Source organism: Zootoca vivipara, chromosome 5 (genome assembly GCF_965207765.1).
Source record: "Zootoca vivipara chromosome 5, rZooViv2.hap1.1, whole genome shotgun sequence".
Taxonomy (NCBI): Eukaryota; Metazoa; Chordata; class Lepidosauria; order Squamata; family Lacertidae; genus Zootoca; species Zootoca vivipara.
In genome coordinates, this window is record NC_142588.1 from 6,277,092 (window position 1) to 6,565,449 (window position 288,358).

General features: G+C 44.2%; 1 protein-coding gene across 2 annotated transcripts; it reads right to left on the reverse strand.

Annotated features, from left to right (window-relative positions):
- Window positions 1-60,902: 60,902 nt before the first annotated feature.
- SEMA3D (semaphorin 3D) lies at window positions 60,903-226,536 on the reverse strand. Of its 2 annotated transcripts, XM_088669983.1 has the most exons (19): window positions 226,149-226,388; window positions 206,933-207,101; window positions 173,253-173,431; window positions 159,509-159,669; window positions 150,235-150,297; window positions 145,095-145,214; window positions 141,007-141,100; window positions 132,290-132,418; window positions 125,862-126,004; window positions 109,615-109,729; window positions 107,286-107,355; window positions 105,846-105,990; window positions 92,748-92,970; window positions 88,502-88,590; window positions 85,741-85,782; window positions 83,818-83,975; window positions 83,011-83,075; window positions 79,780-79,919; window positions 60,903-63,236 (listed from the first exon to the last, which is right to left on the reverse strand). In XM_088669983.1, the coding sequence occupies exons 3-19, from the start codon at window positions 173,374-173,376 to the stop codon at window positions 62,811-62,813; spliced, it is 2,307 nt and encodes a 768-aa protein (XP_088526109.1). In that variant the 5' UTR covers window positions 173,377-173,431; window positions 206,933-207,101; window positions 226,149-226,388; the 3' UTR covers window positions 60,903-62,810. The 2 variants fall into 2 exon arrangements, with proteins under 2 accessions (XP_088526109.1, XP_034993418.2); XM_035137527.3 differs by lacking the exon at window positions 206,933-207,101 and having other exon boundaries at window positions 226,149-226,536.
- Window positions 226,537-288,358: the final 61,822 nt, after the last annotated feature.

Consider the following 288,358-nt stretch of genomic DNA (forward strand, 5'->3'; position numbering starts at 1 on the left):
AGACAAACTATCCCACAAGCCATTGTAATCTACCAGACAGTTATTTGCTCCTGGAAATATAACTATTATCCGAGATACCCTAGATTAATTCTGCCCACATTCTTGTAGCATTTGTTAAGTATTCTTAATATCTAGGATCATTTGGCTAAAACAAGGTGTGTGTGTGTGTGTGTGTGTGTGTGTGTGTGTGTGTGTGTGTGTATGTGTATGTGTGTGTGTAAAATATGTCAATGGATGTTTGAAATTCAAGAAAGCAGTTTAAGACTTGATTCAAAGCTGGCAAGAAGGGCAAAATGCAAGAATGGTGGTGGCTAGGAATGCATCCTGAAGCCCCTGGCAGATGGAAGGAAAAGTGGGCACACACCTGTTTCCTTTGGCCTCCTCATTCACTTCTGTTCAAACCTCAAAACTGCCACTCTTCCTCTACTCCAGCCTTTCCCAGTTGCCAGCTGTTTTGGACTATAACACCCACCATCCCTGACCAGCCCAGTGGTGGGCTCTCCTTCCTTGGAGGTCACGCTGGCTTGAGCTGATGGAAGTTGTTGTGCAAATGGTCTGCCGGGAGCCAGGTTGGTATGGGTGTTTTACTTACTTTCCAAGAAATATATCATCACTTTCCAGGCCATGCCCATTTCCTGTTCTCTTTACTCATGAGTAGCCTCCTTGGTCAACTATTTGCATACCTCCATATGAAGGTTTTCTCCAACCAACTCCTTCTGTTTGGTGCTGTTTGGTGACACAGACAAGTAAGGGTGAGGTTGGACTGGAGGAAGATTATAGCTGATCTCTAATTATAATAATAATCGAAGAACCTCTTTTGGACTTCCTGATTGGAAACCAAAAGGAATGAACCTGAGATGCCTGGATTGAACAGTGAGAACGCATCAACACACGGAGAAATCACTGGATACGACTCTGGATTGAGCATTGGACTATTATGAGGAATTATTGCAGACACAAACTGGCAGGTGGATCATTGGAAGTCACTTTTACTTATCTTTCTCTCTCTCTTTACTCGGTTATTACTCTTATCCCCTTGCTTATTTGCTTTTTTTCTTAATTTTCTTCCTTTCTTATTTCTTGTTGAAAACAAGGGTTTGGAAACTAAGCCTTAGAGAAGGAGTGCTTGAAGGAGCTGGGTATGTCTAGCCTGGAAAAGAGGAGACTGAGAGGAGATACGATATCCATCAGATATCAGAAATGCTGTCACAGCTTGTTTTCTCCTGCAATGGAGGCTTCTAGTTACAAGAAAGGAGACTCTGACTAAACATACGGAATAGCTTTCTGACAGTAAGAGCTGTGGAACAGACTCACATGAGAGGTGGTGGGCTCTCCTTCCTTGGAGGATTTTAAGCAGAGGTTGGATGGCCAACTGTGATGGATGCTTAAGTTGAGATTCCTGCATTGCAGGGATTGGAATAAATGACACTCAGGGTCACTGCCGACTCTATGATTCTATGATTTTATGATTCTATGTTTTGTTTCTGTTTTTTATTGTATTTTGAAAAGGTTTAATAAAACATTTTTTTGAAATAAAAAAGATATTACAGTATCGATGACAATTTTTGACAGATGGTATATAACAGTATGTTGTATTTGATCTTATTCAGTTGTGGGCATGCAGTATCACTGAGTATTTGAAAGCTGACAGCATATGAGGTTTACTCTATAGTGCTGGGCTGGATTCAACTAACTGGTCCCATTTGTGGAAGTCTGTGCCAGGACTTCTGTTAGCAAAATTGGGCTTTCCCCTCCTCCTCTCCTCCTGTCCCCACCCCACCCCCAATTTGGTACCAGTGAAGTCAAGAATCACATAATTGTAGATTTGGAAGGGACCCTGAGGGTCATCTAGTCCAATCCCTTGCAATGCAGGAACAATAATATTATTATTATAATTTATTATTATTATTTATAGCCCACCCATCTGGCTGGGTTTCCCCAGCCACTCCCCAGCCAGCCCTTTTCGTGTGAGACAAGGTCTAAGAGCTACCTTTGAGAGAGGATGCTGAGAGAGGACGCTGCCTTTTCTTTTCTCTTTCTTTTTCAGTTTCTGTTTTTATTTAGTTTCTTTTGTCTTAGGCATACACAGACCCTAAATTCACAACATATTCTCACTCTACCTGAACCCTCTCTTTTGTCAGATTCCTTGCCCCCAGCCAACGCACAGAGTATCTGTTTCCCATTTCTTGACACCAGAGTCCTTCTCACCATCTGACACACATCATAAGGTTTATGCATGCGCATTAGACGGAGTCACACTTCTCACATCACAGGTTTGATGATCACACTGTGTGGCATGTCATCCCTAACATGCAGCTGAATCAGCAACACTTCCGCTAAAGGAAGCTTATCAAAGGATTTCATTCTTCAAACACAGGGTGCTGATGCTGTGCATCTTGAAAACTAATCTTTACAATGTTACGAGGAGTAATTTTCCTTATAATCCTTGTCAAGACAGAAGAATACAGTGAGGTGTTAGGGGCAATAAACAGAGCAATCTAGAGCATTTAGAGCAATACACAATATGATTCTGTCTTGTTATAGAGGTGAAAAACATTGGAGTCAATTCTTTGGGAAGGTTTTGAGCCGGCACCCCCAAACTTCGGCCCTCCAGATGTTTTGGACTACATTTCCCATCTTCCCCAACCACTGGTCCTGTTAGCTAGAGATCATGGGAGTTGTAGGCCAAAACATCTGGAGGGCCGCAGTTTGGGGATGCCTGGTTTTGAGCATACAGCAAATCAACACCAAACTGTATCTTCTCTAACTTTGAGTTTCTGATCAACCCTATTGAGCCTTTTCTTTACTTGACTAGAGAGTGGTCGAAGGGAGGAATATGTTTGGCAGTGTTCTGTGCCGTGAAATAAAGCAATGTAATATAATGTGAAAATAACATTGGGGAAAAGTTTCATACACCATAAAAACTGCTCACAAAGACCCAATTCAAATGCTGACAAAATAAGGAGTTTATTTGTAAGAAGCAACCCAGTGTGTTTGGGCCTGCTATTATTAAAGACCTCCTTCAAGGGTAAAAATGAAAGAAAGAAAGAAAAAAGCAGCCTACAAAGACGCCTGTTAACTGCATCTCACATTAACGGCAAATGATCTGCTTCATCCAGGCTAACGGGTATAGCAGAGCATATTTATCCTTTGGGCTCTTTGCTGCTCCAAATTTTGTGATATAGTTTCTTGGCACAGAAAAAAATGTAACATTATAAAATATGGTGGTTCTTTACTGAGGAACAACAGCTTCTTCTTAAGCTGGCGAGATGGTGTGTTAAAGGAATCTGAACATACATGAAGCTACTAACAGCTACAGTTCCGAGCAGTAAGTTGTTGCAATACTTATTTCTTAGCACATCAGGAAAGCAGTAGCCCAAAGGCTGGTCTGAGATGTGATACTGGGTGGAATTGTATTGCTTGGTGTTACCTAGGCCATTCGAATTGGGCTCTCAAGCACATTTGCAGCAGCAACACAGAACCAATCACAACCACAACACAGCAAAGCTCTATGCCTGGCAGAGGGATGGCCACTGTGGTACCCACAGATGTTGCTGAATGGCAATTGCCACAATCCTCCTGACCATTAGCCAGGCTGGCAGACACTGATGGGAGCTGGACTCAAACAACCATTTAAGCACCCCACATTGGCCACCCCTGGTTTAGCAGATGAAAACACCATCAGTGAGAACATGAAGGTGTGATGATGCACAGGTCAAGAATTGCAAACCCGCTCGGCAACATGCTCAAATGGGGCCCATGGCAGGAACCAAACTGGAAAATGAATAGCTCGGTAAGTTGCCACTTTGGACCCACCCTTGCTTGCAATATTCTCATGTGTTGCAAAGAGGTTTCTGTTTTGAAAAATCGAACACAAGGAATGTTACATAATTTATGGGCAGTCGCCACAATGAAGCAGATTGAGTGAAAAAGAATCGAAAACCCCATCTATATCTAACTGTGCTCTTAAGCCTCACTTTTTTTCCAACATGAGTGCAACACAATGAAGCATGACCAATTCATGCGGTTTACAAAAAGAGAGAGAGAGAGAGTACAGTATTAGGAACATAGGAAAGAAAGAAATATTCCCAAAGGGAGGCTTTGTAATCCCCAGTCATAGCCCAGCGCATCCCATTTATTCAATTCAGAAGCCAAAATAAATAAATCAAGAGTCAGATTGTCAATTGTTATAAATCTGTAACAGCTTTATCCCAAGTTGTGTCACTGTTTTTAAAGATATGCTTTATATTTAATGTTGTTCTAGTTATTCATGGTTCTACTATAATTGCGGCAAAACATTTTATGCTTTTCTGTTGCTGGCATATGTTTCAGTTTTCAGTAAAAGTCCCCCATTGAAAATATCAAGTTCTGGCTTAAATGAGAATAGTTTCTTTTATGCACTGGAAGCAGCAGGTAACCCTTGTGCTCTCTGTTAAACCAAACAAGCTATTTCTTATCCAAGTCTCCATGCAAATTGCTGACCAGCTTGCTCCGTCTTGTCTTCTCAGACTAGGCTATTGCAAAAGGCTGTCAAGGGACATGGAACTGTTGGGATTCTTGCTCCGTGTCTGCAGTCATGGGATTGTTGCCTATCACATGATGGTGTATGTTTTCATTCCACAGTGTGGGAAGTGACAGAGACAGGATGTTTTGTGTTACTGTGTTCCATAAAGTGGGACTATTGTCCTTTGTTCTTTCTCTTTGCTGTCTGATGAGAAAGAGGTTGGAGGTAAGTCAGAATGCTCCGAGTGTATTATATGTAAATAAAGTAGATTAGCCATAATGCTGAGCTACTGAGTTCTGTTACACGAACTGCTAATACTCTGCAGGATGGAGAAGTGTGCTAATGCTTTTTAGCATTAGTCGCTGAAATGTTCGGGCTGAAGAAAGCTTTTGAAACTCCCGAACGATCAACCAGGAGGGAGAGAACATGCCAGTCAGGCATATGTCTTTGCCAAGGTCCTACACACGAGTAGGACGCTCCTAACAGGAACTGGATAGACCCTGGTGCTTAACACTGAAATGCTGCTTCATTGCTGGCAGAATGCATGGGAAATACAGCTCAATTCCATTTCCCAGTGGCAGTGAGAGAACTTCTCATTTTTCCAGTTTAGGAAAGTGGTGGCTGGTGGCACGGCTAACTGGCTAGAGCAGGGGTGTCAAACTCAAATTCATCGGGGGCCGCATCAGCAGTTTGGTCACCCTCAAAGGGCCGGTTGTATCTGTAGGACTATGTGTCCACTCTTTATTATCATAAATTATTGTCACTGCATTCAATTATTACTGTTTTTTGTAATAATGTAAATAATAACTAGCTCTGAAAGCAGAAACATAGTCAGAATAATGGCAAGTAGATATTCAAATGTACAATTATTGTACAATTTATTGAAAAATGATTTTTGGTAACTGCACTGGGTGGTGGAGGCTCGCTAGGGTTTCATGCAGGACCTTTGCAGAGCTACTAGTACCTGGAGATGCTGGGGTCCTTCTGCATGCAGGACAGGTGTTCTGCCAGTGAGCCACCACCCTTCACCAAAGGGACTGGCTGAGGTTGACTCACTGGAGCTGCTCTCCTGGTTCCAGGGTTTAAGGGCCAGAAGTATAAAGCAGCATCCTATGTTTCTGAGGAAAGGGAGAGGGAGGGGAGGGGAGGGAGGGAGGGAGGGAGGGAGGAAGAAAAGAGGGAGTGGGAGGGAGAGAGGAAAGAAGGAAAGAGGGGAGAGAAAGAAGAGTAGGAAATAAGGAAGGGAATAAAGAAGGAAAGAAAAAGAAAGAGGGAGAGAAGACGGAAAGGGAGAAATAAGGAAGGAAGTAGAGGGAAAGAAAGAATAAGAATGAGGGAGAGGAAGAAAGATGGGAAGGACAGAAGGAAGGAAGGAAGGAAGGAAGGAAGAAAGAAAGAAAGAAAAGAGGGAGCAGGAGGGAGAGAGGAAAGAAAGAGGTGAGAGAAAGAAGAGTAGGAAAGAAGGAATAAAGAAGGAAAGAAAAAGAAAGAGGGAGAGAAGACAGAGATAAAGAAGGAAGGAAGGAGAGGGAAAGAAAGAATAAGAACGAGAGAGAGGAAGAAAGAAAGGGAAGGGGGGGGTCGCCACCTTGATTGGGTGCCAGAAAAGAGCGCGAAGGGACCCAGGGGCAAAAAGCATTTCCCGTGCAGCGTGAGGCAGCGGGTGTCCATTTTAGGAGAAGTGCGTAAAACCTCAGAGTTGCACGTTCGTGAGGCTGAGCCGCGGCAGGAGGAGGAGGAGGTGAGGCAAGAGGAGGAGGAGGAGGCGGCTTGCCGGGTCGGTGCCCGGCAGCGCCGTGCGGAGAGTCCCGAGCCTCTGGGACGCAGCAGTGCTCTGTAGCACTTTGAATCCTCCTCCTCCTCCACGCGGCGCTGCTGGGTGCTTTGTCTGTGCTTCAGCTTCAGCAGCAGCAGCAGCAGCAACCGCCATTTCCAGGCGTCGAGCCGTGGCAGGAGGAGGATTCAAAGTGCTACAGAGCACTGCTGCGTCCCAGAGGCTCGGGACTCTCCGTGCGGCGCTGCTCCGGCCGCCTTTCTACCCCCCCGGCCCCAGCTGCTTGTCGGCGCTTTGTCGGCGCGGCGCTTCAGCAGCAAGGTCCCGCTGCTGGGTCCCGCTGGCTGGGGCGCTCGGCGGGCCACATGACGAGGTCTGGTGGGCCGGATTTGGCCCCCGGGCCTTGTGTTTGACACCCGTGGGCTAGAGAGTGACTGCTGTCAGGTATAGGGCTAATGCAGCAATTAGCCATTCTAAACCGGGCACAAACTTGGTTGCATGTGTTTCTGGGCCCAGTCTGGAGTGGTGAGGACAGGGGAGGGGGCCTGGATGGGAACAACCACCAAGAACAAGACAAAAAAATCTAGAGGTGTGTGACACTATTCCAGAGGATACCCTGAAGGCACAGGCTGTAGCAATCCTAGCTATATTCGATTCCTTCCTGTTAGTAAACTCTAAATATTTTTTCACCTTTTTTCAAATTTTACAATTCCGAAAATATTGAGGGTTCCCCCCCTGACCTTGTATCTGATCTCAGTCTGCTCTGTTGCATATTAGTGAGTAGATTTTTGCAGCTACAAATGTCTTTTACTGAAGACATAGCTTTGATATTTTAAAAGGGTTATAACCATGAGTAACTCATTCTACCGTAACAATCAATGGCTGAATCATAGGTTCGACTAAGTAAAACGTCAAGTTCAAAAGAGGTTGGGTGGACAATTGTTTTGTGATGGTTGGTTCTTGCCATCTTAAAATGCTAAAGAAAAATTGCTAACAGCTTTGAAACACATTGAATTGTCTTTTTCAATGATAAGCCTACCATCAACACATAAACAGAAGTTGCTGTTCTGCTATTCATAAGCTACATGTGTGGCTCTTAATGTTATGAAGAATGTAGGAGACAACATTCTACTACTCTGTCTACTAACATATTTTACATCACAACATATTTTATGTTACAACAGTAGTAGACCTTTGTCTACTACTTTGGTTTTATAGGTTGGGAGGACCTCTAAACTCTAGAAATTAATAAATGGCAGGGTTTTGATTATTTAGGATATGAAGGGAATATACAAGCTGCAGAAGGGCCCCATTAACTACAAACCCCAAAAGTTGGCATTCCCTACACACCCATGCCAAAGTTTTGCAATTGTTTTGCAGCATTTTGCAGTGAAAACACCACACATTGCAGTCCCCCTCAAACCAAGGAATTGCTCAGTAATTGCAGGAGCATAGTGTGTGATGTGTGAATGTTTTCAACAATCTGGGGAACATAAAAGCTTTAAGATTAAAACATCATTTATAAATTGTAATATGTGGTAAAATAGAATCTTTGGGAAGAGAGCAATTCAGTAGGCCTGTGGTTTCCTTACCAGAGTTGCTTCCTCAATTCTTTCTCCCGTCCCATATTGCAAAATTGGGCTCCTAAGAATATGGTCCTATTGAACGATGGCTAAAGCTGGCCATCCTTTGTCAGGTGCCTCAAATAAATCATTTGATGACAGCCATTAAGGGGTGGTTTAAATTTTAAAGGCAGCAAGATTTAAATATTGTCATCTATACAGAGGTAAGAGGAACTCAGACTATGTTTTTCCTGAATGCCTTCAGGACATGTTTTAGTGACAGTGTAGAAACTGGGATCAAGAAAGTTCTTCATAGAAGGTCACCTACCTTGAATTATTTCAAAAAATGGAGAAGGGGATACTACCAAGAATGTGAATTTTGTGTCTTGTTTAGTGGTTATGCAACGTGTGATATATGCATTGAAAAACAAAGTCTTGTATGGCCTCACCCCATGTTAAATAAGGCATTTGCCCACTTTGGAGTACGTGACGAAATGTGGGGGTTTCGCTACAAAAACGTTGCACAGCAATAGCAAAACTCTGGCATTAACTTGGAACCACAGCTTTAAGTATTCCTTGATGTGCTTCCTACAAAACGATTGCCAGACTTTGAGTTGCAATTACTCAGTTTGTGGGGCACTGCAAAACAAGAGCTTTCACTGCAAAACACTGCAAAACTGTTGCCAGACTTTGGCACTGGCTTGGAGGAGATTCCAAATTTTGGGATCCAAAGTTAATGTTAAGTACGGACCCCGTGCTTGATGTCCACACCTCTCCTTCTGCCTCCAACTGACCACAGAGGGGCTTCTGAAGAATCATCTTGCCCTGAGGGGAGGGCAACCCTTCCAGAAAAAGGATTTCCACCCCAGGTGGCTTTTTGTTTTTGTTTTATTGTTATTGATGTGCATTGCTACAAAAAATTGCTTTGTGAGGTTTACCTGAAAAGCAGCACACCTTTGATGGCATAGGAAGGGGAGGTGCTATGGATGCGGCCTATCCTGGGTCTCATCACTGAGAGGGGTGGTCGCAGGGCCTGGCCAGCAGCGTGCCCAAGCCACATGTCGCTCCTGGGGAGTGACGCGGTGGCTCGGTCACCTGCAGGCTCCACGCTGCCCGAAACAGCAACGTGGGGCTTGCGGACTCCATGGAGGTTCCGCGCAGCATGCTCTGCCCTGGCTTGCCCCGCCCTGTGGGCAGCTTGCTCCACCCCCAGGTGCAGGGCATATGCGCCACCCTGGGCGCCTGAGCAGGTAGCTACACCACTGCACACCTTTACATGAATATAGAATTCAGGGGGCCAGTCCACTGTCCCTCAGATCATGTGGGGGGCCGGACTATATTTTGAAGGGGGAAAATGAACAAATTTCAATGCCCCACAAATAACCCAGAGATGCATTTTAAATAAAAGGCAGCATATTTGCTAAACAAGCCCACTGGGAAAATAACCTTCTCGGTGGCTAAATTCCTCTTCCTGGCGCTCAAGTGTCGGAAACGTATAATCGAATGCCTTGATGTGGGTTACCTGTAGGAGGTTCAGTAGCGCGGTCATACCCCATTTATGTATCCTTCTGATGCCTTCAGTTTTACATTTTTATATTTTATATTTGTATTGAGAAATGTTTTTTTCTTTCTGACTATCGGTCGAATAAAGTATATTATGTTATGTTAAATAAAAGGACACATTCTACTCATGTAAAAACACGCTGATTCCTGGACCATCCGCAGGCTGGGTTTAGAAGGTGATTGGGCCAGATCCAGCCCCTGGGACTTAGTTTGCCTACCCACGATTTTACCCATGTATTTTAATCTTTGTTGGAAGCCGCCCAGAGTGGCTAGGGAAACCCAGTCAGATGGGTGGGGTACAAATAATAAATTATTATTATAAATTATTATTACTATGATATAGATAGAAATACATATATCTGGAGCAGCCAAAACGGTGGAATAAATGCATGAGTCATTCTATCCAATCACTGATTTGGTGGAACAAATTGGCTCCACGCAGCTGTTCGCTCATCCATACACCTCTAGAGTGGCATCCAAATGCATCGTCAGCCATTTTCAAGAGAGCTTACGAAATTCAAACTATATATTGGAGGCACTTTGTTCAATTCTGTAAATATCTCCTGCCAGAGGTGCCAAGATTCCTTTCTCCAATCCGAGTATCCCCAAAATGAAACCCCATTTGCCCAGCCTTCAGACTTCAAGACTAAGCAGCTGACCTTCATACAAACGGATATTTCATGTCCGGTTAGTTACAGACCTTATTGCCTTATTGCAATACGAAGACAACCCTATGATTCTTTTGGCTTATATTGGGTTTATCCACCCTTGAGACTCGGCATGCTGTTCCTCCCCCCGCCCTGTTCATGGACACTTGGTTGCCAGGAATGATGTCATGCTGTTCATCTCATATCTCACAATAACACCTTCCTAGAGTAAACCATAATCTCTTAAATCCAGCATACAGTGGCTGTCCAAACATAATAGGTCTCTCTCTCCTTCTCTCTTCTTAATAAAAACCAGGTGATAAATTAAGTGTTTCTGATAAATGAGGGCCCCTGTAGTTCTGAAGACCTAAGCCAACGAGGGAGAAAGAAATATTCAAACCAGACATAATCGGTTTCGAATGAAATAAACTCTCTGTCAGAAGGACACCCCTAACTCTGACTGTGCACTGCCAATATTTTATCTATAGAGCAGGCATAGGCAAACTCGGCCCGCCAGATGTTTTGGGACTACAACTCCCATAATCCCTAGCTAACAGGGCGAGTGGTCAGGGATGATGGGAATTGTAGTCTCAAAACATCTGTAGGGCTGAGTTTGCCTATGCCTGCTATAGAGCATAGGAGGTGGGGGGGATTAATAACTTTACTGCCATATGCAAAGGAATCATAGAGTCATAGAATCATAGAGTTGGTAGAGACCACAAGGGCCATCCAGTCCAACCCCCTGCCAAGCAGGAAACACCACCAAAGCATTCTTGACATATGGCTGTCAAGCCTCTGCTTAAAGACTTCCAAAGAAGGAGACTCCACCACACTTCTTGGCAGCAAATTCCACTGTCGAACAGCTCCTGGATAACATTTTTTCCCCTTCTCTATCTTGACAGCTGGGGCATTTTTGCCACCATTGGAAGTAGCTGTATATTGTAGCAAAGGAAAGTCATTGCCCCTGCTTAGCCTCTGCTCCTTGCTGGAGCCTGTCCCTTCTCTCTCAAGAAGCCAGGAAGCACATGCCAACAAAGGGTGACAGAAATAAGCAGTACAGATCCAGGACTGCAAGAAGACATTCACATAAGAGTGTGGGAAGGGCCATAGGTGACTGATGCCTAGAAGAAAGCAGGTCATTGGGGTGACCTTGGTCCAGGCACTGCCTCTCAGCCTAACCTACCCCACAAGATAAAAAAATTCATTCCAGTAGCACCTTAGAGACCAACTAGGTTTCTCAATGGTACGAGCTTTCGTGTGCATGCACACTTCTTCAGATACCATGCACACGAAAGCTCATAGCAATGACAAACTTAGTTGGTCTCTAAGGTGCTACTGGAAGGAATTTTTTTTTATTTTGTTTCGACTACGCCAGACCAACATGGCTACCTACCTGTAACTACCTCACAAGGTTACTGTTGTGACGTTCAAATGAGGAGGAGAACCGTATAGGCCACCTTGAGCTCCTTGGGGGGAAAGGTGGGATGTGAAATAAATAAATAAATACCCCCCCCCCCAAGCATCTCCAAAAACTAAAATAAGAACTGCCTCACAATAGGAACTGTCACTGCTAAACAGAGACAGTTTCGAGATATTTGTTTCTAAGATTATCTGGTTTTAAATAGCTTAGCATTATGGACGTTTTCTTCCAGCATCAGCAGTGGAGCTGGGAATTTTGTTGTTGTTGTTGTTGTCAGGATTAGAGTTAGGGGCAAATAATTAAACTATTCCCTGCCTGCTGCAATCCCCACCCCCACCTCCTCGGGACTCACGCTGCTTCTATTGACATAAAAAAGAAGCACATTAAATGCAAAAACACATGTACTGCTATGTTAAATCTGGCCCATAGGAAGCTATATCATACCTATTTGTGCCACTGGGCTATTTAGTTCAATGTACTTTACATCATAGGCTCTCCCCTCTCTGTCTAGCACTCACTGGATCTGCTCTGGGCTCTGGTCAAAGTGTTTTTGCCTGGCTACAGGTTAGGCTGAGAGGCAGTGACTGGACCAAGGACTGGACCACAATCTTGGTCCACTATTGAAAGTTCCAGCAGCAAGATGAGAAGAGCAAAAAACACAAGAAATCAATATTCACACATGTAACATTGATAGCATTGCATTCTATGACTTTGAATTTAAATAATGTTTGCTATTATAACCCAAGCTGCCAATATCCAGAAACAGGAAAAGGAAATAAAAACTTGATATGTGGAATATACCGTATTTTCTGGCGTATAAGACAACTGGGCATATAAGACGACCCCCAACTTTTCCAGTTAAAATATAGAGTTTGGGATATACCGGTACTCGTCATGTAAGAAATACGACCCGGCGTCATAGCTGCCAAGTTTTCCATTTTCTCGCGAGGAAGCCTATTCAGCATAAGGGAAAATCCCTTAAAAAAAGGGATAACTTGGCAGCTATGCCCGGCGTAAAAGATGACCCCCAACTTTTGATAAGATTTTCCTGGGTTAAAAAGTAGTCTTATACTCAGGAAAATACAGTAGTTAATAGGAGGAAGGTGTTTAATGAACTGCTTTGTTAATTTATATGTTTATAATCTGTGGTCTAAGAAGATCGTGTCGTGTTCATTTGTTCTCTTAAAAGTGCAAAAGGATTATAACTAACCCTCTTCTGTCTGTTGTTCCAAAGTTCTTTAAACATTGCCCAATGTTTGGAAGTGCCTTTTAAAACCTCATGCATCTGCATGGGCGCTCCGTCTGACATTCGTCCTACAGCTCTCTATCCAGACGGTGTCTGCTGCCAAATCAGTTTGAGCTGAAACTATCATGTCATATTGCTTTCTCCTTATTCATCTTTCCCTCATCAATCCAACTGGTTTCCCAAGGAAGGTTACAAAAGTAACGGAAAGCCAAGTACCATTTAAAAACCAGTACTTACGAATTTAATGTGTTCCGAACGCGCATTCGTAAGTCAAAAAAACTTGTAAGTCGAATCCCATAGGAATGCATTGGGAGAAAAAATTCATAAGTCAAAGCAACCCTATCTAAAAATTCGTAAGTAGAAAAACTCCTATCTAAACCGCATCCAAGATGGCGGACGGAGCTCCGTTCGTAAGTAGAAACATTCGTAAGTAGAGTTATTCGTAAGTAGAGGTACCACTGTAATCTCACATTTCCATCACCTGGAAACCCCACTCAAAAACCTCCCAGCGAGACAGAAACAACACATGTCAGATCTATGGCCAAATCGAACCTTCCAGTCAACTTCTGAAAATCCTCCTGGAAAAGAAGCGTTCTGGCGCACAACTCAATCTCAGCAAGCAATTGCAGAGTAAATGGATTCAGCAGGCAGCAGGTGGAGAAGAGCCATTGGCAATGTGCACAAGCTGAAGAGAAAGCAAATTTATGGGAGAGATTCTTGGTGGACGGGTTAGTACAAAGTGCATCTGGGTGTTCCTGTTGTCATCTAGGAGATGTTGGACAATATGTATTCCTTTTGAGATCTGAAAGAACCGAAGGATGATGAGGGAAAGGCAGATTTGTCAGTTTCAGATTCTCCTTGTCTCCCATTTTTCCAGTTTCCAGTTCTCCACATTTCCACAACAGTGTTTTGGTTTGTTTCCAAAGTCCTCATGAAAATTTATCATTATATCAGTACGTTTAGCTCACACATTTTGCCTAATATACTCAATTCCCTTAAGGAAAAAAATGAGAACATTGCTAGGATCTAGCTAATGTGCAAAATATCTGTGCAGATAAACCCATCTTCACAAAAGAAATCTGTTCTTGTGGGTAATGGTCCCAAATATGTGATGTCACTTTTACTAAGATGGAAATATCTGCAGAATAGGAATGTCTGGAACGTTCCCTATTAATCAAAGCTATTATCATTTTGGAATTTAGCATAAGATGTGCTCTTGTATCTTTACTAGAGCCAGGAAGAACTGTACAGGCTGATCTTCCCAAGAACGGGAAAATAGCTCTGGGGCTTTTATTTCTATCAAATTAAGTTTTCCATACTTTAATGTTCCTTTCTTCACAAATGTGAAAGAGATTGAAAAGTGTTTTCTTACTCATGGGGCCCAAGTTAGGGTTGGAATTGGAAAGGGTTCCATTACAATCAGGTACGAGATCATGAAAACAGCACCATAGGCCAGCATTTGGAAAGAAGCATATTTGAAGATGATGTAATCAAGTTCAGGGTGATGTCTATATAAAGTGATCTTAGGCGATTTATGTTAGGAATCCAGGAGCACGATAGACTGATTATATTCAGATGGTTTGCTTTAAATTCTGTAAAAACTGTTCCAAAATTAAGTATCCCAAGTCAAGATTGGTTTATGATGAGCGTAGGCTCTCACATATTTCAAAATCTATGATTTTCTCACTTTTTTTACTTTATGATATTTTTGCAGTCCTGTTTGTAGAAGACTCCATGGATAATATATCTGGTTGGTGGAACTCTAACCCCACATCATGACTACAATATCCAGCAATGGCTCATGTGGTAACAGGCTATCACAGATTTTAACACAACCTCAAAATGCAAAGCTTTTTACTGAATTCAGTTCATACATTCAGCTGCTTATAATCAAGTGTACAATGATGAAGCAATGAAAAATCAGGTAATGTGTATGCATTTGTGAATGAATGTGCATCTTGCCAGAAGATGAATAGTATTGCAAATGCTAACTAAAAAATTGTTGCCCCAAACAGTCTCTTATGAACTTCCTAGTAAAAAAAAATCAAATTAATATAAAAGACAATATAGTGTTGCAAATGCTAACTAAAAAAATGTTGCCCCACACAGTCCCTTATGAACTTCCTAGTCAAAAATAAAAAAATATTAAATTAATATAAAAGACAGCCTCAAAATATCAATAGGCAATAGAAAATGCTAAATTATACAATTCAAGACAATGTGTGGTGTGTGTTTTTCTCATTGGGAGATGTGAGAGAAATTTGTTTTGCTTTGAGTTTTAATGCAGCCCTATCTATTTGCAATTCCCAAAACAATATGCAGGACAAATGAAGGACAAAATGCAGCTGTCCTTCAAATCTTGCCGCTCGCTGACTCTTGTGGTGCAACTCTCCAACCAAAATAAGTATACAAAGATGCATCTATTGGGGGAGTGTCTGCAAAATGTGCACATAATAGTGAAGAAAACATACGGAAAGGCTTATCAGGGAAAACTGCTTACCAAAATGTGTATATTAGGAGATGTGTGCACTAAAATGCTGGGACATTTTCATTTGTCCTATTTTTAAGTGCAAACTGATACGGAAATGTGGTACACTAAATGCAAGCTTAGAAAAATGAGAACTGAGGGAAACCAGAATTGATAACTTTATCTACCCCTAGTTTCACATATTCATCCCTGTTTTGGTTCCTGGAGAATAAGTCAATCCATTGTTGTTGTTTAGTCATTTAGTTGTGTGCTACTCTTCATGACCCCATGGACCATAGCACGCCAGGCACTCCTGTCTTCCACTGCCTCCCGCAGTTTGGTCAGACTCATGTTGGTGGCTCCAAGAACACTGTCCAACCATCTCCTCCTCTGTCATCCCCTTCTCCTTGTGCTCTCAATCTTTCCCAACATCAGAGTCTTTTCCAGGGCGTCTTCTCTTCTCAAGAGGTGGCCAAAGTATTGGAGCCTCAGCTTCAGGATCTGTCCTCCCAGTGAGCAAATCAATCTATAGGCGGTAGCTATATGGTGCTTTGATGGGTCTAAATAATTGCGTGTGGAGGTCTCCAAAACCACCCCTCAAATAACTCACACCATAGACAGAATTTTTGTTTAATGGTTTTTGGCATGAATTTGGCCACAACTTTTATTGAAATACAAATATAAAATAAGTAAGTGGTTGTGTGGGCATTGGTTCTCCAACTGTCACCTAAGGACAGAAATAAACTCGCCTTGTCAACAAGGGGAAACCCTACAGGAAGAGACAGGGAGTCTGGTGCAATAGGCTCTCCCCTCTCCCCTCAGGCTCCAAGGGGCTCATGCGTGTTGCTGGCCCCCGACTGGGGTTATGGACACTGCATAGAGCCCCTGTATTCCTGACCGGAATTTCCCCTAACTCAGGCATTAACTCAAGGGGCCAACACAGTCAACAGACCCCATATACAACAATAACCAATACCTAACCGCCAACCTTACAAGTTATGACTTATTTGCTATGTAGTAGGCAAAAACCAGATGGCACCAGCCAACAGCCAAATGGAAAAATTCCTACCAGGCCCCTGAATACAGGCGACCCCATGAGAGGCACAGCAAGGTCGAGGACTTCCGGTCGGGGCGCGCTAGAGGAGAGCTGCCGAAAAGCGGAGCTCCGTGAGGTCTCCGACTTTTTAAAGTCAGTGACGGTCGAAAAGGGGGGGTATAGCGCCAAAAACCCACCCCAGAGAAGGCGAGAGTACGGGTCTCTCACCGAGTGGAGAGAAAGGGGGGGGGAAACGGCGTAAAAAGGCGGAACTTCGTCCCGGCACCAAGGGTGGAGGAGACGGAGAGGAGCCAGACACCATCGACTCAAGACGCACTGACGAGGCGCCTCAAAAGCTCGAAATAGCCAGCGCCCAGGACATCCCGACCAAAGGTAATTTAAAAGATACCGACCTGTGAAATTGAAACAGCTTTCGAATTTGCATGCCGCAAGCTTCCCAGGCAGAAAGAAGGGTCGGGGAACTATTTTACTACCGCGGAGGGATACTGCTTACTAGCGGAACTCCTTTTAAATATATTTAACACAGAAAGAAAGAGCATACGTTACAACAAAAGGGCCGAAAGAGAAAGGGGAGGAGAAAAGAAGTTACGTGGCCGATTTCCAGAAGGGGGGAAAGAGTCAATCATCGCCAAAGAGACAGAGAGATAAAAACAAGTTTTCAGGAAAGAAAAGTTAAAGGAAGAAAAGAGACAGAGGGAGGAGAGAGGGGGCGAAGAACACCGGCAATTGGGAATAGGCGTCCGGGAAGCGCAAACTTAGAAAAACTAGGTAAAAGAAAATGGCGGTGGAGAACTGATTAATGAAAAACCATCTGCTCAGCCATAACTTCCGCCTTCTTCACGGAAGATAGTAAAAGGTGGGGAAAGAGGCAATAAGTACAAAGAGCTCAGAACAACGACGCCTGCTGGCGAGTCAAAGAAGGTGGAAAACCAGGAATAAAATGCTCTTTTAAAAGATCCGACCCCCCCCTCCCCAGCGTAGAGACTCTCTGTATATAACACCTACGCCCCTTTGAATTGCAGGAGGGGAATTCCCAATACCTTGAATAGAAGAGATAAAAAGAAGAACAAATTATAAACAAAGGAGTGGCATATTAAAGATATAATAGAGACATTAAGACAAAAACTGGAAAAAGATGGGAAGTAAGAGGACCCAGCCCTCAACGGACAGAAGACACTCTGCCCAATATGACAATAATGCTTTGATGGACATAAAAGAACTCATCACTGAGATGAACAAATCGCTAGGGGAAAAATTAGACGCTGTAGAAACAAGGATGGAGGCAGTAGAAACAAAGATTGAAGACAACTCAAAGGTGATACAGGAAATGTCAGGCCAAATTAAAGAACTATATGGAAAAAACAAAGAGCTAGACAAAGCAGTAAAAGATCTGAACACCAAGATACACAAGCAAGAAGATTCCATTAAAAAAATCATAACAGCAAACAAGGAACTGAAAGAAACGCAAGAGGATGAAGAAGTGGAGCATCAGAACATAAAGAAAATGCAGGAAGATCTTGCAGATCAAATTGCTCTGCTAGAAATGAAACAGAAATCACTATGGCTGAGGATGAGAGGAATAAAGGAATCTCCAAACGAACAAATCGACGAGAAAATTATAAGAGAGTTGGCTGCCTGGCTCAAAGTGAAAGAGGAAGACCTAGCCTTTGATGTGGACAAAATTTATAGGATACGAACTGACAAGTCAAAAAATAAGAGAGGACCGGGGGATTGCATGGTGATCCTGAACTCTAGACTTTTAAAGGACAAAATCCTCCAGAAAAAGAAACAAGAGGAATTGATAATTGAGGGCAGGACAGTGGCCATCTTTAAAGAAATGCCCAAAAGATTTGTTCTTAAGAGGGAAAAATATAAAAATTTAACAGAGGTCTTAATTAAGAAAGGCATATGGTTCTTCTGGGAATACCCCGAGGGTCTGACCTTCTTCTACAAAGAGAGGAGAAAAACGATTAAGACGAAAGACGACGCTGAGAAATTTTTGAGAAGATTGAAAAATGAACTAGGAGAAGAAGAAGAGGGGGAAGGAAGCACTGAGAGCTGAAGGGGGGCGGGTGGAGAGGAAATGAAAATCTGAGTTAAATTAAAAATGTTCTTTTATGTATTATAAGGAGGGGGGGGGAATAAAAGGGGTTATAGGCCTGAATCTAATTGTGCTAGATAGGGGACCCGGGTTTTTTGCTTCTATTCTCACTTTCTGTTTCCTTGGGGGAAAACCTGCATAAACATTTGTCTAGGAACGGCTCTTGATTTAAGAAAAATCTTCTGCTTTTAGAAGTAGCCATTAGAAAGCCAATCTTAAAATTGAAGTGTATTGAATAAAGAATAAAGAATGAGATTCAACTTGATTTCGTGGAACGTAAATGGTTTAAACAAGAAATGCAAAAGAAATAAAGTAGAATATCTATTGAAAAAGGGGGCCTGGGATATAATCTGCATACAAGAAACCCATATTTCAAAAAAACACGAAAGAATTTTAAATAATGGAAGATTAGGAAATGAATTTATTTCAGCTGATAAAAAGAAAAAAAGAGGGGTAGTGACATATGTGAATCCAAAATTTAAAGCAGAAAAAATATTTCAAGACAATGAAGGAAGAATAGTAGGAGTAAGAATCAGATTAACTATTGGAGAAATTATAATAGTAAATATCTACGCCCCAAATGGTTGTAAGGTGGATTTTTTTAAACAAGTAGAGAAATTGATAGGAGAAAATGTGAGAGAGGAGGAGATTATATTGGCAGGCGACCTGAATGGTATCATAAAACCAGATTTGGACAGAACAAATGTGAGTAGAAAAAAAGGTGGAAAGCTGCCGGCTAGCTTCCAACAATTGACCACAAATTATGATATGAAAGACATCTGGAGGGAATGGAACCCAACTGGGAGGAAGTTTACACATTATTCGGAGTCAAAAAAATCAGCAGCTAGAATAGATGCAATTTGGTCAACTAAAAATCTAATAAGAGGAATAATTGATTGTGATATATTACCAAAATCAATCTCCGACCATAACCCAGTTATGATTAAATTAGAGGATCAAAGAGAGAAAACAAAAAGATGGAGACTAGATGAAAACATTTTAAGAGATGAGGCCTTTGTTGGAAAAATGAAAAGCGCATTGAAAGAATTTTTTGAAATAAATGTTAGAGAAGAGACAAAATTAACATCAATTTGGGATGCCAGTAAAGCATTCCTAAGAGGCATTTATATACAACAAAAAGGTAAGAAACAAAAAGAAAGGAGAGAAAGAATAGAGGAGATCAAAAAGAAAATTGAAGAAAAAGAAAAAGAGCTTGGGAGAAACCCGAAAGATGGGAAATTGGTAAGTCAGATAAAGATACTTCAAAAAGAATTAGAAAATGTGGTAGATCAAGAATTGGAGAAAAAAATTAGTTGGTATAGACAAAAACAATTTGAACAGGGAAATAAAATGGGGAAATTCTTATCATGGCAATTAAGGAAAAAACAAAATGAGAAAATCATAACAAAAGTAAGAGAAGAAGGAAAATGTTGGACAAAGATTGATGAGATACAAAGATGTTTAATTGGGTATTATAAAAAATTATACAAAGGGGAAGCCGGAAAGGAGATGGAAATTAAAAATTATTTGGGGAAGTACAGGGGAGAAGTATTAAAAGAGGAGGAAATAAAATTGTTAAATGACCCGATTTCGAAACAAGAAATTACCTGGGCGATAAAAAAATTAAAATTAGGGAAATCGCCGGGAACAGACGGCCTGGGGAGTCAACACTATAAAATTCTAAAAGAAGAGTTAATGGATATTTATCATAAATTAGTGAATGAGGCACTAGAGAAGGGAAATATACCTCAGTCATGGCAAGAGGCCTATATAATCCTACTGCCAAAAGAAAAAAGGGGAGGAGATATTGGTCTCGAATTTTAGACCAATATCACTCCTAAATGTGGACTATAAAATATATGCGAATATACTGGCAGAGAGATTAAAAAGAGTATTAAACAGAATAATTAATCAAAATCAACAAGGTTTCTTACCAAAAAGGAAAATTGCAAATAACATCAGAATGCTTTTAAATATATTTGAATTCCTAGATTGGAACCCAGGAAAAAAAGCTGCCTTTGTATTTTTAGATGCTGAGAAGGCTTTTGATAGCCTCTCATGGGATTTTATGAAAAACATAATGACCAAAATTGGAATCAAGGGGAATTTTGCGAAAGGCATCAATGCTATATATAAAAATCAAACGGCCAAATTAATTGTAAATGGAAGAATTTCGGAGGAGTTTGGAATCGGAAAAGGAACGAGGCAGGGCTGTCCGCTTTCGCCCTTACTGTTCATAATGTCTATTGATTGTTTATTAAATGAAATCAAAGATGAGGAAGAAATTAAAGGGATAAAGGTGAGAAAACACATAGTTAAAGTGAGGGCGTTCGCGGACGACATTATAGTAATGTTAGAAAATCCAGAAGAAACAATATTGAAATTAAAGAAAAAATTAGAAGATTTTGGGATTGTTTCAGGTTTTAAAGTAAATGTGAAAAAAACAAAAATTATGACAAAAAATATAAGAAAAGAAGAGATAGGAAATTTGGAAAAACTGACAGGCTGGCAAGTAGTTAAAAAAGTGAAATATTTAGGCATAGAAATGACCACGAATAATATAAACCTATTTGAGAATAATTATTCAAAATTGTGGAAAGAGATAAAATTGGATTTGGAAAGGTGGAAAAATTTATTTCTAACAATCTCAGGCAGAATAGCAGCTATAAAAATGGTGGTGTTACCTAAGATCATGTTTCTCTTCCAAACTCTTCCGATAGTGGGGAAAAAGTCGATATTCGAAGAATGGCGAAAAATTTTAAGCAAATTTATCTGGGCAGGGGGGAAACCCAGGATTCAGTACAAATTATTAACAGAAACAAAAGAAAGAGGTGGCTGGGGAGTTCCAGATTTAAGGTTGTACTATGTGGCAGCGGGTTTCTGCTGGATCAAAGAATGGCTAACCTTAGAGAATAAAGAATTGTTGGAGGTGGAAGGTTTTCGTAATATCAAAGGTTGGCATAATTACTTATTAATGGAACAAAAAGGAAACAATAGGGAATTCACAGACCACATAGTTAAAAAATCATTATTTCAGATTTGGCAAGAGTTAAAAAATTTAGTGGAGCCACAGAGTCCCTGGTGGCCATCCCCCGTGGAAATGTCAGCGATGAGACCTAGTTGGGGAGATGGGAAATGGCCAACATACAAGGACCTGGTAGTGATGGAGGGAAATAACCTAAATTTAAAACCTTATGAAGAAATAAAGAAGTATTGTTCAAGCTGGTTACAATATAACCAAATACAAAGTATATTTAATTTACATAAAGCAATCGGCTTCTCAGGTAAGGAGTCAAAATTACAAGAAATAATAATAAATAATGATAAAAAACCATTAGGCAAAATGTATAAATTTTTATTAGACTGGGAATTAAAAGATGAATTGACTAAAAAAGTAATGATAACCTGGGCAATTGATATTGGAAGACCAATCCAAATTAGTCAGTGGGAAAAATTATGGAGAACAGATGTTAAATTTACTGCATGTATAACAATTAGAGAAAACATCCTAAAGATGTTTTATAGATGGTATATAACCCCGGAAAAGATTGGGAAATTTTATAAATCGGGAGATGGCAAATGTTGGAAATGCCAGGAAAAGACAGGTTCCTTCTATCACTGCTGGTGGACATGCCCAAAGGTGGCAAAATTTTGGAATGAGGTTTATGAAAAATTAAAAAAGATGATGAAATTTACTTTTGAAAAGAAGCCCGAGCTATTCCTCTTAAGTATGGTCCCATTGGATTTCCCAAAGGATAGAATAAACATCTTATTATATGCTTGCACGGCTGCAAGAATTTTAATAGCAGCAAAGTGGAAAGAAGAAAAGATCCCGACAATTCAAGATTGGCAAGAGAAATTAGTAGAGTATCTAAAATTGGCAAAACTAACGGCGATAATAAGAGAGATTCCTAGATGTAAAATAGTAGAAGAATGGAAATATGTGCAAGAGTTTCTGGAACAAGAGAATTTAGAAAATAGATTAGTAACGTGCATAAATTGAAGCTATAAAAGGTGAGAAAGAATATTTAGATAAATAGAATATTATAAAAAAACAGGGGAAATGAGAAACGGCAGTTAATAGGTTCAGAAGAAGGAAAGCGGGTAGTAATTAGTAGGAAGGTTAGCCATTACTATTATGTTCTTTTCTTTGTATTGTTTTTTCTTTTCTTTTCTTTTTCTCTTTTTTCATTCTCTTTTCTCTTTTTCTTTCTCTGTTTAACCCTCAATTTACCAGATCTTCTTATTTTTCCCTTTATCTCCGGTCTTTTCTCTTTTTAATTTTTTTGTTGTTGTCATTTTTTGTGAAGCGTTATATTAAGTTGCATGAATGGATTGGATTATATATGATTTATGATTTATATGATTTACAAGAGTTATATGATTTATATGTATATAATTTTTTCTTTTTTTCTCTTTTTCTTTTTCCTTTTTTTGAGGAGTGAGTGGATTTAAGAATTATGATTTATCTGTCTTTTAATGATATATGTTCATTTAAAAGTTTCAATAAAGTATTTTTAAACTTAAAAAAAAAGAGAGAGAGAGAGGCACAGCAAGGTCAACACAGAGGCCTAGAAACAGTGGAGGGAGGGTGGGGATCCGAAAACGCAGCAAAAGAGAAAGAGAAACCTTTCTCTTTGGCTTTTATACCCAAGGGGCTGACCCATCAACTTGCAACATACAAATTTGCTGTCAGGAGTATGGGCAGGAGTCAGGCTCTGGGGCCTGTAGTGCTTTGCAGGACTGGGGCCTGCCTCAGCTTGTGCTGGAGAGGCAAGGAGTGGTCACTCAGGTGAGGCCACTTGATACCTCACTGCACCTGGTGGCAGGAGCTGGGAAGGCTAAAAGCCCAGCATTTCCCTTCAGCTTTTTGCCACAGCAACGCTATCCCTGCCTGGTTGCATCTGGCCTCTTGATCCTTGCTCCTTGGACCCTTGCCTTGCCGACGCCTTGATCCTCGACCCTTGGACCTTTGCCTTGCCGGCGCCTTGCTCCTTGACTCCCAGACCTTCGCCTCTGCCTTGCTCCTTGACCCTGCGACTGCCTGCCCTGCACCTGCTCCTGCTTCTACACCACCATCTTGCCTCTGGTCCTGATGTCCTCAGCCAGGGCTTCAACCGCCCGCCGACCGGACCGTGACGTTTGCCCAACAACAGCCAGGGACCTCTTCCTCAGTGACCACTCATGCCCCCACCTTTGGAACTCAGGAGTGTTTTGTTAAGCCCCCCCTGCAAATCATGCTCACCATGATGGTGAACCCGCAATGCATAAAGATCCCCCAGGCCAGATGCCTGCTGGAATAGCTTGCCATTCCCTCTTCAAAGCAGTGGCATCAGAGATCTGGCGAACAGGTAAATGGGGCCTGAACTACCAGAGTCTCAGCTTGAGCTGCAGTACCAGGCGTCGGAGTGACTCTCTGTCCAGAATTGGCTGTTGAAGTGAAATAATTGAGAAGCGTACTTATGACCTCTATTTCACAGTGTAAATCTGTTGTTCATTTGTACTAAGTAAGTACTCTTTTTATCATCATAAATTTCTCTTTGCATTAAGCATCCTTCTTTTCACGTCTTTTGGAGAGGAGCCCAGAAGGTATGTGTTATAAGAATTTTAAGGTCATATATATATATAATAATTGTTCATAAAACATGTACATGAATGTACAGAAACATGTCTGAAGCAGCACAGGAAGATAGGCCCGACTGACACCATTTTGACTCTCTCAGACCTGGCATTCCTCTGCAAGGAAGAAGGGGGGGGAACCTTCTCATTGTCTCAGGAATTAAAATGATAGCCCTGGCATCCTGATACCTGAGTGCCAGACAAAAGGGTGTGATTAACTTGGCTGGGAAACAGGGAAATGTAAATATCTCTCAATTTTGTTGATTAGGTTTTGGGGGCAGGGGGCAGGGTCCAGACTGCTCAGATTACTGCCACCAGACCTCCCCGTTCATGATGTGCCTATGATGAATCTAGGGAGGGGGGGTCTTGGGCTACACCCCTTCTGTGACATATGGATGATGCTTCTGGGGGGTGGGCTGAAACCAATTTCAAATCTCTTTTAAGGGCAAGACATCTTTGTTTGGGGTTCCTTCCTTGTTCTCCTGAGTGAGAGGAAGGACCCTGTTGCAACAGCGAAAATAAAAGTGCCTTGCTTCGTATGTCCTGGTTTGGTCTTTGTTATTTGGTAGGCAGGAGACGCTTAAATTCGTCTGTTTGCCTGGATCCTTGGGCTCTCCCTGGGCAGGATCCATTTCTCTGGGTTCATAGGAACCAGCTTAAATTTTACTACAATTTGGCGACCACTTCGGGGACCCAGTTTTGCCTTGAGCTCCGGGTTCACTGAGGAAGGGGAGCCCAGCGCGCCCTTGCCTCTTTTGCAGGGGGGTAAACCAACCTCAGGACCCGAGGCGCTTGGTAGTAATTGAGAGTCCAAGCGGGACCCCCAGGACGAAGCAACGTTTAAAGGGACAAGGCTGTTTTTTTTCAGGAACCAGTTGGAAGCTGGAGACAATGGGATTCGACTGAAAGGATCAGTCGTGAGTATTAAAAGGGGACACCTTGGGTGAGCTAAGAACCACAGCAACTAAAAATCTATTTCTCCACTTGGACTATCCTTTTCTACTCTCCTCTTTGGACCTTAGTTGCAGCAAGGCTGCCAGGCACAGTTACAGAGTAGAACTGAGGTCCCGGGCAACAGTCTTTACGTTAAACGCAGAGCTTAGAAAGACTGTCCCAGCTCCCTTCTGCCAAACTGAGCAGAAGTCTGAGCAAACTGTCGCTTTTCTACCAATCTGGGAATCTGGCTATCCCAGCTCTGTTTCCTATTCCTCTGCTCTTAATCTTCGGGTGAAGACGCCCCCCTGCCATGGCGACCCGTGTCGGGAATGACCCATGACCAGAGATTGCAAGTGCGCCCGTTCCTCTCCTACTACTCTGTATTCCTCAGTTCCGACCTGACATTGCGTAGGCAAGCGTTCAGTAGGATCTGAGTCTAGTGTGTAAGAGGCAGGGAAGTTGCTGTGGAACCCTCAGGCAATTGATGACCAGTGGGAGGGTTCCAATAGGGTTTTAGCTGCACCAGGCCGCCTAGTAGTTAGTGCACGCGAACGGCAGGCAGGAACACCACTAGGACGTGGGGGTGAGTCATAGACTCGGGAAGTTAAGAGTGTCCAGGAACAGGGTCGGGGACCCAGAACTGCAGTATAAAAAGACAGAAGTAAAATGGGTGCAACCCACTCTAAGGAATTCCTTTCCCAGACTCCCAACCGAGGCAAAGCACAACTGAGGCTTGGCTCCGGTAAGGACTTTGAGGATGAAAGTCCACTCCAATTCGTTCTCTTAAATTGGCACAAAATCCCCGGGGCGGACAAGCTTGAAGGGAACCAATTGCAAAAACTTTGTAAGAAAAAAAACATTGGGTCCGATTTACTATGGACCACCCAGATGAGGGGAAATGGCTACCAGGAGGTTCCTTTAACATACAGAGAATCTCCACTTTAAAATTGACCCTGGAAGACCAGTACCCCCTTCAGAATGTTTACACGTTACATGTTGTCTGTTACTGGGTATGTGTGATGTCTGTTAAGTGTATGTGCGTCTGATCCTTGTGTCTGCTATAGTTCATTGTTCCCCTTAAAGTAAATGAGAGATGTAATCCAGGTTTAGGAAATTAGGGGTTTGTGTTTAAAATTTGGCCATGACAACCACAGACTGCCTTTTTTAAGCACGAATAGTTTAAATAATAATAAGGCAAGCTTGCTTAAATAATCTTATGTAAGGGCTTGATCAACCCAAAAACATGGCAAATATTTAAAAGAGTGGAGGTAGTGTGTAAAGGTTTGTTTTAAAGAGGCTGTAGAAGGCCATTGTTTCCTTTCCAAAAGTAAAAAGAGGGGGCAGGATGAAGGAAAATAAATGCTTGCTCAATGCCTTGAAAATATTTTAAACTTGAAAATGTTCACTTCATAAACTCCAGCTATAAGTGGATAAGAGATGTGCTCAAGGTTTAGAATGTTATGGGGTGTGTTTAAATTGGCTACAACATCCATAGACTGCCTTCTTAAGTGTGCATAGTTAAAACTGCCAACTTGTTTAAATTTCTAGTATAGAAACAATGTTGAACCGATCAATCTTAAACATTATAAATATGAGAATGAGGTGTGCAAATGTTTGTTATTGAGAGAGGCTCCAAAGGGGAGTCTTTCTCCAAGTGACTAGATGAATATTGACTAAAGGAAAATTGAACAGCTATTCCAATAAAGGTGATTTGTTTGTCAAAAGTAGAGCTTCCATAGCCAGGAATTGTCTATCTGAGTCTAGTTTTAACTTCAATTGTGTTGGACAGAAGGGTTATTGTTGGGCTCCCCATATCAGTCTCTTAAGAAAAAAACAACTCATCTGCTCAAGGGTTCTGTATAAAGTTGGTATTTTCATTCAAATCTTGTGAATCCTGTATCTTAGAGGGTTAGACTAAATGACCTCAGGGTCCCTTCTAACTCCCATTTTAGAGCTATGTGAAAGGCAATGTGTCTGATGTGGTGATGGGTTGAAATTCAGCCCAGCTCTGCTTTCTGGCAAGGAAAGATTATTGGTTTTCAGAGTTGGAACAAGAGTGTCATTGTTGTTTTTATATGGAGTGATTATATAAGTTTTTATCACTTTGTCTATTAAGGTTTAAAGTCTAAGCACATATGAAAGTCTTCAACATTTCCCAATCTGTTTGTGAACTCACAATATTTAAGGTCTGTGTCACAAGGGAGCCATGTGCTCTGTATGTAATATTTCACCATGTGACTATGAAATATGGTGTTCCTTCTAGGGAAATGCTCCATAGCCAGCAAATGTCTATCTGAGTCACTTTAACCTTGATTCAAATGGACAGAATGGTTTTAGTAAGGAAGTAAATTCCCTCTTAAACTGTTTATCCAATCTTAAGGTTTGCTAAAGACTTCTATATAACGTTGGTACTCTTAATCTTCCCCTTCCTTATTTTTCCCTTAGTACACACGTGTGCTTCCGTGATAGGGCATAGCCCGTGTTTCCTTCCCAGTCAGGCATCTACTCAAATGTATGTGTATCCTAAGGGCGGTGATAGTGTTGAGATCCCCATATTTCAGAAGGGGTGGACTAGATTACTCAAGATCCCTTCCAACCCTTTCCAAACTTGCAAAAAGGAGGGAGAGAAAATGTGTTTGTAAGCACTGAAAAGTGAGTTTAAACCCTGGTGGTATAGTGAAATGGCCTGAATTCAGTCAAGCATTACTCTTTGGTGGAGAAGGATGGAAAGATAGATTTTTAAAGTTTGGCATGAAGAGTTTGAGGTGCCATTCAGAAAGAGGTAGAGATGGTATATCATGCATTGAAAATGAATGTCTGGTGTTATTTTTACCACCATATTGTCAGCTATTTTTTTTAACTGCAAAACTCCAGCCAACAGTTCAAGCACATACAAATTCATAATCAAGCAGAATGAGCCTTGACCATCCCTGTAAATAAAGGGCCAGAAAATTTTGTCTGGAATTGGTAAGGCTGAAAATCAATGAGAATGCAAAGGATTTTATGAATTCTGGCTCTATGGCCATATTACCTATAGATAAGGGGGCAGAGAATTTAGTCTGCCATGGCTGTAATAAATTAATTAAAAACAAACAAACGAAAACATTTGCAATTACGAATTCACCCCGAACCCTGTAGATAAAGGGGGCAAATCAAGATTTATTTTGCCTGGGGTATGAGGTGTTTATTTGGTGACTTCATTAGGACTTTAATCTGACCCAACTTTTATTGCAGCTTCCAAGTTAGTTTAATATTTTTAAGCCTGCTTCTTAAGCAGCAAGAAACAAGAAACAATGTATCAAATTGTATTAAGACTCCAAACTAGGAAAACGAATTTAAACTGGCTCTGGAAAAAAAACAAAAACAAAAAACACTGCTATGTTTCTATCTTTTGTTTGAAACCTAACCCTACTTTAAAATCTACTCTTTCCCCTTCCCTTCCTTTAATCAGATGGTAATTTGGTCAAGAGGTGCAGCACTTTAAAAAATGGTATAATAGACTGCCGAATCATGAACTCTGTACATGCACAGAGGCTATGTCAGCTTGAAGAGGAAAATAGAGGAGAAAAAGGAGGTTTTAACTAAGGGGCGAAAAAGTTATAATCTGCTCATGAAATATTCTAATTTCTTAATGTAAAGCTCTGAACCACTGAGGGAAAACAACCTCATGTGTGTTACTGGTCCATCAAGGTTAAGTGGTTGCCAAGTTCCAAAAATCTAACATGCTAGATTCTTTCCACAGGTATAAATAACAGAGTACTCCTACTATATGTCTGTCTCTTGAGTACTTTATAAATTAATTAAGAGGTTCAAGGTTATGCTTTGCACATGAAACTTAAATTTTAATTTCCTTATGTAAAAATAAATAAATAGATAAAGAACCATTGAGAACCATCAACTGTTTAGAAGCTGCCAATTCCAGTTCAACATGCAAAACTCTGTACATTTTAGGAACATTTCCTGACTGATTTTCACATGAAATAATTTTCCCTTTCCAGCAGGATACTGAGATTCAGGGTGCGGATAAATTCTTTCAGAACCTTAATGCAAAATTATCTCGGGGGGGGGGGGGAGACGCCACCTAAACAAGCCCCCCCACACTTGGAAATTCATAGGAAATTGCGGTCTTCTCTTCATACTGCCCTGATGTGTACCTTTGGTCTGATCCACCCAGTTGACAGACTATGTAAACTAAGGCTCCATTGTTCTATTGTTCTTTCCTGGCAGATGTACTTACTCTCACATTTGCATTTCAGCCCCAAGCATTGTTGTTGTTGTTTAGTCGTTTAGTCGTGTCCGACTCTTCGTGACCCCATGGACCATAGCACGCCAGGCACTCCTGTCTTGCACTGCCTCCCGCAGTTTGGTCAAACTCATGTTCGTAGCTTCGAGAACACTGTCCAACCATCTTGTCCTCTGTCGTCCCCTTCTCCTAGTGCCCTCAATCTTTCCCAACATCAGGGTCTTTTCCAAGGATTCTTCTCTTCTCATGAGGTGGCCAAAGTATTGGAGCCTCAGCTTCACGATCCGTCCTTCCAGGGAGCACTCAGGGCTGATTTCCTTAAGAATGGATAGGTTTGATCTTCTTGCAGTCCATGGGACTCTCAAGAGTCTCCTCCAGCACCATAATTCAAAAGCATCAATTCTTCGGCGATCAGCCTTCTTTATGGTCCAACTCTCACTTCCATACATCACTACTGGGAAAACCATAGCTTTAACTATACGGACCTTTGTCGGCAAGGTGATGTCTCTGCTTTTTAAGATGCTGTCTAGGTTTGTCATTGCTTTTCTCCCAAGAAGCAGGCGTCTTTTAATTTCGTGACTGCTGTCACCATCTGCAGTGATCAAGGAGCCCAAGAAAGTAAAATCTCTCACTGCCTCCATTTCTTCCCCTTCTATTTGCCAGGAGGTGATGGGACCAGTGGCCATGATCTTGGTTTTTTTGATGTTGAGCTTCAGACCATATTTTGCGCTCTCCTCTTTCACCCTCATTAAAAGGTTCTTTAATTCCTCCTCGCTTTCTGCCATCAAGGTTGTGTCATCTGCATATCTGAGGTTGTTGATATTTCTTCCAGCAATCTTAATTCCGGCTTGGGATTCATCTAGTCCAGCCTTTCGCATGATGAATTCTGCATATAAGTTAAATAAGCAGGGAGACAATATACAACCTTGTCGTACTCCTTTCCCAATTTTGAACCAATCAGTTGTTCCATATCCAGTTCTAACTGTAGCTTCTTGTCCCACATAGAGATTTCTCAGGAGACAGATTAGGTGATCAGGCACTCCCATTTCTTTAAGAACTTGCCATAGTTTGCTGTGGTCGACACAGTCAAAGGCTTTTGCATAGTCAATGAAGCAGAAGTAGACGTTTTTCTGGAACTCTCTAGCTTTCTCCATAATCCAGCGCATGTTTGCTATTTGGTCTCTGGTTCCTCTGCCCTTTCGAAATCCAGCTTGCACTTCTGGGAGTTCTCGGTCCACATACTGCCTAAGCCTGCCTTGTAGAATTTTAAGCATAACCTTGCTAGCGTGTGAAATGAGCGCAATTGTGCGGTAGTTGCAGCATTCTTTGGCACTGCCCTTCTTTGGAATTGGGATGTAGACTGATCTTCTCCAATCCTCTGGCCATTGCTGAGTTTTCCAAACTTGCTGGCATATTGGGTGTAGCACCTTAACAGCATCATCTTTTAAAATTTTAAACAGTTCAGCTGGAATATCATCACTTCCACTGGCCTTGTTATTAGCAATGCTTTCTAAGGCCCATTTGACTTCACTCTCCAAGATGTCTGGCTCAAGGTCAGCAACCACACTACCTGAGGTGTACGAGACCTCCATATCTTTCTGGTATAATTCCTCTGTGTATTCTTGCCACCTCTTCTTGATGTCTTCTGCTTCTGTTAGGTCCTTACCACTTTTGTCCTTGATTATGGTAATCTTTGTACGAAATGTTCCTTTCATATCTCCAATTTTCTTGAACAGATCTCTGGTTTTCCCCATTCTATTGTTTTCCTCTATTTCTTTGCATTGCTCATTTAAGAAGACCCTCTTGTCTCTCCTTGCTGTTTTTTGGAAATCTGCATTCAGTTTCCTGTATCTTTCCCTATCTCCCTTGCATTTTGCTTGCCTCCTCTCCTCCGCTATTTGTAAGGCCTCGTTGGACAGCCATTTTGCTTTCTTGCATTTCCTTTTCCTTGGGATGGTTTTCGTTGCTGCCTCCTGTATAATGTTACGAGCCTCCATCCATAGTTCTTCAGGCACTCTGTCCACCAAATCTAAATCCTTAAACCTGTTCCTCACTTCCACTGTGTATTCATAAGGGATTTGATTCAGATTGTATCTTACTGGCCCAGTGGTTTTTCCTACTTTCTTCAGTTTAAGCTGGAATTTTGCTATAAGAAGCTGATGATCTGAGTTACAGTCAGCTCCAGGTCTTGTTTTTGCTGACTGTATGGAGCTTCTCCATCTTTGGCTGCAGAGAATATAATCAATCTGATTTCGATGCTGTCCATTTGGTGATATCCATGTGTAGAGTCGTCTCTTGTGTTGTTGGAATAGAGTGTTTGTGATGACCAGCTTGTTCTCTTGACAGAACTCTATTAGCCTTTGCCCTGCTTCATTTTGAACTCCAAGGCCAAACTTGCCAGTTGTTCCTTTTATCTCTTGATTCCCTACTTTAGCATTCCAGTCCCCTGTAATGAGAAGAACATCCTTCTTTGGTGTCATTTCTAGAAGGTGTTGTAGGTCTTCATAGAATTGGTCAATTTCACTTTCTTCAGCACCGGTAGTTGGTGCATAAACTTGGATTACTGTGATGTTAAAAGGTCTGCCTTGGATTCGTATCGAGATCATTCTGTCATTTTTGAGATTGCATCCCATTACAGTTATGTTAATTCCACATAACCAGTGTTTTGCCCCTTTTTCTTCCACAGCAAAAAAAAAAAAAAAAGTGAGGAGTGAGGAGATACAAACAGTAATTTCATTTCTCTTTGGCTTTGCCTCTTCTCTTTAGCTTATAAATAATCTGCTTCCATTTATTAAATCAGTTTTTCCATTATGTCTATGAAATTATTCTAACAATAACCAGGTATTGTTTTGTGATGCTCATTATTAGAAATTGTGTGTTTTAGCAGTTATTTATTTATTTATTGGTAAGTGTTTTGTTTTGTTATATCTTGGGGCATGTCCACCAGTCCATCACGTGGAATGAGGTCTTTCACTTATTGCATATCCAAAAACTTATTACTGATGTTTGTTCAGGTACCATCTGTGTTTTTCCCCAAAGAGTTCTCTTTTATCAGATAGCACATGATGAATTTCAAAGCTTTTTCCGTTATTTTACCATTTTTCCATCTTAATTGGATATTTCACCTTCAGATCTTTAAGGTTCCTCTCCAATTTATAATGTCTTTGTATTATTTAATGATAATCCTTTTTAAAAAAATCTGATATCTTTGTGTCAAGTCCAATTTCATTTGAAAAATTGTTGTGTGAGTGGTAATCTAAATTTTATTGTTTTATTTTTGTATCTTTTTTTGGTATTTCTACTTTTTCTTTCTGTACATACAAATGTAGCATCTAACTCATTCTTTCCTGTAAATAATAATAATAATAATATTAATCCCTTTCAAACAAGATACGTGAACCTCAAAGAGAATTCAGAACCACATAAGGAAAATGTTAATAACTTATCGATTGTGTCCTAATTAACAAAATTTTTGTCCTTTGTTTCCTCCACAGCCAAACTAGGTGAAGTAAATTAAACTGACTGAGTGGACAATAACAGCAGTAATTAAATATGAATGATAATAGTAATATTTAAAATGAATAAAATGCTTAACTATGATCTTATATTCTTTGCAGCTTCCCAAGAAGAAATTTCTAGAATATTCTCCCCTTTCTTGACTTTATCATTATTATACTATTTATCATTATTATTTTTTAACTAATTATATCTTCAGACCCCAACCCCCTGCAGGCCTATTTTCAAAAGGATGTTTTACAGGAAAACAAATTGACATTTTATCTCTTTGATCACAACCTAAGAAGGAGGACCTAGAAAGCTATAACGTTTCAGCAAGGTTTAGAAGTGCTGTTATAGAAGTACTGTTAACTTCCTCCCAGTGACTCGAAGGCAGACAAGAAAACCCCCTTGTTGGAGATACATGCAAAAGCAGCCAGAATTATCTCAAGTTCACCTGATTGCCTCAAGATATACAACTGGCGTATAATTAATAAATTGAAGGTTTTGTGCATTATGTGTTATATAGGAATACTGAAATGTGTCAAATGACTTTGGGACAAAGGGGGAAAGTGAATTGCAAGGACATTCTCTCTCCTTGACCTCAAGACTCTGTGCCCTAGGATTTAAAAGCAGCCGGAATTGTCTCAAGATCATGATGGCCTCAAGACATACAACTGATATATAATTATTAGGTTTTATGTTGCGTGATATTCGACAGAAACATTGAACTATGTCTGACAGTATGTTATTTCCACAAGGAGGGGGAGGTGAACCAATTTTGTGTTTAATTGTTTTTTATGTTTAATGTATAGTGTCCCAATGATTTTTTTTTGTATTATTGCCATGCATTGTATGCCTTTTAAAGGATCAGGATATTGCATAGTCCAGTATTTAGATTAGATCAACTTATGACCATGTTTTCTTGTCCCACCTGGCACTCTGCAGTGTGCCAACCTTCTCTACACATTTTTTAAAATTGTTTTTACTCATTTTACCAAGAATAAGCCCCAAGATCCATGAAACACCAGATAAATGAAGGTATTTATGTCTTGATTTAACAGGAATGATCCCTTTTAGAGTTAAATTTGACTAATTTGGACATGTTTTATGGGGCTGTATAAATTTTAATTTGGCTTCAGTTCTAATTGGGCAAGTGTATCCAAGGTGCAAGTAGCTTTCTTCCTTTAAGAGCAACTGGGCAACTCCCTACAGTGCAAGGCCAGAGCCTATAATAATAAAGGCCCATAGGAAGCCCAAGGCAAAGGCATCTCTCTCATGACATGTCCAAACCTGTGGCAGCTATGGGGGGTGCCAGGCGACATGGTCAATATGAAAGCCCTAAGGGGATTCACCAGGGATTGTTGCTGTTGTGCCACGATGGAGGTGTGCAACCAGAGGAGAGCTAGCTTTTGACACCTGAGACACACACAAAAAAGACAGAAACAAAGCAGAATGTATTTTTCAGTCTTTGCTGAACCTTCCTCATAACTCTAAAGCATAAACCACTACCGAGAAAATGCTTATCACAAAGTGCTAGAATGTCACAAGTAATTTTAGTAACAAACTGCACTTTCCAGTCAATATTGGTGGACCATCCTGTTAAGTGTAATACATAGACCATTTTTGAGAAATGCTTCTCCCAAAGTACTAAAACAACACATCTGGTTATTCTTTTGTGGGGCAACAATTTTTAAGAAAAATTATAGCCCCAAATGGGGGATATTGTTATAAGAATTTTAAGGTCATATATATATATAATAATTGTTCATAAAACATGTACATGAATGTACAGAAACATGTCTGAAGCAGCACAGGAAGATAGGCCCGACTGACACCATTTTGACTCTCTCAGACCTGGCATTCCTCTGCAAGGAAGAAGGGGGGGAACCTTCTCATTGTCTCAGGAATTAAAATGATAGCCCTGGCATCCTGATACCTGAGTGCCAGACAAAAGGGTGTGATTAACTTGGCTGGGAAACAGGGAAATGTAAATATCTCTCAATTTTGTTGATTAGGTTTTGGGGGCAGGGGGCAGGGTCCAGACTGCTCAGATTACTGCCACCAGACCTCCCCGTTCATGATGTGCCTATGATGAATCTAGGGAGGGGGGGTCTTGGGCTACACCCCTTCTGTGACATATGGATGATGCTTCTGGGGGGTGGGCTGAAACCAATTTCAAATCTCTTTTAAGGGCAAGACATCTTTGTTTGGGGTTCCTTCCTTGTTCTCCTGAGTGAGAGGAAGGACCCTGTTGCAACAGCGAAAATAAAAGTGCCTTGCTTCGTATGTCCTGGTTTGGTCTTTGTTATTTGGTAGGCAGGAGACGCTTAAATTCGTCTGTTTGCCTGGATCCTTGGGCTCTCCCTGGGCAGGATCCATTTCTCTGGGTTCATAGGAACCAGCTTAAATTTTACTACAGTATGTTCCATATTTGCTTTTGGCACTTTGGTCATCTTCCCCAGGGACTCGAAAAGAATAACACTAACAGACCAAGGGTCTGGCAGATGGTTATACTTTCTGGACCAATGATTTATTTGAACTTTAAAACGTTCAGTTCTTATTGCTTAAAAATAAATAAAATTCTACCCAACCCTATATTTTAAGACTTCATTAATCAAGAAGCAACCAGTCTGCAACTAGAATAATGTACTAATATGCTCATTTCAAGCAAGACCGTGAACAATCAATATGTCCATGGTGGGAATGGCAAGAAGATGCAACTTTAGCCAAATGTCTGCCATATATATGAGGCTTCATATGCATTCCCTGAAAGTAGGACTGGCCATTGGAGATGGGGGAGAAAGCTCTCAAAGCAAAATGGGCGTGAGCTCCTTATGGAGGTTTTCACTTCCCCTTTGCAAAGGCTCATGGGACAGCTTTTTCCCATCAGCCTATCACACAGAAGAAGAAGAAGAAGAAGAAGAAGAAGAAGAAGAAGAAGAAGAAGAAGAAGATTTGATATCCCGCTTTATCACTACCCGAAGGAGTCTCAAAGCGGCTAACAATCTCCTTTCCCTTCCTCTCCCACAACAAACACTCTGTGAGGTGAGTGGGGCTGAGAGACTTCAGAGAAGTGTGACTAGCCCAAGGTCACCCAGCAGCTGCATGTGGAGGAGCAGAGATGCGAACCCATTTCCCCAGATTACGAGTCTACCGCTCTTAACCACTACACCACACTGGCAGACAGACAAGATACTGGGCAAAAACCTGCCCAGTATTTTGCCATGGGCCCCAGCACCGCTGTGTAAAGGCCTCCCATGCTTATTGGGCACAGAATGAGGCTTATGAGGGCAAATTCCACTAATTTCTGGATGGATTGAAACAGTCATTATGAGATCACCTGCTGCAATTTAAATGATGAAAGTTTATCAGATTTACCAGTTTTAGAAATAAAAAGCAATTAAGTGTCTTTATGCAAAGAGGTATGTTGGATGAAACTTCAAGTCACAGTCTAAACAAGCTTGAACTGGGCACCTCAGATATGGCCAACATTTCCTTTATGCCTTAGAGAGTCTGAACAAGTTGAAGGAAGGCCTTGAATGGCCAGAGTGTCAAAAGTTCAAATCCTGATAGCCTTAGTTACACAAATGGACCTCAGCTACTCTAGATTACGGATGCAAAATATTTTAAACAAGATGAATGATTGCAAAGCACATAAGGTGGTCTTCATTGGAAGGCATTTAGTGGAAGTCTTGAAGAATTGGTGAAAACAATGGAACAAACTGATGAATATCATCAAAAAGACCATCTGGCTAGGTCTTGCACTCTGGTAACATATTTACTTGTCCTTTATCTCAATGAGCCACAGAGGGCAAAGTGGGTTGTTAGAGGTACGGTAAGTTTGACAGAAACATACTGCATCTAGTTATTGTCTTGCAATGTTCCAGCTTATAAACACGTTCCTGTTTTTAAAGACAATTACTGTTTAAAGTTCTTATCTCTTAGTATCTGCTGAGATACAATTCCACATTTCCTAAGCGCCGCTCCCACTTCTAAGGCTTCAATATTTTAATGTGACTTTATTATTTTCGTAAGCATGAGCCTCGCTGTGTGTCTGGCTGTATTTTATAAGCCATTAGCATGCCAGTTGGCTGAGGGAACCAGATAAACGATACTCTCCTTAAACCGCAAAAATGTATGTCTTCCATCTTTCTGCCCCGTTCCTTCTCCTTTCCCATTTAGTGTGGGGTGAAGTTTCAAAAGGGTTAAACAGAGCTTTCAGTCCAGCAATTTCCAGCTAGGCTTCTTGCCTCTTCTTTGGAAGAATTACAACCCTTTTGCCACATCTAATGGACATTCTATGGGAAAGTCATGAAAACCTCATTGTAAATAAATAAAATGGCTTAAGTATGCTAGAGAGAGGTTCCTTATAAGCAAACAGTTCCAGTCTTCTGGTTCTCTCTAAGAAACCTCTTCCTGCCCTTTTTAGCTGCCAGCATGCGGCGTTCCTAAAGAGAAAATGATGACCAATAAACACTTTCTTGCCAGGAATCACTGGAGGGCACAATTGTCTTCCCTTGTTCCAAGGAAAGCTCACAAAGCGAGGGATCTACCACACACACTGTGCCAAAGTAACGCCCTTCGTCGTTTGGGAAGGATATCCCTCAGACAGAAAATATAAAAGCAGTTGAAATGAGATTTCATGGACCTCAATTCCCACAGCCTATTCTGGGCAACAAGCTCGATTACCCTTATAAAACATTATGCACTAAATAGCTAAGACACTTTTTGTTTTGTTTTGTTTTAAAACTCAACACTTTTTATTTAGAAAGAAGAAGAAATAAGTTTTTTCAAGAGATGTTTGGATGAAGCCGGACAGCTTTTCAATCAATTTTCCACCCTAGTAAGGAAGGCCATTGTTGCCTTCTCTTTTGTTGCTGTCCATAGTTCTCTCTCTCTGATGCACTTACTGTGTCAATTTTTTGAGATGAAAAGAAAGAGAAACGTTTGAATTGAAACAGATGTAGCAGAACAAGGCGCATGATAAAAATTACAAATTAATTTATGAGAGAGAGCTACATAAATACCATTAAAGTCGCTTTAGATTGTATTCTTAACTCAAATACAGATATTCCTTTCCTGATCAAAAATGGCACCATCTGAAAGCAACATTGATTGATGGGGAAGCGAATGCTTTAAAAGATCTTTCATCTTCTTCCCTCACCCCCAACCTTTTTGGGGGAAACTCGCTTTTCCTGCTAGTGTGCAAGTAGTCGTAGGGATTGCAAAGCTGGTGCAAAGTCACCAGGGTGGCATTCATCTTGTATGGCAAAGCGCTTTATATCATCCAATATAAAGCGGGTTGTGGTAGGGCTGCTAAGAAATTTAATATAGAGTTTGGGGCTGGGGCCTAGGCCACAGGTCATGCTGAGTAACGGGGGTGTGGTTATTTAAATCCATGTATTGGGATTGGTGGAGGGGGCCCCCATTTAAGCTTGTGTCCTCCATTTTATGCTCACTTTTGCCTTGGCGTTTAATCTCCCTCCCACCCACCGCTTTCTTTGACAGGTTTTAGCCTGACATTGCTTTGCCTCTCTAGGGGTCACCTGTATTCAGGGGCCCAGTAGGAATTTTTCCAATGGGCTGATTGGCTTTGCCTCTTGGTTTTCGCCTACTGCTTAGCAAATTGTCACAACTTGTTAGGTTGGCGGTTAGGCTTTTGGTTGTTGAATCGGTTGGTAGAGGGGTGTGGCATCCAGATGCCTACCCCCCCCCACCTTTGTTGCTCCACATAGAGGTATTCTGTTAAAGGAATCCCGGGGCTTACGCTCTTGTCCTTACAACCCCATTGGCGGGGATGGAGGGGCCAATTATAAGAGTACGAGCCTTGGGGAACATTCTTGGAAAAAGAGAGGAGTGAATGCCTGGCCTCAGCTACCTCCTCTCCCAGGGGTGTTCACTTGACTTCCCTTTAGGAAGTCGGAGCTGGTACTGTCCAAGCGGACAGTGGTGAGTCCTGTCCCAAGTGGACAGATGAAGTGAGTCCTGCCCCAAGGGGGCAGATGATGTGAGTCCTGTCCTAAGGTGACAGATGATTGAGTCCTGTCCCAAGTGGACAGATGGAGATAGTCCTTCTTAGGGAAGGACGAATGGTTAACCAAAAGCCTAAGCCAACACTCGGATTAAAATTTGTATTTAAATAAAGTTGTGGCCTAAATTAAAAAAACCCCAAACCTAAATTTTCGTGTCTGTTGTGAGTTATTTTAAGGGAATTTCTGGTAAGCCTCGACACACAAGTATCACAGGCCACTAAGAACACAGCACAAGAACCTGAGCAGAGAACCCTCCTGGGTCAGGCCAATGGCCCATTTTAGGCCAGCATCCTGCTTTCACAGTGGCCAAGCAGATGCCGGAGAGAAGCTTCCGAGCAGGAACCTGGCACAAGAGCCCTTTGCCCACGTGTGATTCTTAACAACCAACCGTGGAGGGAGAACATGCCAGGCAGTCAGGGGCAGACTTATCCCCCATGAACTCATCAAATCCTCTTTTCTTCCACAAGGCTGGTGGTCCGCAATACGTGTTAGGTTTGCTCACCTCCCAGGGGGGGGGGGCACAAGGGACCTGCAATTGTAGTGGCTTTGCTAAAAAGATACTTGGTTTATTGAAAGAATAACATTTGCAAGGGATTTGCAAGACTTGCAGAACTCCAGAACTATGAAACTTACAGCAGGCAATGAGGAATTAGCTGACTAGAATTCTACACGCAGGGAAGCAAGCTACTTCACCAGCAACTACTTCACATGGTTATTAGTAGGGTTGCCCTATTTCAAATAGTGAAAATCTGGACAGAAATGGGGCAAATTTGCCAGGTTTTTTGAGCTATTTTTATGGACATATGGGCTGCCATACTTCTGGATTTTCCCAGACATTTAATATTTATTTTCCGCCCAGATACTGCTGCTAAATGAAGTTTTCCAGATATGTCCGGGAAATTCCAGGCGTATGGCAAGCCTATTACATGACAGTTCCCAGTTATTGACCCTCAGTTGGCAACAGAATTAAAATCCCATTGCTTCTCACTTGGCAACCATTTCCTGACTACATGGAAACAAAAGTCAGTGAAAAATCACCACCATACTCTCATTTAAGCTTATGGGATGATCTATTCAACTGAGCCAAGAGAGACATTTGGGACACTCATAACTTTTATTCTCATAGGCAGTTGCGACGACCAAAGTGTTGTGATATTCTTTGCTGCTTGTATAGTATAGTGAGCACCACATGAAAACACACTGGAAAAAAGCAAAGAAGAAGCTATTATACTTTCATCACAATACTCATAATTGCAGCATAAACCCTCTTCCAATAAATCTGCTCCACTGAGCAACAGGCTATAATTGTAATAGTTTAACAAAGACACTATCAGGTGTTGCTTCCTGAACTCTATTTGCTTTGAACCAATGTCTCCAGGCAGAAGTGAGCCACCCACCTTCCACCCAGCGAAAGTTTACTAGGATGAAAGAGAGAGAGAGAGGAACAGAAGGATATTTCCAAGGCTATTTATCTGAGCAGGCATCTATATTTATCAGACACCTATACTTAAGGCAAACAGAGAGGTCTTCAAAATCACACGGAGTAATCAGATAGTGACAGATCTTATTTGCACTGCTGAACTCGCTGACAACTTAATTGTTCTTCTCCCTATGATATTTCAGTCACAGGTCTCAAGAAAACCCTGTAAAAGCAAGCAACTCAGACAGGTGCATGTCTGTTCAAATGCATGTTCTCCTGATTTAGAAAGCATTGTGTGCTTGTTTGACGATTTCTCTGGTTTGGATCTAGACAAATCCTCAATATATCTCTGGTGTGGAATATAAGGTTGTTGTGGTTCAGTTGTTTAGTCATGTCCAACTCTTCGTGACCCCATGGACCAGAGTACGCCAGGCACTCCTGTCTTCCACTGCCTCCCGCAGTTTGGTCAGACTCATGTTGGTAGCTTCGAGAACACTGTCCAACCATCTTGTCCTCTGTCGTCCCCTTCTCCTTGTGCCCTCCATCTTTCCCAACATCAGGGTCTTTTCCAGGGAGTCTTCTCTTCTCATGAGGTGGCCAAAGTATTGGAGCCTCAGCTTCAGGATCTGTCCTTCCAGTGAGCAAATCAATGGTCTAAGCTTGGAGCATCCAGTTTAGGTTCCCTTATTAGTAGGTGCTAATGCTGTCAACCCCTCTATCAGACCCAGGTGGCGCTGTGGGCTAAACCACTGAGCCTAGGGCTTGCTGATCAGAAGGTTGGTGGTTCGAATCCCTGTGAGCTCCCGTTGCTTGGTCCCAGCTCCTGCCAACCTAGCAGTTCAAAAGCACATCAAAATGCAAGTAGATAAATAGGAACCCCTATAGCGGGAAGGTAAACGGCGTTTCCATGTGCTGCTCTGGTTTGCCAGAAGCGGCTTTGTCATGCTGGCCACATGACCTGGAAGCTATATGCCGGCTCCCTCGGCCATTAATGCGAGATGAGCGCGCAACCCCAGAGTCGGTCACGACTGGACCTAATGGTCAGGGGTCCCTTTACCTTTAATGCTGTCAACCCCTCTATCAGAAATTCAGGTTGTATAAATAAACCATATATCATAAAGATACCACAGTCTCTGCTGAACCTCATCCCAAAGGAAACTCGAACAGCGGTGTATTGTTGCATACCACCCCAATCTCTGAGCGAAGCCGCACAGGCAGGGCTGCCTTTACTGATCGGGATTGTCAGTGGAGCTGTCAGGTACCAGCTGGAGGAGAGGCGAGGGAGCAGGGAACGCAGCGTGGAGCAAACGGTGGCAGCAGCAGTGGGTTGGCTTTGCCGCTGTGCCAGCACTGCGCTGCTTGCACCTCTCCCTCTCAATAACCAGCAGTAACAGGCAGGCTCAAGAAGCCAGCTCAGCAACACAGCTGGACTGGAACCTCTGCTGGCTGCATCTCTCTCTCTCTCTCTCTCTCTCTCTCTCTCTCTCTCTCTCTCTCTCTCTCTCTCTCTCTCAGCATGTGTGTGTTTCTACATTTGTTTTCCTAGTGAAAGGGAGCCAATTCCGCTTCACAGCATAGCTCTGACTCTCCCACCCCCTTCCCACTTGCTTGTCAGTTTGTGAATTCAATCTTCAGTAAATCCGAGGAGCACAGAAGGTGACAGGCACAGAGGCCAGGACAGATAACAAGTCGGGAGGATCTGAGGATTAACCAATTGCTCCCTAATGTCAGGATGGGAATCCGTGGAAATAATCATTTTGGCATCCGCCGGGAAAGGCCAAAGGGCAGAGTTTAGTGCCGTCACAGTGAGTTTCTTGACATCATCTAAACAGGTGCCTAATGAGGCGTGGTAGTTTTTTTGTTTTTAAAAAACTGCATTTAGGGGTTTGGAAGAAACTGTGCCCTGAAGATGCTATGGGAGACTGTAAGGCTGTTTGGGAAGTAATGATATATTAGAAATGGAAGGTCTGCCTAAAGGCACCAGGATTTGCTCTGTTGTTGCTGCTTTATGGGAAATCTACCTGCAGGTTATTCATGGGAAGTGGGGGGGGCACCTTGAAATCATGCACCGTGGTATCTTTGGGCAATGGACATATCCTGTGCTTTAATGTGATCCTTCTGACTGCAGCCAGAATACAGAAGCTCAATCCAGATAAGACAGAGGCACTTTTAATTGATAGTTCCCAGGACTAGAGAGGTTGCCTGCCCTTGAGGGGATTACACTGCCTCTTAAGGAGCAGGTACAGACCTTACGTAGACCAGTACGGGAGAGACATCTTTTATTGCAGCTGGGGCAGATGAAGGCATCAGGTTGTGCTGCTGCAGATGCACCATGGCAGGGGTTGGCAAAGCTTACCTTGCCTGGGCCGGTTCACTGCCGTGGAGCCCCCTATGTGGGCAGGATCGCGGATGTGCGATTTCTGGCTTCTGCGTCTGCGCAGATGCAATTTCCGGTGCTGTGAAAGTGAGTCCCCAGGCTGCACTGCGGTGGTTTAGCGCAGCATGTGGGGACTCGCCAAGCGGGCAGCTCGGTTCACAGGCGGCTCGTGGGCCGGTAGAACGACCCCCATGGGCCACTTGTGGCCCATGGGACTTAGGTTGCCAACGCCTGCACCATGGTGTTTCTTCTCTCTGTGTTCCTCCCAGTGGTCATTCCTCCTCTGGTCACTGCTGTGGATGCACAAACTGCATGTCTCCAGGCACTGTGGCCACCCACAAGGGATTCCCACATAGCACGCTTGTTGTTGCCAGCCTGCATGTCATGTTTGCAGACATCTTTACAATGCAGAGTTGGCCTCCCCGTAGAGCATGTCCTTGGGGACCCTGCCATCTTTCATTTTGTGGGCAGGACCAAGCCAGTGTAGATGTCATTGAGACAGGGGTGCACACTCAATCATAGCTGCCAAGTACCCCGTTTTCCCCGGGAAACCCCCGTTTTTACTTACCTTTTCCCGGTGGTCCCCCGTATCACTTCGTCTCCCGTTTGTCTCCGTTATTTTCTCCTGCCGGCAGCCATTTTTTTCCTTTCTGATTTGCCCTTCTATAGGCACAAAAAATGGCCGCCGGCGGCTTCAAAAGTCGCATCTACGCATGTCCGGAAGTGCATAGACGCGACTTTCGGTGTCGGTGACGGCCATTTTTGGTGCCCATTGATGGGCAGAGCGACACCGGAAGTTGCGTCGATGCAGTTCCTGACATGCGTAGAAGCGACTTCTGGAGCCGCCGGCGGCCATTTTTGGTGCCCATAGAAGGGCAAAGCAACACCAGAAGTTATGTTGACACAACTTCCGGTGTCACACGGCTGCCGGTCCCGGATTCTGCAGTCCGGGACTTGGAAGGTAAGCACTCAATAATGCTGTAGTCCTACACAATTTGGAGAAAATTGCAGCTCTGTGGTATTTTGCAAGGCCACATGTTTCACTAGAGGGACAGAGCTGTGTCAGTCCATGATAAACTAAAGGTGGGAGAGACAGAGAGGAGCAGAATCACCCACTTGCTTGGAAGTAACTAACACAGAAATCAACATGCCTTGCTGCTGATAAATAGGCTTTGTCTATTGTCCTATTCCATGTGCAGAGAAGAAAAGCAGGTTTTGCGGTTTCCAGTGGATATTTGGTGAATTCAGGGTTGGTATTTTCTGATGTCTAATATTTTCTGATACTTCCAACAACCCCTGACCTTTGGCTATATAATCACCTTGGTGACAGGAGCCCCCGTCCTGCCAATTTCAAGCAGAAACCCCGAGCTACAGATCTATGCGTCGAAGAACATAATTCATGCCCAGACACACCATATGCTCAGTTGGAGGCTGTGATCTAACACAGTGACAGTTGGATCTAATCTTTATTAGTTTTACCTTTGCAAAGGTTAAATGCATGAATGAAACCCGCATGAACAGACTTAACTCTGATGCTACAGGATGATCGGAACAGGGTGGCAAGGGGAATTTTAAAGCAGCGCAGAGAGGTGCCTCCCGTGACCTGGGTTTTGATGTGATTCAACACAGAAGCACATGTGGCCTTTCAAGGTCTACGTGGTGTTTTCATAAGGGGCTCCTGTTGAAGATACTCACAAATTACTGTAATACAGAGCAGTTGGCAAAAGGGCCCAGCAATGATATCTAATAAAGAGGGAATGTAATGTAGGCCAGGATGCGCCTCTGTTACTACAAACCATCTGTTTCTACAAGATATCTGCATTTCAGAGTTGGAAAACTGTGTGTTTGGGGGGGGGAAGGAGTTTGATGAGAGAAATATCTTCAGATCAAATAAATCTTCAATCATTAACAAATCTGTTAATACTGACACCTTGGAAAGTCACAGAAAGTTTATGGCATGGGTTTGGACCACTTTTTTTTAAAAAAATACAGCTTCCATCAGTTTCTAATTGTCTTATTCTGATGTTCAAACCAGATGAAAGTCAGAATGAGTTTGTCTAAAGTGGGGCTACCAAAGAGAAACACATGGGGAAAATATTTCAGCCTAAGTTTCCCTTTGATTGGCAGAGTTAAGTGTTTGGCCATTCCATTCCACAAAGTAAAAAAAAAAGGCACCAGTCGGGATTGGTTGACGTGGCTGAATCTGGAAAAGCAGCAAGATATTTGCTTCCTGAAGAACAAAACATCCCAAACCAGGGTGCCTGACCCCCGAAGGGAGCGTGGGAAACCCAGAGAAGAAATCCAAGATATGGGGACCAGGGGGAGAAAAACTACAGCTGTAGGGTGCCTATGCAATTCTGCACGCTTTGCTAGAGGGACATGGATGTAACAGCCAGTGGAGACCTAAATATGGAAGACAGGGAGATGAGTAGATGCTGGTTGAGCGTGCAGGAGGACGTGGTGTTGAGCAGTGGCAGATTTATGGGCTGCAGAGCCTTTCCTGCACCACTCAGGCCCGGCTCGCCCATTGGCTCTAGTGGCGCAATGCACCATGGCGCCTGGGCGATCAGGGGGCTCTGAGAGGCACCCCAGCAAGTGGGGGAGCTTCGCAGCGGCCTCCCTTTTCCCTCCACCAGCCGCACCGTGAGAGCAGGGAGGGAAGTGAGCGGAACAGGGGCACTAGGACCCTGTTCTGCTCTGCAGTGCCAGGGTCATCCCTCACCCCGGCGCTGCGTTTCATTGGTAGAGGTGACGCCACATGGCAGCACCTCTACCAATGAAACGCAGCGCCCTGTTGGTGGGAAGGAACCCGCCGTGGCCCGGCCTGCCCAGGCATCCCACGGAGCAGCGGCGCCCCCTCCCCCACTCAATCCAGCAGCATCAGACAGGCAGGCGGCCTCCGGCACAGCACGGCCCTGCTGTGAGGTGCGGGGGCCACCGTGAGGCTCCCACCGCCCGGCACTCCAGGTAAGAGTTTTCCTCTTTTTTAAAAAAAGAGGGGGGGGGCGCCCAAGGGATCCTTGCACCAGGGCGCCCGATGACCTCAAGACGGCCCGGGCACCACTTTTGACCTAAATAAATGTGATTATGTCTGAAAACGGAGGAAACAGCACAGTGAGCTAAAATACTAGAATTCCTCAATGGAAGTCCATTGTTCGTAATCATGTTTAAAAGGTTGTTGTTGTTGTTTAGTCGTTTAGTCGTGTCCGACTCTTCGTGACCCCATGGACCAGAGCACGCCAGGCACTCCTGTCTTGCACTGCCTCCCGCAGTTTGGTCAAACTCATGTTCGTAGCTTCGAGAACACTGTCCAACCATCTTGTCCTCTGTCGTCCCCTTCTCCTAGTGCCCTCAATCTTTCCCAACATCAGGGTCTTTTCCAAGGATTCTTCTCTTCTCATGAGGTGGCCAAAGTATTGGAGCCTCAGCTTCACGATCTGTCCTTCCAGGGAGCACTCGGGGCTGATTTCCTTAAGAATGGATAGGTTTGATCTTCTTGCAGTCCATGGGACTCTCAAGAGTCTCCTCCAGCACCATAATTCAAAAGCATCAATTTAAAAGGTAGCTTCTCAGTTAATGGTACAAACTAATAACTCAGGAGGCCTGGGCTCTACTTGTGGGCTCTACTTGTGCCCCTGGGCCACATCCGTACATATCAAACATATCAAACCCCAAAGATGACGAGGGGGTTCAAAGTGAAGAGGCTGAGCATGTGGCCTCTTCTCAAACTTTGCTGCATGACTTTAAGGAGCACTTTGTAGTTGAATGAGTGGGAAATGTTACAAAGAAGAGTAAGTGTCATGCACTCGTGACATCGACCAGTCAGATTTTTATTGTTTGTAGCCAATGGCATTGGGACGTGGGTGGCACTGTGGTCTAAACCACTGAGCCGCTTGGGCTTGCCGATCGGAAGGTTGGCGGTTCGAGTCCCCGTGACGGGGTGAGCTCCCATTGTTTGGTCCCAGCTCCTGCCCACCTAGCAGTTCGAAAACACATCAAAGTGCAAGTAGATAAATAGGGACCGCTCCGGCGGGAAGGTAAGTGGCATTTCCGTGCACTGTTATGGTTTCGCCAGAAGTGGCTTAGTCATGCTGGCCACATGACCCGGAAAAAATGTCTGTGGAAGTGGACAAAAGCCGGCTCCCTCGGCCTGTAAAGCGAGATGAGTGCCACAACCCCAGAGTCATTCGCGACAGGACTTAACTGTCAGGGGTCCCTTTACCTTTTAGCCAGGGCATTAGGATACGAAACACCAACTTGGTTGGATGGAGGGGAGGTTGTAGTCTCTGCCTGCCCCTCCAAAATACTAGGGTATCCCGTCAAAGGGATCCAGGGGGAGTGGTCATGTCTGAGTGCCCAGGCAGGGCTAGGTTCGAAGTCACTCCCCCAGATGGCGTTCCCTGTGGGGGGGTCACCCTATTGGATGGAAGTCTTAGAAACCTCCAGCTGGATTAACCTATGTGTCACTTCCGGCGGGCGGGCTGGAAGCATTTTGATTGCCCCATGCCCAAGCCAAACCTCTTTCATCTGTATTCAATAAAGTTGTGGCCTGTTTTGATCTAAACCAGTCTTAGTGGTCTTTTATTTATCTGTGTTGGGGACTGGGGAGCACGGCACCTGGACCTGCAAGTGAGTTAAGGCATATCAATCGTATCTATTTTCACCCCTGTGAATTATCAAAACTTCCTCAAATCACGTAAATAAACAAATCCCCTTGGCCGTTGACACTGGGGTGGAAAATGTAGCCTGTGAGGTTTTCACTGTGGGCAGGTGAGAGGGAGAGAGGGAGAGAGGGAGGGAGGGAGAGAGGGAGAGAGAGAGAGGCTGCTACAACAACAACAACAACAACAACAACAACAACAAACAACAACAACAACAACAACAACAACAACAACAACAACAACAACAACAAAGTCCTGTGTATAAGCCATGACAGGTCGCAGGAGGATGGCTTAGTGAAGTGGCAACTACTTCTCATTTTCAGGGCTATAGAAAGTATTAACACAATCTAGTGGTGGGGAAGGTGTTGATCCTTTCTATAAGCAGGTCGAGGTCCGGTTTCCCCTCTTTCCTGTGAACCTTGGAGATACCGCTATATCACTCCCACAAACGAAAAGTTATTGTTACTGAAGCCCGTGTGGAATGTTAACTCTAATCTTGCTGCTAAACCTGAGCAAAACTGGTTTGGAGCTTGACTCTTTCACAGTCAGGCTCGCAAGAGCAGCCAAAATAGTTTCAACAAGGTTACTTACGTAGTGGAATAGTGCTCCTCCTTTTGTACCCTGTAGTGTTATAATACCAATTTTTACTTCATGTGCTTGACACCACATATTTTAGCTGGGTCCAGGCAATTCTAACTCCAGCTGACATGCTTTCAGAACACACCATCAACCTTTTGCTTGCTTTAAAGGTGCTGGGAGCTTGCGCAATCCCAGGAGCTCGAGAGGCAATATATCGCTTCCCTGAAACTGCAGGAAAACTCCAGTTTGAAATGTGACAATTGTTAGACCTAAGTTCTTTGGGAATCACTGTGAGCTTAGCCCTAATGTGAAATAGGGTGAAAGGCCAATCCTAAAAGTATGCCACAAAATGGTAAAATCAATTGAGACTTAATTTTATTTATTTATTTTAAAAAGAGTGTGTGTCAGCCCTGCAGGGACAGGGTGAAATTCAGTTCAGTTGGCTTAATTCCTACTTACCCAAACCATGTGCAAACCATGAGATTCACACTGATTTTTTTGATGCAGTTGTCTGCCCCACCCGAAATGTGTACAACATTGCATATTTTAAGGGAACGTATGCATAAAGAGAAATATATTGGTGAAAACAACCTGAAAAATGCATTGTGTTTTGGAAGATCGCTTGCAAAAATGTGTCTGCCAGTAGAAAAATGCCGATGGCTTTGTGTGAAAACTTCAAAATATTTTTTGACTGAGGTAACCAGGTCATACAATCATAGAATTGTAGAGCTGGAAGGGACCCAAACAATGCAGGCATCTCAACTAAAGCATCCATGACAGATGGCCATCCAATGTCACCACCTCTCATGGGAGTCCGCTCTGCTGTCAAACAGCTCTTACTGTCAGAAGGTTCTTCCTGATCTTTAGTTGGAATCTCCTTTCTTGTAACTTGAAGCCATTGGTTCGAGTCCTACCCTCCGGAGCAGGAGAAAACATGCTTGTTCCCTCTTCCATGTGACAGCTCTTGAGATATTTGAAGATGGCTATCCTATCTCCTCTCAGTCTCCTCTTTTCTCAGCTAAACAGATCCAGCTCCCTCAACCATTCCTCATAAGGCTTGGTTTCCAGACCCTTTATAATCTGGGTCGCCTTCCTCTAGGCACGTTTCAGCTTTATGACCTTGGACGTGATTTGTTCAGCTGCGTGAAATTAATAATGCCAGCTGAACCCCGAAAGTGAAAGATCTAAGCATGCCTAATAACCAGATAAGCTTTAGGAGGCAAAGCAGGCTTCTGTAGGCAAGACAGCTTTTGTTGGCAGGATACATTCACTAATTGTGCGTGCATGAAATCTGAAAACTGGCGTGTAATTCTGATGATCTTGAGCTTCATTTGAAAGACACTCCACTAGTTCTCATGGAGGCCCTCTTAAAAACGGGTCAGTAGAATCTGAGGAAATCCCGGAAGCCATAGGAAACATTCAGGAATAACGGGTGTGGGACAGCTCTCTTTTCTCAGTCAACACCCTGCATATGCTTCTGTGGTTAGTGGTTATTGCTTATATAGCACCATCTGCTTTAGAGCATGCAATGCACAAAATCGACCATTCTTTGCCACATTGAGCTTCCAGTCTCAACAACTGCTCACATACACCCACTACAAATGCCTCCCTCTCCTTTCTTGCATTCTGGCACCTCCATTCTCCATTTTGGGGTGGGTGGGTGTTTTTTTTAATTACTTGAAATTTGAACCCCCCAAAAGTACACAAAATATTTTCGGTTTGCAGAGTTTATTCTCAACTCGGAATCTGGGTTTCCTTGGCAAATAACTGAATTTTCCTTGGTGGTATCTTCCTTCTGAAGTGAATGTTTTGTTCAAGTACTTGGCTGCAGGCACACACCTCTATGACGGCAAATCCAAAGGAAAATTTCTTCCCATTTGTAGGCAGCTGGTTACCAAATTCCAGCTGAAAATAATCCTGCAAGCAACATGAATGGTGTAGTTTGCCTGAAAACCTTATATGCCTTTCCTTCCTTCCTTCCTTCCTTCCTTCCTTCCTTCCTTCTTTCTTTTTTTCTTTCTTTCTTTTCTTCTTTCTTTCTTTCTTTCTTTCTTTCTTTCTTTCTTTCTTTCTTTTTGCAATAAAAATACTCTCTATGTACTTTAATGCCTGTGGCCTGTAAAATAATCTTTCCAAAACTTCTTTGAAAGCAGAACCTGGTGATCCAAAACATGCTTTTTATTGAGAGGATGGAATTCCTTCAACAATCCACAGAATGCTCAGCCTTCAGGCAAATATGCTGTGGGCGAGTGTTTCGTTTCACATTTCTGACAAAAAGAGACAGCGCTTTCTACCAATAATCGGAACCAGAGTGGCGGGAGAGACGCTTGTGTTTCCAAAGGGCTCCTGATTTGGGGATGGGGTGGAGGGTTGATTTTCCTTTCCCCTGCATCGTAGGATTATTCTCACTTCATGGTCTTACTAAGATTGAAACTGGCTTGGGGACTCTAGTATTGGCTATGGCTGCTCCAGGGTGTGAGGTGCAGGTGGAAGGGTGGGGGGGACGGAGAGAAGAGTTGGCAAAAGAGTTGCCTTCCCAATGGACTTCCGTGTGGGATTTGAGGCAGGTTGGCATTGAATGCTGTTGACCTTCTGCCTTTTGCTGTTCTCCGGATGAAATTAGCTGCGAAGACTGCACTAGGCATTTGGGTTGATGTACTTTGCATGTAGGGACCCAGGTGGCGCTGTGGGTGGCGCTGATCAGAAGGTCGGCGGTTCGAATCCCTGTGATGGGGTGAGCTCCCGTTGCTCGGTCCCAGCTCCTGCCAACCTAGCAGTTCGAAAGCACGTCAAAGTGCAAGCAGATAAATAGGAACCGCTACAGCGTGAATGTAAACGGTGTTTCCATGCACTGCTCTGGTTCGCCAGAAGTGGCTTTGTCATGCTGGCCACATGACCCGGAAGCTATACGCCGGCTTCCTCGGCCAATAATGCAAGATGAGCGCGCAACCCCAGAGTCGGTCACAACTGGACCTAATGGTCAGGGGTCCCTTTACCTTTACTTTGCATGTGTAGACCTTTTAACCACCCCTAAATAAATTCAGACAAGACTCAATTTTTTGGTTTGTTTTTTGGCGGAATTTAGGCCACAACGTTATTGCTTACAATCAAGTGAGTGGTTGCATAGGCTCTGGTTCGACTAGCTCCCTGCACCGTTGCAGGTAGCGCTGACCCAGGGCACACCATAGGTCAGTCTTGGGTGGACTCCGGCTCAGGGCACAACCCCTCTCAGAGTTGACCAAACAAAGAGTCCCAGGATTCCTTTAACGGAGTACCCATCACATAGTGATGGCCAGACTGCTCTGCCACCCCATCACCTGAACCAGAGCCTATCCGCAACCTTATAAGTTGTGACAGTTTGCTACGCAGCAGGTGAAACCCAAATGGCACCAGCCAATCAGCCAAGAAGGGGGAAATTCCTGCCGTGCCCCTGTCCCAACAACAGGCGACACACGATGGCATGGCAAGGTCATACATGCAAGCCCTAAATATAGGGAGAGGTGGGCGGGTGTTCCGATGCACTGGCCCAAAAGAGGAAGCTCAGGGACACGTGCATGGGCTTAAATAGAGGTCCCTCGATAGAATTTAGCTGGCATCCCATTGGTCTAATTGCACCAAGCATCGAGGGACCTCCAATAGGGTGTTGTGGCCATCCAAACATTCCCACCCACAACACAGGGTTTGGTTGTTAGGGGGAGGGCAAATATTTGTGTTGCTAATGGTCATGATGCAGGGTGTTGAGAGATATCGGGAGGGGAGACTGGGACATTTCTTTTTTTATAGAAATGCAACAACAGCAACTACAGTAATGTGAGTAATGTATTCTCATAGATCCCAGAAGCAATGGATGGATTGGAGCCTAAAGGACAAAACCTTCCGAGCCTGGCAAGAGGGAAGGAGCCAGTTGGGGATGACGTCCAGAGCCGTCTTTCCCATGGGTGTTAGTGGTTTGTGGGGTGCCCTAGCGAGTAGGGGAGCTGCTCCCCTTTCCTTGCACGCCCACCAGCTGTGCCCCACCAACTATATGGCTGGCGAGCATGCAGCTTCCTTCCCAAGCCTCCGCAGGAGGAGAGCAATCCCTGCAGAGGCTTGCTCTTCATCTGCTAAATACGTCCCTGCTCCTGGTCATGTCCTCCTCTCGCTTCCTGGCGAAAGAAGGTGTGAAGCCTTCCCGGGCTGCCTTCTCAGGTGCCCTGACGCCAGAGAGCATGTCCACCAGCACATTTTCCTGTGGTTGCCGCTGCCACCACATTTCCCTTGGTTGCCGCTGCCACGCCGGGGGTCAGGGCGGTGGGGGAGGCAGAGGACATTTTCCACCACCCCCTCCCTTGTTTTGGAGTTGCCAGGGTTAGATCTTTGCACCACAGCACCGGATATGCTTAAGACGGCCCTGATGAAGTCTTTAGGATCTGGATGCAAATGTTAATGGAATTGCTGGCCCAGTAATCATGGACCCTGTGAAAGGATCCTTGCATTCCCATTCAGAACTGCATGACACCGAGTGCATCGTCCAGTTGCATTCGAGTAACAATGAATGGCAAGGTGCAATGTTGAAACATCCTTCCCCCATCTCATGCCTGCCTTCCTTCCGTTCCTGCTTGCTTGGGGAAGGGCTGCTTTCCCCCGTTAGGTCAAGAACTCATCTTTTCCATGTAACTTATCACAGTGTTTCTCAACCAGTGTGCCTCCAGATGTTTTTGGACTACAACTCCCATCATTCCTGACCACTGGTCTTGCTAGCTAGGGATGATGGGAGTTGTAGTCCCAAAACATCTGGAGGCACACTGGTTGAGAAACACTGACTTATCATAAGAAGTTTCTCCAGTTCCAGAATCAAGTCCAAAACACACCAGTTTTACAGGATTTTCTCCATTTGTATGAGTTCATTTAGTTCTGCAAAACGGCTCATCATTAAAGAAGACCCGCAACAACAGATATTTCACTAATTGTCTTTAATGCTTGACCCCTTTAAACCTTTTCTGACAGAATGAAATATTTCAGCTTAATTGGCTTCCCTTTCTGTGTGTGTTTGTGAAACATGATGCAAAATTGGTGCCAGATCGCAATTTGAGAACTGCCCCCGCCATATTTATTAGATGCATTCCCCACCCCCCCACCCCCGCTTCTCTGTTTGCCACACTTTGTAGTACTCTGCATTTATTAGCAGCCTGGCATTCATCTGTCAATAGAAAGGGGGAAGCTTCACCAGTTGGATTTCTGCCTGTCAAGGCACAAGAGCAGAGCTGGTTAAAAAAAAAGCAGTTCTCTCCCCAGTGTTTGATTTCATTCATCTGGAGCAGGGGTAGGCAACCTAAGGCCCGTGGGCCGGATGCGACCCAATCGCCTTCTCAATCTGTTCCACAGATGGTCCGGGAATCAGCTGAGTTGTACTGATTATATTGGTCAGGTCTATGCTTTGTAGCTACCAGTTTCCTGACAGAAGAAAGACACACACAAACACGCTCACAATTGGAATTTACATGATGCCCATGAACATCCGATGCCATATCCATTTGTACACATGGTTCCAAACCCAGTAAGAGATGTATACTATTGAAGCCTCCCGTGTACACATCATTCTACATGGGTCAGGGTTTTATAAGACCCCAAGCAACTTGAAAACCCAGTAGGTGACCTTGGGCAAGTTTCTCCATCTCCTAATCTCACCTAGCCAGCCTTTTAGGAGCATGAACTGAAAATGAATTGAAAAGCGCCACAGTCACAAAATATGGATTTAGAAATATGTGGGGCTAAATGGATCACCATAATGATCGCATGGAAATGGATGACAAATGTCCAATAAACAAGATTTGGTACCGCACAAATCCTGTCGTGGATGTTAAATATGCATCAGGATTTAAGCAGAAGCTTGTTATAAAGGTGAACAATTTCTGTCTCTGTGGGCAAAATTGCAGCTGACAGTGGAGCGGGCGAGAGGAGACTGAAATTAAACTTCGACCTATTGACAGAGCCACGTCCCTTAGTTTTGCTACTGTAGGAATAATTTGCATTTTGAACACCTCTATGTAGCTGTCTGTTCTGATGGCAAAATATTTACACACAGAGTGAAGAGTCCTTCAGAATTTACTGCTTGCTAGAGTACAATCAATATGTACATTTAAGAGCTCACTGCCATCTTGGATGCAAGACTAGAATCCATATTGACGGTAAAGTAAACAAACAATCAAACACACCACTCATTCACCACTTAGCAGTGTGCTAATTATTACTTTTCATAGGTAGCTATTTGTTTGTTTGTTTGTTTGTTTGTTTATCTATCTATCTATCTATCTATTTATTTATTTATTTATTGCAAGCAGATCTTTTGGTGCTATCTTAAAGGGGGAGGTGATTATGAGGTTGAAAAATACTGCAACAAAATAAAATCGTATGGGCCCGTTTTTAAAACATCTAACTGTACCCTCTAATCTGAATGTCCTTTACTAATCCTCTCAATTCTACACTGAATTGGTTCTGTGGTATTGAACTGCTTGCAGCAACCTGATCATTGCTGCACAAGATTTTATATATATATATATATATATATATATATATATATATATATATATATATATAACTTTCTGTTACAAAATTATACATACATAAATCAAAACATGACACAGCCGACAGAAATAGGTCCCTAGGGGCTAAAATTATTCCTTTTTAAATTATTTTAAATTATTTCATTTTAAATCCATAATGACATTATTTTTATAGATCCAGACGTTGAGGGAAAAATTTCCAAATGCCTTTTAAAACTGACCTTGAAATGCCAATTACTTTAACAGTTTCTAAAATAACCATACAAAGTAGCCAAAAAAAGAGAGAGGTCTGTCTTAGGGGTGGGGTGGGGGTGTAACTGGCCAAATTTATACATTTTATTTCTAAGTGGGTTTAAAATAAAAGTACTAACTTCTCTATGAAGGATTGAGGAGCCTCTTCCAACTGCGTGGGTCAGATTCATAGGAATATAGCCGCGGACCATTTTATGATACATAAAACTGGGACTTAAATTCAGAATAAAGTTGGGAGGTGACTGGAGAGGGAATCAGTGCTGCTCACCCGTCACCATCAATCCTGTTTCAACATTCTGATTCATTTTAAGATACCATAAAAACTGAGGTGAGTCCATTTGAGTCCAACTTAAAAATCATTTCATGGTGTGTGAAAGTAAAGTTATAGGTCATAATCTTAAGGGTTACGAACTCCATGTGTGTGGAATAGGGATTTGGGGAGAAATTTAATTCATTTTTTCATATAAAGGCAAACCTACCTAAGTATTACTTTCTGAAATGATACACTAATCAAAACACAGTCGTCCCTTGAAGCCTACGCTTCCCTGAATTATGCAATGCAGTTTACCAGGCAAATAATGTATACCCAAATGTACTTATTACTGAAAACAGCATTAAAGAAGCTTTATAGTAAGGAAAATTACTCTGCAAAATGTGTATAGTAGAAAAATTTGCACACAAACATGTACATATGAGGGGAAATCTGCACTAAAATGCTGGTGAATTTTCGTAAAGAATTTTTTATAATTACAAACTGATGTGGAAATGTGAAGAATTGAGGACTGGAAAACTGAGAAACTGGGACAAACCAAAATTAACCAAGTTGCCCATCCCTGGTATGAAGTTCAGCTTCTGAGGCCTCCCTCTCTCAAATGCATCACCTAACATTGCCTGAAAAACAGTTCCTAAAACAAGGGAGAAACTTCAGAAGCTGGTAACTATATAGTGTAAAGAGTTACAAGAAGGAGGAACATCCTTGTTTGTTTCTGAGGAACTCCCAGGCTTACAACTCTGGTAACGGATATTTGTAGCATCCAGTTCCCTGTGTTTGCTGAGTGTTCACAAGTCCCATTAGGGATCCAAACCCCGTTAAGGTTTGTGCACTGCAGACATGATGCTATCAATATCAAAATATAGTATGGGGGACACCTGGCTTACTAGCAGGACATGTGAAACGGATCTAGGGGTCTTGGGGGACCACAAGCTTAAGATGAGTCAACAAGGTGTGATGCAGCAGCAAAAAAGTCTAATGCTAGTCTAGGCTGCACCAACAGAAGTCTAGTGTCCATATCAAGGGAAGTAATAGCACAGCTCTCTTCTGCCTTGGTCAGACCACTCCTGGAATACTGCGTCCAATTCTGGGCACCACAATTTAAGAAGGATGTTGGCAAGCTGGAATGTGTGCAGAGGAGGACAACCAAGATGATCAATTGGAAACCAAGCCTTATGAGGAATGGTTGAAGGAGTTGAGTATGTTTAGCCTGGAAAAGAGGAGACGGAGGGAAGATATGAGAGCCATCTTGAAATATTTCAAGGGCTATCAGATGGAAGGTGGAGCAAGCTTCTTTTCTCCTCTGGAGGGTGGGACTCAAGCCAACGGCTTCAAGCTACAAGAAAGGAGATTTCAACTGAACATCAAGAAAAACTTTCTGACAGTCAGAGCTGTTTGACAGTGGAAGCCTGTCCCTTGGGAGGTTGTGGAGTCTCCTCCACTGGAGACGATTGGATGGCCATCTGTCATGGATGCTTTAGATGAGATTCCTGAATTGCAGGGGGTTGGGCTAGATGATTCTCTATGGTTCTATGAGTATCCAGATCAAAATCTGTCTGTTTGGTATTTTAATTTTTTTAAGAGCCAACACGGTAGTTGGATGCAGTCCACACAGCAGCAGCATAGCAAGAATAGTGGTTAGTACTAGCAGAGGCCAAGGTGTGTGGATATGAAACACCACCCAACTGGAGGCTTGTCTGGACCTTTTTCCAATATTATGACTTGTCTATGATTTTCTTGGCTTGCATAAGCAAAGCTATTAACTAGCAACCCACAGCAGTAATAAAAGGCACCAGGAACACTTTTCCTGCTTCTTACATCACTCTGGCAGCTAAAGAAACAAACATTATCTACCCTTGTAAAGGCCTCCATACATTAGAATGCAACTTTCTTTAAAATCTCCAAATGCTGATTTTATTAGAACTTTTGTCTGAGGGAGAACCTGAGTGAAAATGGAACAGAATTATTGATCCAGTTACTCAAGGCAACGTTATCTAATGCACCACCGAGTGACAAGAGAGCTTGGCTTCAACTTTAAAGCAGCCACACAAATGAGTTCATGAAAGTTATTGCCTTCCAAAACTTTTTACTAGCCCCCCTCAACTCTTGGCCTATGATGTTCCTTTGCCTTTCCTTAGGGCCCGAAATAAGAAAAGTGCCAGGTGTATAAATTTAGCTACTCTAGCTGCTTGGAGATTTAAATCAGGCCACCGAGCAAAGAAGTGATCTGCTTTAAATGAGGAAAAAATGTGAGCTTTTGAGGGGAAAGGAAGATCAGGATAATAAAGAGAAAATCTCCACCAATCTTGGGTTAATGTATAGAAATATATTATATATTTCACTGCACAATATAGTTTTAAACACTATGCATGTTATATAAAGACATTAAAACTGTAGCATTGCACTAGATCCTTCCTTCCCCTCTTAAGGTCTCTATGGGCAATGTTCTATATTAACATTAAGAGCATAGAGGTTTGCTATTAAATAATGAAATAGCGTAAAGCCTAGCCAATGGGTGAAGAACACTCCCAAACAATTCACAATAAGGAGGTAAAAGAACCAGCCTTATTACACATGAAAGGGAAAGACCAGCTTCGTTGCAACACCTTGGCGATCTTTGCTAAGCTGTGCAACTTTTGTTTTTTAACTACTTTCAAATAAACCCAGAAATGAATGGATTTCACACCTTGGCTAAACTACACCAGCTTATTGCAGAGGAATATTAGCCACACAAGGTAAAAATTAATAATAAAAAATGTAATAGAAAAGATTAAAAAGCCATATGGTATCGATTTTCTTCTACAAGTGTGATTCCTTTGTCCTCAAATGATTTACACCTGTATTTACACTTGCAATATCACTGAATTGTACATTCACCAGGTGATGTTTTGGAATAATTTGCTTTTAAAAAAGGTCTCTTGGTTCCAGTTAAATCGTCGATGGCAAGGTGAGATGAAGTGGCCAATGAAATATTTTCAAATCAGCTATGTATATATTTACATTAAACACTTGCTATAACTTTGCCTTGCCAGAGAAGTGGAATAACATATACAAGGCTCAACAGACCATTCACACTTCTCATGCGTAATGCTGCAACAGGGGAAGGTTATGTCATTCCTAAACATTCTTTTTCTGATCTTGTGCTTTAAACAACAAAAGAAAAGGAAACAATTTCTGGATCTGGCAACACTGAACTTACCTATATATTATCTCAAACATTTCCTATTGATGGATCCAGGTCAACGACCACATTGTTGCTCCTTTTCTTCTTGAAACGAGATTCAGAAACAGCTTGCATGTGTGAATGAGTTACACCAGAGGAAACACCAGAGAGAGAACCTTCCTATTGCCTCAAAAAAGTTTTGTGTGTGTGCAATGGAGACATTGAAGATGTGAATTACGAAATGTGTGTATATTGGGCTGTAGTATCTAATGTGCCCTTTGGAGGAAGCTGGGACTACAACTCCCCTCAGCCTTGACCAATGGGCCATGCTAGTGAGGTGGGATGGGACTGATGGGCACTGGAGTCTGAAACATTTGGAGGTCACTGATTGGTTCAAAATTGGGAAAGGAGTACGACAAGGTTGTATATTGTCTCCCTGCTTATTTAACTTATATGCAGAATTCATCATGCGAAAGGCTGGACTAGATGAATCCCAAGCCGGAATTAAGATTGCCGGAAGAAATATCAACAACCTCAGGTATGCAGATGACACAACATTGATGGCAGAAAGTGAGGAGGAATTAATGAACCTTTTAATGAGGGTGAAAGAGGAGAGCGCAAAATATGGTCTGAAGCTCAACATCAAAAAAACTAAGATCATGGCCACTGGTCCCATCACCTCCTGGCAAATAGAAGGGGAAGAAATGGAGGCAGTGAGAGATTTTACTTTCTTGGGTTCCATAATCACTGCAGACGGTGACAGCAGTCACGAAATTGAAAGACACCTGCTTCTTGGGGGGAAAGCAATGACAAACCTAGACAGCATCTTAAAAAGCAGAGACATCACTTTGCTGAAAAGGTCCATATAGTTAAAGCTATGGTTTTCCCAGTAGTGCTGTATGGAAGTGAGAGCTGGACCATAAAATAGGCTTATCGCCGAAGAATTGATGCTTTTGAATTATGGTGCTGGAGGAGACTCTTGAGAGTCCCATGGACTGCAAGAAGATCGAATCTATCCATTCTGAAGGAAATCAGCCCTGAGTGCTCACTGGAAGGACAGATCCTGAAGCTGAGGCTCCAATACTTTGGCCACCACATGAGAAGAGAAGACTCCCTGGAAAAGACCCTCATGTTAGGAAAAATTGGGGGCACAAGGAGAAGGGGACGCCAGAGGACGAGATGGTTGGACAGTGTTCTCGAAGCCACCAACATGAGTCTGACCAAACTGCGGGAGGCAATGGAGGGCAGGAGTGCCTGGCGTGCTCTGGTCCTTGGGGTCACAAAGAGTTGGACATGACTAAATGACTAAGCAACAACAACATGTTGTATCCCCCTGGAATTTCTAGATTTTTTGCTAACAGTTTGAGGCAGATCACAGCTCAAACTAACAGTAATTCCACATTCCACCACTACCTTTGAAATCAAAGGAGGAGAATCATACATAGCAAAAGAAGTCATTTATTACTCACAGGATCTGCTATGTTTTACAGGACTTTACTAGGGGAAGAATTTAAAATAAGTGTTCAATATATGTGGAAACATATCATTTGTGTATTTCAAGAGATGTGCATTTCTCCACCACACTCCCCAAACAAAATTTATGGTTGTTTTTTTTAAAAAAAAACAACAACAACCCATTATTATTATTATTTCACAAAATTCCTGCAAATATTTTGTTTGTACATGATTCCCTTCTGCCCCCACACCAAATTTTGATTTAGGAAGATTTTTACGTCAATAACCTTAGCAAGTGATATTAAAAACCTTCATGGCTTTCTCCAGAGTTATTTGTTGTGTGTTGTCATTGCAGGATGGCCCAATATTGTTTTTGCTTTGGTTCAACATAATTAAAGAAACCTGCACAGCACTTTTCTGTGCGGTAGAAATTATTGTATGACATCCTTAGCATGTTTGGGGGAATTATTATAGCCATTTATTTTTTCAGTTGCATTGAAATTGCTCAAATTCCTGTGTTCATTCCGTGTCCCTTGAGGTCCTTCCCAATATCTATAGTCCTTAGGCCTGACCTTCATTGCCGACTGAATAACAAGCAAATGGCTTTTTTTTTTCCTCAACATCGTTTGCTTTGTCTAACTCCTTCAGTGGCCTCCAGTGCCCTTTAAAATGTTTGATCCTGTTAAAACCAGCTCTCTCTCTCTCCTCTCTCTCTCTCTCTCTCTCTCTCTCTCTCTCTCTCTCTCCATGCACATTTTGATTGTGTGTTGTTCTTTTTTTAAAAAAATAATCCAATTTTGTAAAAAAAAATAAATTACTAAATTGATATGAGAATCAAATTTCTGCTAATACCTAAAATACTGAACATTTGTACTAAAAAATATTGATTTGTCGTGGAGCCAAAACAATATAGAGAAGGTACTAGGAATTGGTAATAGCCCCATTATCACAGGTTCCTTCTATCTTTCTCGGAGATTCCACCCACCCTCCATTCAACTGAATATTGCACAGAACACCAAACTCAAAAACTTGCCTTGCTCCGGGCACTGGCAACCCACACTATGCCACTGCTATAAAGCAGTGGCTATATTGCTAAATTAGAGTGTCCATTGTGCATAGCTGCCAAGTTTTCCCTTTTCTCGCGAGGAAGCCTATTCAGCATAAGGGAAAATCCCTTTAAAAAAGGGATAACTTGGCAGCTATGCCATTGTGTTGTGGTCATTAATTAACTTGATTATGCACCACCACGTTAATAGGGGTCTAACTGACCCAATGCTCGTTTAATGGAGTCTTTTTTAAAAAAGGAAACCACCCTGGGGGAAAAAACCAGCACCCCATAATGCAATGATGGTTCAAAACGCCCCTGTACAATCAAACCTTTAAGGAGCCTATATGAGCTATAGTGCAGCACTACTTAGTGGGAGCAGGTGCATACCCTTTTAAGATCAGTTAGGAGCAGGAGCCCAGCATGGTTATTTTCTAATGGGAATTATGAGGATGCGAATCATTAACGTTCATATTTTCCATACGTGTATCCCTTTATCCAAAAAACAAACAAATGCAAAACACAAAGTATCTGTACAATTATTAACCAGAAGGAATGTAGGTACATATACAGAGCAACAGACAATTACTACTGCTAATTTTTTCCAGGGCTGAGAGTCAATGCTTTAATGAATTTGCTTTAATGAACGGCACGCCAATTACATGGCTTTCCCATAGACTTTGCTCCCAAGATGAGTAGAATGCATGAGAAACGAGGAAAGTCTGTCGTTTTTGGTATCCATCAAAGCTTTCTTCCATGTGAGGAAGTAGCTAATTTGTCATTTCACACCCAAAAAGGCGTGAAAAGCGAAAAGGGTGGGTGGGGGCAGCAGAAAGGAGGAAAACTGGTAAGAAGGCACTTCAACGTAGGGGCAAGCCTTGAGATGATGAGATGCGACTCTTGTTTGATCTCAATATGGGTATTATAAACCAGCTCCACTAATGCCAAAAGGCTACATGGCCACAGAACTCTCCTGGAGGAAAAACTGAATTCTGTCAGGAAAACTGAATCTACCAAACAACAGAAAAGTTATAAACAAACTAGGAATATTTTACAAAATTACAAAGCTGCCCAACTCTTAACTTGTGCGTTATTTACACATGGACATTGTTTTCATTTCATTTCAATAAAAATATAAAGCATTAATTTCCCCAATGCACCCCTGCCTCTAAAATGCATAAGGCCTCTACAAAAAGAATACACAGCTAAGGACAAAGGCTGCTTCTGCCAGGTTTGGCTGGCAAATGGCGTTTTCCTCTTGGTGGATTTATTTGTGCTGCCGTTTGCATCAAAGAAGCAAATGCAAACCAACAAAGGAGTCTAAAGTAGCAGAGGTGAGATGTGATACCGATGGGTAAAAATGTCTTAAGAAACAGACAGGAGAGGTGCTGGCAAAAATCTCATTACCAACTAATAGGATTTGTGTGCATAACTCCCATTCGCTTCTTAAGGAATTTTACTCTCGACCATCTTCGCTGGCAGGTCCAATTAGAGTCAACAGGTCACCTCAGCAGATGGCCTTCAAACTGGTTGCTACTTACACTCTAGGGAATGAAGTTCTACATGTCTTCCGAAAAAGTGAGGATTACATTTATTTGCGTGTGCTATGATCCGCCCAGTCCACCCAGCCAGAAAATACCAAAGTGGACCTATGTGCCCTGAGACCCCGTGTGATAAAGGTCCTGGGAGGGACATTCCTCGAGGGATGGCCAAGAAGCTGGCCAAGATCCTACAACTTACCAGGCTACAACTTTAGGCCTAGGAAGGAACAGAAAGGGTTCAATTTTGTCAGCTGTGTGGATGAATCCCTCACACGATGCTGCCAATGGTGTCTGGTGTCCATTTCTATGTGTCAACGCCTCCACAGGCAGGGTCAGTGTGCCGGATCATGCCCTGGAAGGGGTGGTGTGCTCAGCCCAAGAGGTCTTATCTAAGCCAAAGGAGTTATGGCCTATCTGTGATTGATTGTTCTATCTTTTCTACAGACCCCGGCACTTTAACCAGCCTGGTGCGGTGAAACCTAGCAGTTGTTCATTCAGCCCACTGTCCATGTTTTTAAATAGAAAACAACAGAGCAGCCATTCGGTACGTCACATAAATTAACTCTCCGGAGCCTGAGATGCAAAGGAAGTCATCTCAGTTGAAACCAGGGGACATCGGAACAGCACACAAGTCCCGAAAAAGTCTCTCCCACATTGCTAGTGTATTCTTCTTCGGGGGGTGGTGGGGGAGAGTCTCATATACATTAATGACTAGGCATGGACTGGTCTCTTTGAGAGAAGCAACATCGAAAGGGAGGGCCCATAAAACTAACAAAATTGTTCTCATTTGCAACAACAACACAAAAGAGTCATTTCTTTAAATAAAATATGCAGACTATGTGGATGTGGGCGCAGTGTGTGGGGTGGCCGGCTGGTGATGCCTGCGGTTCCTTTTCTTCTTGATCTCCTGGATGTGTTTCCACTTGGGCCCTCCTTTGTTCCGCTGACGCTTCTTTTCCCGGTGCCACATCTGCTCACAGTACTCATCCAGGCTGAAGCTGGGGCTGCTGAGAAGCTGGATGTAATCCTTGTACCGCAGCCGGGACTCGGCTAGCAGATCCCTCCCTCGCCCTTCTTCATCCTCTGTCTTCTGGGAGCTTTCCATCTGCCCATTCTCTATGACATTTAAGCTCAACTTCACAACAGTTCGCACAAACGTGTGCTCCTGAGCATTGCAATAGTAGGCCCCCGTGTCCTTTTTTTGCAAGCTGCGAATCAACAGCCCATATTCCGTCTTGATGATCCTTTCATCCGGTTTCAGCTGTGGATGGAAAGAAACAAATACTGTTGTAAGGCTTACGAAAACAAAAGGGAAGTTTTCTGTAAGTTGCAGTGAATGTCAAAGGTGAAGAAGGAACAGCTGACAAAGAGATCTGGCCCGGAACAGAGAGCCAATGAGGTCTGAGTTGAGTTTTCCTTGCTCAGCTTCAGTTTTAACCATCACACACCTTATCTAAACTAGTTACAGGTAGGTAGCCGTGTTGGTCTGAGTCGAAGCAAAATAAAAAAATTCCTTCAGTAGCACCTTAAAGACCAACTAAGTTTTTATTTTGGTATGAGCTTTCGTGTGCATGCACACTTCTTCAGATACACTAGAAACAGAAGTGTCAGACCCTATATATATACAGAGGGTGGTGGGGGTGGGTGGGAATGGGTGATGGGCTGATGGGAGTGGTAAACCTGTAGATGGCTGTTAACGGCTGCTGATGGCTGCAATTAGTCCTGGGGGGGGGAGCAAGGGCTGAGGTGCTAAAGAAAGCTTGATCATGCATAATGAGATAAGAATCCAATGTCTTTATTCATCCCAGGTGGTTCCATGGTTTTAAGCTTGGTAATGATTTCCAATTCAGCAACTTCTCTTTCCTGACTATCCCATATAGATAACTTTTTCTTCATTTGGCTGCTAAGGTGCCAAATCCACCTTTGACAATATAACTGTATTCTTTTGCACCAAAAGAAAAGATAAATTTGACTACTGTCGACACAGAGAAGGTGGGGGAATTTGAGAAAATGGAGGAACAGAAAGCAATGGACACTGCAATGAAACAGGAATTGTAATATCTCATATAGTCCACTGTGCCTGTATCTGGGACAAGAGTGTGTGTTTTGTTGGTGTTTGTGCTGCAAACAGGAGTCATAGGGGTTCATGTAGAGACCAGGTTCATGAATAGATTACTGGTACTTTGCTTCAAACTGCTGGGGTGGCATTCAGAAGTGATGGGTTTTTTGTTTTTACATGTAGTTTTCCAAAATCATGCTATGAATTCACATTGAACCCCTGTCCTTTCAAATTCTAATTGGTGTCCAGGGGGTGGGGTGGTATTTTTAGTATTAACGATTTCATATGTTTCAGTCACTGAGGTATTAAACAGTTTGTCTTCAAGTCTGCTAATAACATAGAATACACAGTATTAAAAATAACGGGAAAACCACAACCATCTTGTAATCGACATAAGTGCAGTAAACATTTCCTGATGTGAAAGCCAGCATTTGATTTCCTGACATTTTAACATTTAAGTAATAATTATAGTGGTTACACGACAAAAATGTCAGAATTTGTTACTGAAAAGGTAGGCAATTGTCAATGAGTGAAGACAAGGATGAAACAATATAATCTTGCCAAATCAGAAATGCTTAACTTGAACAGGTCGTTTTGAGCTGGTGGTCCTGATCCGGAGCAGGAAGATTGGTATAGTTAGCAGGATTTTGCAGCTGGGAATCAGCTTCAATCCACTGCAATGTAAACTGCTTTAGATGAGATCCTATAAAAAGTGATAGGATGTATGTTTCATGTGCAGAGAGGGGCAGATCCTGTGAATGCCCATGTTGCTGTCCCGTGACACCACAGCAGCCACAACCAGGGCTCCATTGCTGTGCTAGCATGGTAGCTGACATAGAGAGGAGGATTTTTTCTTGCCCTCCCCGCACTTCTACCCTGGTCAGTGAGAGGGGCAAGGCGGTGGCTGCAGCCATGGCTGGCCATCCAGTTCAACCCTGCCAGCACTCTAAGCCACAGAGGGTTGAATGGCACTTACTCACACACTCCAAAGCAACTACTCTATTCCGAACTTAAAAATGGAAAGCCTAAATGCTGGTGGTCAACAAAAGAGGTTTAAAGACTGTCTCAAGGCAAATCTAAAAAAAAAAAAAGTAGTATAAACACTGACAACTGGGAAACACTGGCCTGCGAGCGCTCCAGTTGGAGAACAGCCTTTATCAAAGGTGTCATGGGCTTTGAAGACACTCGAACTCAGGACGCAAGGGAGAACTGTGCTAAGAGGAAGGCATGCTTGGCAAATCCACACCGTGATCAACTCCCACCTGGAAACCAATGTCCCACTGTGGATCCAGAATTGGCCTCCACAGTCACTTACGGACTCATTGTTGAAACCGTGTTCATGGAAGACAACCTTACTCGGCTACGAGTGGTCAAGCAGGTTCTCCCCATAGAGGAGAACATGGGTTGCGGAAGGGTTAACAAGACATCCCAGGGTTGGAGAGGCGGGTCAGTTTGGATGGCCACATGTGCTGTTGTTGGGGAAATTTGCCTGTAGCAAATGATTGGTTGACAGCCTTACCCTATATATGCTTAGCGAGCAGCTTTCAGTTCCACTTTTGCTGCTCGCAACGAATCTCCCGCCTGCCCTCCACTAATTTTAGGTGTTTTTGCATTGACCTTGCTGCGCCTCTCATGGGGTCGCCTGTTTTGGATCAGGGGCCTGGTAGGAATTTTGCCACTGGGCTGATTGGCTGGTGCCAGGTGGTTTTTGCCTACTACGCTGCAATAAGTCACAACTTGTAAGGTTGGCGGTTAGGCATTGGTTCAAATTGGATGGTGGAGGGGTACGGATTTTGGTTGCGCCTGCCCCTCATCGTTGCTGCTGCCTTTAGGGGTATTCCTTTAAAGGAATCCTGGGGCTCTACATGTTTGTCCGTTTATCCCCACTAGGGGCCAGGGCCGCGCATGAGCCTCGGGGAGCATCTGAGGGATGAGGTCAAGGGCGTGGGCCCCTGCCCCGATCTCTCCCAGAGGGTGCTTACTTACTGGCTCCCCTACTAGGCTAGTGGGAGTCAGATCTGTCCCAGGCAGGGGACAGACGGCAAGAACCAATGCCTAAGCAACCCCTCACATTCAGTTGTATTTAAATAAAGTTGTGGCCAAATTAATGCCAAAAACCTTAAACCTAAAATATTGTGTGAAGTGTGAGTTATTGGGGGGATGTCTTGGTACCTCGGCACGCAACCGAAGAAGAAGAAGATGATGATGATGAAGAAGAAGAAGACTCACGCTTTATATAGTTCTAGTTACAGGTAGGTAGCCGTGTTGGTCTGAGTCAAAGCAAAATAAAAAAAATCCTTCAGCTTTTGTGAAGCTTTCATGAAGCTTTCATGAGCTTTCATGTGCATGCTTGGCAAATCCATCTGAAGTATCTGAAGAAGTGTGCATGCACACGAAAGCTCATACCAAAATGAAAACTTAGTTGGTCTTTAAGGTGCTACTGAAGGAATTTTTATTTTATTTTGCTTTATATAGTGCTTTTCTTAAATGCTCAAAAAGATTCCCCATGGATGATCTCTGTAAGGTTGCTCAGCACAGTCCCCCCCCCCCCAATTGCAAACATAGGGCTAAGGAAGCTTGGCTTGGCGACCCAGGGAATGTTTGAACCAGGGATTTCTGTCCTGGCTCCCAGGTCCTTTGGAAATCTCAGTGTGTCAGGAAAACAAAGTGGCCTGCAGAAGCGTTCTTCTACTGCCACACTGAGGCCCACGGGGTGAAAAGCAGGGAGGGAAGAAAGTTCAGCCCGATTGTGTAGCATGGAGCAGCAGGGACCCTTCAGAAATCTCAGCACCATGCTCGTTGTACAAGGGGACTATTCAGAGACACAAGGCTGTTGTGAAAGCTTAACTCTTTTTTTAAAAAAAATGAGGGCGTGTGGGGAAAAGAGAGAGAGAAAGAGAAGCTGGAAAACTGCCCGAAGCGCACATGTGCCTTTCTAGCAAACTTCAGAAGGAATATAGTCAGGAGGCATGAAGATGGCTAAATTAAATTTATTCACACTGGGTAGACTGCACACTGTATTCTTTATGTGAAAAATATGTGGACAATTCCCCCTCTCCCTCCAGAATATACATACATAGCCTGGCTTGCTACCATGCAAACGGGACCATGGCTTGAGAGAGAGATCTGTGCAGCTGTCTGGATGCCACCCCACCGACCCATAGACTGCATCACAGACCACAAGACAGCTGCTGGAAAAGGATGTGTGTATGATCCAGTAACCAAGCATAGAGCTGGCGGCCAGGGAGGGCTTCCAGTTTCAATTTTGTCCGGCCCCTCACCTTGCAATGTGGCTTTGGGCAATGAGATCCAGACAGGGTCGGATTCAGACCTTTAGAGGCCCTAAGCACTTAAATATCTACTTCAAAATAGAAGCAACGATAAACTGTAAAATAAAATGGGCTTTTTTGAAATGAAATGAAACCTACAGTAAAATGGAAATTAATGTTTATTTTCGTATACTTCCACTTTATTTATATTTTTAAAAAATCTCCTACTTTTTCTAATTGCAGAATCTTTGATCAGATCCTCAAAACTATTCTTGCATCATACATCTGCTTCTATACTTAGTAGAGACAAGGCTGCCTTGCTGCAAAGTTGTTCTGTTGGGATTTTTAATATTCTTCACCTGAGAAAATGAACGCTCAGCTGAGCAATTTGAGACCATTAACGTTAAAAATATACAAAAGAAAATGCCTACACTCAATATTGCCTTCTACGATTATTTTGTAAAGTTCAGCATGACTGAATCCTATTTTCACATTTTTTTTGTGGCACTAAACTTATGATGCACATATGAGTGAAAGTGCGGAAACTTAGCTGAGAAATTAGCGTTCAAGTCCTCTGGGGAAGCATGGACTCAAACTCATGTAGCAGCATGTGGATACAGGTTGTGAGGCCCCCTTGTGTCATGTGATGAGATGAACTTGGTCACTGCCACCACCACATGAGAAAAAAACAACACTGTCCTAATAAACTTAACAGAATCACACTATTATATACATGGCAATCAACTGTCATTCACTTTTTACATTATGCCTTAGAATTGGTAATAAAGAAAATGAAACTCTAGGGTGATTCCTTTATCAGTTATCACAAACAACATAGCATGTGGCATCCGAATTAATGATGTGTAAAAAGGTAAAGGGACCCCTGACCATTAGGTCCAGTCGTGACCGACTCTGGGGTTGCGCGCTCATCTCGCATTATTGGCCAAGGGAGCCAGCGTACAGCTTCCAGGTCATGTAGCCAGCAAGACAAAGCTGCTTCTGGCAAACCAGAGCAGCACACAGAAACACCATTTACCTTCCCGCTGTAGTGCTGCCTATTTATCTACTTGCACTTTGAGGTGCTTTCAAACTGTTACCGGTAGGTTGGCAGGAGGTAGGACCGAGCAATGGGAACTCACCCCATCGCGGGGATTCGAACCGGCGACCTTCTGATCAGCAAGCCCTAGGCTCAGTGGTTTAACCCACAGCGCCACCCGCGTCCCTGTAATGATGTGTAAGTTTGTGTACAATTTCATTGTAAATTGACACATCAATTGCCTCCAAAATCTTTGCTGTTAATATTTTGCTCCCTGACAAAAAACAATGAAACGTTATCTCCAAAATTCTTGCCAAGGCCTTTAAAAAACTTCCACATTTGAAGAAATCCCCTCCCAAAATCTGGCAACTGAGCATTGCTGCATTCACTCTCAGTGAATGATCCCATGAGCCTCAGTGGACCGTTTACCAAATTCTAATTTTGTTAACCCTTAATCTCTATTATAACTACATCATGATGATGATGATGATGATGTAATGTTTTCATTTATTGCCGGAGCCTTCTTTTGTGGTATCTGCTCTGTATGATCCATGGTAAATAGGGCAATGTAAATTTTCTGTGGTGCCCCTCCCCCCCATCCTTTGATGACCTAAGCACTTTAAATTTAAGTGCACATTTTACTTAATGGTTAATCCAGCCCTGGATCCAGAGCCCCCAGATTATTAGCCAGCGGCCACACGAGAGAGTTTGAGGAGAGTTACCTGCATAGTTCTCTCCAGCTGAAGTTTGTGGGTCTTGAGAGTGCTTAGCTTTGCCTGGCTTGTACCCAAACTGTGTGGAAAGGGAAGTTTTGAAGAGGACCTGCCTCTTCAAATAAGGTAGAGAGCATTAGTGGCCTGTCAGATATTGTGGCTCCTATCTGTATCTTCTTTCACTAAACTTAAGCAAAGCAATGTAATGCAATGCTCATAAGGAAACATCTTAAGGGATGTTTTTGTGCGTAATTTCTCCTTGTGGGGCAGCTCATCTAATTTAGTGATCTGTTACTTATTATCCTTTCTTCTCTTTCCTTGGTTAAATTCCTCTCCCTGCCTTCTCATTTATCCATCTTGTATATCAGTAGCGTTGTGGGCTGAACATGACCAGGGAGCGCTTGAACCCCGGAAATGAAATCAAGACATTATAGCTAAGGAACTCTTAGTCTGGAAAAGGAGGTTTACAAAACTCTGTAGGTAAAGTGAATGCTACCTTGTGTGTGGTTCTCCCCTAAGGAAGAATTTGATAGAATTGAGCAAAGGAAAAAGTAGGGCTGCAATGTTTAGTCTGAGGTTGCAATCCTGAACGCATGTAACTCAACAAGATTTAGTTCAGAATTGACATGTATAAATTGTGCTGATAATCAGTTAGATTAATTGATGAGAAATCTTTTGATCCATGAAAGAGATGCTCTTCATTTAAGCAGGAAGTAAGATTTTTATTTCTTTCAACTTAGGTTAAAAGTTGATTTTAATGTAAGTATTTGCATGGCTGGTGGCAGCTACATTCTTAGATAAGACCTCTCTCCTCCCATGCATGGAAGGGAATATTTGTGCCCATTATGACACATTGATGCATCATCTAATAACAAAGGAAGAATGTTAACTTCATCCAAATAGACATTTATGCTGCTCTATCTGATTAAAACTCATACAAGTAAGTGGCCAAGATTTATTTAAGCCCTAAAGGAAAGGAATGAATCAATAATGATTGCACTGTTGCCTCAGCTAATATTTACAAGCATTTCAGTGAAAAAAAAGGAATAGAAAGAGATTAGCATTTGATCTAGTGGGTTGGAAGAATCCAAGGGACAGCCTGAGAGAGATAAGCACAGGACCAAGAAATCTGGACTTGACAGTCATTTGATGTATGAAGGTAGCATGGATGATAACATTAAGGCAAGTGGGAAATAATTAACAAAAGAGGGTCCTGCTGGATGAGACCAAGGCCACTGAGTCTAGCATCCTTCTTCCAATCAGCCAGAAGCTTTTGGGAGGTCATCAATGAATGAAGCCGATGGAGCATTTTTGGGCATTAAGAGATCTGCTGAACATGGAATGTCTATTAAGCTCCTCCCATTGCTATTGGCTGTTGATAGGCCAACCCTGTGTGAACATGTTTAATCTTTTTCCAAAGCCAGCTTGTGGCAATGAATTCCATAGGTCAAATATGTGTTACTAGGGGCTGTGCCCTATCAGCTCCATCTGGTACGCTGGCTGAGACCCTGTCTGCCCGCGGACTGTCTCGCCAGAGTGGTGCATGCTCTAGTTATCTCTCGCTTGGACTACTGCAATGCACTCTATGTGGGGCAACCTTTGAAAGTGACCCAGAAACTACAATTAATCCAGAATGCAGCAGCTAGACTGGTGACTGGGAGCGGCCGCCGAGAGCACATAATACTGGTCTTGAAAGACCTACATTGGCTCCCAGTACGTTTCCGAGCACAATTCAAAGTGTTGGTGCTGACCTTTAAAGCCCTAAACGGCCTTAGTCCAGTATACCTGAAGGAGCGTCTCCACCTCCATCGTTCTGCCCAGACACTGAGATCCAGTGCCGAGGGCCTTCTGGCGGTTCCCTCGCTGAGAGAAACCAAGTTACAGGGAACCAGGCAGAGGGCCTTCTTGGTAGTGGCACCCACCTTGTGGAACGCCCTCCCACAAGATGTCAAAGAGAAAAACAACTACCAGACTACCAACTACCAGAGGACATCTGAAGGCAGCCCTGTTTAGGGAAGCTTTTCATGTTTAATAAATTATTGTATTTTAATATTTCTGTTGGAAGCCGTCCAGAGTGGCTGGGGAAACCCAGCCAGATGGGCAGGGTATACCGTAAATAATAATAATATATTATTATTATTATTATTATTATTATTATTATTATTATTATTATTATTATTATCTCAGCTTGTCAACCGCCCTGTCATTACTCACACATTAACCCCCTACAGCATCGCCTCCCCCCATCCTATTCAACTACAGTACTATATTTATATGTGATAACTCCCCATCTCATTTTTCGCTTGCAATGGATAAAACAGTCTTGGTTGCACCCTGTTTTGGAGGCCTTTTCACAGATCACAGAGGCAAATCCAGGCTTACCAACAAGCATACAGTGCTACCTCGACCGTTCACACCCCAAAAAGTCACCAACCTGAGTGGAGCTTTTGCGCATGCGTGAAAGCGCGATAGAGCACTTCTGCACATAGCACGCATAACGCTTCTGCGCATGCACGCATGGCAGAACCCGGAAGTAAATACTTCCGGGTCTGCCGCATTCGCAACATGAAAGAACGCTACCTGCAGTGGACACAACACGAGGTATGACTGTAAATTAAAAGAGAACTGCAACTGATGGAACACATGGGATGCGGTCCCATTTTAGAATAAAAAGACGGCGACTGTGTTAAATGGTCCTGAATTATGGCTGCCCTATCATCTATATCTATCTATCTATCTATCTATCTATCTATCTATCTATCTATCTATCATCTAGCTAGCTAGCTATCTAGCTATCTATCTAGCTATCTATCTATCTATCTATCTATCTATCTATCTATCTATCTATCATCTATCATCTATCTATCTATCTCTATCTATCATCTAGCTATTATCTTCTGACAGGATGAAATGATGACTGATTTGGGCAACGCTTCACTGCTCTCTTTCCCTCCCGCCTTGATTTCTTTCGTATCCTGCTTGCCCAGAGGTTCAGCCCTCATTCTGCCTTTCCTCTTTATTTTACGCCCTCTCAGGACTCTGGAGTTTCATAAACACCTGCCATTTCATTACTTGCTACTAGATCTTTAACCTTTCATACAGATGCTTAATTTGTATCAGTTTCTGGGAGGCAGATGAAAAATGGTCCCTTAAATCCAGAGAACAGACAAAAAAAGGTGGATACAAAGACAATTGCATGACATTATTGATTTTGTTTTGTTTGGATGGCTTTCATTCCCTTTCTATATCAGTTCCAGTGTTACTGATATAACTGAGCTGTTTAAAGACTATATAGGGCCCTCTTCATTTTATAGAGATTTAGTTTTCAATCTTATATGCACTTACCTGGGAGTAAGCAGCATTGAATTCAGTGAGGCATATCAATAAGCATGTACAGTCGTACCTCGGGTTACGAACACCTCGGGTTACGAACAACTCGGGTTACAAACTGCACAAACCCGGAAGTATTTTCGCCATGCGTGTGTGCGCAGAAGCGGCGTGCGCGATTTGCGCATGCGCAAAATGGCGGTTCGGGTTACGAACTTTTCGGGTTACGAACTACGACCCGGAACGGATCGTGTTCGTAACCCGAGGTATTACTGTATAGGATTTCACTGCCTGCCATATTGAACTAATTGGAACCAAAGCTGATGGAACTTACAGCCATGTTTGGTGGAACGTGGCTGAAAAAGCCCACTTCAAGTGTATACATAGTTTCATATCCATATTGGGTGCAATCAAGTCATGGAGAAGGGCCAATCTGAACAATCATTTTTACCTAAAGATGCTTCCCAGGCAGCCCCAGGGACAAATTCCCGCAGAGAACCTTCTCCCTGAAATGAGGGCTCCAAGATACAGGTGCGACTTTTGGGTGGAGATTCCTGAAACAGCTCCCATGATCATGAGCACCACTCCAAGAAATGAGAGCTCAAACACTATTGCTGGAACAAGACATTCTCTGAACTGAGACATCCTTGGGGACCATCGCAGATAGAGCAGGAAACCATATGGCCCAGCCCCTGCAGTTTGCTTAAATCAGCTGCATAAACACAAATTGTATATAATGCTTACATCCCACATAATCCAATGGGATTTAGCTGTGATTAATTTCTGATGAATTCTGCTCACTGGTCCCAAACCTGAGCCTCTCTCACACTGGGATTCAGTTCAGACTTAACTGAACTTAGGCCACATTCAGATCTATGGGAAAATAGTAACAAATTGAGCTTCCAGAAAATTCCAGCAACATAGAATAATAGTAAATGAACTAACAAAGAATCAACTAACTTGCTGGAACTCCAGAAGTGCACAATGGCTTTTCCCAGCCATGGAAAAAACATTCACTCTGAATGTGGTGCTGATTCACTGATGTATTTTTTTGTCCTTGCCTAGTAATCTAAGCCAGGGGCTCTCAAGATGTCACTGGCCTATGCCTCCTATCACTCGAACCCATGCCTTCAAGTTACAAGAAAGGAGATTCCAACAGGAAGAACTTTCTGACAGTAAGAGCTGTTCAAGAATGGAACGGTCTCCCTCGGGAAGCTGTGGACTCTCCTTCTTTGGAGATAAAAATCTGCTTGAAAAGGCAGAAGTTGGGTGGCCATCTGTAATGGATGCTTTAGCTGAGATACCTTGGGGCCTTCAAGGGCCCTTACAACTCTTCAATTCTATGATCCTGAGGTAACTATATGCTTTCAATCATTCAAGCCATTTGTAAGAGCTGTCCTGTTGGATCTGTCTTAGGCCAGTTTTCTGTCTCCAATAGTGGAAATAAAAATCTAGAATCATAGAACTATATCACTGTAGAGTTGGAAGGGACCCCAAGGGTCATTAGCCCAAAACAACAACAACAACAACAACAACAACAACAACAACAACAACAACAACAACATATATACAGGGCAGTAAGCCAACAATGTTGTCTGTTACATGTTTCTAGTCCCTAGAAACTGCAGCTACATTTGGATGTTCTCTTTAATAATTGTGGCTGCAGATAGTTTGTAGACCTACACTCAATGCCACCACTATTCTTTGAGGGAATATGTTTTCTAATTCCTAATTTGTCTTCCCTGAACCTTTCAATTGCCAATCATTTTTGAGATTGGAATGCATTTTTCTCATAAATTAAGTATGCCTTATGTCCAGCTCTCACTTCCATACATCACTACTGGTTTTCCCAGTAGTGAAGTATGGAAGTGAGAGCTGGACCATAAAGAAAGCTGATAGCCGAAGAATTGATGCTTTTGAATTATGGTGCTGGAGGAGACTCGAGAGTCCCATGGACTGCAAGAAGATCAAACCTATCCATTCTTAAGAAAATCAGCACTGAGTGCTCACTGGAAGGGCAGATCCTGAAGCTGAGGCTCCAGTACTTTGGCCACCTCATGAGAAGAGAAGACTCCCAAGACTCCCTGGAAAAGACCCTGATGTTGGGAAAAATTGAGGGCACAAAGAGAAGGGGACGACAGAGGACGAGATGGTTGGACTGTGTTCTTGAAGCTACGAACATGAGTCTGACCAAACTGTGGGAGGCAGTGGAAGACAGGAGTGCCTGGTGTGCTCTGGTCCATGGGGTCACAAAGACTCGGACATGACCAAACAACAATGTTAGAATAATTACAAAGGACTAAAATACCATTTATTTTAACTGCCTTCTTCAGTCCAAATTGGAGAGTCATATTTAAGTATTCTGGACAGAAAGCCTCAAAGCAGTGAAGAAAGAAATTAACAGAGGATGCAAAACTGCGCCTACAATCAGGCTAGGTCAATGCCACTTGCCCTTTGTGGATGGTGTGCTTTGAAAGCTCCCATCATTACAAACCACAGCAGCTCTTCCACTGTTAAAATATTGCACCTGTCTGTGAGGAGAGAGTGGCTTCAAAGGCTGCTTTCCTTCATTAATCAGCAAAAGCACTGGAGGTAAAATAAAGGCTACAAGCAGGTTAAATGCAATGTGGAAACAAAAAGCAAGCATTCATTTTTTTTTTGTTGGGGCAAACGGAGAATTATTTTTGGAAAACACTGTTGCTTTCATCTCTTAGGCCATTCTGAAACTCACCCTATATTTTGAGGTCAAAAGTAGGTAGCTCTGCTGGTAATAACATTAATACGCATCATTTCTAAATCACTCAGAGTTTTCAAGCCCCTCATCCAACAATCTCAGGAATGCTTGTCTTCTAGCACTTCTAGCACTAGCACTTCTTAATATAACCAATCAAATTTAACAATGCAGTGTGAAAGTTTTTCGAGTTACGCAGAACAGTTTTTGAGTTACACAAGGAACAAAAAAAAATGAAAAGGGAGAAAATATATTTATATTTTTATTAATATTTATATATTTATGTCATTTGGTCTCTTGTTTCGGTACCAAACACATTTATAAAATTAATCTCTAGCTTTCCTGATAGACAAACACATTTTTTTTCCTGTCTGCCACAAAACATACCTGAGAGTTCAGTTAGCTTACTGCTGGAGATGGAATAGAATAACTGTTGGGTTTGTTTTTTGTATTTCCAAAGGGAAATACAATGCCTTCTAATTAAGGGATACTTTTTTCCATAAAAGCTCTGGGGTTGCCGTTGAAGACTCTATGGAGGCTGCAGCTAGTGCACAATGTGGCTGCTAGGCTGGCAAGTTGGGCAACCTGATTGGATCATGTGCAACTGGTCCGAAAGCACGACATTGGCTGCCAGGGAGCTGCTGGGCCTAATTCAAGGTAAAACATGCAAAACTCTAAAAGTACCTAAATGAATGCCTTTAGCATTGGTGGTGCCCAATTGGCATTGACTCATGACAAGGCCTTTTCAGTGGTAGTTCCCCATTTGAAAACAGTCCTGTTTATCTGGGCACTTAGTGGCTGGAGGATACTGTTCCTGGCAACCGTGAGATTGTGGTATGAAAGAATGTTTATGACTGTAACTCTTTCTAGAATATTTTAACTGATTTTAGAATACTTTAATTAAAAAAAATTGTGGATGAGTTTTGACACTTTGGGCTCCTTCGAGGGGAAGGGGAGGATATAAACTCAATTAATTAGGCCTACAAGGACTATCCATTACTACCCTGAAATAATCTGTTGATAGGCCTCAACACTGTGTCCTTGCTCATAGAATTTTTTGCATACATTGAGGTGTTTTCCCAAAGGACCCGTGGCACCAGTTGTAGACTACCATGATTTCATGTGACTACCGTACGAGTTCTCGCTGCTCCAATTCCTATGTTTCCACATGGAGGTTGCACTGGCAGAGTACGCCCAATGTATTGGAAATGTTCTCTAGTTAGTTTGCTATTGTGAACAGCGCTGTCACCAGATGTGTATCGGCCACTCATAACTCTTGTAGTGCAAATTCCAGATGCTGTTTCAATCCTTGGAAACTAGGAATGTTGGCACAGACAGCGCCACACCATTCACCCCAACCAGGAAACAGCCAAGAAGATGGAATACTGGCCTAGAGGAATTGCCAGTCACATCTAATGCATCCATTTTGTTCTTGTGATCCATGACTATTTCCACAAAATGTTCTCATTGAGTTTTCTGCTCAAGACAATAATAAATAAGGAGCCTCAGAAATGGTAACTAACAAAATCCAGGAGGTGAGGTCATTACCAAGTGAAACATCCTTTTGCATACATGGGCATCCATCCATCCATGTTTTTGAAAAGTCCTGCCAAGATCCCACCATCATGCCACTTTTCCCAGCTGTGAATTTTACTAACTGTTTAGCAAGCGCAGGGCTGAACTCACCATTACTGAACTCTGCAATTGCGGTTGCCAACTAGACTTTACTGCCGCTGCCCACTCCAAACAACATAAAACAGACACATGAAAAAATAGATTACTGATGGAGCAGGTGAAGAAAAACTTCTTCTGACTCAGTTCCATCTGGCCAACTGTAAACATGAAGGAATGGAAGGAGTAACAGGAACTCGCAGTTGTCATTTGAAGAAAACGGTTTGTCACATATCCTGGAAATACACACGGCAGTTTGGCAAAGCAAGAGTTCCATGGGATTCTTCATTGAGGCCAATCAAATGCAAGGGGGGGGGGCTCAGATATTATATATTCACAAGAGGCCCCTTTGAAGAAACGAATAAAAAAATCAGAGCTTCTTCTTTTCTTTTCTTTTTTGGCCCTACCCATCATGTGTGCAGAATAACTTAATGAGGAATAAATACAGTCATAGCGCTACTGTCGTATCCCTCCGGATACGTAAACTTCGGGTTGCGAACGTGGCAAACCCAGAAGTGTATACTCCATGGTTTCGCTGCACGCGCATGCGCAGAAACGCTCTATCGTGCCGTGTGCATGCGCAGAAGTGGCGCCTCCGGATACGGACTTTTCAGGTTGCGGACGGACCCCCGAAATGAATTAGGTTCGTATCTGGAGGGTCCACTGTAAATAGAAGAGCATAAGATGCATTATAGCTTTATCATCATCATCATCATCCTTTTATTTGTATGCTGCCTTTCCATAGTTAAAACAATGTTCAAGGCAGCTTACAACATGACAAGATTTACATAAATACCAACATAACAGAAGTCATAAACAATAAATAAAACACATCAAAAAGTACACAACAAAAGAAAAAAAACCAATTTCCACCTAAATCATAAAATCTAAAACTAAGAATACAGCATTATGAACAAATAATATCACAGATGTTATTAAGATTAATTCATCTCTGTCACCTCTCCCTCAACCTACATAGTTCCTGTGATAAGTCAGTGACTAACTTTCAAACCACAGGAACAAACACGGCCTTCATTCAACAACACTAGAATGAGAGTGCCAAGCAACTGACTCTTGACCCTTTAAAAAAATGTTCAGACTGCAGGGAGCTGGACTCCCACTGGCGACAGAATGACCTGGTGACAGCTCCGGGACCAGCAGAGATCCTGTTCTCTCCCCACACCCTGTTCTGACTGGAAGTGGGATTCCAAAGCATGACCTGAAAGGTGAAGACCAGGGAGGCATCCTGCTGGGCCAAATGCCTGGATTTTGCCCTCTCCTTCCCCTCAGGAAACGGTATTGCATGTCACCGTGAACAACACATGACCCTTCTGTTTCTGGAGTGACATTTACAAGATCCGCTGAAACATCACAGCAGCTATTACAGCACTTCACTTGGTAGTATCCTGGGCACAATGTGCAAAAAGGTGGCATCATCATCATCCTGAAATATGGTAGCCTTTAAGATGATTTATTTTTTAAAAAGGAGCATGGTTACAAAAGGAGGGGAAAGTGTATGTGAGAGAGAAAGGGATGAAGAAAGACTGAAAGCAAGAAAAGTTGTTAAATAAATGGGAAGGAACTGTGACTTTACGAAGAGTAAGGCTGAGTTGGACAGTGTTCTCGAAGCTACGAACATGAGTTTGACCAAACTGCGGGAGGCAGTGCAAGGCAGGAGTGCCTGGTGTGCTCTGGTCCAAGGGGTCACGAAGAGTCGGACACGACTAAACGACTAAACAACAACGAGAAAGGCTGAGTACCATACATTTAAAGCACATTTAAAGCACATGACTTCCCTAAAGAATCTCAGGGCTTATCCACATCTATGTTTGCTCCTCTGTTTCCTCCCAGGAAACCTGTGCTCAGTCGGAACAAATGGCAACAGAGTTTATTTTATGGAATTATTAAATGCATACACACATACATTTTCAGTTGTAAGCCACCCAGAGTGGCTGGGGAAATTATTATTATTATTATTATTATTATTATTATTATTATTATTATTATTATTATATACACACGAGCACACAAATGCATGATTCAGGGTCTAAAGGTACACCTTCCATCATGTTCCATCATAACTTCTAAGATCATCCAAGAACTTCACCTGGCACATTATTATTATTCCCCCCCCCTACTGTAAAACAAAGCAAAACAAAACCCTTTGGTGAACGTTTTGCCCCAAAGATCCCCCAAAGTCTGCCTCTGCATGTTTTCCGAAACATGAAAATTTTTGTATTTTGATAGGTTTACAGTAGGCAAGGACCTGATTTTATGAATACGGAATACATGCTTTATGTTATGGGATGGGCTTAGTGATGTTCAATTCTCGAGAATAATCTTTGGGAGAATATTGTCAAGAACATTCTCCAAAAGATTATTCTCGAGAATTTAACATCACCAAATGTTATGCTCATTGCGTAAAAAGTAAGCCAGGTTCCAACTGCTCAGAGTTTCATAAGCTCCCCAGAGACCAGCAGTGAAAGCCACAGGGGAATCAAAAGCCTTTCTTTCAGCTTCTGTTGTTTATCTACGCTCATCTCTTGAGAGGTTAATTGTCTGTGCTTCTCCCCCTCCCAACCCCTGGGGAAAATGAGCTTCCAGAGGAGATGTATGCACAGATAAACAATGAATGGAGAAAGGTGGTCACCATCTCTGTGACCATTTTCAGTCATCTCTGCATGATTTGTTTGAACATGACTTGTATGTGGTTCCTGTGATGAGCCCAGCATTTAGCCTGGATGGAAGAATTGAAGTGTGTGTGAACATTACAGTGAATATCCAAAACTCCATGCGTAATGTTAAAAGGAAGGCTGCTAATTGCACAGGGATTGTCTTCTCGGCCTTGATATTCCATTGTGATATTATTGGAGCATTCCCAAGTATGTGAGCTGAGGCAAGGGAGACTCTATTTGTTCGTTCTATTAACCCCTGCCTTTGACCATGGAGTTAGCAGTTTTCCAGAGGGAAGAGACATTCTTAATGATCGCAAACGTACCTCTTCCTCGTGATCTTCTCCAGAGCGTTGAATGAACCACCTGATGGAAGCTTGCTGGGACTTTGGAATACATTCTAGGAACGTCGAATTGAATTCGATGCCAAAAATCACCTTTTCATCAGTGGTTTCATGACTAATGCCTGGAACGCAAACATGGTACAGGAGATTAACCCTGCCCCGATTTCTTAAAGTGAAGGGAAAACATAGCTGATGCAGAACAGATGCTTAGAGCAGCGCATGGACTGTGAAGGGAAACAAGAGGCACCTCAGGTTTAGCACCACACACTATGGTTCAACCTGGTGCAAGCAGTTTATAACAGTGCCATTTAAGGCTGAATTGGTCATTTCCTCTCAATTAAACCACTGATGGAATCAGAATCTGATCTATAGCCTTTCTGAGAGGAATTCTTCTTCTCTATTTAATGAGACTGGGAACCCTGAGGAGGATACAGTGATCTTGCTGGCCGGCAGCTAGCTCTAGGAAGAGGGTTAACAGAAGGACTGCTACAGACTTCCTTAGTGGCAAAGTGGAACCTGAACTCTAAATTTGCTCCACCACTGAAAAGTAAGCATTTGAGGCACCCATCCCAGAACTAAGTTCCTCCCCTGGGAGAAATCTTAGACTTTCTGAAGCAGCTCACAAATAATAAGTGCACTTCTTAACAAACATAACTAGCAAAGATAACTAATAAATAAATGCAAATGTTTTTTCAGCTTAAGCCATTCAAGGTTGCCTGGAGGAGGAACAGACTATAAATCTATAAACACAGACCAGGAGTGTCTGGCAGAACTCTCTGAAGTGATATATGATTCAACAACAATCCTTAGGTGGAAGAGGGACTCAGGGCCAGAATCTCTCTGTGTGTTTTTCTGCTCGGGGTGTGAATGCACACAGTCAGGAAACTGGAGAGTGATTGGAACCAACCTTGAGCTCCACTTGACCTGAATCACAGGATATAGCAATGGATACGCTAAACTAAAATGTCTTTTGGGATATCTCCCTGCTACCATTGTGGTGGAAGAAGCCCACCCTGGGCACAAAGCTTGACAAGCCTTGTCTTTATCTTCCACCCTGTTCTTCCTTCAAGAACTCCCCATGGTCACATGGTGTTGTAAGACTCTGAGTTTGTACAGGAGGATGTTAACAAAGCCAGATGTTCTGCTTCAGACTTCCATTAACAGTCAGGAGCAAAGTTGCCAGAAGCATTTCTCTGTTAGGGATATTTCAGGTACACGGCTGAGTAAGGCTAGAGAACAGTTGCCTTCTTCATCCTGATTCCATCCCTCCAGCCACAGGGAGCAGGCAAACTAAGCGTGGGTAGGAAAAAATAAAATCCTACTGGGAGGCAGATTGTGTTCAATGCTCTGCTTGCATACATTCATAAATAAACACAAATATTGCAAAATGCCACGGGCTTCCTGTGGCATCCTTCCAAATGAAACCAAACTTGCTTAAATACTTTTTGCCTGGACCTTCTCCCCATTTGGGAAGATGAGGAAGGAGTAAAAACCTGCTTCCTAGATGTCTCCCACTGAGGCAGATTAGAGAGCTGTACCTGCACATGGGCTTCCATCTAAGCCAAGTTTCTGGGCAAAGGCCAAGGTGAAAAGAACAGGCCCACATACAGCCATGAACACGACCTGTACCATGCAGATCAGAAGACATTAAATATGGCTCTTATATGAGGAGTTCCATTCCCACAGTCCATAACTGCACGGTGCTTTATTTTGTGTCAACTCCTATCAGTCTACAGGACAAAGTCAACTGGCTCATTCCAGAAAGAGAACTTTCTTGACCTTGTGGTCACTGCTTACACTCTCAAAGTGGCAGCACAGAAAGCTGAAGCCCTCATTCACCCTGTTTCTACTCGGGTCCATTTGATGGCCCTTTAATTTTAGTTTACAGCAGAGCTGTAACTGAAATAACAGAGGAGCAATTGAAAACAGTTGCTCTTCCTGGATCAAATAATACACCAAATGTGTGTTCAGGGCAGGGGACCCTATTGTTCTGTTTAAGAAAGGAAACCAAAATACCCTGTTGAACATTTAAAATGTTACGTTACGTTGTCACAGAAATGTCATCTTAACCACAAGACCAGTTGCCAGGGGAGCAAGCCAGACTGCTTGCCAAGCCCATCAATGTCCATAGTGGAGGGAGACAGTAGGCCGTTGTTAAGAAGAGGATTGTTTAATTATCAAGGAAGAATTAGAAGAAGGCCTGGATAGCTCGATAGCTGGAACTAAGATGCTAGATCTTTGACAAAAAGTTGCTTGTGGAAATAAGCCAAGGGAATGGGAAAAAAGTGTGCTTCCTCGTTTTTCCTTGGGGGAATTCTGCTTATTTGGCTCACTTGCCTAAGCCGACCTCCTGCGTTGCTCTTGGAAAGCTGTTGTGTTCCTCTCACATTCAGTTATAGTACTTACATAGACACCAGTTAACTCTTCCACGGCCATCATCTCCAGAACTATTCCTTTCTTTGTGTTTCTTGAAGGGTTGCAGAGAGTCCAACTAGCTCATTGTTAGTTCAGGTATACAGCAAGAACCAGCCAACCGGACCTGCTATTCTTTTTGGGGGGGGGCATATTTGCCCCAAGTTGCTTCCCAGATTTCCACAGACTTCCCTGTTCACTATTTCTACTCCTGGTGAAGGCATAACAATGGAATACAGGCGACTCTCAACCTACACAGCATAAAGCCAAAATTGTCTCTAGTCAGAACACATTGGGTTCATTGGCAGGTGGGATTACAAAAAGTCTTCTCCCCCCCCCAAGACACCTGCCCCCTTTCTATTTTTTGTGTGAATGAGTTAAAGCATGCCTAGTGCAAGTTACTTGTATTGAGTTCTCTGCCTGCAAGGATATTCTCTCCTTTTTCTGTATTTCTGAATTGCCTCCAGGTTGCATCACTTCACAAGGAGGAGCGCATCTATGGACCCCGGTTTTGCCAACAGCAAGCTCACTATAGCCCTAGGCTAACTCTCAAGAGGCTTGCTCGGTCTATTAGCACTTGAAGTCTGAGGGTGCTGCTTATGGATCTGCTTGTGCATCCATCTACCAATGAGTGCCAGCCAGAGGTTGTTTCCAATACTCTAATTCAGTCCTTGAATTGAAGAAGTAAATGCATTTTGGTCTACACAAGAGTCACCACAGCCTGGCTACACTTCTGGTATCTGAACACATCTTCATAGGCCCCTCACCTATCTTTTTGGAGACAAAGATGCAGATACTTACTATCTTCCGTATCCCCACACTGGGTAGCTGGGTCTCCATATTTGACGTCTTGCCTCCTTGCACGCCTGGAAAAATCAAGGTTGTCGTGAGTTTGTGAAATTATGCCTGCTGTTCTTTGGATGTGGGGTGGAGCTTAAGGGAAGTTGCACATTAATGTTCCTCACTTGCAGAAAGTAACATCAGATTACATATAAGAATAAGGCATCACTTATATTATAGTCACAGTCAACTTTCCTTGGGGTACTCCAAGCCTGGCAGAAATACAAAAGTGGGTGGATGGGGGAAAGCCTGTGGGAGAAGGAAACCTGGAAAACATTCCAATGAGAACTGTGTGTGTGCTACTGAATCCTGACCCACTTTGGTGGTGTGGGGTGAGGAATACCCAGAAATCTGGGGCAGGGGGAAGAGAAAATGGAATGGAATGGAGCTCCTGGAATCCCAAAGAGCAGCATCCCACACAGCAAAAGCTTGTTTCAGGTCCCAGATGTATTGCCTGATGCCAGGTTGAACACAACACCTTTTAATGGCTGTGCACTGAGTGAGGTCTGTTAATTGCAACTGGTCTACTCTGAGTGAAGCTTAGTTGACCCTACCCAGGTTACCTGTACATGAACTAGCAAAGCAGATGGTGACAGAGGATCCTGGTGTCCTCCATCACTAATGCCAGCCTTGAATTCATCCCTTAGAGCCCAGAGCTTCACAGGTTAACCCAGCAGTTTGGGAAGGAGTAGCTCTGCATTAAATCATGGGGGTCACATATGAAGCTGCTCTTAGATGCTCGGTCAAGACAGGAATGATATCACTCACCTTTTAGATGTTGGTGTGTATCTGGAGCATGAATTTCCATCCCAAGCACAATAGGGGTCTCTGGCAAGGCAACAGTCTGCACAAGCCTTGCCATATGTGTGACATCTGTGTAGCGAGAGCTGAGCCAATCCATGTCTGGAACCAATGTACAATTGTTGCTGAAAATCAGGCAAAGCAAATGAATTAGAAGCGTTCTTCAAGAAACCTCTTTTTTCTTTTGGCCTTGATTTCCTTCTTAGCAATTTTTCATTTAAAATTTTCTATTTTTCTACAATCCTTACAAATTTATACAACAAATGCAATTTATGTTCTGGTAATCAGTGAACAAACTCTGTTTGTCCAAGTAATCTCTCTGTGCAGTTAATCTCCAAGATTTTAGAGCAGGGCCTGTTTAGTTGTCTTTCCTCAGCCAGTCTGATATAGATGGCAATCATCGCTTCTCCAAAGAAGTTGCAAGAACAATCTGAGCTGAAACCAACCCAAGTACACATAACATTGCCAGTCTTTTTACACTGGCATCAAGTCCACATCAAAGATCCAGGGCAGGTAGCATAATGAAAACTGTACAAAAGTTCTAAAACACCCACTAGTATTAAATTCCATAATTCCATTCACAGAGAGATGTGAGCTATGAAGCTGACTACAATACTAGCTTAAAACCAGAGCTGTGCCAAAAAAACCCCCTTCCTTAAAAAATCAAAACAAAAACCCCTTCAATTAATAAGTGAAATTGCATCTGGAAATTATCAGACTGGAGCAAAAATTTCTCATGGGTGGGAATGTGGGGTTTTGTTGTGGTTACTTTACTTTTGAGATGGCTAAGGGGCATTTGTGAGTGTTGTTTCATTCATTCTAAAAATCATTTCTCTGGTGGTCTTCACTCTGCCGCCTTCCTGGGTCTGCAAGCTTTGTGAACACCCATGACGTCCTTCGCTACGCTCAGAGATGCCTACCGCCTGCCTGACAGCTGTTCGTTGTCATTTTTTAAAAAAGGGAAGGCCTTTTACTTTGAAAGGAATCACTGCATGAAAGCTACATGTATTGAAAGTTTTTTTTAAGTAACAACAACAACAACAACAACAACAACAACAACAACAACAACAGGGTGGGCGCCACCACCTAGAAGGCCCTCTGCCTGGTTCCCAGTAACCTCGCTTCTCTCAGGGAGGGAATTGCCAGAAGGCCCTCGGAGCTGGACCTCAGTGTCCGGGTTGAATGATGGGGGTGGAGATGCTCCTTCAGGTATACAGGGCTGAGGGCATTTAGGGAACGTTAAGGGAAGGAACAAAGACTCCTCTTAAGAGCAAAACCCCTGAGCTCATACCAGTCTCTGGCAATTGGTGACTAGTCTCCTTCTCAGCTTCCCTCCCTTCAATTTAAGGCCAGGGGAAGATGGCATGTGACAACTCGTCACATGGGGCTTTTTCAGATCAGTAAGTGTGGCCATCAGCCTTATCTACTTTACAACAATAGAACAAGATCAACACTACACCCACCCATATTCTGAATGTGCCCTGCAAATGAGGCAGAAAATTTGAAACTTATTTAACAAGGAAGAAAACACTTGGGAAATTGGAATAAAGGTTTGGTACAATCCAATGTACAGTATTTAAAATAGATCTTTGCCTGAGAAACCTAAAGAAATGGGATTTTTCCCCCATGAGCTCTATCAATATGGACTTTTCATAGATACAGGAATGTATTTCAGAACAAAATAAGTATTCTGGTATCAAATGTGAGTGGTTACAGAAGACAGACTAGGGTATGACTTTTTTTGTATGCTTCAAGAAAAGGAAAGAAATGGAAATATTAGGATAGAAAATGTTTAGATGCCCTCTTTGAAAAACACTGGTATAGTTATCTCCAGTAATGTACTAGAATACAAGCAATTAGTAGGTGCTAAAACTGCTAATTATAAATTACCTGCTTTGGTGACATCTCCATAGTTAAGATGGGTGAGGGATGCTGAAAAGGAAATGAAAAAAAAAAACACCAATGAAAATCCATTTTCCACTTAGATTGAAGACTAGGCTTATCAAATATTTGTCACTCCACCAAGCAGGAGGCCAGTAGCCAAAATCCCTTGCAATTTTACGCAAGCCTTTGAAATAGTACTTCCCTAGAAACCAAAATATTCTGAGACTTTCAACCTGGGATGAATTCACCTGTGACAGGAATGGAAACTCATTTGTCTTCCCCAAGAAGAAAACATTTCTGGAAGTGCGTCCATTTTCCAAGTGTGTTAGTCACCCACTAGACTTTGAGACTCAGTGGGGATTTGGAGCTGTGTTTCCGCGTCTTAAATCCAACACGCTAAGCATCACACCTTCCTAGCTCTAACATAGCCGCTGCAATGGATCAACCACAGCGGTGAAGGCCAACCTTCCTGGCAAATGTGCCCAAAGAGAAGAATATGAGCAGGGCTCCCTTGAACACTACGTGATTCATACTGTACACAGCCCTCAGGGTCCTTCTGATCCGCTGAGGGAAAGCAGACAGGAATATACTGCTGGAAAGACAGGAAAGAATGACACACTTTCCACATCCTTTTCTTCTCCTGTCCGGGAGTGCCAAAAATTTCAACTGTCTTTGGCACCCATCTCACAGGTTGTCCACACATAAAGAGGGTGGGCATCCATACAGAGTGTTTCAGAATGGCCGGATTCACTTGGCTGACCCCTGTCAGTCACAGGGGTCATGGGCTGATTTTGGCCTCACACAGTCAGTACCTTACCTTCCAAGTCCCAGACTGCAGAATCCGGGACCGGCAGCCGTGTGACACCGGAAGTTGCATCGATGTAACTTCCGGTGTCACTTTGCCCTTCTATGGGCACCAAAAATGGCCACCGCTGACACCAGAAGTCGCGTCTACGCACTTCCGGTCATGCGTAGATGCAACTTTTGAAACCGGTGGTGGCCATTTTTTGTGCCCATAGAAGGGCAAATCAGAAAGGAAAAAAAATGGCCTCCGGCAGGAGAAAATAACGGAGAAAAACGGGAGATGAAGTGATACGGGGGACCACCGAGAAAAGGTAAGTAAAAACGGGGTTTTCCCAGGGAAAACGGGGTACTTGGCAGCTATGGTCAGTACGCGTGTGAGCCCCTAATGTATTTGTCAATTTTATGGTTTTCATTTTTCATATTTTATGGTACTTGTAAACTGCTTAGATTTTTCCTTTCAAAATGTTAAGCAGTATGTAAGTTAAATAAACAAATACAGTGGCACCTCGACTTACGAACGACTCGACAACCGAATTTTTCGACTTACGAATGGGGCAAATGGCCACACACTTACGAATGTCTCGACATCCGAAAGGAAACCGTGGCGGTTTTAGATACGGATTTTTCGACTTACGAATTTTTCCATTTCCAATGCATTCCTATCAGAAATCACGTTTCCAATGGCGCTTTTCGACTTACGAATTTTTCGACCTATGAAGGTGCCTTCGGAATGGATTAAATTCGTAAGTTGAGGCACCACTGTACATGGAAATAAATAAGTGAGCCAGCAATGAGATAAATTTCATGTGCTACATCCTAACTTACTATAAAGAGGCATTTTCCCTATGTACTGTTAAATGGAAGTGGGCAGGATAGCCTGAGTAGACAGACTTTTTGGTACGAGTCTTGCATCTCTCCATCACCTGCTCATTATTTGTCTCAATTGCATCTTGGTCTTCCTTCAAAGGATCGTTCTCTATTCCAGCAACAATCCCATGGAGCAGATTGGGGCGAGGGACTGTGAAATGTTCCTGATCAGTCAAGGAGCTTCACAACTGGGCCATAACTTGAGGTTCTCCTGACCAAGAATCTCAATGGAAGGGTTGCCAGCTGAGCCCATGAGGGGCTTCCATGGAAAGCAACTGGGTGGCATGAGATGTCAAACACTAGAACCCATACTCTGCCCATGATGCTAGACCTGATGCAGCCACTCTTCAGGGCTTGTGACTGCTGCCTTGTGTTGAATGGGGCCAGGGAAAGGAGTAACTATTCCCTCAGGGAAAACTATATAGATGACTGAAGATGAGGCTGAAGGCAAGAAAGCATCCACCACCTGCAAACTCGTCACAAGGGCTGGCTCTTGGAAACCCCAACATCCAGTTACATCATTCTGGTGTGGCTTCTTAAACATGTAAATAAACTACAGTCCCTTCTCCCTTTCTATTTTTTTTTTGCCCGCATGAAAAAAAGAAGAAGAAGAAGTGCATTTATAACATGGAGGAACATCTGCTGAGCTAATAGCCCTGTTTGGTATTAAATCTGATATGGCGCCTTTCCCTTTGACGTGATCTCGCAAGTATGCAGCAAATTGGTACATGCTCGGAAATTCCTGATTACTTGGCAGCCTGTTGAGCACTCTTGGTATTTTCAGAGTGATATTTACAGTTGGCCTCCATGGCAGCAAAAAGACGACATTTGGAGATTGAAAACAAAAAGTATTCCACCTCTGTAATCAAGGTACCAAGTGCACAGGGAGAGATTTACCTGGAGAAAATACTGTTTTCCACAGACATGTAAGGTAAGGGCATCAAGGGTGATTTCAAAGCCACCAGACCATTGCAGGAAAGCCAAAGGTTGGACCTAAAGACGACTTTCTAAGAATCATGGCATATGAAGAACATCTAATTCCATCATAGTTAGAAACTGCTATTTGGGGTGTGTGCCTTTTCCTTCCTCATCTTACCTTGAATACCTGCAGCTCTTCCAGGACCACTTCCTCCATGTCTCGCTTCTCCTTGGTTATACTCAGAACTTTCAGTACTGTTCCTACATCTGCAAGAAAGGGACACAGCTGAAAATCAGTGGCCATTTTTGGATTTTACATTAAAGTTTTCCATCTTCTTTAGACATGGCACCTAACCGAGTGCAGGCCCTCTGCACTGGATTCTCTCTCTCCTCATTTTTTTTTTTAGGCAGACACACATTATGATGCCATTGCTCCATGAATATCCCCAGTGCATTTTTCTTTTTTAAAAAAATGTTTAGGGTTACTCTCAATTTCCTACTCATATTGAAATACTGCCCCTCAATTAGGCCAGACTTAGATTCACAAAATGTTTAGGGGTATGTGTACCCCTGCGTCCCCCCAGAAAAAAAGCACAAAATCTCTCATTCTCTTTGCTATATGACTCTGCCACTGACTAGGAAACAAGAAATGTACATCTTCCTAAATGCCAAGGATGGAGACAGAGAACTTGATATGGAATTGCCATTTCCTGCAGGAGCCCCATGCCAATGATCATGTTTAATTGACCACCCTTAAATAGTCACAAGCTCTTGTACAGGGGTCCCCAGACTTACCACGCAGGGCAGGGGAGGGCAGGGGAGTGTGCGCGCAGCGGGCCGGAGGGCGGGGGAGTGCGCGCCCGTGCGCATGCGCACACGGTCGGGAAAAAATCGTCGAAAATCGCTTGTGCGCATGCGTATGGGCCTCCCCCGACCCGGAAGTGCATCGGAAATGACCTCTTCTGGGTCGGGAGAGGCCCATACGCATGCGCACAAAGGATTTTCGGCGATTTTTTGCCGATTTTGAAGATCGCTGCCGCGCCGCGCGCCGTAAGAGCGGGCGGCGGCAGCGGGCGGTGGGGGTCGCCGCGGGCCGGATTGGGAGGCCGATTGGGCCGCATCCGGCCCGGGGGCCGTAGTTTGGGGAACCCCTGCTCTTGTAGCACATCCAATGTAGAAAAAAACTGTATCTGGAATCCATGATAATTTCACCACGGAGCATCTATACAAGGTGTGTGTTTGAATAAATTTATCCAAGTCAAATTCATGGAATCATGAAGTCATTGGTTTAGCCTTTGGAAAACAATTCTTCATTGGTTTTATTTTTCCAGCTTTGAAATAAGGGCAGTGAACTATGACCTTAAACTACAAGAGTGTTGTAGCGTTGAGTACAAACAGAGAAGCAGTTGATTTAGTTCAGGTCTCACCAGATCTCATGTCTTGGAACTATTTAGTAGCTCTGAGCATGCACAAAGAATCTTCCCTGAGCACTGAGTTACCACAGCCACACGCTCTGCATTGTGAAGCATTAAGCAAACAAACAGCAAAGCCAATGCCATTGCAATCAATTGTCCTGCGTTATTTCCAAAAGGGGGGGAAAAACCCCTTCTCATTTTGTTCTACTCCAAGGCTACACATGGGACATGCATATGGCAGTGATTAAACAAACAAAAGATCCTGGAATTGAGTGACTGGAAAACAAGGCTGGAAAAAGTCTCAGTGAGCTGAATCATTTATTGCAAGATGTTTAAAATACTGCAGAATCTTCTCTTTTGACTAAACTAACTTTCCCCACAATCTTACTTATGGTAGGTAAACAGAAAAAGAGACTGAAAAATGCAATCCAATACACAGAAATAAGCAAACAGTGCAGTCTGCTTTTAGTATGACTTTGTAAAAAGGCAGGTTTTGAATTTGTAAAAAATAAATAAATAACAATGTCATGCTTCCCTTAGGAAGCTCAATTTTCAACAATTTAGATTCTGCAGGCAGCACTCTTCTGTCTGCTGAAATTCTGGACTGCCATCTACTGACGACATGTTGTGCTATGACCTGCAAAAAAACCCTATTACAATGAAGAGCAACACTGAATAATGATAGCTTTTTCACACGTTGGCCTGGTGCAGACATGATGCTTTCAGCCATCATTAACACTAACCATGGCTGGTTGCCTTAACCCTGATTAAGGTCCCAAAGGTACAATGGTACATTGGTTTAGCTTCCTGAGCAAAGTCCTGCCCATGAAAAAGATATATCAGGATATAGCAACATGACCTGTTTTTATCATTTTGCAAGCAAAGAAAGGGCTAGGAAAGGGGGGAAACTGACAATCACAAGGATTAACCATGTGTAATGCAAACAATGGTTTGCAAACCCACTTCAGGCCTCAATTTCACATCCTGGTTGGTGCCCAGGCCTTAACCATGGCTAAAGAAAAGAAAATCATGGTTCAGCATTTGGACCGCAGAGAGTTGCTGCTCTGCGGCGTTGCAACAAGCAGACATGTGGAAGCACTCAGCAGGGCCGTGAACAGGCTTCAAATGTAGGGATCGACCTTGCACTTATCTGCAGGTAGGCACCTCTTCCAAATGCCTTGGCATTTCTGCAGGGGCAGAGGAAGGGGTGCAGTGGGTGCGGTCTGCCCCGGGTGTCACCACTGAGGGGGTTGACAAAATGCTGGGCGCCTGAACCATACGTCTCTCCAGGGAGAGAGGCAGTGTCTTGGGTGTGTTTAGCCCCTGTGCTGCCCAAATGGTCCGCCCGCTGCCTCCCCCCACCCCCCGTTGTAGGGCAGCGGAGTGGGAGGCGGCAGGCAGACCCCGGGGGCCCCACAGTGCGCCCTGCCCCTATGGGCACCCAAGCAGCTTCCTCCGCCACTGCATTTCTGCCTGTCACCAGAAGGAGCTGATTTACCCTCACAGTAGACACTCTAGAACCTTTCCAGTGAGACAACTGGATCTTCAGTGAGGGTTTTCGCATGACAACTGTCAGAGGGTTGTTGTGGCTACTCTAGAGTAACTCCACCTGAGTCCAGTTTGTCTTCAAATAAGTTTATTGTGCTATCTATTTACAGTGTAGACAGCTTAAAAACACGAACTCTCATCCCGAATCAGAATCCGGCAATGGCGTACGTCTGTTCCTACGCCAGCAAAGTAGTCTGGGCACCCCAAAACGCCGCCCCCTTGACCTCATTTCTGGTGCCGGAAGGAGCGATGCCCTTTCAGTTTCCTCCCTCAGCAGTCGGTTCCCTGGCTCTGCAGTATCCCCAAGCATCTGCCTGCATCCCTCCGCCTCCGAGCTTTCCCATTGTTCCTCACTCTGATTTCTCTCCCCCTCCGAGTCTTTTCCTCTGGCTGCTTCAGAACCACTGGTGCTCTCTGTACTTGATGAGGTGGATGTTAGGGTGATGGGGGCTGGCTACCTGTAGGGAGTCCCCCTTACAACAACTGTATCTCCGACTCCAAACCTGCTTCAGGCATTTTTCAGTTGCAGCCATCCTTATTATGAGACCAGTGCCGGATTTACGTATAAGCTGAACAAGCTACAGCATAGGGCCCCACTCTCTTGGGGCCCCCCCAAAAAAATTAAAGGAAAAACAAAAAAACTGGATGTACATTTCCAAAATATAAGATAAAAAACAAATAAAATAAAACCTACATACAGCAACAGTGCTTTGTGTTGTGTAGGTTCATGAATTACCATACAGCATATATTCAACACAAAAAACAGCAAAAAATTGTTGTTGACAAAGGACAGCTGGACATATAAAGGACCCCATAACCTCCAGTAGTTTAGGGCCTCCTCAAACCTATATCCGGCCCTGTATGAGATGGTGCACAGCCAATGGAATGGGTCATCAATCTGACTAAGGCACATAAAGGTAAAGGGTAAAGGGACCCCTGAGCATTAGGTCCAGTCGTGACCAACTCTGGGGTTGCACGCTCATCTCGCATTATTGGCCGAGGTAGCTGGCGTATAGCTTCCAGGTCATGTGGCCAGCATGACAAAGCCACTTCTGGCAAACCAGAGCAGCACATGGAAACGCCGTTTACCTTCCCGCCAGAGCGGTTCCTATTTATCTACTTGCATTGTGATGTGCTTTCGAACTGCTAGGTTGGCAGGAGCTGGGACCAAGCAACGGGAGCTCACCGCGTCACAGGGATTCGAACCGCCGACCTTCTGATCAGCAAGCCCTAGGCTCAGTGGTTTAGCCCACAGTGCCACCAAAGAGCAAATGTTCTTGCTCCAGGGTTAAGAAAGGAGGGCAAAGTCTTTCGCAATCCCAAGGCAATCCCCAGACAATGATCCATATGCGCAACTGTGTTCCATGTGTGTGTGTGGAATACACGTAAAAGGTCATTTTGCAGGAAGATGAAAGTCTCTACGGGAAACAAAGGAGCCAACGGTACGCATTTTAATCTTACCTGTCCCTAAGAACATGACATCATACTGGCCATCTTCAGCCATGACACGATCCACCACAATCTGGGTCAGTCTATAGTCCACATTGATTTGAGAAAACACCGGCGCTCCAGTGACTGGGTAGACTGGTTTGTACATCACCGGGTGGCGCTTTATGAAGCTAATGACATCGTCAGGAAAATCTCTGGTGGACTTGATGGACGGGTCGTATGTTTTGCTGGGGCACTGCACAACGAAGACAACAAGAGAAAAGCGGTGAGGTTCTTCTTCTTTGCCTGCCCTGTAGACTTTGAAATTTCTGTTTGCCTGGTTGCCCATTGCGAGTAAAAAAAAAAAAATCACCTTTGGGCAACCAGGGGGAGGAACTTTGCAAAAATCAGTCCCTCTGTATAAGCCATGGATCTTCAGCTATTGGGTCAGGACCCACAATAGGATAAAGACAGTCTAGGACAGGGGTGGCCAACTTTGAAGAATCTGCGATCTACTCACAGAGTTAAAAACTGACAGTGATCTACCACCTTTGGAGGGGGGGTTCAGGTCAAAGTTGAAAGCTTTTTTTAGGGAGGAGGAAAGCCCCCCTTTTAAAGGGTTTAGGTCAAAGTTGTTGAGATTTTTTTAGGAAGGAGGAAGACCCATTTTTTAGGGGTTCTGGTCAGAGTTGTTGAGCTTTTCTGAGGCGGGAGGAAAGCCCTGTTTTGGGGGGTTGAAGGGCTAAAATGTTGAGCATTTTTAAAGGGAGCCAAAGTTGTTGAGCTTCTTTGGGGGGAGCCAGTGATCTACCAGTGATCTACCACAGACATCCAGTGATCTACTGGTAGATCACGATCTACCTGTTGGACATACCTGGTCTAGGAGAAACAGAAAAAGATAGACAGAATAGAAAAGAAGGGATTAGGGGGGGGGAGACAGAGTGTTGGAACAATGTGAATGATCCATTCAGATCCCCCCCCCCGAAGTTTTGCCAGCACTTCAAGAATACTTTGGTACTGAAGGTAGAATTTTTTAGGATTTGAGTGTTCAAACACAACCCATGTAAAATGCAATCCCATGCCTATCTACTTAGACTTAAGTCCCACTGAGTTCAGCGGGGATTGCTCAAAGCTAAGCGTATATGGATTGCATTTGGTCAAGACAGATGTTCAACATACTTATTAGCTGTATTTCCCCCCAATAGTTAATAGACACTGCCCCCTTGAGGCTACTCAGGAAAAGTAGTAATGTTCCGAGGAAGTGGAAACCCGGTCTGCGAAAGCTTTTGCTGCAATAAATCTGTTAGTCTTTAAGGTGCCAGAAGACAGTTGCCTTTGCAGCAACAAAAGAGGAACATATTAAAACAAAATTAAAACATATGCAGACACATTGCAATAAGTCTTGTTTGTTATTCAGGCTCCCGAGTGACATAAAATTGGTTTACAGTAGAAGCGGTCTAGCAGAAATTATGACAATATGTACAGTAAAATATAATGCTAAAGTGGGCAGGGGGGAGGGTTGTAGCCATCATATTAAAAAACGATGAATTAATTTACTTATATTTCTTTTGGCCACAGACCATCATCATCGTAATAATGTAGCATTGTAGCAAATTATATTAAAAAGCAGCTGCTTAGAGAAAAAACGAGTGCAACACTGCTATAATCAAATTTACAGCTGAACACATGAAAACTGGAAAAGGCATTGAAGGGAAGGGCAGCGGCTATGAGCTACTTTTCCATGGCGCTTTCTGATCTCCGTTCCCAAGAAGATTGCCATTTTTTTTTTGCAGGCACCACATAGGTTTATCTTATCAATAACCAGCACTGGTTAAACCTGCAAAGATGGATTATCTACTCACTTTTAAATGGTGTTATATATGTGCAGGGGGGCATTCAACGTTTCCGTTTAGATCAAGAATAAAATTAAAATCTAGAGGTTGGTCACTGTGAGAACAGGATGCTGACTAGATGGGTCGTGGGCCTGATCCAGCAGTTGCTCTTCTTGTGTTCTTACGCGATTTTATACACAGAGACTATCGAGGGGAAGGAGCAATGCATTCTAGGATTGCCAGATAAAGCACTTACAGTCCGGCAACACAAGAAGCCCATATTGGGTAGAGGGCTTGACAACAGTCACTTGCGCTCCAGAAGAATAAATTAAAACTGAATGAGGTCATATATGTTCATGGTCCCATTTCAAACATGTTCAACAAGGCTGAAAGACTGTCTCATGCCCCATGTGCTAATGGGATAAAGGGGCAGCAGGGATTTTGTGTGGGGTTCCCTGAGTAAACATATTTTTATTTTTAATATTATTCACAATCCAAAAGTGTAGTAGCAAGGCATTACCTCATGCCACAAAGAAAGTGAACAAGCAATAAATAATAAGAAAAGGAAACGGCATGGTTCCCCTGAATATAAGTACATTTTACACTATAGAATGCTTGGGCTCACATGATACCACGAAAGGAGGACTTGATTTACGCATGAAATTAACTGAGTGTTTTGCTATGCAGCTCTGGGGAACAGAGGAGAGAGCTCTCCAACATCCCACAATATGCATACCACAACCAGAGCTTCTTCTCCATCCGGCTGATGAGTACTATCTCTTTAAATAATCACTACAGCAAAAACGATGGGCCATAAGGCTGAAACTATTTATCTGTGGTCTCAGTGGAGCTGCATGTTTCCAGAATCTGAGCTGTAATCTTTTCATACTAACAAGATAATTCCCAAATTTCCTGCCAGGTGGAGCTACAACATAATCTGTGAAAGAGGAGCTGCCCCTATCTAGCAAACAGACAATTTTATAATGTGTTTAAGATGCTTCTTTTAAGTTTGCAGGCTCGCTCTGTGACACAGACCTTTTAAACAGAGAGAAAGAGGTAATTGTCTCTCAGCACATTCTTCCAATACCAAATATGCCATTTGGCAGAGAGCTCCAACTTAAACTTTGTTAGGGCTTTGGACGAACTTCAGCACTTAAGATCTGGCGCTGCTCAGAGAGCATTATGCATGCTGGATATGAAGCCAGGAACTGGACCAAATCTTCCCAGTTATTTGTGTCCGTTTTTTAATACCCAGCTGACAGCAAGAGTTGCCTGGAGGCACTTAGGTAATTCTATGGCAGCATGCCACTTCTCTAAGTACAAGCAGGGATTCAGTGCTTGATAGGTCAGAAAACTATCTCTGATAGGATCGGGAAACGGAATAAATTTCATCAGCGGCAGCTAGTATCTGTCAGATAACATTTACAGTCACCTCATCTTTGAAATTCAACAACTATCCATTTCATTGGGGGAGAACTAAGATGAACTAGGAGGCCTGGGCTGGCTTGGACAACGTTCTTACCAGTTATTTGGGATGGGCACAAGTACGTACCTTCTCCCTCTGCCCACACAGAGCAGATGGGCATCAATTGAAATTCACAACGGTCGAAATTGTGCAACTGAATCTATTTGTGCTTTCGATCTACATGGGTTGGGCTTTTTAATATATTAGCTTATATACATGTTACACCCATACATTGAGAGGAGAACACTTTCAGTGACCCATGGGGCCCAACCATTCTCCAACAGGAAAAACATCCAAAGTAGCCCATAACGAAAGGTCATTGAGAGCCAGGATTTGAACCCAAACTCTAATTCTAAACAACAACAACAATTTTATTATTTATACCTTGGCCCTCTGACTGGGTTGCCCCAGCCACTCTGGGCTGCTTCCAACACATCTAAAAACATAATAAAACATTAAAAGCTTCCCAATTAACAGCTTTCAGATGTCTTTTAAAAGTAAGATAGTTGCTTATTTCCTTGACATCAGATGGGAGGGCATTCCACAGGCTGGGTGCCACTACCAAGAAGGCCCTCTGCCTGGTTCCCTGTAGCTTCACTTCTCACGGTGAGGGAACCACCAGAAGGTCCTTGGAACTGGACCTCAGTGTCCAGGCTGAGCGATGGGGGTGGAGACGCTCTTTAAGATATACAAGTATACAGCTATACTTCAAAATAATAAATGAAATGGATTTTCATATTAGTTTTAGAACTGAAGTGTGAGACTCCTAAGCTGAAGCCCAACGTTCAGTTATGTTATAGGGTAGCCAATATGGCTTAGGCAATGCCTCCCAAGAGACCACCAGCAGAATCGACATAAATACAGACTGAGGAATATAGTACACACCACTACAGACTGGTTTTGAACTTCCTAGTTGGAAGCATAATAATTACACATGGGTTCCACCCATAGCCCACCCTGATCATATTTTTGTTTCATGGCGATTTCTATGGAGAGAGACCATTTTATTTTTATTTTCCAGAGTACTAGCTTATTCATTCAGCTGAGGTTACCAGCAAAACAGCATGGCTGTTCCCCTCCCTTTGAACTTGGTAAAGTTTTGGAATTGACCCTGCAATGTAAACACACTCAAGTATGAAAAGTGGGGCTATTATGTCAAAATAGAATCTTCTGTAAACAGACACATGCTTCTCGCTTCTTGATTCAGGGAAGGGAAAACGGGACAGATCTGTATATTTTTTTTAACATTTAACTAACCCCAAAACAAAATTCACAATCTGAAATGTCCCTCCCCACCATTGCACATTGCTACCTGAAAACTCTTCAGTCTCCTTAAAGGAAATAATAATAATAACCACCACCATTTAGAACACTTAATATAGTAATTAATGTTACAATGGATATAATCATAACAGTAATTGATAAAATTGAGATTCCTGCATTGAAGAGGGTTGGACTAGATGACCCCTAGGGACACCTTTCCACTCTAAAATTCTATTAATCTATGAACATAAGTGTGGGGTGTTTACAATGCAGTCAAACCTACAATTGATGCTTTGCTAGAAAGGCACATGAGCACATGATGGGAGCTGAAGCTCACAGAGTTTTCCTGTAAGTTTTCTAGAGAGGACTCTGTGAGAGACACTCCCACTGTGCCCTGACAGCTGAAGGGCATAGCTCTTACCTGCCTGGGTACATCCTCTCTCTTCCTTCTCTTCCTCTTCATCTCATCACCAAGACAGAAATGTGAAGGACATATGCATGTCTGAGCTCCAATGCTCAGACACCATGGACCTAAGTATGTCTTTATAACTGAATTCAGATAACTGAATTATCATTTTAAGCCTGCCTGAAGAAAGCTACTGTATCTGTTACTCTTCAACAAGTATTCTGGGTGAGTAAATGTTATTTTTACCCTTTACAGGACTGTTTGTGTGATTATTGTCTTTGGGGAGGGGGGGGTGGATACCAGGAGAATCTAGTCTGCCTGAAAGCATTCTGGATTACTTGAATGAAAAGGGATGGACTCTGCTGAACTCACAAACATGAGGAAGGAAGGATAATATCAAATAATAATAATAATAATAATAATAATAATAATAATAATAATTTATTATTTATACCCCGCCCATCTGGCTGGGCTTCCCCTGCCACTCTGGGCGGCTTCCAACATTAAAATACATCAAATATCACAGATTAAAAACTTCCCTAAACAAGGCTGCCTTTAGGTATTTTCTAAATGTCAGGTAGTTGTTTATCTCTCTGACCTCTGATGCGAGGGCGTTCCACAGGGTGGGTGCCACTACCGAAAAGGCCCTCTGCCTGGTTCCCTGTAGCTTTGCTTCTCGCAGTGAGGGAACCGCCAGAAGGCCCTCGGCGCCGGACCTTAAATATGTCCTCTCCTAGCATCTACTGGTATCCACATCCCTACAGTAAGAAGGACCTTCTGGATCAAGCCAATGGCCTTTCTCATCCAGCATCCTGTTCTCATAGTGGCCAACCAGATTGAGCTAGGACTCGAGCTAGCCAGACCCAAACCACTCGGGATTCCAAGAAACAGTTATTAGGAGACATGTTGTCTGGTAGCACATATTACAAAATGGATGCAAACCCAGCATCTTCAGCAACATTCATTACCTGCTGGAGCAACTGGGTGAAAGTATGGAAGGGAAGCAGTTTATTGGCATTGTGCGTCCTGGGTTGGGCAACCTGCACCCCTTTAGATATTGCTGGGCTCCCACTTTCAGCAGCCCCAGGCAGTATTGCCAGGGATTAGGGGCAACCACTCCTTGAACTACACATTTAACTTCTGGAGACTTGCGAGGCAGAGATGAAACTTGAAGACCAGTCGTGTGCATGTGTGGACCCCCGGAACATTTCTCCAAAGCAGATACCAGAAAATAGAGGCTGCCACTGGTGAATACGGACTGTAGCAGAGGTCTTTGGACCAGGATCAGGAAAATGTAACTGCTGGGAACAATTGTGCTGTTATAGTTGGCAAGGCCGATCCTTTCAACAGCCATCTCTTGACAGTCGCACAGTTCGTCCAGAGCAAAGGAATGAAATGTGGAATATCTTTCTTCTCCACCCAAGGAACTGCTGACTTTCCAGTTGCTAAGTGCCAGCTGCTGAAACCAATTCTGTCCACCCAGAAGAGACTGAATGACCCTTTCTGATGTCTTTGGGTGGTGCAGAAGAAGGTGGCCAGAACGCAAGTGAACAAGGCTGCCTTTCAGCAGACTCTGAGTTCATAGCCTTCCAAATGTCAGGGGCAAATGCGGGAGTCTCCTCCCAGTCCCTGGTGGGCTTTAGTGTGCATCCAAAATGCCAAATGTTGACCTCAGAGGAGAACAGGGAAGCTTGCCTAGTACTATGACCATCAACTATGATGAACCGCAGGAAGGAGAAGGGGCAGAGGAACACAAGAGCAGCCCTGCAGATGAACCCAAGCTACATCTAGTCCAGTATTTAGCTTCCAACAGATGCCACCTGGAAGTCCCCAAGCAGTATGTGAAAGCAAAACCCTCCCCTTCCTGTCTGCTTCCCAGCAGCAAATTCAGAGGGGTAAGGTCTCTGAAGCTGGAAGTTTCATTTTAGTGCATACCCACGGACAGACGTATCTTCCAAAAAAACGTATAACCCCTTTACAAGCCACATCCCCTTGGGAGATCAAACTCCTTAACTATGGTTCTAGATTCAGGTAGGTAGCCATGTTGGTCTGATGCAGTTGAAATATATTTTAAAAATTGTCCAGTAGCACCTTAAGAGACCAACTAAGTTTCTTCTGGGTATAAGCTTTCGCGTGCATGCACACTTCTTCAAATACACTGAAACGTAGAGCCATGGAAGGCACCCCATTGAGCCGCAAGACTAGAATCCTTAACTATGGGTTTGTGGAGATGTCTTTTCTCTCACCTGTCCATAAACTACTGTCCATCCATTTGGATGGGTCAGGGCTGGTATGATGCTGGAGAGAGGGCAGCACCAGCTGTGCTGTGGCAACAAACAATTCTGGGCTGCATCAATAGGAGTATAGCATCTAGATCAAGGGAAGTAATAGTACCACTGTATTCTGCTCTGGTCAGACCTCACCTAGAGTACTGTGTCCAGTTCTGGGCACCACAGTTCAAGAAGGATACTGACAAGCTGGAACGTGTCCAGAGGAGGGCAACCAAAATGGTCAAAGGCCTGGAAACAATGCCTTATGAGGAACGGCTTAGGGAGCTGGGTATGTTTAGCCTGGAGAAGAGAAGGTTAACGGGTGATATGATAGCCATGTTCAAATATATAAAAGGATGTCATATAGAGGAGGGAGAAAGGTTATTTTCTGCTGCTCCAGAGAAGCGGACACAGAGCAATGGATTCAAACTTCAAGAAAGAAGATTCCACCTAAATATTAGGAAGAACTTCCTGACAGTAAGAGCTGTTCGACAGTGGAATTTGCTGCCAAGAAGTGTGGTGGAGTCTCCCTCTTTGGAGGTCTTTAAGCAGAGGCTTGACAGGCATATGTCAAGAATGCTTTGATGGTGTTTCCTGCTTGACAGGGGGTTGGACTGGATGGCCCTTGTGGTCTCTACCAACTCTATGATTCTATGATTCAAACAGAAGGCTGTCTGCCACTAGAAAGAGCAGAAGCTGCAGAGAGGCATTCTGGGAAGTTGATATGATGGGAAGTTGAGATGATGGCAGCTGAAGCCACAACAGCTGATACTTCTCTTCAGAGAGCTGAGATGTAGGTGATTTGGCTATGTAATATGCACAATATTGAAATGCTTTTTTAAAACGTGTGTGTGTGTGTGTGTGTGTGTGTGATGACAAAATGTGGCTTATTCTGCCTCTGAGCACCTTCTGCCCTTCACAAAGCACTGGCTGGCTGGGCTTCACAAACGGCATCAGGAGTTCTTGCCTCGATGGAAGTCTCCGGAGGTCACACCTGATGCTATGGTGGTATCCCACACCACAGGCAAATATTTTACCATCTTGGCATTCCAAACTCCACCCACAGTTTCACCACTGCTGAAAAGACATTAGGGGTGTGTGTTTGTCACCACTAATTGCTTCAAATCAACCTCTAATTATGCGCTGGCATAAAACCAGATGTGCTCTGAGCACAAACCATTTCTAACCACCAGAGATCACCACCTGTACATTTGAAATATGTCCCTTGACAATCTTAAGCTAGTTTGAGTTCGGACTTGCCCATAGATTGAACCGAAGAAGCTTCCGCCTGAAACCATTTTGTCTTGACAGAGAATGAAGCTTTTCTGTGATCGGAACCTAGAAAAAGTCGTGCAAGCTCTCAAAATGTGACCTTCACAGATGCTCCTTCTCAAATTCCTTTTTTTCCCCCCATACAGGCACAATTTTTTCATAAAGGCGCAAACGCTATTAGTTACAAGCTGAAAGTGAAGCCTGGCAAAGCAGAAATCAACAGATGTGAAAGTTTGAAGAACGGTATATAGTCCAGATATTGCAAGTCAGGTGAAGACTTATGCAGTTATCTAAGGGACAAGTCCCTTCAGATGTTATAGTCCTCACACGGAGACCGTCCAAAGTCATCACCATAGGATGGCAACTCCATGTGAAGGTCCTAAAGTTTGACCATTATTTACCACGCCGTTCAATAAAATTTTGAGGCAAGAGTCAGAAGGCAGCAATGCATGAAAATGTTTTTTTTTAAATAAAAATAAAAATGACTGTACCAGACAGATTTCTGTTTCCTGTATTACATTTATTTGCCACCACTTTTCCAAGGCAGGCTTCTTCCAAGCGTAGATTCCTCAGCATCGAAGCATTCACAGGAGCTGCATAGCTCCAGCAAAGCGTTTGCCTTGTGTGTCTACAGACACACAACCATAGAATCATAGAATCATAGAGTTGGAAGAGACCACAAGGGCCATCCAGTCCAACCCCCTGCCTAGCAGGAAACACCATCAAAGCATTCTTGACATATGCCTGTCAAGCCTCTGCTTAAAGACCTCCAAAGAAGGAGACTCCACTACACTCCTTGGTAGCAAATTCCACTGCCGAACAGCTCTTACTGTCAGGAAGTTCTTCCTAATGTTCCCAATCACCCCCAGAATCTGTGGCAACGTGAACAACAACTGTTGTCATTTCAGGGACCCTCAAAGGGTTTTGCAGGAGAAAATCAATCTCTATAAGACTGAAAACTGACAAGAGCAAAGCTGCTTCACTGAGCACTACACTTAAACCCATCTCTTATCTCAATGTCTTTCCTTGAAATTACTCATAAATTCATTTGCTATGGAAGAGAGACACCAAATTTACTTGTTTTAGGTTAAGATTTCAGTAGGAACTTGAATGTCACGTTGTTGTTGCTGTTGTTGTTGTTGTTGTTGTTGTTGTTGTTTTAAAAGATCTGATTTTTAATTCTGAGTGCCTCACCTTTCATCTTGGAGTGTTGCCTACTCTTTTGGAGAGCATAATGTACTGCCCTGATCATCTTGGCTTCTATGTTGCTAGGGAAGCTACACAAGTGGAGGAATACATCTTAATATTATGTACAGGTGAAACTCGGAAAATTAGACTATCGTCAAAAAGTGCATTTATTTCAGTAATGCAACTTATTTTTTATTTTTATTTTAATTTTTACAAATGCTTTCTTTTGGGAATTACACAGTAATAAAACAAATAGTTACAGTAATACAAAAATAAACAAAAATAACAATTGCTATTACTTTTCGTTAATTACATTCCATTTATAATTGACCCGCCTAACGACAAATAATTACAGTTACAACAAATAAAGGCTTGACATATCTTGCTTTGCATGTCTTGCATCTATCTCACATATTGGTTTCACCTTTTAAGTTGCATCACTGAAATGAATGCACTTTTCGACGATATTCTAATTTTCCGAGTTTCACCTGTATTTTGTGTTATTTAATTGTATTTTGTGCTTTTTATATTGTAATTTTATGTTGTGAACCATCCTGAGAGCTATGGATAATGGGCAGTATATAAGTTGAAGAAGAAGAGGAGGAGGAGGAGGAGGAGGAGGAGGAGGAGGAGGAGGAGGAGGGAGGGAGGGAGGGAGGGAGGGAGGGAGGGAGGGAGGGAAAGAAGGAACCAATGATGATTATGAAGAAGGGAGGGGTCCATCTTTGACTGCATGCTCACCAAAACCAAACTTCCCTGCACAGAGAAAAATAGTGCGTTGTCAATAAGGCTCAGGTGAAGCGCTCCCCCAGATACCCTCGCTTTTTTTAGTGCAAGCTTCTACTACAATGATGCAGTCCAGGGAAGGTTCTTGATTCTGCTGAATGTATATATTTGCTGTGTCGAAAAAAGCAGGGCGTGTGCAACCAAGAAAATCAGAGGAATGTAAGAAAATCAAGCTTGCACTAACTCTGCTGATTTTTAGTCACAAGAGGGATGGTAATACTCATATGGAAAACAGTCAGGAAGCAAACTGGTCAAGAACCAAACTCCCCCCGCCCTGCCCCCGCCAAAAAGAAATATTTTCATAAAAAAGGGTTGGCCTCTCCTGGCTGATGCCTGATCCTGAGCTGAGCCAAACTGTTAGTTCAGGTGGCAAGTGGAATCAGCTAGAACTCTGTTTGACGCTTGCTCTGCACCCTCTGCTACGGTTTGCCGTATCATTTTCCCTCCAACGCATTTGCGCTGTTGACAGTAAGAAAAACTAGGAAAGAGAAGTTTGAGAATTACAGGGATGGAGAGAAGAAAAGAAGATGGCTAAATGACCTCCCGTTGGCATCACTTGCTAAATAACTAGCAAGCATGAAACGCGACAAGATTTACAATGTTCGGAAAACCTGCTATGTAATCAGCAATGATTCATATTGTAGAAAAATAAAAACTCAGAGTGCATTTGGGCTGGTTGAAGGGGAGGCTTGTTCAACAAAAACATACAAACAGTTTTTTCAGCTGAGACAAGCCGAATACACTGAGAAGATCAGGGGAACATCTAACTGGAAACACAAACAAGACATTAACTGAGACAGGATCGAGAGCAACGTCAAAATTAGTCAAAAAGGAGAAACAAACAACTTGCAGGGAACTGGAAGGTTCAGTGGGTGGCCTTGGACCAGGCACTGCCTCCTCTCAGACTGACCTACCTCACAGGGTTGTTGTGGGGATTAAATGAAGTGGCTGGAACCATGTGCACCGTGTTGAGAGTCTTGGAGAAGAAGGTGGAAGAGAAATGCAACAAGGGACCCCTGACCATTAGGTCCAGTCGTGGACGACTCTGGGGTTGCAGCGCTTATCTCGCTTTACTGGCCGAGGGAGCCAGCATTTGTCCACAGACAGCTTCCAGGTCATGTGGCCAACACGACTAAGCCACTTCTGGCGAACCAGAGCAGCGCACGGAAACACCGTTTACCTTCCCACTGTAGCAGTACCTATTTATCTCCTTGCACTGGTGTGCTTTCGAACTGCTAGGTTGGCAGGAGCTGGGACTGAGCAACGGGGGGAGCTCACCCCATCACAGGGATTCAAAGCACCAATCTTCTGATCGGCAAGCCCTAGGCTCTGTGGTTTAGACCACAGCACCACCCGTGTCCCAATGCAACAAATAAATGACAATGCCTGCAGCCTTCCTAGATATGTCGCACACGCACACAAAAATCAAAAGGAGGTTGTCATAAAAGCAGGAAATTCTGACTGAGTACACCTGACACCTTGGCAGCCTGCCATCTTCTTCCCCTGTCTGATGAGAAGCCTGAAGGATTCCACATTCCCCCAAAGGAGGTCTAAATCTCCCAGCATGCCTGTGACATTAATCATGTCCACTCCTGCCAAGGTGAAAGGGGTGTGAGTCACACCATGTCCCCACCTGGCAGGCCGGGACACGCATTCCCTCAGGTGTCCTGGATAGGCGTGTGATGCTCACCCAAGGAAGTGGAGCCAACCTTTTGCTCCCATCAGCTCCCTCTTCTCCTGCCCCAGAGAAGTCTAGGGGCCTCGTAGCCGGCTGGTGGGGAAAGGCAGTGTTGAAATGTGCTTCAGGTTTTGTTTTGTTTGTGCACAAAGCACTGATCCTTTATGCATATAGGCATCCACACATCCCTTTCAAAGGTGAACAAAATGATGTTCTTGTTTTTTTTCATTTCCAAGGTAAACTTTGGAACTAAGTCACAATGTGTTTAATGAGCCTTTGTCCCAAGTGACAGTGAACAGCCCGAGCCTTTGAAATAGCTGTCAACTGTACACAAATGTGGAGCTTTTAACAACTCAATATCTAGAAGTTTTCCTTGTACTAAGCATAACTCTTTTCTTCCCATTACTGACATATTCATTACCATATCTTTTTTTAAAAAGCCAGCCACTATTTACTTATGATGTTCCGAAACTATTTAGACCAAAAGGGGGTCAAATTTAATGGCCGCATCTAAAGAAAATATCATAAATAGAGACAGTAAAAACAAAACGGAACCGCAAGATTTAAGGCACATACGCTCATAATTTAATGTTTGACAAAGCAAAGCATTATTCCAGGGCATGAAGTGCTGACGGCTCGGAGGCAATCCCCGCCAACTCGCGGAAATGCAGCCAAAGATTAGAAAAGCAGAATTTGAGAGACAATCAGGAAATAAGCAGTTTGGCAACAGCTGTCTCAGAGAACGGAAGAAGGGCATATACAAAAGAAAAAGAGGGGGAAAGATAGCATCAGAAACTGTCAACATGAGGAAAGGGATGATGGGAGAAATTAAAGCATCCTGGAAGGACAATATATCTGTTGGAAGCCGCCCAGAGTGGCTGGGGCAACCCAAGCAGATGAGCATGGTTCTACTACTACATTATTTGTCCAGGCATATAATATAAGCCATATTGCAAAAACATGACACCTACCGTCCCAGGCCTGGGATATGGAATCCTCCCATCGTATTGCACCCAGCGGTGGTCCGCACTTTCCTTGTGGGCATAATGTCCATTGAAAACAGCTCGGATATCGGCCATGCTGTACACACAAACAGCGGAACCCTTGAATACAGAGCTGCAAAAACAGAAGCAAGTCGTGAGTGCAGCGTACTCAGCTCAGCACCTGAAAACAACCGCTAACTTCAAGATCAACGTCTCAAACTTTTAAAGCGAACAATTCCTTCTTTTTTGCATGATAACAACAAATAAGTGAGTGCATTGGGGACTTTTTGGTGGGTGAAAACTACATGCTCCATCATTTGCATATAATAGGAAATAAACCAGATCAAACTGGTCAAATTCAATATGCTCACCGATATTTACAAAGTTTAGAAAAATCACCACTGCTTTCAAAGACAATTTAGATACACATGTGAAAGACTTTCCTGTTTGCTTTTACTGGAAAGGGGAGGAAGAATCTTGAAGAACAAACAAAGTTTTCTTTCATGGTCCCCAAACCTCTGCAACATGCAGGACATCTGTGGCGGGAAGAACATAAGGTTCCTTGGTAGATAAATTGACATGGCAAGGTTTCCCATAGGGTAGGAAGCTACAAGTCATTAACTTAAAAGAATTATAGTGCAGAATCCACTGACTGTCTCTAGATTATCATGTACAGTGGACTTCATAATTAGGATTATAAAACTGAAACTAGGGTCAGGAACTAGCAGGCCCTGGACTAAATCCGCCTGTTTCCATTCCCTATTGCCAATTCTAAAGAGAAAAGAGGGACAGGGATGAAATGCCTGGGGAGAACCTCCATTTCGCACCAAGTCTTTTTGTCAAAGTGACCCTCCCTCAAAAATAGTTGCTGACCTGTGGTTTGAAGTAAGAATCTACCAAGCACAGTTCCCATTGAAGTTGGAATGTGATGGTTGGTGGGCTCTGCTGAAGGCCTGACATACTGGCTTGTAACCCTTGCAGAGTTTTGTTTAAATCTTGAAGAACAGAAGGGATTCCATGCTAAATGAAACGCTGGGCTTGGATATCAGCCATATGTTATGTTTGCATCTTGCCTTCCCTGCAAGAGCTCAAAAGTGCATTTTGCCTCAAAGCACGACAGTGAGATCTATCAGGCGAAGAGAACGTGCTTTGGCCAAGCCTAATAGCTGGACCTTGGACTTGAACCTTGATCTCCCACATCTGAGCCCAGCATTTCATCTGCCACACCAACTGGCTCTCACCGGGGGGCACTGAGAAAACCACAATTTCTCTGCCTGCGCTTACCTCCTAAGGTGGTTGCAAAAAGGCAAAATAATATTTACTGTAATCCAATCTGAGGCCTAGTATTGCATTATAAACCAGCCAGGGTCCTTCAAGACGCTCCATTTTAGTTTGTGCACAGGTTTGGTCTCCAGAAGCAAAGCATACCTGGTGGTAGTGAAGACACCATAAACCATAGGATTTCTTTCATCTCTTGTAGAAAGTAAGAACACGTCTTCTGCAATGGAGAATATGTTGCTTTTAAAGTTAAGTATGTAGGTATTTTCTTACTTATATGCATTTTTCAAATTTGCAAACTTTTGGCTGACCCCTGGCAATAAAGCAATGGCTCTCACTTTTTAGTTTCTATTGTTGCTTAGGCATTTACTTTTTTCCAGATCCTAATTATAAGTATGGCTCACTAATACACTCCAAACCCATAACTGCAAATACTATACATGTGGTAAGGCTCTGTGCCTGCCCTTCCATACAGAATATAACATGTGGCAAGATGTTGCACATGGATAATAATAATAATAATAATAATAATAATAATAATAATAATAATAATAATTTATTATTTATTATTTATTATTTATACCCCGCCCATCTGGCTGGGTTTCCCCAGCCCCTCTGGGCGGCTTCCAACAGAAAAATAAAACACAGTAATCTATTACCGTAAACATTAAAAGCCTCCCTGAACAGGGCTGCCTTCAGATGTCTTCTAAAAGTCTGGTAGTTGTTTTCCTCTTTGACATCTGTTGGGAGGGTGTTCCACAGGGTGGGCGCCACCACCGAGAAGGCCCAATTCCTGCAATCTCCTTTTGTCAAAAAGGAGAGTATGGGAGCCAAGTACAGTAGCTACATGCAGAGTGTGTATCTTGTGGTACCCTACATTACACAAATGTTGGGCAATGAATATGTGGCCCATGGCCATGTGTCCAGACACAGGCCGTGTCAACCAGTCTGCAAAAGCAGAACAAAAACAAAACAAATCCCTGAAATAAAAGCTATCAAATTTGTAAATATCAGTCCATGTCCGAAGTCCTGAAAGGGCTGCATGCTTATGCTTGTACCATCACAGGCACCCAGCTTAAGCCATTTAAGCCACGGTTACTCTGCATGATAGAATGTTGTGATTCAGAGTTATTTTAAACTCCAGCTCATTCTCTCCACTTTGGGACTGAAAAGCTTGTAGACACAGAGTGGCTAGGTAGACATGAGGACCTGACGCAGGAACAACCACAGTGGTACCTCGGTTTAACAGTCCTGTTAAAGAACGATTCAGTTTACGAACTCCGCAAAGCCAGAAGTAGTGTCCCGGTTTGTGAACTTTACCTCGGTCGAAGAACAGAATCCAAATGGTGGAAGGGCACTGGCTGCAGGAGGCATCATTAGGGAAAGCGTGCCTCTGTTTAAGAATGGTTTTGGTTTAAGAACGGACTTCTAGAATGGATCAGCTTCATAAACTGAGGTACCACTGCATTTTCCTTCCTTCTTTTGCACTGCGCCACACAATGTACCCAGTTCTGCGTCACTAAAGTGGTTTCCAATGTCTACGATTGCAGGCATCGGGTAGATGTTTCCATGTTGGAATGCTCCCCCACAGCACTCCCCTCCCTTCATATAGAAAGCTAGCATATAGGAGGAAAGGGTTCCAGCCTAGCCTTTTGCTTTGCATCCTGTTATCCAATGTGCAAGGTTTTCGTTTCTTAAAACGCCCATGTTATTCACTCATGTGAGCCCCCACCTGCCATCCAGGTTGTGTTTCTAAGCACAAGTCATAAACAAATATATTCTCTGGGTTTGTTGTGTGCTGTTTGCTTTCCCTGTACAAAGCAATACAGACACCAAGGCTTCGTTTACCTGTCCAGGCATGGTTGCCACCACTTGGCTATTACTCACATGCTGTTACAATTAATAGGAGCAAAAGTGTTTGCTCACCCACGGGATTCTTGTTTGCAGAGCTTTGGATAGCATGTTATGCAGGTGCCCCAAAGGGCTGTTCTTACTTGGCTGTCATGAGGAACCACGTGGGTGGAAATTTTTGCATTTAGTAAGATTGGGGTGCAAAGAGCAGAAGAAGAGGCAGCCAATGCAGGACCCAGCGGCATGTCTAAAGGGAGGCCAGAACTTTGGCTTGGTACTCTCTAGAGATACTTTATGATAACAAAACCTGCTTGCAGGGGTCGCCTTGGATACTGTGCCGCAAAAAGTCCCCTAAACATCAGGGGGCTATTAGTTGACCTCCACAGAGAAAGATTGCGATTGCACTGTACACATTTTTGTTCCATATTGTCTGTCTACGTTGCAGCCGAGCCCATTTTTGGGACAATTTGGGAAGCGAAGGTTTAAAGAAATTTTCCTGAACGCCCCACATGTCCCCAGTAGCAGCTACTTTCAAATGAAGAAAATGGGTTTATAGAGTCTTGATCTTCTGTGATTAAAGGAGGGATGGGGGGGGGAGAGACAACCACTAAAGCTGAAATTCACTTACGTAGCTCGTCAAAATGCGTGGCTGCTCCCTCTGGGCCTGGGATTGAGCAAATGAGCCTGGCTTTCAGGAACGTGGTCCACTTGTTTATCAGACTGCGTTGGCCTCCCATGTCGTTCTGATGGAAAAGAAAGAGTGACATTTAATTTCTGCTGGAAAGAAAGGAAGATTTTTACCTAAACAGCTTGAAAAGGCGCAACATGCCTGTTTTTCAGAAAGAAAGAAAACTCCTTGGCTGGGGGGGGGGGAAGAGAGAGAGAGTTATGAAAATGAAGAGATGCTATAGCATTATCTGCACTGGATTGGAGCAGAATACTTAGCTGCAGGAGATTTTAACAAGCTGAGCAGCCATTTGTGGGCGGGTCTCCCCCACCACTCTGGGCGGCTTCCAACACACATCAAAATACATTAAAATATCACAGGCAAAAACTTCCCTAAACAGGGCTGCCTTTAGGTATTTTCTAAATGTCAGGTAGTTGTTTATCTCTTTGACCTCTGATTGGAGGGCGTTCCACAGGGCGGGTGCCACTACCGAGGAGGCCCTCTGCCTGGTTCCCTGTAGCTTTGCTTCTCACAGTGAGGGAACCGCCAGAAGGCCCTCGGCACTGGACCTCAGTGTCTGGGCAGAACGATGGGGGTGGAGATGCTCCTTCAGGTATACAGGACCGAGGCCGTTTAGGGCTTTAAAGGTCAGCGCCAACACTTTGAATTGTGCTTGGAAACGTACTGGGAGCCAATGTAGATCCAGTCTAACATAGGTAGACTCAACTCATACAACTAGCATGCCTCATAAAATCCTGGTAGCACCTATGCAATGAATCTTTGGATGGTTTTTGAGTAGAACCTATATGGCCATCTGTCATGGATGCTTGAGCCAAGATTCCTGCACTGCAGGGGGTTGGACTAGATGACCCCTGGGGATACCTTCCAACTCTATGAGTCTATGAATAGCAGCACCAGAAAAGAATATATGAAGAGCAGGGGGTGAGAAGGAGTAAACAAAATATCTGATTGGAGGTGAGCTTTGTACCAACAGGATCAACTGGATCTCAGGCATTCCTTGCGATAGTACCTCTATTTGGAATGAACTTCTCAAAGGAGGACACCTGGCTGACCTTGCAACTTTTTATATATTGGAGTCCAACAATTTATTGGAGTCCAACAATGCCTGGTGGACCACAGGTTAGGCACACCAGCTCCAGACAATTGAACACAGATGCTGAACAACTGCATGTTGTATGAACAAGAGTTGTCTGGGATATGATTTTCATAACTTCATTTTTTCATCTCAGTTCCGTTCTTTAGTTCTTCCCCTTTCCAATGGTGTCTATGCCCTGGACAGCTGATAGAAAACTAAAGGTCCTCAATCGAATGCAGGGGACAGCCTTGGGCTGATGAGTTGATAATCTGCCTTTGTGCACCTTCTACAAAAAGTACATTTGGCCACAATGAATTCAGGCTATAGGGCTCTTAGTTGTCTTTACAATGAACCTCATTATATTGCTAGATAAAGCCCTTAAGGGTTTTCATTTCACTACAGATAACAATTTAATTAGCACCTACTGCTTAGTAGTCTCTTAAACTGTAAGGAAACCCCAGCGCTCCGCCTACAAGTGACTCCTTCCAAGGAACAGGAAAGTACCTATCAAAACTCTGCTATTCACTTGTGCCTGGGTGTTAGAAGCACGTACAGGAAGGCTGCCAAATGCGAGGGAGATATTTAAGCTTGGTCAATTACAGTAAAACTATAGTCACATGGAAAATCTGAACTGACTTTTTCGGGAGGGGAAGGGAAAGGTAATTAAGAAATTCAGGGCAATTATATGCTAGGAAGACAATGTAACAGTTCACCATTTCTCTGATCACGGTCATATTTGGCAACAAGAACTGGAATAATGGCACAGAGCTGCCTAAGAAAAACACACCACTTTCAGAAACATCCTATTTTAACATTTTAACAGTCCCAAGCTGAAGCAAGTATTGCATCCATCAGCGCCTCCAATGAAATTTAGAATCACATGGCTGGAAAGAGAAGCGCATGTGACTGGAATTCCTTGTTTCTTTATATCTGGTTATCATAAATTTGGGGTGGGGGCCTTTTCCAGCCTTTGGACACATTCGATTCCCCCATGGACAAAACGTGTGGCACTGGTGGGCCCAGAGGGGGAAAGGGGCAGGGAGACAAAAGGGGGCAGAACAATGGAAGGTGCGACTCTGTCTTTCGTAGAGAAGGCTAGATTCCAGCCACGTGAAAGCCATAGCAAGCAAGATAAAGGTTAAAAACAAGGTCCACATACCTGCCAAGTTGCTGTCGGAGAAATAAGGGACCGGGCCGGAAGTAGCAGACCGGAAGTAGCACTGCCACCATTTTGGAACGGGGCGGAGCATGCTCAGAAGTGACTTTTGATGCTGCTTTGCCCAGTTCCAAAATGGTCGCCACGCCAGAAGTCACACTGCAGTCATTTTGGAACTGGGCAGAGCAGCATCAAAAGTCGCTTCTGAGCATGCTCCACCCGGTTCCAAAATGGCCGTCGCGCCAGAATAAACCAGGGAGGGGGGAAATCCGTTTTTTTCCAGCTAGGAACAGCTGGAAAAACGGGGATTTCCCGGGGAATACGGGAGACTTGGCAGCTATGGGTCCAGGCTGGGCGAAAGCACTTGAGGAGGCCTCGGAGCAAGACCAATGGGGGCTGTGGCCTGTGAATTCACAGAGTGGATTGAGGATTGGACAGAGAAATCGTCATGCATTTTCTTCTTCACAAAACCAGCAAAACGTCCTCAGGCAGGAGTTTTCTGTATGTGGGAATATGGCGCCATGTGCACTATACATTTAAAGCAGCATCACACCACTTAAACAGTCATGGCTTCCCCCAAAGAGTCCTGGGAACTGAGAGCTGTGAGGAGACCCCTTCACAGAGTTCCCTAGGAAAAGGGAAGGACTGTTAAACCATTAGTTCACCAGCCCTCTGGACAAGGGAATGTCTCCCTGTCAGGAAGTGGTACAGGCAGGGTCAGCCTAAGGCATTTTGGCACCTGAAGGTAAAGGTAAAGGGACCCCTGACCATTAGGTCCATTCGTGACCGACTCTGGGGTTGCACGCTCATCTCGCATTATTGGCCGAGGGAGCCGACGTATAGCTTCCAGGTCATGTGACCAGCATGACAAAGCCGCTTCTGGCAAACCAGAGCAGCACATGGAAACGCCATTTACCTTCCCGCTGTAGCGGTTCCTATTTATCTACTTGCACTTTGATGTACTTTCGAACTGCTAGGTTGGCAGGAGCTGGGACCAAGCAACGGGAGCTCACCCTGTCACAGGGATTCGAACCGCCAACCTTCTGATCAGCAAGCCCTAGGCTCAGTGGTTTAACCACAGCGCCACCTGGGTCCCTGAAACAAACCACAAAATGGCGTCTCCCTCCTGCCTGCCTGGAGAGAGCTTTCCACAAACAGGGAGCCACTGTGGAAATGGCCTGTCCTTGTGTTGCCACCCTCTGGCAACACAAGGACAGGCCATTTCTGAGGAAGCACACAGGGAAGGGCTTTGGAGGATGATTGCAGGATTTGGTCAGTTCCTTTGGGGAGAGGCAGTCCTTGACATACTGCGGTCCTGAAACCATTACATGCTAATGCCAGGTCAATACGGGTGTTCAGGGGCAGTTTGTTTTCAAAGACCTTGACGCTCAAAAGGAAAGGTGAGCATGTACCTAATTCAACACTAGAAATGGAGAAGGCTTTGCTAATCCCCCTTCTCAGCAGGAATCACACTTTGAGCAACTGCTGCTCCTGAGAAAATGAAAGCAAATTGTGATGGCTTCAGCCATTTGTTGCCCTCCAAGATGGAGTCTGGGGTTCCAAACATATTATTATTATTTTTTATTATTATTATTTATTATTTATACCCCGCCCATCTGGCTGGGTTTTCCCCACCACTCTGGGCAGCTTCCAACAAAAACCAAAATACATTAAAATATCACAGATTAAAAACTTCCCTAAACAGAGCTGCCTTTAGGTGTTTTCTAAATGTTAGGTAGTTGTTTATCTCCTTGACCTCCGATGGGAGGGCGTTCCACAGGGTGGGCGCCACTACCGAAAAGGCTCTCTGCCTGGTTCCCTGTAGCTTCGCTTCTCGCAGTGAGGGAACCGCCAGAAGGCCTTCAACATAACCTGAAGGATGTGCTGATGCCATGCTTGGCTAGACTAGCTCGTCCTATTGGCTAACAGGAGAAATAAAGGTATCAGAGAATGCAGATGGGAGGCCTACTAGTCAATTATCAATATGAAACAGATGCTTTCCATGTTAATCTTAGGCATTCATTTGAATCTTCCACACAGTACTTTTGGAACTGGGAGGCACATTCTGTAGAAGCAGCTAGAGAGGAGCAATAGACATTTCCTCTCCCCCTGTGTGCCCCACAGCAATATGTGCATTGTACAATGCCAGTGGGAGATATGTGTCTGTCTCCCACTTGAGTATGATCTACAAATGTAGGTAGAAGAAAAAAGAACGTATTTTGCTTCATCTTCATTGAGGCCCATGCACTCCACACCAGCCAGGTATCATAAGTAAGCTGTAGTGCACAGAACACAGCATGCAGACTTTGCAATTCACAACCGCAGAAGAGAACAGATGCCAAGGGGGGGGGATTAAGAGAACATCTGCAGCTTGCCATTCCTAAATATTACTGTAAGTAAAAATGACACACGTCAAGAAAGAACAGCTGAATGCATAGGAAGTTTTCTGGACATCAATCAAGCTGGAGGACATTGAGAAATGCAAATGCATTGCAGTTTAAAAAGTAATAATTACAGAGAGTAGCTGTGTAAGTCAAACCAGACAACATGTGGAATTTGAAGAAGTTGCTTATTAATTAGTGCCTGCAGCAAGTTATGCAAAAAGCATCTATCAAAGGAAATTCCTGGCAAGAACAGCAGGAAATAAATGAAAATCAAAGAAAGAAAGAAGCTCTTGAGTTCTCCTTGTGTATGTAAGGAGAGAGCTGATATTACTGGCAAAAAGAAATACACCCCTTCACAGACACACACACACACACACACACACACACACAGAGAGAGAGAGAGAGAGAGAGAGAGAGAGAGAGAGAGAGAGAGAGAGAGAGAGAGAGAGAGCTACAATAGGTTGCATTAGAGAAAACTCTCTGGTCACTTTTAATAAATTCCCTGAGCTATTCTATCCTGAAATGGACAAAGATGTTCTAATTTTCTCAGCCCCGTGAGCTTATTTACTTTAAATGCATCATTACATTTGTGGTTTCCCAGTAAAACAGTACTTTGCCTCAGTAAATCCATCATTGCTCACAATGCTTGCCTGTAAGAAAACCGAGTCCCTGCCACAAGGTTCAAGTGTGAATTGTGAACAGGATGAGCTGTTTAAATAGTTGCTGTTATTACTGTATTGACCAGCAGCAAGAGACCATTTTGTGCAGATATAAAGACAAGATTTAAAGAGAGTCATTGACCACCATAAGCTGTGGCAGGGGAATCTATTTGCCCAGAGTTCATTATGAGATTGACTACTCCACCAGGACAAATTGTGAATTCTTTTGGACATTTCCTAAAAACCTAGCAGCCAACATCCAGAGACATAAAAAAATGAGAGAACTGCTCTGCTCTTCCTAATACATTGTTAGACTGGCATCCTTTTTTTGAACCAGAAGAATGTGCAATCCAAACTGTATTACCAACATGGGGGAAAAGCATCGTTACTTTAATGTTACTGTTAGCATGTAACCCTTTAATGTGTTAATATGTTTCTGTGTGATGTGGCTGGGAATACTAGGATACTGCCTCAATTTTGACAACAATTTTGATGTGGTCATGGGCAGGGGGGGGGCAGGGCCAGCCCAGCCATAAGGTGGACTGAAGCTGCTACCTCAGGCAGCAGGATCCCACGGGGGATGAACAGAGAGATCTTGTAAAAGTTCAGTGAGATCTTGCGCAATCTCTCCAGAAGCTGCTGCCCTGTGACCGTGGTAAACGAGACTTTGACGGTAGGGCTGGCACCTTTGCCGGAGGTGGCAAAACAGGACAGGCCACCCCTGGAGGGTGGCAAATTTGGGATGGAGCAGCTGAAGTGTAGGTGCTTGGTCTCCACCCTCCTTCTCGACCTCTCCACTCCTCAGAAGTGCCTGCTTCATTCTTTGTTGGGCTCCCTAGTTCAGCAGTGCAGGTTGATCCAAAATTAGACCATGCTCATCCATTTCTTTATTATGAGTGAGGGGGGGCAGGTACCACTGACATCTGGGTGGGTGATCTAAGTCTTCTTCTTCTTTGGCGATCAATCGTAGCCGAGTAAGATTGTCTTCCATAAACACAGTTTTAACAGTGAGTCCGCAAGTGATTGTGGAGGCCAATTCTGGACCCACACATCCTTCCACAGTGGGGACATAGGTTTCCAGGCGGGAGTTGATCACGGTGCGGATTTGCCAAGCGTGCCTTCCTCTTAGCACGTTTCTCCCTTGTGTTCGAGTGTCTTCAGGTCAGTGTTTCCCAGTTGTCAGTGTTTATACTACATTTTTTTAGATTTGCCTTGAGACAGTCTTTAAACCTCTTTTGTTGACCACCAGCATTTACGCTTTCCATTTTTAAGTTTGGAATAGAGTAGTTGCTTTGGAAGACGATCATCAGGCATCTAAGTGAGACTGACCTAACTCTGGAATGCCTCAGAGCAGAACAAGGCAACGCTGCAGGGTCAGGCAGTGGGTGTCACCATGGACCTCAGAAATTCCACCTCCTTCAAAAGAAAACCTGTTGACCCCGGGGTGGGCTTAGAGGGTCTGCATTCGGTGTTGGGTGAGAGAGACAAATGGAAATGCTATTGGAGTTCTCACCACCACATGGGAGCCAATGAGAGCCAACAATTCTCAACCCAGGAGCAATGTCCATGGGGCTGCCTTAATGGGAGACCCAGTCTAACACATTGAATGGGGCATACTCTTGATGTAGCCTTTGCCATGAATGATGTGAGGGGTGGCCTGAAGACAAGAGGGTACAGTCCCCCCCCCTCCATCATGGTCTGGATTGGTGGGTGTAATTCCCATTTGGTGGGTGTCAAGATCATTCGTAGGCTTATTTTTGCTCTTCATTTCATTGGACTTCATCAAGGAGCCTGGTGGATTCAGTCTTATATTCCGGTACAACGGCGCTCTTCTCTTACTTTCTCCATTCCTCTATGACTCACAGAGATCGTTCTAAATTGCGCGCTTGGACTTCCTAATTTGAAATCACTCCAAAAATAATTCAGGGGAGGAAAACTTCCGGATATGATGTGAAAATATTTTCTAACTCAGGAGTCAGGTTTTCCACGGCTAACCCCATAATTCGGCACATCTGATGTGAGAAAATTACAGCTCTAAAAAAGTAATGGGAAGTCTGCAAGGCTGGCCAGCAATGGGAGCTAAAATAATCTCCCACACATAGTTCAAACAAAAGCTGCTTCCAGAGCTGATGTGGTTCACTCATTCAACATTCCTTTCCATTTCCCTTCACTTGCTGTTTCCACTGCTGTAAAAGGTTGATGAGTGCAAGCAAAAAATTCTGTGATATGTATTTGTTTTTATACAATTTTATTTCAATTTATATTTTTTTAATGTGCAGAAGGTACAATTCCTTGAAGTTTGAACCAGTTTAGCCTTCTGGTTTAACCATCAACACCTTGCTCTAACAGTTCTCTAAAGGTAAAGGTAAAGGGACCCCTGACCATTAGGTCCAGTCGTGACCGACTCTGGGGTTGTGCGCTCATCTTGCATTATTGGCCGAGGGAGCCAGTGTACAACTTCCAGGTCATGTGGCCAGCATGACAAAGCCGCTTCTGGAGAACCAGAGCAGCACACGGAAATGCCGTTTACCTTCCCGCTGTAGCGGTCCCTATATTTCTACTTGCACTTTGACATGTTTTTGAACTGCTAGGTTGGCAGGAGCTGGGACCGAGCAATGGGAGCTCACCCCGTCACAGGGATTCGAACCGCCGACCTTCTGATCAGCAAGCCCTAGGCTCTGTGGTTTAACCCACAGCGCCACCTGCTTCCCAACAGGTCTCTAGTATGAGGATTTAAGAAGGCAGTAAATTACAGAACTGGTTCAATAAACTTGTGTGTGCTTATTTCTCTGGAATCACCAGACTTCTCCTTTATGACCCATCATGGCCCACCCATAAGTCAACAAAGAGGATAAAATTTGCATAGAGGAATAGGTGTGAATTTGAGGGGGGGGGAGGTAATCTCTATGAGTTCTATCCAACCCTTTCCTGACCCAGTGGCACCCCCATATCGCCCAACAGATCTACTCCAGCAGATTTGTGGGGAGGAGAGCTTCTGGCATTCATGAGCAGGCTCAGAATACATCTGAAGGACTCAGTACGGTAATTGAGATCCGTTGCTGAAGCCCAGTAACTGCAGATTTTGGCACCATCCCTCTGTGCCATCAAAGGAGCCGTCAGACACATTATTGCATATAATCCATACAGGTAAACCCATCGGCTGCAGATGCTTGTGTTTAATCCTCCTTGAATGCATACCTTCAGCGGTGTGGCTGCTGCTGGATCCACAGTTGCTCTCAAGTTGGTCCAGATAACTGCAAAAGAGTCTGCCAACATGCCACACCCAACCTCTCGCAACTATGGGATGGCAGCATCAGCCAAGCGCATTTATGGCACAGGGATTTAAGCCTGCAAGTCCATTTCCTCTTTTAGAACCCATGGGACTTTGCAGAGCTTCCCTATTTCTGGATTGCATCCAGAGGGATAGGAACTGACTCCCCATCCATGAGCGCTAGAAACAAGCCTGCTGCAAGATTTACCAGATATTGCTGTGCACAGATTCTGCCTGGAGACTCCGCCCTCCAGACATCCATGATGGGAAAAGCAGAGCAAACCAAGTCAAGCTCTTAACATCTGGCAAATCTGCGCAAAATGTTTCCTGCTTTGGCTGTTTATGGGACAGTCGACATGGAAATGAGATCACTCCAATATCCACCTGCTTTTTTAAAAATTTTTTTTGAAATGCCATCTCTTGAAGTTCTTAAATGATAGAAAGCACTAATTTACAAGTCTGAAACTCCTTGTGACCATGTCTGCAAAAGACTGTGGGAAAGTCCAGTTTGAGAAAGGTGCTTATTTGGCAAACCCACACAAACGTTCTCTCACACAGGGCATTCCGGTTCTGGATCACCGAGCGGAGAGCAAAAATAACTAAAAATTATGCTCCCGTCTGCATATTCAGCAACATGTCTGGGCAAAAAGTCCAGGAAGCAGAAAGGCTTAAATGCTGGGAGAAATGACCAGATGCGTAAGCGGATTGAGGTTTCAAGAACCTGGAAATTACTGTGGGGGCAACACGTGTAAATCAGCAATTAATAGTGCCTGCCTAGAGTTGACAACTTGTGATTTTACAAATATCTGTTTGGTGCCTGGTTGAAGCCTGATGGGATTCTGGCACATTGAGAAAGAGACTGCTGGGTATGGGATCAAAGGTATGGGAGGGGAAAATGTGTGTGTCCATAGTGTGTTGGTATTTTTAATAGTGCAATCGTAAATAAATTTTTATATTTCCCCCCTCTTTGTATCCTCCCCCCACCCCGGCACCTGCAAAAGAATAGAAAAGAAGATTTTGGAGCAGTGGGGTTGAAAATTAATATATTGCCACCATTATGTTTAATGATATTGAAGGGAAAATGTGGCTAGCAAAGTGGGCCAGGTTAAATCACTAGCAGACCCCCATCTAGAAGTTACCAGTATAATAGCCTAAGGAAGGCAAAACAAAATGTTCTCATATGATCAAGGCCAGGACTGTTAGAAATGCAGTGATGGGCTGCAATGTTACATTCAAGATCTGTGAAGTGCACCTCAGGGGAGAGGGTTTGGGTCTTTTTTGTTTTTAACTAAGATCCAATCAAGGGGGGAAATGGGGTTAGCTACCCGCTCCCAAACAGTACTAAAGTCTAACCGAGAATACATGTGATCCTTTTCCTTGAAATGGATCACAGTGAAGTTCTGAGAACCTATCACCAAGCAGCGCTTTAAACCCTGCCATTCAGAAATGATGCTTTATTTGAATATTTGCATGCCACATGACAATACTGGAATGTCTTTGACTGATGCCAACAAGGGTATCAATATACCCTTAACAATATCAGTATCTCGTAGGATGTGACTTTGCTACAAATGCTATGGGATCATGTTTCATGTCAAGATCATTTGAGAAGACAAGCAATGTGAAGTGTAATTATTTAATTGACACAGAAATGGAAAATACCTAAATATGTATTACTGTATTGCTAACTCTGGAGAAATTCCACTGCAGTATTCTAAGGGTTTCTGAGCTCTAGCTGAGGTGATAATTAACTGCCATTTTTTTCTGCTAGCTAACACATGAGTGTTTAACCTTAGAGAGGTATTGAATTGCAAATTCGCCATTTTGAAGGGCATTGCCTTGTTTTCCTTGTTCCCAGGCTCTGTGAAAGTAAGGATGTGTAAATAGCTGTCCAGGTAAACAGGCAGGGTGCAAGCCAGAATGCAAGACTGCGGGGAAAGAAAGACCTCTGCTTCCAGGTCTGTTGAAATTATTTCATATTTTGTAAGATGCTGAGTCTATGCCTTGGACTGGCACATGTCATATGGAATTGTTTGGATGTATCATTTGATGTTTTCATTTTGTTTTGAAGACAGTTCTGCAAGTAAAGTTTTAATTAAATACAAGGGCCTTAATAATGTTTTATTTCCAAAAAGGAGTCAGTTTTCATGCATCCAGTCACTTCAAACTACACAATATTAATATCTGCAATAGTCAATTCTGCAGACAAAAGCAAGCAAAGCTACCCAATCGATTTGGAATTTAGTAAAGCCCTGCTTGGCAGCTGATCTTAAACAGGGTCCCTCATGTGTAGAATGACTAAAAGAGTGAGCAGTGCTGGCTCTCCACTGACTTATTTCCACGTGATCCAAGAAGAACAACAGAGAAGTAGGCCGAGCTCTTCCCCTATGAACCGAAGTTTCTCCCTCCCATTGTCCTGTGCCTTGGCTTAAACATGAGTGTGAGTAGATAAGAGTGAGGTTTGACCAGACCCTCAGTCACTGTTCATGCTGGCATGAAGAGGGTAAAACCAGTCTCTCCATTACCTGCCAGGTTCAGGGCTTGACTGAGAGCCAGGAAGGGGTGGAGCCTCCACTTCCTTGATAAGCAGCTCTCAGTCTGAAGCAACAGCTCCTCTTCCAAACGCCATCCTTCCTGGCCTGGGGAAATGGGCAGAAAGTGAAATAGGCAAGAAACAGGAGGAGCTTGGACTTAGATGACCCTCAGGGTCCCTGTCAACTCTACGGTTGTGTGATTCTACGATTCCATGAGTCACCTACCCTTATTTAAATGTGCAAACACCGTTCGCAGGTTATGCCACCAGCTCTGTATTTGCCAGTTAAACTTGTTTTGTATTTTCTATGCCTAATCCTACCGGGAGGGGAAAACACAAAACAAAGCCAAGGCATTGGCTGCACTTCATTTGATATTAGTGGGAACATTCTAGTTTCCCCCAAGCAGACGAAGAAATGCCAGCTACTGCAGATAAGCGGCTGATAACGTCTTAAAGAAAAGAAAAGCAAAATATCAGAAATGCCACTTGTCATGACAAATTATGCATTTCAGTCCGACCGTGGATGTTGAAAGAACTTGCTCGCAATTTATAACACTATCCCCTAGGTGATATGCAGAATGAAAAATGATGCAAACAATATTAGGGGGAGGGATGCGGTTTAATGGTTCTTTTTTTAAAGAAAAGAAAGAAGCATGAGTCAAAATAAAACATATTAAAATATATATATATATTTTTCAAAATTAGAAATGGTGAAAGAAATCCATGCAATACTACAGGACATCTGAATCCTCTAATCACTGGGTAAGATGAAAACGTTGACAGATGTTTGACCCAGAGGGAAGCATCCGTAAAGCCCTGATGTCAACTTGGTTAAGCCATTAAACCCTTTCCCATCAATGGTTGTGCTCAGCTCTGTCCATTCTCAGACCAGGGAGCTGCCTCCCACCCACACAACTGCAAGTGATCCCCCAATCTGTTCGGCTAGAGAGGTTCGACGCAGGCAGGCCTCACTCTCAAGCTAAGAGTGATTGCAGCTGTACAGTGTGTGACACACACCAGAAATAAATTCATGCCATCCATCTCTAGATATGGTTAAAAACAATCCAGAAAACATCCAGAGAGGTCTCCTTCTTAATTTTTTGAAAGGGGGGGGGACACACACAACAAAGGGTCTTGCAATAAAGCTGACTTATGAAGAGTCAAACCCAGTGCGTTTTGTGAATCTAAGTTTGGCCTCATCAAGAGTAGCTCGAAACATTTTTAAGGGGAAAAAAGCACTGGTCAAACCTATCCTGGTCCACCTATCCTAGCATTATCTACTCTGACTGGCAGCACCTCTCTAGATGTTCATGCCAAGATCTCTCCCGTCCTCTGCTGCTTGGTCCTTTGAGGTTGCCTGGGAGGGAAACTGGGGCCATTGGCAGTACTCAGCCCTGGAGATCTGGCTCTTTCCATAGCACCTTAAAAGCAAACAGGCTGCTCAGCAACACACACTCGGTTAGCCAACACTCTGTCCTTGGCCCTGGTTCTCACAGAGGTTGCAGACCTGGGTCTCAGCTGCGCCACTTCAGAAAGCAGGCAAAGGACCACGCGACTGAATGCTCAGCCAGGCAGACCATGTCGCTCCACATAAGAAACTGGATGTCAGAGAGAAGGGGTCCAGCTGTGGCTTCTTATGGGCAGGGATAGATTTTTTTATTTGATAGAGAAAGCAGTTCATTGTGTGACACCCCATTCTTTTCTCTCTACTCTTTTGCAGGCCTTTTCAGGACTCACACTGTATGCAGTTGTATCCAGAACCCCTTTCAGGTGTTCATTCCAAGGCAGATACATCTTAGTGATGTTGGTGGTGATGGAGGTTCTGCAGCCATCCAGGACCACAACTTCACCTGTTCGTTGGGAGAGTTGGACAGAAATCATGCACTATAAAGATCCCCAGGACCTGCCGTTCCTTGAGTCAGATCAAAGCCTAACCAGTCCCAGCGCTGGACTCTGCCTCAGGGGTAGGTGACAATCCTTTGGCCTTTCTCTCTGGCTCTTGGGATGGTCCCCAGGCTACACCTTCTTCTCCTGGGCCATGCTTCTCACTGGTTCTGATCAACACCCACCTCAACCACCCTCGCCTGACTAGAATGTATCCTTAAACAGCGGCAATGCCTCCTGGTGGCTCAAATGGAGGAACCATGCATTTGTCAGAGGGCAGAAACTGCTAACCTTTCCATGGCAGGAAAAGCGTAAGAATCACATCCATTGCAAAACTCTGATTTCCTATGTCCTGCCCATCACTTGCAGATGCCCCCCCCCCAAGGTTTTCCACAGAGGGATGTCACCCCCTGGGATGAAAAATGTTTCCCACTCTGGAGAGTCTACAGCCGATCTCTTCCCCATATCTTGAGCTTCTTTAGCTGAGCCAAGGCTTGAACTAGATACGCTACATATGCAAAGCATACACTTTGTAGCTGAGCTATAGCCTCGGCAGTAAGATCCTGGCACGGATTTGACTATGTTATTAAAATCTGTGTGACAAATTCTCTACAATCCTTATCTTGTTTTATCTTCATAAAACTACCGCTAAGGTACCCAGCCCTTTTTTTCTGGCAGAGACCCTCCATCTTTAAAAGGTCACAAAGACAGACATGGAATTGGCGAAGCGTTTCCCATCACTGCTCTTTCATAGCAGGAAGGAGGTACCAGTTAAACTCTCACCTGCCGCAGGGAGAAAAATTCCATCTGATGAAAGTGCTGGCCTTAAGTTGACCTGATTTGGGCAGTGAGTATCTGGGCTGGTTTGGACACAAAGCAAACCCATCGTTTTGGATTCTGAGTCTGAGTCTCAGCCAGCCTTGTGCCAGTACCATTTCCCTTCCTCTCTAACACCCCCATGAGTGGGCTGGATGCTTTTGTTTTGACTTCAGGTGAACCACAGCTTATTGTGTTGTTCAAAACTTGACAAATGGTGATTAACTATGGTTAACTGAACCTTACCACAGTTTATGAACTACGGTTAATTATCAGTGGGAGTTTCTGACGTCCTCTTGGACATCCTGGGGCACTAGAGGAGGGAGTGCAGGATTTCAAGGCTTGCTGTGAGTGGACTTGGCTGGTAACAATCCTGGAAGCTCTTTCCAGAGAAGAGCAAAGGAAGTTAGAGGGCTGTAGAGCTGTCAGTCGCCTTTCTCTTACATTGTGGAACTGATAGCCACCTTTCTCCTTGCTTTATTTATCTATGTTTAGCCTGTGTTAAAGAACCTTTTAATGAGGGTGAAAGAGGAGAGCGCAAAATATGGTCTGAAGCTCAACATCAAAAAAACCAAGATCATGGCCACTGGGGTCCCATCACCTCCTGGCAAATAGAAGGAGAAGAAATGGAGGCAGTGAGAGATTTTACTTTCTTGGGCTCCTTGATCACTGCAGATGGTGACAGCAGTCACGAAATTAAAAGGCACCTGCTTCTTGGGAGAAAAGCAATGACAAACCTAGGCAGCATCTTAAAAAGCAGAGACATCACCTTGCCGACAAAGGTCCGTATAGTTAAAGCTATGGTTTTCCCAGTAGTGATGTATGGAAGTGAGAGCTGGACCATAAAGAAGGCTGATCGCCGAAGAATTGATGCTTTTGAATTATGGTGCTGGAGGAGACTCTTGAGAGTCCCATGGACTGCAAGAAGATCAAACCTATCCATTCTGAAGGAAATCAGCCCTGAGTGCTCCCTGGAAGGACAGATCGTGAAGCTGAGGCTCCAATACTTTGGCCACTTCATGAGAAGAGAAGAATCCTTGGAAAAGACCCTGATGTTGGGAAAGATTGAGGGCACTAGGAGAAGGGGACGACAGAGGACGAGATGGTTGGACAGTGTTCTCGAAGGTACGAACATGAGTTTGACCAAACTGCAGGAGGCAGTGCAAGACAGGAGTGCCTGGCGTGCTCTGGTCCATGGGGTCACAAAGAGTCGGACGACTAAACAACAACAACAACAAAAAGCCTGTGTTTCCTTTAGCAACATGTTTATTCCAAGGAGTCGAGAGGGGAAGGAGCAAGACAACGATGAAAGAACAGCACTTTATTTGCCATGGCAACCAGTGTGGAACACTGCCCTGGCAAGGCACTGTGAAACACTTTCCCAAAGGACATCCACCTGATGACTTCCTTGGTCTGCAAGCAATCATTCTCCTTTTTTAAAAAAATGTTTTAATTAGTGGTCAAAAGGGTATTTCATTGATGGCTGCTGAGATTTCAACCTGGGACAGTTATTGATTGACTACTGTTGTCATTGACTGTTGACTTTAAACTGATTTTACAGTGCTTGGGCATATTTGCATTTTGCAGTTCTTTTGTTCCGGGATACCTGTTGTGCATTAAAGCTCATACCTTGGCTTGGGTCCCTTCGGGCAGAGCATGCAATGTATAAATATCGGCTGGGATTCAAAGCGCTATCTCAGGCACACCCAAAAGCTTGAACACACCCAGGTTTTTAAACAGCTGACCCTCCCCACAATACTATCTCCTTTGGAAATTCCCTCCAGTTTCAAAAGTGGTTTCTCATGTGATGGTGGGCAGTGGATTGCTGCTTGAGAAACACAAGCCCAAAGCCCCTTTCTTGGGATTCTAGCCATAAAAAATAACGTGCATGGAACCAGAAGGTGTGAGAGTACCACAAACCGGCAGGCCAGGTTGTTTCAGGCAAGGAAAATATAAGGGCAGCCCCGCACAGCCCGTTGAATTCTGGGAAAAAATATACTGGAGCAGAAGGTGTTGAATGGGTGAAAGAACACAGACCAAATGCTGGGGGGGGGGGAGCAAGAGTGAATACATACTAGAGAACTAAAAATAACAGGAGTGGATTAGTTTGTTTGGGTTAGCAGTGATTTGTGAACATAGAATGAGAGTCTCGCTATTCAGAGGCAGGTAATTAAACTGGCTACTATTTAACTTCATTATCAACTGTGAAAATATTAGAATTCCAAGCTCACAGCTGGCTTATCAAACCAACAGTGCAGGACCAGTTGAGAGAATGTGAGACTCCATTAGTAATCCATATGATTGTAGGTAGCCTAGACAGTACTTTGGGGGAAGTTATTTCCTCCCTTGGGCAATTAATATTTATCGAGGAAACAAAACTTAAGTTTTCCATATATTCTCATTGCTCACCTTACAGACTCGGCCAACTCGGGAAAGGATGGTTTTGTCAGAGGTGCTGCTATCTTGAGAAACTTCTCGGAAAAAGAAATAGATTTTGTCATCGTCTGGATTATATGTGTCCGGGATAGGGAAGAGTCCAATAAACTTTGCTCCTAAAAGACACCCAAAATACCAAACATTGTAACAGCATTGATCTGTGTTTTCTAACTCCTATGAGATGATGCAAGACACTGAGGCTGGTGCAGAAGGAGGACTTCTTACCCTGAACCACAATGGGGGATCAAGAGGAGGCTATGGAGGCCTCCAGATATTGATGGACCATCAGCCAGCATCAGTTGGCACTGATGGTTGGAGTCCATCCAACATCTGGAAAGCCACAGTTTTCTCCGCCCCTGGACGGTGGGATTGTGTGCTCTACATCAGTGGTCCTCAACCTTGGGCCTCGAGATGTTTTTGGCCTACAACGCCCATGATCCCTAGCTAGCAGGACCAGCGGTCAGGGATGATGGGGACTGTAGTCTCAAAACATCTGGAGGCCCAAGGTTGAGGACCACTGCTCTACATCTCCTCTTTCTCTGAAGTCAAGTGTGGGGAACCTGTGGCCCTTCAGATGTTGCTGAACTAAAACTCACATCACCCCTGGCCATTGGCCAAGACTGCTGGAGCTGATGGGAACTGTAGTTCGGCAACAGCGGGAGAACCTGAAATTTCCCCACACCTGCCATAGGCGAATTCCTCATTGAACAATCACAATTCGTCTTAACACTTCTGATTCTAATGCAATGCCAGCCATGACACAAAAGAATGGAAGTCAAAGGTAACATTGTCATACTGTTAAACCACCAGATTCATCCAGTCATCCAGGCTTGCTACCATAGGAAACAACTCAATCATCTGCAAGCATTTTGTCATTTAGGCCAGATTCATTCCTGTTTCATAGGTCAAGGGTTGCATGAACTGGACCCAGCATGCATGCAGACTATGTCAATATTATTTGTCACCCAGGGCATGTTGTGGAGATGACTTTCGGTATGCATTTAAACTCACTGCCGGTGTGTGTGTGTGAATGGGCCCTCACACGTTCTTGGCTTCTTTTCCATGGCATCAAGCTCCCTCCTTTTAAAAGTGTTTGAGCAAGAGCCCTAAGACCATGCTTAAATACAGTTTTTTTTAAAAAAAATGAATCAATGTTGGCAATGCACATCATTTTTAAAGAAAGGGCTAATGTAAGCTCCACTACATCTCTGTACAAATCAGGAGGGGGCATGCAAAGCCAAGGCAGAGACTCTTGCAGAGGCACAACAGGCATCCACCTGTAACATCAATTCTGCTGCAATCTGCAATAGGAGAAACACATTACTCAGTATCACTCCCAGCAGAAAATGGTTTGGGGGAGTAAGATTAGAGCAGGGAGGCTGCAATGTTATACACACTTACATGGGAGTAAGTAAGTTTCATGGAACTCAGTGGGACTTGTGTCTGAGTATACAGACTTGCATAGGATCATGCAAAGACCAATAAGGCAGGATGCTCTGAGAGTGGAGACTCTGAGCTCTCCAAATTTCTTGGTGTTTTTATTATCTTGCACAGGGACACTTTATAGTTCACAAGCATCACTTATTGTGAAGAAGCTTGCATAGTCTTCCATTTTAGTTCCATCACAGCCCCATAACATAGAGCTTTGGAACACAATAATATGTCTTGTACCAGACAGGACTCTCAATCTCAGGGTCGTGAGTTCAGGCACACTTTGCTTCCACATAGCCATCTGTCTGATGACTACAACATCTTTTCAAGTCCCAGAAGGATATGAGGCAGAGCTCAGGCAAGGGAGGTAGGCTGGCTGTTGTCTGTCTGTCTGTCTGTCTGCCTGCCTGCCTGCCTGCCTGTCTGTCTGTCTCTCCCCCCCGCCCCCGGCAACACAGAAATGCAATAATACAATAATAGAAATACAATAGGTGAGGCACCCCCTCATTGCATTTTTATTGCTTTGACTTCCTAGAATTCCAACTTTTCTTTGTTTGTATACGCTTTTATACAACTGTTTTCCTGGGTTTGTGTGGCATTTTTGTTTTAATGATGAAGTTTATTGCTTTTATGTTGTTTAGAGATTTCAAAATAGTAAGCCGCTTATAAACCTTTAAATAAATAAAATAACAGGGCCTCAGCATCTTTTAAAAGCCTGGGAAAGGACTGGTCCTTCTGAGACCTGCCACCATAAGCAAGAAGTTCTTTCCCTAAGAAATCCCCCTCTGCTGATTCAGATCATTGCTCAGCAAGGTCAGCTCTGGAAGAAGTCTCTGATGACCTATTGCCTGTTAATTAGGATCCTTTTAATTGGAAATGTTGGTTAAATGAACTTGGGAGTTTTTGTTCTCTGCCACTAAGCTGTGGGCTTTTCCTTGCAGTGAAGTGAATTATTCAACTGAGAGAACAGACTATAGTTGAAAAGGGGGAAATATGTCTCATTCCTATATAAGCAATTTAATACTAATTGCACAATTACTTAAGTGTGCACCATTTTTCATTGAAGGCCAAAACAAGAATGGGTGGTTTAATCTTTAGTGTGTGTGTGTATTTATGTGTCTGTGTTTTCTTTAATTGTAATACTATCATCAGCCAATTTCTTGACACCAGAACACCCAGAAAATACAAACGTTACGTCAATTTTAATAGTGGTCTTTTTGTTAAGAGTGAAACATGATTACATTGAGAAAGCAATTTGGGGAATCTCTGGAACTTTAACAGAATAACACAAATTCTAAAAGCATTCGACTTTAAGACATTATGTCATATTTCAGACACACTAACAGACACAGAACAGAAGAGAACAGAATAGGCCAGACTGAGACCTGGGTTCAAATTTAAAATCCTTTAAAAAAGAAAAAAGTAATTGGACTCAGCTGTGAAGTTCAATGGGTAAGATCCTTGGATGAGATCCTATTCCTTTGTCTAACCTACCTCACTGAGTTGTTACGAGGGATAAAAAACGATTCCCACTGCCATCACATAGACCATCCTCAATCATCTCTTTGAAGAAAGGAAGCCTGAACTATAATATACTAATGAATCATTCATTTCTTCTGTGAAAAGTCTTCATGACACCATACAAATGTTTTGGCATTCAAGCCAGGAGTGGAAACCTTGTGCCCTCTCTGCCTGATGTTGGACTCCAACTCCAATCAGTCCCATCCAGTAGGGACAATGGTCAGGGATAAAGGAGCTCTAACAATGTCCAGCGGGTTCCCCAATCTTTCTCTAAGCCGATGTGTTCCTTTCAAATGCAATCGGAGCCAATTAATATGGTTCCCTTTGCAGTGCGGTTCCCCAATGCCTGGCTCCTACATCTGTGCAATACATGGATGTCTGCCTCAGCTCGATAGGGTGACCCAGAGAGATGTGGCCCATAAGAATTCCACAACCAGGCAGTCCAACAGGATCAGAGCCAAGGCCAGGCTTCCCATGTAGCCTTCCTGTGCCGAAACCACAAACAACAAGCAGCAAAGCAATACTGGATGAAAGCACCTGCTCTGCCCCTAAAGGTCCGTGTTCAAAAATACTAAATGGTGAAGCCAGGCAACACCTCTGCATTTCCAACGGCCAACGAGAAATATGTATTGCACGATGTAAGAGTTCCCCTGCTAGTCCTTCCCCTCCGAAGGGACTTCTGAAGTGACGTCCCCCTCTCCATGGCCTTGGTGTCATCCAAGAGGAAGTCAAGGGGAACAGCTTTGCAATAGCATCTGTGTCATGACTATATCTGCTTTAGACTGTGCGCTTGCTGCAGTAAAGGTAAAAAGGTAAAAGACCGAGGGAGCCAGCGTTTGTCCACAGACAGCTTTCTGGTTTAGCCAGCATGACCAAACCGCTTCTGTTGCAACGGGACACTGTGACGAAAACCAGAGTGCACGGAAACGCCGTTTACCTTCCCACCGCAGCGGTATCTATTTATGTACTTGCACTGGTGTGCTTTCAAACTGCTAGGTTGGCAAGAGCTGGGACAGAGAGATGGGAGCTCACTCCGTTACGGGGATTCGAACCGCTGACCTTCTGATCAGCAAGCCCAAGAGGCTCACTCCGGCACCACCGTGAAAGAGAGGGAGGCTGGGGAGGGGACATTGTTTTAGCTGCTCCATCTAGTTGCTACTATGATGCTTCCCTGTGTCCTCAAAGGTTGTCCTTAACCTCTTCCCTGGTTCTTTCTTCATTCCAGGGCAGAGATACAGATGGTTTCGCCTTGAGTTCTCTTTTCTGCTACCTTTTGTCCAGAAGCTCCAAAGCTGCTTCCAATTCCCATTTCCCTTCACTTGCTTGCATAGAGCCATTTCTCAGGCAAGTGTCACTGTCACCTTTCAGGGAGGCCATTCCTGCCATCCCCTTCTGACTACTTAGGCCAGCAGCACAGCCACCATGGGTCTGCTACGACGGGGGGCTTCCCCACTCTGATTTCTATCTGATTTCTATGAGATTAGTGCAAGAAGAGAGCTCAGTGGCAAAAAGATGGGACATCTCCAGGGGCGGGTTCATATATTGCCATTAAAGAGGGCATAGGGTACAGGATCAGTGCACAGAAACGCAATGAAGGTTGCCAGGGAGTGAGAATTTAAAAAGCAGGGCATTGTCTTGCTGAAGGCTGCGAGGCATACAATGGCCTTTCTGTGCATTGCTGAGAAGTCACCATGTTCTTTTGGTCAGGAGATCTTTGCTTTGCAAGTCATCCATTACAACCGCACAGTAACCCTGAATTATGGGAAGCCAGGTCCTCCATGGAAGAGACAATTAATGGCCAAAAGAAACACATATAAATATCCGGTTGAAGGACTGTGCATAAAATGTGTCTTTAAATCTGTGTCTGTGGTTTGGGGTATTGCTCGAGTGTGTGTGTGTGGGGGGGTGATTTTTAAAAGCACTCACTAGTGTTTAAAAATTATATTATTAGGAAAGGAAAAGCAGTACAGTGGAACCTCGGTTTATGAACACCTCAGTTTATGAATTTTCGGTTTACGAATGCTGCGGACCCATCTGGAATGGATTAATTCACTTTCCATTACTTTCAATGGGAAAGTTCGCTTCAGTTTATGAACGCTTCAGTTTATGATCAGACTTCTGGAACCAATTACACCCATGCTTCGGGTTAAGGACGCTTCAGGTTGAGTACTCCGCGGACCCGTCTGGAACGGATTAATCCACTTTCCATTACTTTCAATGGGAAAGTTCACTTCAGTTTATGAACACTTCAGTTTATGAACAGACTTCCGGAACCAATTGTCTTCATAAACCGAGGTACCACTGTACTTCCATTTAGGAAGCTCTTTTAATGTTCCCCTTAGCGGTACTTAAACTGCTTTTTGCAGGCATGAAATGTACCTTTATGGTCCAAAAGAGAGATGTTCCTATCTAAGGGGATTGGATTTCAACCTCAGTGTTTCAGAGAGATACAGATAACTGGTTTTGATCTACAAATAACTGCTTAAAAGACATACATGAAGGCTGCTTTCCTAAATTGGGTGGGCAGTGCCAGTAGAAAGTGATGCCAGGTCAACCACTTTACCCAAAGCAAGGTAAATATCACTCTTGCTGAAGACTTCAAGATTAACATTTTTCTTTTCTTCTTTTTTTAAAAAAATGCAAATTGAAATTGCAACACCCCACCCCAAACAACAACACAAGCTTCCATTTCGCCCATTGTGAGGCGTGATAATTGAGGCCGATAATGTTTGCTCTTGCACAGTGTCTGTTTTCGTTTGCTTGTTTTTGTTTCAATTAGATGTGTGGGTATAAAACATCTGCGTGCATACCCATAATGGAAAATTGAGGAAACCATACTGCACACTGCGCCCGCCCACCAGCCACAGCAAGAAACGGAGCGGGCTGGGGGCACCGGAGCGATCTCCGCACCACGGCGCCAGGGCGCCCGACATGCTTGAGACAGCCCTGTTGTTCAGCAATTGTGTAACCAGCGACTAACAACAGTTCTCCAGGGTTCCAGGAAGGGAATATTCCCAGCTCTCCCTGGAGATGCCCGGGCCTCTCTGCCAATGAGCATCAAATCTGCCTTAGATCAAGGATACCTAATGAAGTGTGGGCTTTGCATTCCAAGCTGCTCTCCTAGGCCAGGATTTTATGGCTTCTTGGTATTTCTGCAGAGCTAGAGACGTAAATTTCAATGGTAATTTGCTGGCTGCAGTGGCACAAACAGTTACTCATGTACACATATCTATTCCAAACATGGAGCTGCCCTGTACAGAAGTTCCAGGTGTTCATCAGAGCACCTGCAGAGGGTTGGGTTGAGGCCTTGAACCCAACAGAAGGAAATACGTCTGGATGTCTGTGCCTGCGGTTGTATAGGTGACAGCTAGAATGTGCAGTAAAACAGGTTTCTGGGCTCCAAAACAGAGACTGTGTGTTCCCTAGTGATTCATGCTTAGTTCTCTTACCATTGAGCCAGTAATGTTCTGAAATATCAGTTCGGATGTAATGGTGGTCTTGTGACGAACCCAGAGAACGTGTTAAAGCGGTGTCTTTGCCAAGGAAATCAGAGGCCGTTCCAGAATACAGATATTCATCTACAAACGGAAAACAAACAGAAACACATTATTTAGGATTAAGGCATACAGACAGTGGTTGCTTTTATTTTGTAGACAATCTCAAAAGAGGCATGTAGGCCTGTGATCTCAGAACCGTTGCAAATGTTGTTGTTTTTTTCTCCTCCCTGGAGCCAAAAACTTTACTTTCATTTTTAAAAAAACTGCCTAGATTGCTCAGTTACTCCAGCATTCCAGTGGGAAGCCAAATGCTCACAGCTGGAGAGTGGAGGGGACGGCCTCTCATCTTAGGTCCCCTGGATCTGAAGTTCAGAGGAGCAAGTGGGAGCTGCAACAAAATGTAGCAGTGTGCCATTCAGTCAGCCACACCCCTTCTTCATTCAAGTCTGCTTTGCGCCCCCACAGCCTCCCAAAACCCAGCCACACTGTGCACAATGTGGCAGCTAAGCACACTCAGATCACACTATTGGGATGTTTTGGGAGTTTCTCCTAAAAGGTAAAGTTAAAGGGACCCCCCTGACCATTAGGTCCAGTCGTGACCGACTCTGGGGTTGCACGCTCATCTCGCATTATTGGCCAAGGGAGCCGGCGTACAGCTTCCAGGTCATGTGGCCAGCATGACAAAGCCGCTTCTGGCAAACCAGAGCAGCACATGGAAACGCCGTTTACCTTCCTATTTATCTACTTGCATTTTGACGTGCTTTCGAACTGCTAGGTGTTTCTCCTACTAGACTTTTTTTTTTTTAAAAAAAGGTTTACATTCTTCTGCAAATCTCAGGGCTCCACTTAACCTGTGGGTGCTTTGCTCATGTGTGTGGTGCTGTTTTGTTCACATAAGCAATGGCACTCAGAAATCAAGGGCACATCAGACATCGAGGGAACGATGCCATTTCTGTACCCAGAGGTTCTGTTCAGACAGCATTCCGAATCCGTCTACAAATTCACTTGCATCAGCTGATACCAAAAACCAGGAGCAGCACTTTAAAGCAGAAGACTTGTAAGCTGCTTAATTATTGCATCAAGTGACAGGAAGACAGACAGCCCTCCATTCAATAGCTGTGAGCTTGTTACACTATCCCAAATATGATTTGCATGCAGTATTCCTACTAAGGAAATCCTCTGTCTCTGCTCATTTTTCTATATCCCTTTGACACCATTGCTTTCAAATTATTCCAACACCGTTTGACATCTGTGGACATCTGAGCTTCCCAACTTCCCTACGCACCATTTATAATGGCTGAACGAACAACTTCAAAACACTTTAAAAAAAATCTTAGTGTGAAAATGTCCAAATCCTTCATTTAGGGCCAAACCAGATGTGATTGTAAACATGTGGCTGACATACAAAGCACTAGCTGTGCATTTTATCTCCCTGCCCCCTGCAACATTTAGCAAAACTTATCCGGTCCTGTACCATTCTCTGCAACTGGCAGCCGATGATATGGAGAGGGGTGGAAGAATGCAGAATGTCAGAGCACAAGGCAAACTCTTCCGGATAGTATAGAAAGGAGGCTGTTTTCAGCTTCAGTCATTTTTAGCACTACATCTAATGTTGTCTATAGAAATTTGATAAAATAAAGTATGTTTTATGTGTATACAGTCTGCATGTTGTTGTTGTTGTTGTTGTTGTTGTTGTTGTTGTTGTTGTTGTTGTAAACAAACAGAATAGTTTTTTTTAATTTCCCCATTTTCAGATGACACAAGTCCTTTGTGCAGTGATCACAACACACTCTGAAAGGTAGGAGTCGTAATGAAGAATGAATGGTGTAATTGATGTCTGCTAACTGACAGACATGCTCCGTGACTGATAAAAGGGTTTAAAGAAACAGCCCATCTTGCTTTAACCTCTGGTGACAAGGACCTTTCAGCACTTGGCTTGTTCTTTCATCTCCTGCATGCCTGTTAGCTCCTATGAAAAGCATGGAGATCCTGGATTGTTAGAAGACAGAGAACATGAAACAGTGAAATAACAGTGGCATATATAAGAAGTGATGTGCTTGCGTGCATCAGTTAAGTTGTTTGAGTGCACTTTGTCAAGCGGGATTTCAGAAAAAGGATAATGTTCATTTAAGTCATTTCCAGATTTATTTCCATTTTGCATCCTTACAGTGTCCTTCCTTTTCAAATGTTGGCTCACACATCTGCTTTTCTCCGTGTGATTCTTTCAAAGGTTTCCCAGGCGCAGTTGCTGCCAAACTTCCCCTAAAGGGCATTTGAAGTGACTGTAGGAGTTCGGTATTAGATAAAACAGCTGAGGGCACTCCAAGGAAAGCCCAAAGAGTTTCATTACGAGAGAAAAGTGTGTGTGTGTGTGTGTGTGTATGTAGGAAGCAAGAAGAAGACCCTCTCTAGCTGCAGATTTCACAGAGAAACATATCAAGCAGCAACAGCTGGAAGCCATTTCTACAGTCCTGCTGTCACATCCACCATGTTCATCGGAAAAAACTGAAGGGACCATTAATAGTTATATAGAAGATGGAATTTGAGGAGATACAGTTTGTCATAGAATCATAGACTTGTAGAGCTGGGACTCCAACCCCGTGCAATGCTGGAATCTCAGCTAAAACAGACATGACAGATGGCCATCCAACCTCTGCTTACAAACCTCCAAGCAGCGGCGTAGCTAGCCGCCTGGCTGCCCGGGGAGGCAAACCAGAAGATACCCCGCTGGGGGGGCAGGGTGTCCATCGTGTGCATGCGCTGCGCATCACGATGCATGCATCGTGACGTGCGGCACATGCGTTGTGTCGCACGGTGCATGCACGCACAGGAGGCATGCGACGCTGCAAACCCCCGTGAACAAGCCGCAGAGTGAGGCAGTCTCGGTTGCATCGGGGCTTCTCCTCCATGGCGGCGGTCACGTCGTGTGGCAGCGGTAGCAGCTGTCGGAGGTGGTCAGCCCTGTCCAGCCTGCTGCCCAGGGCAGTGCACCCCCCGCCCCCTATTACTATGCCACTGCCTCCAAGGAAGAAGAATCCACAACCTCCCAAGGGAGTCTGTTCCACTGTCAAACAGCTCTTACTGTCAGAAAATTCTTCCTGATGTTTGCTGGAATCTCCTTTCTTGTAACTTGAAGCCATTGGTTTGAGTCCTACCCTCCATAGCAGCAGAAAACAAGCTTGCTCTCTCTTCCATGTGGCAGCCCTTGAGATATTTGAAGATGCCTATCATATCTCCTCTCAGTCTCCTCTCTTCCAGGCTAAACACTCCCAATCATTCTTCATAAGGCTTGGTTTCCAGACCCTTGGTTATCTTGGTTGCCCTCCTTTGCACATGTTCCAGCTTGTCAACATCCTTGTGGCACCTAGAACAGGTGTGGTCCGACCAAGGCAGAATATTACTTCCCTTGATTGGGACACTACATTTCTGTTGATACAGCCACTCTTCCTTGGGTTTCCACCTTCTTCCACAAAGTCTCTAAGAAGGGGACACATTGCCGACTGTCTCCCTGTATTCTCCATCCTTCAAATCTTCTGAAAGGGTAGGGATCCTTGCTCATGACAATCCACCCCTCTTTCCCTTTGCATCTGGCCCCTGCAAGCTGTGTCCATGTGTGATGAATGAATGATGAATGAAGACAGCAAACACAGGAACCATCCCATTCATCCTTGGCCCTGCCTCCAAACAATGTATTTGCCAAGGAGCCTGCCTTGTTCTTGCCACTCCTGCGGTAAGCTTCCCCACATAGAAAGAGCTGGAGATTAAAGGCTGCCTTTGCTCTTTGGCACTGCCACATTGGAGTCTGTGTTAAGTTGCTCCAACTCTAAGTGGTGGCAGAAAGCTGTTGTACCAATTCCATCTAAAGCACGAGAGCCTGCCTTTCCAAATGTTTGTGGCGATGTGGAGAAAGCAGAGCAAACCACACCATGAGCCACTGCACAATAACAAAACAGCTGCCATGCAGAGAGCTTTCGATTTCAGCTGGCCTAGGATATGATGATTCTGTACCCAAATCCTGGCACAGAATGGGCACGGTTTTTCCACCCTTTTGCTGATGGTACAGAAGCAGGGGACTTTCAATGGCTCCTGAGCGGAAGCCTGAACTGAAAGCTGTCAGTTTCCCTGGCCAACACCAAAGTGCTCAGATCACCTGTCAATCAAGGGAGAGGGAGGAGACGTTACACCGCAATTCTCATCTGACCTGAAGGGGGCTCTAAAGTCTTACCATAGCTGTGGGCAGAAGGTGGGCAGAAGATCATACAGGATTTCTGGATCTCAATTATCCAGTAACAAAAAAACACCACAGTACCAGGAATTCCAATGAGGAAGAATGCTGTTGCGCTCAAGTTCTGCTTGCGGTCTTCCCATAAGCATCTGGTAGGGTCCTATGCGAACCGGATGCTAGGGAAGATGGGCCTTTGACCAGGGCTCTTATGCTCTCATGCCTATTTTTTATTGACTGATCAATGGACAAGTTGCATATCTCTGAGCCTCCATGTTTCCCTGCTCTAAAGTGGAACTTTATGTTTAAGAGTGCTGCTGCAACTTGTTCATTAAGACCTATCATTATCATTATCATTATCATTATCATTATCATTATCATTATCATTATCATTATCATTATCATTATCATCATCATCATCATTATCATTATCATTATCATTATCTCGGCTGCCTTTGGGGAAATTGTTCCTCTCTCAACCACAGTGATTCTCACCTGTAAAATATCTGCATTAATGGTTGCCCTTGACCAGGTTGTTGTGCATTCCTCCTGCCTATTTTTCACTTTCTGTTTGAATCCCTTCTCTGCTGTAACTCAGTTGTAGATGTAGATATAGGAAGGCAATCCCAGGGTTTGGCTCATGGGGTGCCTGACATAGTTGGTTCTGTTCCCTAAACTGCCAGTTTCCATCTGGCTCCACCGCCCTTCGCTTAAATCTTGCCTTGGTTGGTAAAGGTAAAGGAACCCCTGACCATTAGGTCCAGTCATGACCGACTCTGGGGTTGCGGCGCTCATCTCGCGTTATTGGCTGAGGGAGCCGGCGTACAGCTTCCAGGTCATGTGGCCAGCATGACAAAGTTGCTTCTGTTGAACCAGAGCAGCACATGGAAACGCCGTTTACCTTCCTATTTATCTACTTGCACTTTGATGTGCTTTCGAACTGCTAGGTTGGCAGGAGCTGGGACCGAGCAACAGGAGCTCACCCCGTCACAGGGAATCGAACCGCCAACCTTCTGATCAGCAAGCCCTAGGCTCAGTGGTTTAACCCACAGCGCCACCTGGGTCCCGCCTTGGTTGGTAGGTGTCCTTAAAAACCCACCACCCTAGATTCTCTGACCACAGGGTTTGCAATTTGAGCCCTGTCCACTTGGACACATCCTAAAAGTGGACTCGGTTCATAGAACAGATTCATTGTTAGATAGATTATGCTTCCACTAGCTCAGCTATTGATGCATCCTCTCCTTGTGACATTTCAAAGGTGCAGCAATGTTTCTTAGAACATTGCTTAATTCTACAATAAATCATTCCCTTTGTTTCGAAGAAAAGGGAGACTAGGGGAACTTTCCAAGCTGTCTTGAAAGAATGCTTTAGGGTCATTTAAAAGAGGTAAGACATTCCAAGACAGACAAGCCCTATTGTTGCTGTTTTTTAATAATGGAAGTCTGGGACCTCAGCAGGGTCAGGCAGTAGGAATCATCAATCTCGTTATCTGAGAATAAAGGATGAACATTAGTCATATTCTTTTTATAAATACACTGTGACCAATCCTTCAAAGAAACTTCTCTTTTGGCACAAGTAAGAATGCCAGGGTGGATCTCTCTTATCTTCTGTAAGGCATACAACTTGATGGACAAGTAATGAAAATGTGGAGGTGCTTGGAAACAATAACTGTGACAAAGATAGCCAAAGTACATGCAGAAATAGAGGAATTAGTCTTACATGACAGCAAGTATCCAACTCTACTCAAAGCTACGATTCAAAGGCAGGAGGAAGACCGGGCGATGTTGCACATTTATGTAGTGTCTTACAGTGTAAGTTTAATCACGTCTACTCAGAAGTAGGTCCTATGCCTTTCAGTGAATTCATTACTTCCAGGTAAGTGGGGCTAGGTTAGCAGCCATTTTTGTAGATAGGGTTGTGTGTTCATTCCAGAATATGAGCTAAAAAGGGTTTCATTCTACATTTAGGGAGCCAAAATACCACCGAGGAAGAAAATATCACACACCCCCAATCTATTTGACAAATTCCCACCCACCCTACAAATAGAGTAGAGAATTTGGGGGGAGTTGTTTTCACTTAGCCCTAGTAAGAAGCAGATCTTTCTGCAAGTGAATGTGTGTCCCTTAGGGCTTGTCCACACTTTCATTTTGCTCTGCTTCCAGGCACAGCTCCACACTTTGAAGCTCCGAGTAATCTCTTTCTTTCTTTCTTTCTTTCTTTCTTTCTTTCTTTCTTTCTTTCTTTCTTTCTTTCTTTCTGCCCTGGAGCTTTTCCCATGAAAACCTTCTCTTTAAAGCTGGAGTGCGACAAAGGGCAATTCTGGTTTTCCTTGGATTGCTGTTTGCTCCAGTTGAGCTTTAAAGAGGGGGTTTTCATGGAGACTAGTCTGCAGGTGGGAAAGAACACTCAGAAATGGAGCTTTACGGCATGGCCTGTGCCTGAAAAGCGATGAGGAAAGGTCAGCCCAGAGAGGGATGCATACACAAATATGGCATAAATGAAAGAGCTTGGAAAAACTGGCTATGTTGATTATGACAGGCATATACTTAAAATACATTCACATACATGGGACAGGGGGTGGCGCTGTGGTCTAAACCACTGAGCCTCTTGGGCTTGCCAATCACCAGTTCAAATCCCCATTGCTCTGTCTCAGCTCCTGTCAACCTAGCAGTTCAAAAGGCATGCCAGTGCAAGTAGATAAATAGGTACCACTGTGGTGGGAAGGTAAACAGTGTTTCCGTGTGCTCTGGTTTCTGTCATGGTGTCCCATTGCACCAGAAGCATTTTAGTCATGCTGGCCACATGACCCAGAAAGCTGTCTGTGGACATACACCAGCTCCCTTGGCCAGAAGCAAGATGAGCACCCCACCCCATAGTTACCATTGACTGGACTTAACCATCCAGGGTTCCTTTACCTTTTACCTTTTTTTTTACTTCAAATAATTTGGATAAGTGCTCTATATGAAGCTGCATAGTATTGCTCTAGCTCAGAGTTGACTGGAAGCAGCTATAACTATAGAAGAGTGTGGGATATCCAGGCTCGTATAACCAACATGCTTAACTCTAATTAATGCATAAGGGGTTAAGACCATAGAGCAAGCTGTCCTGCCAGGCTAGGTCACCCCCCCCCTTACCCCCTTACCTTGGGAGGAAGGGTTACCAAACTCTTGGTTCTCCCAGTCCACCATGTGAACCCTACCAGCAAGGAGGTCTAAACTGGATGTTCCAAGCTTAGACTGCATGGTTTAAGTAAGCCATTTGTATATTTCTACACAAATAATTTTAAAACTCTCACTACTTTGGAACGTACTGCCTGTCTTTTCTGAGTGCTGTGCGAAAAAGCACATGTATCTGAGCTTTGAAGAGTTTGTGAGAGGTTTTAACTTACCAAACATGTGGCATTTTTCTGTGTTGAGGGAAGTGGGAAGCAACTTGTGTTTCAAAGGTCTAACAGCCTATATTCCTACAATGTATTTTGCTTCATATTTTGTGATTTCAAATCTCTGCTAGGGTTCTCTCACCAAAGAGCAGTTGTCCCAAACCTGGATCTTAATTATCCAAGGAATTATCTGTGGGGATTACACGAGGAAATTGTGCTGGCATGTGTGGGAATGACTGAGATCTGGTGCTGGCAAGCCACACCGATCTTCAAGAGTGTGGGCATTAGCGCGGCAAAACGGCTAATGTCAGAATGGGAAACACGTGAAGAAGGACAGGTCAGAGGCTCAGGTCAGCAGGGCAACAGGTCACAACAGAGCTAGAAGGATCTAGGAGGATCTGGATGGAACTGGATGAATCAGGACAAACCAGATGGGTCAAGCCAAGGAGGACAACACAATGGGAACTAGGAGGGGGTGTTTACAGAGTGACATGTGCTTGGAGCATGGACAGAGGGCATGGCAAAACAACACGTGGGCTATGGAGGATGTCTTAGGGAGTGACCGGTTGTGACGTTACAGGAAACATCACCTTGTATGGGACTGCACTGCAGTAATTGGCTAGGAGTTACACTGTCATTGTAATGATTAACTGTCACCCTGAGCTTTCAATAAAAGGAAGTGCTCGAGCTCTGCTCTTGGTCGCCTTCCCATTGAGTTCAACCTGCCTCGAGTCGTGTCGTCTTTGCCCCTACAACAATTATCATTTTAATTTTACCTAGCATTTTTCACCAAAATGCAAACAAACAAACAAACAAACAAAAACAATAAAGACCCTGCTGGATCAGGCCAGTGGCTTATTTAGTTGCCATTATTAGACCAATGCTGGAGACTGGAGTGGATTGAACCTTAGTTTGCCCTATAGCAGGTTCATTGCAGGAAAGGGATCTGCATCAGGGACTTCCTGGTTCATAAGAGTCACTCAGCCAATATGCAACACCGACTTTTAAACTGAATGTTCTTCTTATACCATGACGAGCGGGAAATCTTTGCTTCTGCTAAACTCTTACCTGCCATGACAGATGCAAATGGCTGTTGAGGATCAAAAGGACATTTCAGTCTGCCAGACTCCAAGTTGTGAGTATCAAATCTGAATGCCACATCCTGCATATAAAAGATAGGTTCATTAGTGCAGGAGCAGTCTGATTTCTAACGTAAAAGCCCATATAGGAAATGGCAAATTTTCTTTGCAGTTTTCTATACCTGCCTAATATTGCCCTTTCATGTGCAGATTTATGTTCTTGTCTCTGAAAAGCAAAGCATTAAACTGGTGACGCTGTATATCTTACAAGTCAGCCTAGTTTGGGCAAGGGGAGAGCTCTGCCAAGCTGTGTAGCAATGGGATGCTCAGCAATAACTCTGCTCGTTCACAGTACAAGGTTCACACCCTGCTCAATGGAAAAGGAAGGCATAGCGTAACAGGACAAAACCACTTCTGCATCCCCACGGAGGCGGTGTTGTGGGCTGGCCCCGAGCGAACTCTCACGATGGGGGCTGAGAGCTCAGCCCCCTCGTGAGGTGGGAGTTCCCGCCTCCGTCAGATCCGGGCCGCCCAATAGGGTCGGCCGGGAGGCGGGGCTTCGTGTCTTTTAAACAAGCCGGAGGCGGGAACTCAGCCTTTCCTGCCCCGGCTCCCAACCTGATCAGATCACCCGCCCACCCACCCTTTACGCTAGGCAGGTTGGGCCGACGCTGCTATGGACTTCGATTGGTCGCCTTGGTTGGCCGGGGGGCCTGGTAGGACTTTTTCCACTTGGGGCTAGCCAAGCTGGTTTTCTCGCCTACCTCATAGCAATTCGTCACAACTTGGTTTTGAGGTTAGGCATTGGAAATTTGCATAAAAGAAGAAGGGGGGTAGGTTGCGTCATCCTCTGCCCAGAAATTGGAGAATTAATTCCATTAAAGGGATTCCAGGGGCGGTAGCTTTGTCCTGGGCCAGCGGAGGTCAGGGCCTTATGGCACCTCCCAACGGTGGCAACAGGAGGTGTTCCAGTAGATGTACATCACTGGGCTCCTTTCTGATGGTTAATTTCTCCGGGACTGTAACACACGGGTTACAGTCGGATATAGCCGGTTAGGTTCCAATGCCTAAGCCAATACCGCTCATCATTCGTAACCAATAAAGTTGTGGCCTTTTCGCCCACTTAAATTTATTCATTGTGTCTCGTGTCTTATTTCACGTGGAGGGAGGGGCATTGCCACACAACTCACATAAAAGCTTCCTCCCAACTTTGCAGCTGAACTGACAATCTGGTCTTGCACTTGCCACCCCCTTCAACTCAGCTGCCTGACTACTACTCTTGCCTCTGCAGTGAGGGAAAGGGAAGGAGGTATCCCACCAGTCACAGAAGTGAAAGGACCACCCATTCCTCCATTTGCAGCAGGCTGGAGTAAGGTGAGCCCGATCTTCTCACTTTGTGCTGGGATCCAAGGAAGGGAAGGAGAGAAGGGCACCACCTCTTCATGGACCCATGCAAAACAACAGGGCATTCTCTACAGCTGTCTCTGGCTGGAGAAGGTGGTAGCTGCTACAGGAGAAGGAACGGCAGTCTCTGGAGAATGGAGGTGTTGGTGCTTAGGAAGAAGACTTGACACCTGAGCTCAGAGTTCATATCTTCCAGTTCAGTTGTGAACTGCGGCTGCTCCTCTTCTTCACGACCCTCTTCACCTGAACGGTGCTAAGAGACTGCTTTGATGTAGCAGTGGTCTTAGATTCAAACCGCATCAGGTAGAAAGCAAGTTGTCCAAACCCTCAGCTGTCAAACACATACATTAGTTTTAACGTACAGTGCTGGCAAACCTTCCTGTACGTCAGTATGCACAAACACGCATTCACAAGTTGGGTCAATGGGACATTAGAGGGCAGCAGTCACTACTGGACTGGCCAGAGTTGGGAGGATCCTGATGGAACCGGTTGGAGCAGGTTAGAACAAACCTGAAGGGTCAGACCCAGGTGAGGAGAAAGACAATGAGAAAATGGCAGAGTTGTGGAAAAACACCAAGGATCATGAGTTAGAGAGGAGGGGGATGTTTGAGGAGTGGGCAGGTGACAGAGGCATGGTCGTGGTAAACGTGAGGAACAAGGACTTCCCTTATGGTGGGTTTTTGGGGTGTTGGCAGGATGTGACCTATGCAAGAAGACCACCTCTTTGGGACTTGACCAATTGTCATTGGATGAAGGATGTACCTCTAGTTAATAATTGTTACTTCTGAAAATTTACAATAAAAGGGGGGTGCCTGCTTTCGTTCTGGGCGACCTTCCGGATACACATTCTGTCTCCCACTGTGTTTTTTATGTGCGCTCCCCGCACTTTGAAAGACTAACATGCTATAATGAAAGACTAACAGGATAATGAACAGAAGAAAGTCTGATTAAAAATGTGTGGGATTACTGGTGAATAATAACACAACCTTGCAAGGCCAAAACCTGAAGGGTTTGGGATGTCCTGGAGGGCAAGGCAGCTGGTGACAATAGCAAAATGGAACTGCCATGTTCCGAAGAAGTATACCTGTTAAGATCAGCTGCAGGGAAGGAACAGCCAGGGATACCGGCACTCTTCCTACCCACTTTGTAAGCTCCCCAGGGGCTAGAACTCTAGTCTGATTCAGCTGGGTAGGTCTCACATCTGTATGTTTTATGATAACCAAAGGCACGGCCATCTTGCTTCCACGAAATTAGATTTGGCATCAACTACAGTGGCAGAAGGCCTAGATTTTTTTAATCTCCTTGTGCTGAACTCTCTGACCCTTTCGGAGAGAGCCTTGCATAGTTTAAAACCAGGTTGTAAGCCATCTGATCACCAGCCAGACATTTATCTTTCAACAGAATGGCCCAAGACGGCAGGTACCTGGCAGGTCTCAAAGGCTGGCCAGCAGGCATGAAAAGCTCATTAGAGGAAGGAAGAACATCTTGAGATTTTTGCTTCCACAACAGGAGATTAGAGGCTCGATTCGCAACAAATCGCAAGTGTGTTGTTTGATAATTACAAAGATTAGTATAATGGTCATCTGGCCCTTTGAAGCTACACAATTAGATGGAAATAACTTGGCACCACAGCACAGATTGGCTTTCGTATAGAGGAAGCCTACACTCAGCTATGAGGCCCTTGCAAGATAAATTCCTTCTCTCCCACTTTCAGCCTCTTTTATTTTTGTCTCGATGGGGTGCTGACTATGCGTCTCAGAGTCCTTCCCACCATCAGGCAGCCTGCCTTTATTTATTTATTTACACACTAAAAGCTTTCAGAATCTGCCCTTCAGCTAAAGGTCCCGAGGCGGAGGACCGTAAACATTCAAAATTAAGCATTAGCAGCATGATGTGAAAGCAGAAACAAAATACAACACCGTTTTCATTAAATGTGCAATCAATCTCAAAAAACAAAAACCGCACAGTGGCGGAGAACTCTCAGTCCCCAGCACACCTAACGGAGGCATGATACGCCTTGCCATTCCTTTACTTAATATTATCACTGCTCAGTTTCTGTAGCATCCATGTATAACATACTTTGGAATGCTCATTCCATGTATCCTCTAACATGCTATGGGCCACATTCAACTAAAGAGTTGTGCCAGTGGCAGCTAGTTCAATGAGCGCCGAAAGTGCAGCGAGACTCCCTTCCCCTATGGAACGATCGACCCAAGACTGGCCTTGGAGAGAGATCCAGAGAGAAACATGTTTTAGCAGGGACTTGGACTAGAGTTGCCAACATCCAAATCCAGCTCTCTAGCCTTTAAATGGGCCTAGTGTGCTTCCTTTCTCTGGCTACCATTCCCTGCTGGGGAAGGTCATGCAAGGCATCTGGGTTCAACGGGCCCATTGCACCATTAATCACCTGGAAAAGCCAGCCTGTGTAGAATGATATTAATCACCTTGTTTGAGCGCAGAGGTTTGCTAACGTGCAATATGCACACATCAAAAATGTGAGAACATGAGTTCTTACCCGACTGGCAAAAACTTAACATTGCCCCATTGTTTGTATAAAGGGCTGTCAGATCATTTTTTATATTGCCATAGACTGTATTTTCAAGGGAATGATGGATGCGAGGGAAAGCTAGAGCCATTCCTTGTCATGCACCATTTGGGAGTGGATTAAATTACCTCTTTGTGTGTTCCAAGCTCTATGTAGCCACAGACCGGGTGGAAAGCTCCCGTACCGCAGACATAAACATGGGTCCTGTTGTAAGGCTGTAGGACTCTGATGAAGTTGGCACATTCTGTCTATTGTGGGAAGAAGGGCAGAAATGATTCATCATCATTAGCTATGCAATATTCCATTCCATTCCATTGCCAGGCCAATATACTGCATGATGCCGAGGAAGGTTTGAAACAGCTTGGAGAAACGTCTGGCGGAAAGCCGGCAAACGGGGCTTATTGTTTTTAAACTAAACATTGCATAACACCCAGCTTTCACACCAAACCATAGTTAAGGAAGCTGGACTGTGGCTTGGCATCTGAATTGACAAACCATGATTTGTTTTGGGGAAGTATACCAGAATCACAAATCATCGTCCGAAGTGGGTTTGCAAACCGTAGTTTGAGCTAAATATAGTCTGGTGGGACATCCAAAACCAATAAATCACTGCACTACTTGATGGAAGCAGTGGATTTACAGAGATGAAGTAGGAAGAGAAAGCCGATGAACAGCTCAGAACAGTTGTTTGACCACTGCACATCTAAAAGCTCAAACCGTGGAACCATGGATTGGGTTCTAAATTTTTAATCCCCGTGCTGGCTCTAGGGTTCAGGAAAAAGAGATGCTGCCTTGTTCCAAGTCAGACCATTAGCATTGTCTACGCTTACAGCATTTCAGACAAAGGATATTCCCAGCCCTACCTAGAGATAATGGGGACGGAGGTTGAGACCTCTTCCCCTGAGCAACAGCCCTTCCCTTGGGCAACTGGAGTTTATTTATAACCTAGTCCATCTCCTTTGATCTCAGGGCAGGGCACATAATTCCCATAAAGCATACTTAATTATCTATAATGTCATCATTATCTACAAGAAATGTCCTCAGTGGGTCCCCCTCCCTGAGTAGTGGGTCCATCTCCTCCCCGCTGAGGTCCCCACTGGCCATTCACAGGTCCTCTCTCTCTCTCTCTCTCTCTCTCTCTCTCTCCCCCCCCCCAGTCCTCACAACCACCCAGAAGCAAGTAGAAACTGCTGCTCTGGTGCCTCACTCTTGCCCAGGGCCGTCTTAAGCCCATCCAGCGCCCTGGCGCTAGGTCCCTCCAGCGCCCCCCTCCAGAGCCTCTCCAAGGGCCCGGGAGTGCCAAGCGGACCGCGGCAGCAGCGGGAGGCCACCTCCGAGGACTCCGCGCTGCGCCTCCTCGTTTCCCCAGCACTGGGTTCCGCTCAGTCAAGCTTCTCCACCAGCACGCGCACCGCGGGGCCAGCAAGAGCTGCTTGGGCGCTGTGCGCGCGCTGGTGGCAAAGCTCAACTGAGCGGAACCCAGCGCTGGGGAAATGAGAAGGAGGCGCAACGCGGAGTCCTCGGAGAAGGAGCACAGTCCTGGCCATATCGCCGGAACCCTGCGCTCACTTGGCGCCCTTCCAGCGCCCTCCAGCGCCGTGGTTCTCCGTGCCACTAGCCTCTATGGCTAGGACGGGCCTGCTCTTCCACAGCTTGCAACCTCAGAGAAGATAAGTAAGCAGGCAGAGATATCAAGGAGGCTCTGGGGATCAACAGTGTGCCCCACCCCAAAGGAGGTGGTCCTCAGCAACGAAGCCTCCCATTGACTCTAGCCCAATGGTTTGAAATAATGTCCAAACTAAGCTACTGGGGAAGAAAATGGTCTGGTTTCGACAGGTGGGGAGAAATAGAGAAATTAAGAACAGTTGTGTCCAGAGGACTGTGGGGCTTTAGCTCAGCACGGTGTTTGTTTGACATTCAGGAGATCCATTGTTCAATTCTCATTTTCTTTATTGAAGCAACTCAGGCAAGAGCAGGTTTATTTGCCCACGACATCTGACTGTTAGAGACCAAAGCACTGGGCTAGAGGGACCAATGGTCTCTTGTATAAGCCAGCATCATGGGTTGGTAAAAACAACAACACTGCCATCAACTAATTACTGTAATATTAATGCACAAGTCTGCTTTTGTTAATATGCTGTGCTCAAGCTGTGCTCTGCACGTTCCTAGCAGAAACTGGCTTTTTCAACAGGCGTAAATGAAAATGGAGTAAATCCACATAATTTACAACTCTCACCGACTTCAAAGGGCTCATGCTGAATGATGGAAACCTACAAGCTCTGTTCTGTAATGAATACTCCCCCTTCAATAGGGAGCATTGCCACAGTTCCACTTCAGTATGCCTTGTTGTGATGGATCAGAGCATCTACTATGAAATATGCATTTAAAAAAGAGAATGGAAGGAAACCCTGCCTTACCAAGGCTTGACTCTTGTGCATCAATCACTCTGTATCAGTTGGCCTCACTTTCTTAACATCCCATCACACTTGAATATGACTAAGGAACTAGAGACATCACCTTGCCAACAAAGGTCTGTATAGTTAAAGCTATGGTTTTCCCAGTAGTGATGTATGGAAGTGAGAGCTGGACCATAAAGAAGGCTGATCGCCAAAGAATTGATGCTTTTGAATTATGGTGCTGGAGGAGATTCTTGAGAGTCCCATGGAATGCAAGAAGATCAAACCTATCCATTCTGAAGGAAATCAGCCCTGAGTGCTCACTGGAAGGACAGATCGTGAAACTGAGGCTCCAATACTTTGGCCACCTCATGAGAAGAGAAGACTCCCTGGAAAAGACCCTGATGTTGGGAAAGATGGAGGGCACTAGGAGAAGGGGACGACAGAGGACGAGATGGTTGGACAGTGTTCTCGAAGCTACCAAAATGAGTCTGACCAAACTGCGAGAGGCAGTGCAAGACAGGAGTGCCTGGTGTCCATGGGGTCACGAAGAGTCGGACACGACTAAACAACTAAACAACAACAACAACAACAACAAGGAACTAGAGCTGAGCTAAGGTTTGGGTTCCCCCCCTCCTGTCTTTATCAAAAAATAGTAATTGAAGGAGGCAGTGGGGCAAAAGGGAGGATGAAAAAAAAAACATTTTTGGAGTGAGGTATGGATACAGGGGATGCAGGTGGCGCTGTGGGTTAAACCATAGAGTCTAGGGCTTGCTGAACAGAAGGTCGGCAGTTCGAAACCCTGCAACGGGGTGAGCTCCCTTTGCTCAGTCCCAGCTCCTGCCAACCTAGCAGTTTGAAAGCACGTCAAAGTGCAAGTAGATAAATAGGTACCTATGAAATTTACGGCATGTACTGTGCTGAAAGAGAACTTAATGAAAATGATGTATAGATGGTATTTGACTCCGGTAAAATTAGCGAAAATGTATCATAAAGGTGATAACAAATGCTGGAAATGTAAAGAGGAAGTTGGCTCATTCTATCATATGTGGTGGACATGCCCTAAGATAAAAGGCTTCTGGGAAATGATTTACAATGAAATGAAAAAGATATATAAAAATACATTTTTGAAAAAACCAGAGGCCTTTCTACTTGGAATAGTGGGGGAAGAAATTCCCAAAAAAGACGTTAACTTATTTATGTATGCCACCACAGCAGCGAGGATTCTAATTGCTAAATATTGGAAAAAAGAGGAATTGCCCTCTTTACAGGAATGGCAAATGAAAATGTTGGACTTTATGGAACTGGCAGAGTTGACAGGAAGACTCCGAGATCAAGCAGGTGAAAGAATGGAGGAAGATTGGAGAAAATTTAAAATATATTTAGGGAATTATTTTTGAAAGTTGAAAGTTTGAACATCTAGGGAAGTACAGAAATTAAGGCAATAGGGAGAAAAGAGGAGATTATAATGTAGAAAAAAAGATATACAAATATAAAGATGAGATTAAGAGGAATTGAAGAGATTATAGTATGATGAAAAGTAAAAATGATGAAATAGAAACTGCTATTAGATATATTTAAAATGAAAATCAGATAGTGGGGAGTTGGGGAAGCCAAAAAGATAATGATTCAAAAGGTTGATTAAAGATGATATGTTTTTGTTTTTGTTTGTATTGATGTATTTGTATTTTTTGTATTTTTGTATTTTTCTGTTGTTTTTTTTTGTTTTTGTATTATTATGGGTGTTTTCGATGTTTTGTTGAATAAGCTAAAATGTTTAATAAAAAATATTTTTTTTTAAAAAAAAAGATAAATAGGTACCGCTCCAAGTGGGAAGGTAAACGGCGTTTCCGTGTGCTGCTCTGGTTCGCCAGAAGCGGCTTAGTCATGCTGGCCACATGACCTGGAAGCTGTATACCGGCTCCCTCAGCCAATAATGCAAGATGAGCGCCGCAACCCCAGAGTTGGTCACAACTGGACCTAATGGTCACGGGTCCCTTTACCTTTATGGATACATACATCTATAGATCACAGAGGGTGATAAACAATTGGTGACCTTTTACTTGATTCCTTTTTTAGAATGATCATCTATGCCAGGCAAAGGCACACTCCGGCTCCAGATGTTTGGGACTACAATTCCCATCATCCTTGACCACTGGTCCTGTTAGCTAGGAATGATGGGAATTGTAGTCCCAAACATCTGGAGGGCCAGAGTTTGCCTATGGCTGATCTATGCTGCTACTTTCACCAACAATTCAACTGGTGACCCACTGGGTCGCCCATCTTCTCGATGCATCTCTATTTGAAGGTCAGGGCATTAGGATGTAGCAATGCTCCACAGGGAGTGTTGGCATTAAAGACGGTGACCCTTATGGAAGTGAGAGCTGGACCATAAAGAAGACTGATCGCTGAAAAATTGATGCTTTTGAATTATGGTGCTGGAGGAGACTTTTGAGAGTCCCATGGACTACAAGAAGATCAGATCTATCCATTCTGAAGGAAATCAGCCCTGAGTGCTCACTGGAAGGACAGATCTTGAAGTTGAGGCTCCAATACTTTGGCCACCTCATGAGAAGAGAAGACTCCCTGTAGAAGACCCTGATGTTGGGAAAGATGGAGGGCACAAGGAGAAGGGGACGACAGAGGACGAGATGGTTGGACAGTGTTCTCGAAGCTACAAACATGAGTTTGACCAAACTGCAGGAGGCAGTGGAAGACAGGAGTGCCTGGCGTGCTCTGGTCCATGGGGTCACAAAGAGTCAGACACGACTAAACGACTAAACAACAACAACTGCAGCCGAAACCAACAAACAGATTTTAAACAGTGTCCACACAACTGAAAGCAGTTTCCATCTGCATGTATTGTACTTACCTGTGCATCTTTCCCAGCTAGTTTGCATAAATCCACCTTGTCCTTTGTTGCTGGCCAATATATCTGAAATCAATTCAAAACAGTTGTTTTAGTATCGGAAGATTTCACAATTTATATAGGTGAGGGTTTTTTTGTGTGTGTTTTTATTATTATTGTTTTGTTTTTGTTTTGTGTTTTGTTTTTTGCTTATCTGCATTCCTGTTCTTCCTTCAAGGATCTCAAAGAAAGATTGGGGCAAAAAATTCACTTCCAGACCTCCCTCCTTGCAGGCACTGATCTCTACGCAGATAGGCATTCACATTAAGCCAAGCAGATACTCTTTCACCCACTTTCCAACTGGCCTTGTAGCAAGGGCTATCTTAAGCATATGTGGTGCCAGAGTGCAAAAAAATCTGACCGGTGCCCCCCCCCCCAGTTGCCCAGAGTTGTCAACCTTTATTGGGGGGGGCAGCATGCTTTGGGCCGGCTGTCAAGCAGCGTGATCTCTCCACGGCCCTATGCCAATTCCAGGCACGCAGGAGGGCGGAGCCGCCTGCCTGCCTCAGGGCCTCACTGGCTCGCTCGCCCCTGAACTTGCGTCGCAGAGCCGCCCGCAGCAGAAGAACCTGCCGCAGCACTCCAACCGATGGGTGGGCTCTTTCCCGGACTCCAATTCTCAGGCCCCGGACTCTCGGCCTGCCGCCCCTGAGAGCCCAGTGCCCGGGTGCTCCGCACCCCTAACACCTATTGTTAAGACGGCCCTGCTTGTAACTCATGCAAAGCAGCAAGCTGGATGTGACCCATTCTTCCTGTTCTTCTCAGGGTCCTGTCCCACAAGGTGCTCACAAATGCAGCTGACTTCAGGAAGCTCTTTTTATTTGCCTATCAGAATTTATCACGCTTCAAGTGGTACATGTTTGAGGAACCCTCAGCGAACATGAACAGGGTCCTTCATTCTTATCCTCACAATCCCCACCCTACCCCCAATGCAGGTGAAACAAAATATCTTGTTCGAGGCAGCACAGTGTGTCTGTTCTTGAAATCTAATTCCAGTAATTTTCCATAAGCCATATTTGGAGGAAAATACAAATTACACTGACCTCACCTCTCTAGCTCACTGCTGGGGTGGTGTTAATGCTTCAAAATCTCTTATTAAGAATTTCTTTACAATGCTCAGATCAGAAACAGGCCTTTCCAAATGTCAAAACATATAAGAGCATTCTTTAGCTTGATTCTTTAAATAGCAGTGCAGTGATAACTGATTATTCAGTAGGATAATGTCCATTGGTATTGGCTAATGTCCAGTATCATGGGAATCATCCATTAGTATTCTCCCAGGATGACCACTTGGAAGAACATCTAAACTGACTACTTAGAGAAACCTAATCTATGCCAAATAAACAATTAATCTCCATTTTTTTACAGCAATCTCTCATAATGGAGTCTTATAAATCGTGTCCTCCATCATGGAGGGCATGTGTTCTGGTGAGATCACCATAAACTGCCTCCCTGTTGTTGGGCGGGACCATTTGGATAGCCATAACTCCCCATTGGTTGCCCCTCGGTTGCTGGGGTAGAAATTTGGCCTGTTGGGTCGTCTACTGGCTACTGAGGGGCTATTTCAGCAGCTCCACATTGCTGGGAGCTTTCTCTTTCCTGCGACGTGCATCGGATCACCCGCCTTCCCTTTATTTAGGGCTGCTCTGTTGGCCTTGCTGTGCTTGTCTAGGGGGTCATCTGTTTTGGAGGAGGCGCCCGGTAGGAATTTTGCCATTTGGGTGATTGGCTGTTGGCACTTGGTTTTTGCCTACCATGTAGCAAATCGTCACAACTTTGTAAGGTTGGCGGTTAGGCATTGGGTCAATGTTTTGCGGAGGGGACGTGGTTGGCTGTGCCTGCCCCTCCATCGCTGCTGCTAGGGAATTCCATTAAAGAAACCCAGGGGCTCGCCTTGCTTTTGTCCGAACCCTGTCAAGGGGCTAGGGCCACGCCAGAGCCCCTGGGAGCATCTGGGGTGAGCTGTGAGATGGAAGCCAGCTTCTCGCTCCCCCAGGATGCTTTCCCTTACTGACTTCTGGTGGTGCCCAGTGTCAGTCCTGTTCCTGCCACCGTGCAGGTTCAGGTAGTCTGGAACCGATGCCTAAGCAACCACCCACATGCTGGAATCAATAAAGTTGTGGCCAAAATTATTGCCAAAACCCTTAACCAAAATTCTGTGTCTATTGTGTCTTTAATTTTGGGGGTGGATTTGGGGGTCTTCACACGCAACTGCTTTAAACCATCAACTGAAACTAGAAGTACATTAACAGTGTAATCAGAAATGGGATTCAGAGGGGGGGGAGGCATCAAATCTACGACCACATATATTTGAAAGAGGTCTCCATGTGTGTTCGGAGTGGGGAGGTCTTTTAACTTCTTATCACTCTAGCTTCAGGCTGCTGTAGTAAAGGGGCCAAGAATTATGCCTCTTAGGAGAGGTGCAGGGTTTGGATCCCAAAGAGCCTAAACTGCTCCCACCCTGCCCCCAAATGCCCCATTTCAGAGTTTTCTGCTTGCTACCAGTGATGGAAAAACCAGCAGCAGTAGCTTTCTGTCTGCCTTGGGCAAATCCCAAGGGACATGGGTGGTGCTGTGGTCTAAACCACAGAGCCTAGGGCTTGCCGATTGGAAGGTCGGTGGTTCGAATCCCCGCGACGGGATGAGCTCCTGTTGCTTGGGCCCAGCTCCTGCCCACCTAGCAGTTTGAAAGCACATCAAGTGCAACTGGATATATAGGTACCGCTCTGGTAGGAAGGTAAATGGTGTTTCCATGCGCTGCTCTGGTTCGCCAGAAGCGGCTTAGTCATGCCAGCCACATGACCCGGAAAAACTGTCTGGGGACAAACGCCGGCTCCCTCGGCCAGTAAAGCGAGATGAGCATCGCAACCCCAGAGTCGTCTGCGACTGGACTTAATGGTCAGGGGTCCCTTTACCTTTACCTTTTTAAACTACTAGGACTTTACATAATCCCTGGTAAATTGTTTGCATGAAGAAAATTTTAGAGATTGTTCTTCTGAAAAACTCTTGAGAAACACTTCCTTGCCAGCACAGCTCCGAAGAAGTTACACAATATTCTTGTTTAAAGCACAATTTCCTGTCCCCAAACAAATGTTTCCGACCCACAATGCTCCAAAGAGCAATAGTTAGTGATGTATCCTCTCTCTGTCTGTGTCAGGTGGGAGGCAAAAACAGCTGATGCCCAAGAGGGTTCTGGGGAAAGGTCTCCTCTTTTTATCTCTTTGGCCAGATGTGGCTGAGGCTCCCAGAACACACAGAGCCTGAGCATTGGCAGCTAGTCAAAAGTTTGTTGCTCCTTGATAGCACACTCATTACAGCAGACGTCATGGGCGGATCCCGCAAACAGTTCCACAGCAATAATTAGAACGCCTCCTATCCTTGCTTAGCCTCCTGAGCAGTGCAGTGTCTCGTTCAACTATCTCAAGATAAATATTTCAAATGCTCTTAGATAATTATTATTATTTTCACATGATACTTAAGAAATATCATAACCATGCTCCACTGTGTCATTGTGGTAATGTCATTAACTTTGTGGAGCAATTTTGTGGGTAAGCTAGAAGCTACGCAGCCCACGATATGGATAGGGGGTAACCACCTCAGGCACGGACCATACTTGTCCTTTTTAAATTGTTCTTAAAAGCACAGCATTTCAATATTGTACAATAAATGATCTTGGTTTAGACACCGGGTTGGTCAACACTTTTCGGGGCAAACCCTCTAATGGCCTTTATGAGCGTGCCTATTTCCAATAGAAACAGAAGACTCTGTATAATTTAGATTTATTTGCAGAGACTTAAACAATAAAAACAGGCTTATTTGTTCAGCAGACCCAATTCCCACTTCAGATCACAGGGTCCATCTTAAATATCCTATGGCTGCGTTTCCAAGTCATTTAACACTCATATCATTTGCAGGAAGGCATTTAATATTCCAATTTACTGCTTTGGTCCCCAGAGGCTACCTGTAACGGGACGTATTTTGTCAGATGACTCTGAATTCCGAGGCACACAAAGGACACGCTTGAAGCCCACACAGCTCCCCGTGTGTGCGGAGGAAAGCCTGGAGCAAGGCCGGGTGGCATGTAGCCAAGGCAAACCGCGCTCAGTCTAAACACAGCGCAGCACAAACACCACATTCTGACACTTATTTGCTACTGGGGAGTACCTTTCAAGCGCTGAAGCCTTTCAAGTGAGTTTGATATACACCAAGCCCAGCAGGAATGGTACATGTATCGTGACCAGGGGTGCAACTACAAAGGGCAATTAAAGAGGAAGGCGGACAGGCAGAGATTCCTTTGAGACCATCCTTCCAAAAGCCAGACCTATAAATCCGCCCCAGGGGACTTTAAATAGGTAGGGTGGCTGCCAAAAAACTGGAGCACCCACAGATCCCTCAGGGATCGCTAGAGAGGCAAAGGAGCTCAGAGTAGCAGTTTACCTTTTATAGTAATTAAAATATGCTGCTCTGTACCGATAGCCCATAATGATAAGCCTCGGAGAGAAGCTTATCAGAAGCAGGCAGGCTCTTCTGCAAAACTGTAAACAGAACCTGCAATTTATCCCTGCGCGTCACTAACCACAGCCAAGGGAGACCAGGGGCTACCAAAGCTGATCGCAGGATATGCTCCTATGTTTGTTTACTCACTCGAAAAAGTGGCAAGCGCTTGTGTGTTCAGACCCAGAGACCTGCCCCCTAAATAAAAACACATTTGACTCAAATTGTAGTTTGTTTTGGGGCAGAATTTAGGCCACAACTTTATTGATTGCAGAAAGTGAGTAGTTGCATCGGTAGCGCTGACCCAGAGCTCTATCGTAGGTCAGCCAAGGGTGAACACCTGAGGTAGGTAGAAAGCCTGGGTGCAGGCTATGTCCATTCCCCCAGATGCTGCCCTGGACTCAAGCACAGGCACAATCCCCTCTCAGGGGTTGACCAAACCAAGTTGAGTCCCTAGATTCCTTTAACGGAATACGCTTCACATAGGGATCGGCACAGCTCCGCATCCCTATCCACCTTGAACCAGTGCCTATCCACAACTTTACAATTTTGATGATTTGCTACGTGGCAGGGGAAACCCAAATGGCAACAGCAAATTAGCCAAGTGAGGAAAATTCCTGCCATTCCCCTGTCCCAACAGCAGACGACACACGATTGCATAGCAAGGTCAGTCACAAAATGCCCTAAATATAGGGAGAGGTGGGCGGGTGTTCCGATGCACGCACCAAAAGAGGAAGCTCTGGGTCATGTGCATGGGTTTATATAGGTCCCTCAATCTGTTTGGACCTACCAATCGGGTGTTGTGGCTGTCCAATATACCCACCCACAACAGGAGGGTCAGTCTCCAGGTCCCACCGCAACACGTGCCCTCTTTTAGGGAAGACACGCTTTGTGAAGAAGGAGAAGCCACAGGAATGAAATTAGTGTTCCTCTTTGGCAGCTTTAACATGAAATGCAGAGCATCGTTCTGACAACATTTACAGTGTGCCAAATGTTTTGCTATAGAGACTGTGGTTCAAATCTCACCTCTGCCATGAGCTAGAGGTTCAACTGGGTACAGCGCTGCTTCTGAAAACATCGGCTGTGCACCTTCTTTTGTGACACCAATTCCCAGCCCTGCAAACACTGCAGTTGGTGAAGTGGATTGAGGATTGAGGAACTATAAGCAGGACGACCTCCTGTCCCATGTTTTGTACTGCTAGATGCCATAGGGCAGTGATGGCCAAACCTGGCCCTCCAGCTGTTTTGGGACTACAATTCCCATCATCCCTGACCACTGACCCTGTTAGCTAGGTATGATGGGAGTTGTAGTTTCAAAACAGCTGGAGGGCCAAGTTTGGCCATCACTGCTATAGGGCAAGAGAGGCCCCCAGATATTGTAGGATTCCAGCTCCCACCATCCCTGGCAAGATCTGGAGGGCCACAAAGGATGGGAATTGTAGCCCTGCTGCACTTCCCAGGATTCTTTCGGGGAAGTCATATGCTCTGAATATGTAATGAATATGCGGTGTGGATCTGCCCAATAACTGCTACGCTATTTAGTTTCAGCCTTAACTAGAGATGCTGACTTCTCTGTCTCTGCTAAGCCACAATATAGAGATAATAATGCTGATGGTGCTGGAGGAGACTCTTGAGAGTCCCATGGACTGCAAGAAGATCAAACCTATCCATTCTTAAGGAAATCAACCCTGAGTGCTCCCTGGAAGGACAGATCCTGAAGCTGAGGCTCCAATACTTTGGCCACCTCATGAGAAGAGAAGACTCCCTGGAAAAGACCCTGATGTTGGGAAAGATGGAGGGCACAAGGAGAAGGGGACGACAGAGGACGAGATGGTTGGACAGGGTTCTCGAAGCTACGAACATGAGTCTGACCAAACTGCGGGAGGCAGTGGAAGACAGGAGTGCCTGGCGTGCTCTGGTCCATGGGGTCACGAAGAGTCGGACACGACTAAACAACTAAAGAAAAACAACAACAACCTTACAGGATCATTGTGAAAATACTGAGACAGTTTGTACTCTCATTTCACTCACTCTAAAAGTGCAAGGCTAAGCAAGAACAAAGAGGCACATAAACAAACTGCACTGGCTTGGATGGTCAACAGCTTCAGCCACGGGAAAACTAGGCTGCCTGTAGATTAATTTATTGGAAGTCCAACCTTAGTGCGTGATTTAAATGCTCTTTCCCTCCTCCCATCAAATAACTTAACATTCATTGTCTGGGATATCCATCAATACATGAACCAATGTGCTTTTGAATTCTTATGCTTGTGGAAAAAGTAGAAATCTATGACACACGGACATAAAAAAATACTTTAATTACATCAAAATATATAATTATAGTCTCAGTTATTGCAACGTATTATATTCAAATCAAAAGTTTTCTCACGCAAGCATCTGGTTCCCATACTGCACGGTTTCAGGCTGTTGACAGCTAAGTAAGGAGATTGCCATCACTACAGATACCCATGAGTTCAGTTTTCTGTTAGGCATTGTGTCTCATCAGAGCATTACGGCTTTTGTACGTATGGAACATTATTCAAGCTTCTAAGATTAAGGCTGCAATGATATGCATGGGAGAAAATCCTAATGCTCTCAATGGGACATACCTCTGAGTAGACATGCATACGATTGTGCTACAAGGCTGTGATCCTATACACACTTAAGCACCATTAAATGGACTTCATCAATTGCTGATTGGCTGGGATAATCTATGTGGTCAATCTAAGAAGCATTGCCTTCACTCTAAATGCCTTCAGTGATGTCTGCATGTAGATAAATATGAATGTTCCTTATGTGATTAATCGTGTCCTCCTCACAGGGGGAAACGTGTTGCGGTGAGATCAACGTGACTAACCCAAGGTTGTGGGTGGGGTCGTTTGGATAGCCACAACGCCCGATTGGTGGTCCCTCGTTGCTGGGTTCAATTTGGCCAATGAGAAAGAAGGCAAACGGTTCAAGGGATCTATTTATACCAATGCATGTGTCGTAGAGCTTCCTCTTTTCGCTTGTGCATCGGAACACTCATCCACCTCTCCCTATATTTAGGGTTTTTTCAGCAATTGACCTTGCTATGCCATTGTGTGTCATCTGTCGGTGGGACAGGGGCCCGGTAGGAATCTCCCCACTTGGCTGATTGGCTGTTGCCATTTGGGTTTCGCTTGCCATGTGGCAAATTGTCACAATTTGTAAGGTTGCAGATAGGCACTGGTTGAAGGTGGATAGGGATGTGGAGCTGTGCCGATCCTTATGTGAAGGGTATTCTTTTAAAGGAATCCAAGGACTCAAATTGGTTTGGTCAACCCCTGGTAGGGGGTTGTGCCTGTGCCCGAGTCCCGAGGAGCATTTGGGGAGTGGACAGAGTCTGCTCTCAGACTCTTGACCTTCCCCAGGTGTTTACCCTTGGCTGTCCTATGGTTCGCCCTGGGTCAGCACTACCTACCGTGGGCGTAGGGAGCTAGTTGAACCAGAGCCTATGCAACCACTCACTTATCTGCAATCAATAAAGCTGTGGCCTAAATTCTGCCAAAAACCAAAACAAAAATTTGAGTCAAATGTGTCTCTATTTATTGGGGAGGTCTCGGGATCTGAACCCGCAACTGATTTGATCACTCTATGAAGGAGGGGGGAAACTCTAATCGATTAGGAGTATTATATTGGGGATATTTGCAAATTTTGCATGTGTGCCTGTATATTAATTTTATCACAAAGTGAAAAAAACATATATCATATCACAAAATGTGTATTTAAATAGTATTTTAGCTCAATGCACGCATTTCTAACTATATTTTATTTGAAAATGTGTCTTGTGTAGGACTGCATGCAAGATACAACATCTGCATGTATTCATCTTGAAAGACAACACTTTATGTTTGCTAATTGTTTTTAAATAAGGTTTGTTTTTTTAAAGTACCTTGTAAATGCAAAAGCAGCTTTTGCTTTGTTTTTTAAAAGAGAGTCATGTGGAATCTAAAGGATACCGTAATTATGTTCCAATCTACTCATGAATCTGGGAGGTGAGACTGAGGCCACTCTGCCTTGGAACTCACAGAAATATTATTCCACAAACACCCTTAGAAGGTATTGAAACTGGGGGTTTCAATTTGGGCCAAAGCGAAGCAATGGTGCTAAGAGTATCTTTTAAATATATTCCAGCTTCTGCTCTATGAAAGGTAATGTTTCAGGAGCCTTAATTTTGATTATTGTCTGTGGGAGGTCCATCATTAAAAACTTTTGAGCTCTGGGAATAGACGATGCGGGAAACACTCCCGGGATGTGAGCATGAACACACACACATGTTGGCAATGTTTCTAAACTGTTTCTGTAAAACTCTGAGAGCCTACTGTAAAGGGTCAAACTTTTTGGCTGATGAAACCTGCACACAGGTCAGTAGGTATAATTGAGATGAGAACTTGGGCTAAGTGCAGACTGCCTTTGCTTGGACGTGGTTGTCATAACACAAGATGGAAGGAGAGATGTTGCCATTTGCTTACATTCCAGCCAGATAGGGGGCAGAAGTCCAATCGATATTTGTCATGTTATATTACTGTACAAGAGGCCATGCATGCTGACAAATCCAGTTTATTAAAAGCAAGCCACGTTAGCAGTGGGAGGGGAAGCTATTAAATCCTTGTGATGGTGCATGACAAACGATGTTCACTCTTTGTCCAACGCAAGCAGGAACAGAGCGGCTAAAAACAAACTTATCAGCTGAAACGAACACACATATATCCTCTTATAAACTGACCTTCTTTACATTTTTGTTTAAATCAACCAGGCTGAGCAGAAAAATGTGGTCCTTAGCGCCGAGAAGCAGCCGACCCCTTTCCTCATCGAGAAGCACAGTTCGGAAGTCCAGCCCCTCCGACGAGCCCAGGAACGGAACGCAGCTGTTGGAAAGCAGCAAGTCTATGAGAGAATGAAGAACATCTTTATCACCAAAAATGTATACAAACGGCTTATTGGTGTCTTCTGTAAACAGATGCACCCAACACGATCTTCACTGGTTAAGATAACAGGAGCATGCAACATTTCTTGCTATAGGACGGTGGGGTGGGCGGTAGCACACCAGAGCTTCCTCTATCTGAGGCTGCTGAGCCAAGTTCAAGGTGGTGAACAGTTTGGTACCAGTGGGCTTATGGAAAGTCCCTTCCGCCGTAGGAGGAGGGGAGATTGTGGGCACCACGAGCCCGAGCATGTGCTGGGGGGGATGGTTGCCATCCTCCCAGCCCATTGGCTGGATCCCGGACATGGCGCTCCCTTGGCGCGTCCAATCTGGACACTCCAGGGGGGCGTGGCTCGCCGATTTAAGTGAGCGTGCAGCCGGGGGTTCAGTCTTTCTTTCCTGACCCCCAGCCGCTTCGTTTTTTCCGCCCACCCTCCCTTTAGGCAGGGCTCTCCTCTTGACATTGCTGTGGACCTCGGTTGGTCGCCGTTGAGGAGGGGCCTGGTAGGAATTTCCCCACTTGGCAAATTGGCTGTGGCCTGGTGGTTTTCACCTACCTCGTAACAACTCGTCACAACTTTGGTTTTTGGCGGTAGGCATTGGATTATCTCTGAAAGGGTACAGGTGTGTGTGGGGGAGGTTGCTGCCATCACCTCCCCCAAAAGGCTGAAGGGTACTCCCTTAAGGAGTCTGGGGGCGTGGCCACGTCCAAAGCCGTGGTAGGTGAGGGCCTAAGGCACGCCCCATGGCGGTGGCCCCAGGGTGAGTTCCTAGTTGATCTGCATCGCAGGGCTCACCCAACGGTGCTTAACCCTTCACAGACTGCCAGCAGAGTGGGCTGGGGTCAGATATAGACGGTTAGATCCAATGCCTAAGCCAATACCTCTCTACATCCGTAATCAATAAAGTGGTGGCCTTTTACGCCCATTAAGCTTATGCAATGTGTCCTGTGTCTTTATTTATTCTGGGAGGGATCGGGGTATCACCACACAATTATCCTACCCCAATGTGAGCCCACTTGACATGGGTACAATTGGCACTGTTGTATCTGCCACATGATATTCGTTCCACATCTGCAATAATATCAATATATCAACATTGAAATGAGGCAGGGACTTTTGTTCTACTGTTTCTGGCTCCTGCTTAGAATTTTTTTGTTTAAACAAGCCTATCCAGACATGCAGAAGTTACATGCAGTTTTAAAATATGTTTTTAGCTTGCAGTTGATATGAATTAGTTTTTGAATTACAGGTAGGTAGCCGTGTTGGTCTGACATAGTCAAAACTAAATAAAAAAAATTCCTTCCAGTAGCACCTTAGAGACCAACTAAGTTTGTCATTGGTATGAGCTTTCGTGTGGTATCTGAAGAAGTGTGCATGCACACGAAAGCTCATACCAAAACTTAAAAGGTAAAGGGACCCCTGACCATTAGGTCCAGTCATGACCGACTTTGGGGTTGCGGCACTCATCTCGCGTTATTGGCTGAGGGAGCCGGCGTACAGCTTCCAGGTCATGTGGCCAGCATGACAAAGCCACTTCTGGCAAACCAGAGCAGCACACGGAAACGCCGTTTACCTTCCTCTGTAGTGGTACCTATTTATCTACTTGCACTTTGATGTACTTTCAAACTGCTAGGTTGGCAGGAGCTGGGACCAAGCAACAGGAGCTCACCCCGTCGAGGGGATTCAAACTGCCGACCTTCTGATCAGCAAGCCCTAGGCTCAGTGGTTTAATCCATAGCGCCACTGCGACAAACTTAGTTGGTCTCTAAGGTGCTACTGGAAGGAATTTTTATTTAGTTTTTGAATGCTTCTCAAATACCTGCTTTAACAATATTTTGTTGACAATTTTAATGTTTTCTTTTATTGTGTGTGTGTGTGTGTGTGTGTGTGTGTGTTAAATAAAAGAAAGTAAATGAATAATGTAGATTAGGATGTAGACTGTGGATTTGAGCAACCTGAGAGGGAACTCAGTGCTGCAACTACCCAGCCAACTGCATAGTTTTGGATTAATTTCCTTTCCTGAATGGTACATTGCTTGCAAGAGCCATCAAACGTCCATGTGTTTAGCAAATGATGCTACTGTTTGATTCATGAAGGCAACAACTTTTAAAAACATTCTGAGCAATGGTCACGTTTCAGTGATCTATGCACCCGAACACCATGTAGACATGTAAATGTTTTATACCTTTCCAATACAGAGATCTCCCTGGCCTTCCTCCTTATCCCAGCATTGTCAGATGGTAGTTAATCAACACAAGAAGTAAGGGTTTTTTGGGGGGGGAGGTAGCACCCTAGAGGGTTGTGAGAGGCCAATGAGAACTGCTTTATTCCACTGGGCATTGCATTTTTGTAGTTCTACTTGAGATTTTTCTGGGGCAACCTTGTTAGTTCCTTGTTTTGAGAATTACTTGCTTTTTCTCTTTGCAACTGTATCTTATCTATTATTGTTAGTGACTGTAATGGTTTTTTTATGAATGTTTGCGGCCACATCCTAAATTCATGGCAGAGTGACAAGCTGTTATTTACTTTTTACAGGGTCAAACACGATCCAAACATCTTGTGCTCTGCAATAAATCATTTGATTAATGTGTTAATTAGAATTATTTTATAAACGGACATTTACCATTCATATTATTGAATCTATAACTGATAATGCTGATATTGTTTGGAATGCTCTACGTGTGACTTTATATACGAGATGTCAAAAGTAAACAAAAGTAAACATCTCCTTTAAATGAAGTTGTGCTTATTGCAAGCCAGCTTCAACAGTCTCTAGAGTCATGCTTCTGGGACTTGTTTTTGTTTTAATAAACAAATATGCAAGCAAATTCATAAATAAGACAAACTGGGAACAAAATGCAAATGCTTTGGACAAAATTTATGTGTGCATTAGTGTCCTCAAAAGTCTTTCTCAGCCAATTTTGCCCACAACAGCAGAGAACCCCCAGTACAACCGAGGACCTGTAAGAAGCTGCTGTAATCCAATGCAGTCAAAGGGCCTCCTCTCATGTGTAACAAAACAAAAAAAAATTCCTTCCAGTAGCACCTTAGAGACCAACTAAGTTTGTTATTAGTATGAGCTTTCATGTGCATGCACACTTCTTCTCTTATGTTGTAGTTTGCCTGTCTTCTCCACGAATGATTCTGTCTCTGTCTCAAGCTCTGCCCTGATCCCCCTACTTTGCCTCCAGAGCAAAGGCAGCCACAGAGCTGGTGGAAAATCTAGAGCTGACATTGGAGTGCCCACTTTGCTGCCAGAAATCTCCGTCGCAAACAGCGCCCCGGCAGAAGACCAGAAGTTGGCACTGAGGATACAAATCTCTCAAGACTCTGGTTTCCTGCTGGGCTAACCGTTTCCTACAGAGCTCCGCCAAGTCAGCTCTGACACTAGGGCCATCTATTATTATTATTATTATTAGAACAAATAACAATACCATTTACAAGGAAATAAAAGCTGGCAGCAAAATAAAAAGAATAAATCCAATTATAAGAAACAGACCTACCTGTAATGCACAGCAATACAGAGTGAAAAAAACTACATTAAAACATCATATTTTAAATATATAGTAAACAAGCCCATTGGAACACCATAACAATTGAGAAAGAGTGGGAAACTCTAGTCAAGACATCAGAGAAATGCTTGTCTAAGCAGTGTCACTTCCAAGAGCTGGTGGAATGCTGGTGGAATGCTAATACTGATGGCTCTTTTCGTATCTGAGCAGGAAGGTCATCTCACAGTCCCCATGGAAGAGCTTGATTCCATCTTACCACAAGTTGATAATCATCAGGCCAGGACAAAGCCAAACAAGTTCCATTTGTAGCTCTTAATTCCTTTCCAACTTAATGCTCGTCAAGGACAGGAGTGTAGTGGTCCAGTTATTTTGGGATGTAGGCAGAAAATCCCAGAAACCCCTCCCTCCAACCAACCCCCCAAGACACTAAAAATAAAATAAAAATGAATTAAAAACTAGCCATTTTCTCCCCTTTCCTTGGCTGTTTCAAACGGGTTCATCTATCCACTTCATTCTGTAAATACCCCTGAAAACCTAAATCTTCTTTTGTGGAGCAGTTGGAAAACTGACCTCCATTAATGGAGATGTGCATGTCAAAATGAAGTTAAGCTTTTCTTTCAACCCACTTAATCAAGGGCCTGTGGTTTTTTAAAAAAATGCATATTAATATCAGGGCAGTGTGCCATCTTTCCAAAAACAAGAATTTCTCATTCAGCAAGAAAGGAATACCCTAAAGGACAAATACAGTAAGCATTTCCACGACTCTTAAATATTAACCCTGCCTTTGGAGAAAAACAATGTTGTTGGGAAAGTATTTCCTAAAAAACTATGCTACTCACATTTGGTTATGAACTGTTATGAACTGATCTTTGGCTTGTTAACTTGTGTGAGAGAGAGACTGCTCTGGCTGATTACTAATGTTATGTAGAAAGTAAAATGTAAATGATCTTATGCTGGAAACATTTAACCAGAAAATTAAACCATGGTCTACAAGGTCAGGTTCTGGCAGACCACCACCAACTGCTGCAGTTGCTAAACTTTGGTGGATCTTTATCTGGTTCAGCAAAGTGCTGCTCAGGATCTTAAGCAAGAGACACGCTCGGCATTCATCTTCATCCAAACTATGCTTCTGCCCTACAATTTCTAGGCTTTAAGGTCTGCGCTTTAAAATGCCATGTCCAAACACTTTTCTCCCCTGCTGCTTTCCCCACGAACACCTGCTCTTTAATGCTAAATTGTGACAAATGGCCATTTGGGTTTTTTTCAAAGGGAGGTCTGGATGTGCCTCCCGTTTCATGAATTAATTGTGTCTTGGCTCATGGTGTTCCCAAAATAGATAGCCAAGTCCTGTAAATTTTAAGCACATCGGTGGGTCATCGGAATTCTAGAGGGTTTTTGTTTAAAGCTCACCTCTGTTGTGCTGAAGAAGCCTAGGTGTTTGGAACAAGGGATGTCGTCTTGGATTAAAAATCTCCAGAGACCCTTGCATATTATCTTGGGCAGTCTTCCATTTATTTGGAAGAAACCTCAGTGGTATAGCATCTCCTCTGCATAAAGAGGGTCTCAGGATGAATCTCTGATATTGCCAGGTAGGACTAGGAAAGTGTCGGTAATATTGAATGAACCGATAGTCTGGCTCTGAACAAGGAAGATCCCTCTGCCCTTAACCCACATTCTGGACAGGCCAGCCAAAACGGAATCTCTGCATGGAGGTTTCTCTTTCACTCCTTACACAGTAACACCTAGCAAAACTTCCCCAAGTTGCCCCCACTCCCACTCTCACAGGACCGCTGGAGCTCAACCCCACTTTGCGTAAAATAGAGAGCACACTTGACACTTGCTCGTGGTTGTGCCTTTTAGGAGAGCAGCTGTGCTGGGCAGGCTGTCTTTCTGCTACTACGGATCTTCTCATTGAGGAACTCCTGAAAAGCTTCTGTAAGGGGGAGGGATTATAGAGAACCCCCCCCCCCTCTCATCAGGAGCAGCCCGTCTCCAAGCAGTCATGAAAGCGCAGGGTCTGAAGGGGTGAGTCAGGAGACGGAGAAGGAGTGTCAGGGCTCTGGCAGCATTGGAGAGCCCCTGCTCCACAGGCAGTAAGAGAGAGAGGCGGGAAGGGTGAACAGGGAGAAGGCAGACCGTAGACCCTTCCCCCCGACACCAGTATTGAGGAGGAGGAGAAAGGGGAGGAGATTCACTGTCCCGAGGCTTTTATGTTGGTCAGAGTCGCGAAAAGGGGCAGTGCCGGATTCTGATACGGAATGAGAAGACATGAAACCGACAGCTCACTACACTGTAAATAATGTGCACCAATAAAGACTTTTGAAAGACAAGCATGTGGAAGGTCGTTACTCAGGAGTAGTCTGAAAAACCCTGACAGCTTCCAAAGAGCCATGGGACTCCTTCAAACACAGTTTGACGAACGGTAGAAATCCCACGCAGGAGAGTGTACTGCGTATCACAATGCGTGGTGAATATTTCTGAGTGATAGCTACATCCCATGAGCAATTGTGTATGCCTACTGGAAATAAACCCAATAAAACAGATGCGTGATGGTGTCGAGGATGAGATCATTCCTGCGGTTTTATGACATGCAAACGAAAGCTGAGAAGGACACCTGTTTTGTGTGAAGTGGTCGTTGGAAGGAAAGGGTGTGTTTGCAGCCCTGCTACATTCCAAGAGGATCGCAGCTCCATGCTTGCAGAGCACTGTCTGTTCCAAGCATCCAAGGGCGAACAGCAGGAAATTATGAACATGAACACATCTGCCTTATACTGAGATTATCTCAGGCAGTACGGTCTGTTCTTACTTGCAGCCCTTTCCAAGATTTCTGGTGCAGGTCTTTCCTAGCCCTGTCTCCAGAGATCCTTTGAACTTGAGATCCCAAAGGCTGAACCTTTTGAATCTCTGCTTGGAATAGACAAATGCTGCGCCTGTCCTCCGGTTTCTGGAAAGTTGCAGACGTCTGCAAAAGAGGCTTTGTAGAGTGGGGGTTGAGCTTACCCTACAATTACAAGGTGCCCAAGTTGTCTTTCCTTCTTTCCATTAAAGCATTGCTTCTCCAGCACCCTGCAGCCTCCCCAGCTGCCCCTGCTTCCTGATCTGAAAAAAAGCTCCCTGGAACCGAGAGGAGCTGCCTCGTGACGGTTTCCCTTGAGCTTTGACTAAAGAGCAGTCACGCAAGAAGACTGCAGAGTGCAGACTACTGGGGAGGTGATTTGAAAAATGGAAGACAGCATTAAGAAATGCATACATGTCCTTGGTAAAATAAATCCATACTGGTTTGTACAGTGGTACCTCAGGTTAAGTACTTAATTGGTTCCGGGGTGCCATCCGCACCCCGAAAAGTACTTAACCTGAGCGAGGATAGTGTGCGTGCACGAAGTGCTGATGGAGCTCTTCTGCGCATACGCAAAGTGCGCAGAACGCTTCTGCACATGTGCGCGCAGCGGAACCCGGAAGTAAACACTTCCGGGTCCGTCGCGTACTTAACCTGAAAGTACGCAACCTGAAGTGTACTTAACCCGAGGTATGACTGTACAAGGAATCATCCCTGACCATTGGCCATACCAGCTGGGGTTGATGAGAGCTTAGAGTTCAACAACTTCTAGAGGGATCCAGGGAACCAGTCTATTGACCCTTCCAGTCATTATCTAACACTACAGTGAATTAGCTAATGTTCAGTTGTCATCCCTAAAGTGGTTGGGACCAATGACAGTAATTTACAGAGCAGGCCAGTGAGAATGCCAGCTCAGAGTCCTGACATTTGAAAGAAATCTGTTTTTTTAAAAGCAATGCGAAACTAATGTCGAGTTGGCAGACTGTACAGTAAGGGGGGGGTTAACAGCACTAGGATTTCAATGCTGTTATCAGGTATAATTTGCAGCGGTTAGGTTTGAGCACATGAAAAGATTAATGAACCTCTACAGGGTAGTGTATTTCAACAAACCCATTGCTGTTTTAGCCTCCAGTCATTCTCCTGGGCACAGACGCTGATTCATATCAAATCACGTCAGGCTCTGTGATGTAGACAAATGAGGATGGGAAATAAAGCAACTCATTTTCACTTACAAACTAAAACATAACACTTGAATCTTGGCATGGGGTGGATCGTCTGTGGGTCTGGCTTTCATACTTCACGAAATGACCCAAAGCCTACTATTTCCCTCTCATCAACAAAATTTGGAATGGATGAGCAGTATACACATTATTGGAATACAGTTATTTCAGGCTTACAAGAAATGGAGGGAATGCCTTTCAAACATGCATTCCAGAAGACTGTTGCATTGTTTTGTCTTTAGACAGACAATGCAAATGTCAAGGGATGGTGCACAGTTAAAATGAATGAGCTGAATGATGGAGGAATAAAGCCCAGATCCACGTTTCCTTCTGCTCAGTACAATCATCCTAATGACCTTTGAGCAGCACATAGCAGTTCTGCTTGGTTGTGACCTATAGTCCACAATCATGGTGATCATGAAAAGACAGCTTCAGGGTCATGTGGCCAGCATGACAAAGCTGCTTCTGGCGAACCAGAGCAGCGCACGGAAACGCCGTTTACCTTCCCGCCGGAGCGGTCCCTATTTATCTACTTGCACTTTGATGTGCTTTCAAACTGCTAGGTGGGCAGGAGCTGGGACCGAGCAACGGGAGCTCACCCCATTGCAGGGATTCGAACCGCCGACCTTCTGATCAGCAAGCCCTAGACTGTGGTTTAACTCACAGCGCCACAAGCTAATATTCTCTTTGGGCACACACAGCTAGTTGTGTGCTTTGTTGGAACCGAGACAATGTTCAATGTTTCCAGACAAAACTTCAGCTCAGTGAAACTTGGGTATATGTATAGATTTATGACCCACTCATCCTTTTCAAGTTTGAAGAACAGATTTTCTCTCTCTCTTCCTCCCTCCCTCCCTCCCTGCCTCCCTCACACTAACACAATTTTAAAGAAAGATGCCAAATGCACCTTCACAAGATATCGGAAGCATCATCTATTGAACACAATGATTTAGTCATTTAATTTTTAGGAGACACCTGTGCTTGAAACAGCTTGAAAAATTAGACAGCCCGGTACTGCTTGGATTTAAAAAAAAAACTTGGTCAGCAAAACACGCTACATTTTGGCAAAGTATCAAGGATAGTATTTGCCCCCAGTTACTCTGACTAATCATTCTTACTAAAAAGAAGGCAGCTTCATGGAATCATGTTTCCTCTTAAAGTCCATTTTTTCCAAAGAATTTAGAATGAGCTCATAATGATCCAAGTTATCAAGAGATGATTAAGGTCCACCGACATCCAAGAGAATCTGTTGCTTCTTTGGGAAAGCTTGGGCTTTGTACCATTTGCAAAGCATGAGCATCGTCATGTAAGAAATAGAGTGGAGAGAAGAGACCCCCTTGCCTGCTGTAAACAGTCCTTGTTCTGCTGGTTTCAAACAAATAATTGTGAGCAGAACATAACTCCATCTTATTTGCTTGGCTGCTTATTTCATCAGCAGCCTTCAACCTCTGTAACTCTTCAAGTCAACCCCCCGTTGCCGTTCCTTCACTTGCAGGGAAACTGGAATCACAGTCACAGAGGGAGGTAAAGATCTCTAGCTATGACGCATCTCAGCTTTGCTTTGTTTTTAAGTATGTAACTTATACCTATTTATTTGTTATTGGACTTAAAAACCCACCTTTTCCCTCACAACAACCCTGTGAGGTAGGCTAGGCTGAAAGTTGGTGACAAGTTACCCCATTGAGCTTCATCACCAAGTGGGGATTTGAACCTGTGTCTCTCCGGTCTTAACCCAACACCTCAATTGCTGTGCCCCCACTCGCACCCGGCATTCAGCAGACTTGATTTTAGTACAATCGCTAGGTTTAATCATAGGAAAACATGGCTCAGAGACTCCTCCCTCCCTCAACTAGCTAAACATCCCACTCTAATTTCCCTGCTTGTTTGCCATGATGAAAAAGTGATGTCATTCAAGAATGGCCTTCAGACCACTATCCAAAGCCTTCTCTGTGACTGTGGGATCCATGATCAGATTCCCTGTGGTAGGGAAGGTGGTGGTGTTGACAGACAGGGGGGCTGCCATTGCTGATTCCACCCTTGTGAATGACAGCAATGTTGCATTTTGGGCAAGGCCCTCTGTAAATAATACAGAGGTTTGATGTAGCAGAGTACACACAAGAAAGAGACTCACAGGATGGCTACAAAGGGCCTATAAATTCATCTACATCCCATCATGCCCTGCTAGAATTGTTGTTGTTTAGTCGTTTAGTCGTGTCCGACTCTTCGTGACCCCATGGACCAGAGCACGCCAGGCACTCCTGTCTTCCGCTGCCTCCCGCAGTTTGGTCAAACTCATGTTCGTAGCTGATGTTGGTGGCTTCGAGAACACTGTCCAACCATCTCATCCTCTGTTGTCCCCTTCTCCTTGTGCCCTCCATCTTTCCCAACATCAGGGGCTTCTCCAGGGAGTCTTCTCTTCTCATGAGGTGGCCAAAAGTATTGGAGCCTCAGCTTCAGGATCTGTGCTTCCAGTGAGCACTCAGGGCTGATTTCCTTCAGAATGGATAGGTTTGATCTTCTTGCAGTCCATGGGACTCTCAAGAGTCTCCTCCAGCACCATAATTCAAAAGCATCAATTCTTCGGCGATCAGCCTTCTTTATGGTCCAGCTCTCACTTCCATACATCACTACTGGGAAAACCATAGCTTTAACTATACGGACCTTTGTTGGCAAGGTGAGGTCTCTGCTTTTTAAGATGGCCCTGCTATAATGCACACCTGAAATTATATTGCTGAAGGCCCTGGTAACTAAAATCAAAACGAGCATTTTGACCCACGAGGCCGGCAGGGCCCACCTGCACTAACTGCTGCCCCGGGCCCTCCACATCAGGGTCTGCGAGGATTGCCTTTTATTTCCCACAATGCCCTAGATGGAAACTATGCTGGGAAGTCCAGAGCATCATAGGAAATTAAAACGGCACTGCTGCCAGACTGCTGCTGCCATGCCAAACTGTCCAGTGAGCCTGAAAGGGGTCCATAAATGTAAGAAGGGGGCACCAAGCCAATTTGCCTAGACCCCTGCCCACCTGGCTCCCCATCAAATCTGGGACAAACAAGCACCCACTGGCTAACAGAAAAAGTAAATGCTCACGGAAGACAAAAACGGAAGAGTAGTGCCAGTCAGGGAGCGATTGCTTTACCACATCCATCAGAGATTCTCCACGCAAGAAGATCACAACCGTTTCACCTCCCAGCCTCTGCTGGGCCCACAATAATTAACTCTTTTGATCAGAGCGGAGCAGGACAGAGCCTGATGACCTTCTACAAGAGTGAACTTTAGACCTCTCAGAAAGGAGAAGATTCATTAAAAATAAAAGCAGTTCTCTGTTATGGGAGCAGTACAGTCATAAAGTCCACTCTCCTGAAAGCTCTGCGGGTTGTCTCAAGTTCAAAACAGTTCCTTCTAACCATTTATGGCTAGCTCTTTAATGTTGGATATTTTTGAACAAACTCTGAGTAAAGACACAGCTGCACAAAGAAGAGGGGCTCTTTTTCAAGTATTGTCGTTGTTGCTGTTGTTACAGAGATGATGAAATGCTCTTCTGCGACTTCGCATTACTGGTGAAAAAGTCACAGACCCAGTTCAGAAAACATCACACAGCCAAGTTAAATAATTAATCCTGAAACATCGTAAATAGAAATGTATCCAGTTTGAAGCATTTGTTATTACAAAGAGGACCTCGGGCTGTGGACACGCACAGGTTCCCCTGTTCCTAAGCCGCTTATCTTTCTTGTGTGACTGCCAAATAAAGCAAAGCCATCCTGGTTACTGAAGCAATTAAAAATGGAGGAGTGTTTTTAAAAAAATAAAAGGAAAGGAAAAAGGGAAAGGAAACTGTCCTCGTGAAAGGTTACAAGTTGAGCCCCTGATCCCATGCAAACTCTTTCTCATATTTCAAAATATGAGACATGATTATGGTTCAACCTTTACCCAAGAAGGGTCAAAATCAGCATGGAAGAAGAACCTATGGATCCCTCTCTATTAATATTTATTTATTTATTTATTTATTCATACACACACACACACACACACACACACACACACACACACACATACCTCACCCATCTGGCTAGGTTTCCCCAGCTATTCTGGGCAGCTCCCAACAGATTAAAAACAGAATAAAACATCAAATATTAAAATCTTCCCTAAAGATGGCTGCCTTCAGATGTCTTCTAAAAGTCATGGGGTGCCACCTGCGGCGAGCATCCCAAGGGGGTGTGGTGGCGATGTCACTCCCCCCCCCTCAGGGATGACACCCAGGGCGGACCACCCCCACCGCACCCCTTCCTCTGCCACTGGATGGTGGGAGGGGAAGTAAAAATGGCCACCAGGTTTTTTACCAGGTTTCTTGGCCACAATCTACATACACCTGGCGGGATTGCCATGCCACAAGGTGACACTCCATGGCTTATGGGCTGCACTGGGGTTAGCAGGTTATAAACTGAGCAGACCTTCAGCAATCCAAAGGGAAATGTTGTTCCCCTAGATTTTTAATTAGTTGACCTTGTAACGGATACGCTGGTTGCGCAATCTTGCAATCAGAAGATTATTTCCTCCCTTATCAAGAAAGTAACCTGTTGAGTGAGATGCTAAGCAGGGCTGGGAAAATGTCTTAGATTTCTAGGCACCAACATCACATTGCAAAGAAAGAATCCAGAGGCAGCATCAAATTCAACAACATCCTCCGTATGTACAGCTGACAGTGAGATTCTCAGTTCCTAGCCACCTGCATGAAATATTTAGGCATCCAGTCAACCTGGTGCCTGGTTTCTTTTCCCCCTTCTCAGCCTTGATTATAACAAACACAGCAGCATGCCTTCCCACATATCACAGATGAAATGAGGGGCAATCTTGTATCCTTGAGCTGTAATACTCCCATTCTCACATGATGCATTGCTACTCTCTTAGTTATACGCTGCTGGAGAAGCCCGACTGTGGGCATATTTTGTCATTGGCTCTGCGATTCAGGCATGTCCAACAGGTAGATCGTGATCTACTGGTAGATCACGGGGTCTTCCTGGTAGATCCTGGTTGATCTCTGGCCCCCCAGCAATCTCCCAGCAATCTTACAAGAAAGAAGATTCCACCAAAGCATTGCTGTTGGAATCAAAGCATTCCTGACAGATGGCTGTCAAGCCTCCGCTTAAAGACCTTCAAAGAAGGAGACTCCACCACACTCCTTGGCAGCAAATTCCACTGTCGAACAGCTCTTACTGTCAGGAAGTTCTTCCTAATGTTTAGGTGAGGTCTGACCAGAGCAGAATACAGTGGTACTATTACTTCCCTTGATCTAGATGCTATACTCCTATTGATGCAGCCCAGAATTGCATTGGCTTTTTTAGCTGTTGCATCACACTGTTGACTCATGTCAAGTTTGTGGTCTACCAAGCCTCCTACATCTTTTTCACATGTACTGCTCTCAAGCCAGGTGTCACCCATCCTATATTCGTGCCTTACTTTTTCTCTCTTTTTTGCCCTAGTGTAGTACTTTACATTTCTCCTTGTTAAAATTCTAAACTAAACAATTGCCATAGAGGATTCTCAATATATTACCAAATGTTAAAGGCACTTATTCAGTGAAGTGAAGAGACTGGCTTATTCTCTTGTTCCCATTTTTCTTGCCATGTTGTTCACATTAAAGCATGCAACACACTCTTATTTACCATGTAAACATTTATTGTTTTAATCATTTTTTATCAGCTAGAGAGTCATAAAACTAATCTGAATGTCTTCATTTCAGTTGCCAGACTTTTCCACTCAACCACCACCCTCACAAACATACAAACATTATCACTCAAAGTTTTGTTTTGGTCTAGATGTTTAAAATATATTATGTTGCTATTTACCATTTTCTAAAAGAATGACAACAATTGAGTTACTTTTCAGGGGGGGGGACCCAAATAACTGAAAATATTTGTTGGCAATGTTACAACAAAGCAGGAATAATAACACTGAAAAGTCACTTAAAATGTTTACCTTTATAGGAGAGTTTAAGTCTCGGGACATTTTGTTTAGATGTTACGGACACTGGCAAGAGTATCATTCCCAAGCAGAACATCATACAAAGATGTTGGGTTTTGAGAGATCTTGTTGCAATCATTTCTCCGGATTTTTTTTCTTGCACTTCTCCTTTCTTTCAACAATCCAAAAGAAATCTGTAAAGAAAAATAAAATGTCATCTTCTTTGGTAAAGTAAGATTTGTATTGTTTTTAAATGAAGGATGGCTTAAAGCATTATTCTCAACGGAAAATATTTTATGATATACTCAAAAAAATTTCAGATGGACCCAAAGGAGCTAGACATGCTTGCTCATGGGTAGGCAAACTAAGGCCCGGGGGCCAGATCCGGCCCAATCACCATCTCAATCCGGCCCAGGGATGGTCTAGGAATCAGCGTGTTTTTACATGAGCAAAGCCCTCCATCGGGAATTGTCACGTGTTCCAGTACATAACTGACAGTAGGTAGCACATGCATTTTTGTCATTTGAATTCTCATCGATTAATGGCTCAGCCCTTGCTAACTTTCAGCCAAGTTTCTTGGGCATTTTCAGAAGTCCACACACACACCCCACCCCCGCATGTTCTCTGCTGTGCACACAACCAGCCTCTGCAAGTTCAGCAAATGTTTGGCATGCACATGTGCAAGAGGTGAACACGGTACTTCTCCTCCTTCTATGTGCTCAGCAAACATCAAGGCTGCACACTTCCGAAACAGACTGTTTTCTCCATGGAAAACCATTGTCCTTGAGCTGACCCTGAGCAATAGGAACATTTCATGGATAGCAATTAGCCAGTGATGGGTATTTGCACATGCAAGCTACCATTTGATGCTACAGCCCAACCAATGAGGGCATTGCTTTTGTATCCAGCCCACCTACTTTATGGGTCCTAAGATGTGACTTTCCAGCTGGCTGCTGGCCATCCACACAAAATTCCTTAGACAGAACAACTGAGTCAACAGAGGCAATGGACAACCGTTTCGATATGCAGCATTTAGGACAGGAAGGAAAGGGAGAAATGAGCTTAAGGCGAGCACATCTCGGCTGGCTCACCTGAGCAAGAGCCTTTGAACGGGAAGAAGAGGAGGTACCTTCAGGTACATGAGAAAAATATGAACCAGCAAATAAATAAATGAATAAATCCAAAGAGGCACTTGCCTGCTTTCAGCAAATTCTGAAAATGGCTACAGAATGAACATTTCTTCCTCTGTTGAGCAATTTTTGTTTACTGAAGATATTTGTCCTTTGGGTGCATCTCCCTTTTGTCTATTTATTTAAAAACACAATCTCCTTAGAACACAACACACTAGGCCTCCTTTATACACAAGGCAGCTGCTCAGCGATATTGGGGCCAAGTGAGTCTCCCTCTTTATCCATTGCAGACTTGGCTGCTGTTGGAGTTGGATCCCCATCAGATTCCAATTTGTTGCTCCATCTCCTAAAAGCAGGAGGGAGACCTCGAGAGCTTCTCTCAAGAGACTGGCGGTTGTTTTGTCAATGGTGCCCACGGGACATCAAGCCAGAGGAAATCCCTGCTCCCTCCATCGCCAAGGCTTAATGAGATCCATGGTCTGAGACGGAGAGAAAAAGAGCCACTGTTTTCTGTATGGCCCAACTCATTCACGTTCTTTATCAGACACAACTCAAAAAGGGGCTTCTGCTTTTGGATTAAGTCTTTAATATTTCTGTTAAGCATTTTTCTGAGAATCCCTTTTGGAGAGATCATGAAAAAAACAGCAATGATATGGTGAGGGGTGGCGGCGACGGCAATGCTTAACAAGGGCCTTTTTCACCCTGAGGACCACACTCCCTCGTGGGGGCTGCATGCCAATGGTGGGGACCCAGAGGCAAAAAGTGGCCAGTGCAATGGATGTGAGCCTCCCCTTTGTACAGTGGGTTACATTCCATCCATGCAAAAGCCAGAGGTTTCAGGTAAAGGTACTCTGACCATCAGGTCCAGTCGTGTCCGACTCTGGGGTTGCGGTGCTCATCCTGCTCTATAGGCCGAGGGAACCGGCATTTGTCCACAGACAGCTTCCGGGTCATGTGGCCAGCATGACTAAGTCGCTTCTGGCGAACGAGAGCAGCACACGGAAATGCTGTTTACCTTCCCGTCGGAGCAGTCCCTATTTATCTACTTGCACTTGAAACAGACACCCAATCTTCCCCTTCTCCACCTGGCAAATGAGAAATCATCACAGGTCAAGGACGTGTTCCAACCAGGCAAAAACGCTCAATATCACAGCACAGGGGCAGTGGAGGTTGGTCCATTCGGGCATGTAGGGCCAGGGCCCTCTTAAGCTTATCTGGCATCGTGGTGCAAAGATCCCTCCAGGGCACCCCCCGGCAACTCCAAAACAAGGGAGGGGGTAGTGGGAAAATGCCCTCTGCCTCCCCCACCACCCTGATCCCCGGCATGGTGGCGGCGACCAAGCAGGAAAACATGCTGACGGAGATGCTTTTCAGCATTGGGGTGGCCAAGAAGGCAGCCCGGGAAGGCTGCATGCCGCCTCTCGCCAAGAGGCAGGAGGAGGACAGCGACTGGGAGCAGGGCCGTCTTTAGCAGATGCAGAGGCTTGGGAGGAAAACAGCTTCCATCCTAAGCCTCTGCGAGGATTGCTCTCCTCCTCCAGAGGATTGGGAAGGAAGCTGCACGCCTGCCAGCCATATAGCTGGTGGGGCGCAGCTGGCGGGCGTGCAGGGAAAGGGGAGGATGCCGGCAAAGCCGCGCAGTTCCCCCACTCGCTAGGGCGCCCCTGAGAGGCTGACGCCCTGGCGCAACGAACCACTAAGACCAATGGGAAAGACGGCTCTGAGTGGGACACTGTCCTACCAGCCTTGGTCTGCCTTCAGCTACCACCTACCATCCAGGGAGTGGCACGGCCTGTCAGCTCCTTTCTTGCTAGTCTTGATATTGCCATTGTAGAAGGGTAGAAGATGGGGACGATGACTAGAATCGGTCAGTTAACTCTACCTGCTATTGACTCTGGCTTCACCGACTCTGGGGTTCCCTGCTTTCTGCCCCACCAGTCCCAGGGAGCACCAGCCTCCACTGGAGCAGCAGTAGGAAGGGGCAGGTCTTGGGAAAGTCCAGGGCAGCCTTTGGCCCTGCTGCACCAGAGGTTCCCCCACCTGACTTAGAAGGCATGTTTACAGACAGTCCCTTTAAACCAGACATTTCAAAGATATTCAAGCTGACTCCTATCATAGCTGAACCACCTTCAAGGCTAGGGTTCCCCCCCCCCCCCATAACAGGAAAAGGGGCTGACTCTGCCATGCAGTCGCATGCCACAGCAAAGAAGAAGAAGAAGAGTTTGGATTTGATATCCCGCTTTATCACTACCCTAAGGAGTCTCAAAGCGGCTAACATTCTCCTTTCCCTTCCTCCCCCACAACAAACACTCTGTGAGGTGAGTGAGGCTGAGAGACTTCAGAGAAGTGTGACTAGCCCAAGGTCACCCAGCAGCTGCATGTGGAGGAGCAGGGAAGCGAACCCGGTTCACCAGATTACGAGTCTACCGCGCTTAACCACTACACCAAACTGGCTCTCTTACTTAAAGTACTTACAGATTCATTCTGATCACACAATATTCTTTGTTGCCATATGGAAATGAGGGAAAATTCCAGTTGTAGTGTCAAAGAGTGCAATCCTACGCATGCCTATCTGGAAATAAGGCACTTGTGCTTACTTCCGAGAAGACATAAGCCCATTTATTTCAATGGCTTTACTCTGGATATCACCTATAGGGTTGGGCTGTCTTTGACGTGGAATGGTCACTTCCATTCAACTCCTCTCCACAGTCATGTTAATGGAGACACCACCCTTGCCCCTATGTTGCACAAAGGGAGAAAAAGAAAGATCACACCTCTAATCTCTGATGAAGAGCCACACTACATAGAATTTCACATTTGCCCTGCCTCGTGTCTTGACGGGTATCTGAAAAAGAAACTGTTCATTTCCCCAACAGCATTCAGATTTACAGTTTGGTCATCAGCACGTTGCAAAGCCCGCTGTGTTCAATGGCACCTACTCCATGGTAAACACAGTTTGGATTGCAGCTTCACAGCACAACCATATTAAGTCCCACTGAAGTCAATGTCTTTGGGATCAGTGAGCAAGTTTAGGATTACAGCCTCCAAAGACCAACTTAGTTAACATCAATGACTCCCATGATACCACGAAACTGTAGAGCTGGAGCCAATGGATGGATAGTTAATCTATTCCAGGCTCTCACAGCAGCCAATAGGAGTCAGTGTAACTATATGAGACTTCATAGGCCACTTTGTTCAATCTGATATCTAAACGCAACTTATAGCGCTTGGGGAAGGTTTTGCGGCTTAGCCGCAGAGTCTTAACGCAAAAGGGTTGTGACTCACCCATAAATTCAGCCTGTCAGCCTTGACTGACATAATATCCATGTTATTATTCTTAAACTGCATTAACTGAATCCAGAGAGAGTTCTAAAGCAGCCATTAGGGAGACGGTTCCAGGAACAATGTTGAATATGCGCGTATAGAAAGACGTATCAGGTGCAGCGCACTACAGTGGGATTTGTTTAAGAGTAAAAAAGTTGAACATGATGTGCTAACAATGGAATGTCAACCTGCCTATTCATTGCGAGGCTTAAGTTGATGATTGTGAAATAACCTTTAGAGTTATCACATTGCTCATTGTGTTACTGCGTGCCTGAAGGCTGGGAGTTCAGTATCAGGTAAAATTGAGGTCATACCCTTTGGTCTCTGCCAAGCACTGCGATGAACAAAATCACAGCAATCACCGCTATCCTCAGTTATTGTTACCAACAGCAGTTATTTTCTGTCTTGGGACTGTAGCATAATAGTAGAGTGAGCTCTGGCATCTGCAGGTTTAGCAAATGACGGTGGAAAAGAGCTGTAAGACCCTGGACCTATGGGACTTTCCGCAATGTCTACTTTGTGCTTTTGTCAAGGTGGGCTTGTGTGTTCCATTTGGGATCTTTTATTATTATTATTAATGGAATTGGCTGTGCCTTCTCCCTGCTTCCATTGATTTAAAAATGGGACATGATCAGAAGAACTTCTCCAGTGGATTGTGTCCAATGTAAAAAGCTATTCACTGTGGCTTATGCCCAAAGGCAGGTGTTAACAGGAGCTTGGAAGAGAGATGGATACGTCATTCTCAAGGGCCAGGCAGGATTCCATGGGGTGGGGTGGGGTGGGAAGAATATCAGTTGATCAAAGCACTTAAAAAGCACTTATCAAGGGTCAAGCTAACCTCAAAGATATTTGGTCGAAGAGTCACGGATCTCAAAGGTGAGATCTAAGGAAAAGAAATGCATAACCATGATAGCTTTTAGTGGACCACCATCAGCAAGAGCCTGCAAGTTGCCTCCAGAAAGAAAGAAAATTTCCAGTCCAACGCCAACTTATTCTTGTGCAACAGTTTAAGCCCATCTTAACTACACGTTGAATGCAAATGTTAAGAGGAAATCTCAGCTTGGGGAAAGGCTCATTGTTTTCAGATACAGAGAAGATACTCAAGCAGTAACTTCAGGGAAAATGCAAGAACAAAATCACACACATCTGAAAGACAGAGAACGCAGGGTATCAGATTGTTTCCAGTCCGGGTAAAAGATGGGCTCTGCAGCTTTTTCCATCTTGCTGGAATCAATCACAGGTCATTTCGGTCTGCTCCATCCCTTTGCATGCCGTGTTTTGTTTGCATTTTGTGGACATTTTCACTTCGTAATGCCTTCATTAGCAAATTATATCCAGTCACCCTAATGCATAACCATTGCAGCAGGGATGTAGCTATCTCATCCGGTAGCTGGTGCGGCTATTGGTATATAAAGTCCTTAGAGACTTAGATATCTACACGTTTTAATCTTTTTTTGCTGTTAATTTTAATGACCTTGAAATGCTTTTAATTGTTTTTAACTGATATCGCTGATCATTGTAAACCACTTAAGAGGTTTCACTACCATCAAATGGTAAATAACTTTTATTAGATATACACTTTGAAATCCATCCACCAGTAAGATGTGCAATTTATATGCATGTCTTATGTTAAGCGTATATTTTTGTGCAAACATGTTGTGCACTAAAATTTCAGAGCAAAATTCATAAAAGAGAACATTCCAACTGGGCCAGTCTGCTGTGAGAGGCAGACCAAATGAATTCCTCCCCCAATCCTCGTCCAAAGTCACCATTCTCAGCAGACAGGTCTTCTGAAGCTTGAACCAGCTTTTCCAACTCATCTCTTGGACCATAAGCCAAGTATCTTCTAACACACATTTAAGCATTGATCAAAGCCTTGCTCTGGGCTGATTTTCTAGTTACTAAGAGATCATCTTGGGCTCAGTCGATAAGAGCTGTGCTTGAAATGTCTGCTCATATCCACGAGAGCCCCTTAGCTCTTCTGCATCAGGATAGCACTCCTAGAGTTCCTTGTGTGCGATTCTACTGTGACAAAATAGACCGCAGAAGGGACAACTCTTCTTATCTCTCTAGCAGGGAAGAAGGGTGGTGGAGTTTGATCGTAGCCAGCAAAAGAGAAAGAAATGTGGTTTGGCTAGCAAAAAGGAAGAGGAATATGGGAGGGGAGACAACTGCATAACTGCTCTTGTTTTGGGGAAACTGATGCTACATTAAATGTTCACACTTGCTGTCTGGACCCCTGCCTGCGGTACATAAACAGTTCTAGCAGGAACACCCAGCTCTCCAGTATTCTCTCCGCACAAGGGAACTAACCTTGCAAGAAAACAAAAAAACACCTTCCCTTGAAACTTAGTCCACACTTGGGAAGGTGGGGTGAGCGAAACATCCCTGTTCTTGCCATGTCATCACCGCTGTATACATCTCTTAGCTCCTAATACTAGGAGGTGCTATTGAGAAAGAAGTGCGTTCAGCTAATAGGAATGCTTTCAGAGACGTTTCGCTTTCTCCAACTAGGTTTTGGATTCGCCTTTTTATAGTCAGTTGACGCAATCCAGAAAAAGCTCTCCGGCCTCAGCCCTGTCAGCTCCAGTGGAATGTGCATCACACACACAACGGACTTTTTTCTGGATTTTGCCCAGAGAGTAAGAGGAGAATACATGCAGGGAAAGTGGAGAGCACTGTACCCATTTCTATGTGCACTCAAGCATATTCCCAACTGGGATTAATTCCACACACACACACCCCTACAAAGTGTGCCTGGATTTTACAGAAAGAGAATTTGTCCAGCAAAATGCTTTTGCAGCACTTAGAATTGATTATCTTATGCAGAGTAAGTCATTCAATTTCATCATAGCCGAAAGATGTGGATTTCAATAGGCTTTTGCTGGCGTGGTTTTATCAACACATCACACTCAGTTCTCATTCGTCTAAGCTGATATTGGGGGGAAAGTGGCTTAAGATAACCCAGAGTTGGCTACATGCGAAGAAAAAGAAGGAAGACTGAGCTCTTAGTACCAGTTGCCTCTCCCATTTCTCGTGAATACAGCACTGCATTTGCCCTTCTGCATTGATTCAGGCCATACCTGACCCAGAGCAGAACTGAGCTACAAATTGGCTAAAGAAGAAGAAGTTGCAGTTGAGATATATTCCTTCCTTGCCTTTCTTTCAGAAAAGACATTATTGTGAGTACAGAATCAATTCAAAAAATATAACTTTTACCATAAGTTATTCTGGGAAATGAAAATAACCTTTATGTAAAAAAGAAAATGCAAAAAAAAAAATTATGAGAGTGGGAGAGAGAGAAACAAAAGCATACCCTCCAATGTAAAGGTAAAGGTAAAGGGGCCCCTGACCATCAGGTCCAGTCGTGTCCGACTCTGGGGTTGCGGTGCTCATCTCGCTCTATAGGCCGAGGGAGCCGGCGTTTGTCCGCAGACAGCTTCCGGGTCATGTGGCCAGCATGACAAAGCTGCTTCTGGCGAACCAGAGCAGTGCACGGAAATGCCGTTTACCTTCCCGCCGGAGTGGTCCCTATTTATCTACCTGCACTTTGATGTGCTTTCGAACTGCTAGGTGGGCAGGAGCTGGGACCGAGCAACAGGAGCTCACCCCGTTGCAGGGATTCGAACCACTGACCTTCTGATCAGCAAGCCCTAGACTCTGTGATTTAACTCCCCCCAAAAAGCGATGCCTTATTTATTTATTTATTTATTTATTTTACCCTGTCCATCTAACTGGGTTGCCCTAGCGACTCTGGGCAGCTTCTAACATATATAAAAACAGAATAAAACATTAATCTTTTTTTTAAAAAAAACCTTTCCTACATAGGGCTGTAGGAATGTCTTCTAAAGGTTGTATAGTTACTTATCTCATTGGCTCAGTGGCTGCATAACTGGCCATATTTTTCCAATGAAAACAGGGACATCGTGTGATCTATTATGTGATCTATTATGCAGGGCAAGGCTTACTCCCCCCCTAAAAAAAATAAAAAATATTATATTCAAGTTGGCACTCCTGGGTAGAACTGTTCATTGATCAAGCACTGATGGAAAAACCTGTATCATGAGGTGGCCAAAGTATTGAAGCCTCAGCTTCAGGATCTGTCCTTCCAGTGAGCACTCAGGGCTGATTTCCTTCAGAATGGATAGGTTTGATCTTCTTGCAGCCCATGGGACTCTCAAGAGTCTCCTCCAGCACCATAATTCAAAAGCATCAATTCTTCGGCGATCAGCCTTCTTCATGGTCCAGCTCTCACTTCCATACATCACTACTGGGAAAACCATAGCTTTAACTATACAGACCTTTGTCGGCAAGGTGATGTCTCTACTTTTTAAGATGTTGTCTAGGTTTGTCATTTCAGTTAGCATTTCAGTTTGCAATTATTTTAGTATGTGGCAAAGCACCCTGAGGACTATGTAGTGTAATAATAATTATCATAGACATTTCATCAAGCATACATGCAATTGAGAAAGATCTGCACTTAAACATGCAAGTAAGATTCCTGCCTTGTAGGGGGTTGGACTAGATGACCCTTGGGTCCCTTTCCAACTCTACAATTCTATGATTCTATAAAAAGAACGTTATTAATGTCACAGTATCAGTGCCAATACGAAGAGTTAGAAATTAGCTAACAGCAACTCAGCATGGCTGTTGAACTTCAGGCGACAGCTGCCCCTTGCCTGCTGGTCATGAATGAAGTCACCCTGGCTCTGACTACCAGATGGGTGAGCTGTTCAGTCTGTATTGGTGCTTGCTGGCACATCCAAACAGTGTGATGAGAAGGTCCTGAGGGTCCCATCTATGACTGTGCAGCCCCAAGGTGGGTATGGATCACTCCTGTTCAAGGGTAGCTTCCCCACGAGGGATGGGCAAATATGTCAACTTCAGGGTCTCTCTGTTCCTCAGTTTCCCCATCTTAGGTGGAATTTTATACACCTGTGGTGGAAATGCGAAAATCTTAAAATATTCTGGGAAGGTATCTATAATGAACTGGGAAAAAAATACTAAGATATACTTTTAAGAAAACACCGGAAGCATTTCTTTTGGGGATGGTGGGGAAGATATTGAGAAGAATGACTATACATTTTTCCTGTATGCAACAACGGGGGCAAGATTGCTTATTGCAAAGTTACGGAAACAGAAACAACTTCCAACTATAGAGGAATGGCAGCAGAAAGTGCTAGAATATGCGGAAATAGCCAGATTAACAGCAAGAACAGGCATCCCCAAACTGCGGCCCTCCAGATGTTTTGGCCTACAACTCCCATGATCCCTAGCTAACAGGACCAGTGGTCAGGGAAGATGGGAATTGTAGTCCAAAACATCTGGAGGGCCGAAGTTTGGGGATGCCTGAGCAAGAATCAGATACCAGGGTGATGAAACGTTTCTGAAAGAATGGAGAAAATTTATGGAATATATTGAGGTGGAATTCTCCACATTTCTACACCAGTTTGTGATTAAAAAAACATATCAGTATTTTAGAGCCATTATTAATACTAATCAAGTATTATATAGTATCATTTGTTAATATAAATACTGCAGGCCGGACCACCATAAAATACACCACAGCAGAACACACAACCATTGCTCCCATCCAAGCAAAATCTTGACTGAATCTGGAGGCAAAGAAAAGGCTTCGAAGACTTCAAAGTTTATTCAAGTTTATCCAAGCTAAACATGGTGGTGAAGGGGTGACCTATAGAATGCATTTTATTCAGAAGTTATGCTTCTATTAGTATCATGAAGCCCGTTAAATTAACGGGTGCTATAATTAATTAGCGCCCCCCGGTGACTCACCCATCGCCACCTCCTCAGCCCCTCACTCAGTCCCTTCCCCGCCCCCCGCCAGCTGCCTCCTCAGCTTCCCCTCTCCCTCCCCATTTCCCACCCTCTTTTTTCTACTCCTCTTTTTCTCTCTCTCTCTGTCTCTCTCCCCTCGCTGGTCCCAGTTGCAGCAGCCCCTCCAACCCCCCCCCCCAAAAAAATCCACACACACTTCCAGGGGCTAATTCCCCCTTCCCCCGCGGGTGCGCCCGCCCAACCGCTCTCCTGCTTTCGCCCCTCAGTAACGGCTAAACGATCCTTCAGCCCAGCAACCGTATCACTCACGGCTCGCGCACTCTCTCTATCCACACCCACACACCTACCCTCCCTTTCCCTTTCGCCGGCACATGCCTGCCTCCTCTCCTTCCCCTCTAATGGAGAAGAAACCAGGAGGAAAGAGAGAGATCTTTCATGTAGCGCAGCAGAGGCAAGGGGAAGCCACGCCATGGTTGTGTATATGCAAGCATGTAATCTCTCTCACGGTCCTGGTTTATCCCGTCCGAATTCTCTGCGCTCCAAGTCCCAACGGCTGTCCGTGGGGCACATGCACAGTAGCACAATCCCACGGACACAGGGACTGGACGCAGAGACACTTGCACTTTATTATATAGGATAAACCACTTTGATTTCCAAATAGCCCCATGAGAAGATGGACCAAAAAACAAGCCGACCTGGCTTGGAAGGGTGATACCTTACTCACTAATAAGTTGTGCTATGACAAATGGAGAGCTGATCACCCCAAAGCTTGCAAACTTTGACATGCCATGTAAACTGCCATACAGAACATTTGCAAAAAAAATAATAATAATTATGCCGTATTTTGAAAAACTCCAGACTTCAAGAAACCCCTTCCACATCAATTTGCCTGCTGAGGGAACTCAAATGTCCTGCCAAAGAACCAGGGGGCTTTAAAGGTAAAGGGATCCCTGACCATTAGATCCAGTCGTGATTGACTCTGGGGTTTGCGGCACTCATCTCGCATTATTGGCCGAAGGAGCCGGCGTACAGCTTCCAGGTCATGTGGCCAGCATGACTAAGCCGCTTCTGGTGAACCAGAGCAGCACATGGAAACGCCATTTACCTTCCCACTGTAGTGGTACCTATTTATCTCCTTGCACTTTGACGTGCTTTCGAACTGCTAGGTTGGCAGGAGCTGGGACCGAGCAATGGGAGCTCACCCCGTTGCGGGGATTCGAACTGCCAACCTTCTGATTGGCAAGCCCTAGGCTCTGCGGTTTAACCCGCAGCGCCACCCACACTTTACAGAGGTGGAATATTCAGCTTACCCATGACTCTGGCCACATCTGTTGAACCTCCCCGCAGCTCCATATCTAGTGGAGCTCACTCAATAACACATCCAAACATGGCATCTAGAACGGCTTCCTGCACATCTGGAATCATCTTCCCTGCAGCTGCACCCATCCCCTCTTATTTTTGGTTTGTGATTGTGTACTGGGGAGGGGGGGACTATGTTGGGAGGTGGAGCCTCCATAAGGCTGTATTTCAAGTGGAGCTGTGTAACTGTACAAATTGTGCCCAGAAAACCCAAATAAAGAACATCTTGCCTTTGTGTCCTACTTGTGTTTTAGCTCATTAAACGTATCTTCAAATGTCCTGTGGCTCTTCTGCAGCATTCTTGGGGTCTGTTTATTATAGTCTGAGGTAAATATGGATGGTTATATATTAAAATTCCTTACTACTTTGTTGAATTGTCTGTGGCTGTTAATTAATTCAATAGCAGAACACACATGTTTGATTTCATCTGGCGGGTTTTACAAGCTCCTATCATTATTAAGTCCGGTCTACATGTTGCAGAAAAGAAATTACAACGGTTAAGAGAAGGCCATGGCGGCAAAAGGCTCAAGAGGTGAGAGCTCTAAGTATAGGCGGGAAATATTAATTGGGGACAGAGCAGAGGTTTATGGAATCAAAAACAGTGGGGTCAGAACTAGAGGCTCCTCAGTGAGGTTGGCTGGCAGAAAATTCATTGCTGACAAATGAAAGCATTTTGGATCAGAGGAACCAACTCCTAGAGGCCAATATACTTTTGCCCCCCCCAAAATATTTGAGGGGGGTGCCCCCTACCCAAAGTTGATGGGCATTGCCATTCAAACAGCATATAATCAATTGTGCTAGGCGGGGCTTACCTGCCCCCCCCAATATTTTATGCAAGTTGGTGCCCCTGCTTTGGATAAAGTGTTTTGAAAAGCCAGTAACTTTCATTAATATCTGGGTAAGAAATTGAATCCATGTTATTGTTTAAGGATGCCTCAGGCTGCGGCACAATTATATGACTCCAGCCTACAGAATGTTCACTGGAAGGAACTGAGTAGCTCTGGATTGGAATAGGCTCTGGATTGGGCCAAGGTGTGCCTCTGCCCAGCCCTGAATGCCTCCAATGGCCACCATGTGGTGCCCCCCCCTTCCAGCTCCTGATTGGGCTGCTCAAAGTACCATGGGCAGGATCCCTCCTGGTGGCAACCAGTAAAAAGCCCTGAAATGAGGCATCCCAGTGGCAGGGAGGGGCTGAGTCAGCCCAGGATACATGGGACACTGAGCTGGATGAGGTTGGGCCAGATCTGCATCCAGACTTGTACCAGGCTTGCACAGCAATTTTCCTGCCCCCTGCCCCATCTCTGCTGCTGGCCGGCATGTGTGGCGGGGTATCGCATTGGCTCTGCTCTTCCACTAAGCCCTGCTAGCCAGCAACCAAGTTTAGGAGAGTAAGGTAAAGGGACCCCTGACCATTAGGTCCAGTGGCGGATGACTCTGGGGTTGTGGCGCTCATCTCGCTTTACTGGCTGAGGGAGCCGGCGTACAGCTTCCGGGTCATGTGGCCAGCATGACTAAGCCACTTCTGGCAAACCAGAGCAGCCTTCGTCATTTAAATGCTGCAGTTACAATTGTGTGGAGCACGACCACCCCTGCCACCCCTCCACCTCCTGTTGCGCCCCCTTCGGTCTTGCCACCTGCTGTCCGTGCATGATGGAGGATGTTTGAAGTGCAGAGCCTGGCCACCTTCAGACCTTTTCTCCAAGGTCTGAACAACAGTGGATGGACTCAAGGATGGAGTGGCAAAGCAAGGGACTGTGCTATAGTATTTGTTTACTTGACTATCAACCCTATATTAGGTAGCAGTATATTTTGTTGGTGGTAAATAGTTTTGAATTTGTGGAGGGATAAAACAATTATAGGTCCAATGTAACCTCCAAACCACAAGCAACCATCTTTGTTTCAGAACACCTTACTCTTCGCTGCTCCAAGAACTACGGAGCAAAACAATCCAGGGCAACTTCTCCACTCTTGTCACCACCCATTAGTAATACTAAGAAAGCCAGAGAAAACAAAAGTGAATAGATCTATTAGAGGTTCAGGAACTGCTCAATGAGTACTAACTCCCAATTAAGAGTTATCTGTATTTTTGTTGGCAAAGTGGTGCTTTTCTCACAAAAGACCTTCTGATGTCAAAGCACGGCGGCTACAATATCAAAATTCCTCCAAAAAAGCCAAAAAGAAACTTCTTATCTCCACTGCCACAATGGCTTCTAAACAGATGATACCCTTGGTAGATGTTACATTCCCACAGGAGCACAAGTCTCCCTGTAGGTCAAACAAAAAACGCATCATCTCAGGCCAACAGAAATATCATTTCTTGCATTGGACTGATTTGGCACAGTAGTTTTTGTGAACTTTTGCCTGTTGAGATATGGTCCATTATGCTAGTTGCATGTTTTTACACCCTCTGATGCTCTTAATCAATGGAAAGTGAACCGTATCAAAACCAATTTGAAGGACTTGGGACCTGGAAGTGAATGTTACTGTCCCTTGAGCACAGCCAATTTATTTCTCATCTCTCTCATGAACATCAAGGGAAATGTTAATGAGGCAAGGCAACTGAAAATCAGTGTGTTATCAAGAGCAAAGGAGATAAAAGTAACAGGAAACTGGCAGCTGGGGGGAGTGCAGTTGTGCATGGTAGTTTTTCATTTAAAACAAGAGAAGCTAGCCTTTTTCAGACCAAACACAATGAGGCTCAAGAAAGAGACTGGCCAAAATGGCCAATGGCCACACATAGAGGCCACTCCCTACACATTCAGACAGACACACATTGCTCTTCTCCTAAGTCAGTGCCGCAAGGGACTATTATTTGCAACTTTCACAAACACAGGCACACAGACCAGTGTCTATTTCAAGAGAGCAACTGATATGCGGCTTGCAGAATATTTCAGAACGGACCTCTCAAAAAGGAAACCAAATCTATGAGCTAGGCATGTTCTGAGATGGCTTTGAAATTAGAATCATAGAATCATAGAGTTGGAAGAGACCACAAGGGCCATCCAGTCCAACCCCCTGCCAAGCAGGAAACACCATCAAAGCATTCCTGACAGATGGCTGTCAAGCCTCCGCTTAAAGACCTCCAAAGAAGGAGACTCCACCACACTCCTTGGCAGCAAATTCCACTGTCAAACAGCTCTTACTGTCAGGAAGTTCTTCCTAATGTTTAGGTGGAATCTTCTTTCTTGTAGTTTGAATCCATTGCTCCGTGTCCGCCTCTCTGGAGCAGCAGAAAACAACCTTTCTCCCTCCTCTATAGGATATCCTTTTATAGATTTGAACATGGCTATCATATCACCCCTTAACATTCTCTTCTCCAGGCTAAACATGCCCAGCTCCCTAAGCCGTTCCTCATAAGGCATCGTTTCCAGGCCTTTGACCATTTTGGTTGCCCTCTTCTGGACACGCTCCAGCTTGTCTGTATCCTTCTTGGACAGGTGAGGTCTAAAACAGAAGGGGAATGTTAACTGTGCACGGGGGAAGAGATGGGTCTTCAGGAGATCAACTAAGTCCCGAGGAAAGCAGAGAAACAGAAATCTGTACATACACCCTCAACCTGCCCTTTCCATCAATGGGTCTCAGCTCCAGTTTCGCGATGCGTCAGTACCAATGTCAACGGCATTTAATACCAAACTTTTAAACTTGAAGCCTAGGGATGGAGGCACAAACATATTTCCATTCCATGCCATTTTTCCTTGCACTCAAACAGAGGTTCATTCCATCCTGGGCTTTGGTAGATCTCCACACCACCCATGCACAGACAATCCATGTTTAATTTATATACATTTTATGAGTGTTTTACATAGAGGAAAAATGCAAGCTGCCCCTACTACCTTGCTGGGTGTTGGAGTGGGAACAATTTAGCCCCTTTCCAAGTTCTCATGCAGTATATCAGGGTCTCCATAAATAAACATGTTTCTGCTGGTTGTGTGACGAGGCTGACAGAAATCCCCCCCTAATAACTCACTACAGACACAATCTTTTAGGTTTGGGTTTTTGGCATTATTTTGGCCACAACTTTATTTAAATACAATTTTAATTTGAGTGTTGGCTTAGGCTTTTGGTTAACCATTTTTCCTTCTCTGGGAAGGACCATTTTCATCTGCCCCACCTGGGACAGGACTCCCATCATCTGTCCACTTTGGACAGGACCAGCTCCGACTTCCCCATGCGTATAGGGAAGTCAAGTAAACACCTCATGGGAGAGGAGGTAGCTGTGCCCAGGCATTCTCCCCTCTCGACCAAGAATGTTCCCCAAGGCTTGTGCTCTGTAATGGCCCCCCAGCCACGCCTATGGCGGGGATGTAAGGACTAGAGCAAAAGCCCCAGGATTCCTTTAACGGAATACTTCTATGTGGAGCAACATTAAGAAGGGGGGGGGTATGCATCCCCAAAAGCCTAACCGCCAACCTAACAATAACCAAAAGCCTAACCGCCAACCTAACAAGTTGTGATGATTTGCTCAGCAAACCAAGTGGCAAAGTCAATCAGCCAAATGGCAAAATTCCTACTGGGGCCCTTCAACAGGTGACCCCATGAAAGGCAAAGCAAGGTCAGGCTAGAACCTGCAAAAGAAAGCGGCGGGTGGGAGGGAGATTCAAACATCAAGCAAGAGTGGCCAAAAGTGAAAGACGCTTAGCTTAAATAGGGGCCCTCCTGCCAATCAAATTATGCCTATCTAAATAACCACGCCCCCCATTACTCAGCTCCTGGCAAGGCCTAGGCCCCAACCCAAAACCTTAAGGGACTTCTTCCCAGCCCTTCCACAACCCGCCCTATAATTGATAATATAAAGCGCTTTCCTTGCGAACAACAACAACCAAAACTTGAAATGGCTCTCCAAACACATGGCATGCCAGAGAACACCCCCACTTGAGTTGTTCGGACCTGATTTAGTGGAATTGCACCCAAATTAGACAGGGATACAATTCCTGCTATTTACTCTATGGAATGAGAGGATAAAAAAGAAATAACCTCTCATCTACTAAGTTCATTCCCTTTATTTATAAACACCCAAACAATAAAAGAGCAATATTTTAATATGCTGCACGCCCTAATTTATAGGTCCATCTGTGTTTCCTTTGATTGTGGGCCAAATTCCTCCGATTATAACTTTTATTGTTTTCCTTCTAGCTTGGCAGCAATTTAGGGAAATTTGCTCATTTCTTCCACACCTCGGAGGTGAACAGAACGCACATGGATCCAAACATGCCTCTTTAGCAGAAGTTCCAGTTATCTGGTCTCTGTGAAATCCAGCTCTCAGTTAACACTGTGATGATGGAGATGAATGCCTGATGGGGTCACGATGGAATTTTCAGAAATGGGGTAGCAGAATCTTTTAAAAAATGAGGTGCTGGAACTTTTAAAGAAGTTAAATAAGCACAGGGAAAAAAAAGTTGAGCCACGAGACTCGGAGCCAGTGCTAAGGTGTAACTGAAGTGTTGGCACATAGCCGTTGAATTACTTTTTACTGAACCTTCCTCCCTGCTATTGAATACACTAAGATGACATTGCTGGGAGTTACTCTTCTGCGGCACTTTCAGAACAACAAATATGTCAGCCCCAACAAAGAAATGCTTCAAAAAATTTAAAAAATTACTGACATGCCACCATGGATCCTAGAATTTGCTTCCCTTGAATTTGTGTCTGTGTGTGTCTGTGTAGTGTAGGGTTGATGGTGATACTTCAAGCATTAATCATTTTAAATCCTCTTTTTTGATGGTTTGGCAAGGGTTTACAGCTTCTGCTTCCTCCTTCTGCCCCAGTTTTGCCTGCTATTTGTTCTCTCTGTTTAATTTCTCCTCAAATGGCCCTAGACAATCAGGGATCAGGCACTCGGCAGGATGATGCCTGGGCCTATAAGATTTAACTATGTTCTGACATCGAGAGGGGCAAGTGTAGCCCACTGGAGTGATGGCAGCGATTCTTGATTGGTCAACATGGGTGATGCTAGCCAGTTAAGGACAACTATCAGGATTAAACAGTTTCTCAGTCCTTAGCAATAACTCCACAAATTTCTGGTGTGATGGCCCTTCTGGGAAACAGGTTAAGAAAACAAATCCCAATTTCATTTTAGCACTACTCCTGACTGTGGGATTTAATCCATTGGAGAAGTCAAATACAACATTCCTTGTTTCGCTAGAGTGGACACAGGCAAGGGGATGTTACTCCAGCCAGTATAATTTCCTGTTCCACTGGTCTGGAGCACCCTCCCCCTGCATGTGAGCAGACAGATGGGCACGACCCAGCTGACTCTATAAAAGAGCCGAGTCACACAGCCATCTCTCTCTTGATGCCATTTTCTTCTCTTGATGTTGTTCTCTTAATGTGTTTTGCTGTCTGCTAGCCCTCAGCCAGCAGCACACGGGCTCAATCCCCATATGCGATGAACTCACACTTTGTACTGTAACTACTAGCTAGAGCCTGCTTGTTACTTTTAAGGTAAGACTCTTGCATCTTTATTCTTTTAAGAGGGATCAAAGGGGTCTTACCAGGAATAATCCAATCTGGGCAAGCCAGACTGGATTGCTTAACTAAAGAGATCCAAATGAAGCAAAGTAGATTCCTGCTGTATTGAGGGGAATCTGCTCTGCTAGCGTGAGTGAAGGAAGGATAATATTGAATCAATATATCTTCTCCTACCATCCTTAACATTCCCACACAGACTCTAGGCAAGGGGCACTCCAAACTATGGGAAACATGAGAAAAATTAAAAAAAATCCTTCAGTAGCACCTTAAAGACCAACTAAGTTTTTATTTTGGTATGAGCTTTCGTGTGCATGCACACTTCTTCTTCAGCACATGAAAGCTCATACCAAAATAAAAACTTAGTTGGTCTTTAAGGTGCTACTGAAGGAATTTTTTTATTTTGCTTCGACTCAGACCAACACGGCTACCTACCTGTAATGAGAAAAATTGTCCGGGAAGACCCACACCAGAGTTCTGCAACTATCTGCTTAGAAGGAAGAAGTGGCCCTAACCACATCCAGGCCCAAGTTTTGTCATGAAATGTAAGATTTTGCTCAAACAATACCAGCTTGATTGGCTATGAGGGGATTTTACATTTCATCCTTAAGCAATGCTATCCATTGCCTTTCTTAGAACATTTGAAAAAAAATATGTTTACCCATGATCACCATTGATAAATGCAGCATTTATTTCCCCCAAAATGCAGGCTAGCCTTTCCAGGAGCGCAAAGCAATAGTCATGCAACAGGAAAGTATGGCGGAGTTTGAATGGGATTGGGCCAAACATTGGAGAAAGAAAAGCTAGCATCTGTCAGATTATATTCAGCATGCTCCCTTCTTAATTTTAAAAAAGAAACACTATAATCTTCTTTGTTCCACAAATGTGCCATTGTTGTAAAATCAACACTTCATTGTGCTTCTCTTAAAACTGAGAATCTACCCAAACGGAGAAGCATGGGCAAAACGTGAACGTCAACACAGATTAGGGATAAAAACAAGCCAACATTGGCAATATTATTGACTAATGTCTCCAGAGGAATGCACAATATTGAACTCTTGCCAAAATGTTGGCTGGCCTGCTTTAACTTTGGCCCAGTGTTCAGGGGACAATTATAATTGGCGATGGGTAAGGAACATTTATTTAGCAGACTTTTTCATCTTCCAATAAGAGCAATCTTTCACTTCAGATTAGTGAGTCCCAACATTCCTCCCCACTGAGAGGGAGCTCTTCAAGGCCCCTGGTGTCATTCTCTCAACAGTTCATCATTTAGTAGGGGTAGAGTATCACTCTGAAACATACACACTTTGTCCCGATTCAGCCTCTTTGATAAAGGCTCATCAACATTCAGATGTGCGGCTGGTGAGACAGAGAGGTTACTGGTTATTGCTTCTCATTGTTACAAAGCCCTATTCATCACCAGTCCAAATTATTGACTCAGGAACCGTTTAAAATTTACTCAAGGAGAAAGCAAAGATGAAGGCAAATAAGTGAACACTAAAACTTGAGGGAAGACTTAGCAAGCAGCTTCCAAACCACATAATGGCTTTTTCAGAGTAATCTCTACCCCGCCCCCCGCCCCCACTGCCCATTTTAGATGGACATCTCTGAGAAGCAAAACTTACCTTTAGCAAGTAAGAAACAAGAAATGCCCAACCCAAGAGGCTGATCCCCATCAGACTGAGTTCTTCTTCCTAGTCTTAGACTGAATTCCAATACTGTACACACATAAAGGTAAAGGTAAAGGGACCCCTGACCATTAGGTCCAGTCGTGACCGACTCTGGGGTTGCGCGCTCATCTTGTGTTATTGGCCGAGGGAGCCGGCGTATAGCTTCCAGGTCATGTGACCAGCATGACAAAGCTGCTTCTGGCAAACCAGAGCAGCACACGGAAACGCCGTTTACCTTCCCGCTGTAGCGGTTCCTATTTATCTACTTGCATTTTGACGTGCTTTCGAACTGCTAGGTTGGCAGGAGCTGGGACCAAGCAACGGGGGCTCACCCCATCACAGGGATTCGAACCGCCGACCTTCTGATCAGCAAGCCCTAGGCTCAGTGGTTTAACCCACAGCGCCACCTGAGTCCCTACATACCTGAGAATGAATCCCACTGAACTCAATGGGGCTTCCTTTAGAATATGATAAATCAATATGAATAGGAATACTTCTATTTAAATGAATATAGGTAAAGGTAAAGGGACCCCTGACCATTAGGTCCGCTTGCAGACGACTCTGGGGTTGTGGTACTCATCTCGCTTTACTGGCAGAGGGAGCTGGTGTTTGTCTGCAAACACTTTTTCCGAGTCATGTGGCCAGCATGACTAAGCCGCTTCTGGCGAACCAGAGCAGCTCACACGGAAACGCCGTTTATCTTCCCGCCGGAGCGGTACCTATTTATCTACTTGGACTTGATGTGCTTTCGAATTGCTAGGTTGGCAGGAGCTGGGACGGAGCAACGGGAGCTCACCCCGTTGCGGGGATTTGAACCACCAACCTTCTGATCGGCAAGCCCTAGGCTCTGTGGTTTAGACCACAGCGTCACCCACATCCCTTTTAAATGAATATACATGTGGATAAATAAGGCTTTTTTACAAATATGGGGAAATCAGATACAGAATCATTTATGTATGTTTCTCTGGAAGTAAACCCCATTGGCTTCAGTGGGACATACCCCCCAGGGCTATATAGGATTTCATTTATTATTTTTTATAATTATTTATAAAATAATTTTATATTATTATAGTATATAGGATTTCATTTATTATTACATTTATATCTGACTTTTCCTCCAAGAAGTTTAAGGTGATGTACAATGCACGATGATGTACAATGATTACCCCTTCCATGGTAACTAGGGTTGCCAGACTCAATAGAGGACAGGACTTCTGTGCCTTTAATTGCCCTGCTCTCTTTTTGAGTCTGGAAACCTTAAAGAGAAACCAGCAGACCCTTTGTTTAATTCCCAAGCAAAGGGTTTGCTGGTTTCTCTTTAAGGTTTCCAGACTCAAAAGAGAGCAGGGCAATTAAAGGCACAGAAGTCCTGTCCTCTATTGAGTCTGGCAACCCTAATGGCAACTTCTGTAGGTAGGATAGGCTGAGAGACATTGACCAGCCAAGTTCACCCCATGAGCTTCCTGGCTGAGTGCAGGCCTGAGCTTTGGTCTCCCAGGTCCTAGTAGCCTCTACCCCACTCTGGCTTTTACACCACACTTCATGATCACTAATGATGCACCCTTACACATGTTTACTCAGAGCTGAGGGCCATAGCTCAGTGGTAGAGCATGCCCAAGATCCCAGGTTCAGGTCAGACTGGGGAAATTCCTGCCTGAAAGCCTGGAGGGCCACAGCCAGCCAGTGTAGACAACATGGAGTTAGGTGGAACAATACATTTACTTGGTCCAAAGCAGCTTCCTATGTTCCCACTGAGTCTAATAAGATTGCACTGGATTTTTTGGATTTTTTTTAAAAAAAATAGCATTCTCCCACTCTGTGTGTCATACACTGGGTCCAGATTGCACACAAAGGACAGCAGACCAGGTGTGGAAATTATGTTAAATTCATACACTTTTAAATAAACAAACTTTTTCTGCAAGTCAGAAAGCACACGGGAGAGGGCAAAGCCAGTTTTCCACTCAAAGGGAGGCTTGGATTGCAATTTGTTTCTTTTTTTAAAAAAAAAAAGTGGGGAACATTCACAGATGTAATCCCCCACCTGTCCTCTGAATGAGGACGATTTGGTTTCTGGCCTTTTCTGCTCCATGTATAAATCAAGCTTCAGATGTGACACATTGGAGAATAAAAGGTGCTCTTTGGGGCATTTCTGAAAACATCCTCAATCAAAACAGGGGGAGGGGGAGGAGACAGGTGAACAATAAAAGAACTTTAGAAACAAAGCACGATATATGTCTTTCTCCCTCACTTCCAGTCAGTTAAACAAGTTAGCACTGTGCCAGAACATGTCTCCCCATCTCTCAAAAGTTTTCCTCCCCTGCAAGAGATGCTTCCATTTTTCTGCCTGAGTCTCAGGGTGCTTTAGAATTTCTTTTTATTTTTTGGTGGGTGATGGGTTTTGAGCTTCCCTTATTGGCATATGTGCCTCTCTTTTTTCTGTTGCATACATCTCCAGCATTCTGCAGCCTCCCTGGCTGTTCCTGCTGCCTGACCAGCACAGGCCCCATGGGAGAGGTTCCCTGGTGATGATCATCGTCCCTTCAGTTGAAGCGCAGGCAACCCAGGGAGGCTGCAGAGAGAGACGGTCATTGGATGAGATGATATGCAGGATGAACAAAATGACTCTCACAAACACTCCTCGGCCACCTCAAAATGAAGGTAAGCACAACGAAAACCCTCTGCCCCGCCCATGAGAATTGTCACCATTTTTATTTTTATATTTTATAACGTTCAAATGCAGTTAGGTGTTGTTGTTTTTCATTAGCTGATGGACAGCGGTCAAAAAACAAAGGAGAATTTTACAAAGCTGCACTGAGACAAACCCATCTCTGACTCCTGTCAATCAGCTTCCCGAGTTTAAACTGGGTTTTAGTGTGAAGCATACCTGCCAAGTCTCCCGCTGAAAAATCCGGGATCAGCAGCGGCGCGGCACCGGAAGTTGCGTAGAAGCAACTTCCGGGCCACTCTGACCATGTGTGGGCACTGGAAATAGGGCAGAGCAGCACCGGAAGTTGCTTCTTCACACGCCCGGTGGCCATCTTGGTGGTGGCCGCATGGCGGCGACCATCTTGGTGACGACCGCCGCCATGTGGCCACCACCAAGATGGCTGCCGGGCATGCATAGAAGCGACTTCCGGTGCCACTCTGCCCTATTTCTGGTGCCCACACATGGGCAGAGCAGCACCCAAAATGGAGGCTCCCTGGCAGGTAGGAAATCCAGGGGAATTCCAGGATTTTTCTCCATTCAGGAGAACAGCGGGAAACGGATTAAAATCAGGGGGTTTCCCGAGGAAAACGGGATACTTGGCAGCTAAGGTGTAAAGAGAAAAACTTCCCTCTAACAACTTTCTCCACAACATGCATAACTTTGTAAATTTGTCATGCGTTCCCTTGACTTGCCTGTTTTCTACATTAAATATTTGCCCGTCCATTACTCAAGGCAACACCCCATGTGACCCGGTCCTTCCAATACCTCAAAGCTGGCAAAGCAAAAACAAAACTATGATAAAAACCAGTGATAGCTATAAAGTTAGCCTACACAAAGACAAATTGGTTAGAAAGGAAACAACAGAGAACCTCGGGTGTGAGAGCCAACAGAAATCTTCAGTGGAACCTCTGGAGTTTGAAGTTTTGTTTTGTTTTCTAAGGAGGTCGACCCTGGGCTAAAACTCGGTCGCTGACTCTGGCTGCCCTTCAAAGGAAGGAGTTCCCGGGAAGTGCTGACAGATTTTGAAACACAGCCCAAGAGACAGGTGAGACAGTGAAAACAAATAGCCCTTAATCACTAGGCGTGTCCACAATTGCCAGGGCCGGGAACCATCTGATGAGTTCAAGGTGGATCCCATCTTAAGATGTTATTGGACTGAAGATACTAACAAGATCGTGGTCCAGCAAAGCTTGCCTTGACTTCAATGGCAGCAGCAGGCCCCTCTCCAGACCGAGATGTGATAAACTGGTTATTTGTTTAACCTTTCTCTGAAAGGTAGGTTCCAGTCTGTCATTCCTGTAAAGTAAAAGGCTTCAAGGAGCTTTGGGTGGTGTTGGCTTGTCACCATCCACCTATTTAATTATTGCACTGTCACAGTGGTAGAGTTTCCGGTGTTCTACCTTTTCTATTCTCAAATCATTGCCTGTTCTAGGAACATCTCCACATGTAAGGTGGGTGACATGATTATTCTCTTCCTGCCCTTTACCTCTTCACTTCTTAAAAAAAGGTAAAGGGACCCCTGACCGTTAACTCCATTCGCTGGCGACTCTGGGGTTGCGGTGCTCATCTCGCTTTACTGGCCAAGGGAGCCTGTGTTTTGTCCACAGACAGTTTCCAGGTCATGTGGCCAGCATGACAAAGCCGCTTCTGGCGAACCAGAGCAGCACACAAAAATGCCGTTTACCTTCCCACCAGAGCAGTACCTATTTATCTACTTGCACGAAGAAGAAGAAGAAGAAGAAGAAGAAGAAGAAGAAGAAGAAGAAGAAGAAGAAGAAGAAGAAGAAGAGGAGGAGGAGGAGGAGGAGGAGGAGGAGGAGGAGGAGGAGGAGGAGGAGGAGGAGGAGGAGGAGGAGGAGGAGGAGGAGGAGGAGTTTGGATTTGATATCCCGCTTTATCATCACCCGAAGGAGTCTCAAAGCAGTTAACATTCTCTTTTCCCTTCCTCCCCCACAACAAACAAACACTGGGGCTGAGAGACTTCAAAGAAGTGTGACTAGCCCAAGGTCACCCAGCAGCTGCATGTGGAGGAGCGGAGACATGAACCCGGTTCACCAAATTACAAGTCTACCGCTCTTAACCACTGCACCACACTGGCTCTTTTTGACGTGCTTTTGAACTGCTAGGTTGGCAGGAGCAGGGACCAAACAACAGGAGCTCACCCTGTCGCAGGGATTCGAACCACCAACCTTCTGATTGGCAAGCCCTACGATCTGGGGTTTAGACCACAGTGCCACCCACGTCCCTTCTTCTTTAGATATCCCCATATCAGAAACTCCATAATATCAGTAAGCATCAAGCAGGAAGTTAAGTTTAATTAAATGCTTGATATGAATAGGGATGCAGGTGGCGCTGTAGGTTAAACCACAGAGTCTAGGGCCTGCCGATCAGAAGGTCGGCGGTTCGAATCCCTGTGACGGGGTGAGCTCCTGTTGCTTGGTTCCAGCTCCTGCCAACCTAGCAGTTTGAAAGCACATCAAAGTGCAAGTAGATAAATAGGTATCGCTCCAGCGGGAAGGTAAACGGCGTTTCCATGTGCTGCTCTGGTTCGCCAGAAGCGGCTTAGTCATGCTGGCCACATGACCCGGAAGCTGTATGCCGGCTCCCTCAGCCAGTAAAGCAAGATGAGTGTCTCAACCCCAGAGTCGTCCGTGACTGGACCTAACGGTCAGGGGTCCCTTTACCCTTTACTTTTTATGAATAGGTAGAACTGAACCAAAAATGACCAGTCCAGCTTTAAGGATGGGAAAAATTGGAGGTACAGTGGATACAGCACCCTGAAGGGCATCTTGGAAATGGAAGAGTATCTTCTCTTTGGAATGCTGTGTTGCACCCTCCTCAGAAATATGTGCCCCATGGCCAGTCATGCTCCGCTTCTTATCAAGAGTGAAGGCCTGCCTGCTTAGGAGGTGGGCTGAGGCAGTCAACTTGGGTGATGAAAGCCCAAGGGCACTGCCTTGCCCACCCTGCTGCCTCCATCCTGGGCTTCTGAGATTTATGCTTCACTACGACCACTTGTTTTAAGTTTCTCTCTGCAGTCACAAGGACCAGAAACTTACCTGAAACCTCTCAAGATGCCGATTTGCTCGCATCCCCTTTGAAGCCACAAAGACTAAAAACTCAACTCTGTTTTAAAAACCTCAACATCCTTGGGATGTTCAATTCATCAGATACCACAACCATATGCTAACCTTGTAGGCGCACTGAATTTGCACAGGCTAGCCAGTAGTCTAAATAACTGAGCTAACCACAGTTAATTTCCCTTTTCATAATGGTGAAGAAGATAAAATGAATCATGATAAAGTTACTTAGCTGGATGGGTTTCCTGGCAAGGACACTGATGAATATTCAGCCGGTTAAAGAAAGACACTTGTGTTTGCTGGCTCGAAGTGCTTACAGTGAAATGCATTGCAGATTACTCACTGCAGGAAGTCAAAGATACCTCTGAGAACATTCTGTACACCTGCCTCAAAATCTGCTGCACGAATTGCTTTGGGTTATCAAATGCAGGCGGGGAAATGATATTTTAAACTGCCAAGAGAAATCTATTCAGAATTGCAGCCCTACAAATTTCCAAGGGCCAAGCTTCAAAATATTTAGCTGCGGCAAAAAGAAGTCCAGGGCTCTACGATCCATTTCGTTTTGGGGCTAGGCCTGGTTTGGGCAGAGAAATGGCCTTGCTCACCCTGTGTAAGATAGGGCGACTGTGTCCCTGCCAATTCTCCTTGATCCTTCAGTGGCTTTCAGTGTCATTGACCAGGGCCCGTGTTTTCTTTCTGGGGATACTCAACAGTACGCAGTACCGGCACATTTTTTCCAGAAGACAAGCACGGACCATTGTATTTTTTCGAAGAGGCTATCGGAACTGGTGGCAGGTGGCACTGCTCTGGGGTGGTACTGATCCGACTTGGATGGTCATTTACAGAGGGTGGTGCTGGAGGAATATTGTTCAGCCTCCTGGGGCCTTCAGTGTGGGGTTCTGCAGGGTTCAATTTTTATACCCCTGGTGTTTGACGTCTACATGAAACAAATGAGTGGGGTTATCCTGCATTTTTGGAATGTGCTGTTGGCAATATATTGATGACACAGAGTCATGCTTCTCCTTTACAGGCAGGTGCAGCACCAGAAATGCTAGACTGGTGTCTTGCCTCAGTAATGGCCGGGAGGGTTTGGGACAACTGCACAAGAACTACACTATTCAGTTGATTCTGTCAGATTCCAACTCTGCTGGCCAGTGGAAAGGTTCTCATGTTGCTTGGCGATAGAGATGCATTGCCAATAATACAGAGGACACTGATAATCCCATCTTGTTTCTTGTTTGAACACATTGTGAGATGCATTCATAAGTCAGCAGCCTGACAGTGCAATCTTATACCGGTATCAATACACTCACAAATAAGCCCCATTGAATTCAATGGGACTTACTCCTAGGTTCTAGCCAGGGCCGTCTTAAGCATATCGGGCACCCGGGCGCCGTGGTGTGACGATCCCTCCGGCGCCCCCCCTGCCCCGTTTCCCAACTTGGCTGGCTGGCGGGCAGAGCAGCGCGGCGCCCCCCTGGCGGCCAGGAGCCCTGGCGCCCTGTGCCACCCAGCCTTGCCCTAGGGCCAGCCCTGGTTCTAGCTTACAGTTGTACCTCGGTTTACGAACACCTCGGGTTACGAACTCCGCAAACCCGGAAGTATTTCCGCCGCATGTGCAGAAGCGGCACACACGGTTTGTGCATGCGCAAAGCGCGAAAATCACGAAAATTGCGCTTTGCGCATGCACAAAATGGCACTTTGAGTTATGAACTGCATCCCAGAATGGATCGTGTTTGTAACCCGAGGTACCACTGTATTCTGGTCTGACCTGAAGAAATAATCAAAGCTGCATGAAAAAGAAGAAGCCGCCAAAACTCGCTATAACAATTTGAGAGTTATGGGAAAACACTTTCATAGAATCAGAGTTGGAAGGGACCCCAAGGGTCATCAAGTCCAACCCCCCACAATGCAGGAATCTCAGCTAATGCATCCCTGGCAGATGGCCTTCCAACCACCGCTTTAAAACCTCCAAGGAAGGAGAGTCCACCACCTCCCGAGGGAGACCGTTCCTCTGCCGAACAGCTCTTACTGTCAGAAGTTCTTTCTGTTGTTTGCTGTTGTTATGCATCAATCCTGGACAGCTTCCAAAACAAACCTGATAAGATTCTAGTCATCACGTTACAAGAGAGGTATTCACTCTCCTATTATAAATCATCTCTGGAGTACTTCCTCCATCTGCGCACACAGAGATCCCTTTCACTGCCTTCACTTTGTCCAAAATATGCCAAGAATGATATCTGCCCCAAATTTCCAGCTTCCAGAACGCCTGGCCTGGCAAGGATATAACTCTCGGAAAGCATTTAGGAGTCTCTCTGTTCAAACAGAATGAGGAGCTGAAGCAGAGTGGAAGAGCACGGCATTGAACGTACAGGCTTAAAAAGGAAAGAAAGAAAAGCTCGTCTACCTGCACAGACAGCCAAAGAAGGGTTCATAAAATACAAAGAAGCGGGCGCCAAATAAATTACTATTTCCCATTTATGTTAGATTGGGGGGGGGGGGAGCTTGGTCTGAGTTTGAAACACACGTCAGCTCTCTGTTGTTGAAGCAGAACTGATCTCTTATGACAGAGCTGGCAAACATGCTTGCATTTTGGAAAAGACTAAGTAAGTCCAATGATTTTTTTTCATTTGAAGTGAATGAGCATTGTTCATTGATCATACATGTACCTACGCCAAGTTGAGTAGGAAGAGTCTCTAACGCAAGACTAGTTAAAAACTCTTGCCTGCATGGCCAGTTCTTGTGTAGAAGTCACAGCATCCTACATGGCATTCAATGTTGTTTGAAGAAAACTTTCTTTAAGTGTTCAAAGCACTAGGTAAAGGTAAAGGGGCCCTTGACCATCAGGTCCAGTCGTGTCCAACTCTGGGGTTGCGGCGCTCATCTCGCTCTATAGGCCGAGGGAGCCGGCGTTTGTCCTCAGACAGCTTCCGGGTCATGTGGCCAGCAAGACAAAGCTGCTTCTGGCGAACCAGAGCAGCGCACGGAAACGCCGTTTACCTTCCCGCCGGAGCGGTCCCTATTTATCTACTTGCACTTTGATGTGCTTTCGAACTGCTAGGTGGGCAGGAGCAGGGACCGAGCAACGGAAGCTCACCCCGTTGCAGGGATTCGAACCGCCGACCTTCTGATCAGCAAGCCCTAGACCCTAGACTCTGTGGATTAACCCACAGCGCCACCTGGGACCCTGTTCAAAGCACTAGTATTGTTATTAATGCTTTCCCTTTTCTACGCCATACATCCGTCTCTCTTATGTGAAGCTGCAATGCGGTACACACTAACTTGGGAGTAAGTCTCATTGGACTCAGTGAGACTTCTAAGGAGACAAGCACAAGATCGCCCTCCCCGTCATCCAAGTACACTTTCATGAAAACTTACTTCCTAATTAATGTGCATGTTTGACATTATTTTTGCATGTGGTACACAGCAAGGTCAATCAACAGGAAGAGGAAAATCTGACTTCAGGAGCAAGGCCTTTGCTTCTGAGGCTGTGATTGACAGATGAAGGGCAGTATATAGATTTAATCAGTGCTTTTTTTCTGGGGGTACTTTTGTCCAATTACTGTATTTATTTTTCCTGATTTGAACTATAGAATGGTGATTTTTGAGTCAAAATGAGAGTACCCCTAAACATTTTTTTAAAGAAAACACTGGATTTAATAAATAATAATGGTAATAAATATATATACTAGCCAGGCTCATGTCAATAAGGTTCATTTCAGTAAACATGCTTACAATATACTTCTTGTATAAATTTCATTTATACCATCTAGTTGAGATTTTTTTAAAAAATCAGCGTGTTTGTTCATTGTTGCTATGCTTTGAGAACAAGCTAATATTCCTTTCCGGAAAGCTTTTCATTAAAAGAAAAAAAAAGGAAGAACTGTGAGCATAGGAAGTGAGTTTCTTTTGGTTGAGGCCTTGGAGTCATGTCTTTGCGTGAGATCCCAAACAAGCCACACTGGTAATATTCCTACATCTGGATCATGTGAGAGGGACATTTCATGCACCCGGACCCAACTCAGTGAGGTTTACTTACAATTTGGCTGATAGCCTTTAATTTGAAACAAATCTCTCTCTGTAAAGTATTAACTTTCATGAATATCTGTGGGGTAAAATCATTTCTTCTTTCAGCTACTTTGCTGTCACGCTAAACAGCTCCTGCATATTTGAACGTGAGATGAATCGAGCAGCCGCCACCTCGAGAAGTTTCCTCGGCAGGACTGGCAGGCTTCGGCGGCCACGACTGAGGTGGGTTTGTGCAAAGGAAGGAGCCCCCAGAGCAGATTTCTGGGGCACATGGAAGGAGGAGAGGGAAAGGAAGCTCCATTGCTTGAGTGGAAGTTGTTCCATGAGTGCAGGCCCATCCTAGCCATAGAGGCTAGTGGCGCAGAGAACCACGGTGCCGGGCGCTGGAGGGCGCTGGAAGGGCGCCAAGTGAGTGCAGGGTTTGGCGATCTGGCCAGGACTGCGCTCCACGAGCTGAGAGGCTGCACCGCATCTCTCTCCTTCTCCGAGGACTCCGCGCTGCGCCTCCTTCTTGCTTCCCCAAAGCTGGGTTCCGCTCAGTCGAATTTCGCCACCAGCGCGCGCACAGTGCCCAAGCAGCTCTTGCTGGTCCCGCGGTGCGCGTGCTGGTGGTGAAGCTTGACTGAGCGGAACCCAGCGCTGGGGAAACGAGGAGGCGGCTCAGCGCGGAGTCCTCAGAGGTGGCCTCTCGCTGCTGCCGCGGTCCGCTTGGCACTCCCGGGCCCTTGGAGGGGCTCTGGAGGGGGGCGCTGGAGGGACCTTAGCGCCAGGGTGCTGGATGGGCTTAAGGCGGCCCTGCATGAGTGCCATGACTTCACTGGATACAACCCAAAACAGGGATGATGGGAGTTGTAGTCCACAACATCTGGACGGGAGGACACTATTCCTCTACATTAGTATCTTTATTCCCAGGTCCTCTCACTGCACAGCACTTTTCATCACATCTCTCTTTTTTAAAATCCATTTCAAGAATCATGTCCCTTTCATAAAATTCTGCATTGAAAGTTCTTTGCAGGGGACGTTGCAATCACTATGCTTTGGGGAAGGGGCTTCCGTGGTCTTTTGGTTCTGCTTGGTCCTCTGGTTGCGGACAAGTGTGGAGAATTCTATTGCCATGAGAACACAACATTTTTCTCGATAGCGCACTCCCCAACAGTCAACATTTTGAAATCACTTCCTCACATTTGATTCCAATGCAAAGCAGAATGTCTTGGCGTGCACTTTATCTCCAACAGCTGGTCAATAAGAACAATTCTCTGCAATTAGATTGATGGCATTGCACAGTTATGACATTAGCAACATAGTAAAGTTTGATATGTTTTCCATAACACAAACATCACCTTACTTCCAAGTATGCTGACTAGAACCAAGTGGCGCCGGGCGTTTATGTTCCACATGTGAAATCTGTACATGCAAAATTGAACACTCTGTTTATGCTATGTGGGAAACTGGGATTCACACAACATATGTGGAGTGGATTTTGAGTGGCTCTCACTGGGTGATTTGAAGAAACATAGGACTCCTTCTTTGTATGCCTATGGGGGGGGGGTGTCAAGACTCAGCAAAAATGGCCTCTCCAAAATCTCCATGTTATTTATGATTGGCAAAATGGTTGGGGGGACATCATTTCACTGAAGTGGCTGACTGGGGGGGAGGGGCGGAGCTGCTGTGCCTGTTAGATTACAGTGGGGCGGCTGCTGACCAGAAGGCAGAGGGCCAACGCAGCAGGGAGGAGGTCAGGGCAGTCCAAATGCCCTTGTGGAGGCCATCCTTCACTCCGGCTGGGGCATCCACAGTGTGCTGGCCCACATCTTCCCTCGCCCCTCATCTTTCCCTCCCACTGTTAGTCTTCAGCTTGCAAAATGGAAAGTGTAAACCATTTGCAGAAGGAGGTCTGAAGCTTCAGGAGAAGCCTGTGTGGTTTGGACAAGAGCAGCTTTGCTTGGCAAGTGCTCTGGGTACCCCTGGAGCCACTTTGGTTTGATATTTTGAGCTCAGTCTGGAGTGGATGCACAACACTTTGTGTATTCTTCCATGGCTCATTCCCACCCACACACTTCTTTGAAGACTCATATCACCTTAGCATTATTTTCCCATGTGGTTAACACAAAGTGTAGGTGCCTTGGTTATGGCCGCAGTGAGCAGCTGATCTCATAAACAGAGCTAGGGTAAAATAACTGTGATACCCCTCCCCACCCTCTGACTATACATAAGGGTCTGGTGACTTCTGTTTCAGTGTATCTGAAGAAGTGTGCATGCACACGAAAGCTCATACCTATGACAAACTTAGTTGGTCTCTAAGGTGCTACTGGAATGATTTTTTTTTAATTATTATTTTTTGTTGTGGTATGTGGGTCACCAGCACAAACATCTACTCATGATCTTGCTAAGGGCAGAAGAAGCTATCCAACACAGGGGTCCATCCAGGCTAGCACTGTCTGCTTCAACTGGCAGAAGATCTCAGGCTGGCAGATCTTTCCCAACTTTGCCTCAGAGATAGTTTAACTCATGGGTGGAGACCTGTAGTCCTCCAGATGTTATTAGACACCAACTTCCACCAGCCCTATTCTTCCTACATGTCCATTTGAGGATCCTAAGAATTCACATACTCTCGTCAACAGTCATTGGTCCTCAAACTCCTACGGCATTCTCCATGCTGTAAAGATGACTTGTGATTTGACTCTGTTTTCCTACCTCTTTGCCATAAAAAGTGTCAGTACTTGGAAGAAAAAACTGTGCAATTAAAAAAAAGAAGTCATTTCTGTACACATGGCAACTTTACAGAAGGTTAGAATAAACAATTGAGGAAGTGGGAAAGCAGCTTGTGGAAATTAGAAAGTTAAGGAGGTGGGTTTGTGGAATCTCATTGTAACTGAGACAGCATGTTGCCCATAAAAATACCGTAGTTTGCAGGACAGAAATACTAAAAATAATGAGAGAGTATTCTTCAGCTGTCCAATAACTCATATGAGAAATCAAGCGACTGACTCATATGTTTTTAGCAGGTTGGACCAATTAGTCCCAGTTTTCTTTGAAGAGAAAATGAATGCTCCTACTGAGGTCTTTTCTTTAAGAGGGAATTTCCTGGGTTGTCCATTGTCCCCTGTATGGTCGTTAGGAGGCCTTTATTCATTACTCTTATTTTCAAAAGAGCCCACTCTGTAAAGCTGTTCTGCACATGGACCCCCCAGCCACTGAGAGGAGCTGGTTATTGCAGTCGGTCAATTTCCATCAGCTTTTCCTTAGTCGTTAAAATGGGGTGCCCATAATTGAATTCAGCATCGCAGATCAGCATTAAGCACCATTGACCCGTCAATGGCAGCCAACCAAGTAATGCCCACAAAATAGGGAACCCATCATTTCCCAGATAAGTTTCATAAGCCTTCCCAAAGCTAGAGCCATTGGAGAGAGATGTTCACTCACAGTCACAACAGCATTTTTCGGAGAACGGACTTCCGATATTTGCATTTTGCCCCAGATTTAGGAGAACACTTAAGGAGAGGAAGCAAATGTGCTCCATGCTTTCTCTCACTACTCTACTCAGAGATGGGAGCAGCGGCAAGCTCCAAATCAGGCATAGGCAAACTCGGCCTTCCAGATGTTTTTGGCCTACAACTCCCATGATCCCTAGCTAACAGGACCAGTGGTCAGGAATGATGGGAATTGTAGTCCCAAAACATCTGGAGCACCGAGTTTGCCTATGCCTGCAAACCCTGACATCACTAAAGCCCAATTTTCATGGCAAAGCAAGCAAGTGTATCGTGAGAAGCACAGCCATAATGAATGGATTTGGCTGGCCAGCCACAAAGGAGGCTCTCCGATGATTCACAGTTCGAGCCTTTCCTCCTCTGCTGAGGAAGAGTAAGGGTCAGCCCTGGGCATTTTGCTTCCTGCGGTGAAAGACAAAATGGTGCTTTCTTCTGATTCCATGTACGGAAGCCAGCCAGATCGTTGCTTGAACACCAGCAACTGGGCAGAATCTGCCACCTCATCTGAGGGCAACAGGCTAACTCTGGAGGTGAAGAGCTGCCCTTCAGCCCCTCCCCAGCACTCCCCAGAGTGGGGAGCCAGGCACCCCACTCTGCCTACTGGCAAGGCTGGGAACAGAAACTCCCCCCGAGTCTCTGCATACCGAGTGTGACGAGATCATTCAGTCAGAGGCAGCCAGTCTGGTTTTTGTTAAAGGGTTGGGAAGGCATGGCTTTAGCCCAGAATCTCACTTTGGTAAATAAGCAAGTCTCTGTCGACCCTGCCTCATGGGGTTGTTGCGAGGATGAACCGGAAGGATCATGCACAGCACGCTGAGGACAGAAAAGGGAGGAAATGAAATTGCAGCGCAAAGATGTAGGAAGTATCTTCCTCTCCAAGAGCTCCCCAGCTCTGCTCTGGGCTCCTGCTCTGGATACGACCCCTTCCAATCAGACAATATGGTCAGATGAGTGAGTGACACACAAACACATGGCCTCCTCCAAGGACTGTGAATTCTTAATCTTACCAACTGGGATATACAGTGTTTTATAAAGATATGCAACAGGCATACCTTAAGAAAATAATCTGAACCCAGAAATTAATTTTGAGTAGCAGAACTGAACAGAGCTCACAGGCCATCCACACAAAAAACCCACTGCTTGTCACTTGCACCCCACCTCTGACAGCCACCTCTCAAGCACCAGGAAATCCTTGTTGATCTGCTGGAAATCACCGATAAATCTACCAGTAGCTCCCCATCTACCTTCTTCCCACCCCTGAACTACATGGGTTCAGAACTCAATATTAAATCCGTCACAAGGGCTAGGCTCCTGCAAACAAGATTCCAGACTACTGTGAACTGGGTTATTAATCTTCTCTTTTATCCACCTCATCCTCCTATTATTCTGACCTTGTACCCTGATTTACTGCCCTGGCATCTCACATTCCTTCACAATATTTATACTCTACAAATATATAACTATGGATGTCTGTTGCCTCCCCCACCTTTTGGCTAAGTGAAAACCATGAAAGTTCTAGTTTATTGGAGCCCATCGCCATAAATCAGTCCAGAAATCAACCCTTCCCTAGTTCTGCTATTCTTTTTTATATATAAGCTCCCTGGAAATGAAAATGCTAGTCCAACAGGCCTCTGACTTTTGGCTAAATATAAAAAGCCCCAGTCCAAAGCAAAAATGAAAAGCACCCGCATGGGAAGATTCCTGGCAGACCTGTCCGACAATGTGACTAGGTAATAAAAGCTAATAGCTTGGAGCCACTTTGATTCTAGAGCCAGGAGGTCCAGAAGCAGAAATCTTCTGCATGCAATGGGTCTCATTGCTGCATCTTTGCTGTATTCCTTGGAAGCAGTGGATGGCCCAGTTCCTTCCAGCTATCACTGGTCTTTTTACTGAGATCACCAGAAACAGAGTCTGGATATGAAGATGCATGCGCACAAAATTAACTCAATAACATAAAAATGTTGTTTTTCATATGTTGAGCTCCACTCGTCCCCTTCCCCGTGTCTTATTGTCTCCACTCCAGCCTCTTTGCATTAAATCCAGCCTTGAAGTGGTGAAAATACTTGGAAGGAAAACCCAGAAGAGCTGTTGCCCTTGAGACATATTTACCTCCTAGGTGGACCAAAGAGCTCAGATTTGCGTGTGGCTCATCCTATATATCTAGCCTTGTAATCACCATGGCCCAACTTCATATCTCTTGCGCTGAGACATACGCAACTCTCGGCTTCCTTGCTGGCCTTGATCATTGGGAACCCCCAAACAAGAGAATCTTTCCCCCAGAAAGCAAATGCAAAACCTGTATACCAGATATGATTTGCAAGAAACCACAGCAATGCTTTTTCAGTAAGGAGGGGGGAATAGCATGCTCGCAAATAAAGAGAATATCATCATATGTAAGCGAAAACGTAATAGAAAGCATGTGTCTTGGAAAAAACCAACATGCAAGATCAGATGCTTCCATGAGGACCCTTCCAATGTTAAAGACCAGCTGCTACGATTTACTACCTAAAGACACCAGTGAGCTATATTGCATTGTTATTTTCAAATGCAATCACAATTTTCAGTGTACAGCAGTTGCAACAAATCATTTTTCCTGTTCAAAAGAATGTCTGCGGGGCGGGTGTTTGATGTCCACCTTGTGCATCCACAAAATCTAGCCCCTGTTTTGGCAATGTTTCATCTTGGGCTGCTGCTCCCTCACTGATCCTCCCCGGTCATGGCATCAAGATTAATGTGAGTTGCCCATGACCAAAGTTATAGTGTGAGCTCTGAAAGGCACCTGCTATTCCCAAGATTGTACACCACCCTGATATTTTTAATCAGCTGGTATCTTATAAATACTTTCCAAATAAAAAGCACTCCATATAATTGCCCTATATTACACGGGCTGCAAGAAATAATATTAATAAAATAATAATAATAATAATAATAATAATAATAATAATATATTATTATTATTATTTATACCCCGCACATCTGGCCGGGTTCCCCCAGCCACTCAGGGCGGCTTCCAACAAAACATTAAAATACAGAAATCAAACATTAAAAGCTTCACTAAGCAGGGCTGCCTTGAGATGCCTTCTAAAGGTCTGGTAATTGTTGTTCTCTTTGACTTCTGGTGGGAGGGCATTCCACAGGGTGGGTGCCACTACCGAAAAGGCCCTCTGCCTGGTTCCCTGTAACTTGGCTTCTCGTAGCGAGGGAACTGCCAGAAGGCCCTCAGCACTGGACCTCAGTGTCTGGGCAGAATGATGGGGGAGAAGACGCTCCTTCAGGTATACTGGACCGAGGCCGTTTGGGGCTTTAAAGGTCAGCACCAACACTTTGAATTGTGCTTGGAAACATACTGGGAGCCAATGTAGGTCTTTCAGGACCGGTGTTATGTGGTCTCGGCGAGGTCGAGAACGTAAACAGATTTCTTGGGATTTGTACAAATGTTCAAAACCGCAGAGATGCTCCCTTCAGTGTCATCATTCACTGCAATATACTTGAGGGTCTGAACAAGATATTAAGTGTACAATTTATTGAGTGCACATTATTCGTGGGGGGGGGGGGGTAGCCAGTATGGGTGCCTCAATCCAGTTTGGTGGTTGTGTGGGGGAGAGGGGGGCTTCAGCCCTTTCCAGGTTTGATCCCGACACTTCACGCTTGCAATTTGCATTGCGGGGGGCTTCCCTTAGAGCAGTATTAGCCTTCGTGGTAACTTCCTAAGGTTGTTAGGCAGTCCCAGCCAACAATGACCATTATTCAAGGTTGATGGAAGTTGTAGTCCGGCAAGATCTGGATGGCACTACTTTGGCTACCCCTACATAAGAGTCATTGAGGAAAAAAAAAATCAAATTCAGATAACAAAAGGGGGTTCAGCTATACTATCTCAAACTTCCAAAAGGAAATGGTGGAGAGAAACACCAAATTACTGAAGAAAGCATATAACATTTTGTTATATGGAGAGACTTTAGATGAGATGGTAAAATCGACACAAATAAAATGGGCTCAGGATGTTGGACATAATATACAGTTGGAGGAATGGGAAAGATTATGGAAAACAAATTTAAAGTTTACAGATTGCATAATATTAAGAGAAAAATTATTTGAAAATGATATATAGATGGTATATCACACCGGGGGGAAATTGCAAAAATGTATAAAACAGGATCTAAGATATGTTGGAGATATAAAGAGAAAGATTGTACTTTTTCATGTATGGTGGGAATGCAAGAAGGTTAAAGAATATTGGGAAATGATATATAATGATTTTTTAAAAAAATTGTTGGAAAAAACCTTTGTTAAAAAACCAGAATCTTTCCTGCTTGGAATTTTAGATCATGATAAAGGAGAGGGAAACTGGAGATTGTTTATGTATGCGACAACAGCAGCAAGAATTTTATTAGCACAAGTATGGAAAACAAAGAAAACGCCAACAAAGGAAAAATGGCAAGCCAAGCTTATGGACTACATGGAACAGGCAAAGTTGACAGAGAAGATAAATGAGAGAGACAACATCGATTTCAAAAAGGAGTCGGATCCATTTATAAACTATATAGAAAGACAGTATAAAGATTTGGACCCATTGGCAGGTTTTGACTAAACTTTCACAACTATATAAGAGGTAAAACCAGCAGGGTATAGAATTTCTTTAATAAATCAGTACGGAAAAACGGGGGAAGCCAAGGAGGGGGGTGGGGAGAAATATGGATATATAAATGCTTCGATTAAGATTTGTGGAAAATTTGTTGTTATAACTTGAAAATCCAATAGAAATAATTATTATTTTTAAAAAGAGAGAGAGAGAGAGATTCAAATTCAAATTTGTAGCACTGTGAGCAACACCCCATTCAAGAGTAAACAACTTGATTTACATGGCATGCTGTTTGACACTGAAAAGAAGATAAACCCAATGGGTGCCTGTTTTCAGGTATATTCACAAGATTCATCTGAGGTTGTTGTCATTCACAGCAAATGCATGTGTGGGTGTGCACACATGAATGTGTATTATGCCCAAGGTCATGCTGGCTGGGCAGCAACGAGAGTGGTGAAGGGAGGGTGGACTTTTGCCCTCTAGAGTCAGCTGACAATGAGGACGGGTTTTCAGATTGAGAGTTTCTAGCTTGGTCAGTTTGGGTGCCATATCTGCAGCTGAAAACAGCAGAGTAGATACCTCCCCTTTTATTTCTGGGCACACAGAAAAACTTGACAAACTCCAGTCTCTCTTTCGATCCAAGGAAAAGGCATGCCTCAAAGACAAAATTCAAACATTTCCTTTGAATTATTTAGGTGTAGCCAGTTATCTCCCCTTAGATCAAAGTAATGGGGGAAAAACAAAAGCTTCCATGCATATATTTTACAGAGTGCTCCTAAAAGCCATAATAAAGGAAGAATTGAAACATCTTGAGGAAAAAGATCTATCAGAACAATAAAAGTACTTTTCCGTTTTATGATGAGATCTTAACATGTCTTTAATAACTTGCTATTATAAACATAACTAGGGAGAGAAAACGCAGCATTTTTGCTGCAAGAGGTCCAGTATCATTCCATAAAGTTTTGCCAAATGTTTGCTTATCAAAATTAAATATCCATGGGAAAGAGTAGGAGTTTTATGTGACTGGCCGACTGCTCCCATCGACAACCTGGTCACCACATTCTGCATTAGTAGCAACTTTGTATATTTAAGCCGCAAACTGCCCTGAGATCTTTGGGTGAAGGCGGTATACAAATTTAATAAATAAAATAAATATTTTAAAATTCCAGGTTGTCTTCCAGGGTACCCCCACATAAATTGACAACCTAATGCAGGGTGGGAAGTTTGTGGCACTCCCCAAAGTTTTTGGACTCCAACTCCCATCAGCCTCAGTGACTGTGACCAATGGTAAAAGATGATGGAGTTGTAATCTGACAACATCTGGAAGCCAACAGGTTCTCCATCCCTACCCAAAAGGAATACAGCCCAGACAATGCAAAGCATTTTCACCTGCTAGCTTAGAAGTTATGCAGAAATAATCACCAAGACAATTGTGGTTGATGGCATCTGCCTGTCTTGAGAGACAATTGAGTCAGCATCTCTGGAAGGTGGCAGGCGCTCAGCCACGCAGCCTCAATGAGGGAGCCAGTCATGGGGGCCCCTCTCAGAATTTTGTGTCCCGGGCCACCACCACCCCACGCTACGCCACTGGCAGAGTGTGAATCAGGTTGGCTCACTTAGAAATTCAGACCCAAATGAAATCCATGAGCGTCCCTGGTATGGACACATCTCTCTGTGCACATGACAACTTTGAAATGAACTGGGGAGACACATTCAGGTGTCATTTCAGCACCTGGTGTGCATATGTCCTGGAAGCCCTACAAAGAACCTTTGGACTGGGGCAATTGGCCCAGTTACTAACAGCAATTAAGAGGGTGGTCAGCAGCAAGAGGGCCAACTCCACAGGCCAATTCTTGCATCATATTGATTGCATGGAAAATCATATGGAAGCCATTTGTGCGAAAGCCATTCTCTCTTCCCCGCCCCTCGCATGCACATGTCACACAGTTTGTGTGATCTTAAACATACAGCTGAACAAGAAGGATTTTGCTGGTATGGTTAAGATCACACAGACCAAGCAGGAAGCTGTTTGGGCAAAGAAGCTTCTTTGTGTGTTGTTTGGTAAGTGATTCCAGGAGCAACCACATGGCTTCTTTCTGCTAGGTAGGCGCTAACCCACAAATCAGCCAAGACCAGAAGGGTGAATTAATTCCAAATTACTCATCCAAACGAGCCCAGAGTTAGTTTGCCACCTGAATTGTAGAAATGTGGGTTACAACGAGGGACCTTTTCGCACCCTGCCATTCTAACATCTGAAAATTCTATTAAAAAATTAAAAATAATCAAAGCAACTTATCCAATTAATAATAGTAGGTTACGGGCTGGAAATCTACCTTGTAAGAGCAGATTACAATATTTAAGGAAGTTCTTGTGAAGAATGGTTGAGTTATTCTTTATGTAAAGCATTTTTACCCCACATCCCATGGCCTCTCCAGACTTTCAGACAGAGGGTCTTTCCATGTCGCCCCAGGAGATGCCAGGGGTTGAATGTGGGACCTTGTGCCTACAAAGTTGTTGGGCCTCCAGCCCACCCCCACTGGCAACTGTACAATTGCAAAGGGTTGGACTAGAATCATAGAATCATAGCGTTGGAAGAGACCACAAGGGCCATCCAGTCCAACCGCCTGCCAAGCAGGAAACACCATCAAAGCATTCTTGACATATGGCTGTCAAGCCTCTGCTTAAAGACCTCCAAAGAAGGAGACTCCACCACACTCCTTGGTAGCAAATTCCACTGCTGAACAGCTCTTACTGTCAGGAAGTTCTTCCTAATGTTTAGGTGGAATCTTCTTTCTTGTACTTTGAATCCATTGTCCGTGTCCTCCGTGACTAGAGGACCCCTGGGGTCCCTTCCCACTCTACAGTTATATGATTCTAGTATAACCAGCTTCCACACAGTTTCCCAGTTGTTTCTCCTCCGGGTAAGGAAGAAAGCAGAGCCACGTTCTCCAGCAAAGCAGATCGGGAGCAAGAGGAGACCCATTTCCCCCCTTTGCTCAGTGTATCACAAGCCTGAGGGTCGTGGCCTTGGGACTTCAGTTCTTGCTGTGTCTGCCCCTCCCCACCACCACCCCCCAAAAGAAATGGATGCAGGCAGGCTGGAGTTCCCTGCTTTCCCTGCTAACAAGGACCTTCCACCTTCCAAAGTTGCCAGCTAGGCAGAAATAGGTTTCCTGGTCACTTCTTTCCCAGGAAAAGCTTCGCTCGGTAGATTAAGGTTTCATCAAGCAGCTTTTAAAGGCACAAGGAAAAACATGGGCAGGATTATCTCAAGCAAAGGGTGTGCACTATTTCAACCAGTTAAAAGACCTTGAATTGGGGTATGTCTCGGGTAGTTTTTAAAGACACAAGATCTTTGCTAAGGAAAAAAAAAAGGTTGGCCACCCTACTGCAGACAGAAGGTGTGTAAAGTTAGGTATACATGCATGTCCTGCCCCACAAGAGTGATCATGTTCATGTGTGAATGCAACGTCACAGGCAGGACACCACATAATTTTGTCAGCTCCCACCCCAAGTCCATTCACACATCTGCTGCCAGTCATGAAATGAAGAGATGCAGACACTTGTCAACTAACAAACAACTTCAGCTACTGAAAACAGAAAGTGGCCTCTTCTCGATGCATTCATATACGTTTATCAGCTCAACGCTGTTGTCACTACTCAGGAATGCTATTCAGGGATAGAGGAAAACCATATTGCTTTAAACGCTGAAGCGCCTCTAGCTACGGTTCCCATTGGATGGATGTGGCCTTTGCAAAATACTGACCACTCCTGGAATGATTGATAGATGGTTTGCACAATCCAAAACAAAGGCAAAACAAAACTGTAAACTCGAATATTCCAGGAAATTCAAGCATTTCCCCTCTTTGGTATAAATCACAATCCATCCCCTCCACCCCCACCAGTGAATCATAAATAAATATTCGAAAGGCCTGGCTATTTTGGCAAAACATCTGCTTCCTGGAGTAATCCTCAGGCATTTACCAAGTAGGTTGGAAGCAATCGAACTGCTTGCTGTTTTGAAGATTGGAGACACATGCATGTGTATTAAGAGGGAAGAGATGCATATTTACGGAAAAGATGAGAACAGTTGGTTTCCCTGCCAATGCTCTGTGGAACCCTGTGGTGCTTCAATTAGAGGTCAGGCTAAGAGAACCAAGAAAAGTTTGCCCACCAAACAAGTGCGCCTACGCAACTCGGACCAGGCTGAGCAGTCCTTTCCATCCTGTTTCGGTCTCCCTGGCAATCCAGCATAGGTCCAAGCCACCTCCCTGTGTGCCGTCCCACCCTCCTGCGTGCATTTTGTACATGCTTTTGAGGGGAAATTCAGTCATTTTACACAAAGCACCCACCTTCCAATGTTTGTGTTTTTCTCACCAGGCAAAGACACATTCAGAACGCACCTTTTAGTGTAAAAGTCGCATTTCTGTGCACAATTTTTGTGCACCAAAAATTCATTGCAAAAATCTGTTCCAGTCCGCAAACAAGTCTGGATGTTTCAGGTTGGGTCCATGGAAGAAACCCAGGTGGCGCTGTGGGTTAAACCACAGAGTCTAGGGCTTGCTGATCAGAAGGTCGGCGGTTCAAATCCCTGCAATGGGGTGAGCTCCCGTTACTCGGTCCCAGCTCCTGCCCACCTAGCAGTTCGAAAGCACATCAAAGTGCAAGTAGATAAATAGGGAAGGTAAACGGCGTTTCCGTGCGCTGCTCTGGTTCGCCAGAAGCAGCTTTGTCATGCTGGCCACATGACCCGGAAGCTGTCTGCGGACAAACGCTGGCTCCCTCGGCCTATAGAGCGAGATGAGCGCCACAACCCCAGAGTCGGACACGACTAGACCTGATGGTCAGGGGCCCCTTTACCTTTACCTATACCATGGAAGAAACAAAAGCCAAAAGAATTCCTCTTCCATGCTTAGCGGAGAAGGAGCGTTGGATTAATTCTAGGTCACACCCGCAGTTTGCCAGGGGGTGACAAGAAGGTAGGGATTGATGAAATTGTTGATTTCAGTTTCTCTCTCTCTCTCTCTCTCTCTCTCTCTCTCTCTCTCTCTCTCTCTCTCTCTCTCTCTCTGCCAGACCTGCTCCCTGCCTTGCTGGCCTTTTCCCACCTGGCCATGTGTTAATGTGTGTGTTGTTTGTGTGCGCAAACTGACTCCAGCAACAAAAGCTGAGGCTGCTGAACAGACTCTTGAGCTGGGGTGCTGTTTGGAGGGTTTCGTTTGGTGTGTGTGGGTGTGTTGCTGTTGTTGCTGTTAATTTTTTGCATCTTTATTTTGGACCTTACGATTTATGTGGAAATTGTGCAATTTGGTTGTGTACTTATTGGTGCTTCGCTTATTGCTTATGCTTTCGTTATGTTTGCAGCTATGCAACATTTTATATGTTGTAAGCCACCTTGAGGTTGGTTTCAACTTTGGAAAGGTGCCATAGAACTAAAGTGAGTGATTGAAAATCAGGTGAGATACAGCCCTTAATCTTGGACTTCAAAGTTCATAAAGAGTAAATAAATACAGAAAGGATGCATTTAGCTGAAACACGGATGGACGTGGAAAGAGGGAGGACGAGTGAGCAGAAGAGGAAACAAAAAGGGTGTATTCCAGGGCTATTTTAAGCCCTGGCATTGTTAGGTTTACAGTATGACATCCAGACAAAGATGTCAGCTTTTGCTGAAGTACGTCTGAGGTGCAGCACTATTAAAAAGGTAAAAATAGCTCAGCGGAGGAGTTAAAGGCTGCTTCACATGAATTAAATGAAGCCCTTGCTCTTCACGGTTTCAAATGCCTTGCAGGCATCTTCTCTTCCAAAGCTTGGGGTTTTTATGTGGCTCATCCCCAGCCCAGGCAAATTCCACAAAAATAAGGAAGCAAATGAGTAACACATTGACAGTACTTGTGTGTGTTTCCATTCAACACCACCTACTACTGCCACTGCATTCTGCCTGTTTGGCAGAGATCCAGATGAGAATGGGGCTGCCTTCATCTTTGAAAGACCACAGCTGGGCAGGGTGAGGGGAGGGGGTTGCTTTTGCTTCGGAGCAGCGCAGTACCTTGTTACCTGAGAGGTAGTGTCCCCAGGCAGACTACTTCCAGGTGGGATCACACTAATGCGGAGATTTCTCATAATAAAAAGCAGGAAAGAGGGGGGGGAGAGTATTCCCACTGTCTATGCCTTTTCTATCCCAATAATCCATTGGAGTTATACAGTGCCGTCTTTAGCATATGCGCCGCCGGGGTGCAAAGATCTGCTCAGCGCCTGGCACGGCACAGTTGAGAATGACAAACGCCACCGCTGTCATGCACGACTTTGGTAAATGAGCGCACAGAGTTGAAAGCCCTTTAGTGAAACAGTAGGTATACCTTTCGCTAATACCTAGGTATATATGGATTTTGTTTTTCTAGCTTGATCAAAATTATTCATTATTTCATAACAGGTAGATAGTTAATGGGACCCAGGTGGCGCTGTGGTTAAACCACTGAGCCTAGGGCTTGCTGATCAGAAGGTCGGCGGTTCGAATCCCTATGACGGGGTGAGCTCCCGTTGCTTGGTCCCAGCTCCTGCCAACCTAGCAGTTTGAAAGCACGTCAAAATGCAAGTAGATAAATAGGAACCGCTCCAGCGGGAAGGTAAACGGCGTTTCCGTGCGCTGCTCTGGTTTCGCCAAAAGCGGCTTTGTCATGCTGACCACATGACCTGGAAGCTATACGCCAGCTCCCTCGGCCAATCATGCGAGATGAGCGCGCAACCCCAGAGTCGGTCACGACTGGACCTAATGGTCAGGGGTCCCTTTACCTTTACCTAGATAGTTAAGAGCTTAGGCGGCTTCAGCGGCAGGCGTCTGGCGCCCCCCAGAATTCAGCGCCCAGGTGCCCCGCACCCCTTGCACCCCCAGGTAAAGGCGGCCGTGGAGTTATACATCAGAGCTCATCAGACTTCATAATTACTGGATCTTTCCGTGTTTTCTACTGAAAACCAGAGGAGCATGCAATAAAGAGGAGACTGAGAGAAGATGTGATAGCCATTTTCAAATATCGTAAGGGCTGTCACACAGAAGATGAAAAAGGCTTATTTTCTCCTGTTCCAAAGTGTGGGAACCAACCCAATGGCTTCAAAATCAAGTTACAAGAAAGGAGAATCCGACTCAACATCAGAAAGAACTTTCTGACAGTGAGAGCTGTTCAACAGTGGAACAGATACCCTCGAGTGATTGTGGACTCTCCTTCACTGGAGGTTTTTAAGCAGAGGTTGTATGGCTGTCTGTCATGGATGCTTCAGTTGAGATTCCTGCATTGCAGGCAGTTGGTCTAGACATTGGGGTCCCTTCCAACTCTACAATTCTGAGATTCCAATTCACATCAGCCCAACCTAAGCAGCATAGCCAAGGAGTGTCTCCACCTCCACTGTTCAGCCCGGACACTGAGATCCAGCTCCAATGGCCTTCTGGCATTTCCCTCATTGCGAGATGTGAAGTTACAGGGAACCAGGCAGAGGGCCTTCTCGGTAGTGGTGCCCACTCTGTGGAATGCCCTTCCAGAAGATGTCAAACAGATAAACAGCTATTTTATTTTTAGAAGACCTCTGAAGGTAGCCCTGTTCAGAGAAGTTTTTAATACCTGATGTTTTACTGTGTTTTTAATATTTTGTGGGGAGCCACCCAGATTGGCTGGGGTAACCCAGTGAGATGGGCGGCATATAAATAACACATTTTTATTATTAATGATCAAGGATAATGGATCCAGAACCCAGCAACTTCTGCAAGGCCACAGTTTCCCCATTCCATTATTTTTTTAAAAAAAGTTTGGGTCAGGGCTTTAAGCTGCAATCCTATGCACATTTAACAGGGAATAAATTTGACTGAAAAACAATCTGAGTAGACATGTAAACACTGTAAGAAATTAACTCCATGGAAAAATCTACAGGCACATTTTAACAAAAAAACAAAAATGCTTCAGAACGGAAGCATAAAACTCAAAAATGTATCCAGCCATGCTACTAAAGTTCACTATAAATGCAAAACAACAGGGATGTATTTATTCAGAAAAGAGCAAGCAAACCTCAAATCCAGGGGGAAATAATTCAGAGTTATTGTAAAATTTCACCTACATTGCAACCATTAAAAGTTCACAATGCGGTATATTAGCTCTAAACCTACACAGAACTCTTACCAAGTCTGAGGAATCCTGTGTAATACAAAAGCTTGCACATCAGGTTTTAAAATTAAGGTTGTTTATATTAATGGACCAACACTGCATATTTTTCAAATATTAATGCACCGTGCTTTTTCATAAAACACACACATACTCACAAAGTGCAAAAGCACAACCCTGGAAGTATAAAATGCAAAAGGTAGAAGGAATAATACTGGCTGCTTTATAAAGGCTAACGTTAATGCAAAGTGCTGGAGCAAGAATGCTGGGAGACGAAGCACCCCTGTTTTTGAACAGCTACACTGGCTGTTCCCCAAGCCCAGTTCAAGGTGCTCATTTAGATGGTTAAACCCCCATGCTCTAAAATGAGCAGATGAACTCCTCCGGGCACTTCCTACATGGGATGAGGTACACGGTGTGGGGGTTTGGGAAAGGGCCTTTTCCGTTGTGGCTCCTTACATGCAGAACTCTCTCCCTACGGAGGTGCTTGGTCTTCTCTTATAGCTTCTGCTGATGCATCAAGACGCATCTTTTTGGGGGGGAGGGCATGTGGAGGAGAGACCCCTTTGCTGCTACTGTTACTGCTGACGGTATAACTGTCATTTGTTGTTGTGTGGTTTTAATAGATGGTGGGTTGGTTTTTTATTTTTAAAATAAAATAAAAATCTCCTTGATGATTATGCTGCAAGAGACGATGTCTGTGTTCCCTTGCCCATTTACAGTGGTACCTCGGGTTACAGACACTTCAGGTTAGAGACTCCGCTAACCCAGAAATAGTACCTCGGGTTAAGAACTTTGCTTCAGGATGAGAACAGAAATCGTGCTCCGGCGGCCCGGCGGCAGCAGGAGGCCCCATTTGCTAAAGTGGTACCTCGGGTTAAGAACAGTTTCAGGTTAAGAACGGACCTCCAGAATAAATTAAGTTCTTAACCCGAGGTACTACTGTATTGAGCACTGACTGCGTCTCCAGTGCCGGTTGTTTCGTTAATTGATTTGACATAAAGATATGTACCAACTAACACATAAACATGTAAACCACAACAGAACCATGCCTGGAGCATATCTATATATAAAAAAATGTAAACTGGGCATGTGGGTGGGTGTCCACTTTTCTCCGAAACCGCTTGGCCGATTATGTTCCAATTTTGACACAATGTCCAAAGCGAATATGAGAGTGACCATATGCAGGTTGCGTAGACAGATGTCACACCTCGGCCACGTAAAACCCCCAAAAGCCCATGTTCCAGAACTCACCAAGTGCATGCTGGGAGCACAGGAGATGTTGAAAAACAGCGCCCTCTAGTGGCGGCTACACTGGTACTGCAGGTTGAAAAGCTTCCCTCACCCTAAAGTACATGCTAGGAAAAAGTCACCCCCAGGCGTGCTATGACCGCCAAAATGGCCAATACCCCTCAAAGGCAGACCGCGGGAGACAGCCCGAACCCCACCGCCGCCACACCCACCCCACGAGCCAACCCACCCCCCTGTTTCAACCCACCCCCTGTTTCCGCCACCACAAACCAGACCCCGCTGGCACTACAACAACCCCGCAAGGCAGGCCAGGCCGAACGGCCACTGCTGCTGCTGCCACCACAAGCCGGACCCCGCCCGCCCACAACACAACAACCCCGAGCTACCCACCGCTACCAACACCACCACAAACTACACCTCACCAACACTGCAAAAAAACAAGCAAGGCAGCCCAGGCTGAAAACCACCCCACTCCCCACCGTTGCCTCCCCCCCCACACACACAACGCCGAATACCTGACATACAGGTCGGGATACACTGACACCGGGGGTATCGTAGGGATTTGCCGGGGATGGGCAGGGGGAGTCACAGGGATTCGCCGAGGGGTGGGAGGAGAGGGGGTACAAGGAGTGAACTGGGACCAGTCACAGGGATGTGCCGGGGGGAGGGGGAGCGATGCCTCATGGGTTGGGACAGGATGGGGACAGTCACAGGGATGAACTGGGGGTGGGGGGAAGGGCAGAATAGGTCATGGGTCGGGACAGAGTGGGGGGAGTCACAGGGATGAGCCATAGCAACGTGTGGCCGGGCCAGCTAGTTCAGTATAAAAACAAAACAAATTGCAGGTACCTATAGCAAAGTTTTGAAAACCTAGCTACTGGGTTTTTAATGTTATCCAGACAATGTTACCCAAAATGCACATGTATCCTGCACTTTGTTATAAAATACTACTGCATGATGCATTGTTTCTCAAACCAGCTTCACACTGATTGAAGTCCTTAAGTCATTCCGAAAAAGGTCTCCAACCAAGGTGTGAACCCCTTTGCATAGGCTAAAGACACCCCCCCCCCTGGTGGGAACACAAACACAAATGAATTTGACACTAAATAAGTCATGCTGATGTGAACATTTTCGGGGTTGGGGGGGAGGCTGGAGGGGGAATAACACTAAGGCATTAGTGTGAAAACAGCCTAATGTTGCCACCCCTTTGGAAATAGTTGTTGAAAATAGTCATTCTTCAGCAATGATCTGAATTATACACAAGGGATTTTATTAGCTTTGTGAAATCAGTTCATAGCTTACTAAATACGCCAAGGTAATAGATGGCCTAGAAAAAAAGCTAGCAAGCTAAATACAGATTTAAAGGGGGGGTTGGGGTTTTTTTAAGGGTTTTTTAGATCTTTAATTGAGTGTTCCACCACAAGCCCAAACCCACTTAATTTCAAGTCTATCTCACTTATTGCAGTGAAACAGAACCCATGGGAAATGTCTCTCACTGCTGGCAATTGCCAGAATGAGATTTGTTGACCGCTGGTTTTGGAAGCATGGAAGGAATTTTGCAGACTCTCAAATCCATCCCCTGATCCCTTAATGATAGCCAAAGACTTCCTACAAAGACGACACCAGCATTTAGCCCTTTAGTTAAGAGGGACCGCAACAGGCAGTCAAGTGGGCTCCAGACCAAGGTGGAATAAATGTTCAGCTCAAATTCTCTCATCATCACCACTTGAGAAATCATTTGCCCATGATTCTTACCCTTAGTATTTTATTATTTAAAAAATACCGGTATTATTAATAATAATACCCACCCTTAGGTCCCAGGGTGAGTTGCAACATTGAAGCACAATATCAAATATATAGCATTTTTTTAAAAAAAGAAGAAGTTTGCCATGTGGAAGAAAAGATCGACTTTAATCAACCTCAGCTGGTCCAAATTATGAAAACTTTACGAAATCAAACTATGGGCATAGAAGAAACCACTTTAAATTTGTTCCTTAATTTAAATTTGAACGTTAATTCTAACAGCACGGTCCTAATCATGTCTACTCAGAGTGAGTCTCATTGAGTTCAATGGGGCTCCTCCCCAGTAAATCTCAGAGCATCTTACAGGAACCCCACATTTACATTAAGGAAGCATGGATGACAGTGAGGTGCAGGAGATGAAAATTTATCATAGCAAAATATTGGGCTTTTGAATCCTATGGATTCAGTGAATGGGCTGGGTAAAGGGCAGAGAGAACACAAGAAAGAACTTGCAGGATCAGGCCAATGGCCCATCTAGTCCAGCATCCTGTTCCCACAGTGGCCAACCTGAAGCCTCTTTAGGGAAAACCGCAAGGAGGACCAGAGCCCTCTCTCCTCTCCTGCACTTTCCAGAGAATGGTGCTCAGAAGCTAAGTGCCTCTGACCACTTCCATCTTCTCTCCAATGGAAAGCAATCTCCTCAAAGGTCTTGGACAGGCATCCCCAAACTTCTGCCCTCCAGATGTTTTGGACTACAATTCCCATCATCCCTGACCACTGGTCCTCTTAGCTAGGAATCATGGGAGTTGTAGGCCAAAACATCTGGAGGGCTGCAGTTTGGGGATGCCTGGTCTTGGACAAGGGAAGGAGGAAATGGAAGGACGCTTCTCGTTTTTCTTTCTATTGAAGGGGAATTCCTGACTAGATGCAGCTCACCTGCAGAGAAGGCGAGGAAGAGGAAACTGTGAAAGGGCCAGTCCATTTTGACAGGCAAAATGAAATGCTCTGGGACCTTTTGTAAAGCGACAAGTGCTGGCTTGCCTGTTTGTTTCTAACCTGACTACTTTTCAGCACAGATGTAGTCCAACTGCTAAATAACTTTAATAAGGTGCATGTTGCTCGTAACTCTGTGTGTCAGGAAAGAATTAACGCAGAAACTTCTAAAGAAACCTGCCGTTTCCATCACCAGAATCAGAGAAACAGAGTTATGATTTGTCTGTTCACAAGGAGGACTAGAAACTCACACGGTGGGCAGAGAAACAAGCAAACAGTCCTGTGAGCTTAGAAGGATGAGCTATTGGAGTTGGGGAGTGTCCTTGGTGGTTATTAAGCCCAACCGTGCTCAGTGCAGTGATCTTGAAGCTAGAGCAGGCACCCCCAAACTGCGGCCCTCCAGATGTTTTGGCCTACAACTCCCATGATCTCTAGCTAAGAGGACCAGTGGTCAGGGATGGTGGGAATTGTAGTCCAAAACATCTGGAGGGCCAAAGTTGGGGGATGCCTGAGCTAGAGCATCCCTGAAAGAGGCCAGTTCTTGCCATTTGAAAGTTTTGTGCAATTTGCCATGGGGGCTGCCAGTTCATTTTCAGACCCAATTCAAGATGCTCACATTGGTGCTCAAAGCCCTAAATGATTCGGGCCCCAAACACCTGCAAGACCATCTCCTTCCCTCCAAACCTTCTGAGATTGGGGTGGTGGCAGCTGTGAGCTGTGGAAGTGTCTCTCCACCGAGATGCATCTGGCACCTCCATTATGCAGCTTCCGGAGGATGCTGAAGATTTACTCTGCCTTTTGACACCTGAGGTGTCTATTTTTTTAGAATGCACCTTAATTTTTATTATGGTAAGTTGTATTAAACCGTCTTCACATTTGCATTCTAATATTGTAACCCACCTTAGGGTAAAGGGCAGGTCATGAATAAATAAAAACATGATATTTGAATAATCTTCCTTCTCTCTTGGATCAGGTTCCCTTGGGTCAGTTTAGGGTCCCCTGTCTTCTCCGCTTGCCATAAAGAGGAAGCATCCAGCCCTGCCTCCTGTCAGGGCACCGGGGGCAGGGGAACCCATATAGTGGCTGGACGGCACCTCCTCCCATCGCTGGTCATTGGCCAAGCTGGCTGGGGCCTTTGGAGGCCTCTGTTTGGCTACCCCTGCATTAGAGAAGCATTGCCCAGAGGAGGTGCCGCCAGGTGTTTCTGGAGCCAGCGCCAGAGCAAGACCTGGAGAGCATGCCTGCTGATCATAGCAGGGAAATTGCTGCTCCCCATCATTTGGGGGCAGGAGGTATCAGAGCATGATACTGAATGCTATGGCTGCAGAGTGAGGATTCAAAATCTTTCCCAAGAGACTGGGCGCTAATCAAAACCCCCCCTTTTTTTTTTTTATTTCAAACTCCTGCTGCTACGAATGAAGTTTGCAATGGGTATGCTACAAAAGAGGCCAGTCAGGGATTCCTTGCTTAGAGCACAGCGGGCAGAGGCAATTATATTACACTCCCTGAATGACAATACATATCCCTACATCTCACAGCCAATACTTGCAAAAGAAGCAGTTGTTTTAAAACAGGGCCCCGACCTGGTGTCATCCAGATGTTTTGAGCTACCATCTCCACCACTCCCAGCCAGAACAGCAGCGCTTGGCAGGAGCTGATCACAGCTGGAATCGCAAACATCTAAAGGGCACCAGGTTGGGGAAGGCTGTTTTAAAGCCTTAACTGCATCCCCCTGGATAGGCTGGTCCCCGATTTCTGGCACCATCCTAAGCAACTCTCATGTGCCAGGGGGGAAATAGAAAAGTGAACTTACACAGTTACATAGTATATAGTTGTTACAGACATGTTTACCCAAATATAAATGCAACTGATAAGGCCAATCGGCCCAAACACATCTCCAAGTGTTTACTATGCGTTTCGGAGGGACTTACTTGCAGTTCAACCTGTCAAAAGCTCCCATGGAGAGGATTGCAAGAGAAAGATTAGGAGAAAAGTTCTGAGAGTTGGGAACCCTTTCTCCCTCTAAGCTTTTTTTTGGGGGGGGGGTGAGTTTTGGTTTGACATTATGCTGCTCCAACTCCTTCCAAAGCTCCTGCTTAGATGGCCTTTGAGTGACAAACACAGAAGCCTACAGGTTTAGATACCTATTTATTAGACACCCTCAACTAGAAAGCACCCACTGAGTAGCGAGACGTGCTTTCCAGACAAACATGCCCATAAGTCACGGTAAGAACGCACCACGTTTAATCTCCGATTAAAACTGCAATCAGCTGCAATCCTAGACACATGTGATTAACCCGCTTGGGTTAAATGAGGCTTACTCCCAGCAGCTGAGAGGTGCATAAGATTTCAGCCTTAGGATCATGCAGCAAAGAAGCAGCGGCAGGTGGGACATGCAAGCTACAGGAATCCTTGGAAAATAGGGAGCAGCCAAGAACCAAGCCCCCGTTTCGCCAAAACCGAATCGCAGTGGAAAATATAAATGATTTATTGTTCTCATTATTCTTATTTCTTTCCTACTGCAGAGAACTGTGCCTCGGCAAGCATTTTATTTTAACAAAATAAAGGATTTCCCTACTTTTTTTAAAATAATAATAATAATTGAAAGCTGACACGTCCCAGTTTGTTTGCAGCAGCCACGCTGCTTGTAAGCACATTAGCGCAGCGGCACAATTGCACAGCCAATTTGTCAGCCGCAAGACGCAATCCTTGCCCTGGAATAAGACAGTTTGGGTAGCTCGCTTGGTAGAGCCAGTGTGGCAGACCTACATTTCGCGGGGCTTGAAGCTTGAACTATGATCCGGGCGCCCTTTTCAACCAGCAACGAGGTCTGGGTGACAACCCCTGTTTTCTTCTTCAACGGGGCTGATCATCACACCTTGACAACATCTGTGCTACATAATCAATTTGAGTCGTGGCACTCAAATGGGGACCCAAAATGTTTAAGCAATGCGGACGTGGGCTCGAGCCCCAGTGTTGAGTGAAAGATTTCTGCCTGGCAGCGGGTTCGACTAGATGATCCCGCCGATCCCTTCCAACTTACAATACTATAATAATACTGTAAGTAAGCAAACAAACAAACAGACAGGCAAAGGGGAAACGGAGAAGGGGAACCCGCGCGCGTCCCCAGGTTGCCCAGCCGGTCCTTACCTGTTCCGGGCTTGAGCTCGCTCTCTCGGCTGCGCGAAAAGAGGAGCGTTGTGGGCGCTGCGAAGCCTCGCCTTGCCTGGATGCTGCCCGAGCGACTCTTGCGCGAAGCCGGCTGTGCGTGGCTCTGGGCGCCGGAGAGAAGAGGGTGCGGCTGCTGCTGCCGGGCGCCGCCTCCTGCCTCGCAGCGCGCTCCTCTCGCTCGGGGAAACTTGGGGCAGCCAAGACTTCGCCGCCGCCTCCTCCTCTTGCGCTGCTGGCGGCTCTGCGCTTCTCCTCTCCGGCTCGCGAGCTGCCCGTTTTCCTCTCCCGGCAGCCGGCGGCTCAGCGCAGCCACGTGCGGCGGCGACGGCAGGGAGGGAGGGAGGGAGGTCGGTGCTCTCCACCAGGCGGCTGCCCAGGGGCCGGATCCAGCCAGGCGAGCGCGGCAAGGCGGGCGAGGCGAGCAGCCTTCTCGCAACAGCGGCGTCGCGGGTCTCCGGCTCAAGGTCGTCCCGAAGGCCGGGCACTCTCGGCGGCGGCGGCGGCGCGGAATTGGCCGGTTGCTGCGCCAAGAAAAGGAGCCTTGCGCTCCTCCGACTCGGCAGCGCGGGATCCGTCGGGGGCTGAGCGGCGGAGAGAGAGGCGCTCGGCTCGGCTGCGGGGATTTTGTACGTTTGTTTATTTTGAAGGAGTCTCTTTATGCGCAGGTGGGGCTCCGAACTGTGCCCGGGGAAGACCCTCCCCACCCCCACCCTGAGCTCCGAAGTGAAGCCTGTCAAAGTCCGGAGCAAAGGGCTGGCCTGACTTGCGCGTTTGTTTCTGGTCTGTTTCAGTAAATCTCCAACTGATCTTCCGTGCAGCCTTTGATTTACTTCGAAGATTTCGCACAGTCTCTCCCTCTCCCTCTCCCTCTCTCTCCCTCTCCCTCTCTCTCTCTCACACACGGTTTTCAATTCTACGTAGAATCTGCCTGTTTCCGATGTCTATGATAACTAGCCCCCTCCCCAGTCCCCACAGACGGCCAATATTTTGTAGAAAGGATTTAGATTTGCACCATAGGAGTCAACTCCTGGGACCAAGGACCCTTCAGCCCCCTCCCACCCGCAAGAAAATATTTGAGCCCCCCTTCCCCCCCCAGAAAGGCATTGCCATTCCAAGGATGTGCTTCTGCAATATAGTGATTATGCAGTGTGGGGCTTACCTTCCCGTCCCCCAGTATTTTATTCAGGTTGGTACCGCTGGTTTGCACAGTTTAAGTGAATTCAAGCCGCCTGTCACTCAGCTGCTTTTTGTCACTCGTTGTTGCTGTGGGTGCAACTGGCTCTCCTTCTGGAAGAAAGGCAGGATACACAGTGAGTTAATAATACTGTAATGCCCTTTTAGAAATGGACTGGTGTTGTTGGTCTGAGGCCGTGCCTCATGGCCTCCCCCTCAAAAGGAGAAGGAAAGAGATGCATGAGAAAGAAGCTAATTGCTGAGAGTGGGAGACAGGTGTGGAGACTCTGTTCCTCCAGATGTTTTGGACTACAACTCCCATCATCCCTGACCATTGGCCCTGTTGGTCTGAAGCACAGAGAGCCCAGCAATGTTAGGGAGGTCATAGCCTTCCAACATAAAGGAAGAATGCAGGCTCCCCCAGCCAGGTGCTTCCAGGTGTCTTGCAATACAGCTCCCAGCAGCCCCAGTCCCTGTGGATGTGCTGGCTAAGGGTAGTTCTGAAGATACCAGATTGTGGAAGCCTGGGATAATAATATAGTCCTGGTGGTTTAAACGTTAGCAGGAGAGAAAGTGCTGCTCCAGTTCTCCATCTTCCGGCTCTTTGACCTGAAATTCTCTTATGTCTGAACCATGAAATCCAGCAAAACAAAAAAAAAAACAAAAATGCCCCCCCCAAATTTATTCACACTTTTCATGACAATTTCTTGTGCAAATTTGGACCATACCAGCTACACCTCTTCCCATCTGATTGCACGTAGATTGTGGGAACATTGCATATTCCCAGTCTTTGTATGTGGGAACATACATTCCTTGCCCTTTTGTAGCCCTGTTTACCTGTATATTGCCATGTGGTTGGACATATGTAGTGCATGGACGGCTAGCAGGGGCTGTCAGTAAACTGACACTATGGGTGCAACAGATGCTCTGTCTGTCATGTCCATGTTTCACAGTTTCAGAGTTGCCTGGATTCCCCGTTTGCAAAACAGCTGCCCTGTCAGAAAAAAGCTTCCGTTTAGCTCTTTGTTTGCGCTAAGTCCTCAAAGGATGGAGTGTTATGTGCTGGACGTGAATGTGTGACTCATTCCATATTGTAAAAGTCCTCTCTGGAGCTGGGGTTGCAGGAAAACAATGACCACTCAGTACTGCGATGATAGTAAATCAACAGCAACAGGAACTTCCAAACATCAGATGTACAAGTAGGAAGTGGGAGAAGGAATGAGGGAGGAAGCCTCTTGCTCGGCACTTCACAAAGTCATCATCAGCCGCAGGGAGATTAAACTCAAAAAGAGTTTCCTTTCTATCTGAGCCTGTTGTTCCCCCTTCTGCAACTACTCCAGGGACAGAAAGAGACATTCTTCCTTCATCAGAGACACCGACAAGAGGATAAGAGCATGAAAAGAGGCTTGCCCAAGGCCTCTGTGGCTCTGCATCCTTCCTCCCACAGAGGTTCACCATCTGTCTCTCTGAAAACCCCACAAGTGAGACAGGAGGGATTCTCAGGGGTACATCTTCTATGGCTGCTTCCCAGCAATGGCTGCCCCAGATCCCGGAGGCACCATTTAGCCATCATGACTCTCAAAGTCTAGGAGCATCCACCAAGAAGGCCCTCTCCCAACTGCCCATAAAAAAATGGGCAGCCGGACTGAAAAAAAAGGGCCTCACCAAAATATCTTGGAGCCTGGGCAGGTTCATACAGGAGAACACAGTCCTTCAGATATCCTGGGCCTAAGCCCAAAGAGTTTTGCACGGCGTAAACTCATCAAATAGTCATGCACATTATTGTCAATGGGTTTGTTCTCACTAATGTTGGACACTCTTCATAGTGTTAGTATGTATATTATCTAAAACACAATTTGTGGTTTGAAATTCAAACAGCTGCTCAGCCTACACACCCATTTGCAAAGGAGGGTAAGGGAAATGCAGACTATACTATAATGCACTCTATGCCTCGGAGTTTGAGATATCAGGATGAAAGTTGCTGCGCATAGTCAAAATACCATCCAGTGTTTCATTTTCAAGACCCACTTAAATCTCCACACACATTTTACGTTAAGGCAGGAAAGATGCAATGTGGAAGTTCCATTGGAAAGATCAAAATGAAAGTTGGAATGCAATATTATTGGGCCAAAGGGACGTTCTCTCACTGACATTTCATTTGAGCACAACCTTGTCCCCTTATTTTATGGAGGGCATTAAAGGCAAAAATGTAAAATATATTGCCTTGAAATATGTAAGTGAGATCTCTCACACATGGGGCTTCACTTGTGCTACTGATTTAATTTAACAGGATAAAAAAATATTTGTTATACAGTGTTCACCCCACTTATGTTGTAGACAATACAGCTATGAGATTTGCTTCTTTGATATATATTTTTCTTAATTTGACACCCACATAAAGAACATGCTTCCCAGTTAGAAGATGCTGAACATCTTTTGGCCAGTTGTCATTTATAATGCAATTTCATATTCCCAAGTGGCATGTGAGATAAATCGACGTTTTGGATAAACAGCAGTGAATCTTACATTGGAATTGGAAGGAGGGCAGATCTGGACAGATATTTGTGGCCCGAGGCAAGGGGTGAAATGGCACCTCTCTCTTAGAAGTTCTAAACATCCACGACGGAGGGGTCATTTCACCCTTTGCCTCAGGCAACAAGCATCTTGGACCCACCTTGTCCAAATCTGTCCTCTCGTACCAATGTAATTAACTAGACTAATGGAGGGCTTGCCCTTCTCACACTTAACCTATGTGTTCCATGTCAGCAAGATTAATGCATTATTTCAAGTTTAAAGGTAAAGGGACCCCTGACAGAACAACTCTGGGATTGCGGCACTCATCTCATTTTACAGGCTGAGGGAGCCGGCGTTTGTCCGCAGACAATTTCTCCGGGTCATGTGGCCAGCATGACTAAGCTGCTTCTGGTGCAATGGAACATTGACACCAGAGCAGCGCATGGAAATGCTGTTTACCTTCCCGCCGGAGTTGTCCCTATTAATCTACTTGCACTTTTTGGCATGCTTTCAAACTGCAAGGTTGGCAGGAGCTGGGACCGAGCAACGGGAGCTCACCCTGTCGCGGGGATTTGAATCGCCGACCTTTTGATCGGCAAGCCCAAGGTGCAGTAGTTTAGACCACCGTGCCACCAGTGTCCCTTATTTCAGGTTTAAGAAAGTGCAACAGACCCTTTTAGAAAGTTTAAATGAAACCATTCAGTCCTTTCCAAAGTGGCCAACAATCTACCAAACAAAACAAAACAAAATCCCAAGCAACAATAATAAATGGAGAAGGAATATGGGTGGGATGTTAAAATTAGCATAGTTCAAATAACAATGTTGTTATTTAAACTTTGAATCATGCTGCATGCATTGTTTGTAGAAACACTAGGCATACCACAGTAATCCACCAGGTTTGATTTCTGATGCAGATTTATTCTGCTGACAGAGACAAGTATCCCAGACCTTCCCATATATCCAATTTTATCTATTTTTTGAAGTGGAAAAAATGCATCGGCAGCTGGAGCCGTAGACTCTTCTGCTTGCGACTTAGGTGGGGAATGGGTTGGATATGTAACATCTTGCACAAGCTTGGAGGATTGTGTATAAAAAGCTGTAAAAAGAAGCCGTGAAACTGATAAGCTTTCCCTGCCCACCCGCCCTCGAGCAGCATGCCAGAGAAGTCCTTTTCCTGTAAACTGACAATGTGTTTGAAACCATTTGCCAAGTCCATCTTAGCAGAGGTTTATGGCCCAATGAGAAAGTGGGTTGGTTTTTTTAAATTATCATCATCAGAATTTCTCTCCGTTTCTCCTTTTCCAGTTCCTCACATTTCCACATAAGTTTGTAAACAATTTTAAAAAATGCAGGGGCATAGCATGGGGGTGTGGGGGTGTGCCAGGCCGATTGCCCTGGACGCATTTTGGAGTGGGGTGCTTCTCACGCCACCTTCCCTGAGCCAGCCCTGCATGGCTTTGTCTCCAAAACCACTTGGAGAGGCTGGCATGAGAAGGACCCCAGCCTCGCAAAGCAGCTGGTATTACTTGGGTGATGAGGGCCATCCTGGCACAGCAAGCTCGATTCGCCCTACGCACCCCACCATGGAAACACTTCTCGCAAAGTTGCTCAGGGAAGGGCACATGAGAGGGATGCCTAAGCCACGTGCCCTTCGGTCCCAACCTCACCTGGGATCGAAACCTGGGATTGAAGGGCCCACGGCTGTTTCAGCCATCTCATTTTGCCCTCCCAAGTGACTGCTGTGTCATTTCAGTCCAAAGAGACAGCTAGGTGATTCCGCTTTGTGTGAAAGGGGACCCACTTGGCACACAGGAGAAGGCAGGCTAGCCAACAAAGCAATTTTTGAGTCAAGTCTAGCTCCCACTATGGGTTCTGTAGAATTTTCTAATGCAGTTTCAAAAACCAAGGTGGGAGAAGTGGAATCCCTTTGGGATAACAATGGCTTTTGCTTCCTTTAAGGCTCCTAACTAATCTGAAGGAAACAGTAAACACTACAGTGGTACCTTGGTTCTCTAATGCCTTGGTACTCAAACAACTTGGAACCCAAACACTGCAAACGTGGAAGTAAGTGTTCTGGTTTGTGAACTTTTTTCAGAAGCCGAACGTGCTCTGTTTTGAATGTTACGCTCCCGATTTGAGTGCCACACTTCCGTTTTGAGTGTTACACTGAGGTCTGTCTGTTTTTGCTATTTATTTTGAGTTTTTGCGGCTCTTTTTTGTTTTGTATTTGTGACTGTGTAGAACCCAGTTCAGCTACTGATTGTTTGATTGATTGTGTGACTGCAGTACATTGTTTATTGTCTGGAATGGATTGATCCATTCTGCATTACTTTCTATGGGAAAGCACGCCTTGGTTTTGGAACACTTTGGTTTAGGAACAGACTTCCGGAAGGGATTAAGTTTGAGAACCAAGGTACCACTGTACTGAGAAGCAAGGAGATGAAGACAGAGATGCAAGGGTCAGGAACTTTGTGGGGCTGACAAAAAAGCCTTGCTCCCACAGAGATTCTCAGGGTCAGAGCAGGCTGGAAGAAGAGACGTGCGAGAGGTGAGTCCAGTGATATGAGCATCCCAGAACGGAACCAAGTGGGGACTGAGGGCTGTCCAGTATACCTGGGCAAAGACATAGGCTCCAAGACCAAGAGTGAACAGAAGGGGCATTAAAGGGCAAAAGGTAATCGTGACTTAACTGTCAGCGGGCCTTACAGTACAATTTCCTGCTGGAATTGCTGGAATGTCACGAAGGATCTCTGGCCAATCAGAAACCACGGGCAGCCAACACAGGTGTCCCCACAGGTGTGGGGAAGTTAAAAGGTAAAGGGACCCCTGACTGTTAGGTTCAGTCGCAGATGACTCTGGGGTTGCAGCGCTCATCTTGCTTTATTGGCCGAGGGAGCCGGCGTACAGCTTTCCAGGTCATGTGGCCAGCATAGAATCATAGAGTTGGAAGAGACCACAAGGGCCATCCAGTCCAACCCTCTGCCAAGCAGGAAGCAGAATGACTAAGCCGCTTCTGGTGAACCAGAGTAGTGCACGGAAACGCTGTTTACCTTCCCTCCGGTGCAGTACCTATTTATCTACTTGCATTTATCTACTTGCACTTTGACGGGCTTTCGAACTGCTAGGTTGGCAGGTGCTGGGATCGAGCAACGGGAGCTCACCCCGTCGCAGGGATTCGAACCACTTACCTTCTGATCAGCAAGTCCTAGGCTCTGTGGTTTAGCCCACAGCGCCACCTGCGTCCCTTCTCAATGAGAACACCCTTAAAACTAGAACGTCATGACTATAGCTGAGAGAGAAATACATTGTGCCTGTTGAACTGATCGTATCAAACCAAGGGACACTTGGCTAGAACCTGCTGCAATATGAATCTGCAGCCAGTCTTTTTTTGGGTGTCTGTTAAAACCTGTAGGTAGCATTGAGGAAACAGGGCTACAAAATACAACTCCTCCAGTGGCCTTCATCTATCCATTTCTGCTGCTGTTTTTCCTCCTTTTGGCAATAGTTTCTGGAAGTCTGAAGGAAGAATTCCCTCGGCATACATATACAGAATATATCTGAAGAACATTTTTTTGCTATGAATTTTTTATTAACATTTCTGATAACAAATGATACAATATCACCAAAATCCAGACAACAGCTTTTCCTTGGTAGTTCATTGAGCAAAATTCATTAAAATATAATAAACTAATAGGGTTTTTTAATGTGTTCTTATAACTAGCCGTTTGTTGCAGGCAGGAATCCAAGAAAAAAGATGCCCTCTGGTGGCTACTTGTCAGATATTTCAAGTGATGTGTAGGAGCTTGTAAGAGCTAATAAAACTCTTGGTAAATTGTGAAGAATGAGCTACATGCCCCCCCCCAATAAATTAGAAATGCTATTGGGAAGTTACTGAGGATCAGGCATTAGTGGCAAGCGGAAAAGGCATATTCATTGTGTTTGCAGTTTTTGCTTTTCTATTCAGGCTGGACAAAATGTTCTCCCCTGTTTAATGTGGTATTTTAAATCATCACTGATCGCGACATTCCACTGCGGTGTGCATATAATGCACTGATAGTTCCTCCCAGTTGGAGGAAATATAACCAGAAGTAAGAACATGCAGGTGGGCATCCTGTGGCATCCGATGCTCAGACATACTAGGTGGTGATGCATGCGATATTCTTGACAGTAGTTTCTTCTGATCCGGTGCAGAAACTTCATATCTGTTTTCTTTTACCATGAATGCCCTTTGTAATCCTGGATGTAACGTTTTTTAATAATAAAAAGATGTAGCTGAGGCTAGGCCAGATAAACAACTAAGCAACAGGGAAAGTTGGTGAAAAGCTCTTTGTGGATTTCAAATGACTAGTTCATCTTGTAGTGATTATTTATTTCTTTTTTCCCCAAATAATTTTATTCAGTTTTCAATATTAATATCTAATAAACAATATTTCAATTACATTTCATATAAATTACATTTACATTCACTTTTTCCATACTTCAAAATGAAAACTCAAATAAAAAAAGAAAAAAGAAAAAAAATGCTCATCTTTACACTGTTTGTTTGTTTTTTTAAAAAAAATTGACTTCCACCCTACCTTTACCCGTCTTTTTGAGTTTAGTTTTATACTTATGCAGTTTATCTTTCTTCACGCTTAAAGCCATAAATCTACTATTGTCAGTCTCTTCAACCTTTTTTCAAATTTCTATATTCAAGTTTCTGCCATTTGTCATATGTCCTATAAATTTATCCATTTGTCATGTTTTGTCATACGTTGTATTTGTTATTCTTCCTTAATAACCAATAAAGAAATTTATATTTAATAATGTGATTGTTTTTATTCTGCTGGATTATTTACATTTTAGTCACCTTCTCCAGATATTTCGCAAATTTTCTCCATTCTTTCTCATACGTTTCGCTGTCTTGTTCTCTAATTCTGGATGTTAGTCTAGCTATCCCCATGTAGATTATTTATTTCTCTGTTACTATTATTATTATTATTATTATTATTATTATTATTATTATTTGTTTAGTGTGCATAACCTCCTACCCTGATTAAGGTCCTTATAACTTGGTCCCTTTTCAAGGAAAATATCAGCTAAAATAAACCACATGCCCTAGCAGTTTAGACCGGTGCTCTTGATGTTCTTTGCAGCTTTTCATATTCTCCACGTCTTTTTTATATATATATAAAAATGAACGCTCATTTGCAAGAGTAGGCAACATAGAAGTTTTCCCCTGGAATGGTTCATTTCGGGCTAGAACCAAACCACAATCCTGTGTATATGAACATTAAATAAATGTGTGATTTTGTTTATAAAAGTATGTTGCACCACGGCCCTCATCTCCCGCTTGGACTACTGCAATGCGCTCTGCATGGGGCTACCTTTGAAGGTGACCCGGAAACTAGAACTAATGCAGAATGTGGCAGCTAGAATGGTGACTGGGGGCGGCCGCTGAGACCATATAACACTGGTCCTGAAAGACCTACATTAGCTCCCAGTACGTTTCCAAGCACAATTCAAAGTGTTGCTGTTGACCTTTAAAGCCCTAAACGACCTCGGTCCAGTTTACGTGAAGGAGCATCTCCACCCCCATCATTCTGCCCAGACACTGAGGTCCAGCGCCGAAGGCCTTCTGGTGGTTCCCTCACAGCAAGAAGGCAAGTTACAGGGAACCAGGCAGAGGACCTTCTCAGTAGTGGTGCCCACCCTGTGGAATGCCCTCCCATCAGATGTCAAAGAGATAAATAAGTTGTTGGAAGCCGCTCAGAGTGGCTGGGGAAACCCAGCCAGATGGGCGGGATACAAATAATAATATGTTGTTATTATTATTATTATTATTATTATTATTATTATTATTATTATTATTTAAGAATCAATTTAGAATTTGTATTTAATTATTTTAACAAAAGCAAAAAAAAAATGGATGGCAAGTGCCTTGTGAACTCTTTAGGTGTGAAAATGGGAAGAAAATGAATTTATCAAATAAATAATGTTGTGTTGTTTAATTATCATATGAATTTATAGCCATTTCTATACTATGCTTTGAGAGCACACTGGGCATTCAAAAATGTTAGTTTAAAAATAGAAACTGACAGGGATGGTTTATTGGTCTAAGGATGAGGTTCAGAATAACGAACTTCCTTAAAATAGCAGAGTCAGCTAATATTTGCTGGTGATTTTTTTAAAAAAGTGCCTTACAGCATTGTGTGTCCAAAACAAAGCTCTCTTTTTTTATATATATAAATAGAATTTCATATTTTCTGTGTTACTATAACACAGAGCCATACAAAAGATTCCCTGACAAGTTACTAAGCCAGTCCCTCCTGGCATTCCTTGACAACCTTCACCCGGTATTCTCCATTCCCATAAGATTGATTTAATTTGCACAGTTTTTTCTTTTGATTTGTCTTCTGTAAATTTATATATTTATGCTTTTTAAACTTATGTTGTAGTGCGCGATAGGCACATATATCTCAGCCATAATAATAATAATAATAATAATAATAATAATAATAATAATAATATATTATTTATACCCCGCCCATCTGGCCGGGCTTCCCCAGCCACTCTGGGCGGCTTCCAACAGAAAAATAGAACACAGTAATCTATTAAACATTAAAAGCCTCCCTGAACAGGGCTGCCTTCAGATGTCTTCTAAAAGTCTGGCAGTTGTTTTCCTCTTTGACATCTGTTGGGAGGGCGTTCCACAGGGCAGGCGCCACCACCGAGAAGGCCCTCTGCCTAGTTCCCTGCAACTTGGCTTCTCGCAACGAGGGAACCACTAGAAGGCCCTTGGTGCTGGACCTCAGTGTCCGGGCAGAATGATGGAGGTGGAGACGCTCCTTCAGGTATACTGGACCGAGGCCATTTAGGGCTTTAAACGTCAGCACCAACACTTTGAATTGTGCTCAGAAACGTACTGGGACCCAATGTAGATCTTTCAAGACCGGTGTTATGTGGTCTTGGCGGCCGCTCCCAGTCACCAGTCTAGCTGCCGCATTCTGGATTAGTTGTAGTTTCCCAGTCACCTTCAAAGGTAGCCCCACGTAGAGCGCATTGCAGTAGTCCAAGCGGGAGATAACTAGAGCATGCACCACTCTTGCTAGACAGTCTGCAGGCAGGTAGGGTCTCAGCCTGCGTACCAGATGAAGCTGATAGACAGCTGCCCTGGACACAGAATTGACCTGCGCCTCCATGGACAGCTGTGAGTCCAAAATGACTCCCAACTGGTCCTTCAGGGGCACAGTTACCCCATTCAGGACCAGGTAGTCCTCCACACCTGCCCGCCTCCTGTCCCCCACAAACAGTACTTCTGTCTTGTCAGGATTCAACCTCAATCTGTTAGCCACCATCCACAGATACTGTATTTACCACCCCTCTGTGTTCTCTTTCCTAAAATCATAGAATTGTAGAGTTGGAAGGGACCCCAAGGTCTAGAGATCAACTGTCTGCAATGCAGAATCTCAGCTGAAGCACCCAAGACAGATTTCCATCCAACCTCTGCTTAAACACCACCAATGAAGGAGAGTCCACAACCTCCCAAGGAAGACAGCTCTACTGTCGAACAGCATTTCCTGGGAAGAAATCTGTTTTCAGTGGATTCTCTGCTATCTGTAGTGCTGCTATTGCAGGTGTGAGGAATCCAGATGTTGCTGAACTACAGCTTCTATCTGCCCCGGCAAGCAGTTGGAGGTAGTTGTAGCTGGCAACATTTGGAAGGTCAAATGTTCCTGACACCTGTGATATTGGAAACATCCCATGCGATTCCTCCAGCCTCTGTTTAGATCTGAGACTCAGCCACAAGGGAGTGGCCACCATGCCTCAGACTAAGTAAAGAGTAGGATGTCTGGTTTAGTCATCTCTTAGGTACAAATCTGGAATTTCCTTCATAGGCAGAATCCAGCAAAGCAGTGGGAACCAGTATCAGATTGCAATAAAGGTGCAGTCATGATGTTTCATGATTCCCTGCCCTCATTCCATATGGTCATCATGGCTTTCAGTCAAGTTAACTTCGACAATTTCCTCCTTGGCCACAGCAATTCATACGGGCTTAATTCCTGGCATTGTTCTTACACATTTTTCATTTTCACTAGTACTGTTTTATTTGAAAGTTGTATGGATCTTTTAACTTCTGTACGCTGCTTGGGGGGACTTGACGAAAGGTTTTAAAAGGCAAATCAATCCGTATTGCACACAACCGACTGCCTTGTTAAAAACACATAACGCGACAACACTTACAGTACGATTGTGTACCCCAAAGTAAGCCCCATTGAGTTCAATGGAGGTTACTCCCAGGTACTCCCAGGACTGCAATGTTAGTTGGGACTTCCACTGGACTGGGTTTTTAAATTCTTAGGTTTCACCCATATTTTGTCTTTGGAAAGAATTTTGCAATGCAAGTTGCTACAGAAACTTGAGAGTTTCTATACACAAAACAAGCCTCACCACAATGCACTCATTTTGACTATTGGTCAGATGTTTTAATATTAACGAAAGTTTATACCCTAATCCGAAAGCAAACATTCTCCATTCAAGATACACAAACTACACTTCGAATTCATGTTGTTTATTGCATTTTCCAGTACAAGCAGCTTTTCGCTGGGCACTCGCTTTAATACAGTTTCCCTCCACAACATGTCTAGAATGTGGCTAAAGGTTGGCTGCCTTTCAGACTTTTGGGATAAAGTTTTAAAATGCATAATTTATTATGCTTAGTTTCATTGAAACCATCTGCATTTAAGTTAAACTGCCCACCTGGCAAGTGGCAAGTGTGGCCGAAACTCAGTGTTTTTCTTTTCAGATAACTGTTCTGAACATACCTGCCAAGTTGCTGTCAGAGAAATAAGGGACCGGGCTGGAAATAGCAGACCGGAAGTAGCGCTGCCGCCATTTTGGAACTGGGCGGAGCATGCTCAGAAGTGACTTTTGATGCTGCTTTGCCCAGTTCCAAAATGGCCACCGCACCAGACGTCACACTGCAGCCATTTTGGAACTGGGCAGAGCAGCATCAAAAGTCGCTTCTGAGCATGCTCCACCCAGTTCCAAAATGGCCGCCGCGCTAGAATGAACTGGGAAAAAACAAAAAAATCTGTTTTTCCAGCTAGGAACAGCTGGAAAAATGGGGATTTCCCGGGGAAAACGGGAGACTTGGCAGCTATGGTTCTGAATCATTATGATATAGTGGCAAAGCATCTTTCATTATGCTGAGCAGGTTCTTTGTGATGGGAGGGTTGGGAGATTGCAATACCACTTACAGCAGGGATGTTGTTTTTGTTGGACCCATGGCCAATGGTCAGAAATGATGGAAGTCCAACCACATCTAGAAAGCTCATTAACCCCATAGGGAATCCTGGGGCTCCGGGGCTCTAGTCCTTACACCCCCGCAATGGGGCGGGGCTGGGGCCAATACAGAGCAGGAGCCTTGGGGAACATTTCTGGTGGGGGAGATGGCCTGGTCTCAGCTCTCTCCTCCACCATGGGGTGTTTACTTGACTTTCCTACCGTAGGAAGTCAGAGCTGGTCCTGTCCCACCGTGGGGCAGAAGATTAACCAAAGCCTAAGGCCAACACTCAAATTAATTTGTAATTTTGAATAAAGTTGTGGCCAAAATTATGCCAAAAACAAAACCTAAAATAATGTGTCTGTCTGAGTTATTGGGGGGAATTTTCTGGGGGTCTTGGCACGCAAAGTACCTCACTGGCTACTTAGGCTGAGTGGGCAGATTTTGCCACCCAAATTGACTTGATGTCTCCAAATGCCATGCTTTATTTTCTTCTATATGGCTGTGAGTTTGGGAATTGCGGTGTTTGTGTGTGTGTTTGTGTGTGTGTGTGTGTGAAGAAATGGAACATTACAGGGAGGAAACTGGCCAGGGAAAGTCCCCTTGGCCTTGTCTCTCCAAACATTTTGGAGTGCGCTTGGTACGATCTCAACATTTTCTGAGAGTTCTCCAAGAAAGCTTGGAACATCCACATTAATTGTGAAACTAGTTAAGTGGAATTTACTCACCACGATATACAAGTGAGCAGCTATTATTCAGACAAAATAAATGGGATGAAACTTTCATTGAGAAGGTAAACTTTTGTTGAGATTTTATAACTTCAGGTTGCAGTTGATGACACTAGGGGTTTACCTCATTGAATATTACTCTGTAAAAAATACTCTGCATGTAAAAAAAGCTGACATGCATAGTTTTTGACATGCTTGCTTTCTAGCTTTCTATTACAGGGGGTTTTTTTCCTATATGAAAGAGCATTCTAATAAGGTAAGCTCCTCCTGGTACAGCCCAGACACAGGAAGGGAACCTCAGTAAGAACTAGGCCTGGAACACCGTTGAGGTGAAAAAGTCTAACCTACCCTCCTGGCTCTTCGCCTGTGCTCCAGAAGAGAGCTCATTTTGCCCCATAAGATACAGGGGTGGGTGTATCAAAACATCTTAAGCTCCTTTCCAAATCCCCAGATGTTTGCTTAACCCCAGCACAAACCATTCCATTCAGTTTGATGTCAACTCTAGGTACCAGAGGAAAAGGATGTTGCGGTCAGGATGCCATCTTGGGTTTCATTTGCAGGAGTGGGCAAGATTCTTGCTTTTGAATCTCTTCAAGATGAAATTCAAGAGAGGGGGAAAGAACAGCATTTTTGGTTGCGGTTACTTTTATGACTTATCATATCTCCAACAATGTTTTCACGAAAGCCCAAACAGTTACAGCCCTCTCTACTTTTTTAAACACTTAACGGATATGTGCATTTGGCATACATACTTAGTAAATAGGACCATACAATTCTAGCAATATAGTCACTCCCTGTATAGAAATAATAGGTTGGCCAGCTGTGTAGGTGCTGCTGATCTTTGCTTACATGTGGTCTGTATATGTACTCCCACCCAAACCTATTAAATGATGTCACTTTTCACAAATTTCATATTTTGTGTTTTTTTGGGGGGGTGGGCATTCCAGTGGCAGAATAATGGTCTCAGCTGAGAAATATGTCTGAACACAACACTGTGTACCTTATTTATTTCTTAGGGTGCCAGATTCTCTTTGATTTCACATCAGAACCAGCATGATGTCACTTATCTAAGTGGAGGCATATTGATTTCCTTGAGTTTTGGAAAACCTCAGGCAATAAAAGAACTTCTCCTCACCAAGGAAGGTTGACAGAATCGTGGATTTACAGCTCAGCTGTTTAGAAAGTTATGAGGGATAGCCTCGCTTGAAAATGGTGGCTTGTTTGATTTAAAACAAAGGATATTGTATCACCGAGTGTGTGTGGAGCAGCCAGGGTTGTACACATTTAGACCTATTTTTAAAAGCTGAAATCCAGCCAATTGGCTGTTTAGTGTAAATAGAAGTGTGTGTTTGTGTGTGTGTGTGTGTGTGTGTGTGTGTGTGTGTGTGTGTGTTCATAAATCTAGGTTATCCTCCTGAACAGCTGGCTGGTGGCATTTCAACTTTTACAAAAAGTCTGTGCATGTTGGAATGGTTATCTGGGTGTTGGCTTGGAAGGAGAAGCATATATAAAGCCCAGGTTTTTCATACGGTTGTCCATTTAGCTACAAATTTTGTATAAGGCTTCTAATTCATTCAGGGCACGATTGTTCACGAGTTATCCCTTCCCCTGCCCTTATGTCTTCATATCATGTAGATCATTTGGTCCACAAAGCCCTTTCTGGTGGTCCTGTCTTATGTTCTTGGACCAGATTTCCACTCATCAGCATGTTTTGTTTTGTTTTGAAAAGTCGCTGGCTGTTTAAAACACTAGAATCTGTTTCTCCTGGCAATCTTATTTTGGAGCCTCCGTCCAACGTAAATGAAGTTTGAGGGTTCTCCCCACTCGGGCACATATAACTAAGCATTTCAGGTTTGGAAAAATCCGGCAAATTTATGTTGCAGGTGCAAGCTATCAAAACTTGTGGTTCTCTCGTTTCAAGCCACATTGGCAATACTATCTCTGCAGTTTGTGAAACCAGTTTTACATTCTGATTGTAAATTACATGGTCCCTGTTTCCTTGATGGCTTTTAAAATTCTAGCTCTCGGGGCAAGCAAAATCCACCAAAACACCCTACGAAGTGGGAGGAAGCTTGGCATGCATTTAGATGGTTTCTGGAGAAATCGAAGTCAACATATTTCCAGAGTTTGCGGTGGACACAGGCAATAAACGGTTCAATCTAAGGCTGCAAGCCCGGGGCACACACTAATCCTCTAGCATGAGAAGACTTTCCTTCTCCCTGGCCCTTCAGTTTTTGGAGGTCTTATATTATTTTACCTGCTGCTCATTTTATGGAATTGTGCTGTGCTTTGCGTGCACACACACACACACACACAGAGAGAGAGAGAGAGAGAGAGAGAGAGAGAGAGAGAGAGAGAGAGAGAATACATGCAGAGGCAGTGTGCCTCTGAATACCAGTTTCTGTTAATAACAAGTAGGGAGAGTTTTGCTGTTCATTCTGGTCCACATGCATCTGCTCCTATGGTATAAGGATGCTGGGTGAGATGGGCCTTTGGCCTGATCCAGCAGAACTCTTCTTATGTTCAACAAACAAACAAACAAACAAACAAACAAACAAACAAACAACAATGGAGTAAAATAAGACTTACCTCTCAGTAAACAGCCTGCATTGAATTGAATGGCATATGTACAAAGACATTCCTCCCTGGGTCAATCCAAGACATTTTGCTTCCTGAGGCAAAGGACAAGATGTACAGAATTTCATGTACAGAATCTCACCAGCCTGGCAGCTGAATTGAGGGAGAAGTCGCTGCATCCAGGCTGGCTTCTTTCTTTCCTTCTCAAAGCTGGCATGATTACGTTATGTTTGGTTTACTGTAGAGTTTCAGATCTAAGGCTAGTCTACCCATTTATATTCTGGAATATAAATGATTCCTTGCAACACTGTATAAATGATTGAGGCTGCAGTCCTAATTTCCTAGTGCTCTCCAGCATAAATAGGTTTTGCAGCCTATTTTGAAAGCCATCAATGAGCCTTCATCTGGAAAGGGCCACCACCACTGAGAAAGTCTTGCTCAAATGTGCCCCAAAGGTAACTGGTAATCTGCAGAACCACTGCAAGATTTTGCTTCCTTTGTTTCTGTTCTCCACATGCTCCAGAAGGCAAGGAGCATAGTTTAGCTTCAGCTAAAACTTGTGAGTTTTCTTCAAGGCAGTCACACTTAGAAAGCACTGCACAGGTCAACCCAGTGAGATGGATGAGGATGGTAAAAGTCTTCATCTTTAAGAGTGGACACAGCCTACACAACAAAGTCACTCATAGATGCAATTGGTCATAACCACTAATTGCTCTTCTAGAGAAAAGGACTGGCTCCCAGATCACCTCCATGAACTGGTTCTGGTAAGTCAATATTCTGATGAGCACAGGTGAATTGTCTCTCAGAGAGCATTTCATCTGCCATCAACATAAAAACTCCTTATCTGAATTCAACATCAGTCTGTTCAGCTTCATGCATCACCACCAGCTACAAAGACTGGTTTAGTACTGAAACAGCAGCTCCGTACTTAACAAAATAGAGAGCACTTATTTCTCTAGTTTGAGGCTACCACTCTGCATGGCTAAGTAGGAACTGGTTTTCACTGAGATGGTTTCCTGTATCTGGGTTACATCATTTCAGGTGAGGGTTTGCTCAGTTGAACGCTCCTCTGTCCAAACGGATTCCCTCTACAAAGGGAGAGAGGGAGGAAGGGAGATCAGAGGAAGAGGCAAGGCTAGAATCCTTCTCTGTGACGTGCTTCTTCTTCTTTTTGTATAGAGAGGAAGGTCCCCCCCCCCAGTGTTTTTGGTATACAGAAATATTCCACCATGTGAGACACTGCTACTGGATGCGAGGCAGAACCTATCAGGAAGTCCCCTTCAATTGACCTAGCAGAAGCCTCCAAGGGTTTCATACAAGAAGCAAGACAGGATTGAAAAAAGTCACACAAAGTCAACTCAAAAGCAGCTGCTGACTTCGCAGCTATACATTTGAAGACGACGGCTAAATATACTTCATTTTTTAATTTTCTCACATTGGTACAAGGCAGTTTATTGCCTAGTAACATCCTATGAAAAATAAATAGATGAATTAAAGAAATATGAATCACTCTGCTTTATATCACTCCAGCTTCGCAGCTCAGCTCAAAGCATCAGCTGGCAGAAATTGGTCCCTCTCCAGACATTTCAGCAGGACTCAGCCAAACATACACCAGCGGAAGAGTTGGCCTCTGATATCCCCATCTGGGCCATATTCTTTCCCCAGTCCTTTTATACAAATGCATATTGTCTTGAGCATATAAAATCTTTGTTCTATCTTAAGCAATATCCCACTAGCTAAGCCAAGCGATACACAATGTTTGCTCAAGTGATAACTGATATATATTCCACATATGCACATGATTTTCTAATGTGAATGGTTATTATTGCCCCTGAAAGATTCTGTTATTTGGAATACACAATGCACTCATTTTAAGAAGAACAATAATAATGATGCAAAAAAGAGAGATGAAAGTCATCTGTTTTGGAATACTTTGAATTAATGTGCACATGCTCATTATTCAAAAGTGGGGCAACATTTTGGACTAAGTTCTAGAAGAGGCTGAAGAAGAGTTAAGCCCCTCTTTCTCCACTCCTGCTGTAGACTAAGGTCACTCCTGTTCTGAAACACAGGAAGCTCCTTATACTGTACCTAGTCAAACCACGGAATCACCTAGCTCAGCAGAAGCATCTCACCAGGTGGGGAGGAGACACTACACTTGGGTACCAACAGGAGAGTCACTGTTGCTTATTGGGAGGGGTGAGGTGGTGGGGAGGTTGGCATGATGCAAACACATTGGAAGGAACCTCAGATTGGCTCCAGAGGTGCAGCTACATCACACCCAACTCCCTAGTTGCAGCAGATCAGCTGGGTGGCACTGTGGTCTAAACCACAGAGCCTAGGGCTTGCCAATCACAAGCTTGGCAGTTCGAATCCCCATGACGGGGTGAGCTCCCATTGCTCGGTCCCAGCTCCTGCCCACCTAGCAGTTCGAAAGCACATCAAAGTGCAAGTAGATAAATACCTTCCTCTGGCGGGAAGGTAAACGGTGTTTCCGTGCACCGCTCTGGTTCACAGAAGCAGCTTTGTCATGCTGGCCACATGACCCGGAAGCTGTCTGCAGACAAACACCGACTCCCTCGGCCTATAGAGCGAGATGAGCGCCGCAACCCCAGAGTCAGACACGACTGGACCTAATGGTCAGGGGTACCTTTACCTTTACCTTGTCAAATGAAGGTGTATGACTGTTGGGGAAGCTCTGCTAGATCTTGTTTAATAGGGTTTCATGGTCTTAGAATTGATCTTAACTTTTACTTTATAGCAAGCAAGTCTGCCACCAATGAAAACAGGTCCAAATCACACCAAGAAACAAAGAAAACAAAACAGACCAAGGACTTTCTACAGAATGTGCTCTGTCACTAAAGCCCCTCAGCTGTTCACTGCAGTTTTTGATTCCTGATCAGCATGGGGGCCAGGATGAGTGCACCTGCTACTGTCTATACCTGCACTCGATTGTACATTATAAAATGAATACAGTACATATGTGAAGTGCTATTTGCTAATAGACTTGGCAATGTACTTTATTATTTTTTTAAAGTAAGAGATTTACCAAAAATGAGTTGAATTATTGTTGAGGAGTCTGCTATTTTAAACGTGTGGATTACTTTGCATTTACACCAAGAGATAGTCTTCGAAAACTGTCACCCATTATCTTTAATGCAATTTATCAAAAACCTGTGAACAGACTTAATGATTCTCAGATTATTTTACCCTTTGGGTGACCCTGATCCAGACTTCAACTCAGCCAACTAATTCCTTGCCTCATTCCTTGCCTCATTCATTAAGATTAGGTTTGAAAATTCATTAAATGTCTGTACAATGAGAGCAGGACAATTTCTTGGCTTGCTAACTGTAAGAGATCCAAATTAATTCAGAAAGAAAGAAAGAAAGAAAGAATTCAAAGCTGTGTGTTCCATAAGAAAATGTGGCAATGGCAACTACTTTTCAAAAGACAGATTAGTGGAGGATAGGTCTAGCAATGGTTATAAGCAATGATGGCTAAATGGAACTTCAAGAACAGTACAGTATACCCATATACATTGGGAGCTAACAGGCTGCTTATGAACTCCCAGAAGCATCTTCCTCACCTCTTCTGGAAGCAGAAAGCAGAATGTTCAATGGTAAGTGTTTTGATTCCAGCAAGGCAATTTCACTGTCCTGGTTATGGAATCACATGTTGTTTCTGTTGGAGAGACAGGTTTCGAAACAAGATCCTCTTACTCTCTCATAGCAGAGATCGCGATGGTGATTGCCACAATGGTGATTGCTACCAAGCACATTAAAACTTGGTTAGATTTACAACTGCCCTCATCCACCTTTAAACAAGTGTTCTCCATGAAAATACTCAGGCTAGAATAAATCACAGAAACTTAGCTTGCAAATAAGTGAATGTTTTACTCACAGTGTTTCCAGAGGTTATAGCAAACAAGTTTTCATCTGATGGCAGTAAAAGATGAAAAGAGAACTTTAAAAGGAAAATAAGCTTTTCTTTTAAAATAAAAAAATATTGTATTACTGTTATGGTATAAGGGATAGAAGCAGCAAATGGGAAAAGAATATTGATAGATATATCTGTCTATCAGTTGAAATATATGCCTATCCCAGATCAGTAGGTATTTTTCTAATGTGGGTTTTCAATTGAGTAAGGACGGAAGAGTGAGCTTCACTGGTCCTGCCCACTCACTCCCACATGTGCCAAAGAATGGACAATAATTTTGTATCCCATGTGGCCCTAATGTGGACTATAACAGGAGCTCTCTTTGAGTCCTTGCTGGGTGTGGCAGAGTCACCATGCTAGCTTCCCAGCAGGTGGATTGCTGTTATCTTCTGGGAAAGGGAGCAGGGAAGGGAAGAGAGGACAGTGTCGTGGAAGCACACCAGCAGAACTGAACTGGTGCTCATCCTGCAGCTGCATTTGCCCTGCAGTTCCATCTCCACACAACAAGCCCCTTTGGCCTTTATGCATTTCGGCTCCTAATTCTTGTATGCATGCTGGTACAGACAAAAGCCCCAGTTTACACATTTGGTAGCCACTGTGCAACACTGTTTTCTCCTGCATTTTGCCACTTTAGGCTGCAGGGAATGAGTATACACTTGGGAGAGGACCCCTGTGCAGACAAGGAGTGTGAAGGAGGCAGGTAAACATAACTTCAGAACCTCTTCAAGCTAAGCTGCTGCCCTCCTCCAAGACGGACAATGGACACGAACTCCACCGTGGGTGATATCAGCTCCATAGTAGGAAAGATCCTAGCAAGCTCTTTTTTATATTGTTTTACTGTGATTTTATTATGCATATTGGTTTTACTTATAAACTGTGGTGGATGGATTTGGTTCCTAATCTTGGTGTAATAAATTACTATTACTAGCTATTTCTTTTAATGCTACTGGTGCTGGTGCCTCTCCTCCTCTGCTTCTCTGAATTTCTCATTATTTCAGCCTTCAATTCAATTCTCCAAATTCTGGTATTATTATTTTTAATCCTCATGAAAATTCTCATGAATTTTATTGCAAAATTTTCCCATCAAAGTTATTTTGATATGTAATTTTGACAAGCGCTCTCTCTCTCCCTCCCTCTCTCTCTCTGTCTCTTTCTTTCTTTCTTTCTTTCTTTCTTGGAAAAAAAGGTGCCGGTAGTCACCACAAAGTTGTTACAGTAAGTGCCACACTTTTAACATTTTGGGGGGGGGGATCCTGGTACAGTCGTACCTCGGGTTACGAACACCTCGGTTTGTGAACAGTTCGGGTTATGAACTGTGCAAACCCGGAAGTGTTTTCGCCGCGCGCGCATGTGCAAAGCGCGAAAATGGCGCTTTGCGCATGCGCAAAATGGCACTTCGCGTCGCGTTCGGTTTATGAACTATTCGGGTTACGAACTGCGATCCTGGAAAGAGGGACTGACATGTTAAAACTGAGAATTGTAACACTGTGACTGGAATAGAAATCATAGAATTGTAGAGTTGGAAGGAACCACAAGGCTCATGGTTTTCCCAGTAGTGATGTATGGAAGTGAGAGCTGGACCATAAAGAAGGCTGATCGCCGAAGAATTGATGCTTTTGAATTGTGGTGCTGGAGGAGACTCTTGAGAGTCCCATGGACTGCAAGAAGATCAAACCTATCCATTCTGAAGGAAATCAGCCCTGAGTGCTCACTGGAAGGATAGATCCTGAAGCTGAGGCTCCAATACTTTGGCCACCTCATGAGAAGAGAAGACTCCCTGGAAAAGACCCTGATGTTGGGAAAGATGGAGGGCACTAGGAGAAGGGGATGACAGAGGATGAGATGGTTGGACAGTGTTCTCGAAGCTACGAACATGAGTTTGACCAAACTGCGGGAGGCAGTGCAAGACAGGAGTGCCTGGCGTGCTCTGGTCCATGGGGTCACGAAGAGTCGGACACGACTAAACGACTAAACAACAACAAAGATATACTATAGTATGATGATCTCGCAAGCAGGATTTGAACTATGAACAATAGAAGGAATTAGATATTATTGTATTACTGTTATGGTATAAGGGATAGGTGGGACGTGGGTGGCGCTGTGGTTTAAACCACTGAGCCTCTTGAGGTTGCTGATCGGAAGGTCGGCTGTTTGAATCCCCGCGACGGGGTGAGCTCCCGTTGTTCTGTTCCAGCTCCTGCCAACCTAGCAGTTCGAAAGCACACCAGCGCAAGTAGATAATAATAATAATAATAATAATAATAATAATAATAATAAATTTTTATTTATACCCCGCCCTCCCCAGTCAAAAACCGGGCTCAGGTACTGCTGCAGTGGGAAGCTGAACAGTGTTTCCTTGAGCTCTGGCTTCCGTCACGGTGTTCCATTGCACCAGAAGCGGTTTAGTCCTGCTGCCCACATGACCCAGAAAGTTGTCTGTGGACAAACGCGGCTCCCTCAGCCTGAAAGCGAGATGCGTGCTGCAACCCCAGAGTCGTCTTTGACTGGACTTAACTGTCCAGGGTTGCTTGACCGTTACCTTATAAGGGATAGAAGGTAGGGTGCAGCAAAAGGGGAAAATAAAGAAAACACCATGGAAAACAGGATGGGAAGCCGATAAAACAAAAGACTTTAAAACTAAGGTTTGAGTCATCACTCTGAACGACTCAAAAAAATAGATAACACTTTTTCATTGAGCTGCACTATACAAAGCAGCAGCATTTGAAGTCTTTCAAAGTAGTCACTTAAAAAAATAATAATTCTCCTTTCTCTTCATTTCCATTTTCAGTCTGTTGAACTATGTTGCCTTCTGTGAAGAGAAACAAAAGCTCCTCGCGTTTCTCTTTCCAAAACATTTTGCTTCCCAAGCGTTTTCTTATCTCCAGTGTTTACCAGTAAACACGACATTCTTCAGTTCAATTTCTGAGTTAGCCTCAGGGGCTACAGAATTATAGTTTTGCTCATGACCAAACAGGAGTCAAATCCAATCTTCTGACATATGGTAATTATAGTACTGTAAGGAGAACTGCCGAGTCCTATCAGATAAGGAAAACAGCTTTTTGATTTGACATGCGAATAATTATCCAGTAGAAGGCTACAACATTTTAACAAGGCATCTACACCAACCATGTTCAGGGTAATGCTGGGATGACTTTGACCCAGGCAAATTTCATAGGTTGAGATCGCAGTGGCAAAAACAACCCCTGAAGATTGCATTAATCTTAAGAGGCAGGGAGATCTTGATGTTTTTGTGCCTTACCTTACATAGTGGCTGCAGGTTTTTCTCCCCCAACCCCCAATCTCTCTCTTTTTTTATATAACAAAAAGAGCCTTGAAACAGCTTCGAGGGAGAGCTCATCTGCTCCTGCCTCGCATTCCTGGGAAGGGTGCGGGGATGAAATCCTCAAGCACCTGACACGGAAAAGTAGATTAAAAAGCAAAAATGGCCAGATATGTCTGCATGTTCCCATAGGATCAATGGTCCTGAGAAAGGGGAGGCAGAAGGAGATATTTGGCCCAATCCAAGTTTAATTTACATACCTTAAAAATACTCATCCTTCATTGCTGTGTCTGTTATCCTGCAATGTTATCAGATAAGAGAAACATTATCTTCCCTATTCAGCTAGAAGACCTGACAGGTAGCGCCAGAGCCATTAAATGTGCAGTAATGGAACAACAATTTACTGCCAAATAATTAACATGTTACAACGGTTGAGCCCAAATTGCTCTCAAAGCGTCCCCACCCCCAACAGAGACTCCCTTCTGGTTGAATATGAGGAAAATTCATATCTCACAGTTACAGTCTTCCAAGACATGATCTTGGGGGGGGGGGGTTCTCCCCTTCCCCAGTGGCCCCACAAGCCTCACGCCACATTGTCCAGGAGCCTGCCCCCAACCTTATATAGAGGATGGTTATCAGACATCCCCGGGACAGTAACCAGATTTACAAAACTGTCCCCGGACGAAATCCATCCCCGGAATGTCCCCAGATTTAATGTCCCCGGATTTATATTTTAATTGTTGTAGATTTATGAGTAGGGAATGAATGTTGCATGATTGGTTCAATGGCACAAGACACATCATATAGGGACTCCCGGCGAGGCAACATAGAATCATAGAATCATAGTTGGAAGAGCCCACAAGGGCCATCCAGTCCAACCCCCTGCCAAGCAGGAAACACCATCAAAGCATTCTTGACATATGGCTGTCAAGCCTCTGCTTAAAGACCTCCAAAGAAGGAGATTCCACCACACTCCTTGGTAGCAAATTCCACTGTCGAACAGCTCTTACTGTCAGGAAGTTCTTCCTAATGTTTAGGTGGAATCTTCTTTCTTGTAGTTTGAATCCATTGCTCCGTGTCCGCTTCTCTGGAGCAGCAGAAAACATGGGGGGGGGCGCCGTGGCAGAAAGCAGCTGCTGAAGCCAGCCAGAGCCAACTGCGCTACCAGGCTGGCTCCGGGTTGCTGAGGCTGCTGCCGCCACCACCACTGCCGAGGGGGAATCAGGGACGCCCAATGCATCAACTGAGGGAACCGCTGACACACAGACACACCCTGTGACCCAAATTGAGCCGGGAGCGAGAGTGCCCGGCCACCCAGCCAACTGCCCAGCGGTGCTCTGGGGACAGGAAAACCCTGGAGCCAATGCAGGGAGAAGGAGGAGAGTAGAAGGAGAAGGAAGAGAGAGAAAGAGGAAGGAGAAAAAAGAGGGGAGCCCCGACCTTGCCACACCGCTGCCGCTGCCGTAGCCTCTGCTGCCGCCGCTGCCGCCACTAGGAAGGAGAGGTGGGAGAACACCGGGAGGGCAAGGATGCATGGCTGAGCGTAGGTCTGACCCAAGCCTACTCCACGCTGGCTGGCGCTCCAAGAGAGCACTCCAGAGGAAGGCCATGTGACAGAGGAGACCACAGAAGAGAAGATATTACTTCTTATTTCTTTTAAAAAATAACCTTTTTAATAACTTTTTTTTCTCATTAAAAAAAAGGGGGTCCCCGGATTCTTTGAAAAAAAATATCTGGTAACCTTAATATACAGCAGGCATCCCCAAACTGCGGCCCTCCAGATGTTTTCGCCTACAACTCCCATGATCCCTAGCTAACAGGGCCAGTGGTCGAGGAAGATGGGAATTGTAGTCCAAAACATCTGGAGGGCCAAAGTTTGGGGATGCCTGATATAGAGGCTTGTCCTGGACAGGAATATTTCAGCCTTAAGTGCACTTATTTTAGGATCCAAGCCAATGACTTAAACTGGGGTCTCTTTGACCCCAATACCTGATCAACACGGTGGTTTTGTTCAAGTGTGTGTCAGTTGGGGTGGTAGTGGTTAGATAGGTGGTAAAAGCTACTACAACATAAATTCTTTTTTCCTCAGCTTAGGCCGATGATCTCTGGAATACCATTAATAAATGCAAGAGACTTTCCCTAATGTTATATTCACTCCTAGACATAAGCAAATGTTTTCCACTGCCAAGCTGGCATAGCTTTCCTCCTACACAATGCTGCATTCTCTGACATTAAAAGAGGGCGCCGCAGGGGAGGGATTGGCGAGAGCCGGTAGTTTGGATGTGGGTGGTGTTTTTTGATCCAAGTAGCGGAGGATGACTGACAAACAGGCATTTGTTCTTACAATATGTCAGATATTTTTTCTAAAATCTGCCAGGGCCTCTGCATGTTGCTGCCAGGGCTTGGGGTTGGCATTAGACAAGGTAAGCAGCTGGTCAAAACAAAGCGCAGGAAAATTAGAACCGTAGAGTTGTAGAGTTTGAAGGGACCATGAGGGTCATCTAGTCCAACCCAGTGCAATGCAGGAAACTTTTGCCCATCGTGGGGATTGAGATTAAGAGTCTCATGCTCAACTGACAGAGCTAAGTAATGGGAGTCCTGAGGTCTGAATTTGGCCCCTTGGTCAGAGGTTCCTCATCCCTGATGTGGCAGGAGTGAAGTGAATAGAAATATTGGGGATTTAGGCTCCCCTCATTCACAGGGGAGTAAGTACCCTTGAATTCAATAGGTCTTATTTCTGAGTAGACACAGTTAGGATTCTGCTGTTTAGATTGGTAGATATGAGATTCCCCACTTCTCTCATAATACAAGACTATGGTGTTATCCCTGAAGCTGAATCACTGAGGGGAATTGGAGCCCAACGACATCTGATGGGCTCTCCCTGCCATAAATTACCTCAGGAATCCTCACAGAAACCATCCTGTCAGAGAGTAGAGCAGAGTTATTGCCATATTGGAAGCTGGTAGCCGGTGTGTTTGTGGCCGGGGCAACATTTGTTTTTTGTTTTTTCCCAAAATTTTTTATTGTTTTTTATAGAAACATCTAATAAAAACAAAACACTACAAATAACAACAACAAAAAAGAAAGAAAAACAACAACAAAACATACGAAATTTCATATTCTTAACCTCTTATCTAGTCATTGTACTGTGACTTCCTCGGATCCTCCTTACTGCGATTCACTGCTAATCCACTTTAGCAATTTCAACTTCATAATCCTTTTATCCTTATATGGATTGTACTTATTCTTAATTCCTAACAAAACCATTAACTATCGTATTTCATGTTTTCCTTTACCACCAAGCCAGATCTTAAACTACAGCATTGTATATACCTCAAAATCCATTTCTTACTATTTAATTACAACACTATTCTTCTTCAGATAAACTTTAAAATTCTTCCAATCTTCTTCCACCGATTTTTCTCCCTGGTCGCGAAGTCTCCCGATCAGATCAGCTATTTCCATATATTCCATCATTTTCATCTGCCACTCTTCCACCGTCGGTATTTCTTGTGTTTTCCAATATTTTGCTATCAAAATTCTAGCTGCTGTTGTGGCATATAAAAAGAATGTGATGTCCTTTTGGGGTATTTCATTCCTGACTATCCCCAGTAAAAAGGCCTCTGGTTTCTTTATAAAAGTGTTTTTAAACACTTTCTTCAATTCATTATAAATCCTTTCCCAGAAGTCTTTTATTTTGGGGCAAGTCCACCACATATGCCAGGGCAACATTTGAACAAGGGACGTCCTGTTTCACAGCTGAGTCACGACACCACCTCACATAAGCTCCAGCAGCCTTCAGGTAAACACTGAGACATCAAGGGAAGCCCACTGAAGGAGTTTCTCCAGGAGAAAAAACATTTAGGTCAGTTGCCATAGGAGTGGGTTGCAAGGAAGGAAGGAGATTTAGATTAATCTAAATCCAAACACACATTGAACTAAATCGTTCTTCAACATGGGAGTAATGCTGATTACACTTCTAGCAGAAATTCAGTTGGCATGCACGGCTTATGTTTCAAGTTTCACAATGGCTCGGTTCACAAAAGGTTCAGTCAGTGCAGACTTTCTAAAGCAGACATACTTAATGTACACTTCTTGTTGGGTATGTCGCCAAAAATGACATTAGACTGTACACACCCAGATAACCCAAACTACATTGGGATTTCAGTTATGTACAGAGTTGCTGAGGAGAAATATTTCCTGCATACCTATAAAGATTTTCTCTTCCCTGCAACTCCCTGGGGGGCAATAAGAAGAACAGAAGAAGAACCCTGAGGGATCAGGTCAAAGGCCCATGCTGCCCCGCATCCCATCTTGCATGGCAGCCAACCAGATGTTGCCCATGAGAAGCCCCCACAAGGAAGACAGCAATGCCATGGCCCTTAGTTGTTTCTGTTCTCCAGCTGCTGATGCTCCTCTGGCACTGAACATGTCATATAGCCATCAAGTAGGCACCGTAGCCATATTTCCCACAGATTTCTCGAATCCCTTTTTGAAGCCATTTAAAGGTCAAGGGTCCCCTGGGCCATGAGGTCCAGTCGTGACCGACTCTGGGTTATTGGCCGAGGGAGCTGGCGTACAGCTTCCAGGTCATGTGGCCAGCATGACTAAGCCGCTTCTGGTGAACCAGAGCAGCACACAGAAACAACGTTTACCTTCCCGCTGGAGCGGTACCTAATTATCTACTTGCACTTTTTGACGTGCTTTCAAACTGCTAGGTTGGCAGGAGCTGGGACCAAACAACAGGAGCTCACCCCGTCGTGGGGATTTGAACCGCCGATCTTCTGTTCGGCAAGCCCCAAGAGGCTCAGTGGTTTAGACCACAGTGCCACCCGTGTCCCTTTACCGGTAATAATCTTACTAAAAAGCCCCAACCCCTGTGTTCTTGAAATAATGAAAGGGAATAAGTGTGATTTTAAAACACAGCTCAAACCTTTCACAGACATTGCTGTATCGGACTTAACGCTCTGCGAAACTTTTGACAGTTTCTTACTCTCCTGAGCCAACTGGGAAGGACCTCCAGAATTCCTCATTACTTATATAGTGAAAGTAGAAATTGTTGTGTCCTGATATCATGGAACTTAATTTTAGAGCTTATTCAGCATATGATAGTTATAGAAATCTAATGTAAACAACAACAACGAAGAGGGGCCGTGGTATTAGGAAATGCCTATGGTCATCTGATTCAAAGTGTGGGAATCAACAAAGAACTAACTTTATTGCACGACCTGGAACTTGAGAGGTGGGGGGGGGAGTGGGGGAATTCATCTCTTCCTTGGTGGTCCACAAAGAGTATTTTTGTTTCCTAGGATTTCATGTGCAAAATGTCACTTAAAACCACCAGCATGCTATGCAAAAAAAATCTCAGAGCCAATAACAAATTAAGGGGGAAAGTCAGTGTTATCCCAGAACACGAGGCAGCCACTAAAATTGGAATCCTGCCCTAATTTTGAAGGGGGCATAATATTTGTGCATAGAAAAGTAATAGCAAAGCCTTGTAGGATTCTTTGGGTAGACTATGTCTCTATTTAGAATAACTCTCCATGCAGCGTTTTTGCAACTCATGTGCTACAGTGACCAGAGGGGGCAATCCTTGGTTCAAAGTCTGAATAAACCCACACCAAGCAGGTGACCCATTTCAGAATCACAATGAGATTATGAGGCCTGCTCTTGGTTACACGAATAAACATTGGGGACAAGGGATGGACTTGGGTTTCGAAGAGCATTTGTTTGCCAGGGCACCCAAAAAGAAGACTTGTGCCACATAATCGTGGAGAATAAAGGTTGCATCCCCATAGAGGGTCTGGAAATAAGGCCAATGAACCAGCCGAATCAAATTAGTTTTGGGAGAGGTTCTTTAATGAAGGAAGGATCTATGTCTTCCCATCTCCTGGGCATGTTTAGGTGTCACCAATGAGCCCACAGCAAAGGATTAGAAGAAAATTCCTCCTCTGTGGAGCCTTGGGTAAGTGTTGGTGCTGACCTTTAAAGCCCTAAACGGCCTCGGCCCAGTATACCTGTAGGAGGGTCTCCACCCCCATCGTTCTCTCCGGACACTGAGGTCCAGCTCCAAGGGCCTTCTGGCAGTTCCCACCCTTGCAAGAAGTGAGGTTACAAGGAACCAGGCAGAGGGCCTTCTCAGTAGTGGCGCCCACCCTGTGGAAGGCACTCCCATCAGATGTCAAGGAAATAAACAACTATCTGACTTTTAGAAGACATCTGAAGGCAGCCCTGTTTAGGGAAGTTTTTCATGTTTGATGTTTTATTGGGTTTTTAATATTCTGTTGGGAGCTGCCCAGAGTGGCTGAGGAAACCCAGCCAGATTATTAAAGGTAAAGGGACCCCTGACCATTAGGTCCGGTCGTGACTGACTCTGGGGTTGCGCGCTCATCTCGCATTATTGGCCGAGGGAGCCAGCGTATAGCTTCCAGGTCATGTGGCCAGCATGACAAAGCCGCTTCTGGCAAACCAGAGCAGCACATGGAAACGCCGTTTACCTTCCCGCTGTAGCGGTTCCTATTTCTCTCCTGCATTTTGACATGCTTTCGAACTGCTAGGTTGGCAGGAGCTGGGACCAAGCAACGGGAGCTCACCCCGTCACAGGGATTCGAACCGCCGACCTTGTGGTCAGCAAGCCCTAGGCTCAGTGGTTTAACCACAGCACCACCTGGGTCCCATATTATTATTATTATTATTATTATTATTATTATTATTATTACCTGACCAATACACTGTGGCCAACTGGCCAGCATTCATCCTGGTGTGCATGGCAGGGCTAATGGGTGTCCCCAAGGACTCCAAAGCCAAGGCAGTAGAAGGTAACCAAACAGTGCCCTTAATACAACAAGGCACCAGGGATCTCCCCAATCCCAACCAGTTCTAAAAACTTGTGCAGCAAACCCCCTCTGTATACTCTATAATGACCCCTAATGGGTTATCGTTTGGTTTTTGTGTGAGGGTGGAGTTTTTGTGGAGACTTGGGCAGAAGTTGAACAATTTAGAAAGATTTATTTCACAGAACCAAAGGATGTGTCAGGAGGTAACATTCTTTCAGGAAACAGTTAACTTGTTAATAATTATACTAAATCTAGTGGATATTACAGGCTTCTAAGCAAGGTCACAAGCACACAGCCGCTTAATTCCGTTATTACACCTCAGTTAGATGTTACAGGTTGCTAGGCAGGATAGCAAATGCCCAGCTTGTATCCAGTTACAGTATTTCACTTCAGTACCTTAACTTAGTTTGTGATTAGGTTCTTAATAATACTTAGGTTCTCAGCTTAATACAGTGGTGCCTCGCTAGACGAATGCCCTGTAAGATGATTTTTTTGCTTAACGAATAGATTTTTTCGAGCAGAGGTTGCCTTGCTAGACGAATTCGTTTTGTGAAAAATTCATCTAGCGAATCGCGGTTTCCCATAGGAATGCATTGAAATTCAATTAATGCGTTCCTATGGGCAAAAAATAAAATTTAAAAAAATTCAATGCATTCCTATCGGATTCGCTAGACGAATTTTTCACAAAACGAATTGACTCACAGAACGAATTAAATTCATGACTCTCTGCAAGCTCTACACCCTCACAGACAGCAAACCTTCCTTGAGTTCTTTTCGAGGATGGAGAGACGAGTCGTGTGAAAGGGTAGAAACCTCTGAGTTTTGCATGGTTGGAATGTGGGCGGACCTTGGGCTGAAAAAAATGTTTCTCAGCTCCACCTAAAAGCCACTGCCAGGCAGATGATGTCACCCTGACTCTGCAAAGCAGTCTTCACCTGGAGAGGAGAGTGCTGCCATAGGTCAAGGAACCAAATTATCCAGACTTCCAGACATTAAAGTGGCTTCAGTGGGCAGCCAATCAACAGGGAAGTTGGTTTGGGTGGCTGTGTGACAGATGGCCCATTGCCTTGCAAAAGAAAACAAATACTGGCAGAAATCTGGCTGTCACTGCTTCTTCCACTCCCCGAATGCCCAGTATCATGTAGCACTGGGCTGAATTTTCATGAGGTTCAGTTTATGCTGGAAATCCGCTGTTTCAGGGGGTGTGAAAATGTTTGCAGGGAAACGTCTACCCCCAATCATTATTCTTATGCTTGTTTACAACTATGGTATTCTCTGATGCTTTGCTGCACTCAGAAGGCAGAAGCAGAGCTCTGGCTCATAGAACAGGCTCAGCAGCCAGCCTGTCCTTTGGCATCCTCTTCTCCTTGACAAGTAGGATGACCAATTCTGCTTGTACCAGCAGCTGCCATGCAAGGCACACAGAGGAAAAGTAGATACAAGGTACCAACATGTTACCCTGCTGCTGAAAAACATTACACCGGCTGCCAACTAGCTGCTGGGCTAGATTCAAGGTGCTGGTTTTGGTGTACCTGAAAGATAATCTCACCTTTTGTGTACCCAATGTCTGGAGTTGAGGGCCTCCTGCAGATCCCATCTGACCAGGAGATCCCATTCCAGACAGTGTAGTCATCAGACCTTTTCTGGGATCCCCACCCCCTTAGACAGGTGTCTACTGAAGACTTTTCCTATTCCAACAAGCATTTTAAGTTGAGATCTCTCCCAGTCTGAAATTGCTTTTAAATATGTTTTTATTACCACTTGTTGTTTGATACCCTGGGCTCCTGTGGGAGGCATGGTGGGATATAAATTTAATAAATCTTTACCCATGATTTCCTAATGTGGGTCACCGGGCACTACTTTTTTGTTGTGAAATATTGTGTTCCAAGTGTAAACCCAAGCGTGTGAACATATAAAAGACTTGGAAGTTTGAATATTTGAAGTGAAGGTTAAGGACAATTAAATGAAGGCATGTAGTTGTTGTTTTTTACCAAAGTGGGAAAGCAAATTTCTTGCAATTTCTTGCCCTGTGGAAAAAAAAATTTGATTTGCTTCTGTCTACGAAAAGACTCGGGGAAGGAAATGCAAATCAATGCATTATCTTAGCTGAAATCTAACTGTTTATGTTTTACAGCTGGATTGAATGAGCGACTGGACACTTAATATGCAGTATGTTCAACCAGGAAATAATATCTTCTTTGCTGTGCATTGTTTGCCACAGACAAAAGAAAAGCATTGCATGTAATACATTCCTAGCAATGTGAAAAGGACTTTCATGCACAGCTTGGCTGTTTTATTGGAATTACTATTCAGCTGCGGGAATGATGACAGAGTTCTTAAACTCAAATACCGGTATAAAAAGGTAAAGGACCCCTGACTGTTAGGTCCAGTTGCGGACAACTCTGGGGTTGCGGTGCTCATCTCAGTTTACTGGCTGAGGGAGCCGACATTTGTCCGCAGACAGTTTTTCTGGGTCATGTGGCCAGCATGACTAATCTGCTTCTGGCGAAACCAGAGCAGCGCACAGAAACGCTGTTTACCTTTCCGCCGGAGCGGTACCTATTTATCTACTTGCACTTTGACGTGCTTTCGAACTGCTAGGTGGGCAGGAGCAGGGACTGAGCAACAGGAGCTCACCCCATCACAGAGATTCGAACTGCCGACCTTCCGAGCGGCAAGCCCTAGGCTCAGTGGTTTAGACCACAATGCCACACAGGTCCCAGCAACTCAAATATGAGAATCCTCACATTAGCTTCTTCTATGGGCTCAATCACACTGGCCTTGTCTTTAAAGAATTGCATCTTATGAGGACCTCTATCCTTCCCCCAGGCCACTCCACTGCACCCATAGCAAAATGATTGGCAATCCACAGCAGCCATTAACTAAGGTTTGCAAACTGCCTCCATGGGCTTTCCCGGGAGCTAATTGGGAGTTTCTTGATGAAAGGGAGGATGCGCTTTATTGAAGGATAGCTTGTCGATTGTATCAAACTAACTCTGCCACGTGCGGCCAGTTCTGGAGAGCACCTGGCATATTCTAGTGCACATTCTCAGTCCATGTGGAATGGAAGCATAGCTGCCAAGTTTTCACTTTTCTCGCGAGGAAGCCTATTCAGCATAAGGGAAAATCCCTGTAAAAAAGGGATAACTTGGCAGCTATGAATGGAAGTGAAGCTCAACAAGCCTAGTGAGCCTCCTGAGTGAACTAATTTTATTTCCTTACATGGGGATATAAATGTGCTGCCCTACTGATGTTGCTAGACTGTTCCATGATGTGGAAGACACCACATGGGCAATCCCTGCCCTAGAACTTACTCCAGAATCCTTTGCCAAGAGCCGAGATGCTGTAGATATGGGAAAGGGAGCCATGAAGCTAGAAAAATCTAAAAATGGGGGAGGTAAGTAAACCACTTCCCAAGTGGTTCACCTTTCTGTGGAAAATAACAAGTTGGCCCAATGTTTGGCTGGTTGTGAAGGACAAGAGCAGGCATCCCCGAACTTCGGCCAGCCAGATGTTTTGGACTACAATTCCCGTCATCCCTGACCACTGGTCCTGTTAGCTAGGAATCATGGAAGTTGTAGGCCAAAACATCTGGAGGGCCACATTTTGAGGATGCCTGGACAAGAGTAACACAAAGCAGGAAGACACGGTCTTTGCCCCCACCCCCTGATGTTCCCAGCACTTACAATATTGCATTAGCAAATGGATGGAGAACTTGTGGCCCTCGAGATCTTGTCGGACTATACTGTCATCTGGGAGCATCATCCCCAGACCATGCTGACGGGGGGGGGGCAGTGAAGGGAGTTGGAATCAAGCAACATCTGGAAGGCCACACATGCCTGTGTTAGCAAATTAACTCTATTCTCTTCCACAGGCGTAGGCAAACTTCGGCCCTCCAGATGTTTTGGGACTACAACTCCCATCATCCCTAGCTAACAAGACCAGTGGTCAGAGATGATGGGAATTGTAGTCCCAAAACATCTGGAGGGCTGGAGTTTGCCTATGCCTGCTCTTCCAATCTAGGTCCTCGTAAGGGCCACATCCACTTATTTTTCAACAATGCAACAGCATCAGGTGCTTCCAGAAAATTTGCTGGGCTCCTGCCAGCTGAATTGAAACCAACTAACAGCTCAGCAGCTGCCCCAACTGTGGTTGATTTATTCTGGCTACATTTTAAAAGGGCGAGAGAGAAATATTAGTTATTTTACTCAAACCAGCTCAAAGTAACATCAGAGAGCTTCCCATGTGATGAATGTGGGCATTAACAACATTTATAAAACATTAATTTATTGCCTTTTTATTAAATCTGTAAGCTATGCTGAAACTTAGTAACAAACGAGAAGTGGTGCCAGGGGCATGTTAAGCTTTCTTTGCTATCTGTTACTCTTTCCAGTTAAATTAAGGTTTCTTCCACAAGGCTTCAGGAAGCCTTAAGAGTGCAATGCATTTGGGGCCTGAGAAATAAAGACGGTTCCAATCTCCATAAATCCAGTAATGATATATGTTAGAGGCAAAAGCTAAGGCATTCCAGGAAGTGGAAGAAGCCAGTGCCATGTGCTAATTGGATATTGCTGCGCGTTGTATCACTGTTGCCTCAGGAGACTCATGTAAAGAACATGCAAACATAAGGTTGGTTAGCAAAAATAACCATCTACCTCATGAGGCCGAAAATAAAGCCCTGGCTTTTGGAGTTCCAAGAGTTTAGTGGTCTCCTTTGCCTACTTCTAAATTGCCTGCAACACACCTTTGCACACACTGGATGGTTGTGTTCCTCCAGCCTTTGGAAGGCTGAAATGGGCCCTATGAAGCGGCCGGCATTTGTGCAATGCTTGCCTGAGGGGCCTTGTGCAGAGGAACCCCACAGCAGGCTCACCTTATTTATGCCCTGCTTAAGCAAATGTGTCTCTGAGGGGTAGCGCTGAGGAAAACTAGAAGAGCTCCAGGAGGTATTTACACAACTGGAACAATTCCATTTCACTCGAGCGCAGCACATGGCTGCCAAAATAAAAAATGCTCAAGTCTAGCTATCCAAAATCAACAAGATGGAGTGGATGTCTTGAGAATTCTCTCTCTCTCTCTCTCTCTCTCACACACACACACACAGAGAGAGAGAGAGAGAGAGAGAGAGAGAGAGAGAGAGAGAGAGAGAGAGAGAGAGAGAGAGAGAGAGAGAGAGCCTGGTGCCCTTCGGATATTATACTCCATCAGCCACAGCCAGATCAGGGATGATGGGTTTTGTGATTCAAAACACCTGGAGAATCCCAGGTATCCACCTGCACCATACAATTAAAGCAGTAGGATACCACGTGGAACAACTCCAAAGAATATGTGTAACTGTAGTTTGTTAAAGGTGCTGAAAGTTCTTGGTTGCCCTAAGGAGGTTGACCAAGTTGATTAAGGATCTGGAAACCAAGCCTTAGTGGAACAGTTGAGGGAGTTGGGGCTTTTAAGCCTGGAGAAGATGAAACTGAGAGGAGATACAATAGCCAACTTCAAATATGTAAAGAGCTGTTGCATGGGAAATGGAGCAAGTTTGTTTTCTCCTGCTCAAACCAATGGAGTCAATGGAGGAACTAGTAAAGGTTATAAGAAGCTTTTATATTTTTATTCTATTTTGCTGTATTCTTATCTGTATTTCTTTGTTGTAGAGTGTTATTCTTTTATGGTTTGTTTGTATTCTACTTTATATTCTATCTTTGAAAAATTAATAAAAAATGATATTTAAAAAAAAAAGAAACACAACACAAACCAATGGAGTAAAGTTACAAGAAAGGAGGTTACGACTAAATATCAGAAAGAACTTTCCAACAGTAAGAGCTGTTTGACAGTGGCACGGACTTCCTTAGGACGTGGTGGAATCTCCCTCCTTGGAAGTTTTTAAGCAGATATTGTATGGCCATCTGTCATGTATGATTTAGTTGAGATTCCTGCATTGCAGGGGTTGGATTAGATGAGCCTTGTTGTTGTTGTTTAGTCATTTAGTCATGTCCGACTCTTCGTGACCCCATGGACCATAGCATGCCAGGCACTCCTGTCTTGCACTGCCTCCCGCAGTTTGGTCAAACTCATGTTCGTAGCTTCAAGAACACTGTCCAACCATCTCGTCCTCTGTCGTCCCCTTCTCCTTGTGCCCTCAATCTTTCCCAACATCAGGGTCTTTTCCAAGGATTCTTCTCTTCTCATGAGGTGGCCAAAGTATTGGAGCCTCAGCTTCACGATCTGTCCTTCCAGTGAGCACTCAGGGCTGATTTCCTTCAGAATGGATAGGTTTGATCTTCTTGCAGTCCATGGGACTCTCAAGAGTCTCCTCCAGCACCATAATTCAAAAGCATCAATTCTTCGGCGATCAGCCTTCTTTATGGTCCAGCTATCACTTCCATACATCACTACTGGGAAAACCATGAGCCTTGTGGTTCCTTCCAACTCTACAATTCTATGATTTCTATTCCAGTCACAGTGTTACAATTCTCAGTTTTAACATGTCAGTCCCTCTTTCCAGGGGACTCTGGTGACTGTAGTTGTGTGGTGGCTATAGGGGTCCCTGAACAACTCTCAACAAACACCAGTCTAATGATATCCATCTCAGATCCTTCATAGATAGAAAGTCTTCTCTTTGTATGTTGCTTGTTCCTCTGACACTGGGCTTTTGAAGTGTTCCAGTTGCACACTTGAAAAACCTCATGGCTTTCCCGGAAAACATCAAAAACCCAATTTAGCTGCTGCTCCCACCCACCCACCCACCCAAGCTACAGGTACAACAGATAGCAGGGAGCTCAGGTTCTGAGATTACTATTTCTAAGGATAATTCTCCAGCACATTTAGAATGAAAGGTATGTCTATTCTTCTATTCTTCTAATTCATAGAAGAAGAGAAAGGTTTGAAATAAAAAAGTTATGGAAATGTGAAATATACTTTACAAAGCTGGTTGCATCACAGACAAATTAATGAACAGTTTAAAGAAGATAACAAAAGGGGGTTCAACTATACTATCCCAAACTTTCAAAAGGAAATTGTGGAGAGAAACACCAAGTTACTGAAGAAAGCATATAACATTTTGCTATATGGAGAGACTTTAGATGAGATGGTAAAATCGGCACAAATACAATGGGCTCAGGATGTTGGGCATAATATACAGTTGGCGGAATGGGAAAGATTATGGAAAACAAATTAAAAGTTTACAGATTATATATTATTAAGAAAAAAATATTTGAAAATGATGTATAGATGGTATTATATCACACTGGAAAAACTGCAAATATGTATAAAACAGGATCTAAGTTATGTTGGAGATATAAAGAGAAAGATGGTACTTTTTCATGTAGGGTGGGAATGTAAGGTTAAAGAATATTGGGAAATGATATAGAATAAATTGAAAAAAATGTTGAAAAAACTTTTCTTAAAAAACCAGTATCTTTCCTGCTATAAGATAGGGAAATTGGAGATTGTTTATGTATGCGACAAAAGCAGCAAGAATTTTATTAGCACAAGTATGGAAAACAGAGAAAACACCAACAAAGGAAAAATGGCAAGCCAAGCTTATGGACTACAGTAGAAATTGGAGTTCTTGGTAAAGTCCAGAAATAAATAGTAAATTGCAAGAACTCGGGCCAGACGAAAAATGGATTTCAAATATATCTTCACAAGGTTTTATTTGTGTGATGAAGAGTTCAAATAGGAATCAATCCCAGTATAGTAGGCAAATAAAAATAAATTCCAGTAAAAAATCAGCACAAGGCCCTGTTTCGACAACTCTACGTCAACTGGAATATTGAAAAATTAGAAATGAATCTTAGAACAGCTGACAGAGAGGATACATGAGAGAGACAACATTGATGTCAAAAAAGAGTGGGAACCATTTATAAACTATATAAAAAGACAGTATAAAGATTTGGACTCATTGGCAGGTTTTGACTAAACTTTGACAACTATATAAGAGGCAAAATTAGCAGGGTATAGAATTTGTTTAATAAATCAATACGGAAATATGGGGGAAGCCAAGGAGGGGGCAGGGGAGAACTATGGATATATAAATCATTCAATTAAGATATGTGGAAAATTAGTTGTTACAATTAGAATATTCAATTAAAAATATTTTTTTAAAAAATAGAAGGAAATTTATGACGGAAAATTACACAATTTGAAGGATTTGCTTTATGATATATGACCCAGCCTGCTCCTATCTTTCAGCAAGTAAATTCAGAGTTGTGCTTGATGAGAAACATAGAGTTACACGTGTTACAAAAGGAGACAGACAATGTAAAATAAACTGCCTGGTTCACTTTGAAACTGTGTTTTGCTATTCTTTGGGGTTTGTGTCTCTCCCCCCCCCTTTAGACTTGGACAATGGAGAATGGACTGCTTGATTTGTTTCTAAAGGACTTACTGGCTCATTTTAGCCATTTAGCATTACCCTTACAGTATTTCCCATCTTTCCTGCAAGGAGCACAAGGTGATGTACTTCTCTTCCTCCCCACTTTTTTTCTTCTTCACAACAATCTTGTGAGGTATGCTAGGTTGACTGGCCACCTCTCAGCTCACCCAGCGAGATTAATGGGTGAATGGGGATTTGAATGCTATTACTCCCTTCCCCGTTCTCAGGGGCAGAGGACGCAGATCCTTATAGGAGAAGCCCCGTGAGTTTTGGAGTAGGCTGGGAATTGGAGAGAACATTAAAAGAGCTACCTAAAAGAGCCTGCAAACAGCACCTGTGTGGGAATGTTCAGGGTGGCAGGTCAATAAAAGAGGTTTACTCACATCAGTTCACAGCTGGATTCCCAAAGGCAGACTTAGTCACAAATATGTACATGTGGATCTACCCCATATGGGGATAATCCCAGTGCTTCTGCTAGCTGAGAGACATAGCAGAGCACTCCTAGCTGGTCCAACAAAGGAGGAAGTGAACAAGAGAGAGTGTGCTGTGTGACTCATCCTTTTGTTACCTGGACAGGTTAGGTCATGCCCACCTCTAGTTGCATGCAAGGGAAGGATGCTTCAGCCAGAAGGAACAGGAAGTTTCAACTGGCTGGACCAACTTCCCCTTGCATGTCCACTCTAGGAAAACAAGGAATGTTGTATTTGACTGCTCCCCGCAACCTGAACCCTCTCCCCGGTGATTCTCAGCAAGTGGCATTCCCGGCAACGGAGAGAAGGTAGCAAGGAGTGAAATGCATGAAGGAAACGTTGCAAAGCAGACGCAGCTGTAAACGTGAAACTGAGTCTTCTACTTAACAACATCAGCTATTACTGGTGACAGCAGAAAGCAAGAAGGGAAGATGAAAGAGAATCTGCAACTCAGGAAAGTCACACAACTCCTCTCTCACATGTATGTACAGAAACTCCTTAGTGGGTATTAATTAAGGGCTGTTGCTTATTCCAAAATGAAGCAGAACAGGGGGGGAGAAAGAGAGAGAGAGCGCTCCACTGTGCTGTTTTTCAATGATTTTTTTCTTGGGGGGGGTGTTGCTGTCCTCCTCTCCTCTTTAACACTTATGTGGAATCGTATTCTGCTCTTTTGATCTCTTTCCGAAAGCATTTCTGTCTTCATGGTCCCAGACCAAAGGGACACGAAAGCTTTTATAAAAAAGTAACCGAACAAGCATGCATGCTAAATTGCATGGCAGCCCTCGGATGAAAACATCAACCCGCTTTCTAAGCATCGTGCTCTGAGAGCTGTTTACAGCCATAAGCCTCCCTGGAGATGTCATTCCTGCTGGAAACTCTGGCTAAAGGAAACCACCAGATTTTCTAGGCGATCTTGGCAGCTCCTTGCATAGACACGGCTAGTCCCAGAGACCGTTTTCAAGTCAGAGCGGCTGAAGAAAGCCAGCATCTGCTCCATGCATATGCTACAGTATCATGACAACACGATGCACATATAAACTTCTTAAACACATGCCCGGCGGATATGGCATGAGCAGAGATTTCCAGACGGGTTTGGAGATTGGCTGCCAAGCACAATAAAACCAGAGTGCAACAAAATAACCTGTCACCCTCAAGCTACGATTGTGAATTCTCCAAAGCTCCGCATGGTCTGCAGCCTCCTTCCTTTAATGAAATAGGTAGGTCATGATCAAGGTCAGTCCTCCTCCAGCAGAAATCACATGCCACTGAAGGAACCACAAACTCTCTTGCTAGACTCAGGGCATCTGCATTGCCTCATTCTCTCTTCCTACATCCACGGTTGCCTCATCCTCCTGTCAGGGAGATGTTCTTAGCTGTGCAAAGTCCATGGTCGTAGCTGACACAGGATGGTGAATCTGAATGGGGGAGATTTCCTTGGCCATGCTTCTCTAGAAGACCTTGGGGCAAAGTCTGCCTCTCTCTTATTAAGCTGGTCATTTGTGCTTTGTCCAAAAATACAATACAAGGAGGGTGAGATTGGAAGGAAACGTATACAGTGGTACCTCGGGTTAAGAACTTAATTCGTTCTGAAGGTCCGTTCTTAACCTGAAACTGTTCTTAACCTGAGGTACAGTACCACTTTAGCTAATAGGGCCTCCCGCTGCCACTGCTGTTCTCATCCTGAAGCAAAGTTTTTAACCCGAGGTACTATTTCTGGGTTAGCGGAGTCTGTTTAGGGAAGCTTTTAATGTTTGATGGATTTCTGTATTTGAATATTTGAATAAATAAATTATTATTATTATTATTATTATTATTATTATTATTATTATTATTATTACATGAAGCGTCTGTAACCTGGAGCGTCTGTAACCCGAAGTACCACTGTAGTCAAAGAAAGAGGACACGGATTGGTATAATATTTGTATATGCCAATCTTGATATATTGGTAGGAATTTTGCGGTGTTTCTTTTGATTTAGTTTATTGCTTTCCCATATGTTGAGGACTTGGTTGAGACATAATTGCTATAATTTAAACAGAAATACATCTCAACCTAGTGGAGCAGACCTGTGTGCCTGCTCCTTCTGCTCCTGTTCTCCTTTTTTATGGCTCTTTTATCTTTTAACTATGCAGCCCTTCAAAGAGAGGATTGTTGTTTGCACAAAAGGCCACCCGGCCAGTGCCACCCTATCCCTCATTCACTGTGAGGCTATTTGCCGTTGCCAAGGCAAGCCAAAGTGAATCTGAGCTCTGAGTTTCTGCGAGTAGGAAAGCTCCAATGCTGGTTTAAAGGTACGGAAGAAGTGAGAGAAATTATTATTATTATTTTAAACTGGTTTCCCCCCCATGCTTATTTCCATGCTTATTACACACACACACACACACACACAAACCCAATACCGAAAAGGGGTACAACTTAAGAGGGGAGGGAAAAGGAAAGAAAAGAAAATTTACACAATCTGTTAATAAGATAAAAATTATGACATAAATTTGTGATTGCAATTTCATGTTACAATAAAAATAAAAATCTCATTATCTTTTTTTATACCCAACCTCCCATTTATTCCTTAATTCTTTTTACATGAATTTACTGCCATATCAAAATACTATTTTTATATTAATATTTTCGCAATTTATAAATGTTTATATTTATATAAGCAATTAATAAAAACTGCTGGGATCACTCAAAAGCTGCTACAGATTTTTAACATGGTCTAATTTTGTTTAAGATATGTTCTGAAGGCCATCCCATTTTGATACAAATTCAATTCTCGGTTTATTTTTTATTTTTTCAGATAGACTATCTAATTCAGCAAATTCAGTCAATTTTTGCATCCACTCTTGTCTAGAAGGAATTATGTCGCTCTTCAACCACGTAGCTATAAGAACTCTCGCTCCCACTGTTGCATACAAAAAAGATCTTTAATTTTGTTTAGGAATATATGAATCAGTAATGCCCAACAGAGAAATTTCAGGAACAAACTGGAAAGAGAAGTTGCTGAATTGGAACTCATTACCAAGCTTAAAACCATGGAGCCACCTGGGATGAATAAAGACATCGGATTCTTATCTCATTATGCATGATCAAGCTTTCTTTAGCGCCTCAGCCCTTGCTTTCCCCCCACAGGACTAATTGCAGTCATCAGCAGTCGTTAACAGCCATCTACAGGTTTACCACTCCCATCAGCCCATCACCCATTCCCACCCACACCCACCACCCTCTGCATATATATATAAGGGTCTGACACTTCTGTTTCAAGTGTATCTGAAGAAGTTTGCATGCACACAAAAGCTCATACCAAAATAAAAACTTAGTTGGTCTTTAAGGTGCTACTGAAGGAATTTTTTTATTTTGCTTCGACTCAGACCAACACGGCTACCTACCTGTAACTAGATATGCCTCTGGTTTCCTAATAAATGAGATTCTTAACATTTTGGATAGAAATTAGGGCCATAGCTCAGTGCTGGAATATCCCCCTTTCAAGTCCTAGGTTTGATCCCTGGCATCTCCAGGCAAGGCTGGGAGAGACTCTGCTGAAACCCTAAGCTAGAGGGACCATGTCCCAGACACAGTTCTTTCTTCCATAGTATTTCCTGACGAGGCTGCTGCACTGTTAACAAGTTGTGGTGCTGAATGCCATTGCTTACCCATAGGCCTTGAACCGGGAAGCGAGAGGAATGGGAAAGAGCAGGGAAATCCCATGGGTGGAAACAGAAAGAGAGCAAGCATGTGGGGCATCCAAATGCACAAATTCCCTTTCCTCTTTAAGGAGAAGGAAGAAGCAAGGCAATGCAACTGGCTCAAGAGGTTCTGTAGCAAAAGGGAGATGGGGGGGGGGGCGAGAAGGAAGCAAGAGGAATACAGAAAACTCGAGAAGGCACCAAAATGAGAAACTTGTGCAATTTAAAGGCCTTTTAAATAGCACTGGATTCAATTTTGTTGAATGTTTATTTGTACATTGCTCCTGAAGCAGGACCCCCCCCCCCCAAACTTAGGAAACACTCCGAGCTGTAATAACTCCCAAGTAGTTATTTGGCACTTTTGTGGAGAGTTTTCTCTTTTGGAATGCCTTCGGATGTTGCTGCACTGCCATTTAAAGGCGGCAACAGCAAATTGGCTCAGTCTCTTGAAGCTCAGATCCTGATGGGCAGAGAGGGCCTAGGAGTTTAGCAGCGGGACTCAGAGTGCTCTGCCCAGCAGCCTCAATTTAGCCACTGGGATACAGCTCTGATTTTCAGAACTTTGTACTGAGAAAACCCCACTCTCCATCTTCCCTGATCTTAAAGAAGAAGCTGCATTTCCCACACACAGTGCTCTCTAGATGACAGGATAGGTATCGCCAATGAAGTGCCGGCCAAACTTGTCTTTTAACATCTATGTTTTTATACCCTTCACTTTATGGAGAAGCCAGCAACTAACTGCTTGCCATACAGCCATACATTTTCGCTGAGGCAAGCGAAATAACTGGTTGCATTTTTTTGCTCTGAAATTTCCTCCCCCAAATGCAAATGAAATGTTTGTTTGTTGCAGCTGAATAACTCTCTTTGCTTCTCCCAGCCCACTGAGACCAGGAAAAGCCAATGTTGAGCTAGCCAGTTATTACTCTGCCTCAGTATTCCTCATCTGTAAAATGGGATCGAAGTCCTCTAAATCTATTTCCTATTTAGGGTCTAGATTGTCAGTTTTGCTCCTTAATTCACATGGAGCTATTTGTTGTTTCTCTCTATATGGTAGCCATTTCACTGTTCAACATGCAACATTGAGGCTAAATGTGTTTTGTGTGTTCAGGCCTTTAAACCTCCCCCTTAAATAAATTCACACAAGACTCAAATTTTGGTTTGGTTTTTGGCAGAATTTAGGCCACAACTTTATTGATTACAGCAAGTGAGTAGTTGCAGGTAGCGCTGACCCAGGGCACTACCATAGGTCAGCCTAGGGTGAACACCTGGAATGGCAGAAAGCCGGGGACATGCTATGTCCACCACCCAGATGTCCCCCTGGACTCAGGCACGGGCACAACCCCTCGCAGGGTTGACCAAACCATTGAGTCCCTGGATTCCTTTAACGGAATACCCCTTCACATAGGGATGGCGAGAGCATTCCCCCATCCTTATCACCTGAACCAGAGCCTATCCGCAACCTTACAAGTTGTGATGATTTGCTACGCAGCAGGCACCCCCCCCAATGGCAGGGCTGGCTCTAGGTAGACCCCTGGTGGTGCGGGGTGTTAGGGCGCCGGGCCGGTAGGCAGGGTGCCGCGCGGTGAAGCTGCGCGGAAACCATGCTGCGCCCTGCAAGGGCGGGGGCGCCAGAGCGATCTCCGCCCCTCAGCACCAGTGCGGCCGATCTGCTCGAGACTGCCCTGCCAAATGGCATCAGCCAAGTGGGGGAAATTCCTGCCATGCCCCTGTCCCAACGACAGACAACACACAACGGCATAGCAAGGTCAAGCACACAAGCCCTAAATATAAGGAGAGGTGTTTGGGTATTCTGATGCACTGACCAAGAGAGAAAGCTCAGGGTCACATGCATAGGCATATATAGGTCCTTTGATCCCTTTGGCTAGCGTCCCAAATGGTCAGATTAAACCCAGCATCAAGGGACCTAGCAACAGGGTGTTGTGGCTATCCAATCATACCCACCCACAACACAAAGGTTTGGTTGCCAGGTCTCACTGCAACACGATTTACAGTATATATTTGATTGTATCTTGTGCTTTGCGTCACTGCTTTTGTTGTCTGCTTTTGTTGTCTGCTTCCATACACTTTTTATTTCCACTGTCTGCTTGAAGCACGTTTCCGTATAAATCGCTTTAGTTCTGCCACTGTGAGCCACATGCCATTGTTATTAATAATAACCTTCCATAACAATTTCAAGGCAGTTTAGAATCATACAGTAAAACAACTAGAAATAAGCTGAAAAACAATACAAACACCCGAGGCAGAGTCTTAACGCCCACCCACCCCCCCACCCCCAATCCAGCTGTGAACATTTCTTGAAGCACTTTTCTGGAAACTGCAAGTTGCGGGCACCTGTCCTAACTCAAAAGGGATCTTAGAATCACAGGGTTGCAGAGTTGGAAGGAAGGACCCCAATGGTCTTCTAGTAGTCGCTACCAAGCGGCAGAGCCAGGGGTGCAAGGCAGCGGGGAGGTCAGTGCTGTGCAAATGCACAGAGTGAGCCATATGGTGTTCCTGCCAGTGTGCTTTCACAGGGCCACATCCCCACGGCTGACCCACTCTGCTCTCTGCTACTGCTTCATTCTACATATAATCTCCGGCAGTCTTCATTCTTCAGCCTGCTTCCTTAAAAAAAAAATGCCCCATGCCATCCTTGGTGATGCTTTCCTATAAATGCAGTAAGGTGGAGAGGCAGTTTTTGTTGCTTTGTTGTTATTTTTAAGGAGGTATTTTAGTTTTTAAAGAAATCAGTGTAGGAAGGTGTTTTTGTTTTAAAAAAGGAAAGATTCCCCTTAAACAAAATTTCTCCCCTGAGAAATCTCTATGTGGGACAAGAAGCTACAGTTAGAACTGGATATGGAACAACTGATTGGTTCAAAATTGGGAAAGGAGTACGACAAGGTTGTACATTGTCTCCCTGCTTATTTAACTTATATACAGAATTCATCATGCAAAAGGCTGGACTAGATGAATCCCAAACCGGAATTAAGAGTGCCGGAAGAAGTATCAACAACCTCAGGTATGCACATGACACAACCTTGATGGCAGAAAGTGAGGAGGAATTAAAGAACCTTTTAATGAGGGTGAAAGAGGAGAGCGCAAAATATGGTCTGAAGCTCAACATCAAAAAAACTAAGATCATGGCAACTGGTCCCATCACCTCCTGGCAAACAGAAGGGGAAGAAATGGAGGCAGTGAGAGATTTTACTTTCTTGGGCTCCTTGATCACTGCAGATGGTGACAGCAGTCACGAAATTAAAAGACGCCTGCTTCTTGGGAGAAAAGCAATGACAAACCTAGACAGAATCTTAAAAAGCAGAGACATCACCTTGCCTACAAAGGTCCGTATAGTTAAAGCTATGGTTTTCCCAGTAGTGATGTATGGAAGTGAGAGCTGGACCATCAAGAAGGCTGATCGCCGAAGAATCGATGCTTTTGAATTATGGTGCCGGAGGAGACTCTTGAGAGTCCCATGGACTGTAAGAAGATCAAACCTATCCATTCTTAAGGAAATCAGCCCTGAGTGCTCACTGGAAGGACAGATTGTGAAGCTGAGGCTCCAATACTTTGGCCACCTCATGAGAAGAGAAGACTCCCTGGAAAAGACCCTGATGTTGGGAAAGATTGGGGGCACGAGGAGAAGGGGACGACAGAGGACGAGATGGTTGGACAGTGTTCTCGAAGCTACGAACATGAGTTTGACCAAACTGTGGGAGGCAGTGGAAGACAGGAGTGCCTGGCATGCTATGGTCCATGGGGTCACGAAGATTCGGACACGACTAAATGACTAAACAACAACAACAAACAAAATTAGCAAGCAAGGCTGACCTCAAGTTCTGGGTAGCCAGGCTCTCTGAGTTTCTGAGCTTCAATCAAAGATGGTATGAGGTGACTTCTCCCTTAGGGTTTTCCAGATCAGGATGTGCAGGCAGCTAAGGGGTCTGCAGAGCACTGGAAAATATCACAAACACATTTAAAAGGCTGCATAATATTAATCACATATCCCTCAAAACAATAAGGTTCACCTTAACCAAAACTTGTCAAAAGTTCAGAAAAATGAGACAGAAAACAGAATCCACTTTCACAGGGGAAGAAAATGTTCAAGAAATCGGAGGAGAAGTTTCAACACATCGCTATTGATGATTGATCAGGACCTCTGTTGTCAGAGTTACTAGTGAGTTATTTTGGAGCAGCTTTATTTTCTCTATAGCTAACAACTGGGCTTCTGTTTTCCAAACCAGTAACTGGTGAGTATCCAAATTTGATTCAATGGAAAGCTCCTTTCCCCCTGATATAAATGCCAAATAAAGACATGAATGTAGCAGTTGGCAGGATAAAACATGGCTCTTTGTTCCAAATCGTCTTTCACTGAATCCATGGAGGATTGTTTTTGGTTAGCTCTCGGAAGTCAGATACCCTAGAGGTAAAGATCTGCAGACCTTTAGCCTTTCTCGGTGACAAAGCGTGACACTTTTATCCTGAAAGTGCACCTGCATTTATTTTTATTTTATTTTTAAAAAAGCAGAGATGCATAAGATGATCAATTAGAAGAAAGGGATACACACACAAAAAATATATTCTGGAGCATGGAAGAATATATTCTGAATAATGTTTTTTCTGTATTCATCTTAATTATATAACATAGTAGGCTTTTCTGCTCCATCTGAAACATGAATCAAAGCAATATTTTTTAAACCATCCAGTATTTCTAATATGAAACAGAGACAGTGTAAAGTTGCAGCATTTAATAATTAACACATGCATTTGCACTAATATTGCATTCCTATTTTGTTTGAAGAAATGGCATTGTCTCTGAAGTTAGGGAGAAGCAGTTATATTTATATTGAAATAAAATCACAAGGACTGCCAGTGAGTGGTTGGTTCCTAAGCTGTGAGCCCTCTGGGGATGGAGAGGCAAGGGATGTTGACTTCAGCCAGATGCTTATGAGGTGGCTAATAATAGCACTTAATAATAATCTGCTCTTCTGCTAAAAGTACACAGAGTGGTATATTAATTTTATCAGAAAAAGTACATGCCAAACAACCAATTTCTGAAAGCCAAATAAGAAAGAGAGAGTTGTCACTGTTGTTTTATAGATTATGAATGATATAGCATTTAGTGAATCCTATATTAGTTCTCCAAACTGCGGAAGGCAGTGGAAGACAGGAGTGCCTGGCGTGCTATGGTCCGTGGGGTCACGAAGAGTCGGACACGACTAAACGACTAAACAACAACAACATATTAGTTCTACTGCAATTGTGCTTGTTACCTTATTTTTTAGTTGTTGCTTTGTTAATGGTATTGTAAGGGGAAGGGCTTATAGGGAACAACCCCCCCCATCAGAAGCAGCCCATCTCCAAGCAGTCATGAAAGCAAAGAGACGAATGAGGAAAGTCAGGAGACGGAAAGGGAGTGCCAGACCTCTGGCAACATCCAAGAGCCCCTGCTCCACAGGGAGGAAGAGAGGGAGAGGGAAAGAGAGGAGAGGAACCAGGCAGAACGCAGACCCTCCCCCCCCCCCCGACTCCGGAATTGAGGAGGAGGAGAAAGGGGAGGAGATTCACTGTCCCGAGGCTTTTATGTTGGTCCCAATCGCGGAAGGGGGCAGTGCCGGATTCTGATTCGGAATGAGGAGACATGAAACCGACCGCTCACTACACTGTAAATAATGTGCACTAATAAAGACTTTTGAAAGACAAGCATGTGGAAGGTCGTTACTCAGGAGTAGTCACAAGAACCCCTGACAGGTATTTTAGAGATTGTAATTGTTTCACAGATGATTTGTTAATTATTCAGTGTGATTTAGGCTGTATTTGTGATATTCTATTATGTTCTATTTTGTTATTATTTATTGTTTGTAAGCCACTTTGGGATTCATTTGAATGAAAAGCAGCATGGAAATATAATAAATCAAATCAATTCAAAATCAGAGGCAGGGGACAGGGCAGACTGAGGCAAAGAGTAGGTAGCAATGTGGGCAGACTGTAGACAATAGCTAAAGCTGTGCTTTAGGAACACAAAGCTCCTGTCTTGCTTCGGGAGGGGACAAGCCGAGCCTCACCCCTCCTAGTAAAAGCATTGCTGACTTCTGACTGTGAGCCCCACCCTTCCTGGAAGGGGCGCGATCCTCTTAGTTTCTCAATGCAAAGCACATTATCTTATAAGAGATAATGCGGGTTGCGGATGGGCTGGAAGAAGTCCTCAAGGTTTGGGGAAGGGCTGGGCTGAGGCAGGCTGGAAGCCTGGTGGGCGTGGTAATAAACAATGTCCAGTTGATTGGCAGGTGGGCCCCTATTTAACCTCAGCGTCTTTTGCTTTTGGCCACTCTGGCTGGCGTTTTTAATACCCTCCCACCCGCCGCATGTTTAAAAAGGTGTTAGCCTGACATTGCTATGCCTGTCATGGGGTCGCCTGTTGAAGGGGCCCAGTAGGAATTTTGCCATTTGGCTGCTTGGCTCTTGCCATTTGGTTTTTGCCTACTGCTTAGCAAACTGTCACAACTTGTTAGGTTGGCGGTTAGGCTTTTGGTTAATTAATTGGTTGGAGGAGGGGTGTGGCATCTACATGCCTACCCTCTTCCTAACGTTACTCCACATAGAAGTATTCCGTTAAAGGAATCCTGGGGCTCTTGGCTCTAGTCCTTACATTCTCACCATAGGCGGGGCTGGGGGGCCATTATAGAGTTTGAGCCTTTGGGAACATTACTGGTCAAGAGGGGGGAATGCCTGGGCACAGCTACCTCCTTTCCCATGGGGTGTTTACGTGACTTCCCTATTCGCATGGGGAAGTCGGAGCTGGTCCTGTCCCTAGTGGACAGATGGTGATTGTCCTGGCCCAAGTGGTCAGATGGAATTGGTCCTGTCCCAAGCGGGGCAGATGGAAATTGGTCCTGTCCCAATGAGGGGGACAGATGGTTTAACCAAAAGCCTAAGCCAACGCTCAAATAAAATGTATTTAAATAAAGTTGTGGCCAAAACAATGCCAAAAACCCAAACCTAAAATACGTGTCTGTTGTGAGTTATTTGGGGGGATTTCGGTCAGATTATTAGCACAATAGATTCCATTTTTATAAGCAATAGAATATTGAGGATCATAATGCTGGAGTCTTGTTTTTGCTACTTGGTGTATATACATATTATATTTTTATTCTGCTTTTCTCCTTAACTATAGGAGCACTCTGGTGCTTCTATAATTTGCTCTTGTTTATTATTATTTGCAAGGGGTTGAAGTTTAATATTTGTCCAATTTACAAGTTTAAAAGAAGCATTTGTCAATTTAACTCGCTGCCAGCTCAGCAAACTAGAATTGGCCCTGCTCAGAAAAGCAGATTTGTGGCATTGACAGTAAAGAAAATGATTCCATGTCCTTCAATTGGAGTTGACAGTAGTTACCAGTTCCTTTTATGATATGTGAACCACAATGGCATTTGGCTTGCTCTCTCCTGACTTTGCAGAACTGATGAGGTCCATTAAAAAAATGAAACCCTTACTTAACCATTAAAATCAGTGGATTTGATGCCAAGCACAATGGTTAGAAATTGAAAAATGAAGTTAGGAAGCTCAACCATGAATATATGATTAAATAACCGAGGCACTCCTGTTCCAGGTTGTTGAATTTAATGCCCTTTCAAGAGCCTGCAGCTAATTATTTTCCTTGCCTCTTGTTCTGACCATGTCCTTTCCATCCTGTTCAACATCATTTCTGTGACTTCCTCTCTAATGCACAATTTCAAGCTCCTCCATCAGCCTCCTCCGAATCTATGCCAAGAACAACCCATTTCTAGAAGGCAAAAGCTGCCGGTAAGAAGACCTTGGCAGAATTTTTGCAAGAACTCCCAGATTTTCTTCAGAGGCTGAATTGTGGAAGCTGCGTTGCCAACAGAGAAAGGAATGTAACTGAATGCATGACTAGAAAAACAATTCCAAGTCGGACCTAACTCACTTGCAAGGCACAAACCCATTGGCAGTTTGACGTATTAGAGCTGGGCTGAAATAATCGTCTGAGAAATTATCTGAGGATTTTCTTTTCCGGGCTTCCTCCAAATGGCTGGATAATCTCAGCCCCTGCCCAAGCAAGAATACACCCCCCAGCAAAGGTTGTGGAAGAAGAATATGAAGCAATTTTTTAAAAAAAATTCCTTCAGTAGCACTTTAAAGACCAACTAAGTTTTTATTTTGGTATGAGCTTTCGTGTGCATGCACACTTCGTCAGATACACTTGAAACAGAAGTGTCAGACCCTTATGTATATACAGAGGGTGGGTGGGTGGGTGGGAATGGGTGATGGGCTGATGGGAGTGGTAAACCTGTAGATGGCTGTTAACGACTGCTGATGACTGCAATTAGTCCTGGGGGGGGGAGCAAGGGCTGAGGCGCTAAAGAAGGCTTGATCATGCATAATGAGATAAGAATCCGATGTCTTTATTCATCCCAGGTGGCTCCATCAGAAGAACTGATGAGGTCCATTAGGGTCTGGTTGCTTCTGTTTCAGTGTATCTGACGAAGTGTGCATGCACACGAAAGCTCATACCAAAATAAAAACTTAGTTGGTCTTTAAGGTGCTACTGAAGGATTTTTTTTATTAGGATAATAAATGTTGGAAACGTAAGAATGTGGAAGGAACCTTTTACCATATGTGGTGGATATGCCCCCAAGTAAAGAGCTTCTGGGATAAGATTTATAATGAGTTGAAGAAAGTGTTGAAAAACACGTTTGTTAAGAAACCAGAAGCTTTTTTTACTTGGGATAATTAGAGAGAAATTACCCAAGAAAGATACTAGGTTTTTTCTGTATGCCACAACAGCAGCTAGAATTGTATTAGCAAGGAATTGGAAAACTGAAGATATACCCATGGTGGACGACTGGCAGATGAAGCTGATAGAATTCATGGAACTGTCCGAGCTGATGGGAGACTCCGGGACCAGGGGGAAGAATCAGTGGAAGAAGATGGGAAGAAATTTAAAGTTTATTTAGAAAAGAATTGCAAGATTAGCAGTTTTTAGCTAAAGATTTGGAAGTAAAAGGAGGTTGTAGAAGAGTTACAGGTAGGTAGCCGTGTTGGTCTGAGTCGAAGCAAAATAAAAAAATTCCTTCAGTAGCACCTTAAAGACCAACTAACTTGGTCTTTAAGGTGCTACTGAAGGAATTTTTTTATGTTGTAGAAGAGTGTTAGTTAAGTTTATTATGTATTAAGATTTAGCTAAGTTATTGCATTGAATTTTAAGATTTAACTAGAATAGAATTGTATTTTAAGATAAGTATAAGAGATTTATAGTATTGATAAGTTATTAAGAGTATTAATAAGTTTAGATAATTATTAAAAAGATTGGAATCAAGATTGGGGAAAGTATTAAGGAAGTAATATAAAGAAAGGTAGTAGGGAGGGAAAGGAGGAAGTCGATAAAGATTTGTGATATAAGATCGAATTGCGTTGTTGTTTTTTTTGGTAATGTTGGTATTTTGTTATGTTGTGTATATTTTGTGTCCCAATTTGTTTATGGTTGGGAATGTGGCTCTTAACTGCGGAAGTGGCTCACCAGGTCTGGCTGTGCTGCTATGCCAGCTTCCCAGAAGATGGTTTGTTGTTGCTTACTGGGAAGGAAAGGAGAAGGGGAGAGGTGGCGTGGAGATCAGCATTGTGCAAACACTCAGACATAGCCAATGCAGCTCTCCTATTGGTTGCTTTGCACCACACTGACCTACCAACCACCTTGTCCCTCTCCCTCCCTGTAAACATCAGTGACCCACCTGCCAAGACTCCACAGCACCCAGGTAAGCCAATTCTGATTGAAATATTAGTTGAAGGAAGAAAAAGGCATGGGCACAATTCTCCCCAGTCCTTTCTCTTTGCCCATTGCTTCTTTCACCCACCAGGATTTGCTAATGTTTCATCCAAGCATTAACTGAGCTGAAAGTTGTCAAAAGAATCATTTTCTGAGGAATTTCCTTACCATTTTCCTTTTCACCTCTGCCACCAAACTGTTGGAGAATTCCCCCTTGAGAATATGTGGTGAAGTCCCCCCTCCTCCCACATTTTCTACCTTCAAATAGGGTGGAAGATTCTGTGATGCTGTTTCCGCTCAGCCACCAAGACTGCAAAGGCAAGGGAGGCTTGTTTGACAGACTGTCTTGACAGGTCAAGATATGCGGCTGTTGGGAAACTCCATTTCATTTGGATAGCCAGCAGCTGTTTAGGCCTGTTCTGAAAACAGGCTCGGCTCACTTTTACTATGTACATTAAGAAGCAGGTGTGTTGACTCAGAGACACTTAGACTCAACTTTATTGATTGACCATTAGCAAAAAGCAAGGAGGCAAGCTGTTGGCGTGGATTACTTTGAGAGCAGGTTTTGGACATGCTTTGTCCTACTGAAAGCCCAAGGAGAAAGCTGGCCAATAAAATCTGCCTATTCCCTCAATTTGACCTTTACTGGCCTCGAAACTGCACAATGTAATTAGATCAAACCCGAAGCTGGCAGTGTTTTGATAATTTGCTGGGATATCAGATGAACATTCTGAGTGGTGTGTTTAAGAACTCCTTAAAAGGTTTCACGGCACTCCTTATCAATCCATGTAAAAGATTTGCCGTGAAACTCAAAACTTGGTGGGAGGATCAGCTGCATGTGCATTGATCCAGATGAGCCTCGCTGGGTCGGTCCAAAATGGGCTAATCCTCCCCAGTGCAAGGCTGGGAGATGGAGGAGGGGGTAGGGATGGCCACCAGAATGTTCTTGAACAGAGGAAGTGGGAAGTTTTCCAGAATCAATGCGTGCTCTACACAGTGTCCTACTTCCAATATTAGAGCCAAACTCTGGTCCTTGTGAATGTTACTGGGGAAGGGCCAAAGCTTAGTAGAGCTTAGCAGCGAACCTGCTTCAAATACAAATTTCCCCAGCCTCAATCCCTAGCAGCTCCTGGTGAGACTGGGAGAGATTATTGTCCGAAATTCTGGAGAACCATCACCAGTCAGTGTAACCAAAATAAATTTGAGCTAGGCAGACCAAGGCTCTGACTCAGTAGGAGGCAGATTCCTGCTTTCTTCCCTTCTTCCCTGTCCACTCACTGTTTCCACTATACCAAAACCAGAACCAAGCCTGTGACTTAGGGTGCTGCAATTCAGGTCATGAAGCCATTCATAATACATAACAAACCATATGCTAATAAATTTTATATATGAATGACACTCAGCTCTACTTCTCCTTAGAATCTGCACCAGGGGGTCAGTGAGGGCTCAGTGGGTCCTGGATCCAAGAAATAGGAATTTCTGTTTGAGCGGCTCATTTTGTGCAGTTTTTTTAAAAAAATAAAACAAACAAACCAGGATTTTAAGGATGAAATGTTAGTGGTGTGTATTATGTGCACAGAAATGCAGGTTACACACACGTTTGTACACAGAAATGTCCATGGAGCTAATGCATGGGATTCTTTTGTTCATTTGATCACCTAAGTTTGGTCATCCGGTGTGATTATTGCCTTTCCCTTGTTTCTCCTCAGGCAACAAGGTCTATGGATCAATGTGCATAAAATACATACAATTTCAGAGGGTGGGGGAAAGCAGTTTGCCACTTGGTTAGCTCAAACCATTATTACACACATGCACAATCAATCTATATATATAATAACATTGTAAGAACATTGTCATGCTACAGTTTGCAGGGCTACCAATAGGTGGCGCTGGATTAGCTGGGCCTACTGGCCTGAGCCAACAGGTTCTTTCTATGTTCTTCAGAGGTAGTGGGAAGGGAGCTGAATAATTTTTGTGGTCAGGAAAACAGAAGTCAGAATGTATACACTGCACTGTGCACAGACCGCATGTGTATAATATGTGAGCATATAGTGATTGTTTTAAAAATGCATATTTTAATACAACTGGGGGGGGGAGTGAAAACTGTATTCAAAGCAAGACCTAGGAGTGAGATGGGAGTCAGGAAAAATCTTTTCTGATTAGCTTGACATCGAGGCTTTTAGAATATCCGCTCCCTAGTCACTGAGCCCAGTTCAAGTTGACATACACATCCCTGAATGTCTTGTGACCCAGTTACCTGAAGGAGTGTCTCTCCTCAGGTTGCCCTGCCCAGACTCTGAAGTCTGCTGGGAGGCCCCCTTGGTAATTCCATTGCAGAATTGGGACAGAGAATCTGCACTCCTCCAGGAGACTTTCTCATCTGTGGTTGTGGAATGTCCTGTCAACCGCCGCCAACACTACCAATCTTTTGATGACAGTTTATGACATTTCTTTTCCATCAGCCATTTTCAGTATGATACCTTCATGGCCTGCACCATGACAGATGTGAGTTAAATCATATTTTAACTGTTCTAATTCATTTCTATTTTATTTTAAATTGTTGTTACCCACCATGAGATCATCAACGATAAAGGGCAGGATATAAATCCTATGAGTGAATTCATCATTCAGTGGCCTCCTAAGGCATGGTTCAGAAACACTCTTAGCCAGCTTTTGAACAAATGTCTATATTGTACTTGCATGGAACTTTGTTCCATGTGTTGGCAAGAAAATAAATGCAATGTTCCACATGTCCAGGAAAAACAATGCTCTTAACTTCTCCTCTCCACACTAATCTGCCTGCTCTTCAGTTCTAAGCGCTTGAAAGGGAAAAATATATGTTTCCCTCCTAACAGAACAGCCTGGCTGCTTCACAGCAGATGGAACTGGAATCAATTGGCTCAAATCAAAAAGAAATGATTATGCAGCCAAGAGAAGGTCCCTCGAGACAAAGCAGTGCACTGCTTCCAATATCCCAATATAAGGAAGTGCTTGAAATCAGGGTCTGCATCAGACATTTGCACACATGCACATGCTCAGAGGGGGACGCGGGTGGCACTGTGGGTTAAACCACTGTGCCGCTTGGGCTTGCCCATCGAAAGGTCGGCGGTTCGAATCCCCATGACGGGGTGAGCTCCTGTTTTTCGGTCCCAGCTCCACTGGAAACTCCACTGTTTCGCATTGCCTGAAAGCAAACGTTGACGTCATTTTAAACCTCCAAAGGAGAAAACAGAAACTTTCTTGGAAGTAAGTCCCTTTGACCTCAGTGGGACTGACTTCTGAGTAGACATGCCTAGGATAAAGTTGTCTAGATACGTGCTCCCTGATAATCTCATTGATTTTTTTTTGGGGGGGGGTGGAATCCTATTCAGTTAAACAGAACTTACTTTAAAGGATTAGACTTTCAAAATCTGCATGCTTAATCAATTTAGCTCTATAGACACATTAAGAGATTTAGCTAACCTCCCATTCCATCTGATGAAATGTTCCTTCTATCTTGAAACCATTCATATGCTCCTTCTCACAGAAATTGGTCCAATAACTATATCATCTCTATTTTGTGCTTTTTTAAAATTGTTAATTTATGCCATCCATTGGACTGCCTCTAGTTCAGAATTACAGTCTTCCAGGATGCTCAGTTCAATGCCCACTGGCAAGCAATTCTCAGTTGTGTGGCGATGTCCCTCGCTCCCCAGGAAATAAGACGCAAGACACAGTGAAATGATTTTAAGTGGGCAACAAGGCCACAACTTTATTCGGATGTTGAGCGGTATTGGCTTAGGCATTGGAACCTAACCGACTATATCCGATTGTAACCCGTGTGTTACAGTCTGGGAGAAATTAACCACCAGAAAGGAGCCCAATGATGTACATCTACTGAGACACCTCCTGTGGCCACCGTTGGGGGGTGCCATAAGGCCCTGACCTCCGTAGGCTCAGGACAAAGCTACCGCCCCCGGAACCCCTTTAACGGGATTAAATCTCCAATTTCTGGACAGATGACGTAATCTGCCCCCTTCTTCTTTTATGCAAATTTCCAATGCCTAACCGCCAAACCAAGTTGTGATGAATTGCTATGAGGTAGGCTTCACTCCCCCCACCCCCGCCGCCGCCTTCAATGGTTTTTTTGTACTTTTGAAAACTTTCAGGTTTTGAAATGTAAGGAACTAGCTACCTCATACCCAGGGTTGCTTGGAAGTTCTAATAAATAATAGTGATATTAATCCCTTTAATGCACTTTTGAAATCAGTGCTTAAAATCAGTGAAGCTTTGAAAGGTTCTGTACTCCACCTTGATGTTGTATCCAAACACAGACAGAAACTTGCTCCTTGGTCTCAGGAATGTCAGGAACGACCATGTAGCATCAAATGTGAAGTATCAAATGTGCAGGCAACTCAAATTAATGGAATATGCCAAAATGGCTAAATTAACTGGAAGACTTTAGATATCAAGACAAGAACAAATATAAAAAAGAATGGAAAATGTTTATTGAATGTGTACAAAAACATTGTAAGGAAGTTAATACAGTAGCAGGCTAACAACAAACAACAACAACAACAACAACAATTTATTTGTACCCAGCCGAAGCCGGGCTCAGAGTGGCTATAATAATAATAATAATAATAATAATAATAATAATAATAATAATAATAATAATAATTTATTATTTATACCCCGCCCATCTGGCCGGATTCCCCAAGCCACTCTGGGCGGCTTCCAACAAAATATTAAAATACAGAAATCCATCAAACATTAAAAGCTTCCCTAAACAGGGCTGCCTTGAGATGCCTTCTAAAGGTCTGGTAGTTGTTGTTCTCTTTGACCTCTGGTGGGAGGGCATTCCACAGGGTGGGTGCCACTACCGAGAAGGCCCTCTGCCTGGTTCCCTGTAACTTGGCTTCTCATAGTGAGGGAACCGCCAGAAGGCCCTCGGCGCTGGACCTGAGTGTCCTGGCAGAACGATGGGGGAGGAGACACTCCTTCAGGTATACTGGCTAACATCATAAAACTAACACAGTATACATAGAACATAAGAACATAAAAACAGGCAATCAATTAATTAAAATACATCTTGAAATTAGTTCAGAGCAAATTAAAATCTGGGCAGATGGGCAGTCCATGGGTAAAATTGAGAGTGGTTAATATTCTCCAGGGCCAACTGTTACCACTGGTCTTATAAAAGACCTGTGAGCAGGAGGACATGGTAACATTAAGGAGAATCTTTAAATTTGGAGATAATTAAAGATATGGAAATTATTGACATGTATAAATTAAGATAACATAAAAGAACCAGGGGAGGGAATGAGGGAAGTCGAGGGATATGAGTAATCCCAAAATGTGGATTTAATATTGTGTGAAAATGTTTTTCCCTGGTTTTTTTTGTGTGTGTGGTTTATTCTTTTATACTTATGTGATTATAATGTTTAATTGCGAAAATTAATAAAAATATTTAAAGATGAAGAAGAACAAGTGTCAAATGCACAACAAAGAAACAACTTTCCAAAATATATATCAGGTGATGATTATGAAATTTCTGACTTTCTGTTCTGTTGTGTGGCATGCACAGGAACAGACAAGAGAATTGCATGCATGTGCCATTATTGCTGAGTAAATGATGATGGCAACAGAACGAAATCATTTCCCCTCCGCATCACTATCTGAGGAATAAGGCAACTTTCCCCCCTGTGCTGAACACTAGGTGTCAGTTCATCTGGAGTGGGGGGTGATATGTTACTAATAAAAGCCGAGAGCATCGGGAAACTGCCCAAAGGGGGTGATTTAAATTGATCCTCTTTCAATAGATTATGGGACTTGGTGAAAGCAGTAAGGCAAGGGTCAAAAACCTGGTGAGAGGTGTCACTCGGGATAAGGATGTAATTCCACATTTTTATTTTGATCACTTTGGTGCCTTTTGAAGTGGAAGTTAAGAACACCCCCATATCATTGCAGGATATCATTGCGCACTGCTGATATTTGCCCTTAGCAGCCCTTAGCAACACAGAAGGCTTTAGCATCTACACAATCTGTATAGTGAACTGGATCAGCAAAATTCCTTTATACATCCAGCAACAAGGTGTTGAGTCCAAGGCTGACACCTTCAGCCAATAGGAATGCAGATTGAACAGCACTTAGGTGCTTTGTTTTCACAGTCTGATAATACTTTGCTAAAAAAACAGTGTCTACATTGAACTGTGTTGAGCCCGTCCACTTTATTGTACATCTGTAATTTGTAGGGTTCTCCCCAAAGGTGAGACTCCAGTGTGTGGGTGGTGCTGTTTCAGGCATATAACCAATATCACTCACAGCCTGAACTTTGGAAAGAGACGAAATAATTATATTCTTGCTAACGTATGGTGATTGTGGAACACGTCTTGCATGGTGGGTGGTCCCACAAAAAACTGGCTACTGTTACCACTTTGATTCTTAATCCCAGGGAGAAGTTTTTATTACTATTATTACTACTGTTATTATGGATGGGTAGTTAACTTTTCCCAATGAAGAAGATTTCAAAGTGTACAGGGGATTCAGCTACCTAGTGCTGATATGATGGCTTGCTCATGTAAATTTATTAGCCTTGAGAAACCAAATCTGGCTTTCCTTAGAAGACTTTAAAATAATGAAAACCATTATTCCTCAATAATATATTCCCAAATTACATACATTTGGATTCATTTAAAAGTTACAGCATTTTTTTTTAAAAAAAATTGTATTCATATCCTTTCAATCAATTTTAATTGCTAGTCTAAACTGGAACTGTAGGCTCATACTTGGCATGTATACATTATAAATATATAGTGGCATTCTTTAATTAGGCAAGTATTGCAACAGACTACTAAAGTATAGAGATCTAATGAGTGTGGCCAGATCTAGGTTCCCAGAATTCAATTGTAATCTTTTAGTGTTCCAGTCATGTGCTAATTTCATTTAATTGGCTCTTTTACCACATTCATTGATTCTACTACAGTGGTACCTCTACTTACGAATTTAATGTGTTCTGAACACACATTTGTAAGTTGAAAAAAATTGTAAGTCGAATCCCATAGGAATGCATTGGGAGAAAAAATTCGTAAGTAGAAGCAACGCTATCTAAAAATTCATAAGTAGAAAAAATCCTATCTAAACCGCATCCAAGATGGCGGGTGGAGCTCCATTCGTAAGTAGAAACATTCGTAAGTAGAGTTATTCGTAAGTAGAGATATCACTGTACGATCTTCATTCCATGAAACCAGACTGAAGAGTCAGGCTACACTTTTTCCTTTGCATGCCCTTGAGACCAACTCTGTGTGGTGCCTTTTTCATTCTGACACTACAATGCCAGCACATAGTTGTTCTGCTTGGTCACGAGGGTTTCCACACCACCAACAACAAGAGTGCTTCCTTAGAAACGCTCATCTTAAAAAGTAGAGACACCACCTTGCCAACAAAGGTCAGTATAGTTAAAGCTATGGTTTTCCCAGTAGTGATGTATGGAAGTGAGAGCTGGACCATAAAGAAGGCTGATCACTGAAGAATGGATGCTTTTGAATTATGGTGCTGGAGGAGACTCTTGAGAGTCCCATGGACTGCAAGAAGGTCAAACCTATCAATTCTTAAGGAAATCAGCCCTGTGTGCTCACTGGAAGGACAGATCCTGAAGCTGAGGCTCCAATACTTTGGCCACCTCATGAGAAGAGAAGACTCCCTGGAAAAGACCCTGATGTTGGGAAAGATTGAGGGCACAAGGAGAAGGGGATGACAGAGGACGAGATGCGTGGACAGTGTTCTCGAAGCTACGAACATGAGTTTGACCAAACTGCGGGAGGCAGTGGAAGACAGGAGTGCCTGGCGTGCTCTGGTCCATGGGGTCACGAAGAGTCGTGCACAACGAAACGACTAAACAACAACAAGAAACACTCCATGTGTTGTGAAGCCTCATATGCTGATGTGTGATAATGGAACAGAGAGGAAAACTGACCCCATCATGTGGTCCACACACAATTTCTCTTTGTCTAGGCAAACCTTTTCATAAGAGTGCTGAAAAACGTTGGGGAAATGGTGAGTTAGGGCAACAGCCAGTGATGTCATCCCAGCTGTGAAATAGAAATCCTCTTGTGCAATGGACCTTCCAGGGTTTTTTGTCCATTCTTCATCTCAGACATCTTCCTCATGCCATGTGTTACCTTCCACCCCTTTCTTCTCGATCATTCCCAACTAAGCCTCTTTAATATTTTTTCTTTTTCTTTTTATTACAAATTTACAACATAATATATACAAAATCAAAAACAAAAAAACAAAGAAAAAACCCAACAAAGAAAAAAGAAGGAAAAAACCCAACAACAATAATAGCCACTAATCATAAGCCTCTTTAATAATTTTATGAGTCTGTCTTCTTGCCTGGGCCTGTTGCCTTCTTGGGCCCTTGTTACACTTCAAGTCTCTATGGGCACCAGCAACCATTGGCTATATGGCACCTCAAGATTCCCCTTCAGTTGACCTTCACTTTCTCTTGCCCAGCTCCCAATCATTTAAACAGGATTTGAAATTCCCACTGGTTTGTTCCCATAATTTTATCCGAGACAACTTGCAGCCCTGCTGCTCCCTCAACTTGAATTATGAAGGCTGTGCATTCCCACAGTACTTCCACGTATATCTTTATTTGACTTGCCATTGATATTTTCTCTCCCTCTCTCTGTGCATGTGAGTGCACCACAGCAACATATCAGCCTTGATTTAGTTTGATTGCAGTGACTTAAACGAAGCCAGCATTGTAAAGACTTAATGCTCAAAGGGACACACATTCTTCTTGCAAGCATTTTAAGAAAGAAACAAATACTCTGCAAACTTGAATGGAATTATACCGGTAATGCTTCTCAACTTCTTGTCACATGTTTTACATTCTCTTGATAGGTATCCCTGCATATTTTTAGGTGTCTGTAACAAATGCAGGAGGGACCCAGGTGGCGCTGTGGGTTAAACCACAGAGACTAGGGCTTGCTGATCAGAAGGTCGGCGGTTCGAATCCCTGCAACGGGGTGAGCTCCCGTTGCTCGGTCCCAGCTCCTGCCTACCTAGCAGTTCGAAAGCACATCAAAGTGCAAGTAGATAAATAGGAACCGCTCCGGCAGGAAGGTAAACGGCGTTTCCGTGCGCTGCTCTGGTTCGCCAGAAGCAGCTTTGTCATGCTGGCCACATAACCTGGAAGCTGTCTGCGGACAAACGCTGGCTCCCTCGGCCTATAGAGCTAGATGAGCGCCGCAACCCCAGAGTCGGACACGACTGGACCTGATCGTCAGGGGCCCCTTTATCTTTAACAAATACAGGGACGCGGGTGGCGCTGTGGTCTAAACCACTGAAGGTCGGTGGTTCGAATCCCTGCAACGGAGTGAGCTCCCATTGTTTGGTCCCTGCTCCTGCCAACCTAGCAGTTCGAAACCACGTCAAAGTCAAAGATCTGCATACTGGTTAACGGTAGGATGAGGGAGATTTTAAACAAGGTTGCAATGTCTGGAAATCCTACTACACCTTACTTCATGGGGTAAATTATTACGAAAGACAACAATGTGCATACAAGAAAGACATAATACAATGCAGAATTATTT

What these genes read in the sequence shown, in the direction of transcription:
- SEMA3D (XM_035137527.3), bottom strand. Translation starts at nt 173,376, where the DNA reads ATGATTGCAACAAGATCTCTCAAAACCCAACATCTTTGTATGATGTTC. An exon ending in ACTTAAACTCTCCTATAAAG is followed by an intron (nt 159,670 to 173,252) that starts GTAAACATTTTA and finishes ATTCTCTCATAG; the next exon opens with ACTTGCTGCTTTCCAACAGC. An exon ending in TAAACAAAAATGTAAAGAAG is followed by an intron (nt 150,298 to 159,508) that starts GTCAGTTTATAA and finishes AATTGATTTCAG; the next exon opens with ATATATTGGCCAGCAACAAA.